A 288,358-nucleotide genomic window follows, 5' to 3' on the forward strand; every position below is an offset into this window, starting at 1 on the left:
GCCCACGCATCGTTTTTTGCCTGTAATGTAAAAACAGAATCACCCGCAGGGATTTTCTGAATAAAAACTTAAAAACGTTCATGAAGCCCTCAGATATACCAAGAAAAATCACCACAGAAAACTAAGCAACCAAATGTTCAGTTTCACCCAGGACTTCGACTAGCATGCAGCAAAGGAGGCATAGAACATCCATTCAGCCACCTGACTAAATGAGAATATTGAGCCATTGCTCATTGATTCGTTTGCCAGCACTGAATGAGGCAAGGTTGCCAAGGGAAAGGAAAAATTATGTCTTGTATCATGATGTATATAATACCTAAGAGGACTGAATTGCTATTACATATTTAATCTGACATTTCCTAGCTTTTGAAGGTAGAATTTTACAGCCTGAATTACAATCCTTTCCTGTATCTCATTTAGTAAGCAAGAAACATGCAGGAGAAGATTTGAATTGAAGATCTTGAGATTTCAGGTCTGAAAGGAAGGGAGGTGGATGAGATTTCCTCTAAAGCTTTGATATTCTGTATTTATTGACACTTATTTGATATAAAAACAGCAAATGTACATGTAGAGGCAGAGAGGCCCACCCTTGGAGCTTAGGCTTTTTATTAAGCTTGCATAATGTTTCGCACAAAGTAGCCCTTGGCCTTTAAGCAGTGCTACAACACAAATAAAAATAAACATTTGAAGAATAAATACTACCTTGACGTGTTACTTACTGTTAGAGTTTATTTTATGTGTGGTCTCATTCTTCGGTCTGGGTTTCCTATTTCTTCTGGAGCTTGCTGTTGTGTTTGTTTATCCCAGGCAAGAGGGACCCTATATGAAAATATGCAACAGCTGAGCATTTGCAAAAGAATATTGCAAACGGAGCACTAGTCCTGGGCAGAGTCCTTCACATTCGCACATGAATCATTCCGATCACTAGCTGGCTGGCTATTCCCTGTGAATGAGGGTAAGTTGCTCTGCAGAATTTACTCCTGGCCAGCTCTTCTTGGCACGTGCACCTCTACAAAATAAGAATGAGGTTAGCCAAGATATCTACGTAGGGCGCTACTAGAAGGGTAATAAAACAGAATATAGATGAGTTAGTGGGTCATTCATTTATTTAAACATGCCAATTTTTTAATGCATATGGAAGGGAACTTCAGTTTGAATTTCTAATACCATGTTATCCTGGACTGCTTTATGACCACCACATTCATTCTGTTGCTTAAGGGCTTTTGGCCGAGAAATCATTTCGGTTTTAGTGATGCTATTTATACATACAAACCTGCAAAGCATAATTCATGCTGAAACCAATGAGACTGCGCTTATGGATTCAAGTCTCATGTATTTCATATCATGTTGCTAAATTAAAAGATAAGAAAAGATTTTGGGGTGGAAAGGAATGAGGAGGGAGAATGAGTTCCTCTCTTTTTCATGTTATGAAACAGATAAGAATCTCACAATTTAAGAAGTAAAGCAAATCATAGAGGCAAAACATGAAGCTGTCTTGCAACATGCTGGAGCTTGTTTGAAAGAGTTGCTAAAATACAAATACTAAAGGCTTAAGTGAACCCATTGTTGGCTTGTTTTTATTGAAATGACAGAAAATGGAAAAGCTGATGCATAAATACATAATCGTATTATGTAGACTGTACTGATGAAAACCTCATCCTAGTAGGAAAATGGGAGATTTTCCTCCATAAGGAACATAGAAAGGTATTGTTCCTTTTTTCTCCCCACAGCTGAAGTGGATCAGTTTATTTTAAGGTGGGGGACAGATGAATGCACTTTTACTTTTCTTGCTCCAGTATTGTTTTGTGATAAACCCCATAAATTTGGGGATTTATGCTCCTTTCACCATGCCTGGGTAAGCTGGCAGTGAAGTTCTAATCACCTGTTGCGAAAGGGGATGATGACTAGGAGCATCGCCATCCCCACATGCAACGCCCCAGCATGATATTGGACAGCAAGAAAGGAGCAACACTCTTGGCCAGTGAACTCCAGTTTGGGTGGTGAACGGAAGCCAAGGCTGTAAACACATTATTTTTTCACGGTGCTGTATCATGCTTCAGACACATCTCCCCGGGACAACTCCGGCAGCCAGCACACGGCTGGGAATCGCAACTGGGTTGGCGTAGCTCTGCCTGCAACCACGCCAAGCCCACGGCCACGGGGGCTCCAGGCTGGCTGCGAGCACAGAGGATGCGAAGGAAGTACAACGTTACCTGGGTACTTCACTTTAAATGCTATTGCGTACCGAAAAAATACTTCCCTAAGGCAATATTTCATTCAACATAGGCTGCAAGGGTTCTGTTTATAGGCAGATTTCCATTATCGCTCTCTGCTTTCACATATTATTTAAAAGCCTCCCAAATTCTCCTTTGGGGAATGATCCTTTCCATGTTTGGTCCCAGTCCAGGGATGAACTGTGCGGGGTATGTGGAAATTGTTGGAAAATTCCCTTCGGCTATTTTTGAGGTATAGCAAAAAACATAGAGAAACAGAGACCCTCCGTGCTCCTCCCATCCACATATACACTTTCCTCAGTTTAAGGAATTTTATTTTAATTCCATTCCCCTCCCCTCAATTGCTGAGTGTCTGGCATTAAAAAAAAAACACCAAAATAATATCTCACCAAGTCCCCCAGGGATTTCTCATAGCAAATCCAGGCTAAGATAATGAGAAGTGTGAAGGAACAATCTTTGTTTCAGTTGTCTCTAATAAAAACTGAAGATTTACACATGATGGCAAAAAAAGAGAGTGAACAGAACACAGTTCTCTAATTTTCCACTATAAAGCCTGTGTGAATCTTTTTCTGTTTAAGAAACAGCATTTTTTAATTGTACTCTGCCAGCTTAGATTGAGTTTTGCTGTGATTGATAAAAGGGAAATATCCCAGAAATGCTTTTTCCTTAACTAGAATTTAACTGAGAGAGAAATGAAGATTGTACTTTTTTTCACTGCTTTCTTTTTGTTTCTTTGTTTACCAATAATGTTTATCTTTAATCTTCAACAGCTTTAGAGTGATGGAAAAAGCTAGTTTGATGGCACTTTAAAGAAGACACACCTGTGGAAGCGGATCACTGGCCTCACTCCGCTTCTTGATCTCACAGACATAAGCGTAAAACTGGAATTTCTCTAGATTCACACCAATGTTTCAGAGATCAGCATCTGGCCTAAAAGATTTAAGCTGTTACATTTTTGGAGCTTGATGTTGATGCTGGCTTCAGTTCGGTTTAATTCAACGTAAAAAGATACTGTTTCAACAGCTGGAGAATCAACTCCAGACAATGCTATAATTACCCTCCATTATATAGTGGAAATAAGTTGTAATACAGTTCTGGAGGTGAAAATCCATTTTTCGTAGAGTTTTGGCTCTGAGACCCAGTCTTCCACTTTCTCTATCTCAAAATCAAGCAGAGCCAATAAAAGTGCCAACATCCTTCGATGTCGCCCAGATGGGCAATTAAAGGGAAGGCTGATCCTAAGGCCACCGGAGAGGAATCCAGGATGTAGAAAGCCAGACAAAACTCACGGACGGCTGGAAAAGTCTTGCCCTTTGGGTGTTATTGGGCAATACAGGCCCCCAAGTCTTGACTGTCTAATTCCACCACAGGGATCTGATAGGATGAAGCCATTTTATCAGCTGAAATATTAATTGCTGCCTAATAAGCGAGAGCAGGGTCAATAGCCATTCATCTTCATTTCCTTTCTGTAGCCTTCACGCTCATTAGTTAGCTTCTAAATCTTCCTCCCCTTTCAGATTTGTTTACAACAGCAGAGAGCCAGTAAAAACGCTAGAGCAGGCATACGAAAAGCATGCCTGCCAAAAGCACTCTCGTGTTAATAACACACACATTTTCAGTCATGTATTTGTTTTGCCAGGTCCTTAACTCTTGACTTTTGTCCAAAAAGACAGTGGAAATGTTGAAGATGTGTCAGGTCTCACCATATGGCGGAAGACCTGGATTCTGTAACGTGGTTTATCAAAGCTGAAACCTCACAGAAGGTACTGTTTCTTTTCATGTATCCATTTGTTTTCAATGCCGTTGTTTAAAATAAAAGGGAAAAAACCCTTTACTTTGCACTAGATATGTCAGAACACATTGTGTTTCTGTGCCTGGATACTCCTCCTCTTTTCCACAAATGGGCTTCTGAAAGGTAATTTTGTGGAGTTTTCTAAATGGTCATGGGACAGCTGGAAAAAATAACAATAGCCCTAAGCCACCTCCCTTGATCTTCAGCCACAGATACCATTGCTATCTAGCTATCAAATCCACACATGCCCATAATCTTTCTGTTTGTATCTAACTCGGAACCAAATAGGAATTTATTTTCTGCATGTAGTTCAGGTGCGGTCTGAAACTGATGGTAGGAAAGAGCTACAAGAAGCATTGATGTACATTAAATCCTGCCATTAGGACTGCTCTGTGCCTTCAGATGGACAGGGATGAGATTATTTGTGAGCCTCCGGGCTGCCTGTTTCTGCCAGCAAGGTGTATGCCTGCCTGGTGGGATATCTCCCACCGCAGCTTGAGGAGCATTACTGAGTAGCACCCCAACCAATAAAAGCCAATGGCATTGCCCAAGTCAGTCATGAGGCTACTGGTAGTAGCTGTGAAGGTAAAGCCAGAGCAGAAACGAAGGATGGTATTGGCAAGGAAGTAACGCAAGCAGGACAAGAAACAGCAGCTGGAGCTGGCAGGAGAGAACACACAAGGTGGGAAACAAGAGGAAGGGCAAGAGGAGGCAGCAGCAGGAAAGACGGGCTGCAAAAGCTGTCATCAACTACCTTACTAGTTTGATTTTCTGCATGGTTCAGGCCAACGTCTCTGCCAGTCATTCCTGCACCTGGCCCTACCCACTGCTGCTAATGTGCAACAGTTGGAAAGACATTCATTCTTGACTTCTAGACACCCAGTAATAAGGATTCATCATATGAATGTTGCTATTAAAAACATGCACGATATTTCCAGCGTAATTTTTTCTGGGTTTGGATTCGAGAGCTGAAATCTCCTTCTGCTGTTACAAATCTCAAGTCATCTATTCTCAGAAAAAATAATTTCCTTACGTAAGTATTTTGAGACCAAGATAGAGATCTGTTAAATTTTTCTTCAATCTCTCACTATAAGGCAGACTTTCCAGATTGAATCATTCCTGCAGCTTTCTTCCAAAAAACTTCCAATTTGACAATGTTTTTTTTGAAAAGCATGGACTCCAGAAGAACTCAAACAGAAAACCAATCATGCCCTAAATTATCCTCAGTTTGACCTAAAATCCCAATACCCAGCACACACCCCTAAGCACTGAGCTTGTAGAAGGGTACTGGAATACAGACTTACCTCTGACTGTCACTGTATTTGTACATAAGGAATCAGTTCTTTCTGGGATTAAAACTCTTATTTGAAAGAGATGTTTTGAAACTTTCATCATCTCTATGTTTTGTTTTTCTCTTTCCAATCAAAGATGAGATTCTTATATAAGCAAATAAATGCCCGGATTGCTTTGGTCTCAAATAAGAAACCTAAGACTGCTGAAACTTTCAAACTTTAAGTGGAAAGAAAGATTCAGCTAAATCTACTCGGACGAAAGTCTTGGAAGCTACACTAGTCCAAAGAAAAATCTGATTACTAACAGACTGACTTTTCTGTTTTGAGAAATTAAAGAAGTCTTAATTTTGGTGAATGCCATATGCTCTTTGTACCTGGAATACAGACTTTCTTTTCAGATTACTAATTTGTCTTAGTGCTGCAACAGAATTCTTTTTGTATAACCTGTCTTTGAAAGGATCACAGGATCATTAAGGTTGGAAAAGACCTTTAAGATCATCAAGTCCAACCATCAACCCAACACCACCATGCCCACTAAACCATGTCCCAAAGTACCACGTCCACATGTTTTATAAGCACTTCCAGAGATGGTGACTCCACCACCTCCCTGGGCAGCCTGTTCCAATGCTTGACAGCTCTTTTGGGGAAGAAATTTTTCCTAATATCCAATTTAAACCTCCCCTGGCGCAGCTTGAGGCCATTTCCGCTTGTCCTATCGCTAGTTACTTGGGAGAAGAGACCAACATCCTCGTTGCCACAACCCCCTTTCAGGTAGTTGTAGAGAGCGATAAGGTCTCCCCTCAGCCTCCTCTTCTCCAGACTGAACAACCCCAGTTCCCTCAGCCACTCCTCGTAAGCCTTGTGCTCCAGACCCCTCAACAATTTCATTGCACTTCTCTGGACACCCTTGAGCACCTCAATGACCTTCTTGTAGTGAGGAGGCCAAAACTGAACACAAGATTCGAGGTGCAGCCTCATCAGTGCCGAGTACAGGGGCACGATCCCTTCCCTACTCCTGCTGGCCACACTATTTCTGACACAGGCCAGGATGCTGTTGGCCTTCTTGGCCACCTGGGCACACTGTCAGCTCATGTTCAGCTGGCTGTCAACCAGCACCCCCAGGTCCTTTTCCTCCGGGCAGCTCTCCAGCCACTCCTCCCCAAGCCTGTAGCATTGCATGGGGTTGTTGTGGCCCAAGTGCAGGACCCTGCACTTGGCCTTATTAAACCTCATACAGTTGACCTCTGCCCATCGATCCAGCCTGTCCAGATCCCTCTGCAGAGCCCTCCTACCCTCCAGCAGATCAACACTCCCACCCAACTTGGTGTCATCTGCAAACTTACTGAGGGAGCACTCAATCCCCTCATCTGGGTCATCAATAAAGATATTGAACAAGACCAGCCCCAGCACCCAGCCCTGGGGAACACTGCTTGTGACCGGCCCCCAGCTGGATTTAACGCCATTCACCACGACTCTCTGGGCTCGGCCGTTCAGCCAGTTCTCTAAGCCACGAGACGCCAGTTTCTCCAGGAGAATGCTGTGGGAGACACTGTCAAAGGCTTTACTAAAGTCCAGGTAGACAACATCCACAGCCTTCCCCTCATCCACTAAGCGGATCACCTGGTCCTAGAAGGAAATCAGGTCAGTCAAGCAGGGCCTGCCTTTCATGAACCCATGCTGGCTGGTCCTGACCACCTGGTTGTCCTGGACATGCCACATGATGATGCTCAAGATGATCTGCTCCATAAGCTTCCCTGGCACCAAGGTCAGACTAACAGGCCTGTAGCTCCCCAGATCCTCCTTCTGGCCCTTCTTGTGGATGGGCATCACATTTGCTAACCTCCAGTCAACTGGGACCTCCCCAGTTAGGCAGGACTGCCGATAAATGACTGAAAGTAGCTTGGTGAGCACTTCCACCAGCAGCCTCCGTATCCTTGCATGCATCCCATCCGGCCCCAGAAGTTTGTGTGTGTCTAAGTGGTGTAGCAGGTTGCTAACCATTTCCCCTTAGGTTATGGGGGCTTCATTGTGCTCCCCTTGCCTGTCTTCCAGCTCCAGTGGCTGGGTACCCAGAAAACAACTGGTCTTACTATTAAAGACTGAGGCAAAGAAAGCACTAAGTACACCCACCTTTTCCTCATCCTTTGTCACTATGTTCCCCCCCACATCTAATCAAGGATGGAGATTCTCCTTAGCCCTCTTTTTGTTGCTAATGTATTCATAGAAACATTTTTTATTGTCTTTTATGGCAGTAGCCAGATTAATTTGGGCTTCTAATTTCCTCCCTGCATAACCTCATGACATCCTTGTAGTCCTCCTGAGTTGCCTGCCCCTTCTTCCAAAGGTGATAAACTCTCTTTTTTTCCTGAGTTCCAGCCAAAACTCTCTGTTCAGCCAGTCCTGTCTTCTTCCCCACTGGCTCATCTTTCAGCACATGGGGACTGCCTGCTCCTGCACCCCTAAGATTTCCTTCTTGAAGAATGTCCAGCCTCCTGGACTCCTTTGCCCTGCAGGACTGCCTCCCAAGGGACTCTGGGCTAAAGTCTGCCCTCTGGAAGTCCAAGGTAGCAGTTCTGCTGACTCCCCTCTTTACTTCTCCAAGAACTGAAAACTCTATCATTTTGTGATCGCTATGCCCAAGACAATCTCCAGCTGTCACATCACCCACCAGTCCTTCTCTGTTCACAAACAACAGGTCCAGCTGGGTGCCTTCCCTAGTTGGCTCCCTCACCAACTGTGTCAGAAAGTCCTTCCCACTGTATTGTATTTCCAGCAGAAGTCTGGTAGAGTGAAGTCCCCTGCAAAAAACCAGGGCTAGCAATTGTGAGACTTCTCCCAGCTGCTTATAGAATATTTTGTCTGCCTTTTCATCCTGGTGGGGTGGTCTATAACAGACTCCCACCATGATATCTGCCTTTTTGGCCTTCCCTCTGATTCTTACCCATAAACATTCAACCCTATCATCACCATTGCCAAGCTCTAGACAGTCAAAACACTGCCTAACATACAGGGCTACCCCACAGCCTCTCCTTCCATGCCTATCCCTTCTGGAGAGTTTATAGCTATCCACGGCAGGACTCCAGTTGTTTGAGTCATCCCACCATGTTTCTGTGATTGCAACTATATCATAATTTTTTCACTGCACAATGGCTTCCAGCTCCTCCTGCTTGCTGCCCATGCTGTGTGCATTGGTGTAGATGCACTTCAGTCAGGTTATTGATCCCGCTGCTTTTTTGGAGGGGGAGAAGCCCTAATTCCTCATTCTCACATGCTTCCATGGTTTCTAACATGTCAATAACCTTTGCATCTTCACTGTTGCATGGCTCTCCATCCCCTACCTCCACTGAGGTGACAGACCAAAGGACCTCAGTAGCACACCATCCCTCAAACATTGCTGTGCTGCCCCCAGGCTTATCTCTAGCGAGCCTGGTTTTATCCCTTTCCCCCTTCAAAATGAGTTTAAAGCTCTTTCAATGAGCACTGCTAACTCCTGTGCTAAGATCCTTTTCCCCCTTTGAGACAGGTGTAGCCCGTTTGTCACCAGCAGGCCTGGTGTTGTGTAAACCAACCCATGATCAAAAAACACAAAATTCTTCCCGTGACACCAGGCTCAGAGACAGGTGTTGATCTGCTCGCTCATCCTGTTTCTTCCCTCTTCATTCTCTGCAACTGGAGGGGTAAAGGAGACCTCTGCTTGTGATCCTGATCCCTTAACCAGTTGTTCCAAGGCCCCAAGGTCTCTCTTGATTGCCCTCAGACTTCTTGTTGCAACTTCATTGCTGCTGACCTGAAAAATCAATAATGGATACTAATCCCTGCCGTACCACAGTAGGAAGCTTTCTCTTCACATCTTTAGGAGGGATCTTTCACATCACCAGGGAGGGAGCAGAATTCCGTAAAAAGTGGGTCCAGTCTGCATATTAGGTCTTCTGTTCCCCTCAGGAGAGAGTCTTTTATGAAAATGACTCATCTTTTTTATTTTATGGAAGTGGTTTTGATGCAGTGCATAGGCCAACTTAACCTCAGTGACACCTCTAAGCTAGTTGAACCATCATCCTCACCATTGTTCAGTTCCACTTGCAGAACCTCATACCTATTACACAAGGGCACCTGGTAAGGTGGAGTAGTCACTGAGGAGACATACCTGCTGCGGTCAGGCAGGAACTTAGGGGAAGCTTCACCAGGAGGAGGGCAGTGCAGCACTAGAAATGGCTGCTGAGGGAGTCTGAGGATTCTTCACCCTCGACAGTTTTCAGGGCTTGGTAGACAAATCCATGGCTGACCTACTTTAACTTCACCAATAGTCCTGCTGTGAGTAGGAGGTTGGACTGGAGACCTCCAGAAGTAGTTCTAGCCAGTACTTCCATGATTCCATGATTCACTGGATAAACTTCAGGAGCCACATATGAGAAGCACTGCTGATGAGAAGCAATATATTAGACCTAGGTATTATTTTCTCAGACAACTTGTACTTAGGCAATTAAATACAACTTTGCAATGAATGAAGAAATATGGTAATGCTTAAATGCATGAAGTACATTTCTTCAAACTTTTAAGTCACAACAGCTTTGAGGAAGAGCATCAAATTTATAACTAGATGAAGCACAGAGACTCTAACTAAAAGAAGATGAAAGGACCTTTGTTCTCTGGTACAGCCTCAAGTGCTATGCTTTCAATGTTTCTCAATGCTGCTGAGAAAAATGTCCGATTTCTCATCAACAGTTTTGTTAGCACTTGGGGTAAAATCTCTCTAAATCAGGGTGAACATTGCCCTTATAACCCTCAGTTATAAGAAACAGTTAAGTTCATTGTGGGACCAGGTAGCTGAAACTACCATACCTTTCCTTCCAACCACCAGCAGACGTCACTGTCCAAAACAAGGGCACCTGCAAGACACATGGGTGGAAGGGTTTTACTGGCTATTGTTTTGTGATCAGTTGGGTGTCTGTGAGAGAGAGACAAAAAGATCAAAGGAAGAGACAGATGGTGACAGGGAAAAAGCCAACAACACAGACATAACAAGGGCCAGGAATGTGCCTCCGAGAAAAACTAAGAGAAAAGGGAAAAAGAGCTTTTACATGAAGTGTTTAATGGAAAATAGACTTGAGCTGTAAACAGAGGCCATGCCTCTTCTGCAATTCTTTCTATGTGAAGAAAAAGAGGACTTTGTACTTTCTTTGCAATTAAATGGGATTGCATCAGAGAAACCTCATTTCAGAAAACATCAATTTCTCTTCCTAGCTGGAAGAATCCTTGTGACCCAGAGTTTTTATTTAGATGTTTACCCAGCTCACGTAAGTTTATACCCGGTCACCTAGGAAAGTGAGAGTATTGCTCTATTTATCCCTCAAACAGCACACCCAGCTCAGCAGTCAGTCAGTTATGTTTCTAACGTGCCTATTGCTGTAACACTGGAAGAGCCGCAGTTCGGGAGGGTTTCGGACAAGCTAGCGAAACTCTCAGGTAACAGGACAGGAATCAGCAACGCAAGGCAGAACACTAGTGGGTGCTCATTTGAGTGGCTTCTTTCTCATCCTGTGCTTATCTTCTTTTTGTCAGAGTGAGTCCTGAGGAAATGCTGGCACTGCCAGACCTGGAAAAGGGCTGAGCCCACTTGCCATAATACTGACAGTCTGACTTTTTGCAATGAAGGTGGAAAAGCCCTCTTCCTATTTGGGAAGTTGACTAAACTGGGGAAATTGTCTATTTCCTCATTTATACACCTTTTACTTTACTAAACATCCACACGATAGAGCTAGCAAGATGAGAATTTGGAGGAATTTGTAGATGGCAAGACATATGCATACATGCCTTTAGTGTACCCACATGGCACAGAAAGGATGGCGTGCTAATGAGATGAGCAGGTTATTCCACCTTTTGTTTTCTTCTTGCACTTCAACGTGACTTATGCTTGCCTTATTTCCTGCATGCTGTTCAAAACCTGCTCTGAAGACAGCATCCTTCTTTTCCATATGGGGTTTTCTTTGAGCACACAACTCCCTCACAACGGAGAGCTTCACAGAGAACGTCCTACACAGTATCACATCGAAGTGAGGGGGTTTGGCAGTATCTCTTCACGCTGAAAGCTGGTGGGTCCCAAGAAGATTAAGGCCAAACATAAACATGTTGGACACGATTTTAAATTCCCCAAATCAGATTTTTGGAATAATATTTTGTGTTCGGAACACAGCTCCCACTGACTTCAGCTGCAGCTGTGAAAGTTCAGCACGCCTACAAGTCCTGCACCAAGAATAAAAGCAATGTAAAATTATTGACAGCTTCTGAAAAGATTGGCTTGAGTGACTCAGCTATCATCACATGGGAGCTGTGTGACAGAAAAAGCCACATTATCCAATTCTCCAGGCTAGTACATCACTCCCTTGCCATACGCTCCCTTCCCAAATTCTGTCTCGTTCTCTATACTGCTTCCCATTTCCACCAATGAAGTGGGAAGGAGTCTTATAGTGTCTTTAACTGTATAACTATGATCAGCTCCTGTAACGTTCCATACTACTTATAGAATGAATCTTGTCATGAAAGACAACCTGCATAAATACAGGAAGTACCGAAGTTTTCAGTCTTAATAACATTTTCTTCAGTTGGCATGTATTTTGCTTGTTTTTCAAAAAGAGGAACAGATTCTCTTGTGTGACACTGTGCTGCCATTCACAGGGGCTATCAGGAGGTAAATGGGGCCTTTAAATGCACTGCAGAGGTCTCTGCTGTCTGGCTAATGGCATGACAGAAAAAGGTGATAGGTGTCAGAGACCACCACCGGGGAGCTGGGACACGCAGCGTGACTGCCTGGCTCATTTCTCCACCATCCTCGTCTTAGTTCTCTCAGCCTTCTTGGGTCCTTATCCTCTTTTCCCTCAGCCAGTCCCATTTCTCCTCGTGTAGATATAGTACCCTTGGCAGATCTACAGCTACTCAGCCAGTCATAGTTTCTCCCCTTCAAGTTCCAGTTGTGGGTTTTGATTTGAAACTCCTCATTTTTCTTTTAGAAAGTCCTTAGTCAACAAAAGAATCTTTTTTCCTGTTGCTTCATTCTTAGCAACAACTAACAACTTTACACAAAATTTCCAGGAGAAATCAGTCCAAAGCAGACCCTTAACACTGGAGCGGTAAATGTTTCACAAAATTATAAGTGACTGAAAAACTGGAAATGTTTCAGGAGACAAGAATAAGTCTGTCTCCAATATCAGTAAACGTTGGTTGTATAAAACCTTCCCTTGCATCTCCAAGTGTTTACACATCCTGTACTGATGATAGTTATGCTAATATGAGGCATTAAAAACAAACAAAAAGCAAATCAGCCACAAGATAAAGCATTAAAGACTGTATTAAAATTCTCACCCAAGGGTATTCATGATTTGGCCTTAACACTGGATTATTAGTTGCCTGTAAACATCACGTGCTGCTTTACCTCCTGCCACACAGTCTCAAAACATGAGCTGGACTTGCAAAACAAAAGGCACCTCTACAGAGTATCCTACTCAAAGCATCTCTACTTCAGACAGTTGCTTCCAGACACTTTATGAAACACACCCAATTATCTCACCTCCCTGAGCTGCAAAGAAGGAGAGGAAGGAACAGTCGTGACAGCTGCCCCATCAACCCACCCCTAATCGATCCCCAGCATTTGCTGGGGTTTCTGGCCCTGCTCCTGTACAAAAGGAGAAGAGGAAGGAAAGCAACCAGTTTCTACATGTTGCAGTCCATGTGGGTTAACACCCTTCTGGGAAGGGAGATACCTGGGAGAACTTGTCCTGCAAGTCAGGTACAAAGTATGTGATGAATGACACTCAAAAGACCAGCCCGGCAGTCCTTAAATTCTAAGTGCTACAGTCAATCTTTATCTGGGAACGTTCTGTAAAATTTTGTTGACTTCAGGCAAAGTGGAAGGCACCCTTGCTGTTTGCTTGCTGGTAGGCTTTCAGCTGCCACCTGTGATAGACACTCGAGGTCTGACATTGCACAGCCACGTTTCTTGCTGTAGACACCATTTGCCTCCAGCCTGCTGTTTTCATTTTGCTTGTGTTTCTTTTCTTTCAGGCTGAGGAGAAGCTGGGTAAGAGATGTTTGTTTTGGGAAAAGAAGAAAGACGACTACTCTTGGAATCGTTAAAAAAATGCAATGCAGGTTTCAACAAAGAGACACTTTAAAGAAAGCTAAAGAGCTCTATAGAGGGTCTCTTCTTCTTTTTCTTTTTTTTTTTTTTTTTTTAGAAAACAAAGTTGATGGAAACAGCTGGAGACTGTAACTTGGAAAATCGAGAAAGTTAGACGAATAAAACTTCCTGTTTTCCTCTCCTATCCCAACCTGCAGGGGACAGGGGTGGGGGGTAACCTCTTCAGCCCCTTTTCAAAACAGATGTTGGATTCCCAAAGGGTTCAGGTTTGGACTTTTTTTTTTTTTAAACAAAAATATCAGTTATTCTTTTGTACACTGCTCTAGGCTCTTCAGCTCTGCTTGTCACACGTAAGTAAATGTGGCAGATTCCACTACTTAACTCTGATTAGCACAAAAAATTGCTGTTAGCAAACCTTAATCTTTAAGGCTGCTATATACCATTGTTTTCAACTCCCTGCTTCAGCAGAGCTTTCTTAGCTCAGTATCTTGCCATTAGCTCCTGTTATCCTATTCACTAGTGCTACAATTCACTGACTGTGAAAACACAGTTGTAAAATTCAGCTTGTGAAAGCTCTTACCGCAGGTAAAAGGACTTCATTCTGCATCATTTCCCAACCTCTTTTCAGTTATCCCTTTGGGTGCACAAGCTGAGACATTTCAAGGCTCATAAAGATAAAAACGTACTGCAGTGTCTCAGACAAAGCACCCAAAATTTAGGTTTTATTATTTTTGGTTTTATACTGATTTAAATGCAGGTGCACCACAGCTAAGAGGTGCCATGGAAAAAAGTTGTCTTGGCTGCTTTCTCAGCACGTTCCACTGCTACAAGAGCAGTGAAAGCATCGCTAAACCCCTCACTAAAACGGCAACATACAAATCCATAAAAATGAGTGGAACCAGAAGATCTTGTTGCTATTCCTAGCAATGCTATTGACCTCTGAGATCCTGGCCAAGTGACTCAACTCCTCCACATCCCCACTTTCCGCAGCTGTGAAGGGGACATACTGACCCTTCGGTAGGACATGTTGAGATTCCTGCCCTAAAGCTTTAGTTTTGTCATGTACATAAAGCAGGGGCCTAAAGTCAGCAGGAAAACGACGAGAGCCCCTTGTCTCAGTTCAAAGATTTTGAATACTCAGCTCCTACTGCAGGAAGCTGCAACCATTTTATAACACAGACCCATTGTATCATTATGGTTTATATGGCTTAATCACGGAATTTAGTAATTTAATTTTTGATGGCTTATTTTTATTAATTTCCAAAGATACTGTGAACGCTACAAATGAAGATGGTTATAGACTTCTAACATATCCTGTGATGAGAAGATTTCTCTTGGGTTTTTTTATTCATAACACCTACATCAGCTCTATCTCTATTTCTGTATCCCTGTTACCGAATCCTCACTTTGGCAATTAACATGTTTATTATTCATCACCCCAAGACTACATTTAATTTGTAAGGCCAGGCATGTGTTCAGAGTGAGAAGCAACTATGAAGGATTGATTTTAAAACAGAATTAAAACACACTTGCCATCATGTAGAGATTGTGTCCGGATACAGTACTGCAGAGTAGTTGTATGCAGCCTCACATTGCTACATTCTTCTCTTCACTACATCCCCCAGGAAACACCTGGAGCCCAAACAATATGCTGTTTTAGTGTACAAGACATTTGTTTGAATTACATCTAAAATTTTAAATAAAGATCTCTTAAATCCCACATGTATGTATAAGCTCCTCAAACTGCAAAACATACAAAAGAAATGTAGAAATTCCTGGCAATACAGTGGTCAGGGTAGCAACGACAAGAACCAAGCACATTTTAACATTGAACATATACGACAGAGCAAAGGCATCACCTGTAGCCACAATCTGCAATGGGAAAAAGGTAAAATCAATACAAGCTGAGGAACCATTCCTTACGTTTTGCCAGTATCCAGTGAATAAGCAGTGATTTTCTTTTTTGTTGTCAGGGACGTCTTCTAGTTTAACTCTGAAGATCTAAATCCTCATGCATACCTGTATCTGAAAGTTTATGTTTGTTATTTGGGCCCTTGAGTCGTAAAATGTTTTACTTGAGGCCCACAGTCAGGCAAACTTTTTCCTTATTTCATTCAGCCATATATTCTGGCTCACTATTTTTTCCCTCTGCATCCAGATATTTGCTGGCCTCAGCTCTGGAACTGGATGGGCTTTTTGTTTCTCAGCTGCCAGACACTGTTGATTATGTACCAATTCCATTTTCACATGAAAGTGTATTTTAAGAATAAACCTCTCAGTCATGTTGTTTATTGTGATATGTACTAAGAGGAGTGAAGGAAACGGCAAAACAGTGTCTCTCACCTTCATGCATTTAAATTCTCTTTGGTACCTAGAGCAGATGACAGGAGCTGCTCTTTGCCATCTCCTTTCTGTAGGATAGAGTGGGTGTGAGATATTTCTGACTCAAAGTTATATGGGACCAAAGCCAATTATTTTGGGGCCCATGGCACTCACCAAAGCTGCTCCCTGTAGCTGGAGATACCAGCAGAGTTGGGCGCATACTGTTTGGGCCAGGAAGCCTTGTTGGCATCAATGATCACTCCACTTTTCTGCAAGCACATGGATCTCACTGTCCTCCAGCTGAGGATATGGCTCTGAGTCACTCTTCTCTCTAAGGAAAAAGCAAGTGGTTTGATTTACAGTTTTGGCTTTCAGGGATGTAAAGGACCCCTGCTCCTCCTGCTGTGGTGAGGGAGCTCCCACTAGACGAGTGGCCATCAAAAATGGACAGCCATGCTGAACTTGCCCTATGTGCACTTGCAAACAAGCAGCAGAGGATACAAATGCCCTAAAGTATTTCTGTACCTTCAGGCTTACTTATTTCACACAAGCATGAACCAACATGGATTAACCAGAGCATGAGGTGCAGCAGAGATGTAGGTTCACCTCTCTAACCCAAAACACTAGCCAGAGCAAAATGCACATTTACATTTCACGATGCGGCTGGAGCCATGCAGCTCTTCCCCGGCCACATCAGGGCTGCCAGGGCGCTCCCAGCCTTTCTGTGCATCACTGAATTGTTCCTGCTGCTCTCAGCACCTTCAGGATACTTGAGGTTGTGCAATGGTAGAGCAGCAGCTTGAATTGTTCTCTCTGCACTAGATTTTTACGTGAAATTTTGGGCTGAGGCAATAGTGTAATTGGAGCCACCTGAAGATTTCACATAAAAATTAGGGTATTATTACAGTACTACACACACGAGGCACATTTGCCCAATGGTTGCTTTTCCACTTTTGTTGAAACAAAAGAAGAAAATATCACACTCACATCAGATAGAGAAGGTAGCCACTGCTTTTAGTACTGCAGCAAAGTGTTGCTTCCAACAGCACAGGGTATTTTATCTCCTTGTGTAGCTCAGAAATGTCCTTCCCCTGACTGCCTAATCACTTATACAGAGCACAGCACCATTTGCAACGTTCCCCAGAAAATGCATCAGTGTTGCCCTCCACCTTGTCCATAAGAAATCTTCCCTGAGACAGCGTTAGTATGGGACTGACGCGCTCTCCTCTAATTGCAGCCGGAGCTAATGAGGTAGCAGCCTGGGGCTACACTAAAAGGCCAGTGTGTGACATGTCTGCTGACTGGACTACGTTCACTTACAAATAGGCTGGATTTTGCTCTAATTTAGTCCATTCATCTGGCTTTGAGCAAGAAAGTTAAACGGTTTATCATCCAGTGCCGGACTAGGAATACCACAAATGTCTAAGGAAATAAATTGTCAGGAAGGATTCTGACTCATTAGGAACTTGCATTCCTGGGTAAATAAAATTCCCAAAAATCTCATTGTGTTGCCATATGTTTATGTAAGTCAATGCTGGGGGGATTTGTTTTGGGGGAAGTTCCCTTTCAGATGACACACAACAGGGTCAGTCCATGAGGGAGAGCTATAAACAAGTCAAAGGTTTTCATTTCTTTTCAGAAGACAGAAAAGACACCAGAGGCGACCTTATTTCCCTAAGAAAGGGTATAGGCTTATAAGCCTAAAGAGAAAATGCAAATACTTGGGGAAATGGACTGAAAGATTCCTGTCTGTCTGTTGCAGCCAGAGCAAAAACGCAATGGAAATGGAAAGACACTCACCAAATTCAATAGGCTTTGATGTAGGTCTGTATATTTTTTTCTGGATTTGGATGCAAATTTATATAATTGAACAAAGTTATACCATCATTTCAGGACAGAACTTACTGCAGAAAAGTATATTGGAAAAAAAGTAATGCTGTTTCAGCTTGACTAAGTTTATTTAGCCAGTGATTAAAGGTCATTACAAGTGATTTGCCAAGGACACTTGAGGGAGGGAAGTACTTGGGTAAACTTCGGTGGGATTTGGGCACAGAAAATTAGACTGATATGAATGCCAGCTCAAAATGCAATATGAACAGAAACAGTTAAAAATAATCTGCTGAATTATCCTTCGAATAACATCCGAATCATAAACTAACATTCAGAGAATAAAATACCTAATGATGACAGAGACTTTGAGATGACAGACATCCTGATAAATGGTGTGAAGATGAAGAACAGAGGGATATTTAAAAATCGATCACCAAGCTGTGCAGGGAGGATTTATTTCCTCATAAAGACGTGTTAAAAATACAAATATACCCGTGGGTTTATGTTCCCTAACCTCCTAATCAAGAAAGTACTGAGTGCACAATATTTAAGAATATCAAAGCATAGATATAGCTTCAACTCCACCCATAGGTGCTGCAAATACAGGGACAGTCACATGGAGCAGCTGTTACTGAGTTACCTGTTAGCAACGCACAAAAATGGGTTCAGGACACACAAGAGTTGAGCCACAAAGCAAAACTCACTGCAACTTAAATGCTTTCAGCACATTCATCAAACTGATTAGGGTTGTCTTAAACCACATAAAAGGAGAGCTCAAAAATGAGGAAACTAATGAAAGAGGAGGTCAGAACTGAGGAGAGGAATGGTTTTGAACTGTCTGTGGAGCCTCAGTAAAAGACATTGTGCTCACATTCAAGAAGTCAGGGCAGAAATAAAGTACATGTGCACCATTGAACTCGGTCCCAATGACATTAACTGCAGTTCTGATAATCACCACAGTAAGCAAGTCCACAATACATGGTCATATCTCAGGCTTGAAACACTTCATTTTTCCATTTCCAAAAATCCTTGACCGTTTCTGGGTTATTACACCAGCCAAGGCACAGAGCAGGGTGGCTTCTCACAACCAGAAAACAATGAGCCACAACCCTGTCACGGGGCTGGAGTTTGGGTGCTCTCATTCCCACTGTCCCAGTGCTGCAGATTCACCCAGGCAGGGGTGGTGTGGCCCCTCTGGCCCCGAGGGGTGTCCTGCACCCCCTGGGACTGATTTCAGTGAGGTGGTCTTTGAAGAGCGACAAGTCAACAGCACCTTTGAAGAACAGCACATGTTCTTCCAGAGGACCCGGGCAGCATCTCAGGAGAATGCGGTTCTCCTATAGAACCTCCAAAAGGCTGTTTCTTCAGGGGAGAAAATAGGACACCCCTGAGGAAAGTGCTCAGCTTCTGCTGACAGAAAGGATAAAGTTTCTGGATAAAAGACTAAAAGCTTCCAGAGCCTCAAAAATAATAATAAAACAGATCCAGCTCAAGCCTTGGAATCAGATACAGAATAAGAAGGCTGCTGGGGTCTTCAAAATGGCTTCAGAGAGCACAATTCATGGAGCTCAGCTCATTTTAGTGGGTTCAAATTCTGGGTGGAGATGTCTGATCACCATGGGAAACCTCATTTTGTTCCATTTTGATCGACACATTCACAAATTTGGAGACACCAGTCTTACGCAAGGGGTTTAATTAAGGAGGATCAGTACAGTCAATAAAACCTGGTGGTCTTTGTACTTTGTATTCTGGATCTTTCAGCCAAACTGAGTCAGAGCTATTTCATCAGAACAGTCTCCCTTTTGTTCTCAAACAGAGTAACTGCATGCAGCTATAACTGGAGGTGGATACATGCCACTGAATTTGTATTAAGCAGACACTTCGGTTAAAGGGAGACGTCTAGATCCCAGTCTAAAAAAAAAAAGAAAAAAAAGAAAAATCACCAAAAAAAGAAAGACTAAAACAAAAGAAAGAAAAAAAAGCGAAGTACTAAATGTGAAAGAACACTCCTTTTTAAAAATGGATTTGATGCTTGTTTCCTTTCCTGCTAGGCATCATTTAGCTAAACATTTGGAGGTCGCCCATGCAAAAACGTTCTGCTTACATCATTAGTCACCTCTATCTGCCAGCAAATAAATCCCACTCAGCTGTTTGTTGAGCCAGCAGAAATATGGCAGGGGTAAAGGTTTTATTCTTAAAAGAGCCCTGATTGCGTCTCCTCATTCAGGCTCTGTTTTGTTTGAATACAAAGGGATTTACTGGGAGAGGAAGTATCCATTTCATGCCTGCAGATCAGAATTCAAAGACAAGATTTGACAGGCAGAGATACAGTGGGCAGGCAAAGGTAGCGATAAAAGTACTAATCACCCAATTTAGTGACAATTTCATTCACGTGCCTCTCTGACTTGCCATATACCTTTTCCCTGGGATTGTTATGAACAGGACACTTGCACATCTCTGTAGTGATAGTTTATAGTGGTATAGTTTATATGTGGTACAGCTTTTTATCGGTAGTTTGATGCATTGTGATAATACCAAATAGACTCAGTTGTAGAAGGTTCACAGTTTTCTAATTCAAGATTCTTACCTTTACATCGGTAGTTTTGGTAAGATAAAGCATGCAAAAAAGGGGACCATTTGCATGTCTAAATGCTACAGATTCGATTTTCATTACATCATTTTCATTCACAATTGTATAATCAACAGCAATTTTTTTATCAACGGATTTACTCAAAGTTAAAATGATCGTAAGAAAGTTGAAGTAACCTAAGGCTTAAAACCCAGGTGAATAGATGTAGTAAATTAAAATCAGCCTGACAGTACTTTAAGCCTGAAAGAAGTATGGCATATGAGGATGTATTACAAAATCAGTACAAAAAGATGGCTGTATGTCTAATAATGACCAAACAGAAGAGCAATATAATGCTGTTCTCGGTGCAAACCTGAAATAAGTGCAGCCGCTCCCTGTTTATATCAGAATCAGGAGGCAGAAACATACTGCAATTCTGTATAATTTATCTTTCTGATTCACCGGAAGTAGAGAACTCCTCTTAAGTGAAAGGAGACAATTTTGTCCTTTTTCCTCAGAGGCAAAATCCTCCAAATATAATTTTAAGACATGAATTATGGTAGATGGCCCTTTCTCCTCATTCTGCTATTAGATTCTATCCCAGTCATATAAAATGTTTGCAAAGCAAACAGGATTTGACTGGTTTTCTGTCCATCATATGAAATAACCTCTAGAATGTTTGTATACATTATTACTATCATGACATTAAATTTTTAAGGTTTTTCTTTTTAGTAGATTCCTAAAAAGACCATTAGTTTCGATGACTGATTTGCAATTTCATTCCAGCAGGAGCCATGCTGTTCACAGGTTTTATTTGGCTTAAAACAGTCATTAGGAAACTGTTTCACATCTTTCCCAATGTTCCTCAGTAAGAAATATTTTACAGAGGGAAACCCTGCCACCAGCTGTATCATGCATTTGAAACCCACAAAGAACCAAGTTCAAACAAGGAGAATCAACCTTTTCAATGAGAAATCCAATTGGCCTGCAGGATGCAATCCTGCCACGCAGTCAAGTATGTCCCGGTCCCACAACTGCTTCTTAATTCTGCACCATGAGGGGAAAGTACCTAAACAAGGAAGAAAAAAAAAATCTTCCAGAAAAGCTGAGCTTTTCCCATGATTTATTCCACTATTGTTCACAACCTTCTCCAGCTGGGACATAACTGGCTGTAAAGTTTTGAACTCAGTGATATACTTTCTAAGAGAAGCACCATCAATCATTTCAATCAAGCAGATATTTTTAGATTATTAAAGACTTTCTGAGTTTCAGTATTGCACCATATTGGGTAAATAGCTATGCATTTTTGCTACTATACCAAACATTTTAAATATTTTTATTTGAATATATCAAGCCCAGCATTTATCAGCTGTAAAGAACTGACAAATCTGACGGAAGATGAAAGTGAAAAAAGTATGTTTCAAACTAACATTGGTGATTAATCAAAGTGAGTTGCTCAAAAGTCCAAGATCTGGAGCACAGAAAACTTCCACCAAATTGGAAACCAACTCAAATGTAATTCTAAAGTATCAATAATGATTTTAAGGAGCCAGTTTTAAGTATCATAGAAAAAAGGATTTCATATTGGCTTTGACCTTAAAATATTGGGTGTCCCTCTACATTTAAGCTAGAAATCCTCATACTCAAAAATGACCAGTAATTAACTTTGCTATATTTCTGTTTGTTTAATGAATACAAAGACTCTGCTATGTTCTGTGGAATTATAAGTGGATATTTCTCTTCTAAGAAGTTTACAGTAAAAAGGCAGCACAGAAAATATTGTACACAAGCCAAAGTGCTGGAGCTAGGTCACTTCATCACCATTCTAGGTCATTCTTATTTTTTCAGCCTGGTTTGCTAAGGAATCCTGTCCTGTTTGCTTGTGTGTCCGTTTATAATAAATGACCCTTTCACCTCATCTCATCCCAATAGATTTGATCCCATTAGCCAATACAAGAATAAAGCTGTTGGTAACTGGTGAGAGGTGGAACCCACCCAAAGGACAGAGTCCCTCTCTGACCTCTCACAGACAGAAAAATGCTGTAAGGATGACCCTCAGCATAACGCAGAGCATCCCAGCAAAAAGAAGATGGTTGTAGCCAACTTGACTTCAGTAACATCTTCAGTCAGGGTTTACATTTTATAAATTGCTAGAGAATCACTCTTACAAATTACCAGAGAAACCAGTCCTTCAAGTTTCTCACCCTTATCGATTTTCTGGTGTTGAAAAAGCCAGACTGAAGCTTTTCCAATGTGTTGCACGATTCATCGAGTCTTGATCCATTGGAGTGTGCTGATGCGTATTTTCCTGCTACAGTCTTAGCATAGTCCCACCAAAAACATGATCAATAAGGAAGTTCAAATCCATTAGAAATCAGACTCACTTAGATTCAGCATATGCCCAAACTACTCATTTATGGTAATTAATGATACCACACCTGCCAGGAAGGAGTATGTGTTGGGAATAACATGCAGCAAAAGAAATGCACAGAAATCACTTTGTGAGGACGTGGGACTATTCGGATAAAGGGATGATTCTGAGTTTGGGCAGAGCAAATAATCACATGTGGTGAGCAAAGGCAGTGCTGGGTGAAGAGGAAGAGAGAAGGTCCAAAATAGAGGTAGGAGAAGAGGTGTCCCAGAATCCACTGGAGAACAAGACTGAACCTGATGGACAATATGAGCAGCAGCCAGAGCTGGACCTAAGAGGAGCAGTGATACAAGGGAGCAAGGAGTGGCAAAGGGAGTACCGCACCAGCAAAAGGGTTGCCACCACATGATATTCAAAACCAAAGCTAGTTCAGAGGCATGTGAAATGGGATTCTCACACGGCTATCTGCAAAGCCTGGTTTTTCATTCCTCTACTAGGATGGGAAGAGTGAAGTTTTGGAAGGATGACTGCTGATTAGAGGGAGGGGACAGAATACCTAACTTTTAAAGAGTTAGGTGAGACAGATGCCATCATGAAGATAAGCTTGGAAGGAAACACACCACACACACACTCACCCACACACACATCCCAGATGAAGAATAAGCAAGCTTCAACAATAACCTTCATGTGTAGGAGCGGAGAAAAGATTGGATGTGACATGGGAAACTGAACAAGGCAAATAGGGTGGACAGAGGAATTTTTCCAGAAATGGTACCAGCAGACAAAACTCAGGGTTAGTTTTCATCCTGTCAGTATTCAGCACAAGTGTTCATGGGGAAACATGCCAAAGAGACCACGGGAATTGCAAGACATAAGAACAGCACAGGGAGCAAAAAAAAAAGTTGCACTTGTCTAACAGATTCCTTCCTCCTTTTTATCTAAGACAGGACACCATGGTAAATTATTTCTCAGGAGAAAACAGGAAGCTTTAAAGTGTCAGATTCTCTAAATGTCAGAAGACACCATCCTCATATTTTCACTATGCAGTCATTCTTGCAATGCCACACCACAATGGTGGGCAAAATTAACAGGATGAAAAGATGGTGTCATCTAAAAAAATACCACATGTGACTCAGCAGTTCTTACATACTTTGTAAAACAAATGCAAGTAATTCAGTGGCTCTAGAGCAAATACCCTCTGCTCAGAGTGAGCATTCAGCAAGGTCAGAAAGATTACTTGGTGAATAGGACTTAAGACGTGCTGCGGTGAATGAAGGCTGGCTAGCTGATTGTGAAAATCCAGTATTTTCTTTTAAATTCAGATTCTCAATAACTATATATTAGGGAACGTCTAGATTTTTGTCTGAGTTTCCAGATTAAAACATAATATGATGTTTCTGGATAAGATTCTTGATAAGGGATCAGGCCCAGCCAGCATGGGTTCATGAAAGGCAGGTCCTGCTTGACCAACCTGATCTCCTTCTGTGACCAGGTGACCCATCTAGTGGATGAGGGAAAGGCTGCGGATGTTGTCTACCTGTACTTTAGTAAAGCCTTTGACAGCGTCTCCCACAGCATTCTCCTGGAGAAACTGGTGCCTCGTGGCTTGGACAAGTTTACTCTTCGCTGGGTGAGGAACTGGCTGGATGGCCGAGCCCAGAGAGTTGTAGTGAATGGTGTTAAATCCAGCTGGGGGCCGGTCACAAGCGGTGTTCACCAGGGCTCGGTTCTGGGGCTGGTCTTGTTGATGACCCAGATGAGGGGATCGAGTGCTCCCTCAGTAAGTTGGGTGGGAGTGTTGATCTGCTGGAGGGTAGGAGGGCTCTGCAGAGGGATCTGGACAGGCTGGATCGATGGGCAGAGGCCAACTGTATGAGATTCAATAAGGCCAAGTGCCGGGTCCTGCACTTGGGCCACAACAACCCCATGCAACGCTACAGGCTTGGGGAGGAGTGGCTGGAGAGCTGCCCAGAGGAAAAGGACCTGGGGGTGCTGGTTGACAGCCAGCTGAACATGAGCTGGCAGTGTGCCCAGGTAGCCAAGAAGGCCAACAGCATCCTGGCCTGTGTCAGAAATAGTGTGGCCAGCAGGAGTAGGGAAGTGATCGTGCCCCTGTACTCAGCACTGGTGAGGCTGCACCTCGAATCTTGTGTTCAGTTTTGGACCTCTCGCTACAAGAAGGATGCTGAGGTGCTCAAGGGTGTCCAGAGAAGTGCAATGAAACTGTTGAGGGGTCTGGAGCACACAGCTTGTGGGGAGCAGCTGAGGGAACTGGGGTTGTTTAGTCTGGAGAAGAGGAGGCTGAGAGGAGACCTTATCACTCTCTACAACTACCTGAAAGGGGGTTGTGGCGACGAGGGTGTTGGTCTCTTCTCCCAAGTAACTAGTGATCGGATGAGACGAAATGGCCTCAAGTTGCTCCAGGGGAGGTTCAGACTGGATAGTAGGAAAAATTTCTTTACGGAGAGAGTGGTCAGGCATTGGAACAGGCTGCCCAGGGAGGTGGTGGAGTTGCCATCACTGGAAGTGTTCAAAAAACGTGTGGACGTGGCACTTTGGGACATGGTTTAGTGGGCATGGTGTTGGGTTGATGGTTGGACTTGATGATCTTAAAGGTCTTTTCCACCCTTAATGATTCTGTGATTCCATGTGATTCTGTGATTCTATATTTTCCTCTTCTTTCAAAGAGGAATAGAGCAGTGGTTGGTGCAATCCAGGTTTCCCAAATTGACTCACACAATCTGCAGTTCAGTTTAAAACAAACAAACAAACTAACAAACTTTCCCAGCCAAAAAAGAATAGAGAGAATAAAATAAAGCTTATATATAAAATTAGACTTTTGCACCCTCACTGGTGGTATTTAGCTGAAGACACTTTTCTCAAGCTCTAACATTACAGACCAGGAGCTTTAAACACTTTTGCAGTACCCACTGAAGTGGTTTGTAGTTGAGGGAAGCCTGCTCCCCTATGCCAAGGAGTTAACCTTCACTTTGTGAGCTATATGTGTAAGAAATTTGCAACAAAAGTAACATAGAAAGCAGCAGATGTTTGTGGGAAGAAATTAAACAGGTGTCAAAACTAGCATCCCAGGAATGATAGGGAAACAAATGAAGAAAATATGGAATATGAGAGATGAACATCATATATCTGTTTTCTGATAATGTATCACCTCCCCTTTTCCAATTTCAGAAAGCCCTGAGTATTATCTTCTATTACCTCCACCGATTTGTACTGCATCAGCTTTCCTGATGCACAGATTTTGAATTGTTCAGCCGACATACACGTTCTTTCGCAACGTACTGAATAAAACAGAAAAAAAGCTTCCTCTTTTTTTTTTTAATTTAAAGCATGCCCTGCCCTTTTCATCAGTTTTGCCCTTCAAATGAGCATGTCAAATGAGCTTCTAAGTCAGCAGAGGCCAAGTGTAAAAAGTGTGACTAGAGCTGTTCCCAGAAAAAGGAGCTGCAGACCAGATGTGTATCACACCCTCTTGCCAAAACCCACCCCACGGCGGAGGCATTGACTGTTGTTTCACACTGCTGCACTTCCCAACTCGTTGCTCCAAAAGGGAGAACCTCTGCAATGCCGCTCTAACTCTTGTAAAATAAAGTATTGGTTACATTAACATCTTAAAGGAAAAGGCAAACAAATTTGTTGCAGCCTTCAGAGCAGAGTCCAATGCAATGAGTGATGTTATGGTTCAATGCCAACAAAGGCCCATGCAGACAGTTTCGGATGTATTTAAGGAATAATAGAAATTTGAGACGATTTTCCTAAGCTCAAGCTCTTTTCGTAATAAGGTGTCACATCCCTTCCCTTACTTCTCACACAGATTTTCTCGTGAAAAATCCTTTCTTTTTGCTCATAGGAAAAAACCCCACAGATCTGCTCCCGTACAGAGGGTAACACTGCTGGATTGCAGTAGCAGAAGAGTAGGGGAAGGCAAAAAAGCAGTAGTGACTGCCATTGTGCATGACGCACGTTGATAAGGCTGTGGCACCCACCATGAAAATAAAGCAGGGACTGAAGGAAGTTTTACAGCCAGTGGTTTGGCAATTGTAACAGAGAAACAATGAGCAAATCCATGGAGGGGGGGGGAGAAGTCTGTGGTGGTCCTCAATCTGTTTATAATATAGAATACTCGTTGGGTCTTATTTACAGTGTGCACCAGAGAGGTCTTGTTGCCTTGCATAATTACGCTGGCAAAAGTTTCCCGTGTAGACTGTTTTATCGCAGTACTAGTGCTCAGATGAGCATGGCATCCCACCAAAACCTGTGAGAAGGCAAAAAAGCTTTTATAGCTGCATCTGTATGAGCTGCTTCATGCACATGCCAAGCATGTGAAGTGGTCCGAAAGCCTTGTTTCGTTTGGGGTCAAGGGAAACTGAGGGTGCAGGTACAGGGAGACAAAGGGGCGGGGGGGGGAAAGGAGTTTGTGTGGGACACATAGTGAAGTACTTATGTGCACACTTTTTGCACTGCCTCCATCTTGAAATTATACAGGTCATCATGAGTAGGTGATTCAGATAAAGAAAGGAAAAACATTTAAAATTTAAACCCAATATTTTTGACAGGCCTTTTTTCAGTAGCTTCTGACAGTGATTCAAAGGCTGAAGTCTCCTTCAGTTAAAAAAGGGTCTTGAAAACAAACTCATCCCTCATGTTCTGAGCTTACTTTCCTTGCAAATGTTTTGTATCAAGTCAAATTTTCTTTTTTCTCTGTAATCCCTTCAGACCTCATAGCTAAGGAGTTAAAGCCCACTGACGTGGCAGCTCTTCCACAGACCTCAGTGATCAATGGATTGGCCGCTATGTGGATATAATGTTGTGTGTGGGAAACAGCCTATTAGCACCCCTTTCATCATTAACCGCTTTACACACCCCTAACCCCTATTTTCAGGTGAACACGCACACTATATTTTGTAAATACTTTCAAAACCAACAGATGTCAATTTAAAACTGGAAAAATATCCAAGTCATAATTGTGATCGTTTCAGCTATGATAAAAAATGTCTCTTGTGCAAAGCCTAGTTCTCATGGGCAGGACCTGAAACTGTGGACACCCCTCAAGGAAGGGGACCCAGCTACTTAATTCCTACTGCATTTGATTCTAATAACTTCACTAAAATGTTTCTGGGTTTTTTTTAGTTCTGGAAATGGGTATACAGTGTAAAGACTTGTATACATGATTTTAGAAGCAGTTTCCTTTTCTCTGTTTCCATTTACTACAATATTGGATCTAATTTAAGTATGTTCCGTTAACTTCCCGTCATTATAAAGGGAGTTTGTAATGCCTTGGCCATGATCACTAGAAAACACAATGTTCACAAAGGGGTTGTTGCTTCACCCAAGACCAAGGGGCTATAAAAGGCTGATTATTATTTGATATCTGGTTATACTTAAGGTGAGGGTATCTCCTCCTCGTATACCCCAGAAGACAAGCCTACAGATGCAAAGTAAGTTATATAGAGAAATGAATTAGACTCATAGCTTCCACTCTATGCCTGGGGGATCTAGGTGATCCCACAGCCTAAAACATAACTGAGGTTTCCTAAAAGTAAATACACAGTAAATATATATAAATCTACAACCAAAAGCTTTCCAGCTGCTCTCACCCCATATGTAGAGCTGCACATTGCACCAAAAATTGATCTGATCCTAGGTTACTGTTCACTTAAACGATAACCTTGCACCACCTGTTAAATCTGAGAAACAGAGCAGTCTAGATCGGAGATCACCAGAGAACATCTGGCGAGACCAGCATTATTTCTAAAACCAGAGACATTTCCATAGATTTTCACAGTTAGCCCAAGAAATTAGGGTTTGGGCAGAGAACTTGTTCTTTCAGTGAGTGATGCCATGAAGATAAAGTGTCAAGGACAGTTTGAAGATTGCAGTCATAATTTTAAGAGTGCTTCTGTGATAATTAATCAGCCTGGATAGGAAGAAACTGCAGCAATGTTCTCCAGTTTTCCTTTGGATGTTACTCAGTGTCTGTATCTAATATATCCGCTTCAGCTACATACTAAATCAAATTCAGAGAGAGCGCCAAGCAGGGATTCAGATCTTCACCCCTCCAAGCCCAGCTCTCAGCAGCTGGGTTGTCACTAACCCAGATGCTCACTGAGCATGGCCAAGCATTGGAACAGGCTGCCTAGGGAGGTGGTGGAGTCACCATCACTGGAAGTGTTCAAAAAACTTGTAGACGTGGCCCTTTGGGACATGATTTAGTGGACATGGGGTTGATGGTTGGACTTGATGATCTTAAAGGTCTTTTCCAACCTTAATGATTCTGTGATTCTGAGTGGACCTCCTCTCCACTCTCACACCACTCATGCTCTGTCCCAAAAACAGAGACCACAAGACGTGCTGAGCTTTGTTCTCAGTTGCAGCTGATGCCGAGAAGGCAGACCAGCTCAAAGGGGAGCAGGACAGAAGGACAGAGCTCGCAGAGACAAGGAAATCAAAGCCTGTTTGCTTCCATTGCTTCATACGGTGGGCAAGATGCATACAGTCCTCACCCCACTAGCATCTCTGGGAGCTAATCATAGTCACAGAAATTTTGGGAATGAAAGGGTGATAAAACCACATTCCAAGTGAATCACCTGTTAGGAAAAAAGAGCTAAAAAAACCCAAAGCAATAGAGACCTCTCAATAGAGCAAGTGATTTGAACCAGACCACGCTTTCCATTCTCTTTCCCAAAGAAATTCCCTCTCTTTATCTAATGCGTGTTAGCTTTGGATATCTGAACTAATTCACATCAAGGGCAGAACGTAGCCAAATGCCGTATCCTGGCTGCGGTTCTTTTTGGACAATAGTGAGACATTTCATTGCATTCTAATATTGTTGTACATATCAGCACCTGTTGCATGTGCATATTTTAAGGTTTATGGTTTTATCATTTTATTGTGAATTTCCTGTTCGGTCTTTATTGAAAACAGAGCTGTGATTTTTCACGCCCGTTTTAAAAATACATGCAATAGTTGTCACACTTTAGCACTTCAGATGCAAGCAGTTTCAGCTTCCTGTCTAAAAATCATCCTGCAGATTTTATCACCTTGCAATACCATTTATAAGTTTAAAACACAAGTATTAAGTCCAGTGTAGCTGGCTGATTTTCCCTACAGAGGTTTGAAAAGCTGTTGAGCCATTCTTTGGAGATTTTCACTTTGAGAAATTGTAGTACATTTTTCATGTAATTTTTCGACACATAACTCAGTGCTTTAGACAAGAAGAGAGTTTAAGGACCCAAGTTTGATACCACTGCACAGAAATACTGCTCTAGAATTAATCAGGATCTGCCATTTTGTAAAAAAGGTCTGTTGTGATTTGTTCCTATTTTAAGACAAACTGACATTGGATTAGCATAACCTAATATTTTAAAATGCTAAACTGCTAGCTATTTCCTACACGATTTTCAACAATAAGGTTTAGGCATTTCAGGAAAATGGAGGCTTCTATGGAACAGAAGGAGCTGAGCAGACCCATATTTTTGTTAAAAATAAAGGCAGAAAATCCATTTTTCTGAAATGTGTCATCGGGCTGTTGGCATGTTCTGTGTGCCTATGGCAAAAATCACTACCCAACATGTAGACATGATAAATACGTGAACCTTTGGCATTAAAAGTAAAATGGCCCCATACAATTTCATACCAAACTGCTAATACCAAAATACCAAGTAAGCTTTTACTAATACTTCTAAATTGCCTTCAGCTAAAACCAAACAACATTCAGTTTATCTCGAAGGAGTGCTTTAAAGAAAATGAAGCTCAGTAATGGAAGTTTAAGAAAAATACTAACCTGCTTTCTCATTGCTTCTTTTTAAATTCCAAATCAGCCTTATCACAATTTAAAAAAATTGTAATAACCCCCTTATAGAGACTCCTAGCCACTTGTTTCTATCAATGGGCACAGCCTCTTGAGCAAAGCCTCTAGCTCCCAGCATAAGGTACTATTCCAAGGGTACCAGCCAGCACCTATGAGCTCTCACTCTTGGGTCTGTTGGCCTCCAGGTTACAATTTACTCACAGATTGAAAGAACCTTCCTGCCGTTCTGATCTGAGTTAGGGCTGCTCTCAGCCTTCTCACCAGCAGCAAACTGATGAAAAAAAGTGCATGGAAAAACCCATGACAAAAAAAAGGCATAGGCATAGCTTTGCTGCTGCTCGGATAGCAACTTGCCAAGCCGAAAAGACCCTGGAGGGAGTGGGACAGAAATCCAAACACATTAACTTATGAATGACTTCTGCTCTCCATCCAGGGTAGCCCAGAAAAGAGGGAAAGAAGTGAGGAAACCGTGCATGGCTGTCCTGAGATTTCCTGATGGCCCAGCGCAGCTGCAGCAGTACCGACCATGACCCACCACGGAAGCCCAGCCACGTACCTCCCACACTCTGCTGCGCCCGAGAGCGCAGGAGAAAGGAAAGGAGCAAATCGTGCTGTCATGAAGCCTTCTCACAGGCACTGTGGCTGTCGTCCCTTGACCTGAGCTGCCTCACCAGTGTGGAAATTCAGGTTATTACAAGGTACACCCAACTCGCAGGCAGGAAGAGTGGGCAACCCTAAAGTGACCTCATGCCTTTTGGGGTGTTCCCTCAGGTAGGACTGCCATGCATGGAGCACTTCTCTTTTGTTCTTTTTTTTTTTAATGCCTCTGGTAAGGGACTCTGCCATATACTGTGAGTGCAAACATTAAAGACCACAAGAAACTGTTCAGGAAAACCAAGAGTCCTACGCTTGAAAAGGAACAGTGCTGCTGGCTGGCCAAAGCAGCCACTTAAAAAAACAATTGGGACAGGAGAGACACAGCATGTGAGCAGACTGTCGTGAATGACTATTTAATGCGGGAGAAGAACCAAAAATAGAGATTTCTAAAATAGCCAGGTCAGACATTCCCTTACAGAAAAGGTCCCACAGCACGCTCCCGAGATGCCCCACACCAAACGGCAGCATGGAGCTGGCGCTGCCTCTCCAGCCTTTACTGCTCAAGCTCAGCTCAGCGTCTGGCAAAGAGCAGCTTGTGCTGCCGGGGTGGGTGGACTCTGCAGCAGGGCAGGGTGCAAGCGGCAGCGACAGAGCTCCTGGAGGAAAGAGCAAGTTTCTGTCTACTGACACAGAAATGGCATCGACTTACCCAAATCCAGTGCCTGTTCTCAGGGAGAAACACATTCTTTTCTTCTGACTTTACAACCTGCCCATTCTTCCGCACACATTCAAAAAAGAGAACACTTGTGGGTGAATGGATGTGGTTTTGTTTCTTAAACTGGTCTTTGTCTCTTTAATTCCCTTGTTTCCTTTTCAGAAAGAACATTTTCCCCACCTTATTTAAGACTGGAAAGCATAGGAGAAATTTCTTTGCAAACAATACTTTTGGCTACAATACATGTATTTTGTAATTACATTTGTTTTAAATGCTGTCCAGCTAAGCTGGTTATATCCTGGGGACATTTTCCCTGGTTTTTGCTCTGAAACAAATGATGATATATTTTCTGGTTGTTACTTAAGTGCATATAGATGTGATCTTCGAAGAAGCCTCATTTGTCATTATTCAGGACATTCGGCAATCAGGCACAAGCAACTAATCAAAGAGAATAAATGATGTCAGCTGACTACAATATTATTTTCCGAAACTTTAAAGCAGTGCTCTGCAGCTGCATGTAAGTAACCTTTCTACTGGGAGTTGATGTCTTCTAGGATTTTGTGTTTTGGAGGAACATGTGTTCAGGGACCTCACCAGCTGCCTATGGAAAACCATTTTGCTCTTAAAGCAAAACCATATGTCAGGCCAAGGTAAGGGAAGCATTTGAAAAAAATAAAAAAAGTCTTAAAAAGTGATGCTGAAAACTGTCAGACAGCTAGCCATGCACCACAGGAGGTGGTAGCAGATTAGTCTCCCCAGAGTTACAGCGAAGCAGGGCGCTCTGCAAAGGGATGGATTTCCATTCTTAACCTGTGAAGGCAGGAGGGAAAAAAATAGAGCTACAATTAGGAGTTTGGCAGAGGCTCTGTTTTGACTGAACAAGACCCCACGGACTTTTAAACAACGTGCTGGCTTGGTTTGCCCACAGACAGCTTCCCTCGGTGCTGTTGATGCCAGCGCTCCCCGCTCGGGTCTGGTCCCGCTCCCCAGCAGCCAGTCAATGCCTTTAGCCCCAGCGGGAGCCTGGCCAAACCAGCAGAGCATTGCCCAGACCTGGGACTGCGGGCTGCTGGTAGCCCAGAGAAGGCTGAGAAACAGACGTTGAAAGCTATAAAACGCTCACGATGCCAAGGGAGAAGAGACGGGGGAGGGTAGATGTCCTTCCGAAGACCAGGGTCTGGCAGGTTGCCCTGCAAAACACAGCGCTGAGTAGAGGGTCTGAGCTTGCAGCACCTATGCAAAATGAACACACCAGTGTGCAGGTGTCCTGAGTAAGTGTGGGGGGCAGGAAGAGAATCCACGTTGCTATAAATTCACAAAAGGATTTGCAAAAGCTTGTGCAATGTTTTGACCATTCTCCCCAGCCTGCAACATGTGCTTGTGAAAACAATATACATACTGATCCTGTACACTCTGCTTATTAACCTTGCTCTTTGGTGATGCTCTTGCAGCAGTGAATATGATAATATCAGTGGTTAATTATTAGCCAAGTAAGCCATGTATGAATGTAATGTCCCACTGTGCAAAAGGGGCCAAAACAAGAAACTTCTCGTCATAGAAGTCATGTGTGTCAATGACAGAAGCAGCAATAAAAATAACTTGACTACCGTACCTTTGTGAATACTTACGGAACACCAGTATTATTAGAATAAAAAGAATAAATAACAGTAACAACAACAAGAAGATATAGATATTGCTTCTCAACCTGACATCAAACAGCAACATGAAGGTGCCTGTGGGAGGACTATGAGTACCATTTGCTTTGCTGAAGAAATGTCTCTACATGATAGTAAAGAGAGACATCTCCCACAGATACACACCTTAGCACTTGATGTCAAGACCCAGTACCTCCTCGGTATCCCCACTTCCCCAGCATTTCATCCCAATGTCCACATCTAGCTTGTCCCTTTCTCACCCTACACCCTGACAGGTCAGCCTCCCCACCTAATTTCACAGTCTGTCTATGCTGTCGTTCGTCTTCCAGCCTGCCTGGGTACAAAGGACAGAGGAGTCACAAGAAAGATAGGTGTGCATCACCTCTGACCACGCTACAGACCAGGCAGTGGGACATGGCCATCACAAAGTCCTTTGGGCACCATCTCTGTAGCCTGAGCCTGGAGCATGCAATGCCAGGTCTTTCCAGCACAGGAAGCTCCAACACACCACAGAGATTTCCATTGCTAAATTCTAACAACTTTCTTCTGAGCATGAATAAATTGCAAATTTTCAACTGTTTATAGCTTGGCAAAGCATGAGTGGCTTTTCCCTAATGGACCAAAAAGCACATCCCTGACATAAAGTCAGCTCTTGTGCCAAACCGAGAACCCCTACTGCAAAGCTCCAAGGCACTTGAACTTCCCAAAGAAAAGGTCACCTAACCTTTTTTAGCCTTGGAAACCAATGCACTGTTTGCCCTTCGCCTTGTTCTCATAAACAGCAGAACCACTTTGATATTTTCAGAAATAAAAACCTGCCCAAGGCATGGAAAATTAGCCTAAAAGGAAGCTTCGGAAAAGCTGTGGAAAACAAAAACTAGAGTTTTACTGTGGGAAATAACGAGCAGCCTGGGTAACAGGGCTGCCAGCCTACCTAAAATCGCAATGAAATAGCCAGAGTGGTGGGGTAACTGTACCTCTCCCTGCCGTGGGCTCCTGCTATGCTTGCACCCAAAACCACGGGCTCCCCTGCACGCACGAGCCGGGACTCGTGCAGGCAGGTTCCCTCTCCCAGGCCACCACAGCCATAGCCAGTGGGACGCGTGCACTCAGTGGACGCCGGCTTGGGAGGCCTCTGCCGTTGGGGACAGTCCAGCAGATGCCAACGGCACCAGGACTTGGCTGAAAGGTTTCATTGCTGTGACCCTAATATTTCAAGTCAGCAGCGGGAGGCCAGGAAGGACCTTGTATGTTACTGAGGTCCCTGTGCAAGACACTCCGCCACAAGCGGTGCGTCCCGACACGACTCATAGACCAAATAGCTAAATATCTCTCTTCCTCCAGATCTCCACAGACTCTCAGGGCCATAACGTGCCCCATAATGTATTCCTGCAAAGCTTGCAATAATTCACTTGTCAAAATACACCAAGGATACAGGCCAACAAAAGCAGATTTGTGTTTCATCTTACATTCTGATCTCTGAAGTTATGCTAAAAGAAAACAAATTGAAAGGCAGAGGCACTTTTTTTTGGAACCCATTTGTGGTTTATTATTACAATGAGCTAAACAGGCCTGGCAGAAACATGTGATCTACACGGAACAAGTTTTCATGTGAGCCAAAAGACCACTTCCACTGTCTAAGAATGAATAAAAGATCAGGACGATTCCAACGGGTGGTAGAGGGAAGGTGTGGACCTCAAAGAGTTAGCAAAATCCTTTGATAATACAAGAACCCAACACTGTCCTCTGTTTCCACAAAGGACACAGATGGGTAGATTCATTTTCCTTTACCTAGAAATATTCAGATCTTAGTTTGAAGTCACATACAGTAATATAAAAATCAGATCACATCACGGAAAAGTATCTCTTCCATACCAAACAAAAATGCACTTGTGAAAACATATGGAGGGAACAAGTTGGCCTATCTGTTCATGTTTACTTATCCTGGCAAGGAGAGGAAGAAACATTGTATTTATAATCATTTGTTCTTTATTATGGTGTTTCACTTTGCATCCCAGATGATTACTGTGCTTTTTACAAGTTAGCAATCTGCTGAATTCGTACTTGCATCTACCTTCCTTTGAACCTTCCTTTTCATCTGTGTTTCTTTCTGGGATTCAGGTACATACTTTATGAATCTCTCTCTTAAGTAGATCTCCCCCACTGGTTTTTGTTGAGTTTTTTTAGCATGAAGCTAGTGTCAGCCTGGATTAACTTTAGCATGGAGTTAATTTCATGCTGGGAGTAGCAAATGAATGCTTTTGGACACTTAGCTCTAGCGAGTGCTGAAGAGGTGTTCTAGCCTGTTAGCAAGAGGCGTCTTCCGAACCAGCTGGAGGAGTTGCATTTACCTTACTAGTTAGACAGGCAGTTTCATTCCTAACCTCAATGTGTTGCAACAGCCACATAAATGAAACCTGAATGCATCTGGCAATCAACAGAAGTAGCTGCCAAGGAGAGACATACATCAAGGTTGACAAATAGACATACGTGGCATCTATAAATGTATGGCAGGAAGGCAGTAAGCCTTGTCTACTTATGGTGACAGGAAACATTTCACTCATTCTTCTGGCAGGCTGAAAGAGTTGCCCAAGAGAGCTATATCTACCCATGGTGTCTGAGAGCACCCATGAAGTTACAGTCACATAAGGGTATCCAAGAAAACATGTAGTATGGCCTCTTCAGGGAACATGCTCTTCGATGCATTCCTATTCCCCAGCCTACATCTTTGTTTTCTGTTTTGTCTTCAACCACAATTACATAAATAGATATTAAAAAATTCTCTCTCCCCTTTGTAAAGTAATGGCTGATTTACTGTCTAGCTAGGGATTCAGGTCACAACTGGGATATTTATACAAGGTCCTTTTAGCACATGCGGAATGCCATGAGTGTATTTAATGCCTTCACTTCTCTTAGGTTTCCCTCATTCACAACAGGTTTGCCTTGCTCCTCCCTGTAGCTGTAGCATTGTAAGGTCTGAGGAAAGACTATTTTGAACATTATCAGGAATTATTAACCCCATTAGATCCCAGCATAATGCAAAGACATTTGCAGGGGCAAAATTTGCAGCTTTGTCATCACTAGTCTACCTGATGACATGCAGAAAATCTTTATGCATTCCTTTCCCATCCCACAATTTAATAATAGCTGACACAAATCCTAGAGGTACATTGTTTAGTGCATATTGTAAATTCCATTATGCAGAACAAGTACAAACATTACAAGACAATTAAATTTCAGATGTTGAACAATAACATGTGGATAAATTTTATCTATCTGCCAAGACAGATTAGTGAGAGGTGCTTTTCTATACACAGAGACATAAAGGTGAAATTTAGAATTTTGACTCGGGCACAAAATAAGCTGGAGAAAGAAAGTAACATTCACATTCAAGGCAGGCTTTTGGGTTTATTCAGTTACTGGTCTTTCTGCAATCACAGCAGAATTATTTTTTTTTGTCTACTGTCTCCAGGGACTATCTAGAATTTCAACACAGGAACAGCTACTGGCAGCGTTATTTTCCTGGACTGATTTTGCATGCTTTTTTAAAATTTGACATGCCTTTAATTAGTAACTTCCAAGGAAGTTGGGGCATGGATCTCAGGGCTTTGCACTATTTCTCCATTTTTCATATTTACACTTAGCAAGACTAACAGTAATAAGGATTCTGTATTTAATCACTGGCTACTCTACATCTACAACATCTGAGGATACATAGGAGAGTAAGTTTAGTTGCAAACAAGACATGTACATGGTCTCAGGGCGGCACACCATGTAGCATGACATATGAGTATAGTTAAGAATTTATTTGTTCCCATAGAAGCACCTCTACCATGAGCACATAATAGGGTGCAGAAAGTTTTAGGGGACAGTCCCCAAGAACCTGGCTCTCATAAAAGTAGCTTGATGAGATTCAGGGGTAGTCTTGCAACTACTGAGTCTTAGACTCCTACTAAACATGGCAGAGGAGACCGACAACCGTTTCTTGTTTTAGATTTAGGCATGCTTGTTATTCCAGCAACACTTTCCTGAAAATTACAAATTGCTGTAGTTATCTTCCATCTATGAGAAAACTCATAGATGCTCAGGCTCCGAGTTTGTTTGAAGAAAGATGCACAATATGTAAAGTCTGTCTCATCTTGAAAGAGATCACCCTCTGACATCTTTTAACTAGTAGTGCTTACGCAATACATTCAAATTCCATTCTGGTGACTTAGGGATTCAAAATACATTTTTACTCTTCTTCATCCATGCTGTCCTTAAGACCACAAATGATGGCAAGAATCCAATTTGCAACTCAAGAGTTGAAGTATGTTCTTCCTAGATATATCCTCAATAGACCTTCTGAACAAGTAAAAATACCACCCAAAAGCTTCCTCTAGCTTCCAAAACATTCTTATGGATAGTAATACATGAAAAAATTAATTTCTGTTTTAGTCCAGTCAGTTTTGCACAATTAAGAGCTAACCAAGAGAAACAAGAGATTTTATGTGCAACTAAAAAAACATGCAAATATATGCACGTGTCTATATACAAGTACAGATACGCTCGCACCCTAGAAACGTGCCATTTAACTTCTACAAGATGGTTTTCACAACAAGACCTCACATAATCATCTGCCAATTGGATCTAGAGCCTAATAAAAGGTTCAGAGCACTGTCCTCACAGATTAAAAACTCCCAAGAAGAAACATCTGTTTTACTGCAAAGGAAGTCCAAATGCAACAATTTATACCCTACCCAGAACACTGCTGTTGGTTAGGATTTAATGGGTATTGTGGCACAAAAGAAAATCTTTGTTTCCCACACCAGCATGAAATAGTAAAAAACTTCAGAGGCAAATCAGGACTTGTAGGAATAGAAGCAATTCCACCCTGTTACGGGAGCTACAGTTACACAGGTTAAGTTTTAACTGGGGGCGGGGGGGGGGGTTTATGTATAAAGGAAGATATCTCCAGATTTTGATGTTTTCTCATTTAAAACATGTAGAGCATCTCCCTGTATATTTGCCTTATACTACATTTGTGGTTCTGAAAAGGAGGCATTCACATTGCAGACTTTAGGTATCTAAACTGAGCATAAAACTCAATGCGTAAGGTGTGAATGTGCAAATGGAAAGTGAGAGGCATCTCCAGGGGGCATTTCTGAGCACCCCGATTAGATGCTTAAAATTTGATTGCAGATTCCCCCCCCAAACTCCCCTGCGTTTCTAATATGCTGTCGCAAAGCTAGTGCAGGTTTCTCATTAAAAAAATCCATACAACTGTGGGAAGAAATCTTCCAGCAAAATGTTATAACAGAGGGGGCCACAATGACATTTTCATTAAAATTAAGGAAGTAATAATGTAGGCAAGAAAAAAAGCAGCAATGAATGAATCAAGCAGTCGCTGTAAATCATCAGTGAGGTTCCTTTTCCTACAGCAGCTTCAGGCAGAAAAGACTGGGCCTATGTGGAGATGACAGGAGGCAGAAGAGTGGAGGTTCTGTACTGTATTATTATCACATATGGTTGCTAATCAGACAGCAAACATTCCGCACCGAAAATCTCACTCTACCCAAAACTTACATACAACTTGAGAGCTTTCTCTAACAGTCCCTAGGCTTAGCAATGTAACCATCTACAACTGAATAAATTCCTTGTCTTCAACCGATCAGAACCAGGTTTTATTTTTAAGAATATGTAACTTTGAGTGACACTGACACCAGGTGACTCCAGTTTCACTTGGGTGGGATGCACAGGTTAATAATGTCTTTCACCTCCATGCCGTAGAAAAGGTAACTATTTGGCTGCCGCTTCTAGCTACTCAGAAGCTGGGCTGGACACTGCAAATACATATGGAATAAGAATAGGTTGTTTCTCCCTCTTTTTGTGCATTAGATGCAGGGTAGCAGAGTACATGAGAAAAAAAAATCTCAAAATGAGGGACAGAAGCTTAAAGACAACTCTTCTACCCTAAAACACAAGCACAAATGTCACTGTATGAGTCAATATTTTAGTGTAAATACCACACAGTGCCTCACACATGGAGCTTTCGGGGGGGGGGATTGAACATAAGACTACCCTGAGGTTCACTGTGCCCTGACCACAGCTCTTCACTAATGAAAAGAAAGCCTAAGGAGGAGCTCCTGGAGAATTAACTTCAGTGGGTTTTCACGGTTTCAATGCATTTAATATTTAGTCTGTGATTACCTAAAATTCAGACCTAGTGAGAATCACCAGTCCCAGGCCATGCTTTTGAGGTGCTATTTATTCTCCTGTGCTAAATTACAGCCAGTCAACAGCTGTCCCCAGGCTCCTGGGGGAAAGGAAGGTCCCCACAGAGGTGTCGGGCACATCTTCTGCCGGTTGGCAGCCGCAGCAGGGAAGGTGCCTTCACACTTCTCTCCAGCACTGGCTATTCTATTTCTGAATGGAAAGGCAATTTATCATGCTAAATCAGCTGTTTTATAGGGCTACGTCAAAACTGCACCCTCCAACTGAAGGATAAGGGCCCCTACTATGCATTGTCACCGACTCACAATTGTGACACATGTCTACCAGATGTAAAGATTTTCCTAACTCTGGAGTCACGCAGCATCTAAGAATCTCAGATTTTGTTACCAGATGCAAAACTCTCAACTTCATGCAGAGAGTACTCTTTTCAAAAGTTCAGAAATAGAAAGCAAATTATGAAACCCTTTCAAAAATAATTTGAAAATCGATTGATGCAAAATATCTGATGCCCACGATACATCTGAAACACCTTAAGATCTTAAAATTGTTTTAAGATTATGTACATTGGTTAGACTTGATGATCTTAAAGGTCTTTTCCAACCTTAATGATTTTGTGATTTGACTTTCATGTGTTAATGTTATTTTTATTAGCAATTATCAGTACAGAGTGGAAATATATACTTGCTTTTTAAAAACAGCCTGTACTCAAATCATCTTCCACTTCTAAATATTGCTACAGGGACATATATGCAGCAATTGATAGATAACAAGAATGTACAATCATTTAGATAGAAATTCAAGACATTGAGTAAATTGGCTGTATCTATACCCTTATTCCTCAGACTCTTTCTGGCCCAATATCCCTCTAGTTTTCCTGGCAATGTTCCTGTCAAAGGTCAGAATCTGATCCTTAAATACTGAATAATGCACATGTCCCTAGTAAGAATCAAGAGTTTAGAAATATGGAACTGCTTCAGAAATCTTCATGTTTGACAAGCAATATACTTTTTTCCTTTGGAATGTGCTTTTCTCCCAGAGGGAGGTGCACACATTAGCATATAAAATTAGTATGTTGAGTGTGAACCTTTGTGCTGTTTCCAAAGGGGATTTTAGCCTGTGAAGTATTCAGATACATATGCATTTATGCCCGAAACTGTGACCTGCCTGTTCATATTGTATACAACATGTAAACATCATTTTGACAACTCATTTATGTATTAAATTGCAGCCAGCTATACAAACCAAACTCTGCAGCTGCATCAGTGAAGCAGCAGAACAGTAGCCATAAAGGACAAATTCTCCTCTTAAGGTTGAACTGTGTTGTGGAGATTGGGACACTATTTTAGGTGAATCTGCATATACTTCATCGTAATGCTGTAGGAGGTTTTAGGGATTATTCTTCTTAATAAAGACCTCCAATTTGCACCAATTTTATCGCAGTGAACTAAGAATTGAGGATGTCCCTCATACAGACAAGAAATCATATCTCATGCTTACTGCACATGCACAAGCATCCCAACCACAACAGTGCTCATTTCTGCTGAAGAACCAACCCACTCACCTTCCCCAAAATTTCCGCTAGAGTTGCCTAAAACCCAGAGACCAGCTTTATCCAAAGAATACAAAACCACAGCACTCTAGATGCGAAAGATTTGCTGATGAGACTAAAAGCAATTGCTGCTTTCCAGGGTGGCATAAATCTTGACAAAAAGTTTATTTCCATTTTCCTCTAGGGGGAAATGAGAGAAGAGTCTGACCCAGCAGCATATTTACTATTTCATACAAACAAAAATAAACTCGAATGTCTGATTGTTTTCCTTGAGCCCCGTCCAAAGTGTTATGCAAGTACATAAACAGTGAACAAAAGCCCTCAGCTACAGCTTCCTCTCCAGCTGAGCCATGTAGTTTTTCTGACACCTAGTGGCACCTAACTGTGGGGGTTTTTCCTCATAAACTAACAGCACGTTTAGAATCAAGTTGCTCCCTCCTAGGAATTTTTGGCAGGATGAGACCTTCAAAAATTGTGTAGGACAAGCCTTGCCGGCCCCCAGGTTCCCCCCTGAAGAATGCATCTGCTGCAACACGTACTGAAGACCCACGGGGCACAACACCAAATCCAGAAGATGCAAGAGGTCATTCCACAGGGTTTATGAATGCTTTCTTTCCAAATGCAAGCTCAAAAATGGCTTGCAGACTTCCCCCACACACACCCACCTTTAGGAGCAGCTGCAGCAACTCACCGCAAGCACATTACTTAAAAAGCTGTACTATTGCTCTGCAGAACTTTTCCTCAGCTGCTGCTGGATGGTTAAGAGAAAGACACAAATCCTTCCCAGAACTGGCTCTGTGTGAGTTCTAGGCCTCCCAAATAAAGTGCGAGTGTTGCAAAGAAGTCAGTTGAATTTTCCTTTCTCCTGGAAACACATCTTAAAGCAGCATCTGGTCACTTTAAAATAATACAGTTAATTGTTCCTTTGGTCCTTAAGCTCAGTAAATGCCTGGACATTTTAAAAAATGAACTATTGAAACGCAGCCCACTTGAAATTCTTGGATTAATTCACTGTATCAACAAAAGTTGCATGGGGAATGTGGAAATAACCACAAAAATTCTTCATCTTTAAGATTTAGCATCTTGTATTCCACTCATTTCTTACGGTTTGGACCCAGTGACTTCACTGGGACTATACATACATGAGTAAGTAATGCTGCATTACAGGAGCAGGTCTGCAGAGCAAAATAGCTGGTGCTAAGGATACAACATCCACACAACCCCCCGTTCAGGATGGGGACCACCTGAGAAAAGCTCTAGCAGTCCAGCTGCATGGACAGGACAGCCTCCAGTGGCTGCAGCACGAGAAGCGCTCCCCCGGTGCACCCCTTCCCATCCCTTCTCCCCAGAGGGATGCAGTTTGCATACTCTGAGGCTAAAATGGTAATGCAGATGTATTTTAGTCTAGCTTCCTCATGCATGAGCACTTTTCTTCCCTGAACATCACTCATCTTCTTGTAACATGCCAGGAGGCTGAGCCAGCTGTGTTCCTGTGCACTGCCTGCCTCCGGTCGCAGAAGGTACTAGCAGCTGCACAGCCAACTCATCCACATGCTTGTGCTTCAGTACCGGCCTGCTCTGTAAAATGCTTTAAATTCTAGGGATTAAAAAGAAATGTCAGACTGAAGCTGTAGTTCTCCAACAGAAACAGATATAGCCAAAACTTATGCCTTCCGTTGGGAAAAAAGCACTGTGGATAAAGAAAGATTGAAAGACAAAAGTGACTGTGAGACTGAACACTCCCAGAAAGATGTCCCTCATTACGTGCACGACTGCCAACTAGTAAGATAAATGGTGACTTTGAATTCCCTGATCTAACCGTAGGAAAACTATAGCCCAGCTTCACACACGCTCGTGTCTCCATGTGCCTCTGTCCTATACTCCTCAATGACCTTGGCAGGGATGGACCTTTGCCTTGAGCTCCCGTTCCTCTCTCCCTGCCCTTTTCTACCAGCTTCACACCGTTGAGCTTCCGTTACAAGACAAAACAGAGAAGCAGTTTGCTCCTCTATTACTCAGCAACTACTACTCACAACTAAGTATTTCAAGGCAGAATTAGAGATTGATTCTGGTTTTCTAATTCATAAGCAGTCCCCCTGTAGTCAGAATTGTTAATGCAAAATATTTACATGATATAGAGGCTTGTCTTTTAAGCAATCTCCTCAATTTCTCCCATTTCTGATGTTGGCTCATACTTTTACACATAACTAACATTGTCTTTTTTCTTTGTCTTAACACACAAACATGACAAATGCATATGAGGTTTTTCCCCTAAGATGCCATTCTCTTTACATTATAATTCTTTTATAATCTGAGAAAGCGTTCCACCCATATGCAACCATGGAGTGCCTGACAGACTCCCAATGGCATTTAGAAAGGTTCTGCAGAGGAGCAATGCCGATGTGAGGCTTGCAACAGGACAGAGCACCGAGGATCACCTTCTTTCTAAAGAGGTGATGATTTAAAGGCACCATTTTGGCATATGCAAAGTGCAGAATAGTTCTCATCAGCATCCCATCCTCCAACAAGATGTACAGATAGGTGCAAAGGGAGTTACAAAGCTTAAGAATTCAGACAGTACTTCACAGTGTGCAGGAGAAGAAATCTTCCTTCCAAAAGAGACCTGTCACCTTGACAAAGATGTATTGTCTGTATCGCATGAATGTCTGCAACACCACTTAAATACAGAACATATAATGAGTCCTACAGTTATACTGGAGGGAACATCCTGGTGTATTTTTTCATACAAGGCCTGATTCTGCTCTGCATTGTACCAGTACAAGGCATGAGTCACTCCCCTGAAGTTCTTGGCATTAAAGATACATTTTCAAAATTAGAGCTGCAATGCTTTTCTTCAAAAAGAAAAAAGCTTTAACTGCCAAACCTGCATCCCCCTCCGGTTACACTTCCTTTCAGTGAGAATCACAGTTGTCACTTGGGCTTGAACATCTTTATGGACAACTATAAAACTCTTCACCAGTCAGTGTGGCTATCCCAATTCTTGACTGCAAGCAATTATTTTATGCACCACGCTGTGACATACCTTCCATATAAATAGGAAAATGAGAACTTCCTCCTCCCCTTTTTCAGAACAGTATTGACTATTTCCATGGTGCTCTATGACTGTACTAGTATTGCAACCAACCAAGCCACTTGTAAACAGATTAACAAATGAACACCACAGCCTGGAAGTGGTAATAGGAGAGAAATGTTAAGCATTTTCATCCATACAAAGAGAGTGTGGATGAAAAAGGACACTGTTCTGTTCTAAACTATGTATCCAAGAGTACAGGAAAAGGTTCTTCCATGTGTTGGGTACCCTTAGCTCCTGCTTGTCTGAATGGGATCTGAATGCGTTCAGGCTGTTATGTATGGCCCTTCCCTAAAGCATCAGCTCAGTCTTTGCAAGAAAATGAAAGTTAAAAGCCCACCTGACTGCTAAAACCACGGTGCCAAGAAATATGCCTTCTTAACTTTGGGACTGTGAAATGACACCTATTTGAAATGGACAGGAAATTTAAACACTTTTTCCAAGCACTTTTTTTCTTTAGTATCCTACTGAGAACAATTTAACCTCGGATGCTGGAAAATCCATGCTTTATTACAAACTGGGAATTTTCTTTGCATGATGAGTTGCTTTTGCACACATTAACTGAGATTTCATGATTCCCAGCATAGCAATTGGGTTAAGCAAGCACCTGCACTGCAAGATCTCCAAACCTGACCAGAGCAAGTTATGCTTATTTGTTGGGTATTGACAGTTAGTTGAAGCACAAACTGTAGAACAGTCAATTCCACTTAGTTCTGATCCCCCTTTTTAAATACCTAGGTATTATTTTAACGTTTATATTTACACCACCTGGGCATTAGGGAACTGCCATATGGCAGTTAGGAGTCAAAAGTTTTATATGGTCAGATATAAAGTCAACTAGTTATGCCTTTTAGAAAATTCCTGTGAAAACTGACCAAACAACAAAAAATTAACCCCAGGCCCAGTGTAAGGTAATTGAAATTATATTACTCAGTTATAATTTTCAACCTCATCTTGCAACATGATACCATTTGGAGTGGGTCTGCCCCGGTGTAGTATAATTCAGTTGTGGTGTAAATAAGATAAACACCTTTAACTTTGCCTGGGTTGTATCTGCTTACATTGGAGCTAAATTTCCCCCGTGGGTTCCTATTTATTTATAGGCAACATGGTAGACCAGGATCACAACGACACATCTCAGTGTTGCAGTTGCATTAGAACTAACATACTCATCAGAATACAGAAAATTATATGTTACTAAATACCACGATGTGTGTGAGGGGAAGATACCTGCCTTGCAGGATATGGAAGGAAGCATCACGGTGGGTATTAGTGAGTTCCTGCCAGTGAAACCAAGTCACAATTCTCACTGGGTGGAAACGGAAGTCTCTTGGCATTTCAAACATTTGTTTCTGCTCCTTCTGTGTAACCCTGTCAATGCAAAGAAAAGCAGAGAGTGACCCAATACATGCCAAGTCCATTCAAAACACGTGGCTTGTTGGAGTTCCGTACCTCTAACAGAATGGCTTGTTGCCCTTCCCCCCCATTAGAGCACAGAAGCAGATTCACACTCAGGGACATAAAATTTGCACTTGCTCCTCTTTCCTCATCTGTAGCAAGAACAAGACTTGCTACCAGCAAAATTTAATAACTTTGCTAAAAGGATGCCCATGGCCCATTCCCAGTGCGACAGTGACCGTATACCCAGTGTGACTGGCTAACTATAACAGGCAAGACCTATTTTTCAGCAAGGCAACTCTACTAATATCTGCCCTGTTCCTTGACACTTTTAACCTTAATGGCATCTCCGACAATAGCACAAAGATTGTTTTCTAATCCTCAGTCTTGTTTTCAGTCAGTCATATCCCCTAGTAAATAATCCCTAGTTTACCTTCCAAAAAACACAGATGAATGTTAGAATGGGCTCTGGATAACATTACCTAATGCTGTTCAAGGCTAGGAGAATTACCTGCTGGAAATTATCTGGAAGGCTCCTAATGAATACCACAAGGTTTCTGCTAAACAGACGTTCTTAGCCAGTCTAGAGAGATTCTACCTTGGATCACGATTAATTGCTTGGATTTCATAAGGTGCACCAGATGTCAGGGTCAGCAAGTCCTCTTGCTGCTCCAGGAAAACTGCCAAAAAATTTGGCTGGCTATATTCCAGGGGACTGACTTCATGCAGCAGCAGGATAGCAGTCACCAGCAATTCTGTAAAGGTTTTAATTTCAATCCTGATTTCTAAATGGTGAGAACTATAGATAAACAGGAAACTGAAGAGTTTTTTGTGCCTAGAGGGACACACACCTACCAAAATTAATTCAAGTGTGGCAAAGGATATTTAAATCCTTCAGCTGCGGCATGGCATAAACATGTTCATGAAGAAAAACAGACTGGAAAGTGAGGAAGATGTTTTAATTATTCCCAATCAGACATGAATTAATGCCTTTGGCTGTCTTTTGTCTGCCTAGAGAGTTCATTTTGGAAATCCCAGTATAAGTTATTGTAGCCCTTTAACTGTAAGCTCTCCTGCTGCCTGAGGTCAGCTCTCATCAAGCTGGTAAGTGACCTCTCTGCAAGAGCCAGAGAAAGCTCTGCCCACCCTTTGCATCCCAGAAAACATCGGTGGCAGCTCAAAGCAGAGCAAGGCAGGAAGGCAGGTAGGAACAACTGATTTCTTGTGACAGAAATTTGTGTCTTACTTGCCTTCTTCACCCAAGAAGAAGAACTTTCCACTTTTAAGGTTCAAAAGTTAATAGTTTAGGACTAAAACTGCTCCCCAAGTTTTGTTCCTGAAGTTACTGGAGATCGGTACAGATATGTCATCAGATCAGCCTTTTCTTGTGCCAAATCAAAAGTGTTTGTAACAGCAAGCACCGACTGGATGTCATGTTTTGAAGGGCAAGAAAGGCTTAGAGGGTAAAATGGACAGCAGGATTAGATTAGATAAAAACATAGGACACAAGCAGCAGCCAGGACAGGTGTAGGGAACTAAAGCAGATTAACAATGAATTTTTACCATCACGCAGTGACTGCTTCTTAACTGAATATGAAAGCCTGCAAGGGAGAAAAAACTGGAAGGGAAGGGTGCAGAGGGCTGCTGATATGGCTGTTAAGGGTTTGAGGGTTTTTTTCTGTGGTTTGAAACAGTTTACCTTGGATTAAAACCAATGCAAAGGATAACAAAAGATCATGTCCACTGCTACCATATGCACAGTCCTGAGAGCTGAACCCTAGCTAGACAGCTCTGGCCAGCCAAGACAAAGTGTTCCTCCCAGACCTCCTGGTACTTTTTAGCCATCTATTCTCAGAGAGTTTGTCTTCAGTGCTTCAGGCTGGTTTACCCCTGGAGAGCTTCAATCACCTGTAGATAAGTTTGTCATTGGAGAATTTGCTGTAGGTAAAATAAAGGGGAAAAGATGCTTGGAGAAAAGCAGAGATGCCCTCACTGGAGAGCTTACTTTTGCTGTGGAAAAGTCATCCATTTCCTCTAATGTTCATGACTCATTTACTGGACTGAATTATTTTTACTTTAGGTGGTTGTTAATGATGGGATTAAGAGGTAAATGTATGCCTGAGTGTTATTCCAACCACTTTTCCTTGACACTGTGAATTGATATTGCAGGCATCATTAGATGGTTTGTACTCTAATGGGTAGAGAGCTCTGTTAATAAAAGTGTACTTTATACACAGCCTTCATGTTAACCTTTTTTGGCTCATTTATGATTTACTTTAAGCCATTTGATTCTCTGAAAAACATTCAAAAATATCCATTGCCTTTTCAGCTGAAACAGGAACCATCTGTAAATTAGGTCTCGAAGACGGAAGGAAGATGCCAAGGGAATTGAGTGTTTCGTTCTCTGGTTACCCAGACACATCAGGCTTGTCTCTGTTAATTTCAGTAGACATCAACTGATAGGTCAGTATTGAAGGGACATAAAAGATTAAAGCCAGTAATCCACCCCCTCAGAAAGAAAAGGTAAGCAGCACTTAGAGTGCTAAAGGATTGTACTACAATTTATGACTCAATTTTTAGCCATTTCATGATGGTCTTACCACAGGTTTTCAGTATATTATTTAAGATTGTTGGTCAGAAAAATAAGAGCATGTGTGCTCTATAGAGAGCACAAATCATAACAATGACATTTCATCATCAGGTTTGTAGAAATCCTCATATGTGTATGGTTAACTTAAATTCCTAGTATCTTTGCTTTCCACTAGTTTTTGCTGTTAACTTTTTACTTCACACTTGTTTGCTGCTCAATTCATTGTCATAATGACAAATAAAAATAAACACAGAAGAAAATTCTAGAGGTCGTCTAAGATATTGTTCAATTTTTTTTTTTTTTAAGGGAATTGACTGACCTTTCAGGCTGGGGAGAACATAAATCAAATTGATTGGTTTAATCACCATCAGGAAAGATAACTGTGTAATTAACACTAGTGAGCTATTTTAGAAAGTCACGTTTGTATTCCTATAAATAAGATTACAAATGCAGTTAATAAAATACTTTAACACAGCTCTCAAACCTGCATCTCTAATGACTGACTATGAGTGAAGAATTCAATTCATGGCAGTGCTTTAATGGACTGCCTTTGATACTTCGTTGACCACAAGCCCATGAGCGCCAGAAAATAGTTCTGGTCTAATTCATGCTCCTGCCCCAAGACAAAATCAACAGCATCTGAACTGTTTCCCAACTTGGTACAAATACCCTGTTTGTCGATTGATGATTTCAAGTAACACTAGCATTGTGTATAAATATATGTGCTAATACCATTCGGAAGACCAAGATGTCTCCTTCTATAGGGCAGGACCAGCACTTGCATCTGCAAGTCATTTGGGTATCTCCTGCTGGATTTCTCAACAACTTCAGGAAGCATCTAGAGGCACCATTCTTTCTTCCTATGACAGTCAACTTCAAGACAGTCTGCTGTCAAGATTGATACCTTATCTATAGCACTGTAAGTATTTGGACAGTTATGTTGAATCTCTAGATGAAACAGCAATATGAAATCATACATATTTAATGAACTAATCTAGATTATAGATACCAGTTTTAGAAATACAGCATTAAGACTCTAGACATGAGAAAATTTTATACATGACACATTCAAATTATCATGGAGTCCTAGCCTTTAAAAACTGAATTAGTCTGTGGATGGGCAGAATGATTATTCTTTTTTCACATCTGTAGAGTTTCAAGGCAATCAGTTTTCAAACTTGCTTTGAAAAATATTCTTAGATTGATAATTTTTTTTAAAGGAGAATGAAGTGTGATGGAAGGGGGTTGCACTGGAAATTTGAATAGAATCTTAACTAAGATGTCTGCTACCAAATGATTGACAGCATAACAAGGAATGAAATGCAGCCACAGTTTCTCAGTGGCAACAAACTGAAGTTATAGTTTTAAAATCTGAGGGAACACTGTCATCTGGTGGCAATTTGAAGAGAGTACAAAATGTGTTTTGTTCCACAGGCTTCTTCCATTTGAAGAAGTTTATTTTAGTAATGAATTAATTTGCTTTAAAATATCTAGAACTCAACCTAAGGTCTGGATTGTTCACATCATTGAAAAGGAAGCTTAGCACCATGGATCCTGCTAGTTAAGCCAGAAATAAGTTACCACAAATTACAACTTACATTGGAAACAATGCCTTAATATTGCAGTTCTGCAGACTGTCACAGGCTCCTGCAGCAACCCAGCCAAGGGTTCCTACCGGGCACAGCGCAAGTTTGTACAGAAAGTTCAGAGAAAGATGTGGAAGCGCGATTAGAAATCTAACAAAATGAAAAATTCACATGCTACATGCAGGTTGTCTTTTACTTAAACTGCTGAGCAGGCACCTGTCTTAACAATTCAATCAGTAAGTGTGGCTGGGAGAACTTGTATACCTGCTTTTAAACATGAAAAAACAGTTCAGCCATTTAGGTCTTCTAATAGTAGGGAGCCACTATTATTGGAAATATTTCTGATTTCTAATTTCAGATAATTATTTGTAAGAGGGAAATCAGTAGGTCTCAGTTAAGATCTCAGCAGAGAAGTTTATGATCAGACATGTACCTGAATATCTATTGTTGAGACAAACCCAAGGGCTGTATAATGACACCACAGCCCAAAAAAACCCGATCTGTGAGCCTGACAAAGTCAGGTTTAGGTCCATAAATTGGACAGAAATGTATATGGAGTCTTACATATATAGTCTCATCAGTGAGAGTTTGCTACTAGGAGCTCCTGGTCCTGAGTTCAGACCCAGAAAGGGGCTCAGCCTGTCCTAAACCTCTCTCTCAGGCTGTCACTGTCCCTGGTGCACCCTACTCGGGGACCTGCCAGCAGGCCATTTTGGCAACAAGTAGTTTACTGCTCTCTGGCCCACTGCTAAAGCTCCAGTGTGTAGGACCCCAGCAAGCTGCAGGACTGACTGATGCCTTTCATTATGTTTACCGAAGGAACTCAACAAGTGATAACAAGTGGTAAGACAGGGCAAGAGGTAGTGGCTGTCACTGAAGGATCCAGGGTGGTGTGAATGCACCAAACACATCACAGGAGCAAAGCGTGCAGCTCTGACACAATCCGAATGCAGATAAACTCAACTGTAAATGGAAAAAAACCCCAACATATTGAAGAGCTGCTCTGCATACTCAGAACAGCATGGAAACAAGGAGCAGCAGAATAAACAGGGTCAGACACTCAGCTGTGCTGACCACGGAGATGGAAAAGGACCAGGTAGGTCCAAGCCAGACAATTCTGTAACGTAAAACCACATGAGGACTTACAGGAATGATACACTATTACCTGAAGGTTTACTAAAACAGGCTTCATTTCTAAGCATTTGCAGCTCTTCTCTTGCCACAGTGGAAGGGATAGGAAAACCAATTGTGGTAGACTAGAAGAAGTGTCAGAGTGAGTCTCTAGATTTTTTATTGCGGTAGGACAAATGCCAAGGTTCTTGTTTGGTTTCTATTCACACAAATTTGCTGCCTGGAATTAGAGATTTGTGAGACAGAACTAGATAAATTAGCCCTACATTTGTATTTTAAATTTCTGGCCTTGACCATATACACAGGATTGGTTGCTGACAACTAAATCCCCTTTGGTAGAATTAGGTAGTTACCATTAATGGTCTGGTCACAGCAGGGACAGGGGAGGAGGGAGATTTATGCAGTTTATCATTTGAAACTGCTCTCTGGTAGGATAACCACATTTTTCACTGTTAAGAATAGCTTTAATAGGAAAAGTTAATACAAATTCTTAATGATAAAGCTAGTAAAGTTTCAAATTAAGGTTAATTATAAAGGATACAGCTCAGTTCTTATGCATGACATTTGACCAGGACTTTAAGACTGAACACAGCCTGTTACTAGTTACTATTTGCTCTTTGTTTGAGCACAGGATTCATTCCTGTCTTTGCCCTGTCAGAGCTGCCTGTAAATTAAATTCACCAATCCAGAGGAAGCAGTAGCAACCAGTAACAACTACAAACTCAAAACACAGCTGACAAAATTAAATGTTAGATGAATTGCTGCCAAGAAAACAGTAGTAGCCACTGTTCTAAGCTTATGGGGAAGGATTCAGGACACCTGAATAACGGTTATGACAGGGTGGATTTTAGTTACCTGTGTTGTCATCATAAATTATAGTCTGGTCCATCTAAAAATCACTGCACAGTTGTGGAGGTGATAAATCCATTAGCTGTCTGACTTGGTGGGAGAGACATTTGTCTTCTGCCTGAAACTCCTTGCAAAACAGTCTAAGGCAGACAGACACCTGAGCAGCATTTCACCATGCCCTGGTGATCAGGACAGCCAGCTAGGGTAGGAGACAGATTTAATTCACTTTGGGGTCAGACAAAGCTAGAAACCAGCTCTGTGACCAATGGACAAGTACACCAGAGACAAGCAGTAGCCTCACCATCACATGGAGTGGCTCCCATCAGGACAGACAGGTGCAATGTTTTACAGGTCCCCACATTGTAAACCAAGAGCTAAATCTCTTCCTCAGAAGAGCCAGGGCATCCTCAGGAGGCATCTCAAGTCTGCCAGGGGAGCAGCAGGCAGGTACCTCCCTAGATCTGCACCAGGAGGCATGATGTGTCTGAGCAAGGGCTTCCCCACCAGCTAAGAAGGGGCCATCTGGTTCCTGTCCCCCACCTTCAGCCCAAACAGCTAAAGCTGATGAATTAGTGCAAATGTTAAGGACCAAAGCCAGGCAGATCCCTCCGTTTTCTCATTTATTGCTCTAAGCAAGGTTTGAAATAAACAGTGTTCTTTTCATTGTTATTTCAGCCTCACTGGCACTGAGTAGTCTGCAGGCAGAAGGAGGGAAGAGCAGAGAGAAGGGTGAAAAACAAAGTCTGTAGCTGTAACACACTGGTCCTTTCCTTTCAAAGTTACCATAGTACTCAGTCCTGTTTATTGGCTTGTAGTTTGCCCCTGGCCCCCAGAGTTCTCCAGCACTGTTTTGAATAACTGCTTTACAGTAGGAACTGCAAATTCACTACAGCCAGGGGTCATTTGTTATTTCTTGGGGGAAGGAATATATTCAAACTACAAAGCTATTGTCTCCTGTCCTTCATCTGAAGGATCCACTCTTCTACCCACATAAGAGTGGGGACTGACCCTCTCCAACCCCTGCACAAGCCACTCCACAGGGAAGCGGCTCCCTGTGTACCTAAGGGCTTTCAGGAGAGGAACAGCAAGACAAGCTAGGTATTTCCTTCTGTCAAGCATCGCATTGCCTTCACTCAGCCCCTTAGACAACTTCAAGTGCCTGCTAGCAGCACTGCTAAGCAGAGACAAGGCAATACCTGAAGTTTGCATGAGCAATCCCAGGGCAGAATTTTCTGCGCCTGCCAAAGCCTTGGACTCCCCTACCACTTTTCTAAGCACCTGACCAGCTGGGGTTCTGGGACTTCATATGAGCATTTGAAGGATGACCTTGACAAAGTACCTGGAGAGGAAGGAATACAATGTGAATGTCTCATGTTTCCTCTTTCCTTTTAACCCTTGAATCTTGACCAGGATGGCAGAAAACAGCTTCCTGCAGGCAAGTGAAGCTAGAAAGTCAGAGTAGCAGAGAAGAAATAAATCAAAGATTAAGCAAGAGGAGTAGAAAAAAAATCAGATTCCTGTCAGCAGACAAATGGAGAGAGAAAGAGATATATTCAATAGCTAGCTATCTTTCTGATGGTGATGTGAAAATTACTAAGTTGCAACAACCACAGACAAAAAGAACACGGTATCAGCTGCCATGGACAATGACAACCACGACAACCAGTCTAAGCACAGGGCTGGCAACACTCAGGAATGCTCCAGAAGTGATCTCGGCCCAATGACAGCATCAGGAACTGTAAACAAGGTCACATTGACAGATCCTGTTACTTGTCCAAACTATGCAAGGTCACTACACATGCAATTGCTATTCCTGAAGAAAAACTACTTACAGGTAGAGCAGCATTTGATAGAAAATATGCAGGAGACTACATGAAATTTAGGGCAACCTACCTTGCCTGGAACAAGAGCAATAGGCTGGTAAAAGTCAGGAATTTGTTCACAGCTATATCCCAAACAGAGATGAGATGTCAGGTAACTTAAGGAAAGCATGTGAAATACGTACATGAATTGGCTGGAGCTTGGGGGTGTTTTGACTTTAAACAAAGCCTTCAAGTGAAGGAAAAACTAGTTGCAAAGACAAACATAGGATACAGAAAACCAGATGAAGGACATTTCATACATGAGTCACAGGCAATTGTTCTGCAAATGACATATGTAGTGAATGAGATTTTATATGTCCATAGCATTGATGTGAGTACAAGCAAGCAAAAAAGCTTTTATAGAAGTTGGGGAAACATCCACTGTATATTTGACGACAGCCAAGAAGCCCATATGAACGTCAAGCAAGCAGCAGAGCCCTGGCAGATGTGCTAGGTTGCAAAAAGTCCTTTGGCTTAAGTTACAAGCAAGAACAAGAAAAAATATAAAGACTAAAATTAAAGTCAGCATAGACAAAACAGAAATTAATGCTTTCAGGTGAAGCACATCCATTCAACTTAATGACATTGAGCTGAAGTCAAAATATATGAGAAAAATACACACACTCTGGAAAGCTGATAAAGGTTTTCTATATTATGTTACTTTCCAAGTTAACAAAGCCAGGTAAATTAAGAAGCTAAGTAGTGAGTTGCCACCAAGACATCAGTTGCTTCTACAGATCTTGTTTCCCAACATTTTGCTACATGACCATTTGGACAGAGAGATTGTGTGAAATCTCCAAGTATCTTCATCAAATTGATAACGCACCCAGAGCCAGAATTGTCAGTGCTTTACAATGGTTTATAATTTATATTTTTTGAAGTAGGGGTAGCTATGTGTATGATGCATCTATGGAGTCCACAGTATCAAATACTAGTTGGATACATCCATGAAGGCATCAGCATCTTTTCTTATGGGGACTGTAAACATTACAGCCTAAACATCCAACCTTTACTCTTGTCCCTCCCTCTTCTTCCAGAAAACCTTGCCATGAGGTAGTTGAATAAGTCACATACAAAAGCCACATTAAGCCATATTACTAACAAACTTGACACTACACTGATGTTACCTTCCTTCTTGACTGTATTATAACTCATGAAAAACATGATTGCTGTCATTGCAGCTAATTCAATAGCCGCTTTGGGCCTTTCAGACTGCTGAAGTTTTTGCTTCACTAAGTTGAGGATTTGATTTTTCTTGCACATTTAAACTGTTGAAGCAGTATGACTGACTTTGATCACATAGAGCTTTTCACATCAAAGGAAGAAAGTGTGGTCCTTTCTGCCAAAACTACACACTAGCTGCACCCCATTCACACTAGTTTACTCACCTCCAATTGAGGGTGATTTTTTTTCAACATATATATAGTCTGCAAAAAGATTCTTACAGCTGTTTAAGTGCAAGAGTATTGATTTCTTCTTAGGGGCTGGCTAGCTGGGCTTCATATCTGCCACCTGAGACAGCACTGCCATCCACCCAAGCATGGGTGTATACCACAGCTGAAGCACTGAAGTCCATCATTCAGAGTTCTGGCAAAATAATCAGATGCAACAGCCTCAGAGGTGTTACTGATGCTGTATGCTGAACATACAGCACTGTTCATAGGATCAAGGGGCTCTAGTTGGAAAGGACCAAAGGAAGTCTCTAGTCCAGCCTCCTTCTTCAAGCAGGGCCATCTGTGAGGTCAGACCAGGCTGCTCAGGGCTTGATCCTGTTGGGTCTTCAAAATCTGCAAGAATGGAGCCTGCTCAGCCTCTCTGGGCTGTCTGCTCCAACCTTTAACTGTTCTCATGGAGTTCCTTATACCCAGTCAGAGAGCATTCCCACAGGTACTGTGGGGCTGCTGTTTGCTACCCCCAAAACCAACTCTCCAAGCTGAACAAGCCATAGTCTGTCAGCCTCTTCTAACAGAGCAAGTGTTTCTCTATGACCAGCTTGGTGGTTCTCCTCTGGACTAGTTCCAGTTTATTACCATCTTTCTTGTATTGGCATGGAGGGGGAAGCAAAACTAGACACAGTATCCAAATTTGATCAAACTAGTGCTGAGCAAGGGTCATAATCACTTCCCTGGATCACATTGTGCCCTGTTAATGCAGCCCAGGATGCTGTTGCCCTTCTCTGCTGTCACGGCACACTGCTGCCCATGCCCAGCTTGCTCCCCAGCCAGTCAGTACCCAGCCTGTATTGCTGCAATAGTTTATTCCTTCCCAAGGTTATTCCTTGTTTTTGTCCTTCTTGAATTTCATATAGCTCAGCCTTTGCCTTACTAAAAGATCTCAGAGAAAAAGATAATTATCCAGTTAGAGTACTCATTCTTATGCAAACAACATTACTAAGTTTTACATGTAGACTTTCTTCTGAAAAAAATACCATTTATGCAAGACTTCTAGTGACTACAGACTCAGAACAGGGGTTGTAATTTATTGGAAGTTCCCCTACTTTAGGCAAACATCAAGGTGCATCCAGAGCTGCTTTAGTAGGAAGTGCTTCCACCCCTTCAGCCAAAGTGGAAACCAAAGTAGTTCAAATATTTATTGCCTTCAGAAATGGTAAGCACGAGTGTAGTATCTCTTTAGTTTTATACCCCAAGAGACTATGCAGAGTGGCAAGGGATTTTTTTTTTCCCCCCTTCATTCAATTTAACCATAACATATTGTACCTCTCAACATCTCGCCTTAGAGCTACCAGCTGGCTTGTAGCACTTCAGCTGTGCTGGCAGTTTGTCCATAACCCTCTAAGCCATGGGGGATCCTAGATGGTCCATCCCTTACACACTGAGATACCATGTAAAACCACTTGCTTTTGGCTTAGCCACAAATAGGTTCCTCCAGATACAATCTTAATACAAATTATAGAGAAGGAATTTTATTTAAATAGGGGTATCAGGGTCACCTATTTGTCACCTTTCTAGTGGTAAGAAGCTTATGATCCGATTTGGGAATTTCCCCTCAGTGCTGATATTGCAAGGCCATTGAACTCAGAGCTGAATGGCCTCTGCCCACCCTGCCCTTATTTAGGGGCAACTGTTACATCTCAGAAGACCCTAGACAGCTAAAACCAGTTTTGTAATCTGACTTAACCTGCTGCTCCTGGAGTGCCTCATATTAGACATGCTAGAGACTGGCATGAAAGTACACCTGAACCAGTGGTGTTCCCAGCAGGAGCTGTGCCTCTCCACCTGAATGGCAGCGGGAAGTCTGTTGGAAAACAGCTCGCTCCGGGGAACTTTTCTTTATACAGAGCAAAAGCACAGTCCTTGACCAACAGTGCGATTCCACAGACAGGAATTTTAGTGACTCCTCACACAGAGCAACCGCATGTTAAAACTTAACAAGCTGCATCTGAAACCCAGATAAGTTTGAGTTGGCTAGATATGCAGGCAGCTGTAATCATCAATATAAACAGGCTTTCAAACTACCAAGTAATTAATGATTAAATGACATTAAATAAGTAATCCATAACACATTGGATAGAAGGAGCAGGCAGAAAAGTGTCCTAATACACATAAAGTTCTTTGTCATTTTTGATCTCTGGATACTGATCCAGCAGCAGAGATTCTGGCTCACTATATTTAGATCTCAGAAGTATGATGCTTAATCTACCATATGCCATGACTAGGGTTGGGAACTTCCAGAAATAATTTCTAAGTACAAACGATATGTGCATTCAATCAGTTCAACATCTGTTTCATAACATTGCATAACTTATCTGTGTGGTTCATCAATTTAGTTTCTCCTCTTTGCAGCAATTGATCAACCAAGACACTGACAAATTAATAACTTTGTTTTCTTCTTACCATACCCTGTTTGGAGTGCTTTGTTTTGACTCTTATGACTAAGCAAATGAATACTATGATTCTGCTTTGCCCCAGGAAAGTGAACTGAGATCCATAATTCCAGCTTTTGATGAGATTGTACAAGTTGTTCACGGAGTCTCCAAGAGATCTGTCCATCAGAAGTAACTTGTTATTAAGTCAGTCACATTACAATTTATCCTTCCAAATACTCAAAGTGACAGTGCCCCCTTCATCTGCTTACAAAGGCTGCATCCTATGAGGAGATCCAGCAGCTCTTCACAGAGCAGAGCCATGCCCTAGCCAGAAGCCACAGGGAAGGCAGGAAAGGGACTAAGGCAGACATCTCCCTTTTTCGAAGGGAGGGAAACCCAGGCAGATGGCTTGAAGAGAAGCAGTCCCCAGGGAACCAGACCTCACTTACAGATGCATGCAGCTTAAGAAATATCACCTTGTCTTTTGCAAAGCCAAGAATAATCCCAGAATCTAACACAGGAAGGTGTAACAAAAGCCATACTGTCAGAAGATCAACTATTTCATAGAATATAATCACTTCAGCACTATTAAGCAGTAACGAGTAGTTGTGAAGGCTGTTTCAGATTAAATTTGCATGGCATGCTTATTAACACCACTAGTCAAAATCTCCATGGGAGCATGTCATTTGACATCCCATCTGAATGTCATTGGCTGTACAGACAGAGAGACAGCCTTGTCAAGACTGACAGATTATGACCACCCCTTTAGTTTCAGCAGATGCTGGCAGAAAGAGACTGCAGTGGGTTGACCCTGGCTGGACTCCAGGTGCCCAAAGCCACTCTATCACTCCTCTCCTCAGCTGGGCAGGGGAGAGACAATACAACAACAGGCCCTTGGATTGAGATAAGGACAGGGAGAGATCACTCACCAGTTACCATCGGAGGCAGAACAGACTCAACTTGGGGAAATTAGTTTAATATTACCAATCACATCAGCAAAGGATAATGAGAACTAGATCCAATTCTTGAAATACCTTCCCCCTACCCCTCCCTTCTTCCTGGACTCAACTTCACTCCTGATTTTCTCGACATCCTCCCCTCCCAGCAGCACAGGGGGACAGGGAAAGCAGGTTGTGGTCAGTTCATCACAAGATGTTTCTGCCGCTCCTTCCTCCTCAGGGAGAGGACTCTTACTCTGCTTCAGCCTGGGGTTCCTCCCATAGGAGACAGTTCTCCACAAAATTCTCCAATGTGAGTCCTTCCCACAGGCTGCAGTTCATGAACTGCTCCAGCCTGAGTCCCTTCGATGGAGTGCAGTCCTTCAGGAACAGGCTGCTCCAGCATGAGCTCCTCTCTCCACAGGTCCTGCCAGGAGTCTGCTCCAGCATGCGCCTCCCATAGGGTCACAGCCTCCTTTGGGCATCCCCTGCTCTGGCATGGGATCCTCCACTGGCTGCAGGTGGGTATCTGTTCTACCGTGGAGCTCCATGGGCTGCAGGGGCACAGCCAGCCTCACCATGGTCTTCACCATGGGCTGCAGGGGAATCTCTGTTCTGGCACCTGGAGCACCTCCTACCTCTTCTTCTTCACTGACCTTGGTGACTGCAGTGTTGATTCGCTTACATATTCTCACTCCTCTCTTCTGACTGCAGTTGCCCAGGGTTTCTCTGTCCCTTCTTAACTCTGTTATCCCAGAGGTGCTACCACCATCACTGATGGGCTCAGCCTTGGCCAGCGGCAGGTCTGTCTTGGAGCTGGCTGGTATTGGCTCTATCAGACATAGGGGAAGCTTCTAGCAGCTTCTCACAGAAGCCACCCCTGCAGCCCCCCTGCTACCAAAACCTTCCTGCACAAACCCAATACAGAGACAAAACACAAGATTAAGCTTTCCTTGCCAAAGCCCTATGAGATATTTCCTGTCATCTCAAAGTATGACTGACCTTCAGGAAGCAGAAGCAGCAGAGTAGTTACAAACCAGTGTTAAAGCAGGTCCAGTATACAGCTCAATTGTATACCTCCAAGACAAGCTTTGGCACTATGTAGGTCTCAAACCCTCCTCTCTTCTTTCCTGCATTTCCACCATATTCTCTTTCCCACCTATCCCCAGAAAAGAACAACCCCAAGCACAGTATCTTTGCAGGTTTGCAACATTGAGTCTAGCATATTGCTTTGGATATAACATCAAAGGTGTTCTTGTATGTTTTTAGGTCACTTAACTGAGGGTTGCAAAAGAACCTATGTGAATAAAAGCACAAGGTGGCATTTCATCCAAGTTAAAGGACAGAAGTTAAAAAAGCCTGTTCACACATTGCATAGTTCAGCTGCAGAACTTGTAGCCAAGCAATCTGCAAGATCCAAAAGGCTGGATGTTTATATGAATATCCAGAACTTCCTTTAGTTACAGCCGTGTTTACACTGTTAAGTTCTCCATTTCAAAATTTAAGCTTAATCTAAAGACCAAAATGGGATTTAATAACACACCAGCTTTTCATACATCTTCACATGGATCATTTGTACTGACTACATCAGGGATGAGACATTGAGTAATACAGACTTCTTGTATTGTTAGCGCAGACCTCAGGAATACTCTGATTTTCCTTACATCAGAACAGGGTGACGATGTAGAATGCAGAGGTATTCATAATCACAATTTTACAGGTGGGAAAATGCACAGAAGTGAAAGAAATTGTTAGCTTCGTGCAAATAATGAGCAGAACAGAGGACTGAGGAGTTAATCTTCAAACCTCAGCTCTAAACATTTCTTAAAAGCAATTCAAAAACACAGTGCTATGATGCACTTCCATGCAGAAACTTATTGAGATTACTGAGAGCCTATTTCCAGCCTGGTTTATGTGCAGCCTGTGCTGAAGTCAAACTTCCACAGATGTCCCTAAACAGGACCACATTTCAGTGTGTTTTGCTACACAGAGTAAACTATCCTTACGCCTTAAGCCCTCCGTTTACTTTTTATTCCTGTTACCCTTTAATACCAAATTAAAATACAGCTTGATAACTGTTGCACGCTATGACAACTTAACAATTCTGCCTATCTTGTCCTTTCAAAAAGGACACTATCCAGGATACACACTGTGCCTGTGTTCCAAACATCACTCCTCATAAGGCTTTCCAAAGTTACCTGCAAGTGCAGAGAACATCATGTGAATCTTTCCCACCTACACATTGGAAGAGCAACAGCAAAACTTTCTGGCATCCTGACAGAGAAGTGCTTAGCTTTTTAAGCTTGACAACACACCACAGTTTGCTTGGACAACCCTGCACTAAGCACTTCACCTAAAGTATTTGATTCTTGTTATCTTGATGAGATGAACCTGGATCTCAATTCAGCTGGTCACTCTGCACCAGTGCTGGGTTACAGCTGTGGCACAATGCAACAAGCACATCTGCTGTTCAGGATCAAATGGTGTCCAGGTGTGGTTAGAGGTGACTGGGGAACAGTTGCTAATCGAACTTCGCTTACAGAGGCTTTATTTTTCCAAAGAGTTATGCAGACTTTATCCACTAGAGTTCAAAACTCAAAGCCTCAGGCTTGCAAGAAGGATGCTAAGCACTACTAGATAAAGCATAACATCTTGCCTAGCAACATCCAGAAATACTTCTGCTGCCAGTTGTATGCAACTCTAAGAAGAATAAGAGCTTAAAGGAACAATACATCCTAAAGACCATGATGATCAGAACATAGTATTGGTATCGACAATAGTAAGGGGAATAAACTCATAATATACAACCCTTAAAAAGAAGCTAGGAGAAGGGTGAACATACCATTCAGTGCTTTGAAGCTAGCTTCAAAAATGGATGACAGCTGGCAAACTGCAATTCAGTTTATACCTTGTTCAGCAGGTGTAAATCATATTTTTCCTCACCTTTTATAGCTTTCAAGGAGCTACAGATGGTTTCTGAAACATTCAAATTGATCCACTCCCTGAGAACTGAAGCCATTCAAAGCTAAGGTGTATGGACTCAAAGCTTTGATTTCATCTGGCTCAGATAAGCTGTGGTAGTACAGGCTTAATTAGCATGTGAGTTCCTAAGGGAAATAGGGCCCTTTATAGTTCTTATTTCACTGAAAACTGCATGCCAGATGCTATGAAAATCCATATGATGTGTGCCAAAAATAGGAAAGTGAAATAGAAGAATATTTATTATTACAGCAGAAGCTTCAATGGAGTCCTGGAATGTTCTGCTTTTTTGTGATTTCAAAAAAAAAAATTAGGTATGTACACTCACTTTCTTAAAAATAACCAGTTACTTTTCACCAATTTGAAATTTTCTTTAAGAGCTAAGGTTTTGCCAAGAGCCTGTTTGTCCCTTTTCATACAACTAAGTGCAGAGCCAGACAGCTGTGCACAGTGTGTATGAGCTTTCAGGACACCCACCTGAGGATCAAAGGTCCTGTGTCAGATTTTGTCAGCTGGCTCCGTATTTCCATTTTGACTTGTAACAGACACTGCATGTAGTGCAGAAGTAGCTCAAGGTCCCATGAGCAAGTTGGACCATCCTGTTCATGACCTCAGAGCTTGAAGACCCTAAGTGAATAGGGCACTGTCATGCCTGTTTGTCATGTTTGAGAGCATGACTAGTCAGAGAACTCTCATCCCACCGTAGCAAGAAACCTACACAATACTCCAGTACTGATTCTGCCATAGCAAGAGGACAAATCTGTCACAGGATGTCTACGTACAACATTTCTTACGTTACTTATAGACCTCTAAGGCCTTGATGAGGTTGGTCCTAAATCAACTCCTTTCCTGCCCTTAATACAGTTTATCGCCAAACAAAACAGTAAAGGACAAGCTAAATAACTTGCAATTCTATTATACAGTAAACAACTGTATGGAGTGGAAAAGTAATTTGGAAAAATTCATGACTGAGATATACAATAAAAGTGGAAGATACAGACTCTAAGAAACCTCTTGCTTAATTGAATGTGAGCATATTCATTTGGTTCAGAATAATATTAAAGTATGTTGCCCAAAACGTGTACTTCATGAAAGCAAAATGTTATAGCATACACTGAAGTTGCCCTTGTGTCATGGTTTAACCCCAGCCAGCAACTAAGCCCCACACAGTGTCTCATTCACTCCCCTGCTGGGATGGGGAGAGAATCAGAAAAGGAAAAGGGAGAAAACTTGCAGGTTGAGATAAAGGCAGTTTAACAGGTAAAGCAAAAGCCGCACACGCAAGCAAAGCAAAACAGGGAATTCATTCACTGCTCCCCATGGGCAGGCAGGTGCTCAGCCATCTCCAGGAAAGCAGGGCTCCATCACACATAATGGTTACTTGGGAAGACAAGTGCCATAACTCCAAACATGTTCCTCCCCTTCATTCTTCTCCCAGTTTTTATTGCTAAGCAAAATGTAATATGGTATGGGAGATCCCTTTGGTCAGCTGGAGTCAGCTGTCCCAGCTGTGTCCCCTCCCAACTTCTTTTGCACCACCAGCCTCCTCACTGGTGGGGTGGGGATGAGAAACAAAAAAAAACCCTTGACTCTGTGTAAGCACTGCTCAGCAGTAGCTAAAACATTCCTGTATTATCAACACTGTTTCCAGCACAAATCCAAAGCACAGCCCAATACTAGCTACTAGGAAGAAAATTAACTATCCCAGCCAAAACCAGCACACCTTGGTATGATTTTTGACTGTTTCTAGCCAAAAGCTACACACAGAGAGAAGTTCCTACACAGGTTAACAGAGGAAATAGTACAGTCTGTACACACAAAACACCTGGTTAAGCTACCTGCTGTCAGGGCCAAGAGAAATTGCTGATCATTAAATGATTATGTATTTCCCCTTGCTTGGGGAAATTCACAGTACAAACAGCCATAGCAATATAATGCACTGCCACCCTGAATAGTCCTTCTCATTGATGAAGCATCGAGGCTTAATAGCATTTAGACTGAAGTGTGTTAAGAAAGGCATCTCAACAAGACAAGTGCTTTGTCAACTGTCCTTAAGCAAGTCCAAGTGGCTTTTAGTATACAAGCACATTTAATTCATATCAAATATAATTTGGGTGCCACCTAAATCTGATCAAAACTTCCATGCTCCAGCTCACTTTTGGTTAATTGGAAAGGAGACCCTCGGGTTGCCTCAGAAGAACTCACTTGCTTAGGATCCTGTACCCCAGTGCTGTGTGTTCATCTTCTCCCTCATTTCCTCAGCCTCCAACCACAGAAGCTACCGCTAGCAAAGGGGAAGTGTTGCTCTCTAGCAGCAGAGGATCTCTGGTGCCAGAGGGTTCCTCCCACCCAGGATCTGTGTAGACAGTGACAACACTTTCTGCAGTTTCAGCCTGTTTTTACCCAAAATTTTAGGGAGTTTGGTAGAGCAGGGATCATACCTTCTTCCCTCCCTCTCTTCCATTAGGTGTAAAATTGGTACCAGCTTCACAGAAACCCCAAAATAGGAAAGTATCAAACAAGGAAAGCCAAACAAGAACACCCAGGGCAGCAGTTCTCAAAGTATGGGTAGCCTGTACCAGGCAGCTAAAGGCTATTGCAAAAGCTCATTGCAGCCCTGCATCTGCAACCACTAGCACCATATAAGAAGAACCTAAACACAGTTCAAAAGCTACTTCTGACCAGTTGCTGCACAGGTGTTATTAAAAGCTCATATGCCTGGTGTGTTCCTACAACTCAGCGGATGTTCTCATTTTGTATTGCTGTTCTTGACCTTGTGATCAATCATAGTTCCTGCAGGCAGCCCTCTGTATTACATAATGCTTCCAAGTTTCTCTTCATAGTCACCCCCCAGTGTGGCTGTTCACCTTTTGGTCTCACATTTCAACAGCAAGCTCAGCTGCCAGTGTAAGGACCTACAGGATGCCAAGGCAAGCACAACACTTGGGTTATTGTGATGCTTTGTTTCAGGCCTATGCTGAGTCAGAGGCAAAACCAGCTCACCGTCCGCTTTTCCCCACCTTAATTAACAATTGCAGAGATTTCTAATGACTAATAGATTGTTCACTTTTTTCCTCTAAAGTGTTATTTCAGTTGCAAAACAATGGAGAAAGCCAGTAACAATTCTTTATTATCACTGGTCTGAACAGGACAGGGCAACTACCTCTTTGCCTCCTGATTGCTACCACTGTAAGACCTAGAGAGATGAACCAGCCAGAGCTTCACAGCATGATGTCGCTAACACTTCATCATACTCTGCTCACCAGCAACACCCTTAGTAATTCCTCTATTTAGCTTTGCTCCAAGCACCTCTCACAGCACAGGACAATAATACCTGAAGCTCTCAGAACTCCTCAGATACTTATATCCATGACCAGATCTGGGACTGGCCTCCTGTCCCATAGCAGGGCACCAATCAAGTCCTCACCTCCCATAGCACTCAGCTACTCTCCACCTTAAACTAATCACTCCCTTTTCTCTCTTAGAAATGGGCTCAAGCACTATACTTATTCCTAACAAGGCAATCCTCTTCCCATGTTATCCATGCTCCCTTACATACCTTATCTCGCAACTTCTCAATCCAGAACATTCTTTTCCTCCTGAAGATGTAAGCACTAGAGCAACACCCATCACCTCCCCCAAACTACCCTCTTCTTTTGTACCCCAGCTGGCAGCTGCCTTTTATAGCCTCATCGTTATGTTAATTAGATCCTTCTGGTGCATGGCTGTGGGCTGAGTGAGTCCCCAAGGTGCTCAGCTGCTTGCTGGATCAAAATCCCCATCCTTGCAATGCTGCTCACTGTTAGAAAAAAACAAGTGAAAGGGGCTAGTTGATAACAGGCAGCACCTCAAGGTGGGATGTCTCCTTCAGTCATCAGTTGTCTCAGGTGTTGAAAACTGGATGTAGGGACTTCATCCCAGAACTACCTCAGGTGTCACTCATTGTTATATTCCATTTCCATAATTTCAGGAAAAAATGTTTTTAAAAATCATCAATAATAAAACAATTCCGTAAGATGCAAGTGTAAATACACTTGGGGAGGAATGGCAGTTCACAAGATTACCTCAGCGGTGACAGGTGAATAATGGACAACTGTGATGCTCATTGCTGTAGGTAAAGGACTGCCATGGTGACTATGGTACATTAGTAAAAATCGTCCATGTCTGGAGCACCAAATAGGAAAAATCCCAGTTCTGTTGCAGCCATTAATTTTAAAGGTCAAAACCAGAGTTCAGGTCATACTTTAAGAGCAGTCTTGTGGCATGAGGAAAGAGGTTTCCAGTTTGTCAGAAATTCAAAAAATCTTTTAAGTTTTCCTTCCTAACTGGAATACTCAGAATTTGGTAATTTCCTGCAGAAAGGAGATGTTGTTTCAGAAAGTACAAAAAAGTTTGTGCTGACTTTTCTGAAATCAAACTGAACAAGGAGTCACCTTGACTCTCTGATACTTTGCTCTGCCTTCAACCCTGGGACATCCCCCCAGGCAGCCTCTCCTAGAGTGGTGAGCTCAAAAGCCTGTTTCAGTTCTGGAAATTTCTGCCTCTCTTTGGAGAGTTGAGGTCACCCCTGCAGAGCCATGATTTCCTGTAGGCTCCTTCTACAAGTCACATTCATTGCTCAAAAACTCTCCATTTTCCTATACGATCATCTGAGCTCTAGCACTGAAGTTAAATAAACCTGTTGAGGAGTTATGAGCTGTAACCATCTGAATTCTTGACTCTGCGGCACGGAAGGTTATAAATAGAGTAGGAAACTTATAAAAGTTTCATGTCTTACCCAAGTCCTTTAACTGGCTGAATTCCATGTCCACACAGAGGATTTCTACTTTGGTCTTTGACTCTTTAGGTGTGGAGCTGACATTTTAGCTCTTTCAGTCTTTGCTCACACCGGCTGACAAGCTCCAAGTTGGCCAGGGGCAACTTGATCATATTTTGCAAAAAAGCTTCCTGTGCGTGGCAGTCACGCTGCTGATCACCTCATCAGTTCATCTTGCTATTCTAGGCTGGAGGTGTCACAACTGCACTTCCCATCTATCCAACTGTTCCTTCACAAAAAACTGGTTTTATTGTGCCTGGAAGTATTTTATCTGTTCTTTCTGGGGAACCTCCAAAACCCAAAGCTCCTTCAATCCTGGGAAGGCCTCAGCTTCAGTACTAGCCTTAACTACTTTTGCAAAGCTTTAAATGTTTCATGTGCCATTTTCTTCCTTTGGATCTTCATTGATTCCTGCAAGCGCTCCCACTTTTTTTACCACCTCACCTCAACAAGAATATCCCAGGAATATCCCAGTTTCTTTCCTTGCAGATGGGACCTCATTTGGCTGTACCACAAACTCCTACCACAGTTCCCAGTGCAGACCCACACTGGTGAGAATAGCCATATTAGAATAACATTTCCCTGTACTCTGTATCTTCATCTGACACTGCAGATGATTAACACACAGCATTTCACACACAGAAACCATAGGCATGGGTGACAGGTGGCTTGGACAAGCAGGGATCTCCTTCTCTCTGTTCATTGACAGAGATGTCCATGGGTGAAGGGACTGCAACCATGCAGCTGGAGACAGTGCTCGCTTTCTGATGGTGGTTTCTCAGTCATTCCTTTCCAACAGTCACAGCCTTTGAGAAGGCTGCAGCCTAAACTTCTGATGAGTGTCCATCAAGTGCACCTTCAGTCCCTTAATGCCAGCTGGCAGTGCCACAGAGGTATCAAGAGTTACATGGAGGATTACAAAAGAATCACTGCACACTCACTGTGCAAGGCAAGCAGGGAGCTCTGCCCACTCAAACAGCTACAAAAAGATCAGTTTGGCTGCCCTCCACCACACCTGATACTGCCCATGGGCACAGTCCCAAGAGATGCTGTTCCTCTGAGGAATGGACCATGCACAGGATGATCTGCATACAGATTAGCAGAGTTGTCTGGCCTCCAGGGCTTTTTGCACCAGCCCATCTGCCTCTGGCCTTAAGACTCTTGAATCCTCTGTTCCTCTCTAGCCTTGCCTTCTCTTTTTCCATCATTTTCCCTTTGCTGCCTCTTTCTCTCTACCCCCTTGGTCATTGTCCCATTGGGCAGGTGTTCTGGGCTACTGCTTACCAAAAACACCTTCAGACACAGCAGTCACTGCCTCCTGTGCTTCCCACCTCTTGATGACCAGGAGGGAAGAAGTCCCATCCCACTGGGGCCTGTTCACCCTTTCACCACCCTGCTCAGTAAGTGTGTGCTCGGGCACCTTCCAGGGAGACAAAGATAGCTCTTGGAGTCAGGCTTCCCAGCAAGAGGGCTGTGCTGGGAAGGACCTACAGACGCCTGCACGTTCTGCCCAACATCCTTGCAGGTGCGACCAAGTGAGGAAAGAGGGAAAGGGCTCTGCAGCCTAAGGGTCAGGGGCCAGCTCCCAGATGTTCTGAATTCTGTACCAGATCCAATTGTCTCCTCCCAGATCATTCTCCAGCCTCTCAGAAGCTGCCTGCTTCCTACATGAGCTACACGGTGGCCCTCAGATGCATGGATCTGCTGCCCACGCAGCGGCTGAGCGCAGATGAGTCAAACACCTGCGGTCTGTAGGCGGTAAGGGTATAACACATCTAAGCACAGGGCACTCGCCCTAGAGAACAGATATGTGTTTTAAAATACAGAAATACCTAACTGCTGACTGCTGCAAACCCCTTTTTATGTTGCCAAATTAAAGCAGCCATGGGGGCCTCGCATAGAGGCTGAGGGTAAGACACGAGCCCAGACAGTCAGCCTACTCTTCCCACCGCTGCTGGGACCGCCTGCATCGGAGACGGGGAAGCAAAGGAGCATAGGACATGGGCCAGCCCTTGCTGGGGCCAGAGCTCGCGGCGAGTGGTTGGGTTGGCCCTGCGCGCTGGAGCCAGGACGCATGGCATGGAGACCTTAGCTAGGGCAATGCTTATTTGCCCGAGACAGCCAAGATTAGACACAAATTTAAACACTGAGGTGATGTCTATAAAGCTGGGCAGATAAGCTCACAGCAAGCTGCATTTTCTCTGCTGGCCAAGAGAAACAGGGTACAGCCCTATCCCAGGGGTACACTCATTCAGACAGACCTCCTCCCACTGGTGGGGCCACCTGGACACCCTCTGAGTCTGTTAGGCTTCAAGGACATCCATATGAGATGAGTCTGCGGCAGATAACCCAAAGAAGGACAGGCTATGTGGTGATCTGGCCTCTAAAGGCAATGAGGACCAAAAAGTGACTTCACCGTGCCTCAGCCCTGAGATGCTCTGCAGAATTTACAGCTCACAGAAATGAGCACCAGTCCCCCGGGGCTCGCCGCATGCCTCCTCGAAAGTCTCTGTCACCACAACATGTACAATAGTGGCTGCAACAGCCTACCCCACAACGGAAAAATAAATCACTGTCAACATCCCCTCTCAGCCTCCACATCCAGCAGCTTCCTCATTACCCGGATCTACCATTGCCAAGGGGTTGCTCTGAGGTGGAGATAGTCCTCCACAGAGGCTGAGGAGATGATAGGTGTTCCCTCACCCATGTGCTAAAGGTAAATCCATCTGTCAGAACCCTCTAGGAGACAGTAAAATCAGGCAGCGAGATGCCCAGCATGCCCAGATGGCTGCTTGGCAGAGCTGTGGGGACAAAGAGGGAGGGGCAGGAGGTGCAGAGTGCTCTGTAGCTGGCAACCCCACTGCACCCACAAGCTGCCAGGTACGCCGACCCCATGCCAGGCATGCCGCTCCGCAGACACCCCTGAGGGTCCCCATTCCTGTCCTCCTTCCAGGCAGCAGCCATCCCAGCTCCATTCTGCTGCAGGAGGGAGGTCCTGGGCATTGCAGATACGCCATCTGCTCTTCTGCCCCGTTTCCCAGGCACGTCCAGGAGGAAATGGGCAGCTTGCTGCCCTCCTCCCCTGGGAAAGCAGAGAAAAGAGGTGGCTTTGTTGTCCAACAGAGACCATCCGCCATGACTTGATAGCACTGAGGTGGGCTTACAGGTGGGCAGATAGTTTCAGATGCAGCCTGAGCCCCACGCACAGATTACAAACGTTGTGTCTTTCAGCAAAGGGGTTCATGCTGGGAAAAGAGGTTAGTATGAGCTTGGGAGAAAGACCTGGTCCTAGCAGCGTGCCCTTTTTTTGCCTCCATCCTGCTTAGAAGGCCAAAGGACAGGACTGTACTCCAGTGAGACCTTCTAAAAATGTTGCGCCTCTTTTCTTCAGGTTTAGGAGATCTCAGCACAGACTCAGACAAACCACTCATTGCACCAGGTCTCCCTCTGCCAGCATCAGTCTCTTGTAGCACATCACCCATGGAATCCTCGCCATGTGCCATGCCAGCCAGGGGGGCACAACGGGGCTGATGAGCTGGCCATGGCACTGTCCTCTGACACAGCAGTGGCAGCATGGGACATGCTCATGAAGGTTGCTTAAAGAGCAAACATCAGACATGGACTCTAAGATACCTGCTCTAGTGCCCTCGGGATGAAGCGCTAAGACTGATGAAGCTGCAGCTCACGGGCAAACAGGCACAACTGAGGGCTGAGTTAAAATAACACTTGATTTAAGCCCAAGTTTGTAGAAATGAAGTCTCCACAAGTCTCCACATGCATTTCAACAATACAATATACATTTTTCTATGGCCTCAATGCAAGATTTAAGTTTTAAAAAAAAACAACAATGAAAGTCTTGAAATAAACTTTGCTATCTTCATTTTGGCCAGAAGATGAGTTGGCATAAGTTATTCAGAAGGAACATGTTTTAGGAAAGGAAGCATACGTTCCTAGAAAAGAAAAAAAAAAGCATAGATCAAAAACTTCATGATCTCATTTGGACCACATTATGTGAGTTAGTGCCCTGGAAAGCAGAAAGTCTTTGCTACTGAATATAGGAGGAAAACATAATTTGCCAAAAAATCCCAGTGAAAGATGAAATAAAATTCCTTAAGCTAAAAGTACTCACATGCTGGAGAATTTTATCCATTGTCTGTTTTGGCAATAGCCAACTACATCTTAACCGAACACTACAGAAAACAGAATATTCCTTTCAATACTCCCTTTCATTAAAAAAATGGGGATTTGTTCCTGTTTGGTTGCCCAAAGAAGCATTTGTCATTGTTTAGCAAACATCTTTTCAACTGCTTTTGAACAGCTAGTCATACCCAAGACATTTATGTCTGAGTTTGTCTCTGAAATACCTTCCCTCTCCATATGTCTAGTTATGAGAACTAGAACTTTGCTTACATGTCCTCCACGTTTTTTTCATGGGACTAGATTCCCTGCAGAGGTTAGTTTGGTTGATTGCTCCCAGAATCTATTCCCTGTGCTGAGACACTAGAGATCACTCCAGTGCATGGATGGAAAAACATTGCGAACTCTAGTCCTGGGGAACAGGAGATTGAGAAGAAATCCATTGCCAGACCAGTCAAACCAGAGAAACAGCACAGGTCACAGTAGGCAGGCCCTTGATGGATATCAGAGTAAGTAAGGCCTGTCTAGATGGTCAAGGACACTCATGAAATATTTTTTTTCAACGTTGATTTAACGAAAATCAAATATAAACAGGAGTACCTCCTTCTCTCAATCTCAGCCATCCTACAGAAGAAAAATAGTTGTCATATTTTAGTTGTTGTATTTTAGTTATATGCCTCAGATATGACTCTTGATTGATCTCACAGCCTGAATCTTTTCTGATAAGTATAAGGGACCTTATGACAGAGAAAGAAAATAAAAAGGAGGACAGAATTCCAGTTAGCAAAATACTATAGTCGCATTTAATTCCAGGTTGTAAGACTGGTGAGGGAAGGATTTTCTTATTTGCACACTGTGATGATCATTTAAAAGAATCAATTAAGAACAGTCCAAGAAAGAGGAGTCATCAAAATACCATCTGGAGTGGAATCTCCCTTGCTTTGGGAGCTGCTATTATGTCCCAGTGATTTCATTGACTTACCCCATTCTCTATACCACACACAGCATGGGCATATCAGCCTCATCAAAATTTTAAACATTAAGTACCCCGTCTGGGCAGCATTGCCCATATCATATTATACCAGTCAAAATGAAACCTGAGCTACAGCTTGCTGAAGTTTTCACTTTTCTGGGTAAAGATTTCCTCATTTCATCTCGTCTCTCATCACAGAGGTCATTTATGTCTTCCTTCCGTTCTGGCGTTGTGGTAGTGATGAACACTGCATTTCACTTCTTGCTGTCTGTATTGGGTTTTGTGCTACCCAAAGAATCAGTAACCTGATTATTCAGAGGCAGTGACCTCTCACGATACTTGTGTTGCTCAGCACCATAGAACATGTAGTCACTGAAGTCTGTGGCGAGTTTTACTTACAAAGGTTTTTTCAATCTAAAAGTATAAATAATAACTACTTCTGAAACCCTCTGGCATCCATGTGGCCACGAGCAGCTTCTTGCACCTGGAACACGTGAAAACCTGATTTCAAAAGAAGTTACTACTTAGGCACACACTAGGTTGCTGGTAACAGACTGGCCAAAGGATTGCTTCCAGTTCACACTTCAGCTAAAAAGAAAAAAACTCTGGAATATTTTTTCTTCCACTTGCTGTAGATTACTAAACAGATCAGCTGAGGCATTATGCCTTTCTCTACAGCACCCACCTGTACCCAGATGGAACATCTTTTAAGCCTAGAAAATGACACTAGAGTATTAAATAGCATATTATTCTTAAATTTGAATGTTGTAAGACCTCTGAAGGCCCAGTGCCACCTAACTCCATTGCTCCCTGCTATTCTGGGACACCTCTTCCCAGGTGGGACAGACTCAAAGCCCTTGGATGTTAAGCAAAGAGATAATCCATATAGAATTAGAAGAAAAGACAGTGTGTGAAGTTTACTTATCCTTATCAAAAATGTCTTACATAAACCAGATCTATGCCCAGAGCTGTGTCTCAATTCATAGTAAGCCCTTAAGAAAGGATATGTGCAGCTAATGGAAAACAAATGTCTGTTTTGGCAGGGCCTGCAGCTAATGTCAGTTATTTTCCCCCCTTTGCTAAAGAAATAAAGAAATTGTCAAAATGAAACAGGCTGCCTGAAATGTTCTGTTTTTCTCTTAACTGTTTGAGTGCTTCTCTGATACACAACATATGCAACAGACCTTATCTTTGTGGTTCATGAAGAGAAAAAAAAAATGCTGAAGAAATCATGTTCTTTTTCATTAAAATATATAATGTCCTCAGGAAGGAAGTTCAGAGTTGAAAACACAGATATGCTTCATAGCTTGATAACTCTCAGTAAGGACTGTTTTAATTAGAGTGTGACTTCTAGACTTTGTTTTGCTGGAGTCTGGCCAAAAACAGAACAAGGGTACCAAGTAATATTTAAAATGTTTTCTAAAGAAAACAAAAGCCTAGGGAGGGCAGAATTATTAGCTGTGGCCTAATACCTCAAAGCAAATTAATATAAAGTATAGTTGTTGTTCATTTTTCAGGAAAGAGCCGTACTGTCAACACACGCCTAGAAACCACCAGAAAAGAATTCATCATCAGGATTATGGTCACTAACTCGCATAAACCATAGCAAACCACAAAAACTGTCATTACCCAGAACACAATCAAGAGTCTGACTCAATAATGAAATTAATTCATGGTTGCTGAACAGCCTGTAGGATGTTGTCTCACACCCTGGTTGAGAAATTGGTAATATGGAAATTCCAGGGCTGGCAGGAGATACCCTGAATTTTGCCTTCCTTGGACCTGAAGGGTCTGATTCCCCAAAGCCTTGTCTCACCTGGGACAGCTTGGTTTGCAGGTCCCAGAAGCTGCGAGGGTGTACAGGAGAAAAATCACTCCTTTTCCATGCTCTCTTTCCTTAGGCAACTGCTTGGAGCACAGTAAGGGGGAGACCAGACTAGCCTTGGTTTCATCATGTGTGGTTGTTGTGTTTTTCAGCTCTTTCCCAAACACATAATTGAGGATGTTCACATAATCATAAAAACCTTCAATGATGCAGATGGATAGATGCTGCTGAGTAACTCCATGTTCGTGTACCTTCATATGTCTTTCCAGACGTATGAAGACAGATAAAGACTCTTGCCATTAAGACAAAAGCACTGTTTAATTTTCTGGAAACAAGTAGTCAGTAGAGGTCACCTGAAGCCTTAGCAAATGTCTTCCTGCTCAGGTAAGGACACAGTAGAGGCTATACCAAAATTTGAAACATGTGGATGTAGGGACTTGGCATTACCAGGGTGTTACGTCAGCAAAAGAAGCACAAAGAGAGAAAGAGAGCAGCCATAATGCAGGCGCAGTCACAGAGTCACCAGTGTGTGACCCTGGGAGGAAGCCACCAGACAGTTTTCTGGGATATGTGATAGGTAATGTGGTTTGGGACTGTAAGAAAAGAAATAGTCATCTGTTGTTAGAGTGTTCTTGTGTTCAATCAAGCCAATGAGTTTTGTAGGCTCTTTAAAAGTAAGAGGGTTTCACCAGACAAAGCAGTAAGGCAGGTAGCCGTTATAGCTTTCCCCATAATCAAGGAGCAAGACAAATCACTGGCATGACCAGAAACCTAACTATTGAGGAACAGACTTTCCAAGAAACAGAAGAGGCCAGAAGCTCTTATGTCAATATAGAAGTTGCTAACATGAGTCTTGCTGGAGTGACTGATTCCTCAGGCAGACACTCCTCTACTTGCAATACAATCATAGAATCATGGAATCCTTGGGTGGGAAGGGACCTTCAAAGATCATCTAGTCCAACCCCCCTGCAATGAGCAGGGACATCTTCAACCAGATCAGGTTGCTCAGAGCCCCGTCCAACCCGACCTTGAATGTTTCCAGGGATGGGGCATCTACCACCTCTCGGGGCAACCTGTGCCAGTGTTTCACCACCCTCATTGGGAAAAATTTCTTCTTTATGTCTAGTCTAAATTTACCCTCTTCTAGTTTAAAACCATTATCCTTTGTCCTATTTCTACAGGCCCTGCTAAAAAGTCTGTCCCCATCTTTCTTATAAGCTCCCTTTAAGTACTGGAAGGCTGCAGTAAGGTCTCCCCAGACCCTTCTCTTCTCCAGGTTGAACAACACCAACTCTCTGAGCCTGTTCTCATAGGAGAGGTGTTCCATCCCTCTGGTCATTTTTGTGGCTCTCCTCTGGACCTGCTCCAACAGGTCCATGTCTTTCCTGTGCTGAGGGCTCCAGAGCTGGATGCAGGACTCAGGTGGGGTCTCACCAGAGAGGAGTAGAGGGGCACAATCACCTCCCTCGACATGCTGGTTGTGCTGCTTTTGATGCAGCCCAGGATGTGGTTGGCCTTCCGGGCTACAAGTGTACATTGACAGCTCGTGTCCAGCTTTTCATCCACTAGTATCCCCAAGTCCTTCTTGGCAGGGCTGCTCTCGACCCCTTCATCCCCCAGCCTGCACTGATGCTGGGGGTTGCCCTGACCCAGGTGCAGGACCCTTGTCCTCTGTAAAACAACTGTTCATAGCCAGCGATGGCCAAATGAATCTTCCCAAGAGCTTTCTGTCTGCCCAGACCCTGTCTCTTTGTTCTGACCTTCCCTCTTTGTGCTTCAGCCCAAACAACTTTTGTCCGTCAGACTTTCCTGACCCCACTGAATGAGGCTTTGTTTAGCCTTTACTGCAACATCTAACACCCTGGCCTTCAGGCTCAATGCTCACCACCTCCTTGCTCTGATCCTGAGCTCATGTCTCTCCTGGTCTCCCTGCTTCTCTCTTTATTACAAATTCAACCCCAGCCTGCCTGTCTGCTGGGCTTCTCCACACATATGCCAGAGATGAGCTGATGATGAGATGATGGAGCTAACAGGCATTAGATCCACAAAGAAACTAAACACCCCAGTCCAAAGTCACCACCTGGATAATGAATTGGACCCACCAGAGAACTTTGCTATGACAGGAATTTCACAACCTTTTTGTAACCTACAGAGATCCAGGAAGTAGAGATCAGATTGTCTCAGCTCAAACAAGGAAAACATCTGCTAGTTTAAGGAGACCATTTTCTAAGAAGCTTATTTCTCTCAGTTTATTATCCAGCCCACATAAATTGCTGGGAAGATGAACAGAAAAGCATTTCCATCTTGAAGATGTCAGCTCTAAAAAACACTAAAGAAAAAAGAAGGAAGAAGAAGAAGATATTGTCAGATACTATCAGCCACACAGCATCAGTCCAGCAAAGACTGGTAACTGCAAAGGACAAAGTCATCTTACAAGCCATTAAAATTGTGCCAAAAACCTTTGGCCATCACTTGGCAAAGAACGAAGACATCAGAGACAATCAAGGGCTGGCCACAGAGAAGTAAGCACAGTCACTGCAAAGGAATCGTAATCTGTACCACACATGGATGCTGCTACCCTGGGTGCTGTAGTGGACCCACTTGTTTTTCTATGCTGAATTTTAAAAGCAAGTAATGACAAATGGACCCAGAAGATAAGGGAAAGCTTATAGCACAGGGTCTGAGTCAGTAAAGAAAGACTGTGGCTGCAACAGTTTGTAGGACACGGAGATCACTTTGGAATAGCTGACAGACCTCTCTAGCCATCTTTTTTTTTTTTTTTTTTTGCATCTGAACTCTAACTTGTTGCTTGCTTGGAAAAAAACAACGTTCAGAGAAGCATAATCAGCAAGGAGGGAATTTCCACCAACAAAAGCAGAATATGGCTGTGCAGAACTGGTCAAATTTCCAGCTTTACAGATGTGCAGAACTTTGTAGCGCTCTGCCATGACAGAAAGTTCATCTGGGGCTTTTACAGGATCTTGGAAAAACTTCACACACTTGGTGAAAATGGGAGAGCATTGCTCTGGTCAGCTGAATGCAAGGAAACTTGTCTGGAATTTTAAAAATCCCTCATGACCCCTCGTCTCTTGGTTCTTGTATCTCAAAATTTCTGATACTGGCCACAGATGCTGCTGCATATGGTTTGGGGGCAGCACTATGACACAAGAACACAAAAAACCTCCATGAAGGAAGGGTGGACTGGTACAATAAAACCTAAGAACCCACAGATAAACAATTATGCCACCTATGAGAAGCATCTGAGTATAAATTACCCTTGGCAAAGCTTTTCTGGGGCAGTCTTATGTTCAGGAGAGAGCTCTTTCACCTGCTAGGGTTCTTTGTCTTCAGGAGCACTAAGGGAGAATTTCCAGCCTGTTTGGAAAAGCCAGAGCACGCTGATTTTTAAGTCACATAAAGGCTTTGGCATGAGCAGAAGCAGCCAGTGTTGGTAAGAGCTGGAGGTGCTTTTGTAGGAGGAAAGGAACCAACAGGTTTTTCAAAGGAGCAGGTGGGTTTGGGAGAAATGGTCCCCCCTTCCCTTGGCACTATTTGTAGAACTACAAACTGCTCCTGGCAATTGCTCCTCTGATGTTTTCTAGCAGGCAAGGGCTACTTCAGAAAAAAGCCTGAAAAACAGAAATTGGGAAATAGAGACTCTGACAGCAGCTGAAGTTCTCATGAATTAATGCTGTACGTGTCCCAGCATCTTTCATGCATTCTCCCCTCGTCTGTGTGTATGCTTTGCATTTTAGTAGGCTTGTACAACTTAGTAATTCGGAAAACTCACAGTTTCTTTTTGCTCTAATAATTTTGCCTCAGAAGCCTAACAATATGCCCATAATCCAAAGGAAAGTCATTGGTATTCAAATCTGAGTTGTAACTTCCTGCACTAGTGTTTCTCTGATGTAGCTCTCCAACTCCCTCCTCTGTGAAGCTGGCTTGCAGTGGGTTTGCAAAGTGGTAACACCAGGACCTCTTCTGGCTCAGCAAGGACCAAGATCTGATCACCTGAATGATTTGATTTCCTGGGAGCTTCTTAGAAAACAACAGGAGTTTGCGCTCTCCAGCCACCATCTTCCTGGGCTTCTATGAGTCTTCCTGATGTACCTGGCAAGTTAGTCCTTCCAGAAGATGTTCTGCAGACTTCAAGGTTGTGAGCAGTGTGACCCCACCGTGAAGTAGGTACCAGTGTGAGCACAAGGCAAAACTGCACCCAGCCATGACTGCTGAGACACCCCCTCAATAGCACTTCTGGCTATATCAGACTGTCCTCTTGACAATAGCTGAGTTTTTCAGTGTCAACACAGCTTTCCTGATAACACTGCCCTTGGGCTGGTACCTCCCCTTCAATGTCCAAGTGCAAGCAAGTAGAGGGGGGACAGACTTTTCCTCAGAGAAGAAAAATGCCATGAAGACATATGTTTTTAAATGTCCTGACTAAGCAAGTTTTAGCAGCTCTGCTCTTGTCAAAGATAAGACATGGGAACTTTTTTTAGGGGGAAAAGCAGATAACTAAAAAATGGCATACCTCTTCATTTTCGTAATCTGGAAGGTTTTATGGGAAAAAAAAATCATTATTCAAAATCATTTTTTTCATGTTGCTGAAACTAAAAAGTCTTTGTTCTTTCACTCCCCTAACCAAAGATAGGACAAAACATGTCAAAAGAACCTTCCATGTTGTCTTCTGTCTCCCGCATCTTCCCCTGCCTCTCTGTCTGTGGCTATGTGGAATCCTGCTAATCGACCCTTTTGCATGGAGGTGAAGAGATCATTCATAACTGTGCACTTAGAGCAGCTCTCTAAGAATTTTTCCAGCAAACCATTCACTATAGTCCTCGGAAAAAAAGGTATGAAATAATCTCTCCATGTTAGTATTACATTATTTATGCTTCATTCCAGCTATCTCCTTGTTTCCTGTGGACAACATGTTGATTTATTCATGCTGTCAGGCAACCTCCTCTGACTGTGTTTCCAGTAAAAAACTGAAAGGGAGATTTAGCCGCCTACTCCCCAGATGTGCAGTGGCTCCAGCTCTATGGCATCTGTGTAAACATCAGCAATAAACTTCTGCCTTTGAGATTAAATATGCGGAGATTTTCCTCTTACCCCATGTTCAGGCGCCTTGCATCGAAATATTTTAAAGGCATCTTTGGCATTTTTTGTTGTGAAAGCATTTTGCACGCTATTCGTCAAGGAATTATGTCCCCAGGGCTCCAGTCACCACTGGGAGACATCAAACTGTAGGACACTCCCATTAGAGGTCAAGGCTGTGACGGTCCCACCAGCGAATATGCCAAGGAAGAGCACAGCTCTGAGCTGCTCAGGTATTAAACAGGGCTGCAGAGGCCTGGCTGAGCTGTGGCGGTGTCACTGGTATCGCATAAATGAGGATGTTGTAAGAGGGGTTATCCTAGGGTATTTAAATACTGGCAAATTAAGCATGCGGTTTAACTAATGGTAGTTACTTACTTGTAAGAAGAAAAAAAAACAAACAAAAAACCAAAATAAAGTATCAACAACTTGGTGCTTATCAACCTAGTGATTAAGTCCCTGAAATCAGTGATCTGTTTTAGTATTTTATAGGAGTCAAAGCAATGCTTCTGTTTAGCAATATACTCCAGAAATGGCCTAGAGGAAAGGCACAAGTGGAGCATAGATGCCTTCAGTAGGAAGTGCATCGTCTGGAAAGCTCCTTTTCACATGAGACAGGTTCAGTTCATTACCCTAATGACATTTTTTTTCCCTACTCAGCTTGTACTAAACACTCCCTTGTACTTGGGCCCGCAGCTTGCTGAGGGGTGGAAGAAGGGCTGTCAGAACAACAGCAATCAGAGCCTGTATGGGGCAGCCAGTGGGGCTGGATGGGGGCAGGTCAGCCTTGTTCACGCCAACCCCATAATTTTCTTAATTGTAGCTTACTGCAGTAGCAGAATTTGACCTGGAGGGACCCTGCCAGGGAAGGGCCCTCCATTACCTCCCATATCACTCACTTTTGGCTCGGTTTACAACTGCCAGAAAAGGGGGCTACACTGATTTTCCTGATGCTTGCGTGCTTGGCTTCTCAAACACGGCAATATTTTAATATATTTTAATATAAGAGCTGGAGCAGTTTCTCGTTAAAACCCACTGAAATTGCCCCTCTTCAAGCATGAGTTTAATCCTTGAATTATTAATACCCACCAATGAAAGGCAGGAGATTGATGTTACTGCCCTGAATTGGTAATGATGCTGGAAGAAGAAAGCGCTACATTAACAGACAACAGACAGAGCAACGGCGGTAGACTTAGCTTGTGTGGTTGGTTTTTCAGTTCAGTAACAGCTGATTTCAATCACTTCTAAACAAACTTCTGAAGTATTTTATACAACCAGCTAATGTCTCTATAAATATCCTCTGTTTAACTATGGACAAATTATCTCCCAGCTTGAAAAGCTAACCAGGGTTTGTTGGGGGGGGGGGTGTTTCCTTCATCTATCTATGACAAATAATTATCAATAAGAGACAAAATGTTGCTTTGGAGCTCACCCAGCTGAATCCCACTATGTGTACTGTGTAGCTATACAGTACAAAACCGCACGGTCCTATATAGCTTTGTAACTCTGGAAAACTCTAGCAGCTTTACAATTAAACTGCCTGCCTTACTTTCTGAGTCAAACCTCAAAATCCAAGAGTGCCCCAAGCCTCAAGTTAAAAGGAGGGGAGTCTTTTGACCCTACTTCACTTTAGAGTGGAGTCCAAGATCTCGTGCAATGCGTGGTCTTCTTGGACCAGAGCACATCCTTGGCTGGCAGACTGTCCCACAGAAGGAACTGCTCCCCATCTGCATCCCGTCAAAGCCTAATGGGAATTACACAGGATAATGCACTTCTGAGTTAATCTCAGCTCTGTAGAGCAGTCCAGAGAGCCCCTGGGCTGAAGCAGGGTCTGCTGGGACCACTGGGCACACTTGTCCCTTAGCTGTCCTCTGCCTGTCCATGTGCCTGTCCCGCATGGCACCCCAGCACCAGGCAAGCTGTGTGCCGGGGTTTTCCCCTCAAAGTGCATGGCAGGCGAGCCAAGGAAAACGGGGATCTAGGACTTACCTGGCTGATGTTGGGCAAGGCTTAGAGCCTAGCTTGGTGGCAAATGGCCATGGCCAGGGGCCTGTCCCCTTTCACAGCCTGAAACCTGCTGCTTGTACCATCCCTCAGGAAGATTCCCACTGGGAAAGGGAAGATGATGTAACACAGGCAACATCCTCCTGCGACCACTTTACGTTTAGCCTTGTCCCCCTCTCTCACCTCCTGTGGTGTCAGACAAAACAACATGGGTTGGACATTCTGACTCAAACATGCATTTCCTGCCACATTTTGCTGGAAGCAGGACCTTTAAAAGGATTTTCATAAAAGCTGATTTGGCTTTGGGTGTTGTTACATGTTTTATTTGAGTGAAAGCCATGTCTTCTTCCTAAGAACTTCTGGTAAACAAAAACCTCCTTATAAATCCCGATGGGAACTACTGTAAGGATGCTGGTGCATCACACGTACCAGCCAAGGCAAAGAGAACCTGCACAACCACAGCTCTGAACAAGTGACCCAAATCACAGCTTTCATTTCCACCGGGAACTGTGGCTCTACCATAGAACATGGCTCCTAACAAAGGAATTAATCATTTAAAAAACCCACTACTGGGGCTAAAGCATGAGATAAAATGAAAACATTTACATTTCTGCCTTTCCTAAGCTCAAAATATGTGGTGTTTTGATATCCAAATATAAAGGAATTGTCAAAATCTCAATATATGCTATAATTAAACCCAAATTTGGAACTTCTGCCTGTGAATGGCCATATCATGATAAGCAGATGCTGCCTTTGAAGAATTAGACAACGGAGAGGGAGGAGATATTTCTCTTTCTCTCTCTCCTGTGTGTATGTGTATGTGCCACATACACAGCAACCAAAGCAATTACATTTGAAGAAAAATATGAAGCTATGCCACAGCACCTTGGCATAATAAACATGTGTGAGTCTACAGACATCCATTACACAAGGGCACTATGGCATAGATTTGTAACTTTATGACCATGCAGTTCCCCTTTGATTATACTGACATCCCTAATAAGTTCCAAGGAGTTTGGCCTTTGCTATATCCTGCAGCTGAAAAAGCTTGGCAAGAAATAACTCAGCAGAAAACTTCAATTTTCCCCTACGTATACCTTATTCTAAAAGAAAGAAAGAAAAAGAAAACTTTGGCATAGTATCCAGGTTTAAAGAAAGAAAAACAGCATAGCAGTAGTGAAATGTACATTTTGCTGTCATCTGCTGGCAATCAGAGAGAGGTAGCACAAATACAGTCTGTGTATGCATCACCTTCTGTTTTCCCCCTTTTAAAGAGGTGTAAGTAAGACAACCCTCCTAGTAAGACAGTAACGAAAAAACATTCCTGAATCCCCTTCTTTTCAAGCAGGAAATTGTTGTATATTTGAAAGCTGCTGTGCACCATCCGTAACCAGAATTTTGCTAATATTCTCATTATCGAAGAGTTATCTGAGGAATGCAGTGACTGCCAAGCAGCAAGGAGCACATCTGGGGTATGTTGAAATAGAAAGTCCAAAAAACACATACCTTGATGCTCTGTGTCCAGAAGAAAACCTCCTTACTATTACTGTTCGCTTACCAACCCTTTAATGAAAGGCGCAGTTAGGCAGTTCACGTATTAGGTCATTACCAGGCTGCGATCCGCAGGGACACATAGCGCCCAAGCAGTATCTACATCATCAGAAATACTCAGAGGTACTGGTAATGACTGCCAGCACCATCTGCAAGAAAACGGAGTTTGGATTTTGATATTCAATCTCAGACTTGGTACGATGGGATGGGAGAAGACTATTTACACCAGAAGCAGAAAACCTACCCAGACAGGATCTCAAAATCACTTTCAAATGAGACAAAGAAATGATTGCTGTTGCTGGCAAGAGGCAAACTCGCTCACACTTCATTCGTGTGGCTGCACTCTCTTCTGCAGGATCAGGGTTTCCTGTGAGAAGTGGGTAAGGGAATGGCTAAAGCCAGTCCAGAGGAGGTTGCTGGTTTTATCAAGTTAATCTTGTGAATTATTAAGCCTCCCTCCTTTAATAATGAACCTGCTGTCTCCAAATGATGCAGATCTGCTTTTTTCAATGTAATCTGTTTTAATCTTATTACCGTATGTTCTGCTATGCCACCATTAGACAAGGCATTCGATTTCCAGAAGAGCCACTTCCTCAAGTGTACACAGGACTTGAATATGTATCAATAATACAAGTGCACGGGCAAAATTATTTATTTTTCATTGAAAGGCTATTGAAAGATTAACTCGATGATTTTCTGTATAAAAAGACCTAGTATGAGCATTTTTCTTTCCTCTCACAGAAAGGAAGGGCACAAATCATTGGGTCCTCTGTGTAGCCAGGTGCACATGCAAGTGGAATATTCTCCTGTGCACACATTTTTTATGGATATCCTACCCAGCCAACATTTTGCAAATGAAACCCTTGATGTATTGAGTGCCACTCTTTCAACATTCCTGGAAAAAGGTTTTTCTTTTGTTAAACGTAGCTTTTGGCACTCCATGAGCCTGCATAATACAAAATTCAGTTTACAGCTGTAAAAACGTCTTCTGCTCTTTGTTCTGCCCTGGCGTCTCGAGTGGTGGGATGGCACCAGAAGCCAGGCTGCAGATCAGTCCTTCAAAAGTTAACCAAATTCACACACAACTGGGCACTACAATTTTAGTAAGTTTGCATTTTATTCCAATCCAGTGCAACAACCACCAATAAAACTCCTAAAAGTTTATGCAATAAAAGACTAATATGATTGCCTCTGTCTGAGTCTTTTTTCCTGTCCAGAGTGAAAAGTCTTGCTAAAAAGCCATCCAGAGGGTTCCAATTATTTCGTCTTCTACACAGAGAGGTAAAAAAAAACCTACCAAAGTCTGATGTTTTTCAGTTAGCTATTACTATCACCTTGTCGGTTTATAACAACAACAAAAAGAAACAGAAATTCCTGTTTCCAAGAGTCACCATGACACTATAAAACTGGACAGACTGAAAGATTAAAATAAAAGCCTAAAAAATGATGCGGTACAAATGGTCCATCCAAAAAGTCTTTAAAGGTGGTTTCAGAAAATGTCAACACATATACATTTTTTAAAAAATGATGAAAAGTCTAAGTATTTAAAAGCATTTGATTTATACTGCGTGGGTGTTCGTATGCCAAAACTGGATATTACTCATAAAAACAAGAATAAAAGACACTTCCACACTTTTAAAGCAAGATAATGTTTTATCTATAGTCATACACCCTTCTAAAAGCAAGTTATACTGTAATACATTGTGCTGAGAGACACCAAACCTGGAAAACACATCAAATGGTTACAACACATTAAAAAATATCAGTGATAATGCTCTTCAGAGAGCAGTGAAAAATAATTACTTCAGACAAAATCCTTGGCCCATGCAGATAATGACATCTGTCTGTGTGCTGTCTTTAGTAAGAAGCACAAACAAAAAAATAACAGCCCCTAAAATTTCTCAGTGCACCAGACCCTGAGTCATAACTGCAGATCTGAACACTCTAAGTGTCCAAGAAAAAAAAAACAGTCTAATCTACACAGATGAAGTTCTTCACCTTCAACTCAGTGCAAGTCACTAGAAAAACAAACAAATCAAAATGAATCTGTTATCAGTTGTACACCCACCCAGAACACCCTGTGGTGATCCAACGTGACCACATAGGTGATGCTGCAACTCCATGTCTTGGTCCTGTTACTGGTCTCCGTGGGAGACATTCTCATGCATCCTATGCCAGACAGACTTCAAATACCACCAAATCCCTATGGCCCCATTGGATGTGTTCAGCACAAGGGTAATGAACACGGGCTCTGGTTTTGAAAGAGTCAAACAAGGCAACTTTTCTCTAGGACCCGACATTTCCTTCCAAATCACTCGGAGACAGCAGAGAGGGCATCTCAAAGCCCTGTGTCAATAGTCACCCTTTGGACAAGCACGATGTTTGAAGGAATCTCAGTCCAAGACCTGAAATCTCTCCTCTAGACAAATTGCAAAAGGTAGTTGCAAATAATGTGGGTGTTTTAGGCAACAGCAATCATCATCAACCCTAAAAACACTAAGGCAACACAGCAAGTGCTAAACTGTGGCTTCAGCACAGAATAGCTGATCTTTATTGAAAGGCAAAAGGTTTAGGAAAACCAGGTGGACCATACTATACCAGCCATGATCAGTGTTGGCTGTCTTCTAAGAGGTAAGAGTTTCAGTCGCACAGCAGTTTAACAGGGAAATTGGAAACACTGAAAGCTAGCTTAGACAGCAAAACTCACAACCTAAAGCTGCTTGACGTCTCTCCGGCTTCAGACAAACTTAATGTCTTTGTTAGAAGGTGAGGAAGGCTAAACAGCCCCATGCCCCTGGATGGGCACAGGATTTTACCATTCCTCCAGCTTGGCCCAGTCCTGCAGATTTTCTTTCCCTTCCTCCTTGCTTTGGGCAGAATGCCTTCTCCTTTGCAGCACCTCACCATCTGGTCCAGCCCAAAGATACATCCCTGCTTTATCAGTTCAGCACCTCTTTTCACATTTCACTTGAAAATCCACATGCCAGATAGGAAGAAATTCCTTCCAGATGTCAGAAGCTGAACATGAACACATCCTTGTACAGAGAGAGGTGATATTAGGGGATGGGAAGACTGTGGGAGAATTAGAAATAGAAAAAAGTCTTCTTTTAGAGGTCAGTGTTTAACTCTGTCACGACATCCTAAGTATGTAATGTCTCTGCAGTATTCCCCACCCTAACTGTGCCATCCAGAATTGGTCTAAATAAAGGAAATCTTGGGAATATTTCAGGAGTATGGTCTATGTATTGAAGAATGACAAACTGCAACGATGATAAAGACAGATCTCCCTTAAATCCAGTTTGGTCCTAGAGTTTGTCCTGTCCAGCTCAAAGGGAGTGCTTTCCCCCCAGAAGCTTCCCCTAAGGGACCTGAGTGCACCTCACCTCGAGAGACATCAACTCAGCGCTCCCGCCCGTGGGTAGAGAAGTGAAGAGGCATCCTCCATGTTGTAGCTACAAACTCCAAGTTACACATGCGGGGCATTTTCTAGACGCCAGGCATGTTTACTCGGCTCCTCGCCATTACGGCTTTCCTCCTACAATGGGAACAAAACAGATGCATCCCCTTGTTCCAAAATCCAACTGCGGTAAATGCACATGACTGAATGATTGCTGCCATGGTAGTGGTTTATGACTTACTACATTTAGCCTGGTTCTTTGTAGCTGCGTGAATATATATTAGTCTGCTTCGTATGAGAGTAAGTCTGGTTTTGATTAGGCTTGGAGAGAGCTGTCAGAAAGTCAGACCCGAGCAAATAAGCCCCTGTAGGTTCACTTGGAAAAGCCCATAAAATGTCTGCTGTTCATTTAAATTAGGCTCAGAAAGAAACACAAACCTGAAAGCTGCCAGTGTTTATATATTTGATTAAGAATTTTTTTTCTTGGGGGGCAGAGGAGGCCGGGAGAGGAGTTATTCTGGGAATGAGCCTAGTCAGAGAGCAGCCTTGGGCCCAGACCCTCATTCCTGCACACAAAGCAAAGGAAAAACAGGCATATCCAGGCACCCTGAGCTATAGTGTAGCCAGAATAAATCCCTCCCTTGAACCAGAGCCCAGCAGTGGAGGAGCAGCACAGCTACTCTGCAGTGACTTCTGAAACTATTAGGTTTGTGGCAGCGGCTAAAGCAAGTTCTAGGAATACTTTCGTATACATGGCTTGCTTAATTGCAGCTTTTCTACACATCTCTCGTCCTTGGCAGAGGAGATCTGCCTGAGCCGCAACCCAGACGGCAAGGCAAGCCGGCTCGTGGCACCTGAGCTCCTCCAGGGCTAGCTCAGGTCTTCCCCTGCGGCTGTCATCCCCGGAGCCTGGGCCCTGTCCTACACACAGACGCCTCTACGTGCAGCGGCATTTCTGCCTGCTTGGAACGGATATGCCAACCGGCCCCTTTAGTTTGTGCCATGCCCTTTTTTTTCCCTTAAGTACCCGCTGGTTTCTGTATCCATGCTTTAGCTGTCAGGGCCTCTCCCATGAGCTGGGGGTGAGGTCTGCACCCCCAGCCGGGATGATGACATCTGTCATCTTCAACTCTCCTCGCTATCTGAAACGCTACTTACGGTTGGTTTTACTTGGGAGGCATCGCCCCAACCCTCTGCCTCTGCCGTTTCCAAGACGAGCAGGCTGGCTGCTCCCTGCCCCTCTCCCTCTCCTGCACGCACGTGTGCACCCTCAGCTCTCCCACACCCCCGCTCACCCATTCTCCATATGAAGATAATAGGCTCAAAACTTCCCTTCTTTGCCTCTGCCTCATCTGGGTCCCACAGGCTCCGGCGCATCCCCTCCCCACGTGCAGATCTACGGCTGTCCTCCAGAGCCTTCCTCGAGGCGCCTGCCCGCACGCTGCCCCGCCACAGCCCCGGCTCCCGGCTGTTGGGGGCACATCGCCCACCGCCAGGCTGCCAAAACTCCAGCAGCGCTTCCCGAAGTCCCCGGCTGCGTGGTTTTTTCAGGGGGATACACTTGCCCCCTGCACGCAATGGGTCTTGTCTGCTGCTCCTTCTCGGTGCTTTCTCAACGTGCTTTTGGCCTGACGAGCTGGGACGGAGGATGGACAGAGCCTCTGAGGTCCCCGAGCCAAACCTCAGGGTGCAGAGCCTCATCCAGGACCCCCGCCAGCTGCCTCCTCCACCTCCCCGGGGGTCAAACACGCCCTGTCCCCGCACGGAGGGCACAGACGCATCCTGGGCTTGAGGCTGCCACTTCAGGGGGCAGAAAGGGCTGAATTCCTCAGGATTTTGGCCTCACAACTGCTAATTATTTAACAGGTTGAGAAATGAGTAGCTCTAAACAAAACCTGGAGGTCCTATGCCTGTGTCTTTGACCACTCCGGATCAACATGTAACTCCCCAGTGGGGAAATCGGTATCTTGGACCCTGGAGGGGGAGAATCTCTCTTTCTTTTTCTCTTTATTTCTGTCTGGCCATCCACCCAAATGCTTATGGAGATGTTGTAGCTGCTGCATCTAAGCAACCAGAACAAAGTCCCTTGATGCCTACTGCAGGGTCCTGGGGCCAGTTTGTGAGACTTTGAGTATTGAAACTTGCGTTTAATGATTGTTCTCGTTGCTAGCAGGAAGGTGGGAAAGCACTGGCCTGCTCAGCAGGGCGAGCAACAGGGGCTGCCCTCATTTTAATCAGGACCTCTTCCTTCCTACCATGCCAGGGTCAGGCTGCATTTGGCTAAACACACATGTGCTAATTGTAGGAAGCAGTTAATAAGCACAAAGAATTATCTGTATCTTATCTAGTGCTGGCATTTTATTAATTGTTCCCAAAGACTGAGGCTTCTCAGACTTTCATTTTAATTAGGAGGAACAGTTGCCAAAAGCGATTTCTCTCAGGCAATGTTCACCATTCGTTGAAGTCTTCATTCATCTGAAATTATTACAAGACTGGGTTAAAAAAGATAAAACAAAAAACAGATTATAAGAACAGCCCATTTATTCAGGTTCTGAGGAGTCTCCTAGACAGCAGGCGGGGGGAAAAGCCCTTGTGAAAACCCCCTGTCCGAGTCTCCCGAGTGGCTTTGCTCCCTGTGTGCACTCCATGCTCCAGGGAGAATAAGAAGAGGCTACCTGTAAGCATGCTCAAAAATAGGGGAAAAGCGTACGATTACCTGCAGGAACGCTTAAAGACCCACTTGCATTTCATGGGCGATTTAGGGAGAATTTCTGTGTAGAAAGTGCAGTAATGTGCTTTTTGATCATATTCCCTCTAATCCTCTAATCCTCCTTCCCTGCTGTATTGCTCATAGGAATTCGTGCACGTCAACACGCACCCAGCTGCCAGGGTTGTTTTTATTTGTCCTAGATGACGGAGCTGTTCGAACTGCACAACACCCGGGCACAGACAGCGATCGAGGCCGTGCAGCGGGAAGGCAGATGGGTCCAGGGCTGTCTCGCGGGACCTGGGGAGCATGTTGCACCGGCCAGCAATAACGGTAAGGCTGTGTCTGCTGTGCGGATGCATTGCCTGCCAAATCCAGCCCTGCTGCACTGGCAGAGGAAAGAAACTGTCCCTGCCCTGAAGATTTTAGTCTGCAAGAGGCAAGGAGCTGTACAGTGGAGGAAGAACCATGGGGACAACAACGCGTCCTGTGGGTGCAGAGAGACTTACATACATTAACAGGATATCTCGGTGACAAAGGCAGCCCCGTACGTGTTGCCTGCTTGCCTGTTACGGGTTGCATAATTCAGAAACAAAACAATGGCATCAAATCATCCTTAGCCTGGGGAAAGTCCTATCCAACTAATGGAACGGTCTTCAAAGTGCTGGGTGGGCTGGGGCTGAGAGGGAAACAGCACAAATCTATGAGCATCACAGAAAATACTTTCACAGAAGTATTTTGTCTGTGACAAGTGACATACATGTATTGTGGAGAGAGCTCTGGTGTCCTCCAGCAAGTTTAAGAGATGGACAAATACGACGTAGAAAAAAAGCATTTCTCAAGAAATGAGAGCCACCTCATTGATCAGTCAAAAGGTCAGGAGTTAGAGGACTTATAAAATATTTCCATTTTATTTTAAGCTCTTGCTGCAAACCATCAGGTACACCAATTATATTCTTTTCATGAGGAATTTCTAGTATTTCATTAATTTAATGCTGACAGAGACCTTCTGGTACCTATATGATATCCTGTATTTCAACAAGCGACACTCAACATTTATTTCTTCTCTTGGCAAAGTGGATATAAATAGAGCTAAATAAGATATTTTCCTTTGTAACATCAAGCTCCAGGCAGTTTCTTTTATTGCTACTAAAACTCTGTAAGGTTGATTGGTAAACTCTGATCAGCCAACTTAATGCAAGGCATCACCCTGCGGTGGTTTTTAGTAACAGAAGAACACACCATGATGCATGACAGCACCCACGGACACCACTGTCACGGTATGAGTGCAAATAGATGTCCACATTTCAGAATTTCTAAAATAACCATGCCACCCATATGAAAGGCATTTAGAGATGGAAAATCAAGCACCCACAAAGAAGTGTTTGGATGAATTGACATTCTAGGAGAGAAAGACTCACCAATTTGAACCGAGGATAATAAAGCTTATTAATTGGTCACAGATATTGAGCCACTTCCCACAGAGATGCTACAATGGTACAGTGAAATTGATAAATGTATGATACGAAGCTCTTGTCAGGCATTATCCTGTGCACCATTTCTAGTCATCTGTGCTCAAAAAAGATGTATTGAAACATAAATATACCCAGGGCCACCCAAACAGGGTAATCAAGGGAATAAAGAGCCTCTCTCTTCAGAGGAGATGGAAAGATTTGGCTTTTTTAGCCTAGAGAAACAAAAACTAAGAGAAGAGATGACTGCTGTCATCAGTAGGGCAAACACCAAAGGAGGGAACACGGACTTCTGCAGATAAAGGACGATACTGGCAGAAGAACAAAGAGATATAGCCTGGAAGTGAACAAATTTGGGCTGGGAATCAGAAGAAAATTTCCAAGCATCAGAGAAGTGAAATTCTGAAACAGCGCTGCAATAAGAGATGGAGCATGGCGCAAAACAAACTTGTTTTTAAAACAGGAGTTAATAAGATTAAGAACATGATTATGCAAAGCAGTTGCTGTGATAGCAGGGCTCGTTCCAGCTCTACCCTGATGGCTCAGGAGGTGTGACTGACCCTGTCTTTGATTAGAAAAATCAACAGAAGGTGCAGCTAAAGGCAGAGAGTATGTTTCTGATTCAGAGACTTGGCAGAATTTATTAGGAAAAGCTCCTTCAGTCATAGACAAAGGGAAAAGTGGTGCACCCTGCCAGCCAGCCATCGCAACTGATCAATCTTTCAAGGTTTAAGAATTCTGCAAGCTGATATTTTCTTGAACTCAATAAAAACTAGAAATAATTAAAAAACAGGCAAATGTTAAAAGTAGGTAATTTTCAATGGGATTCTCTGTTTGTTTGTTTGCTTTAAAAGTAAAAGTTCTTTGAGAAGATTAGTCAGAATATGGCCAGGTAAATGCATTCACTTTAGAGAGACACATTAATTTTGAAAAATTGACCCCAAAAAACCCTAAACCCAAATTAGTTTCTCCAAGAATGGGTTGATAGTGATCTCATCAGCCATATGTCAGGATTTTTCACATCCTTATCGGGCAGCAACCTTTAACAGATCAATCAGCCAGTTAACTCTCCGTTTGACACCTGTTGATACTGCTCGGATCTGTAAAATTTATACATTTATTTACAAACCTCTCCCTGGCAATCAGCTTTTAAAACTGCAGGTGAAGCAAACCTGCTTTTTCTGTGCATGAGGCAATAGTGCCACCTCGTGGGAAACACTCTGCTTCGTGCCTTACAGTGGGCAAAGCTGTCTGCAGCCTTTCTTCACACAAACATCTCAAGAAAAACAGACGTAAATTTCTTCGGGTTTTTTTAAGTTGGCTCCCTCGGGTTAGCACGTAAACTTCCATCTAAAATGCCCGCTAGCCTTTTCTGGGTGCAGTGGTAAGGTTTTGTAAGGTTTTTGCTCTGCTCCAAGCGGCTCTCCTACAAGCCACGGCCCCAGCACCTTGTTCGGGTACAGCCCAGGAGAGCCCAGGTCCTGTGTCCTGCTAGGAGGGACCCGTGGGCAGCCCGGAGAGCACCCTGCCCAGCTCCGACTCTGCCAGGACGATGCTACTTGGCATCATCCAGCAAGCAGAGTTCAAGGCCAGGTTGGACAGGGCCTTGAGCAAGCTGCTCTAGTGGAAGGTGTCCCTGCCCATGGCCGGGGGTTGGAACTAGATGACCTCTAAGGTCCCTTCCAACCCAAACCATTCTATGATTCTATGACCAGCCTTGCTGGGCAAGAACATGCCATGAGTCTTCAGGTCTTCTGCGTATGTGCTATACACATCCACGGCTGCCAGACACATCTCATCCCCGCTTCTCCTATCGACATTTTCAGTCCTTTTTATCTGATTTTGTGCCTCTTTACCTTTTTAATGGCTTTTTCCTTCAGTCCGTGCAGAGCCAAAACACACAGCAGCAGTTCACACCCCAGAGAGCACCGGAAAGCTTTTTACATTTAAAACGTCGTCCGTCTTTTACAGAGGGAAAACAACAAGGATTCATCTCTTTCTCCCATGAGCAGTGGAAGACATGTGCCAGGAGCAAGGCCCTTTCTTCCAGGGAGCTCCATCTGCACAGCTCCTTGGTGAAGAAGGGAACTGATTAACCCAAATCGGCTTCTTTTTACACAAAGGTCATGTTAAACAGAAACTGGCTGTGCCCACTTCAGACTCCAGCCTTTTCTGAAAGACTTCTCCTCCTACTGCCACGCTGGCCTGCCACGACTCCTCAAAGGCTTTACGGGCTCTCCTGCCAAAATTACAGCAGGCTGTAACCCCATCGGCTCTGGTCAACCTACTTCTTCGTAAGCAAATAAGGGTAAATCCCAGCACAGTTTCTTTTTCCTAGATCCCTGACAAAGATGGTGAGTTTTGGAGCCAGCTGAGAGGTATTAACCAGAAACAGGAATTAAGTAGGATCCTGTATTCATAGCAAGTTTCCTTTTGCAGCCTGCACTCAGGGGTTCAAGACACGCTCAGGAATGAGTCTCAGGCTGGTACTTCCATGATGCTGTTGGTTCAGCATTACCAATGAAGGCAAACGTCAGGAAAAAGGGTAAAAGATTACCTTCACTTACCATTTGTACACTCTTGCCAGTATTACAAAATTGGTATTTGTATTTTATAATACCAGTATTATAAAATGAGAAGAAAGTGTCACACCAATGCTTTGCCTTCCTGCACGAGGCTCTAGGATTTCCCTGGACCGTTATACATGTAGTGCAAGACAAACACGCACTCCCAAGCTTAACATTTCTGTGAGGGACAATCTATCACAACTCTCGATAAACTGTGCCAGTCCAGTAGCAGCAGTATCAACGAGAATGACCACAAGCTTACAGAGAACAGATGTCACCTTGAGGTTTAGCATCAAATGTCCATTTGCAATAACAGCAATTGAGATCTGGTTTAATTTGGTTTAAGCTAAATTCAGAGCAGGTCATGTGCTGGTAGTGTAAGATACAAAGAGCTCCGGCTTGGTATTTTATTAATTCTTTAACAAAATAGTCAATTTACAATTGAAGTACTAGTTTAAAACATGCTGTTTATTCAGACTAATTAAAACAGACCTTGAAATTCCAGTCTGGGTGAGAAAGACATACAGTACTAACTGGTATTAATCAACTGAAAATGGTTAATTTCAAAATTTCATATGCACTTCATTGATTTAATAACTGACGAAGTTGAAGATGGTACTTCATTTAAACCACAAGCTCTTCAGGTCAAGCAATACATCATACACTGATTGGAAATGAAAATACTAAATATTTATATACCAAAGGACTGGCGCAGCTCTGTCTGCATCTGGTTTTAGATGCGTAGATTCCTGCCCAAATTACAGCAGCATGTAGAAATAATTGAGTTTCCTTTTCTGAGCAAAGGTATGATGTTCAGGGTAAAGCTGAAGGCAGTGGCAATGTGCCTTGGGGAGGACTTTGCACTGAACCAGATAATACTTCCCATGCCCTCACCTAAGCAACTCACCTCAGCCTGAAGAGTAATCATTCACTTACTTGCAGTGTATGAAGTGCTTTCAAAGAATAAAACATTCCATTTCTGATTGACACATAAAACTGCTAGTTAACCTGAAAACTGCATATTGTAATATTTTTTAAAATTTAGTATAGTAATTTTATACAATAAACTGTGTGATTTTCATAACTGCGACATTTTGCCTTACTGTTTTCACTAAGTACCTGAGAACCACACTTTACCAGAAGATAGACAAAACATGGAAAAATACTTGTCACTTTTTTTAAACTCCATTTATTTTTTATTAACTAAAACAATTCAGACAATAAAAGTGCAAACTGTATTAAAGGTCATAGGGCAAAAAGGTTTCTGTGAGTAGAAGATGATGCTTCCAATTAATAAGTGTTTGTCTCGTCCATGCTGTTTCAGGGGTGCATGTATCATCAACACAGGGACAGATTTTCACTGAAGGTCGTGAATGCAGTTTATAAAGGTTAAGTAAGTGTTACAGCTGCTTTATGTGATCGATGTAAAAGGCTGAATGCCAGCTACTGTGAAAAGAAGGAATTAGCCTAAAGTGATCTCTCTTTATAAAATTTTTCTTTTAAAACACAGAACTTTGAACGCAGCCCAAAGCCCTTTAGGAAAAAAACAATTTCACAGGAAGCAATACCAGCAGTGGTAAACAGCATCTTTATACTGACATTTTACTTCCAAACAAGTAACGTTACTTTGAGAACTGCATTTTTGCAAGGCAGAAGTGTTGCCTTCTCAAAGCCATAAGAAATTATAGACACACTACCCACTTCATTTGTGTTCATGCTTTTGTCTGTTAACAGTCAAATGACACCAAACACTCTATGTGCTACGTCTGCCAAGTGAAAGGTACAGCTTCCACATAAACAACACACCTGTGTACCAGCAACAGCCTGACAGATACAGGTGTTGTTTTAAACTATCAAAAAACTGTTTCCAATTTTTCAACCATAAAATGAAATATACATTTCTTTAGTATACTTCATTAATATGCTGCATAAGAAATACAGTACTGAAACTTAAAACATTCAGTTTGAACACATGCTAATATAGCTGCAAGCCATAATGAATGCATTTTCATTTCTTTATCATAAAGCTTGACTATTTAATGCTACAGTAAGAAAATCATTGTGTAGTTAACACCAATCAAAAAATGGCTGACAACGGTTACATAAAGCTGAAAGACAATATTTAATTCTGATGGCACTTTTACAGGATGACAAAATTCTGCAGTACGTACATGCAATATAAAAGTAAAGTTAAAAGGCTCAAAACCTGGCAGATGTACAGGCGTATGTTTTCCAGGGAGCATTCTGGTAATTTTTGGCCTTCACATTTACTTTTTTCAGGCTGTAGAGTATTTTTGCTTTAACTTATCGCTCATCTCCACAGCCTCCTACAAGACTGAATCAGCACCACAACTCACTGTCAGCTAGATTAGATGGGAGGACTCCACCAACCTCCTGCTCCCATTTATCAGGATGCTGGGAGAATCTAAGATAATTTCTGAATTTAAATCTTCATTGTGCCGTAGAAAATTTAGCTGAGCCATTTACCTTCAGTATCTGCTAGCTCTGCATGAGTCTCTACTTTACGTTATTGAGCTGCAGACATTGAAGATATTTTGATGACTTTGTATTTTCCCCAAAATAGGTGATATAACATTCACACATTTAGACTGACTCCAGGACAGTCTTTAAATTGACACAAATATAATCATCCTTCAAAGAGCTGACATGCAGTAGAAATTCTCCAGCAGTCTCAAAATCCCTCGCAAACGTGTGCTCTTCTACATGAACACCTTGCCCCAAAGGTGGTGCTTTTTTATATCCCATGCTGTCTCACTTCCATCAGTCCATCTGCAAAGAGTTTAAATTAGCTCAAAATCTAGCCTTCTTTTTCCCACTATTAACACTTGATCATGATCATACTGTTGTAAAACTATCTTGTAATAGAAGCCTTACCGGCTTTTTTTTTATTTGTCACCTATTAGAATCCACCCTTACTGTTTGTACTTCGCTGTATTTACAAGTGTGGCATTATCCAGGCTTATGATTTAGAGAAAGAAAAAGAAAATAAAGAAAATATTACTTAAGATTTTAAAATATCAAGTAATCAATTTCACATTCATGATCCGTTCTTTCATAGGGTCTTACAAGCAATTACAGAAGTCCCTTTTTATAAGTTATTTTGCATTTGCTGGTTAATTCCATATAATCTTTATTGGTATGCATTCTCTGCATTGTTGTCATGTGGATAAAAAGAAACACAGGAGCTATTAGTGTCTAACTTGACACCAGAAGCAATCTTCTATCTGATCTATAGATTGACTTGGCTATAAAAAAACTGCACAGGCAACCAGTACAAAACAGTATATTCCTATAGAAAGACTATAGGCTGCAGAGTATGACTGAGTAGAGTAAGGTTTGTTTAAGTAATTAAGTGTTACCATGCTGTGGACTGACCTCCTATTTTGCCGAAAATGGTTTGCTCTGCTCTGAAACATTATGCAAAAAAACCCCCCAAACACTAGAGCTGCTTTCTCATGACCAAAACAAGTCATTGGCTGTAATTTCATTAGTTTTCTCTTTTACTTTGAGTTTAACTAGTTCTCTAGGTACCTGCTGGGGGAGCAAGATGAGATGGTCTACCAAGCACTGAGCATTTGTCTTTTATGGCATTTTTAGATCTTTGGGAATACTAGTTCATATTGACCTCACAGGTGTGTGCAAGTCTGGAACTACTCTGCCTCTCATGCTTGTCAAGAAACATACTTTTTTCATGTAGTCTTAGTTTTCTCACAGTTGGTATGGAAACTTACTTCAACTCAAAATAATAATACAGAAATGTCTTGGTAATTACATGTAGAAGGAAAACATACAACACCTAATTTTTAAAAACCTACCACTCTTAGCCCTTGGTAATTACAAGATTTCTTAAAATTCTTCATTTTTCTGCTCAAAACCGTACTTGGGATATCTAATAATCTTCTGTTGCCACACAAGTTGCAGGTGCTCAGTTTTTCCAGAACTGTGGTGTTTTTAGTCATGAGATCAGTGCAGAAATATGCAGTTTTACTTCAAGCCCAGATCCATGGCTGTGACCAACAACCAGGTGTTTAGAAGGGGAAACATATTGCTTCACATTTTCTCTTGTGACTTTCTTGGATAACAAGAAAGTACACCACATAACATGCATGTGCCTTTGCATCCCCTTAGTTCATTCAGAGTGGTTCTGTGAATGACACTCTATGTATGGGACCTAATTTTGCTCTCATTGGTTACTAATGGGCCTAATTCCAATGAAAATACATCTGTATAACTAGAGTCACAGCTGATCTGTGGCTCATGGGGACCAATGCTAAAGTCTGCCTGAAACGTGATCCTGTGCCAAAGAGTCTTAAGCCTCACAAGAAGAAAGAGCATGGATGTGTAAATCTGCATTAGATCCCTGGAAAGGAGTCACAAAATTTGCTCCTGTAACTTAATTTTAAGGACTAAATAGTTTCAGAACTAATAAAAATATTTTTGCTCATGTTATTACAGTAGTACTAATGAAATGTCATGTTCCAGGGCATAGGTTGATTAAAAGAGGCAGCAGAAAGAAATTTTTCCTCCTTCTGATTGTTTATATTCCAAAATTGTAGAGATGCATTTGGGAAAACAACCACATACCTTTGAAGCATCAGGTATTGACTGGAATGAGACAGTGGAATTATACATCAGCTCCATTATGACAAATCTTACATTTCTATGTAAAAGCACAAGGCCCCAAGCAGTCACTTCTGTGGCTTGTATTTAAAGCTGGCCCTACAAATGAGGCTCTGAGAGAAAGGCAGTATCATCTCTCTCGAAACCAAAAATGCTGATATTAAAATAAACATTTACAAGGGGAACAAACTATTTAAAGTGTCAGAATAAAATCTCTTCAGCTCTCTAACTTTTACACTTGAAATATAATAAACACTAAGAGATAACTGGACAGGGTTTTTTTTCCCACCGTGTTCACAAGAATTCCTAATCTATCAGTCAGGTATGAAAGCCCATTAAAAGTGATAGCAAATAAGCCACCTCAAGCAAATAATTCAAGCCTGCAAATAGTCCGTGACACACTTTCAAAATACTTTAAGTTCCAAACTACAACTTTTTATGATATTCATTTCTAAGTAACAATGAATTTAACAGGGACTATTACTGTCTCGCTAAAGCACACACTTGTGCTTTCCTAAGTAAATGTCAATAAAGTCATGGGGATTGCTGGAGTATTAGTAGTTTAGAACTGTTCTGTGCAACTTCTGCATTGTAGTTCGAAAATTCCATTTACCGCAAGGACATATTTAAAATGATGCTGTGTGAGACTGGCACATGCTAAGATTATTGCTGTTTTCTAAAACTGTAAATAAGCACCAATTAATGAAATTGTTTTCAAGTAACAGCTAACGTCAACATTCTGCAAAATTCACCATATAGTTTATATTAAAAATCCCATCAAGATATACTGCATTGTTTGGTATCTGTGAAAAACATTCTAGATTAAGTAATTCTATCTCCATCTGCAGGTTTACAGCATGGGTTCCTTGGTGCTCTGCAAATTTCGCCAAGTAAATATTATCCTGTATTACATGCCCTTTTTTTTTTTAAATCAGAACTGAGTTTCTAAAATTATAAACAAGCCTTCTAGAATGCTAAAAACCACACTGAACACAAACTCCATTTGGAGTGACAATTGCCATTCACATTATTGCGAGATTTGAGGTATTCTTGAAAAGGCACCAGTGAAGTTGCTGAATCTGGATGTTCTGAATCACAGGAACATGTTCAGTTAACGCCCTATTGAAGAAAAAGACACATTTCAGCACAACTATTTTTTTCTAAATCTCTAAACTGGCTTGGCTTCAAGACGGGCACACATTCATACTGTTTGAAATTCTGTATTTCACCATCGCCACTTAGGTATCCCCTTGAATTTTGAAAGGCATGGAGTCAGCAGGCATGCAGCTGTCTCTCATGTGGGGAAGAGAACAAGTTTTACTTACTATAGCACTGGCCACAATAAAGGCAACCAGCAGAGAGAATTCTTGACAGTGGTCTGAGTAGAGTGAAAAACAAGCTCTTCTCTAGGTCAGAAATGTTAGCCTTTTTCCACACACAGAAAAGAAAGGAGCTACCCACTTTTAAAATAAGACTTGGACAAGTATTTTAGAGTCAAAGACCTTCAGCATGTTATTTTGTCTCTTTGCTCAGTTATCGAGGTGTTTCATGTGAAAACCATGAGTAATCATGAACTAATATGCCCACTTACTTGGGCTTCCACTCCTCAGTGGTGAAGGACTGCGGCTTCGAGATAACTGCAAGACAAAGAGAAAAGGAAACTCAGGTGTGCTAAAGCACTGTACCCAAGAAATGCACCTGAGGACCCACCAACATTCAGAAAATTTGCACATGTTACTATATCAGTACAGTTCCACTGCTACAAAGTCAAATAGAAAACTTTCCAGTTTCTCTTCCACGCCCTGGACACGTACGAAAAAGTGAGTCTTACCCAAAGCCTCACACATTTTCATTATTCACATTTTAAGTTGAGAGCACCTAAGTCAATTTAATAACGGGCTAACAATTAGAAAAATACACATGATTTTTACAGAAATAATTAAAAATATTCTGTAACTATACCATATGCAGAACTCAGCTAAGGTTTCACATATCCTATTAGTTCCACCTTAGTTCTTCCCTTCCTGCCCACTCTACACTGATTTTCTGCTTCTTTGAGGCATTGGAGGGTAAATTTAGATTACTGATTCCAGGAGGCAGGGACCATGTGTGGTATATATACTGCAAGATGACTAAAACGCTTCCAGATGACACAATTAGTTATTCAGAAGGGTACTAAAGCAATGAGGAGTAGGGGAAAAGCATTCTGAGATCCACAGTTGATACTTCTGAGAATTTAACTGTGATCTACTTCTCATACAGTACCTCCACTGATAATTATACCAGGCCATAATTATCTGTTAGTTCAGCTTCACCTCATTCCAGACCCAGCAAAGGCATTTATTCCCAATGTTAAAATGTACATGTGTCACATCAGCATTTTTAAAAGGTTGTCTACATCCTGAGTTTAAAATACATGATGCTGTTTATACTACAAGCATTCAGCTGGAGCTTACATGGTGAGATAGAAGAGGACTGGTGCTACGGCTGCGGCTTCTGCTTCTGCGAGACCACTACAAGAGAAAAGTTTGACAAAGCTCTTTTGAGAGACGGCATTTAATAAAGACAGACTCAGCAAGCAGACTTGTCATGCTGGAGACAAGGCTTGAGGACACAGAGTAAACACAGTAAACCTTCTCCTTAGAACAGTCTCTGCCATCAATCATACATAGAATAGTTTGGGTTTGAAGGGGCCTTTAAAGGTCATCTAGTCCAACCTCCCTGCAATGACCAGGGACATCTTCAACTAGATCAGGTTGCTCAGAGCCCCGTCAAACTGGACCTTGAATGTTTCCAGGGATGGGGCATCCACCACCTCTTGGGGCAACCTGAGCCAGTGTTTCACCACCCTCATTGGGAAAAATTTCTTCCTCATGTCTAGTCTAAACTTACCCTCTTCTAGTTTAAAACCATTACCCCTTGTCCTATTGCTACAAGCCCTGCTAAAAAGTCTGTCCCCATCTTTCTTATAAAGCCCCCTTTAAGTACTGGAAGGCTGCAATAAGGCCTCCCCGGAGCCTTCTCTTCTCCAGGCTGAACAATCCCAACTCTCTGAGCCTGTCCTCAAAGGAGAGACGTTCCATCCCTCTGATCATTTTTGTGGTCCTCATCTGCATAATGAATACATTAAGGCAAATGTAACTATTAATCCTAAATACAGGATGAGGCATTGAAACCTAACTGATATTTGATATACACAACTCCAGCCATATAGGGAGCAACAAAGAATTTATCTTTTTACATTTTACAATAGTGTTTAAATTCAATGACTTCCCTTAACATGTTCCTTAACAAGAGTACGTACCAGAGCTCCTCTTTTTGTGACTGCCTCTCCCTTCACAATTACAACATCATTTTCCATCAGAGCAGGCCATACATGATAGGCCACCAAAGCAGCTGTGAAATCAGAGTCAAAACTACGATGGTACCTGTTGAAACACAGAGTACAAGAAATGTCTGCATACAAGTGCCAAAAGGATAAGTCTGATGCTTCAAGTCATCAATGCTGATAAAAAGAAGAGTACTAGCTACAGCTCATGAACATCTTTCTGGACAATACTTCCATATCACAAAAATAAGTATTAAGTGAACCTGTAAAAGAAATGCATTTGCAAGACAGACTTAGCAGAACATGCTGTCTACTTATACTAACAGACACTCCAGTAAAGCCATCTCACACTTCAGAAGGCCACTAGACCATATTCTTGCATAAGGCCCACATAAGCCAGGCTCCTTGGGTCCACTGACAGATTAAATCTCCTAAGCAGCATTTTGGCAGGCATAGTCATCCCATCTTCCTGAAATATCTTGCTAAAACAAGACCCCTATAAAGGATATTGCAGAAATACTCTATCTCAACCATAAAGTTACATCCTAGTATCTGATGAGATATAAGGAAATTTTATTAGCAAGACCCTCAGATACTGATAAAGAAACAGTGACTCTTTAGCTAAGAAAAATTATTTTGAAGGCCTGTATTAAGATACCAGATATATATTACCGCCCTAAGTCTGCAATATTGGCTGAATAATATATGTCTGGTTTTGTAGATTCAAACTCAAAACAAATACCAAATAACTGAAATAAAAAATAGCAATGCATCTATACATTAGTAATGTATATGCAATAGCAATTTATATAGAGTTCTTACTTGGTCTCACTGAAAAGTTCTCCATCAGTACCAAAGGCAATATCAAGAGGAGGAACGAGTGTCTGCATTGAAAAAGCCACACGGCACAGCTCTCGAATCAAAGTGCTGATGACAATGAAATCAATTTCTGGTGGAAATGAAATCTTTGGGCTGATGTTCATGGAGCGAATTACTTCCTGAAAATAAACACAATTGAGTAACTTGGGCTCACTAACACTTTTGTTCACAGGCAAGTATGGAAATCCCTCCTAAATATGCCTCTCAGCTTTCCACATTTAAAAATCAGTATAAGAAGCTCCCAGCAATGTTATCTTAGGCTATTCCAGAAAATACTAGTTTCAGAAAGAACATGCTGTTATTTTAAAAACATAGTATGAGCTACATCATAGGACATCAATCCTAGGAGGGAGATGCATTTTTTCTGTAGAGCACAGAATTTAAGAAAAATATGAAATTTAGCTCACATTTATTTGATTAAGACTGTTATACTGTATCTTGCAAAAAATATTATTCTGGCAGACAGCGACAGTTCTGTCACACGTAAATAAAACAAGTGATTACTGGGCCATACCACAATATTATTTGGGAAAATAAACTCCTACAACACATAAAATGCATGCAATAAACACTTTTCCTTCTTCAGGTTACAGTGCATTTCTAGTTTATAAACTCCAAATTTATTAGCTACTGAAATAGATCACCACGTCACTTCCCCACTGTCCTTGACTTACATTGACACTGGCTTGAACGTCATACAGATCCTCATGGCGAACTATATAATCCAGGACAGCGTCTTCAAGTGACTCAGGCCCTGAGTGACCTAGAGACAGGGTCTCTCTTACACGTATTTTGAACTGCCTGTAGGCCATCTTTGCTGCATGAAAAGACTCCTACAAACATAAAGAACATCTAGTTAAATTCAGGAGACTGAGATTAATTTTTTTGAAATTATCTGAAAGGATGAACTTAATTCAGTAACATCATTGCAAGGAGGAATATAAAATGCTGCTGTAAAACTGAAAGTTAAGAAGAGTACTTATCTTAGAGGGCTTCTCTGATTAAATTAAGTGTAATTTATTTGCAGAAGACAGCTTTGAAAAGCTTCCCACCTAACCTTCTATTTTTATGTAGGACTCCATCACACACCCATGATCAATGGAATCACATTCAAAAATATCAAGAGCAGAATTCAGTAATAGCATTTGATGTGCCCCAGCCTAACATGTCAGACAGGAGAACCTTTTGTCTTGTTGGGAAGAGGTTTAATCGGAGAGTGTAAACTGAATGACAGTTGTGGGAAAAAAACTTCAGTAAGTTCAATGTGCTTGGGATCGCACACATTAAGAGACACAGTGCCTCTCTGACACAAATATGTACTACATCAATTTTATGGAAAAGAAGATTAAATACAGACAAACTAAAAGAAATTTCTTCAGACTGAGCTCATAGTAAATGTGAGGTATCTAGGTAATTTCAAGGGACCAAATAAAACTAGAAAAGCACATAGCTACAGGCAAGAGGGAAAAATGATATGGAAAGATATTTAGCTTTCTAAAATGTAGTATTCCTAAAAGAATTGATCTAAATGAGGCGGTGGTGTTTAGCACAGGAATCCTCTACCTTTCAGAGCCATTCAGTCTTATGTGCCTCTTTTAGCACCTGTACTGTAGGTCACTGACCCTGTTCTAATGTTGTGAAAGGACAGTCAGAAAAGGACTCTAACTTGAGAGTTCAATGTAAAAGTGTAAGGGAAAGAAAGGAAAATCAAAATGGAAAAGAGAAATTTTCTTCTCTCTACTTCACAGAAATGCTAATTTACACACAATTTAATCCAATCCAGCCATAACATTTTATAAAACACTTCTGGCCCATAAAACAAGAAATATTTTTTTCTTACCACAGCTGCAATGTATATTATCCTTTGCACCATCTCCATGTCACTGATGTATGTCCTCAAAAGGGTCTCTGCATCCAAGCGTTCTTGAGCATAAATGTCACCAAAGCGAGTTACCAGGCAAGCGCGACGCGAAGCATTTGTACGCCTGGCTCGGCCAGGTGAGCAGCTCCTCAGGGAAAGTGAACTAGGTGACTTGCTCTCACTGTGCCTTGGGGAAGGGGAACGGCTCCGTGCAAGCCTATGACAAATGTGTAAAGAAACATGAGGTCACTTCACCATCCTCAGATGTTTTTGCCTAGTGCATAGAGTTTCATGTCAACTTAATTATTACCAGCGTAAGCTGAGATTTTGAGCCAACATAATGACAGAAGTAAAGCTGCGACTGGTTAGTCTAATATGAAAGCATTTGTGTCAACACATTTTATGGGCTAGACCCTGAACAATAAAATTAAAGTAATTCCTGAAGTGTGTACAACCAAGCACTTTGTTCTGGGGAAACACACTTTTAACTAGTAATACTTCGGAGATTTGTTCCTCTTTTAGTACCACTGAAGAGTTTTAAAGTCAAACAAGTGAGAATATAACAACAAGTTCTGCCCTGTAATGGTACAGTATTCAAAGAGGACTTAAAAACAAAAACACTAACCATCTCTTTTTATCTCGTTGAGTTGCTCTCAGTGTATTTTGTAAAGCTGCTCTCTTTGTTGTTTTGCAAGAAACTTAACATAGCTGCCTGAAATTAAAACTTTTGGGCACTAGGAGAAATCAGTTAAAGAGTTTAAGTTCCTTCATAAGAAAGTACAAAAGCTTAGCTTTTGTTTATACTTCCATTTCAAATGAGGAGGGAATTCATGCTACCCAACATGAACAATTTCTCTGATTCAGTGACTTCTCTGAATAATGCCTCTACCTGCTCTGGAGAACAGACTTTTGGGCATCCAGGATAGAAATCTCATCCCGCAGTATTTGAATCTGCTGCTCATAGTCATTCAGACGGTCTAACTTTTTCAAGGCGTCCTTCTCTTGTGCACGGGAAGTCTTCAGACTTAACCACACAGAATGAAGTCAGTCACAAGATGTCCTTCTACCAATGCAAACTATCTATCAATTAATCCTCATCATCAAACAAAAAGAGCAGAAAAAGGGGAGAAATATTGAGAAAGCTCCTTATGCTGAAATACAGGGAAATCAAGAGTTTTAAAAAAGCATACTCCAAAGCATACTCTTAATTACACTTTAAAATGTAAAAGTGTACCGTGGCAGGAGTCTAGATACACTACACTTTATGCTACAGGAGAGATCACTGGTTAACTTTGGTGTCTTTGTACTAGCTGAGATGATGAGGTCTAAGAAAGAAGCTGGTTTCTTTCTATGCAGAAAATCTATGCAGATTTTAAGAAAGAAACCAGTTCCTTTCTTATATTTAAGATGTTAACTAAACCAGATCAGTTTTCTTTCCTACAGTTTAAGGCCCTAGGTATTTTCTTATATCAGGTCCTCGGGTTCTTTTCTTTGACGGAATATATTAGTCAGTCAAAGGATATCACCAGTGATGTTATTCAAGTAATATCAAAAGATAATGATTCCTCTCCTGCTCTCCCCAAGAGAAGCAGTTTCTTAAACATTGGCAGACAACCAGTTAAGCAAATTTACCTTCTGTCCTTTACTCTTATTTAATGTTAGAAAGTATCCCAACATCTCTGCTTTCCCTCCTAACACAGATATTACTGTTGTTTTCCTCTTTCCAAAAGAAAAAAAAATATGGATGCTTTTTATTCCTTTTGGAGGCATTCAGTCTGTCCTTCCTTTTCTTTACTGAAGGACCGGTGAGATTATTGAGGATCAGAACCAACGAAAGCTGTAATACCTATCAATTGACAAGCTTCCTCTTCCAACTTTTTAAGGAGCAGGCTGACTGAGAGGACCACAAGTAATAAGGCCAGCACATCTGCTAAGAGGAAAGACTGTCCTAATCTGGGTAGGAACAGCTGCAGATACTATTACAATCCCATGGACATCCTCAGTCAGCTCCTCCAGTAAGGACTTTTGGAGGAGTAGTAGTAAAAGAGGGCTATTTTTTTTTTAAATAGCAGTAGTAAAAAATTATTTTTAAAATTAGTAGTAGTAAAAGAGGGCTTTATTTTTTGTCTTCTCCTGAAGATCTTCTTATTACTTTTAAATGTCGATTGTTACTCATTTAAAATTTTTGTATTTTCCTCCATAATTCTGCAGCAAATAGCTAAATCCTGTTATAATTAACACCTTGATATAACAACGCTTATAACAGCTATAGAATTTAATTATATTGAATCTAAACCACATTAGCTGTAACAGCCCAGGAGACTAAGATGTCTTGCAAAATATCCTTTGATTTAAGTATGTGAGACAGACAGACTATAGACAAGAAGAATGAGATCATCAGCTATTCCAAAAGTCTCAAAAAACAAGTCTGCAGACAAAGATGCAAAGGACACTCCTGGCAAACTGTTCCTTGTGTAAAATAAAATCCTGCCCTAAGTGTCACAGATCAGCCCTGACCTCATTTTCTCCACTTTTAGAAGGATTCTAGTCTTGACAGGCAGGTGAAGACTAGGCAAATCTGATTTCACCCAACTAAAAGGGTTCAAATTTTGAAAAGATGCTTCATAGAACATGAAACATAGCACTTTTGCTTCAAACAAAAGTTGAACACACAGGCAGAAGATGCAAATGTACAGTGCCAACTGAGAGTGAATACACACCATAAGTATGTGGAGATTACAGAATTCCTGAATGCACAGGAAGACAGGAATGTTTTATTCTTCTGTCATTAGTAAAAATGGCAACATGAATTTCTGTCCAGTCTGCATTAAGACCTACACATGGGAATTGTTAGATGCTTTATTCCCTACTAATAGTTTTAATTGGGAAGACAGCAGTTAGGTTATATATAAGAATAGTTATATGAGCTACTTTTCACCCAACAAATCAAAAGAGCCCATTTTATGGGAATATGAGTTTATATCCCAGGTAGCCATCCAAAAAATTAAACTCCAAACTGATCATCTGTTGCTAGGAAAGTCCATGGATGAAATCTGACAATTAACATTATTCTAGAAGCAATGATAAACATCCAGAGATGAACAAGTGATATCCAACTTGATATTGGAAGTAGAAATTCTAATGGCCTGAGGTTTTTTTGTTTGCTTATCTTTTACAGGAGTAGCTCATCCTCTCAGTTGCCCTAAAAAGAAAGATAAAGTCATGGACAGTTATATCCTTTCCTACGGTGTAAGCAGCAAAGTCAAGTTTCCTCCATTTTTAAGAGCAGCAATGTTATCTAAATGAAAGGCTGCAAGCGTTTATTTAATAAGTATGACTACATTTCTGTTGTTGAAATGTCATTTATCACAACAATTCACATGCTGTTGGAATTCATTTCAACTACCTCTGTATTCTTTCCTAATAACACAACTCACAGCGGGGGGGCGGAGAGGAAAGATGTAGGCTACATTTCATAACAGTGAAGAATTATTACTGCTTCTAGAACTGCTTGTAGGTCAAACCACAAACGGAAATCAGTTCTAAGGACCCCTGTATTGAAATTGAAAGGTAGGTCCCCCAGCTGCACCCTTACTGATCTATGTTAACTTCCCAGATGTGACCAACACACTTAGAAACTCAAAAAACATTTTTAAATCAAAGACATCAACATTAGCAATAGCCATCATTTCTGTGCAGACAGGCAAAAAGGATTTGGCAAAAACGCTCTAAAAGAAAAAGCCATACAAAGAACTTATCTTAAGATAGACAGACTGAAGTGTCTTTTAACACACTTGCTACTTCCAAGAGCATCATAGCAAATTGCAAACAATGGTTTCCAGCTATATTCAGAATACGGTTCTCTCCTATTTAACTTAATCTACAAGATTCAAACGCTATCAAGCTGCTAGTTTCAAAGTAATCCTTCCTCTAGCCTAAAAAAAAAAAAGGGATGAAAGTTCAGCCATACGGGTTCTCTTCGTATGGATCTACTTATGATAGTTCTTCCTCTATAACACGAAGAAACAAAGCTACAGGATGTTAAGGAGCTAGACCTATTTTTTGCTATAGCATGGGACAGTGTAGTACAAACAGAACCCACTCAGGTAAATGACAGACTGTGTCTCTGCATGCTGACTTTCTGCCACAAATACCCCAAGATTCAATTCTTCTTACGCTGCTTTTAGCTGAACAATTTCGTCTTCTGCTGCCAAAAGAGTAGTGGCTGATTTGGTCTTTGTGTCTTCAAGGGCCAACTGGGTTTTTGCCAGACTGCAAGAAAAATTAATAACCTTCATGGTAAAGGCAGAGATTCTACCAGCGTATTCAATATGACAAACTGACTGTTTAAGCAGACCAAGTCCACACCAATTTAACATCTGAAAACAGTCCAGTGGGCTTTGTGCAGACAATCAGCACACAAATAGCTTATAAAAAGTCTGACTATGCAATAACAGAATTATTTTGCTACGACCCATTATTTTTCATTAAGACTCAGTTCCAGCTCCTCCACCGATTTCAACAATTTACAGCATTCAGAATGACTTCACTGTCCATAGATAGGGTATCTTGGGACATGAATTCTCTTTCTCCAGCACCTGTCCCCTGCTTGACAATAACTACATAATCATGACTCCGTACTGCATCACCTTGAAAGGATCATTTCTGAAACTTTCGCGCATGCCTTCATCTCTGCTTGAATTACCTCTTCCCAGCTCTCCACCTTCCAGACTTCTTTCTACCTTTGCAAACCACAGTCAACACCTCTATGACCTGACTGCACAGAGAAATGCAACCCACAAAACTGTACTAAAGCCTTACTACTGATTTCCCACTTCTCACAGGAGCCCAAAATGACTTTTTCTTGTACTGCAAACTGCCACACACTCCAATCTGTATTAGTCAATAACTTTCCTTATACTTCTCACCTTGACCATCCAACACTTTTCTCCAGCTCATCAAATAACCTCCTTCTATCCACACAGAAGTATAGGATAAAATTCTTCACACCTAAACCAACCTTTATATATACCTGAGCCACAGAATGGTTGAGGTTGGAAGGCATCTCTGGAGGTCACCTGGTCCAAGCCCCCTGCTCAAGCAGAGCCACTTAGAGCCGGTTGCCCAGGACCATGTCTAGAGAGTTTCTGAGGATCTCCAACGATGGAGACTCCACAACGTCCCTGGGCAACTTGTGCTCAGTCACCCTCACAGTAAAAAAGGGTTTCCTGATGTTCACAGGGAACCTCCTGTGTTTCACTTTGTGCCCACTGCCTCTGGTCCTGCCACTGGGCACCTCTGGAAATAGCCTGGCTCTGTCTTCTTTACACTCTCCCTTCAGGTATATTCGTTAACAAGATCCACCAATCTCCCATTACTTTTCTCTATAGTTAGAAATACCAACAGAAAAGAACTCCTTTGCTTATTAAACCTCCCAGGCTGAAATTATTTTGCAAGATCACCTAATTCTGGCAAACCAGTTGAAATGCCAAAACAAAAAAACCTCTCTCTTCTTCCAAACGTTGTGGGGTCCTTCTCTGTCCCACCTCATCACTTTTGATATTTAATGTATACTGCAAGATCACAAGATTTTTTTGTCCTCTTGTCTTCTTTTCAGGGGGATGCACTGACCTTTAACTCACTCAGAGTTGACTGAGAGACTTGTTTGACAGTGAAAAATTAGAATGCCTGCATTCATCCAAGATGAGACATAACAGACACTAATATGCCTTGGTGAATAAGGGAAGAGCAACTGATGTGATCTCCCTTGCCTTCTGTAAGGCCTTTCACACGGTCCCACACAGCAACCTTCTCTCTAAATTGGAGAGAGATGGATTTGATGGATGGACTAATTGACGGATAAGGAATTGGATGGATGGCTGTGCCCAAAGAATTGCAGTCAACAGCTCAATGTCCAAATGGAGATCAGTGATAAGTGGTGTCTCTCAGGGGTCTGTACTGGCACTGATACTCTTCAATTTATTAATGACATTGACAGCAGGATTGAGTGCACCCTCAGCAAGTTTGTGGATGACACCAAGCTGCGTGGTGCAGTTGATACTCCTGAGGGAATGAAGGCCATCCAGAGGGACCTTGACAGGCTTGAGGAGCGGGTCCCTATGAATCTCATGAAGTTCACAGGGTCAAGTGCAAGGTCCTCCACATGGGTTAGGGCAATCACCAGTATCAGTACAAACCATAGGGAAAAATGGATTAAGAGCAGCCCTGTGGAGAAGGACTTGGAGATAGTTGTAGATGAAAAACTAGAAATGAGCTGGCAATGTGCGCTGGCAGCCCAAAAACCCAACCGTATCCTCAACTGCATAAAAAGAAGGGTGTCCAGCAGGTTGAGGGAGGTGATTCTCCCTCTGTACTCGGCTCTCATGAGACCCCACCTTGAGTACTGCGTCCAGCTCTAGGGCCTCCAGTACAAGAAAGACATGGACCTGTTAGAGTGGGTCCAAAGGAGGGCCACAAAGATGATCAGAGGGCTGGAGCACCTCCCCTATGAAGACAGGCTGAGAGAGTTGGGGTTGTTCAGCCTGGAGAAGAGAAGGCTCCAGTGAGACTTTATTGCAGCCTTCCAGTACTTACAGAGGGCTTATAAGAAAGCTGAAGAGGGATTTTTTACAAGGGCATGTAGTGATAGGACAAGGGGTAATGGCTTTAAACTGAAAGAGACTAATTTTAGATTAGATATAAGGAAGAAATTATTCATAATGAGGGTGGTGAGGCAGTGGAACAGGTTGCCATGAGAATTTGCGGGTCCCCCGTCCCTGGAAGCATTCAAGGTCAAGTGAGATGGGTCTTTGAACAACCTAATCTAGTGGAAGGTGTCCCTGCCAAGAGCAGAGGGTTTGGACTAGATGATCTTTAAGGTGCCTTCCAACCCAAATCATTCTGTGATTCTACAATTCTCTGAAAGCAGGAAATATCTGCGAAGTTAGGATACAGAATGAAATATTCCATTGAACCTCTTTCCTCTAATCTAGCTAATACAGTTTGCAGTTCTGAGAACTTGATATTCTTGGAATCACTTAGTAAGAGAGCATTAAAGTATATCACTTATTGTACCGACCCAAGGCTGTGAACATTCACTGTTCTCATGCTAATAGGATGCATGAGAAAGTGTCTTTCACTTGGAGCTACCTCTGAAATGGCTCTGGAATGGGCACTAACTGCACAAATTTGTTTCTGAAGCAATTAAGTCATTTTGAGACTACAGTGCTCCATAAAATGTGTTTTATGCAACTGAATAGAAACTGTTCAGTCCTAGTCACTTATTTGAAAATCTGCCTCTCTCTCTTCCTCCTTCTTACCACAGTGGGTTTTGATGTCCTTATATGTTCACATTCCAATCACATACCAGAACTAATTATATGTTAGTAGGTCCTTCAATAAGTGTTGCACTATAGCTACACAATTGATTTGCTCATTGACTATAATTCCACTGGGATGGTCGTGCACTATACAAAACCCTTTTGCCTAGAATATTGGCATGTTTTCCAACTCCTCTGCCAGAAGCAAAACCTACCAAGTCACTTTAAGAATGCAGGTATGACTGTATCATTTGTACCCCACATTGGACACGTACACACAATCCAGAGCCTAGATGTACTTTGAAGTTCTCATTTTAAGCCAGGAACGAAACATTTCACAAATCTCCATTTGTATTTAGATGTCACAAGAAAAATATGGCTTGTTGAAAAACAAAAAAACAAACAAAAAGAATCACAGTTAATTCCCCTACTCTTGTTGCACATGGTTGAGCTGTTGACGAGTTGAAGTCAGTTCTTCCTGCAGCTCTTGCAGTTGAAAAGTTTGATCAGTGGCTAGCTCTCTCAGCTGCCTCTCTTTCTCTACTGAATCCTACAACAAAACACAAGATCACGCTGTTTGAATGTTCTACCTTACAGAATCCTTCAGCAATGTAGTATAGCTTTAATAGCAGATGTATTTCTAAACATTTCAGTAAAGACGATTCCTACAGTAACTGAAAGCAACGAAAGCAATTGCATACCTTCAAGAGACGTAAGCAATACCTTCCAGGCATACAAAACAAAGACTCAGTTATATTGGGAAAAAAATTCACTTCATTTACACCTCATGGTAGAGAATATTGAAGGTCTGCGTATGCAGATCTACTACCTATACACACACCATCTGAACAAAGTGTTCTTGCAGATGTGTTGCATGTTGGGTTTTTTTCCAGTCAATCACCTTCTGACTGGCTATATCACCAGCGGAAGCAAAGCTTTTGGGGATTCATGTACACAAAATAACAGAAAAAGTTATTAGAACAGAGGAGGCAACTACTGTCATTCCAGAAAGCACACTACTACCCACGCAGGTCTGTCTTTAACAACCTATAAGTTTTCCTGATACTACAGGAATTAATTAAGTAACTGTGCAGCCAGCTTTTCTTTAAATTTTGAATGTCACATATAATGACAAATCCATAACTGGTGTACCAGGCATACTGTCATTTAATAGCATCATTATTTTACATTTCGGGGTTTTTTTGGCAGAACCCTACTCCGGCAATACTGTTAAGGGATATCACTTTTCACTTGTCCTTATTTTAATTGTGACAGAATTTGACAGAAGAGGTGTAAAAATAAGAATTCAGAAAACATGGAGACATCACTGTCAAATGTCAAGATCTTCAATATTTTTCACTAGTCTACATCAACCAACGTTTTTATTTTCTTTCAAACCACAAAGCCACAGCAGATCTGTCTTTTCTGCCAAACTGTTAGTACTACAACCCCTTCAGTAAATATCAACCCCAAACATCAAGTCAGGCACTTGGTGGTATCATGATGGACATGAGCACTTTTTTTTCCCCCCTCTTCTGGAAATATTATAATGCTCAAATACTAAACAAAGATTTTTTTTTCTTCAAAAAAATAAAAGGAGCTCACAGATAAATGTGTGGAGTTTATGCACACCTTCAGCTTACACATGTATTTTCACATAGTGCTAGGGTTTTACTAACAGAGATATGGCATAAATACTTCTGTGATATCTTTGCAAATGTAAATGTAGCATAATTCTTTACCTAGAAAAGGAAAGCAGTACACGAACATAGCTTCTCTTACAAAGCAAATTCCTCCATATTGTCATTCATTGTTGTGAAACAGCATAAGCCCTAGAAGGCCAAAAGTAACTTTAATGACCTCTTTGATTTCCCTTTCAAGGAAACATAAGATGAGACAGAGAAATAGCATAGTTGTCACCATAGTTGTCCCCATGAGCAACTAAGGACATATTTCATTAAGCAAAATCAGGGAGGGAGGCTATTATTAACAGTAAGTCATTAAAGCTCTCCTGCAGGTACAAATTCACATCGTTAGATTCCCTTAAAATAAATTTCCTTCATACCTGAGTGAGAGAGAAGTTGGTTTCAAAGAGCCTTCCTGAAGTAGCACAGGAAAAACAAGTCCCTAGCCATGGCAGGAGACGAGTTTTTATTGTTTCCACACCTGCATAATGCCCGCCTAAGAAATACATACATTAAGAAATTGTGAGAACACTTACAGAAGGAGCAAGAGCTTGAAAAGATGAGACATGTGAAATGCGTTAGTAATAAGACAAGGCACTGATATACCTTCTCGAGATGTTTCATTGAGGATTGTGAAGAGCTGCCCTTGAATCTCAGAGTTCAGTTCTATTATTTCACAGCATCGGTTCAGATTCTGATCACAGGAATTAATCTGTAAATTAATGTTTATTAATATATTTGCCTGGGATTTCTTGCTTAAAATTTTTCCTGTTATGATCATGACTTTTTTTTTTCCCCATAATTACATCTTCAGAACCTTTTCTTACTGCATCCACTAGAATACTCATCTTTAAAAGGTTCACTTTGTTAACAGTCCAATGAGAAGACATCAGGACTTCTATCACCCCGTTAATTCACTACTTGAGAAAACTTACTCCTTTCCCCATTCATAAAGAAGATGCAACCACAAATATCCCTAGAAGAAGAATCATAATAATTGTGGATCTGTGTTAAAACCTGTCAACACAGGAGTTTTTAAAATAATAAGATAGGAGATTGTTGGATGAAAAAACGTATTAGTCCAAAATCTGATTTTACATATTTGCTGGAATAATATATATACAGCTATTATCTTGCTGTGTCAACAGCCACAAGGCCTCCATGCAATTTCATCTGATTTTTAAGAGTTACCAATAGAAACAAATACTACTGAAGAATGTGCAGCATTATACCTAGGAAATAAAAGAACAGCAAAACAACAACAGTTTCAGCAAATGCAATTCTGAAAAGCAGTTGATAGTGTTAATCTGTCCAGGATGCTACTGCACCCGCCAGGAGAACACATATTTTTTTACCTGCTTCCTTAATCTTTATCCATAATCTGTATATTATCTTCAACGTAGATGAAGACGACCTCTAGATCTTCAGACTTTAATGGCTCCACATGGTTTTTACAAACTTCCAAAACAGCTTAAACTCCCACCCATGCTCCTGACAGCTTACATTTTGACTGCTGCAACATGCTTTCCTCTGTCTGCAAGGAGCAGAGTCTCACCCAGCTAACCTCCACCAGAACACCACTGCAAAGTGGGGTTTTCCACCTCATTACACTGAAATAACACCTGTGGTGCTTCCATCTGCCAGCTTCTCCTTTTCTGCAACGGCAGCCTCAAACTGCTCATCTTCATTTCCCAAGACCACAGAGACTACCTCCACCACACTTATTACAGAAAATTCAGCTCCCACTATTGATCAACTCCCCCGAGGTCTACCTCCACCATCCATTTGTAAGACTTAAAAATGCATGTCTCTGTTCTTCCTCCTCTGGTGACCTGCACTCTGTGGTAGCTTTACTACACTCAAACCCCTCCTTAAAGCTGTCCTTTGCCATGAATCCTGCAGTTACACTGGCTATTAATATGCTGTAACTCCTATATACCACAAAGTAAAAAAAGAACTGACTTCCCTTGAAATGCTGCATCTCTGCTCAGCACCTTTTCTCACCAACCATAGCACATGGCAGATGGTTACAGGCTCATGACCAAGTCAACTATCAGCATCATGAAGCTAATGAAACCAGGGGATACAGGAGTGAGAACTCTGACAAGATTTTCCCCTGAGAAAATTCACAATTGCCAAATGTCATAGAATCATAAAATGGTTTGGGTTGGAAGGGACCTTAAAGATCATCTAGTTCTAACCCCTCTGCTCTTGACAGGGAAATCTTCCACTAGATTAGGTTGCTCAAAGAGCCCATCTCACCTGACCTTGAATGCTTCCAGGGATGGGACATCCACAACTTCTCACGGCAACTTGTTCCAGTGCCTCACTACCCTCATTATGAAGAATTTCTTCCTTAAATCTAATCTAAAATTAGCCTCTGTCAGTTTAAAGCCATTACCCTTTGTCCTATCACTACATGCCCTTGTAAAAAGTCCCTCTCCAGCTTTCCTGTAGGCTCCCTTTAGGTACTGGAAAGCTGCAATAAGGTCTCCCCAGACCCTTGTCTTCTCCAGGCTGAACAACCCCCGACTCTCTCAGCCTGTCCTCATAGGAGAGCTATTCCATCTCTCTGATCATCTTCATGGTCCTCTTCTGGACCTGCTCCAACAGGTCCATGTGCTTTTTATGTTGGAGGCCCCAGGCACTACTCCAGGTAGGGTGTCAAGAGAGCAGAGCAGAGAGGGAGAATCACCTCCCTCAACCTGCTGGCTGCATTCGTTTGATGCAGCCCCGGGTACAGTTGGCTTTAATGGGCTGCAAGCACACATTGCCAGCTCACACTGAGCTTCTCATCAACCAACACCCCCAAGTCCTTCTCCACAAGGCTGCTTTTAATCTGTTCCCCACCCAGCCTGTATTTGTGCTTGGGATTGCCTTAACCCACATGCAGGACCTTGCACTTGGCCTTGTTGAACTTCATGAGGTTCACATGGGCCCACCTCTCAAGCCTGTCAAGGTCCCTCTGGATGGCCTCCATTCCCTCCAGCATGTTGACCGCACCACACAGCTTGGTGTCGTCAGCAAACTTGCTGGGGATGCACTCAATTTCACTGTCCATGTTGCCAACAAAGATGTTAAACAGCGCTGGTCCCAATACCAAACCTTGATGAACAACACTTGTCACTAGTCGCCACTTGGACATCAAGCTGTTGACCACAACTCTTTGAGTGCAACCATCCAGCTAATTCCTTATCCACTGAGTGGTCCATCCATCAAATCCACGTCTCTCCAGTTTAGAGAGACAAGGATGTCATGCAGGACAGTGTTGAATGCTTTGCACAAGTCCAGGTAGATGGAAAAATCTGGTGCAATCAGGAAATCTCAGGTCCCCTCATTTCATCTTTCCCTAATTTTACACCTTCTCTACTGCTTCCACCGTTTTGCCTCCTCAGTTTCCTGTTACCTCATCCTCCTGCATGGATCCCATTACATCCTCCTCCAGCCTTCTCCTCACCCATACCTAAAACTCTTTGCTCAGACCTGCTTCCCCCCTTCTGAAGCCCTTCTGCAGCTGTACTGTCTTGCAGCAGCCTCCCAGCTCTAACAGGCTTCCCACCCGGAAGAGCCAGGAAGATGGAAGACCCCATTCTCATTTTGAACATCCTTTTTCCTCACATTTTCCTGCCTGTTCCCAGACCACAGGTGATTGCTTCTGCGCACACCCTCACCCATGGTGCTTCCATCTGCTGTTTTTTTACCACAAAACTCTTTTCTGATGCAGACTCAGTCATTACAGCTCAAACATCACTTTTAAACCCCAGCCCTTGTTTTCAGTGAACCTTGTCACAGGCAAAAAAGAAAACAGCCGAAGCCGTGAGTGCCACGGGCACTGAGTGTTAAAACTGCAACAGCTGGGAGTCAACGTCACAAACTGACCTTTTGAACCCCAAAAGCGGCGGCCCCTACCCGCTCCCCGCGGCCGGCTGCAAGTTTCGGTTGCACCGGGCTACGGGCGCTCCCGGGAGGCGGTGGGGGCCGCCGCCGCTCCGCGTCCCGCTGTCACCGCGGAAACCGCCGCACGGCCCGGGCACCACGGCAACGGCGCGGCCGCCGGCGGCCTCCCGCCCCCTGAGGGCCCGCGGCGTGAGGCGGGCCGCCCTCCGAACAGCCCCCCAGCAGATGTGGATCTCCCGCGCCAGCAGCCGCGGCCCACCTCGTAGTCCCGGTACCAGCTCTCCAGCTTCTCCTGCAGCACCCGGCCGCTCTCCGCGCCGACCAGCCTCCTCAAGCCGTCAGCCATGGCCGGCTGTCAGCTCGCTCCCGGGGTTGGGATGGGCTGCGCTGGTTCCCCTGGCCCGTCCCCCCCGGGAGCCCCCCGCGGGCGGGCGGGCGGGCGGGCGGCGCGGGGTCGGGGGGAGCTGGTACCGCCGGCCCGGGCCCGCTGCTCTGGGCGGCGCCGCGTTCGCGCCGCCTTTATAGTCGCGATTGTAACGTGGGCCGGGCCCGGCGCGGCGGCGGGTGCCACGGCGACGCAGGCAGGGCGCGCCTCGGTTGTGGTAACGCGGCGGCCGCCCCACGGCCCGGCCCGTCGGGGGTGCGCGGGGGGTGACACCCCTCGGCCGCCAGGTGGCGCCGCCAGGCTAGCGCGTTTCCGAACCGGCGGTGACGGCCCGCGCTACACAGCGGAGCGGAGCGGCACCGAGCTCGCGCCCGGCCGCCTCCCTCCCCGCGCCGCAAGGGGGCGTCCGCGGGCCCCTCCACAGCGGCGGCAGCAGCAGCAGTGGAGGAAGATGGCGGCGGCCGCCACCGAGCAGGTCTGTCCCGGCTGAGTCGCAGGCACGGGGAGACGACGGGCCCTCCCGTCCGGGGCGAGGGGGAGGCGAGGCCCGCCCCACTGCCCGCGGGGCCGCGGCGAGCCGCCCGAGCAGCCGCTCCGGCTGAGGGACGCTGCTTGTGGAGGGGGTGCTCGGGCGGGGGCGCCATTTTCGCGGCGGCTGCCGAGGCTGGTTTGGTGCCAGAGCCTCCCGGCGCGGCAGGCGTGCGGGGCCGCGGCGGGTAGCCCCGCCCCCCCCGCTTGCAGCAACCCGGGAGGGGACAAACGGCGCTTGGACGGCGTTTCCGACCCGTGCCCAGCGCTGTCCGGGAGGGACGGCCTTTGCCGTACGGGGGCAGCCGCCTCAGCGGCGGCCTGAGCCCGCTGCCGGGGCGGGATGCCTTATAGCGCGGAGTTGCGCCGTCCAGCTCGCGGACGTAAAATCTCTGACAAAGAAGAATACTCTCTGTTTTCGAAATAAAGTGTTCTGGCATTTCTGCACGCGAATGTAACTGTCTTGCGTAAATAGGCACTCGCCACTAATCAGTGATGCGGAAAGCAGCTAGTCAGTGCGGTTGGTATTTATAGGACTGCGCCGTCAGTCGTCTTGTTACACTGGCATAAGTATGGTAGCTCAGCGGCAGTGTATAAATAAGGCTGAAGCTCGGGGTCGGGCTTAGCATCCGAGGTCTCACGCTGGAGTGAAAGCTAAATTTGTCAGAAGGGGCGTCACTGTCACCCGGCTGGAGGGGTGGGACGGGGACTCTTGTCAACGCCGCGCAAGCCTCAGAGGGAGGAGAACGGAGCGGTCCGAGGGCTCATCTTTCAGGGGCTCCTGCATCTCCACGGGACTTTAAATCTGAGTGAGTCTGTGTATGTGCCTGTGCGCCGGTGGCAGCAGTGGGTAGGAAGCCCCAGATTGCCGAGGGGTCCTGTACCGGCCTCAGGAAGCACCGCTTAGTTCTCCATGGATGCTGCAGCACTTGTTCTAGCAATCGACATTCCGCCCATATTCTCCCAGTCCTGGTGCTGTCTTCTGTTGTGCTGCCCTTTCCAGGTGAAAAAAACTACATTGGAGTTTTATTTTGCTATCAAATCCTCTCGAGAACACACTATCCTCAGGACAAGATACTTAATATCCTGTTGTACAAGATTCCTGTTTACTTTTCTCCCGACTCTCAGTTTTCCCTTCAGTTCTGAGTTTGCGCAGGGTTACAGTGGCTTCAAGAACATCATCGAGGAAGCCCTCCATAAACCTGTTCAGGTCAAGCACTTTTCTTAAAACCATTTCCTTGTTCAGCAACAGAAGAAAACAAGACATTTTTAACCATTACATCAGTGTGGACACATACAAGTACAGTAAGGTTAAGGTGCAGCTTCAGCATTCATTTCAGATGAGCAAACCTAATCCCATCAAAAAGATAGAGCCGCCTCTTTGAAGAATTGAATCCTTAAGTAACAACCTGCTCCAATCAAGAGAAGTGGAAAAATATTTTGGACAAAGTTATGAAAATACATCAAAGGGGTTTTCTTCCTATGAACATCTACCAGATATTAATGTTAATTTGTCACATTGAAGGGATATCCCTTACAGTCTAGTCACTTCAAATGATTAAATTAAAGCTATGCTGGCCAAGTTCCCTGTGACAGGTTTGAAACCTTACAGTGTTTTTCTTAATGCTGCATGCAAGTAAGAAGTTGAATGCAAACCCTGTGCTATCAAAGTAACTTTAAAACTGTATCCACCACACTCCTTTTGAATAGATTGATTGAGAGTCTATCCTGCATTAGCATGGAGGGAACTAAAACCCTGTAAATGAGCTGCAGGATTATGTCCTGTATCGTCCCCAAGAGGTAAAAACTTGATGAAGTTACTGACAGCTGGGGTTTTTTTTACTGCAACTATGTCATTAATAATTCCTACCTGCCATGATAAAAATTACATATAAAAACATAAATTATCTGAAAATACTGGATTTTTATTTTAGTCATAATGTTAGGAGAGATTTCAGTGGTTGTAAATGTGTATTCTAAGTACAGAGTGGCAGACAGAAATACAATATTCAGTATAATACGTAATATATTCCACTAGTCAATTCCAATTTATAATTTTTTGCATACATACATGTGTATCATTCTGGTAGCTTTACATGCCTTATAACAGCTAATCCATGCTTTGTATTGTAGCAAAGTTCTAATGGCCCAGTGAAGAAGTCTATGCGAGAGAAGGCTGTGGAACGCAGGAACGTTAATAAGGAGCACAACAGTAACTTTAAAGCGGGATACATTCCAATTGATGAAGACCGTCTCCATAAGACAGGCTTACGTGGCAGGAAAGGCAACTTGGCCATTTGTGTGATTGTTGTTCTTTTTATTTTGGCTGTCATCAATCTTATTGTGAGTATTATACTTAGGCTGTAAGCAACATTAGGATGTATTTCACTTTGATGGTTTCATAGAGAAATAAAATTTATTCCAGTACGGGTGATGGCTTAAAATGTACTGAGGGAGATTACTCATTTTTCTCCTTTCTTTTTTGTTCTTTTGTAGTCTGAGCAAGATTAGTTGGAAAAATCTTATAAAAGTTCAGTCATGATTATTTCAGTTATCATGGTCCCAGCCAGGAACCTACCATTTATGCAATACAGAATTAGGAACCTTGAAGATGTTTCCTTTCCCAAAACTTGGTAACAGCAAATGTGCGAATTATTAGTGCAGTACAAATACATTCAGGATAAACATGTTACACCAGGAACATTTTGCATCTAATAACAGAGCTGCACATGAGCATTCAGAAGCAACCAGCCACTGTACTTTAAACCTTCATTGTTGTAACTACCACCTTTTAATTGCTTGATCAATGAGAAGTAATGAATTCTTTTTCATAATTGGACACCCATCTGTGAAGGTGCTTTCTTGTAGTTCAAGGGTAAGTATAACCTGAGCTGAGCTACTTTGTTCAGTATACCATGGTTACCCTTAAACAGGAAGAAGATTCAATTATGAATGCAATTTAATTTCAAATATATTTTATATATATACAAATTATCTTAGTTACCGTTTCAGATGAGTCTAAAAATCATGTAAAACGTTTTTCATAATTCAATGTATTCCAATGTTTCCAGTAGGAATTAAACAGACTAAAGTAAATTTACGCCTAAAGCTCACTTAAGCACTAGCATTAGTAATTCTTTCAAATAGAACATCTAGTTAATACAGTACTTGTTGTGGGAAGATCCAGATGATCAAAGTAATCTTTGAAAATGTGTGTTTCTCTTCCAGATTACACTAGTTATCTGGGCAGTGATTCGAATTGGTCCCAATGGTTGTGACAGTATGGAGTTCCATGAGAGTGGCTTGTTGCGGTTCAAGCAAGTTTCTGACATGGGCGTTATACATCCCTTATATAAAAGCACTGTAGGAGGCAGACGTAATGAAGATTTGGTGATCACTGGAAATAATCAGCCTGTAAGTTACATCACGAGTTGAAAGTCTGTGAGCAATGCTATGGAATTACACCCACATTATTAATAAATGTTGTATTTGAAACATCATTAACTTCATGACTTTGTTTCTGAAGATTGTATTTCAGCAAGGAACAACCAAGCTTAGTGTGGAAAAAGACAAAACTTCTATTACGAGTGATATTGGCATGGAATTTGTTGACCCACGGACACAAAATACCTTGTTCAGCACAGACTATGAAACTCATGAGTTTCATCTGCCAAATGGAGTTAAAATCTTGAATGTACAAAAGGCCTCTACGGAGAGGGTATGTCTGTTTTAACTACCTCTTACTTTTTGTCAAAGCTTATTACAGAATTGCCATAGTTGTAGAATAAGAAAAAAGTTTACTAATACAATCTTTCAAGCATATTTGGAAATTTGACTAAATGTACCTAAAAGTGCAGCTCTGAAAATGTAAGTCACCCTACAAATTAGAACAGAAATGAAAACTGACATCATTAAATGTGTGTAATACCTGGAATACCATGCCAGCAAGGCCTGTGTGTCTTTTTATTAAGCATTTATCCATTTGTTTGTGCCTAGATAGCTGTTTCAGGAATAAAATTTCTATGAAAAGCTTCTCTATTTCTAGTAAGAACTTACAAAAATAATTACCAGGACTTCACGTATCATTTTCCTTCTATTGGAGATGAATGTTAATACAATCAGAATTTCAGAAGTCTCAGTAAAAATGTAGAGAATAATCACAGCATTATAGGAGTTCTGTCAGTTCATGACTTCTGAGTTAAACAAGTGCTTTGTTGGTTTCTACATTAAATATGCTTTATCAGAACACTAAAAAACCTAAGTATCATTGTGTGTACATTTAAAATAATACAGTGATCTAGTGATCTTAAGGTCAGACTGAAATTTCTTTCTTGCATATCATCACTTATAATAAAGGCTTTACAGATAGAGTTATAGAGCCTATAGTTCTTTTGTATAACATTAGTAGAGTAGTATCAGTGGTTTTATAGGGGGTTGAGTGTGCTTAGGAAGCATTGAGCAATCCTGTTAAGGACAAACAAAAAAGAGAATTTAGTTTGCTGTTCTTTGTGTTTCCTCTGCAAGCTAACAATTAAGTAGTATGCTCCAGGAAAAAAAAAATGTAACTTTAAATACATAGGAGGAACAGACTAAATGAAAACAGAGGAGTAAGTTTACATAGTCACTCCTAACAGGATGCTACCAGTATCAATTCTGTATCCCATAAAATTGTCACATGAATTGTTATTTTTATCACAAACAAACAATATGCAAACATAAACTGTTCTACATACCTTCCAAAACTAAGTAATCCTTGCTTTCAAATGTGAATGTTGAAATGGGCAGAAGTTTCATAGGCGTACTGGGAGAGGGGCAAAAAGCGCATTGAAGGTTTTTATTAAACTGTGTAGCAATATTTTTAAGGTAATTAAAGTTACTTAGACAAACACAAGCAGCACATTTTCGTTAATCTGCAATACTTTTTTTTGTTTGTTTATGTTCTTAGATTACCAGCAATGCAACCAGTGATCTAAACATAAAAGTTGATGGCCGTGCTATTGTCCGTGGAAATGAAGGTGTTTTCATCACAGGCAAGACCATTGAGTTTCGAATGGGGGGTAACATGGAACTTAAAGCAGTAAGTATTTCAAATAAACATTTTTTGAACAGCTTAGTTTCAAATTCAGGCTGATTATTAATAAACAGATGTAGCTTTACGTAGATTCAAATTTTATATAAAATGTAACAGTTTACTTGGCGGTCGGTGTATTTAGTAAGGTTTTTAAAAGGTGGATTATTTCTTTGCTGTTAATTAGTGGTTCAGTAGTTTTCAGGTAACAGTGATGTACTACTATTTTAGTGATGGTATGCTAAAAAACCACAATGCAATTAAACCTAAGCTATTGGCCTCTGCACTGAAACGAACACCAAAGGGAATTCATCTTTTTTCCTGGAGGTTTTACTGGGGACAGCAACCTCTGACAGAGGAGCAGAGCGTTCAGTTCGGAGTGCTACCTTCTGTGCTGCTGCAGCAAGACTCACCAGCATTCATTTCAGGCTTTTGGACATTGTTAAGATTGCAGAGCATAAAGAATGATGCAAAAGGCTAAAGGAGGATGAAAAATAGAGATACATGCACTTTTATTTCATGTATGAATTCAAACACTGATTGCCATTTCACGTACATATTTTTAGATTTGCTGCATTTACTAATAGGTGTGTCAAGTGAAAAGCCACACTACTGCTGTCTTGCTCAATATTGCTTTACCACTGGAATAGCAAAGTACGTTGCTGGCTATAATTGAGAAATTCATGGGCATTACTCACAAATTTAATTAAAAAATGAAACCTTATCATACGTACTTTTTTTATTCTGTTGGTTTCTACAGCCATGGGAAAGATGTCATTGATTCCTTAAACCAGCTTGTCCTTTTCAAAAACAGCCTGCTTTCTTTAAATTAGAAATTGTACTTTTCTTTTCTCCCTCTTAATAGGAAAACAGTATTATCCTGAATGGAACTGTGATGGTCAGCCCATCACGACTGCCAAGTTCTTCTTATGGGGAACAGTTTAATAACGGCAACTGGCTGCGTTTCAAGCTGTGTATGTGTGCGGATGGGACACTGTTCAAGGTTCAGGTGACAGGTTATAACATGGGTTGTCAGACTTCTGTCAATCCTTGTGGAGCCACGCACTAAAACACAAACCACTACCTGGAGAGTAGTATTAAGTAATTGCATGCCTTCAAGGATTTCTGTTTTTACAGCAGTTTATACTAACATTTATTACATAGTATTTTTAAGCAAAAGCTGTTACATTCAGCAGTATTATGTCATCATCCTGTTAGCTGTAATAGTGGCACTGATTTAGTAAGCTTTCACTCTACACACATACTGAAGTACCTTCCTGAATTGGGATCAGTGGAATAGATTTAAAGAACGTGATCTTAGCAATAGCCTTGACTGCCTTCAGTTGCCTTTAAAGGAGATTTTTGTCCTACATCCCAAGACCTTGAGGACTGCTGAAAACACAACTGCGATCCAAAGTACTTCAACCAGAATGTCGATTTGTTGTTGGAAGTGGATTTGCCTAGAACGGCAGAAGCGGCAGATTTTTCTCTTCTCTTCATTTCCTGCCAAAGGTTGATATAGTGATTTCCCCAAAAATTACGTGGTTTACCATATGTGTGCTAAGAGAGTGGTAATGGTAGATGCACTTTAAAATACTGCATTATTTCTGCCATATATTATCATGCAGTTAAAGAAAAAATTACGCTAGCACAAATAATTTTTTGAAATTAATATCAAGTGTGAAAATGCAACTTCAATTTTTAAATAGTCTGGTGATTATGGAAGTGTTGCTGGACCTCCCATTCTATCTGTGCAGTTTAGGGATTCTACAGTTGCTTAATTTATATGAAGGATTTATAAAAAGTGTTTATATTAGAGGTACATTTTTGAAGATGTACTTGTAACTGCGCACTACCCAAAAAAAAGTATTTTCCTGGGTGCTTTAGTGTGAACAGTGTATGAATTCATTATTCAACAGGTAATAATCTGAAGCATGATTGTAAGCAGCAGTGTCTGAGATCAGATCTCTTTTTCCCCATGAGTATCAGTAGTGATGCATTACTGAGAACCTAATAATTACATTCTGAAGTTAAACTGCAGGTCTGTAATTCAAAACGTGGTGGAACTGAATCCTCTGACAGCAGAGTAAATACATGTGTATATGAATTTGTCAACAGTGAAACCATGTCCACAGTGAACTGAGACCTTACAGAAAGTATTGTAGCCTTATAAGTGCTTTTGCAGAGGTAAGGTGTGCTGTACAAAAAATAGACCAGCTCCTTAGAAGTCTCCCACTCCTCCCTCCCTGTGTATTTTCTTCAGTTTAAAATAGTTTTGTTTTGCAGTAGTGTGACGTAAGCTTAATAATGGAGGCCACAGAGGTGACTTTCCAGGTAGGTTTTTTGACAAGTTTTTCTAGATAAGCACACACTTCGCTTATTAAAAGTTGTGCAAATGTTACACATTAACTTCAGAATTGGTCATTTGTTACAGGAAGATAAACAATCTACCCTTGTTTTATAGCTCTCCCAGTACATAAAATTCCACAAAATACAAATCAGCTCCTGCTGCAACAAGAGGTTCATATCTAAGGTCCCAACTGCTGTATGTGCTAGAATTCAGTCAGTCCTCGTGCAGGATGTGTATGGGTGGAAGTGATTTCTAGAGGAGGACCCTTAGGTCAGGCGTTACACCACGCGGGTGGGTCAGAGGGGTCACGTTTCCCTAATTGCTCTAAAGCAAAGCCAGGTTTTGATGCTCAGTAGTTGTTGGGGTTCAGAGAAGAGGGTGGACAGCAGTGGAGCTGTTGTAATAAAAATGGAGTAAATAGGAAAAAATGTAGCAAAAGCCATTGAATTGGTTACATTAAAGATGATGGGAAAATGAATCACAGAATCACAGAATCACTAGGTTGGAAAGAACCTTTAAGATCATCAAGTCCAACCATTAATGCAGCGCCACCATGTCCCCTAAACCATGTCCTGAAGCGCCACATCCACACGTTTTTTGAACACTTCCAGAGATGGCGACTCCACCACCTCCCTGGGCAGCCTGTTCCAATGCCTGACCACCCTCTCAGTGAAGAAATTTTTCCTAATATCCAATCTAAACCTCCCCTGGCGCAACTTGAGGCCATTTCCTCTTGTCCTATCACTAGTTACTTGGGAGAAGAGACCAACACCCTCGTCGCCACAACCTCCTTTCAGGTAGTTGTAGAGAGCGATAAGGTCTCCTCTCAGCCTCCTCTTCTCCAGACTAAACAACCCCAGTTCCCTCAGCCACTCCTCATAAGACTTGTGCTCCAGACCCCTCACCAGCTTCGTTGCCCTTCTCTGGACACGCTCCAGCTAACGTTTTGCACACTGCCTTCATGAACTTCATACTTTTACTACAGTTAGTTTTGCTTAACCACTTCAACACATGTTTTGCTGAAAACATGCACACATTTTTGCTGCTAAGTAGTGCCCCAGTTAGTATCTGTTACAGTTAAGAGGAGGAAATAAACTATAACATTTTTACAGTTTTCACTCATGCTAATGGAAGTTTGTCACTTTATTCTTATAAATACACACAGAGGTATAAAAACATAAGCAGCAGCGTCCTTGAAGCCAAAACAGATGACAGGTACTGCCTCAGTCAAGTAGATGACACATGAAGAGCATATTAAAGCTCTTTCGTTAATACTGACATGCCTATATGCTAGTATTGCATTCTCATAATCATCAAGGGTTATGTTTAAAATACTGTATGCAACATAAATGAAAGATTTGTCACAAAGGTGCTCTTCAGTCATGGTCCAGAGAATCTGTTCTGAAGTGTGGATTTTTTGTCAAAGCATAGCAAAACTGATCATTCAAATACCAAGTTAAATAAATTATCAATTTGTTAGACACTATTTATGTATTGTTAATGTATTTTATTGTCCTCACTACACAGTTTAAGAAATGTTGGCATGGCGCATGCCCTCTGTTGCGTATTTATTTGTTGTTTATCTTCTAATTGCCTAAGGTACATTTTTCTATACGTATTTAAAACATTGTGTGGCACATTATTTATTTCAATTCCACAGAGGCACTTAAGATTCTGTGTGTTTAAAGTACATTCTACATGCCTCTGTGTAAAATACCATACTGGGTCACTGAAACAACTTGCATGTGAAGAATTCTCAGCCTCTGCAAAGGTGGTGGTTGTTTCAATAGGTGAAAGACAATTGAATTTCTCATCTTTGTTTTGAAATGAAATAATAAATTCTAAGATGCAGCTGTGGTTTGTAAGCGTTATTTGTAAGGATATAGTTTTTCATTAAAAATATATCATTGTGTTATTGACAAGGAAAGTAGTATTTTATTAGGAGTGTGTATGAGTGAGTATGAAAATCATCTGACATCTATTCGTCATGGATTGTATCTGGCGGACTTCGCTCAGTGGCGACTGTGTATGATACCTGAAGTAGAGTTCAAAGGTCTCCGCTGCTGTTCACGAGTTCCTGAGAAGCTGCGTTTCTTGGCCGAAGGGCTGGAAAAGAAAGAAAAGGTTCGGATTGTTTTTTGGGAGAGGTGGAGGGAGGGGGAAGGGTACCAGTTTATGAATGTTCTTTTTGAAAAATACCTAGGACTCCAAAACCGGATGCAGAACATTGGTAATGCTTTGGGTATTTGTTTAGTGTTGATTTCTTTTTAATGTCAAAGTATTTCCGCTTTCCATTTAACTCGTTATGCTGAACTTATCATAATACATTTTACATATAGATACTATGGATAACCTTCACTTGAGTGTCATAGCTGTGGTCCTTTCCTTTCATCTTCCTGGATCAGTGGGAACCAGGTCACAGCAGATTCTTCTTGATACACATCACCATTCAGGCTGCTGGTGGGATGGGGAGTTCTCGGTGAACTGCTCTTTTACCGGAATATCTACTCTTCCAGAAGATATATCACAAACCGCAATAATGGCTGATTTTAGTTACAATAGTATTAAAACTTTTCCGTGCACTGATGGAAGAGCTGAAGAGTGGATGCTAAAACACATGAATCTCAGTAACAACCTGATTTCTGAACTTTCCTTAACTACTTGGAGAAATTTACCTGATTTAGAAACTCTCAACCTCGCCGGTAATGCCATCCACACACTCACACCGGACATCCCTACGCCTACACATGGGTCTAAAAAGCACGGAAAAGTTGGTCGTCTCCTGCCTGCTTTGAAAGTACTGTCTATTGAAAGAAATAATCTTAACGCAGTTCCAAGAGGTAAGCATTTCAACATCTTTAAGGATAAGAGTAAGTTGGGTTTGTGTACGATTTGGTGCATCTTGCTGAGTTCAGAATGCAACTGTCTCATTTAGTTACACCTAAGGTGAGGGAAAGTTCCACCTGTGGGCAAATGCAGAGACTGAAGCAAATGGGTTGTTTCGGATTAGGTTGGGGTTTTTTATAGTGTCTTTGCGATCATAATGCCTTAATGTCAGTCAAATTTTTCCTCCAAGAGCCCAAGCAGTATTTTATCCCATATAGCAAGGCAAATAAGGATCTCCGGAAAAACAGCAGCCTCCGCAACCCAGTCATGAACCTTAACATCAAGAAAATTACAGATACGGAATTTCTTACTACTCTCCAGAAGAAAGTCAATACTCTCTTACATAAAACTTGCTCCAATTTCAGTATTTCCCAAAGACAGGAAAGTACATTTTGTTCAGTCAATTTTGCTCTGTGCCATCTGACACCCAACCAAAGTGACACCTTCTAGTAACAAGAGCGGACCGTAAGGTTTCGATAGACTTTTGGAAAGTGTTTGCTAGTCGCTGAACTAAGCTCGGCACCATAGCCTTGATGACAGCCTCCATCCTCATAAACAGATGGTTCACGCTGTCCAAAGAGTGTTTAATCGAAGCAAAAGCTACAGCACGAGCAAGACTATCCTATATATTGTTTGCTGAATTTAATTGATCTCTGATAACATCATCAGACTCATTAGCTCTAGGTGTTGAAAATACTGGAGGCAGGGAACGAAAAAACCCACTTATCTCACAAAGTCAGACAAAGGGAGTAATTTTGCACCTACACAGGGTCCTCAAAGCTCTATTTTCCTCCTTTTTTGATACTAAATTCTCTGGCATGCAGGAAACCATTTCGCTTAAATACTCTCTGGTATCTGTAAGGTTCCCATATAGACAGTATAGAAAAGCTTACATTATGAAATACATTGATGCAGATGTTATTTGTTTTGATAAATAAATATAACTACACATTCTAGGATGCCTCAGTGGGTCAGACAGATCAACCCTTTTCTGTAAGAGCCTAAATTTTTGCATGTAAAATTGCTCTGCATCGTACCACCACACTTCAAGTTATACTTAAATCCCATATTAATTTAAATACATGTTCCAAACTTTATTTTCCCTCCTCCAAAATATTTCACTAACATTCTGGTTTTTATGCTCTGGTAAGAAAACACAAACTGAAGTTCTAAAGCAGAGGGGTTCGGCCACAGAGAAACCCTCCTCGCAACTGCCACCCCAGGAGTCAGGCTGCTGCCCACTGCTCCCACACCTGTCTATATTTTCGGGACAAATTTAGCTTCAGGGAAGCACCCAAACCACAATTCCTCATGCAGGTGCAAGGAAGAATTTGTGACCGGCCAGCACTTCTGAATGCCTTTCCTGTCAGCTACCTCTAGTTTTACAGCAGGAATGAATCGTTCCCTCTGCTTTTCGCGATAAACCCGAAGAGCAATTACTCAGCAAACAGAACAGCAAAGTGAAATACGAGATTTCCAGTAAACAAGATGACACCAAGGGCAAGATTTTTAAGAACTAGTAGCTTCTCAGCAACCCTGTGTAATCAAAAAATCACTCCAGAGTGACGTTCAGGTGTCACAAACTGCGGTGATGCTGAGCGTTCAGGTGCCTGCCTTCCCACTGGAGCCTGCAGGCTGGAGCTCTGGGGGCTGCCTGCGCAGCACCTGAGAAAAACGAGGTATCTATCTCCAGCATTCAAAAGGGCTACTTACGCGAGACGGATGCTGTCATAACCAGGGTGTGCTGAAGAATATACTGTCATGCTTGATAATTCACAGGCAGACAGGCATAAGCAACACATGTTCTTGTTTTCAGTCACGTTTGTGTCCTACGAATGTGGTTCAAATAATCCCACATATTAAAAACTCCCGTGAACTTGCAGAAGGCAACAAATAGGAGATACTGTATCACCTTTTGCATCTCCATCTTTTATTTACAATTAACATATCTCGATCATACAAACCGAGCATATTCCAGCCTTTTCACACTCCTCTTTTCCTACCTCCAGTTCTCCGGAGAAGCGTGCTCAAAGTACAGAGATCACAGTTGGAGTAATTTTGATAGCACAAAGGAATGTTACTGCTTTTATGGAGATGTGGATTTTTAAAACATGCATTGATTGCGAATGTGTTAAGGTGCCCGCTGTTGATGCTACACAGCTTTTAGAATGGGACAACCCCTGAACAGGAAAGGGATGGTAACTCAAAGCCTGCAGCCACGCGTTGCAATAGACAGGATTGGAAGGAATTTCATTGCAAAGAATTTGAAAAAGCCACTTGACGCAACTGGGAAAACAAGAACATGAAGTGTAAAATAGTTTTGTTCTTCCTAGGACTAGGCCTGCTGCAATCTTTACAAACCATCCATTTGTTATCCAATGGCATACAACAGATTGATCTGAATGATTTTCAAAACTGTTCGCAGCTGAAAGACATCCATAACTATAACTATAATTCAAGATGCCTATACTATAGATAACTATAATTCATCCAGATGCCTTCAGAGATCTCAACAAATTACAGGTTGTAAAGCAATATTACAACTGTATCAATGTTTTGTGTTAATCACCATTAAAGATATTAATTATCAACTATTCTGCATGTTTATATTAGTCTTTATTATATTAGTATACAATTATAAAAACTAAAGCAAATGGTGAAAATAATTATTTTCATATTATACATTTGCATTTCATATATAGGAAAACAAACATGCTTGTAAATATACAAAATATAACCATAAATTCACCATTTATCTATGCCACAAACCAATCCACAACTGGCTTAAACACACACACTTCCTTTTCTACCTCCATCCCTTCCAGTGACAGCCCTGTGGCTTCCCATTCACACAGAGGTAGTCTACAATGGGAAAATTCTAAATATACCAAAATTTAAACTTTTCATCTAAATTAAAAAGCTTAGAACAATGTTCTTGAAATCCTAATCAGATGTATTATTCCCATAACTGCAAAAGTGCCTGTATACTAAAATAAATGTTACTGTTGATGTTGCAATTAGGATTCCATTGTAAGGTTTATAAAATTAATTCTGAATTATTTCCAAATAGGTTGTGGATGTCCGTGAAAATGCTCTGACCACCCCTCTACCACAGATATTAATCAGTTTGAACTTCTTTCAACTTGAAGTGGATTCGTCAAATGATGCCTGGATATTTAACTGCAGCCAAAACACATTCAAACATTTATTTCATTTTCTGTTTGACTCCACAAGGAAAAAATGGAGTATTTCATACAAGAAAACTGCCAGCAACTCACAGAAACCTCTGCTGTATCTTTCAAGTTTCCATTTAAACTGCAGCAACAGTGTTTTGCTCAAACGGGCTGTAATCCCAACAGGGAAGACATCGGTGCTAAACTGTGACTTGGACAACACAAGGGGTATGTAAAACAGGGACTCTATCCACACACTGCTAAAATCCAAATGCATGCAGAATGATCAAAGAAGTCTGGTTTAAAAAATGGATTTCTAAAGACACTGCTTAAAAGTAACTGAATAATAATTTAACATGCAAATTATTTCATTAGAAAGTAGTATACTGGTTAGAGTACTTGAAAGTCATGTTTCCCAAAATAAGTCTTCATCTCCTTCCTTACATTAAACTAGTGATGCCAAATTACACACAAATACATTTCAATAATCATAATCATAAGTAGTACGTTGCAAATTTATCAGTTAACTTTGGAATGTAAACAAAGGACTGAATAGTGGGTTGGCACTTCTGGGGCGTGTAGAAAACTGAGAAGGATACAATAGTGTTTCTAGTATTCAGTTACAGCAAAATGAAATGGAAGTTTATCTGCAAGGAAAAAGATTTATATTTTTTCTAAAAAAGTACAACTACTGTAGCAGACAGTTCACTTAGGAAATTAATTCAGCATTTACAATTAATACAGAGCACTTGAAACACTAAGTGACAAAATCTGCAGAGCTAAGACTTCTCATGCAGAAGGAAAACTAAGACCAAGCTTAGAGCAGAAGGTGTATTTGCCATGTGCCGTACGGCAAATTGGTTTCACTCTAATGGACTGATAGCGCTTTGAGGTGGTAAGGCTTTCCCCTTGAAACACTTTATCCTCAAATGAAAATACACAGGGTCTATCAGAAATGCCACGTGCTTTTTCTATTAATAAGGAAAGTCATGGAAACTCTGATCAGGGGATTAAAATCAACACACTGGATTGCACCAAAACTCAAGAGGGAACACAAGCAGATCCAGAGGCTGAGGTGCATATACAACCTTGAAACGTCTTCCAAAAGCCAACAACCAGCCCTGGCCTACACTAGCTGAAGTCTGAAACAATTGCTGAGTACATACAAATATCCTTGGTTTTCAAACCTTTTTGCTGCAGTCAAAGCAGTAACTACAGGAAAATTGCAGTGGTTGAAACATTGACAGTTAACTAGCGAAGTTACAGCTTGTAGCTGCATGCAGTGACCACGGCCACGCTGGAGAATGGCTGGTTATCAATATGGACTTTCCACAAGGGAGATCAGCAGGTGTTTCTAGTATGACCCAGAACATACTTTGATAATTTCAGTGATCTCCTGCCTCACGCACACCATTTTCCTTGTAAAGTCTGCTATAAATACCCCATAAGTACTGTGTTTTAAATGTGGGGGGGAATATATGATGGTTTAACAGGTACTTGGTGCCATGTAAAATGACTACTGATGGATAAAAGGAAAATTGATTTTATAATAAATAGTTAAAATTCTGATAAGTCAGAGTATGTTCTTATAGAAATAACTTGACCCTGCAAACCAAGTATCTTACACTTTCAAGAAAGATTTAGTTTGTATTTTCTTTTATTTCAGGTAATGGAGTCTCTTGGTGGACACCTAAAGGTAGAATTTCAAAAGATAACAGTCTTCCTCATATGACATTGGATAAAATGAATAATTTAGTGTTATACAATGCCGAGAAAACTGCTGAGGGGGTATATTTGTGTATTTTTAATACAACAAAGAAGAAATATCTCATCTACAATATACAGGTGAAAGAAAGGGTTTCAACATTTTTGGTTAGAAAAGCCCGGGACACTAAAACTGTTTTTAGACAAGGAAGAACAGAGCAAGACCTTGCGTTGGCTGTCTGCCTCTCTGTGCTCATTACATTTGTTTGTGCTTTTTGTCTGGGTGATTTTGCTAGACCCTACCTTGTGAGCCTGTGGAGACTCATGCACAGGAACAAAAATTCAGGTTCAGAACATACTTATTCTAATCAAGCTTTTTCAGATGAAACCTTGAGCAGAGAGTGCTCTGCAAGCAAACCAACAAATACGCAGCATAATTTGTTCATTTGTGATGAAAATTCTTCAAGAAACACAGGCATTTTTCCTGCAGAAACTTCTACTTTGCGTGAAAATGTCATTGGTAGCAGTGTACATGCACCAAACACGGAACAAGAGTACCAGAAACAAAGCAATGATGGGATCAATGTGAAGAAAAAGACAGTGTTTTCCGACATCAAAACTAGTATCAGCAATGATGAAAATATAAATGTTGATAATAATGGACTATTTTCTGTAAGGATAGATTACAAGAACAGCAATGAAGTAATGCCACGAAAATTAATGTGTAACGACTTTTCGTTATGGAAAGATTAAAAATATGCAAATAATGAAGATTCAGAAAAGAGCAGATTCCCTCCCACACCCAGGAGATTGAGTGCTGACTCTTATTCCAATCACACTGACTTTTCAGATTTTGATTTATCCTTCACAGGAGAAACTGGCTTCCCATTTTCCACAACACAAACACATAGAGTTGCACAAGATTCTAGGAACAGCAAGGTAAGCAACAACTCTGGTCTGCTGCAGTCCAAAATCACAAAGGCTACATCAGAGTCTTTTGAAAGAAAAAGTATCATTTCACATAATGAACCCATAAGCACAGCAAAATTTATGCCTGGAGGGCAAAGCTGTGATGAACAACTTGGTCTAAAATACAACATAAATATAACTAGTGATGTGGGAGATTTTATTTTACCCAGTAGCTGCAAGAGAGCTACAAATACTGAGAATGGAAGTGTCTACCAAACAATAGAAAACTCCCCTCTTACAGAGCACAACTGTAACATGGAACCTACTAATGAAAAAGATGCTTCAGCAGATATATTTGGCGATAGTTCTTCAGATGAAGGGACTCCATTCACAGTGAGTGACTGTAGCTCTTTAGCAGACTTTGAACTGGAACAACCTCATGTTTGTGACAATGTGCCAATCTGTCAGTCAGAGGAGGCCGATATGAACAGTAGAACTGAGAAGTTCTCAAGACTGCCAGGGTCTCCAACCATTGCTCCAGAACTTCAGCATATTGGGGAAAATGAAGATGAGAACAATGCATATTTTGACACCACTATTAATTATGAATCAGATACCATCATGCCTGAAACAGCATCACCTTTCGCTGATAAATGTAGTGACCACATAAGCATGTCAGATTCAAACACAATTAGTTCAAGTCAAAATGTTCCTGATAGGTTTGGTTCTTTTACTGATGCAGAGTTAACAGTACAAAACTGTATTTCCAATTCTCTCCACAATCAACATAGAGATTTTGGTAATACATTACTTTCATTAAAACATTCTCCCACGTATGACACGGAGAACAGTCCTGAAGAGGCTGAATTGCAGCTGCATCAGTTTCCCATTAAGCCACAGCATTCCCTCAGCTTCAGTCCCGCTGAACAAAAAGAAAACGCACCAGAGGGAAGTACAGACGAGCACACAGATAGGAACTCCTCTGAAAAGAATCATGGTGAAGGCGACATTACATTAAGAAGAAACACAAGTACATCAGAGAACAATGACTTTATTTTTGCTCCCGTTGATACTGTTTTGAATGAAATTGTAAAAACAACATTGCTACTGCATTCCAGCAATGAATCATCTCTTCAGTCTCTGCCTCAACACACAGTTATTACAGAGAAAGACGACTTGCTACCACAGGGGAAGCAGGTTAACACAACTAAGGCTTGTGCAGATAAAATGCAAAGAGGCTTTAATGAGGAAAACAGTGATGGATTTATTACACAATACCAGCAACAGCAGTCTGCCCGAAGAAACGCAGTGTTGCAACCTTACAGCAGATTTGCTGCATCTTCACTCTTCTGGGAAAACACAATCAGTTTTCAACACAGAAGATCATTTCCAACTGGATCAGAGTGATAACGATTCATTCTCAGTCCCACAAGGCTTCTTCAGTGAAAACACACGATACAGTTCATGTTCATTCCCACAAAAGACTACAGGAAATGCAGCCTCCAAAAGCACTGATTCCAGCACGACGGAGGATGACGCTACTTTGACAGGACTGGAGAACAATTCTGCAACAGCTGCCAACCTCAAAAATTCAAATGAACAACTCAGTCAAAAAAGTCAGACCAATTTAGGACAGGGCCAGTTTTTTGTTAAGAAAAGAGCATTTGATGGATTTGCTAGTATTTTGCAAAGCAGGAGAAGAGACACAAAAGTGTAATACTAAGCTCCTACAGTGTTTATGTCATAGTAGGTGAAAAAATGATTGTGTCTTAAAATGAAGTGTGTAGCTTTTAATAACTGTTAAATATCACGGGTTGGTTTTGGTCGTCATCCTCCCCACCCCCCAGCACAACTACCTATCTGTCTAACTTCATAAATCCAAGTTATGGAACTAGACTTAACAATGAGATGTATAAAGCCTGGATCCATCCAATTTAAAAACACCGTAACTCCAAAGGGTAATCTAGGCTAGAAAGCATGATTTTTTTGTTTAGAATGCTACTTGTAGAAAAACAAGAATAGATTTTATGAAAAACAACTCTAGGATACTCAGATGAGTAAACTACTCAGTAGTTATAACTGATAATAAAGCTTTTGCTGAGTTACAATAATAATATATACTCACTTTCTCATTATTGTTGGTACTAAGATAGTAGTTTCCCTTAGAATTTGCCTCTGATATACAGTTTTGTTTCTCTTTGTGTAAAATAAATATAACACTGAAATTATCATTACATTATTACTGTGTATTCCCGTGGGACTCAGCCTGTACAGGGAAATAGTACATATTACTGTCTTCTGCTTTTTAAAACAAATTCGTGTATTAAGTGTCTCTGAATTCCCACAGTTTTTTTACAAAGACAGGTGAAGTCCAAGCAGTATTCAATTACATTTTAAAAATTGCTTTTTAACTTGGCAAGACATAGACAGTAATGAAACCTTTCTTTCTCAAAGAAATGGAATAGAATTCAAACCTTGCAGAAAAGTCAGTTATGGCGATTTAGCTACTGGTGGGACATCACCTGTAGTTTGCAGATGTGATGACATGGGCAGGGTAATTTAAAAAAAAAAGACAACTTACTATTACTGTAATTCACTATAAAACAGGATCCTATACCCACTTCAGAATTTTACTGAGAGGGGCAAATCAAGAGCAGTTCAAAACTGCTGTATTACAATATCAATAGCTTGACATATAGTAAGTTTTTCTAAGCCAAAAGATAACAAATATAAGATAAAATTTTCTCTGAATACGGTCCAAGGCCCTTTTAACATACACAGTATCACTGATTTAGTCCTTGAAGGGAACGTCATCACAAAGGGGAACAGACCCAGATTCCCAGAAAATGCAGGAGGCTGGCCAGCAACTCTGGGAAAACTCTGTTATGAAGACACAATTAATTCACTAAAAACTCCAGAACAGAAGGAATACATTTCAATTCCATCAGATGAGGAGCAAGTCCAATGGCACAGTACATCTTTGAAATTATCTTTAAAGAGAAAGCTAGGAAAGAACAAAGAGATGCTGACAGAAGCTAATAATTTTTGTTTGCTTCAAGTACTTGGAAGGGGGGGGGGGGGGAGAAGAGTATTGCATAAAACTTAAGAGGCTAAAAGCAACTGGAGGAGACCAGTACTGGTATTATTTCATCTTTTGAAAATATTTTCTTTAGCACCTCGAGTTCCTTTGAAATAATTGTTTTACACATCTAGCATCACAATCATCAGTTATGTATTTACTCAGCCAAGTCACCTATGCTTTGATCTCCTATTGGTTTGCTTTGGGCTTTGTTTTTTTTTTTTTCTGGCTGATTTTCTCAAAATCCCTAGCATAACTCAGAAGAGATTACATGGCAGTTTCAGGTAGGTGTTGCATGGATTTGATTTAGGTCACCACAGTATATGCAAATAACTGCACTCAGTAACAACTGTAATTCAATTACAAGCAATGAAACTGGTGTCGTTCACACAGATCATCTTGCTTTCCAATTAGTTCTTGGAAGATTTCTTTTTGCTCCAGTACTCAACAATATCTAAAGTGATAACTAAGAAGTTTTTTTTAAGAGCAGGTACTGGCTTCATTCCTTCAATAGGAGTCCACTCAGGAACCAAGGATAAAATAATCTTCTGAAGAAATTGATAATTTGTCATCAAATTATTCATGAGTTTAAGGGTCTGATTTTGGTTTCTGTTTTTCAAACACAGGAAAAGTTTTACATGCTTAACTTTCCAGAATTGTTCGTGCAGTCCGAGTAGACAAGAACTAAATGACAACACACTCAAATCTGCAAAAATCACAGCATTCCCAAAAATGCTTACAGTAACTCAAAAATAAAGTATGTTTCCCAATGCAACTCATTCCTTGATTATACAAATGTCTAAGTGTTATACCCTGTTCTACTGCAATTCTTCTCTCCTAATCCCCACATAGTCTCAATACTCATAATGCCTTGGCTTCTATTGAATTTAAGGCTGCTGTTCTCAGAACAGTGTGTGGCAAAAACCAACCGTGTTTTTAGAGGCTGTCTAGAAGTAAAGAACTGGGTAATTTGCACACAATTCCTCGTAGGAAGAGCTACATAGCCACTAGGCGCGGAAAACAGAACAGTATTTCCTTACCACCAGCCCTCTTCTTAGCACCTATAACCAACTTTCAAGCAAAGTTCATTACACACAGGAGTTACTTGTGGCCAAGGCAACTTTAAACATGGAATACATAAAAAAGTGCAGGCTTGCCCTTTATGGTATGTATGAGTCTTCAAACACTGTGTTGACAGACCTCTCCAAGCTCTGACAGCTTTTGGCTGTAGCAGCTGCTAACAAGTTAAGAAATCTAACTACATAAGCAAGCCAATTCCGTGGATCATGGCGGCGGGGGGCGGGGGGGGGGGGGGGAAGTGAGTGGCTCCATTGATGTCTCATACACAGCAGTATTTTGTCATTCGCTTCTGCTACAGTTCAGCAGGCTTTTGAAATATATATATTGGAAAATTATTTTCTTATCATGGGAATGCCGCCATGGTGATGTGGACAGAAAACTCTCAGCTTCTCACAAGTAGTGTACTATGCCTCCCTTTATGCCATAAAGTTACAGAAAAAGGTTATCTGCTGTTCTCATCGGAGAAAATAAATTTGCTCCTTCATCAAGGGAGTTTTAACATGTGGCAGAGTATTTCATTCTACTGTCAGATTATTTTTGATGTTCTGTCTCAAACTTACCTTCAGATTTCTGCCTAACGTTGCACCTTTCCTTTGCTACTGATCACTCCAGACACTCTTATCACTTTTTCATTCAAACCCAAGCACCCAGCTGCTTCTCCTTCATATTAATTCCCCACTTCATTAGCAATTGCTCTTACAGTTAATACAAAACCTTTTATATTTTCTGTAGTTTCCAAGCAGTAGTCTTCATACTTTGCTCCTCTCCACCCACCCTATTTCTCCATGCCCTTCTGTATACCATAACTACACAGTCCCCAACTCACTGACTCCCTCTGAGAATTTATCCACTCTTTAAATTTCAGCTGATATCAATCCACTTTATCTTATTCATACTAAAAAACTTCACAAGTTTAGCTAGTTTGGTCACTGAGAATTTTCTAGAATGCCTATACTAGTACCAAACCAGATGCATTTATAGGGGTGTAAGTGTACCTTATACAGACACCGCCTTTTTTCCCCACCCCTGCTTAGAAGCTGCAGTTGCAGAGAGGCATAACTGCGACTGCTCTAGGGATGTTGAAACTTCTTCGGCTTCATCAGTAAGTTCAGGTAGCAAAACTCATGTTCAGGTAAGACTTATGTTACTATCACAGTTGACAGTGGGTAAACAGACCAAGTCATAGAATAGGTTCGATAAAAAAGGTGGCTGAGCATATGCTGTAGGAAGTCATGGATGAAGCACGAGGAGGCAGCCAAGAGAACGTTGGTAACAGCCTGGGCACACCCTTCTCACAGGGCAATGGCATGCTGAGCTCAGGGACTGACAGAACATAGTACCCCTCATACACTGAATCAGTATAAGAAAAAATACTAAAGTCTTAAGATTGAGAACTTCAGATACAGTAATCAGAATGAAACAAAGCTCTCATTTTCAAACACACATTTATGATAATAAACACTTTGATAATTATCAAGTTGCTTGCTGTAGGTACAAAGCATTTGAATCATTCCAGAGTACACTGATAACTGGGCTGGAAAATAACACTTGACTATAAAGAAAAGACATTCACATTTACCCTACATATAATTAACATCAGAAACTATTTGGATAGTACTATTAAAGTTTTCATGGTGCAGCAGACACTGACTCACCCCCTCTAATAAATACAAGCAGCAGGCTAAATTCTGAGAACTGGTGAAGGCAATCCCAGCCTTCATCATCAACATGAACATAATAAAGAACTGCTTCTCTAGAATGGGCTCTACCTTACAATATTCTAATTGTAATGTAAATTACAGTCAACTTCAAATAACATTTTAAGTCAAGAGCCTTAGGACTGGTAGTTCAAATACTGCAAAATATTTTTTAAAAATTCTTGTGAAATCTCTTACATGTGTTCTTTATTCTCTCTGCCAGCTTCTAAGTCTGTTTCCTATTCAAACACAGATTTGTAACTCTGCAAGCAATACAAAATAGTAAGATTAACTAATGGCTCCTATAAAAAATAAAATTGTGAATGTACTATGGATATTTAGGCTGTAATTTTCATGTCTTATTGCTAGCAGCTTTTCTACTGCTCTGCTTAGATAATATCACCTTTGCTTTAAAAAGATCAGTGTGACAGCTCCTTACAAGTCAAATAATTGAACTCTTCTAAAAAGTAAGAATAACACAAGTTTTTAAAGTCATGGACAGATCCTCAGATCAAAATATCACATTTAAATACTATTAGACTGGTCTTGTCTTCCAGCATTACATCTGAGTAACTTTGAGAATTTTCTTTAGCATATGCTTTTAGAAATGACAGAATCACTGAAGGGTTGAGGTTGGAAGGCAGCTCTGGAGGTCACCTGGTCCAACTCTCCTGCTCAAGCAGGGCCACCTACAACCAGTTGCCTATGCCATGTCCAGATGGCTTTTGAGTATCTCCAAGGATGGCGACTTCATCACCTTCCTGGGCAACCTGTGCCAGTGCTCAGTAACCCTCACAGTAAAAAGTGTTTCCTAATGTTCAGATGGTGCCTCCTTTAGTGTTTCACTTTGTGCCCAACTGCCTCTGGTCCTGTCACTGGGCACTGCTGAAAAGAGCCTAGCTCTATCTTCTTTACACCCTCCCTTCAGATATTTACATACATTAGGAAGATCCACCCACCAACACCTTCTCTTCTCCAGGCTAAACAGTCCCAGGTCTCTCAGCCTTTTCTCACAGGAGAGAAGCTCCAGTGCCTTCATCATCTTCGTGGCCCTTTGCTGGACTCTCTCCATGATGTCTGAGTGTCTCTGGTACTAGGGAGCCCAGAAGAGGACACAGGACTCCAGGCGTGGCCTCACCAAGTGCTGAGCAGAAGGGAAGGATCATCTCCCTTGACCTGCTGACAATATTTTATCTAAAACACAGACCAGGATACCATTAGCCTTCTTTGCAGCAAGAGCACATTGCTGGCTTATCTTTAACTTTGTGTCTACCAGGAACTCCAGTCCCTTTTCTGCCAAGCTGCTTTCCAACTGGGTGGCCCCCAGCATATACTGGTGTCTGGTGTTGTTCCTACACAGGTGCAGGACTTTGTCCTTCTCCTTGTTTATGAAGTTCCTGTCATCCCATTTCTCCATCCTGTTGAGGTACCTCTGGATGGCAGCAGAACCCTCTGGTGTATCAGCCACTCCTCCCAGTTTGGTGTCATCAGCAAACTTGCTGAGGGTACACTCTGCCCCACCATCCAGGTCATTAAGGAAGATGTTGAACAGGACTGGATCCAGCACTGACCCCGGGACTGCTAGACACTGGCCTCCAAGTAGACTTTGACCTGCTGACCACCACCCACTAGGCCCTGCCATTCAGACATTTTTTAGTCTACCTCACTATCTACTCATCCAGCCCATACATCAACAGCTTTTCTATATGGACCTCATGGGCCAAAAGCCTATTTTGAGATGAGCAGGTAATGATCATGCTTCTTAATTTTGTCTTAAGAGACATTCCTGCTCAAATTGACTCTTTTTGTTAGAAACTTTTGGTATTACAGTACCATTTTACACCCACACAGTTTGAAACATACCTTTTTCCAACAAAGTTTTAAATACCGATTTGCCTTACTATTAGAAATAAGGATGACAAGATTGTACATACAAGTTCTCTGCTACTAAATGACAAAGCTTGCTAGCTGACGTGATGCTTGTTCAGATATGAGAATTTCTAACGTATGAATCACAGAAAAATCTGAAGTCAGTTGCTGAAACCAACACAAGTACTGTTTATTTGTGGGATGCTGTTTTACATCAACACCAGCAAAAGACCTAAAAATCAACCAGATGAACTCATGTTAGGTGGCATAACAGTATTTTTGTCAGGTTGTGTGTCACAGGAGTTTAGCACACCTTATTTATGTAATATCCAAATAACTAAGACATAAAGCATTCACAGTTACAGGTTAACTGCTGTTCCTGCAACAGCAGTGTCAGTAGGTACTATTTTGTGACAACACATGTACACACACTCACACACACAGAGGGGGGGAAAATATCTAAAAAATGAAAACAAAAAAATATCAAGCCAAGTTTTGGTCTCAGTTACAGACAATAAACTAGTTGGTGGATGGATTCTATACACTTTTACAGCAATATGAAAGGACAAAATATAAGGCCTAGAAAGAGGTATTTTAGCAGTTATAATTAAAACTAGGGCACAAGCCAACCTTTAAAGCTGTCTATATGAATTTCAAGAGTATTAAACAATTTGTTAGACTTGTGACCAAGGGTCAACAGAAATCTGGGAAAACCTTAAAATAGCTGAAGTTCATTTCTTGCCCTCCAAAAAAGTAACTTGGGAACATTAACCAAGTAGCAATGAGCTGTAACTAATTTTGATTGTGTGAGCATATTGGTGATGAAATAAAATGCATATATTTGTGGTAAAATGGGAGAAGCCTCCAGTCCTCTACAAATGTTAGAAAAGGCTACACAAAGGTAACCCAAGTATTTATTGTAGCTTAAAGACAACCTTAAACAGGTTTTAACTGAAAACTCAAGTACATAAGGATTCCAATAAATTCCATCCTTTTCGGCTTGCTTTCCTTGGAAAAGATAAAAAGTGAAAAAACAAGAACACAGAATTATACTAATATTTTAAATATTTAATATTATTTTGCTGTAGAATTAAATCTGTGGAATGTTTCACTACTAATATTAATAGAATCACACAATCATTTAGGTTGGAAAAGACCTTTAAGATCATCAAGTCCAAAGAGCTCCAAATGTTTGTCATCTATCAACTTAGTGTCCACTGCTATAGTGTCTGGATGCTGTTTTCACTAACTGGCTTTCCACTTTACATCTCCCGAATACCAAGCATGAATTGCACACAGATCATCAAGTTTCTGCTATAAGGACAGTAACAGTATACCAGAAAGATCAGCATAAGACCCATGACACTTCTGCCAGAATGACCTCTCAGTGTCCTGTCCAAGTCATCAGCATAATCTGTATACTACTTTTCAAAAGAAAAAAAAAAAAAAACACACAAAACAAAACCCCTACATCAACTATATGATGGCATAACAAAAAAGCAATCAAAGTTGCACTAAATGCAAGGTAAACTGAGTAGCTTAGTCAAGTTTCCACAATTATTTAAAAATGAGGCAGAATTTCTCCAAAATACAAGAGCTGGCATTGTTAGGATCCTCTGCTTATCAGCATATATAGCAAAACCAGAAGGATGGATAGCACAGTGAAGCTTATCAAGCCACACAGGTCCATTTTAGTCCATTTGTTCTCTTTGTCAGTAAAGCTGTCTATTAGCTGTAATTGAATTTGTGGTTTATTTTACAAAGATGCATGTTTATAAACCAGTTGAACACTACAGAATCATCCTGTTTGCAAGTGGAAGAAAAAAAAATTTGCATCATCTAACAGATTCATTTCTAAACACATTCTTTCTTTCCATCACTCCTGACTACTTTTACTCAAAGAAAAAGTGGAGTTTGTTTACTTTATACAGCACGAGTACTTTCTGAGGTTTCTTTTACTCTATTTTCCTTGCTTTTAATTAAATTTTGTATTCTGCTAAACATTAGCAAGACTTAGAAAAAAGACCACCTGGTTGAGCTGAACAGATTTCTGTTGACCCTGTTATATGAAAGTTATAGGTATAACAGTAATAGATTAAAAGTGTCTTTGGCTCTTGCTTCCATTACTGGAAGTCAAATCATTTGTGACATACAAAACCTTTTATGCTAACCTTGTATTTGTTGCAGAATTCATGCCAATTTGTGCTAAACAGTTTTCTAGAGTCAGTAACTAGCTTAACATTTGAGAACAATTACAGTATTTCACTTAAAATCTTAGCAACCACCATTTAGCCTACTGTTAAAGAGTTATATTGCTTCTAAGTTCATACTTTTAAGAACTAAACCAGCAGCTCCACTGATATTTCGTTACGGTTATACTATGGCAATATACACATTTACATCAGAAATCTTAATAAAACATGTTTGTTTTAGTAAGAGGCTTATTGTAAACATTAAATACCACACTCCACTGAATTAATTTCTTGTGCAAACTGGCATCAAACATGGAATTAAGGTTATGCGTATTAGTACATGAGAAAGCAATGACTATGTATGTTTTACCACTATTATTAACTTTAAAGAGCACTATTTAGTGTCATGGAAACCCGAACATGATATTTCACAGGGAAAGGTAGTATTTTCTTCTTAGCATCATGAAATTCTAGGTTTTGTATATGCATACATATTGTATATTTATGTATATACAAATATACACAAACACACACAAACAATTTTTGTCTTTGGTGGCTGAGTTTGACAAACAAAACAGATTTGAACACAATTGACCACCTGTAGCACCACAATTACAACCTCCTGGTCCAGGGCAGCAAACTAATGTGCTTTTGCTAAACTAGGCTTAATCCTGAAAGTAGTCAAGTTAGTGACAGTTGTTCCTGACTTCGGTGATGGCAGAATTGGACCTTCAATACAGCTGAAAGTTTCACATTCAACCTAAAACGCCTCCCTCCCCCCTTCCCCTGGATTGCATTCTAGAGAAATAGCAAAACTGCCAATACCTTGTAAAATATTTCTATAGAAAAGTAATGTTACTCTTCATTCCAAAACATCCACTGTCCCTTTTTTATTAAATGCTCCGTGAATCAATATGGAACATTTTAATAAATCCTTAGGGATCAAAGTTTAATAGCACCGGACACTTCAAGGACCTATTTATAAAAAATCAACAGTAACATCAGTTAATAAAGGAGGGTAAGGCAAAGACAACGTGACAAAATTACTGAACTTAAACATCATTCCATTCGCTCATTTTCCCCAAAATAATCACTAGAACTGCCCTATACAGATAAAGAAGTGAGTGAAACAGGCAGTGGTCCGTACTAAAAAGTACTGTCACTTAATGCTGGTGTTTAAGATGCCCATTGCCTGCAATGGACATCCTGCTAGGAAATTCCAATTCTCAGCATGAAAGAAAAAGTAATGTTTTCACTACTCGATATCATATTTTTAATTGCTTAGAAACACAAAGTTAGAGACCTTGGGAAAGACTAATGTTACAAACAAAACAAAAAACCCAAACCTATATTATGTGCTAGGGGTGAGCAGACTTTATTCCCCAAACCACTCATTTTAGCTAGAGCTTTCAATTTCACTAGATTGCAACAGAGACCAAACACTCCTCGTACACCAAAAATTAAAAGGCGTATGCCAAAGGCAATTTACAAAAGTCTAAAACCCATTTTTAAAAGGTACTTTAATTTGTTCATTTGTACCTGTAATGACTACTGCAGTTTTAACATTAAAAAGTCAGTACTTTTTTCTTCAAATGGAAATCATCTGTGGCATGTACAGCTCTTACAGTGTTTTAATATTTATATGTGCATATATATATTTTTTTTAAGACACCAATGTTTCATTCCTATTAAGCAATAGGTCAGGTTTGGCGAATTCCGGTGAAGAAAGTCACAGCATGTCTCCTCCCCCCCCCCGAAATTGGCATCTCAAATAGTAACATTAAAATTGACAATAGTTCACATGACTATGTCCAAGCAGTCTGTTCCTTTCATTTTCTGAAATGCTACATTTGAGACCAAAAGAAAAACAAAATAACTAAGGTTTCAACAAACATGTAAGTGATGACTAGGAATATGCCACAGAATTATTTTTACAATACATTTCTGCAGAAATAATCCCTAGGTGAAGCTTTTTTTTTATACACATATACAAAATTTAGACAGCAATATACACATAATCACAGTGAAGACGCTGGCAAGTTCACCAATTCGTAGTGTAAATACAAAATGCAAAGCAGCCTTCAAAGAGAACAATGCTACACAGCAAGCATAGCTAGCTTGTTAAATAGCAAACATCAAAAGTTCCCTGCAAAAGGGATGCAGTGCAAGAAAAGCAGCATGCACTTTGATACAAATAGCAGTTTATGGCTAATGGTTGACATAACTGTGGTAACAGTGACTCTTGAGTGGCTGTGCATAGTTAAACTCCTATGTCATCTGTTTTCCTTTATACCATTCCACAAACTCATCCAACAACACTGGCCCTGTAGAGAGATCAAATAACTGTATTTTACAAAATTTTGTAAAAGGACACTGAATGACTAAGCTCAAAGAAATAAATTATTTTAGGACACCAACATATGGTAGTACTTACAGGCTCCATCTTCATCATAGTTACTGAGGTCAAGGTTAATTGTTCTGCTGAATTCAAGAACGTTACACCATTGGTCCTTATTGATAACTTTGTATTTTGATTGCTGCTTAAGGCAAGAAACAGAAGTTACTAAAATATATTTTCCAGTCCCTCAAATTCAGATTTTCTTACAGAAAATTTAAACCTTGTGATGAATTGTTACTTTAATGTGTATGCCGTCTAAAACTAAACAGGATTAAAGAAACCACTCAGTAGTCAAACTAGCGTTGAATAATTCATGTTTCTGATTAAGACATCTTTTAGTGGACAAACATACAGCAATTAAATGAAAGTCCAAAAGCAGATCAAAGACATTCTATACTTCGTCCTGCATTAAATAAACTGTAACAGCATAGGGATTTGGGGAAAAGGAAAAATAGAAAGATAACCAGTTACGGGTGCTGCTTTGGGGGTTAATATATTCTAAATCCGAACAAAAAATTCTTAGCTGTTCATTCTACCTCTAGTTAAAGTATTAGAGAAGACATGCAAAAAAATGTAATTCTGTTTCAAACTTCATACCTCTAAAAACTGGTGAAATACTGGAAAAAGGGACCATGTTTTTCCTAAAAGCAGGCCCAACATACACTTGGCGGTATTGATATCTAGGCTGCGCTGGTCCTTTTCCTGCATAAAAAGCAAAAGGTCAAAAAGGAAAAAAGAGCATCGTTTCAGGATTTTTCACCTCCCCCACTGCTTGTACTACAGCTCACCCATACATAAAATAAATTAACAAATAAATAATAAATAGCAGTATCTAACAGTAGCTTTTAAAAAAAACACAACTACCTAGGAAAATTTCCTTCCTCATAGCTACTGGCTCGCTATACAGAGATGCTGCTTTCCATAGACTTTCCCAAAAAGCTGTCACCACTCAACATACACTCCTGTTTGTGACTTCAGACCTTTCTAGAAAGCAATGGCCATTAGACCCATACCCATGTTTGCACGTATGCCTCCGCATAGCCATATGTCTCAAAATAGTATCGCTACACGTATTTCCTGTGGTATTATTACAACTACATGAACTGCCAGTAGGCAGTTAAGGAGCTATCAAGTAACACTGACTATGCAGGAGTGAGCTAAGGAGGTTCTTTGTTCTGTTATTCTACTGATTACATGATTAAATTCAGATTAAATTAATTATGAAATGAGCAGAAGGAACATGATACACTAGCACATGGAGACTCCTCTCAGAACTGTCCCAGTTTTACTTCAATGTAGCAATAAGGCTTAGGGGGCGATTTTTTTGTTTCTAAGAAAAAGCAGCATCATCTCTACCCAGCAGATTCATTACATCTAATCCCTGGTGAAGTTAATCTATTTGATAATGCAATTTCTGCACATCTTAAAAGTAACGTGTGAGATTCCATTTTGTTATTTAAGTAGTTTATCCATCTACATTTGTTGTCCTGAAATTAAACAAATTTTGGTGAGAGATGGGATGTCAAACCATTTTTATGCCTTGCTTAATAGCATTAAGCTACAAATTCAGAAATTAATGCAATCACAAAAAATAAAGTTCTGTATTAGCTACTGTAGACCTTGATCTCTCTATAAGTACTCATGACTGCAGACTGCAAAGTCTAAACGAGAGACAGAGGGATATCCAGGGTACAGAGACTTCCTAACGGAATTGTGCAAGACAGCTATCCAGGACAACAGGAATTGAGCCCTATGCCTCACCTCTACAAGTCCAGTTGTATGTATTACAGAACACACATCTTCATTAAAAAAACAAGCTCAAAACATAACTGAATTGTCAAGTAGGAAGGATGTGGTAGAGCAAGATCCCAGTTCTCAGACAACAACCGAATGCCTTAGCCACAAGGTTATCCCCTCTTCTTGAAACCCTTCTCATGCAAAATACACCTCAATTCTAAAATTGTGTACACAGAATTTAATGCAGATTTGTTTTGGAATGAAAGTGGGGAGGCCAGCAACTCTGAAAACATCAGGAGCTGTTTAACATTCTGGTCACTAAATCCAAGAGGGACTTCACTCAATCTGATCTAGAGAAAAAAAGCGAATTCCAGGATGAACAAAGCTTTTCAGTTAGTAATAAAGCTGAAAAACAAACCTGCAAAGGCATTTTTTGTATTATTATCATACAATTCTTTCACTTATTTCTAACACCAAGCAGTTCTAAAAACTAATCCTCTTTCCAAAGCCCATTTACACCTCTATCAGAAAAACCTTTAAGCAGAAATCATACTGCTGTGAGAATACGTTTATTTTCCATACTGTTTGTACTCTGAATTCTTCCCACACACTTAAGTGTTAATGAAATCAGGCTCTGTTATCTTTACTTTGGCCATGCTGTTTTAACATGCCTTACATTGCTAAGTTTCTACATTCATCCCTCTCCGACTACTGTCCAGAACAAATTCTTCAGATCAGCACTTCGTACCCACCGCCAACTGCCTAATGGCGCATCTGCCATGACAGGTGCTCCAAATTCATTCTTAACATACATTCCAGACACTTACATTCTCTTTCTTGGATATAGTGGGAAAAAATATATTGACAAACTCTGATAAATTTCAGTATTTTTTTTACATCGATGATAAACACGGCTTTCTGAGATAATTTTTCCCCAATATTTCAGATGAAGACCTATTTAAGCCATGAAATACATGCATCTGTATGTTCTCAAACTTGGCAATTGACAATGGCAAACGAAGCAAGGAATGTGTTTGTGCTTAATACCAATATATGGTGTTCTAAATAATTTCTTCAAATCCATGCTGACTTAAATTGTGCATGCAGAGTAGAACCTCAACAGTACTAGTCTTTATTGACAAACTAACTCTAAATACCAAATCACTACAGACACTTTCAAAAATTCTCTCTTAAAACTTCAGAAGCTTAGACAAGTGTTTTTTGTCATGGAGCATGTCCCTGAAATGACTACCCTTAGGATGGAAATTACACAATCTTCTGAATCAAATCCCAAAACTGCTCCCATCAGGTTTTTTTCTATCAATCACCTCAATTATTTTGATAAAAATTATGTCATCTGCCACATCTTGATAAATATATCAGCCTTTCTCAGCATTTGCTTCTGTTCTTACTGGATGCCATTCTGCTACAGACTTCCCCTGGCTCCATAGTATTAGAAGCTCAGTAATTGTATTAATCTAATATTATTTTGACAATTCCCCTGCTGATATGCCTTTAACTTGCAGTTCTACAATCTGAGGTCAGATGATGTCACAGGATCTGCGTCTCAACGTTTAAATTCTTTTTCAAGACTGCTGTTTGTCACATCAGTTTGGTACCTCTTGAAAAAACTCCACTCACTACCCTCTTCTTAAGTTTCTGCACTTACTTTTGACAGGCCATCGGCTGGCACACATTTGCTACTAGCAAAACATTTTTTAGTCTGTTCCAAATATTTCATCAGTATCTTGAACTTCTTTAGCAATGTTAGTTATTTCTAGCCTTTGCATTTTACATTGAGCAAAACTGGCAGAATAATTCTGCACAGAGCAAAGGAGGAATTAAGATGTTGATACGGCTTTTTTTCCTCTCATACTAACTAATAACATGCATTCTGTCACATTCAGCTGTAGGTTTCCTTGGTTAAAAGTGAACTACTGTGAATTTCTGCAGGCTGACATGCAGAAAGCACTTATGTACCACAAATCTGAGTTACTTATGACAAACTTAACTATCAGAATTGCTATCAGTTCAATTTCTTCTTATTTTTCTCACGGTAACTTTTTTTCCTGCAAATTTCCTTGGTGCTTTTGGTTCTCCTGCACTGAAATCTGAGCTGCAGTTTTGCCTGTGATCATTTTATGTTACATTAGCAAGACGGATGGCCAAATTTTATGTCAAAATGTTAATTCAGAATATTAAAGTTCTTTTATTGCTCCCTTTAAGTAGGAATAGTCTTATGCATATTATGGGTTCCAATACCTGGCACAATTTTAATCAATACATATTCTATAGGACGAAGACTGATTTCAGGATATTGTGTAATAAATACTAGGAACGTCATTAATGACCTTCCAATAGTCTTCTGAAACAGTGTTTATATTATATCATATCCAGCTTTTATCACATTAGTTATTTTTGCCACCTGCAGACATGCCTGAAGTGCCTTCCTGTGTTAAATATTCAAAAATATTTAACAATACACAAAAATGCAAACAGTAAGAAGAAAAAAAAAACAGGGTAATTATAAAGCCAGTGGAAGTGGCAAAGCTCCAATACGCAACACAATAGGGCCTAAATTATTTCCTTGAAGTCACAAAATAGTTTGAAGCAGAGAGGTAACAAAACATGTCAAAACACTAACCCACTGAACATCAAGCATCCTATTTACTTTTCTTTTCCAGTTCTGGCATTTTGCATACACTTTTTTAGAACACAAACAGTTCCATTTGTTAGAAGCAATCTTCAGTGGTATCTTAAGAGAAACATACTTAGAAGTATACAGTCTTTCAACTATTACTTACGAAAGTAAAGTTTTAATTTCAGATGCTAGTCTTCCACAGTACTTACCCGTGCAAAGTCAAATGCATATCTATAAATAAGTTTAAAATTGGTAGGCTCATTTAATAAAGATCTCAAGTAATCCAGAGAATTTCTCAATTTTTCTGTAGTATCACATCTACAAGGAAAGCACAAAGTGAATTCAGAGTCTGCATTCTTATACAGATGTCTGCTGTTTTAGAAAAAAATCTCTAACGTGTATCCCCATCAGTCTGTTCAAAATACATCACTCTGTACAAAGACATGTTTATGAGTTTGCATAAAATGCCTTGATCAAACCCACAGTGTGAAACAGATTTAGATAAAATAGCAAAGTCTTACACTGGTATTCTGATAAAAATTTTTTTGGCTTTGTAGAAAATGCACTCTCCAACAGATTAAATTATGCAAGAGCTTGCCAACACATGGGAAACAACCAGCAAACCACAGCAGTGAAACAATACTTCTATAGTTTTGCTGCAACTATAGAACTTCCTACACAGTTTTAGTGATTCTGTTCTGGAAGGTAGGTCAAAACACAGTTCTTTCTCCAACTCTCTATGAAACATATGATTATTCAACTACAGTTATGTTAATTATGCCATGAAGATAAGCTCTCAAATGGAGAAAGCAGATCTTGGAAAGAACAGGACACTGCAGAGTCACAGAAAGGGTTTGTGTTATTTAGCATTTTAAACTACACATGCTTTAACAACATACCAATATCTAATAGACAGGTCCATACAGTGACAAAGATGCCCTTGGGAACAGAAACAATGTCAAACCTCATGTCACTTCTGTTTTCTTCAGACTGCAGACATTTTAATCCTACTGGATTTAAATGTGCAGCTGTCAGGTTTCAAGTTGTCTAAGTGGCCATATCACCAACAATAGGATCAAAAATGTATGGCTTCCACTCCACAGTAGAGCTCTCTGCTCTAGGTGATATGAGTCAAAACAAAGTGTATTTTTTTTTTCTAAAAAAAAAAAAAAAAAAAAGGGTTTACTATAACATACTTAGGAGGTTTTTCAAAGTACTTACTGTAGTGATGTCATTCCTTTTAACCATTCCTGTAATGTAAAGTAGCCCATGTTTTGTGCATCCAACTTCCATGCTAGTACAAGCATAACCACCTGTTTTAAAGTGAAAAAAAAATGGAAGACTGAAAAGAATTAACAAAAAGATCCACACCTTTTTCAAATTACTGTTTAGTAGGCTACAAATGCTTTACTCACCTAAATGTGATGTTCAGATCTTTGCTACACTATTTCAGAAGTTAAAAAACCTCAATGACAAACCTGCACATACCCCAAACAGAGAAGGTAACAGTGCAAAGATACAGAGTGAGTATCCACACAAGTTACCAGTAGCCACCTTAATTCAAGGGAGCACGCACAGTCATCTTAGTGAGCAGTGCAGTGACAAAGATGAGCTGGTGCTACAGCTATAGAAAAGGTTTCCCAAAACAACTACAAAATTTAAGTACCAATTTGATGACAAGTTACATTTGACATTTGTTAAATTCTCACCTAGATGAACATCAGTTGCAATCCGTGAGCTCTGTGAAATCCAATTATTCTAAAGCTAATAATGATCCCACCTGAATCCAGCTACCCCAGGTTACCTCAGCCTATCTAATTTTGCAGGTCTGAACATGCAGTACAATTCAAGTAGATGTTAAGTAAAGCTCGGTGAACTAACATTAACATGCATCAGAACAGAGGCTGATACATAAATACTTCAGTTTTGTCCAAAAAGAAACAGAGTCCTTTTCACATCTCACACAGAAGACTAAAGCAACAAAGAATTTAGATGAAGTGATACCATGAGATTACCATCTTATTCAGGAACTTAAGAAACCACTTTTGATATATACATGGAAAAATGTGCAGGACATCTGACCCTGCAGACTAGAAGGAAAAAAAAAAAAATCAAGTCTTTTAAATTTGCAACTTAGCCATTACCTAGCTAATGTTAGTGCAGCTCTATATGGTTTTTAATGCAAAATGAGAATACCTACTTATATACCCAAATGTCTGCATAAATCTCAAGCGTTTATTATACTAATAAACTCCAAAATTAGCAAATTATATCTTTTATTTCCAGTAAATCTTTCAAAACCATAATTCTCATGTTGCTTAGTCAGAGATGATGCTTTATGAATCCTGCAAGAGGCGGGACTTGCATATACATTTAATAAGGAAAAATTAGGCACTAGAAAAAAGCCTGCAAAAGGCACAATTATTCCTTTTTAAAATTTTATTTACTTCTATATATACATATATATAAAATATATGTCATTATATATTCCTTATTTGTGTTTTGAAATGGCATAATAGGAGTGCTAATATTGCTCATGATATCTGAAATTTTCTCTCCTAGAAAAGCCAAAGAAAAACATTACTATGTTTTTTTTTTACTACTAATGTAGTTGCTACATTAAATCTCCAGTGTTATTTCATTGTTTCAGAAAAGACAATCATCAGCTTCTATTTTATTTAGGGGGGCGGGAGGGGAAGTGAAAGAGAATAGGTGGCTGCAAAGACAAATTGAGTTTTTACAGGTTGACAGTTTGCGGTTTAAAATAAAAGCACGTTGTTTCCAAATGTGTATATAAACCTCCCTGGCTTATATTTCCCTAATCTTTTTTAAAAACTCCCAAGAATTTTTTAATTCTTGATGAAAAACAAGAGATACAAGACTGGCACATGTACATTATAACACATTAGGCATCTTTGGAATGGACTTTGAACTTACATTTTCTGGTTCAACTCCAATGTCTTCACAAAATTTCTCCATACCTTCTGGCCCTACAATGTCATCAGTGCCTGCAAACAAAATGCATTTTACTTATCTCTGACAATTAAAACAGTCTGACCTTTACAGCACAAAACAAATGCAATCACACAGTACCACCTGAACTTCCACACAGTTTGTTTTTGTTTGTTCTGACATGCAATCAGTATTTCCACACTTACTATTAGACCTGGATACACTTAAATCTTTATCTCACCTTTGGAAACAGAGACAGAAAAACTGTAAAACAACTTATCATTCCTGACAATATCCTTTATTCTACCCATTTCCTGATATAATCTTGGAAGCATAAATTAGTAAGATCTTTAAGAATGTACTTAAGACTAGCAGAACATCCAAGCAATATTACCATGGTTAAATGAGTGGATGATGGTTAGTGAAACTAATTTCTTGGCTTGAATCTCTACTGTTATCATAAAATAAAATCACATAAAAATGTGATGCATAGCTATACAGGGAACAGGATGTTATCATTCCCAGAATCTCCTTATTGTCTCACATACTATCTGTATCTAATGTTATCTACAAAAGAGAGCCTAAAACAAAAATCCTATGCTCCTGTTTATTCATATCGCTATACCATGGCCACACATGGCCACAATGTGAATTTTAGTAACTGCAGGGGGAAGGAAGAGATTAATTACAGCTATTTCTTTGCTGACTTAAAGGAAAGAAAGATTCAAAACATAGATGCTATTAAAACGCACTATTATTAAAACATGCTGTTAAATCAAGATGTTTGTAACTTCTACAATACTCTATAGGCATTAAGAATTGTACTGTGCAATTCTATCTTTTTAAGTACATTTTAAGTATTTGGACTATTTTGTTAGAATTATTTTACTCATGTTTAAAAGGGCTCATTTGGGGGAAAAAAAAAAACATTAGAGGCTAAAATGCCTACTTTCATCCAATATAAAGACCACATGTGCAAGAAAAAGAGGTTTTGTAATGGGAAGATCAGTCTATGTTTTATTATTAGGTGACCTATTATTATAGAAATAACAAGGTTTAATTATATCTTTTCCCATCTTCCCATGACATCCTCTCACAGTTCTGAGTGTACACAACAGTCTTTAAAAAGACTCATTCTGTAATGTAAAGGCATACTAGGAAAAAAAACAAATGCAGTGTCAACTGTCTGCATATATAAAGGAGAAGACTTATGAAGCAAGAACACAAAAGAGACTATTCTTTGAATTCATTTTTTAGAATGTTACTCAATACTGTAAGCAGAACCATACTCTCCACTTTTCTCTGTCTTATCTTGGTGTATGCATCCAATGGAAAGCCAAAAGTTCTTTCATATACAGCCTTCCTTTCATCCCTTCTTTCCACATAAGTCTTGGCAAAAATGAGTTATCCCTGTTGCTAGAGTAAAAAAATAAATCAAGCGGGTCAGAAAGGCCGAGAATCTAACAGGTTAGATTTGGTTTGAATTTCTCTGAATCTCCTCTCACAGACTGCCACAGACAAGTGAGATCTCAAAGTATTTAATTTCATTTATATGATTTTATTAGAAGAAAAAAAATATTTTATGACACCAAATTAAGTCACTCTATTATGCGTAAGAAGCAAACAAAATAGAACCACCTGTGAGCAGCGTTATCCAAGACAGCATCATAAATCTGCAAGATGACCTTATTTTCTTTGTCAATCACCTACTTAATTTCCTTTTGGTCTTTACAGTCATGAATAATTTTTCCCCATCCTTCAAGTTCTGCCCTTCAGAAAACCACGTGTAAAAAAAAATGAATACAACAACCAACTTCAATATTAAGGATTATCTTTTATGACCACAGATCCTGATTAACAATCCTAGAAGTAATGCCTGAAGAAAGTTCCCATACACAAGGGCAAGAATAAATAATACTAGCTACCCTCCCTATACCTTCTGATGGAAAACTACATAAAGACTAGTATAGGATATTTGAATTTTTTCACTTCTTTGCTTGAAACCATAAGAACCAGGTTCATCATGAACAAAACTAATGTTACTACCTCCCCCAAGTTTTCTGCTGTGGTTTTTTTGTTGTTGTTTTTGTTGTTTGTTTTTTTTTTAAAGACACACTTCTCCTGAAGCATAATTCTGTACTATTCAGCACTAACATGGCAAATGACAGAACTTTTAAAGACAGAGAGGTAACAATATTTTGGACAGAAGTATAGCTTTAACTATAGGCTTGAATCTTAAAGTATACATGTTCCAAAATATTTTAAATTACACACCTTCTGTATTCTTTTTATGGAATAGACACAAAGACAAAATTGTCCCTTGTCAACTTCACTCTACACAGAACATAAGAAAAGCTCCTTTAAAACTTCTACAAAAAAGCCTCTATATTTAGTCTTGGAAAAGCTCAGTTAATGCAATTTTTATATTCCAATGCAGATTAAATTGTTATTAGGAGGAAATTTGCATTTCACCCTTACCTGCATATTCATAGAACCACTCTAAGCATCTCTTACTTGAAAAGACTTCTTCCTCTGCTTTTATTCTAGTCGAATCATATTTTCTATACATACTTTAAAAAAGAGAAACAAGTAATTAATTCATCAATTTTTAAAAGCAATCTTTTAGTCAACAGACACTATAAGCAGCAACATTTTTCTTTTTGTGAAACAGTTTACCCAACATTCTGTCCTCATACCCAGTCATTTGGGACACTGTTTAACAGAGTAAGAATCACTGAACCTAAATACTATTTTTGCTCAGTCTGTCATGCTTCAACTGATTCATAATCCATACCCATGTACATGAACCTTCCTTACAACAAATACAGACCAGTTCAAACTCAACCCCAAACTGCTTTGTGTAAGTTCAAGACAGAGTTATGCACACCATTGGCTACCACAATCAACTGACGGGCTGCAACTTGGCTGTGGGTCTAAACCCAGAGTAATTCCATGTCACACTCAACACAGGTCCTACCTGTAGGTGCGCACATACTTCATGCACTTTGAATTACTAACTAAGGAGACTGGCACATATGCTTTTTGCCTCCTCAAAAAATCCTATAAAAGGTATAAAGGCCAAAATAGACATGACTCACACTTATATTATTCTAAAGCCAGTAAGTTGGTAACACAAAAGAACCACGGACAACAGGTTACAGGTCCTCGCTGACAATAACTCAAGGAACATCATTCATCATGGGGTGAATAGTTATCTGAAAAGCTTGATCCATAGCACCCCTTTCCCCCAGAGATGACCGGCAAGGTAACGCTCTCCTTCGACAAGAAGCATAAGGAATTTTAACTACATTCAGGAAACAACACTGAAGTATCAGTCTCCTGAATTTCATAGCTGAAACACCTAAAGCACAGAAGTTGATGAGTTACTCCACCCTGTTTAAATTTTTCTGAAACAGAGACAGTATCATTTGTGCCTGTTAGAGGGAAGAGACTCAGCAGTCCAGGTAGTTCTTCACTGCTGCATACACATTCTCTGATACATTTCCACTACTCTGCAGTAGCTTGGGCTCATAAAGGCTGAAAAGAGCCGAGCAACAAATGGCTTAGACTAGACAAGGTAGCCAAGAATGGCTCTGTAAGTGTTCCAAGCACGCAGCCCTTCCTCTACAGTGTCAAACCCTGCTGGGGGAGGACAACAGAGTGGCTAATTGGTTCAAGGAGAATTTTGAAACAATTTGATGAAATTAATTTGGAGTTGATTTCTTCACCATTTTGTCGTTCTAGAAAGACATGTAAAAAATGTCTATACTTATGATCTTAGAGTACACTGATCCCACTGTCTTCTACCTAGCTTGGCTATCAGCGATGAGGAACCGTAGCTGGAAGTTAATGGCACACAGATCATTCTGATAGTAATGCAAAGAACTATTTTATGTTTATTGTCATAGCTGCTTTAAAGCAACTAACCATTAGAAAAGTAGTACTAGTCAGAGCAAAATGATAAATTGCTAATTGAATGACAAATACAAATGAGGCTCTTAAATTTCAACATAGAGAGAAAAATTAACACTGTACTGAAACACAGTGACCTGCAACAAACTGAAATACCGCAGAAAAATGCCAGCCTTTTGGCTCAAACACATATATTCATCTACACACAATTTGTGAGTGTTTTTTTTATTTTGAAAACACTTTTTCCTATTTGAATTATCTACTTTCTACAAGCTTCACTGCAATTGCAAAGGAACAGGCTGACAGCACTGCCCAGTAAGTAAACAATTAAGCCAGAAAGTGTTAAGTCAGATTTGGAACAATATTTTTTTTTAAAAAAACAGGTCTGATAACATTCTCATACTTGCAGAATGAACTGTGATTATGAAAGACCTATCCAATATTTTTTAGGCTGTTCTGAATACAGCAGAATCAAAAAAAAATGTCTTGAGAAAAGAAAGGAGGCATTCTGCCACTTTGGCAAATATCTAATTATTCAGTATCCCCTTTTTTGCAGCAAACAAACGTGACAAACACCAACTGGAATACCAAGCTGAAAACTGACTGTAGCAGGAGCTAGTCAACATCTTTGTTCTATTCTACCCTATTTATTCAAGAAGTCTGTAAGAGCACTGCTGGGACCTAGGACATGCAAAGCTCATGTTGTTCCCAAAGACATTCATCACAAGACTCAGTAACTCATAAACACATTGGCTGTCAGTACGTGAACAGTGGATTTGGGAAGGAACCCTCAAGAAACTAATTTATTGACAGAGCTCTAGATCATCCAGGTATTTCAGAAAAAGGATTCCTGCATCTACAAGTGGCAGAGCTAAATACTGTAGCCTGAACCGAGACACCAGTGACAGCAGTACGTGTAAAAGGAATGGTGACCAAGAACAGAAAAAAGCAGCCCTTTTTACACATTCACTGCATGTAAGCATAGCAAGTTTTCATATGACTGATATGGGATGAAAGCAATTTGTTGTGTTTAAGGCTAAGGTTTAGGAACTGCAGGAAACAACAACATTCATTAGTAAGTACATGTGCCCAACATACGGTCAAGTAACTCCCAAGAAAAATGCTCTGGCCTCAAACTTAATCATTGTTCAAAAAACTCAGTATCTGACCACTGGATTTTGATTTTTGAGAAACCAGAACTGACTACAGATCTTCCAACCTGTGTCAGTAAGAGAAATTACTCAAATTCAGAAAATAAAATCAGAAAGGCTGTAATCTTGAGCTATCCCAGTCTCTGCTACAAGCTAATTAGCCAGATATCCGTTAAAAGTGCAGGTGACACCGGATCACATTTGTAATGAAAACAGCCTATGCACGGCCAGAAGTATAAAACCATGCAACAAAAATGGCTGAATGAATTTCAGATGCCTTCTCTCAACCTAAAGGAACTAATAGCAGGTCACATATTCTGCAAGACAAGGATCACTTGAAAAGGAGTATGACAGAAACAAGTTACACCAATGCAGACCCATTATTAGTGATCTCTCATGTATAAAGGTGAAGCCTGTTCTCTCCCTGCTTACTCCAAATACCAAATGAGTTTCTCCTCCAAGTCCAGCCAAAGCAGCTAGTTTTATTATCAAGAGACTCCTAATCCCTGAAGTGCTTGGTGAAGCGAGATGAGCAGGGAGATAAAAGCAAGTAAGTAGACAAGTATCTGAGATTACAGTCTAGGACAACTCAGTTCAATTATCACAGCAAGCCTAACCTGGCAGCACAGGGAAAAGGTGATTCCAAAGCCTGTGTCCTCTGAACTACCATTAATCCAGGTCTGATTGTCTCAAGAACCATATGTGCGGAGGAGGAAAAACACAAACTGCCAGAGACATCTGGCATCCATTTTGTATCTTAGAATATTTCTCGTATCCTCGGAATTTTTCTGTACATACTTAAAGATGACGTGCCTCGTCTTTGTGCTAATGCTATGTGCTGCTTTGTGCTTCTATGTTCGTCTTTGTGCTTCTTGCTATGTAGACAAATAAAAACTGCCAGAGTGCACAGGGCAGATACTTGAATACTTTGGGAGCACCAAACATCTAATGAACAGCTCAGAGCTTCCTCAAGATGACCAGCACCAGTACCTTCAAATACATGCACAACCATTACGCTGACCGTGTTACAGTTTGGGAATTTCCTTATGCATTGATGGTCTGTAAAAGAAACCTGCAGTTTCAGTCACACACCAGAAGTGAAGGTACATACTGCTCAGAGTCTGGAGGAGAAAAAAAAAAAAGGGGGGGGGGGAAGAGTAAAAACCCCACAGACACCTTCCATGAAGGATGGGCCCGTAAGTATACCTGGTACTTTTGTTACCAGAATTTGTACCACTGTCAGAGAATGCTGCCACTGGAACAACATTGCTAAAGGGTGTTTTCTCCATCATCAGATCTAGAAAAGTGCGTGCAGAACTTTTTCCCAGAGTGCCTGCTATACCTACCACTACTGGACAACGGCAAACTCTGAGACTTTGCGTTTAGAATTACCCTTCCATTTTTGAACCCTGACATGCTACCTATCAGGAACAGCAAGGAAAAAAAAAGTTACCTATGGGCAAAGAGTTTTCTTTTTTATTGTCTCTTTCTAACAGCCATTTTGCCAACTTGAGAGAGGAAAGAATGTGGGACAGGGCAGGGGAAAAAGCAACATGAGATTAACCTGTTTAAATTTTATGAAAGTGTATCAACTACTTAACTACATTTAAATGAAGTTATTTTCTTAGAAATGCTTGCATCTCCATCGTGACCTAACAGCTGACTCATAGCATCCATTTTTAAACTTATCTTTGAAATATTCTGATGAGCTAGGGAATTGTAATATCCCTGCAATAAAGACGAGACAATGTAGTTTGTAATTGGAAGTGCTATAGGTAGATGTAAACAAACTAATTAAAAAAGCCTGAGTGTCTAGGCCTTTCATGTTTCGTTGCATACACGATCATCCATATCTTTCCAGTTTATTTTCCTCTGTTTATAACTGATTTGGTGGGAAAGCAAAAGCATGAAAATTCCATCCAGTTATTATGGTGTGACTAGGCAAGTCATCATAAAAGTACACGGTCACTGCCAGCAAAAAGAACAAGGTCATGGTACTTCTCGTCAATCTGCTGCAGTCTACAAAGTTGGGTATCTACCCCTGCTCTGAGCCAACTTCAACTGTTGTGGAATTTGTTAGAGCTCCACCTACCACTGCAGCAATTCTGGGCTGTGTGGCTCCAGAATATTCACACTGAGATCAGTGAAAGCATGGAGTTTAGGTCACACAAAATGTTCTCTTGATTGTAGAAGCTGGTAATAGCTCATGTAAGGGGGGGAAAAAAAAAAGGAAAAAATTAAAAAGGGTACGGTTTATTATGGTAAGTCCAAAGTTAACCCCTCATGAAGATTTACTGCCTGCTCATTTCACATGGTCAGTGTTTGCTGAATGAAAACATTAAGAAATTTACCAACTTAGCTTTGTTTCTATACAACCACAACTTACCCAAAATGTTTACCTAATTTTGTTTGAGCTTTGAACTGAGTAATTAATTGCTTTCAGATTATTTATATTTTGAAAGATGCAAACATTCGATTGAAGAACATGCTCCCTACTGCTACAATTAATTCTAATTAATTAATTTAAAATTTTGGCTGAGAATTTTCATCAGTGCAGTACAATGAAAGTATTTTTTATAAAACCTTACCTATTCATTCACAACTATGATTTTAGCAATAGTTTCATAAATACTGTAGTAGAAACAAGTTGGGGGGGAGCAGGGCAGAGAGATATTTTATGATTTGCAAGGCATGACAAAGACTGCCTAAAGCAACCCTCAGGACAAATTTACTTGACTTCTAAGTTTTATGAATGAATATGTCTTATCTCTCCCTATTTAGAGACTTACAATTATCTCTAAACTTTTAAATTCATGTTTTGAACTTCATCAGGCTTACTTAAGGAGCAGTATGTATAACAGCACACATACTGATCATCACGTGTCCAGTTAAAGTTTCTTCAGAACTATTACATGAAGTTCACTGAAAAGGTGTAGAAGCAGGGAAAATTATACTTGTGCGTACTTGAAAATCTCTGCTTCAAGGAATAAGGTCTAGACATATATGACAGTTGGTAACACAGACTGTCTGCATGGGGCAGGACCAAACCAGTTAGTAAACAAGAAGAGAGCACAAAAACTATCAATACTAAAGGTTTTGAAAACTTCCAATGTTAGTACACTCCCATTTATTTTCCCCTGTTAATAACAGTGTGTTGACTGTGTTTTCAAAACTTACATTTTTCCATGATAGAGTATGTAGCTTTTGACTCCATAAAGAAAAATCTATTTTTCATGTTAACAGGCCCTTATGTGGTCCACACATATATCCAGGATAAATTAGACTCTAGATCTAATTGCTTGAAAACATAATGTTCAGGGAAGCAGATAAATATTCCTAGTTTTTATCCTTGTAAGGTCCAAATATTCCTTACGGTAAGATTTTTTTTTGCCCTCAGCATGACTCTGGAATTAGGAGGAGAATTATTTTTTTAAATGAGACTATCACAAAGAAGATAAGATATTACATTATACAGCTTATTCTTCCCTAAGGAAATAGCCAATATTTGGCTAGAGATTGTGTAAAAGATACACAGCATTAGATAATTGATATATATAACAAATAACACAGTGAGAACTATATTCTTACCTAGCAAGTATCTTTACGTAAATCTTGCTTTACCTTTCCTAAGGCCCTTAACACAGTGATAGAACAGCAATACAGAAAATGTTATTTTTAACTCAGATTTGAGAATACCCTGTACTGTGACAGTTCTAAGTACAATAAAGTCAAGACTGTGATACTGAGAGGAAAATACAAACTAAGTCTTCAAGTCATTATGTTCTCATGTGTGCTAAACTGATTACTTCCAATAGCTATTCTTTAAGATAGGATAAATCTTGCTGTGATCCAGAAATTAATACACCAAGTTCTTTTCATTATATATCAGCTGGTATAAAAATTCCCTCCCACTGAAACACTGCATTCATGGTTCAAGGTGACATCATGAACATTAATTAACAGAATTCAAGCTCTTCTTATATAAGGGCGGAATGCTAAAGAACATGTTTGGAATCTTTTTTTCCATAAGCAGTCTATGCATGAGATCAGCACTTCCAAATAACTTTACTGACAACTAGTTTTGTTCCTGAGAATGTTTTTCCTCAGAGGCCAGTGTCATTATTCCACTAATCCATCCGAGATGAGGCCTGTATCCCTAACAGCCTGTAACTGAGGGTGAAGGCTATTACAGGCTCCCTGGTATCAGACATGTTTGAGTTTAAGAGTCTTTAGAAATCTTCTCTTTCAGCACAGAGCCCTGACGAAATAAACTTTCTGGAAAGAATATATATATCAAAAATACTACTATCATAGGTAAAGATATTATAGGAACACACCACAAATAGTGAAGACTGAAAATATCACCCAACAAAACTATCCACATTAAGTATTAAAAAAATCCTAATATTTCCTTTGTATGGACAAACCAAGAGGCATCATCAACATTTGGTTTCATTTGGTTTTTCATTTGGTATTTGGTGATAACACCATTAATGACTACACTCCTGTGATCATCTTCAGACTACTACCTAACATTTTTGCAGTGAAAGCAAACAGGATACTCGCAATTACTGAATTTATTTGTTAATGTCACCCCTGTAAGTTTGCCACTGTAACTGAGAAACATACAAAACTTACATCATTCCATAAGCATTTAAAGTGGCAAATCATCTCTGTTAGGAAATACAGCCTCTTCTGGAAAGCACACATTGTATTTTTTCATTGAAAGTAGACACTCGAGAGCAGACACTACCTTTTTTGCTTAAAACAGAATCCACACAGGCTCACGTCCCTTGAAGGCTTATACTGAGTTACTAGTATGCAGCTTCTAGGAAGTCTGCCTCTAATAAAACAGAAGCAAGGGTAAAGAACAGGGCCTAGAAGCCCCTTATTCCATAAACTGGCACTGCAGTACCCGTATTGTTTTTATTGTATATAGTATTCTCTGCATACAATGTAAGAGCAAATGGCTTTGCAAATAACTAGGTCTGCTACAGCACACTGCTGTAGAGGTTCCTGATTTCAGATTGATTTCTGCTTGACAAACAGATGTCTGACATCCAAAGACCAAACGTGACAGGCATGAGCTCCACCTGACAAACAAGCATGGAAGTAGGAGACAGCTTGCTCTTTGACTAACTTGTTCACAGAAGGTACAGGGGCATAAGTCAAATTTGAAGAAATCCTTCCTTGAAAGAAAATAGAGCTCCAAGACCGAGCTGAATGTTTGGCAAATTATTTCATACTGGCAGTCATGCTGAAATAAAAACTGTTTTCTTGAAGACCAAAACAAAAGAAACTTGTACAATGGGAAGCAGAGAAATCCCAAAAACCTTTAGAAGTTAAGGAGGAAGACAGATAAAAATTGGAACCACACCAGAGAAAGATATTCCCCTGTGGCCCATGACTGGCAGATCTGGTTTCACCTCCACTTCTAAAAGCAGGCTGAGGTCTTCCTTTTAATAAAGCCTTACATCACAGTAGAATGAAGACTAGATCCATTAGCTATAAACTGAAAGGCAGATATAAAATAAAATCCTTCAAATTAGGCTTTCAAAAAGCTCTTAATTCTTATATATACACTGCTGATAGAGTTAAGAAATCAGTTTCTCATAATTTCCTTACTTGAATTACACAAATCAGTATCTCTTACAGACAACGTTACTTTCTAGGGGTTTGGGTTGTTTTGTTTTACCATCACTGTCTTGGCAAAGGGAGGTAGAGTTAAATCTCATAAACCCCTCTACTTAGATTCTAAAAACATTCTGTCCTCATTTCACTTCCGTATTGTATGCATATCTTTGAATAAGCTGTAATGTTCTCTATCAACTATTTAGCTTTTATATTTTATTATTTCTGAAAAGCAACAAAAAAATTAAGAACGTGTACTGCTTTTTTGTTCTTGCTAGTATTACATATGCAACGCAATGAAAGGGAGAGTTGAAATCTCTTTCTTCTGCATCAACAGATCATTTAATAAATTCCATTGCAGCTACAGTTGTGCAACCCTATTAAACACAATGGAGTTATAGAGGCATAACCAGAGGCTTAATTTGGCTACCAGCATTTTTCTTACTCTTGCTAAAGAATAAAAAGGAAAGCACCCTGCCTGCTTTCAGGCTGACAGTTAAGAAAGAAATGTGTCTTTTTACCTTCCTGAAGATACTTGTTATGGAAACATGTTTTTTCTGAGTCACCAGTAATAAATAAATGTAATAGAGCTCAAATGCTACTGACTGACACAGTGGCAACCGAACTTTCCGGCTGTACATGTCACTTTTCAACATCAGGACAGTCCTGCACCTATCATGCAGGAGCGTACAGTCCTGTATTCCCACAAGTTCTGAATTTAGTGCACATAAATAGCAACTAATTTGCACACAAGGAACACATTCAATGATTTTTGAATGACTGAGGCTGGCTGTACATACACATACTGCAAATCCAACACTTGCAAAAGTCTCAGCTATGCAACACATGCTGAAAGAATACACTGCTCATGCACACAGTTATAACCCACTTGCACTTCTGTGGCCCAGAGGGAAGCTGAGCAGCACCGACTCAATCACCACTGCACCACTGGCTATCACCTTGCCTGGGCAACCTTCACCTTTTCCTTACATGACCAGCATGAAATCACAACATGACAGGGAGAGACTAGCAGGACTCTTCAAGTAAGAGCTGAGTAGGCTGCAACTACATTCACTTTTCTGACAGGCTGTAGATTGAGAATGCCCAGTCCAGATCTTATGCATGTATACAGGATAATATTCCTGTATCTCTCAGAAGTTGTTTTTGAACAAACAAGTATGTCTCTTGACAGCTGGCAAACTAGAGCAAGAGAAGTTCCCTAACAAGCTTCTTGTATGACTAAAAAAGGTGAGATGCAAACTGAACCTAGATGTGCTTATCAATATCCCATAGCTCAACCACAGGCTATGGTTCCAGATTGAGAAACCATGCAAATTTGAATACCATTTCAATAAGTATTTAAACACATGATCATATCAGCTATTCAACTTTAGATATTCCAGTAGTCTTAGCTCATGGTAAGATGACATACCCATCATGTCTACTTTTCTTAGCAGATAAATCATCTCCTGCTGCAGGTCTCCTCTTTTTCCTTGGAGGCATCACTTTACTAAAGCAGTCTGATGAACTGCAAGACCGGAGACTTCCTACAGAGGGAATTAAAAACACCAGTACAAGAAATGAAACTGTTGCAGACCAGTTCAACTGTGTCCACTAATAGGCATATTACAAAGGGAAGGGAAGGGGGGAAGTTAGTGGATTTAAAAATTACAAAAGACATGGTCTCCTTTCAATAGCAAAATCCATCTCACTTTTACGTGGTGTTCTATGACCAGGTTTCAGCTAAGGCCAAAAGTACTATACTAAAAAGTACAGTAGCACTAGTGCTACTTCAGTCTAATGAAAGGCAAGAACTGAGACTATCCTGAAGAAGTATTTAAGTCCTCAAAAATTATTAGTCATTTACTCAAATCAGAACTTCTAAGAGCTGTTCATTACTTTTTAAAATACAGATGTGATTCAAAAGCTAGAGCACCTACCTCTAGAAAACAGAACCTTTTTATTTTTAAGCCCCAAGTTTTTCATGATACAGAGAACAAGGGGTAGGAAAGGTTTTGTTTGCTTGGTTTTTTGTTTGTTTTCTTTCCTTTTTTGGGGAGTGGGGGGAGAGCAGGGGAAGAGACATTCAGCAACCACTAGGGGAAAAATAAGTGGCTGGCTCCATCATTTGGACTGGATAGGTCGCAAAGAATGAAGGTCCCCAAGTAGGAAGCAGCCAATTCAAGACACTGATGCCAATCAAGTGGCAGTCTTTCCCTCCCCTTCTCTCAGCTACATACTCCTGTCTCGGTGACTCTTCAGTGTGCCAATCCAGCTGACCAAACCTGTAGATAATTAACCCAAGCAAAAAAGAATAACAACTTTCTGTACATTAGCACAAGAAAGAGCACAGGACCAGCCCTTTTGACCACAGCAAGTCATTAAATTGCCTTTGCTGTCTCATGAACACAGTAGGCTAACACTCCAGGCAAAATTTTGTCCTATTTTCATATACTGAAGACCACATGGACACCTGAGAAAGGTGTGTGTACGAGAAGCTCAAAGAGCTATCAAAGCTCTAAGTGTTATGCAGACAATTTTAAAAGGAAAGGAAGAGAGAAATGAGGCATAAAAATCCACACAAAGCAATGCCAAAGACACTTGCAAGAAAATATGAAGGACTCCAGCATGCCTAAGCTACCTTCTCTTAACTTCAACAGCATCCAGGTTTAGCTATGCTTTATCAAGATGTCCACAAAATCTTTTATTTTAAATCACAGTACAGACTACTTTTTGACACCAAGGGAGCAGACTGAAATCAGAGGCCCAATTCCCAACAAATACTAACAGCAATCTTTTGCTTACCTATTCTTCGTATCTTTGAAAGTCTCTCTCCTGTTATAGGAGAAACACATGTAAGGAACCTTACAGCCTAGGAGGCTTTGCTACATGTACTTTATTTTAAACATGCACTGTTATGTTTATGAACTGTTATGCATATGAACGTATGGATTTGTCTAGTTTTAGGCAAGATGTTCAAACCAGTTTTTACATCAAGATGAACTAATTTGGTTTCAAGTAATAAAGCTTTTGCACTTAGTATGCCTTCTTTGGTCTTACCTTTATATTTGTTTCTATTAAGAAGAAAATGAATCTCTCTAGTTCAAGAAATACTCTTTCCAATTCAAAAATTCTTCATATGTATATAATTTCCCTCCCCTCCCCCCCAAAGCTCCCCCACCCCAGTATCCTCTCAGGAAAGTATGGTCATACCTACACTATCTTTTAGAAACAAAGTTTTAAGAGTATTGTAAATTCAAATTACAATTTAACTAGTTATCAAAAAACTTTCAAACATTATACTCCAAAAACTACTGTCACATGAAAAAAATCATAATGGCTGCATCAGAAGAATATATTTCTAGATGCACTGTCCAGAATTCCTTACAAAAGGAAATTAACAATAATAATATTTATCATCTTCTCACCCATATCAAATATATTTGAAACAGGTAGGCCAGAGACCATCAAAAACTCACAGTACACCTGATGCATTTTACTACCCAGATTAAAGAAACTAAGGAACCCGACCTGCTGAATGTCATTTGTTCCATCTGATTATGCCTGCAAATTAATGATACCGCAAAATTGTATTCCCGTAAGTCATTGAAAATGTGATACTTTACGGCTTTTCAGATCAAGTTTCTAAAGACTCTGCTAGTAAGCATTTTTTGAAAACCTACACAAAATAAAAATACTTCAGATGACAGCAGAACTTAACAGATGGCTACAGACAGCCAACAGACTCAGACACACACTAAACTTAATAAATGAAAACGTGTGCTAATGAACACCTTATTTTGGAAAATATGTACGTACATGAGTACAACCTGTAGCTATCTCATTCCCTTCAGAGCAATCTAATTGTTTTTAAATTGCTTTCCTTTGTTAAGAAAAAAAAAAAAAATCTATTTATGATGGCCACAGGCATTGGATGCTGGTAAAATGCAATAAAAACCACCCTCCCCCCCACCCCCCCCCAGTTCGCCCAGTTTACTAGTTATTTGATTGGGAAAAGAAATATGCAAGGCCTCTGTGAAAAGAGAAGCATAGCAAAAGATGAAAATAAAAGAAATTAAAATTAAAATTTAAAAAAGTAAGAAAGTAAAAATAATACAGTTATAGAACAGGAAAATCATTTTGTCAGATCTGCAACCCCATACAAACCGAAGAATTTAACCCAAGAATTCCTGCTTGAAGTCTTTTCCTAATTAAATGATAGGGCATTTTAAGGAAGATCGCTGAACTGGTTTTAAAGGCTTAAACTGATAATAGAATTCACCATAACCCAATTTCTCTAATGACTCATATGAAAAACTTGTACCCTTTCTTGGTTTGAATGTATCTAGTTGCAGCTCTCAAACTGACAGAAAAGGGAAGAAAAGAGATAGCTCAGAAATTGGTAAGTGTCTATTAAATGCACATGTACACCCCCCTCACACACAAACACACACAGACACCAGGTAGACAAACCTATTGTACATGCTTTCAGAGATTTAGCATCTTAGTAACTGAGGTTTGGACCACTATGCCTTAACTGTTGAATGATCTCTAAACTACTAGAAAAACACAGTACAAGAATGTTGCTTTAAAAGTATTTCCTTTTGTTACTAGAATCAGTATATTGAATTTGAAAGGCAGTTACTATTTCCCTCTAACAAACCCTGGAAGTTAAACCAGCAGAATATTTCTACCTTTAATTTCCATCTAAAGGTAAAAATTATCAGAGTTCGGGGGGGTTGTTTAAATTCTTGCCATTTCTTATTTTACAGTATAGCTCACTAAGTAGCATCAATATTAACCTCTCCTAGACAGTTTTCTAATTCTAAATGTAATTTCTATGCCTGCCTTTCACAATTGATTTCACTTCTCTCAAAGGTCTGATCATCTGCCAACGAACATGCTCCCTCTGACTTCATGCAAAGTTTGACAGGAACTTTACTTACCGAGTGCAGCTTCTCTGATGTGATTATCTTCAAAGTTTCTTACTCTTGGGTCTTAACTCAAGATTGGCAGAACCCTCCTAGTTCTCACTGTTTTTTTGACACTTGAAGCTAGCATTTGCAAGGTAGAGCCTCCAAATGACTGCTGAATAGGCCACCATCAGCCAAAAGCCTGCCGAGTATAAATGTTGTTTGCCAAACGCTCTATTCAGTACTTCCAAATTTGCAGGAGACAAAGCTACCAACAGGAAATAGCAACTCGAACTAAAATTCACCCTAAGAAATTTAAAACAATATGCAAGATAGTCACCACAAGGGAGGGACACTCCTAGAAGAGCAACAAAACCAGAACAAAAAAGAAAAAAATAGAGGTCAATAAATAAAAATTCTACAAGCTGTGTCCCTACAGAAGTGATTTACAGACATGCAATTTTCACCCTCTCTCTAGAAAATGCCTGTGAATAATCCTGTTCTTCTGATGCTTACAAAGAGAGATGTTTCAATGGAAAAATAATTAGAAGCTGTGAATGCTGAAGCAATTGGAAAGATATAGCTGCTTGCTTAATGATGCAACAAGACCACCACAAGCACCATTAACAATCATAATTTTTCAGATACAAGATGAGAAAACTAAGATACTCATCAAAACATCAAACAACTTGCAATCTTGCTGTAAAAGGAAAAATCATCTTCTCTATCTTGAATTCCACACTACAGAATTGCTTTGGACTCAAGAGGGTTTTCTTCTCTAAAATAACAAAAAAACATTAGAGGCCAAAGTATTTTTCCGCCCCCTACAAGCTTCAAGTACAGCAATGAAGCCTTGGTTTTGTTGAAGACATTACCTCGTTCTTTTAAACAAGCCAGGTGACAACAGGACGTGTACTTTTACTTGTAAAGACATTTTAGTCTGGATAGGCAATTAAGTCACAATTTAATAACCAAATCATGACTTTAAGCTATTAAAAAGTTGCTAGATTTGTAGTTATGACATAAAACCAATTACTATTTCAAATTCTAGAGAGTTTTCCAAGTTAATGCACATACATACTAGAAGAAAAAGAAATCGTTTACAGAATCTGAATGCCTGCTTTTCTTACCCCTACAAACAGCTGGAAAGGCACAGGCCCACGACACATTTACAGTCTACCTTATTTTTCAGCTATATATGCAAACAGAATGCTAACACATTTTATAACACTGTAATCATTACAAGTGACTGGAATTTTGAAGCAAGATCCATCTTAGCTCCCAAATCACTGAAGGAATTCTGAAACTGCCACCCTCTAGCTCTTAGAAATTTAAGATCTCGTTCCAGAAAAGAAATCTGTCTAATACTTAGAAAAGATATAGTTTGCTTTAAGTAATTTAGATGTCCAGTGCATTTATTGTTAGCTCAGAAACAACTGCTTTGAAATACGTGTAATATGCATTAAAAGCTCATTATAAGTATTAACCTAAAATTGAAATACTCAGTTTTTTTAAATAGCTTTTAGAAATCTCAAATTTAGATATTCATTTATTAATGCAAATAGCAGGGACAACAATGTAATAACATTAACCAGGATAGTTATGTCAGAAAACAAATAGAGCCTTTAAGGATAAGGCTTACTCCAGAAAATTCAGAGTGTAAAAAAAAAAAAATCTCAAAACTAAAAAAATCATCTTTAGATGGGTTTGGCAACACTCAAAGAATCTTTTATGATGGAGTTATTAACATGACTTTCAAATGAGTTCTGGACATAGAATCTCAAATTCACACCGTCTATGCAGTTCTATAAATTGCATAACAAAATCAATAGGTCTTGACATGTCTTACTATGCAGTCAGGTAATACTGGAAGATAGAATTTCCAAAAATTTAGGCACAACCAAATCAAACAATTTGCAAACGTAATTATTTTTAGATTTACATAAGACTGTCCAGTAACGTTATTTCAGAAGCGTCAAGTCCCGTGCAGTAAAACCTCTGATTGTCTTTAACTACCTGACTCAACCTCTTTTGCAGGAGTTTCTCATTTACATGATCAGCTTATTTCAAGTATCACATCACTAACTACACTGAAGGAAAACATTCGACAGAAGCCTTTTGTGGCTAGGGTAAGACAGTTCAACAATGAAACCAAGTCACCTGCCACAGCATGGTGGAGGGTACTTAAGCCCTAAGTGAGCCCTGTATGATCTCAAACAATGCAGTCCTATGCATCTCTTCTCATTGCTCTAGGCTAAGAGTATGCTAGATTTATAAGCGTGTCCCAGAAATCTCCAGGAGGAGCTGACAGCTCTCTCCACTTCTTTAAGTGTTCAAGGTAACATCAGCAAACATAGCCAACACCTCAGGAAAGAGAAAAACTTTGAGACAGATGGTAGGACAGATACGGTCAGTTTTAAAGAACAGTTCTGCTGAGTGATCAGGGCTTGAAGCCAGTAAGTTATTTTCCTTCCTCCTTTAGGTATCATGCCTGTAACACAGAAAGGAAGGAAGAAAAAGAAATCAAGGAAGATGCCAGCTCATAAGTAACAAGCACGAAAGGAGGTAACAAATGTTGCAAGATACCAAGTCACAAAGCACAAATGGTGATGAATCAAGAACGGCAGCAAGCTAGTACCAGGCACCTGAGATGAAAGCCTTGACAAATGATGACATTTTATTGAACAGAAAGCATATTTGGACTAATAAATAGCCCTTAGACACTGACTGAAAATCTGCACAAGAAACAGGAACAACCTGCATCAAAACCACTCAAGAAAAAAGCAGGGTGGTTTGGAGCACAGCATTTAAACTCGGTCACAGGCATCGCAATAGCCACAAGAGGTCTTGCTTCTGCTCTGTTCTCACTAACGCACTTTCAAGAGTCAAAACACTGTAAGAACATGGATATTCTGCTAGTCTAATGGGTTGAGTCCAAGGAGTGAGAGAAATTTTTCATGAAGTCTTCTAAAGTACTTACACTATGAAACAGTAAAATGACAGGTACTGCTGAAACCTGCACGAGTCCTTCACAACTGGATCAATTAAAAGTACGAACAACTATTTTGAAGAAAACTTTGGAAAACCCTGGCACTTGATTTCTAGAACTCCTTTAGCTTTCTAGACTATAATTTTCAATGATGTCAGAGAGACTTCTTTGATGAAGCGTGTTTAAACTGTTTCAATCTATTTCTACTACATCCCTATTAAATACCTGTCTGGTGATCGTCTTGACCAGCGTCCTCTGTCAGATTCTGCAAAAGAGTAGGAATGATATAGTTAAACAAGATGGTAATCTTCATCGTTCAGTAATGTTTTTAACCTCTATTTTATATTAATATTCATCTTAATTACTTAAGGAGCATCTAGCTAAGACTGCAGAGCCTTTGTGTTTTCAGATCACATTTATCTAAAAAGTTCGCCTTGCAAATTTATCTAAAAAGTTCAAGCATAATCTTAAAAATCCAAAAATATTTTTCAAATTATTTATCAAAAACATATCAAACTGTGTTTCAAGAGTGGAAATAACTATCCATTGGATGGGGAATTTGGCATTGTTGTATTGAACAATTCCATTAATAAATGCAGCATTAGAAAGATTGAATTTACCATTTACCACAGAAATGGCTTTGCTTAAGGATAAACACACACATTTGTTCTAAAGAAAACTGAATAAAAACCAACTGAAATCTTGGAAACAGGTTACTCCTTTCTTTAGGCAGTGTCTTTTCCGCTAAATTTGCAATGTACAAGCAGAAGCCATACTGGCATTTCCAGCTATGGCTGCAGTAAAACAAATGTAAGTGCACAGCGAACAAGCAGGGAGTCTTCAAAAAAATCCTGCTTCACTCTTCGCGTGGTTGTAAGAGGACAACTTGGTCATTCAATATGTTTTGCACAAGAACTGTAAGAAATTGGATAATGGTGGTGATTACCATTATTTGATATATCTAAGAAAGCTTCTTCTATGGAGATAACATCTAAATCCAATGTTGCAGTGAACAGTGCTCAAACTCCACTCTGACGCCCAGAGTATCTTTCACCTTTTACTAATATTGCTTATCTCTTAATGGATTCAAAACCAACAGCTTCTCATACAAAAAGACAGTCATAGTTTTTAAAAGTGTAATCACTTAATGATTTCAATCACAAAACATTCTGGACTAGAGCCCTAGCTATTCTGCTGAGAGAAAATGGCAAGTCATTACCAGCCTATTGAGGGTGTGGTAAATCTTGTGAATATTTGCCAGTGTTGATAGGTGAGAATTCAGTTGAAAATCTGGAAGTGGGGGGAAAAAAAAGAAAAAAATTTTAATTTTCTCATTTCCAGCTGCAACAACCGAGATCTTCACATGCCCAGGTCATTTAATAAAATCATCACACTACTATAAAATAAAAGCTATCTCAACACTTTTTCAGTATCAACATTTTGAACACAGAGTGGAATCAGTAAGTGAAATCTGCAAGGGATATCCTACATATGCATTTTTCTTAAGGCATGGATGACCCTCAGCAAAATAGAACTATAGCCAAATACAAAATTATATTAAGAAAACTAAAAAAATAAATATTTACAACTTTTTTCCTTTAAATTGGGAATCATTATAATTTCCACGCTACCCAGTCCTTCTGTTCCATCTGTTCCAAAATCAATTTAAGTACCACGTAAGATTCTAAAACCATTACTAAAAACGCTAGGTTTCAAAAGAGATAATTTTATTAACACGCACATACTTCCCTTTGCACTAATTTCCTTGCAAAAACTAAGAGACTGGAATACACTTACACAGTTGAAACATGACTTTTGTATAATGAACCAAAGTTCACAATACAGCAGCTGTTAAGACCAGAGCCAATAACATCAAAAATAAAATATTCTGATACTTCATGAAAGAAGCCATATCATAGCATAGATGTTAACTTTGCTTCCATGCTCCAAAAATAAAACACTTGAGTTTGCTTCAGTTGTGAAAAAGTGACAAACTAAATTTTTCTCTATTCTTTTAAATCTGCTATTTTTGCTACAAATGTGTCAAGGACAAAACTGGAAAATAAGTTATTTACCAAAAAAAAAAAAAAAAAAAATTAACTGTGGTCCAGCCACAGAACATGCAAACCAACAAGAATCTCAGAAGCTGGACACACACCAGCTGACAGAGATCAAAGACAGCCATACAGTATTTCCATTTAAACTAAAAGTATATTAGCTAACCCACTAGAACTTGTGAGCAAAACCACTCTAATTCAATAGAGACATGTACTACATGACAAGCAAAGTATTTCAAGCAAAATTCTTCCGTACGTGAAAAGCTGTATATGCCTAGTGTCACAGCCCAGTTAATGCATTAAAGCATTTCTACTGTGAGACATTTGGCTTTGCCCAGTAGCTGATACAAGATGCAAGTAAGGTCAAAAACATAACTCCTCCATTTCCATCCCTAGCATTTCAAACAAGTGCTCTCAAAATACACTTAAGATGCCCCAGAATCTAAGGCTAAACAAAAGTCATCATTAAATGTCAGATCCCCAAATCAGTGAACCACACTGCTATGAAGTTGAAAGTGGATCTGAAGGAACTGCCTGCTGTAATTGTACTTGTTACACACATGATAATGGAATTCTTTTGTCATGGTGAATAAAAAAAAAATTCAAAAGATACCTTTAGGATTCATACATTTCATTTATTAGAGAGTATCATTTCACTAATTGCTACCTATTTCTTAATATATTGTTCCCAATCCACCACCACAGCAATACGATTTCTGTAAGTCAGAAATGCCAAAGATGGCATTTCCAACTTCAGATATACTTATCTATATGAAGTCAAAGACAATCCAGATCTTCTTACCAAGATACAATAGCAAGATCTTGCATCTTGAACAGGGTGCTAGATTTGTTCCTGCATTAAGTGCTCAATAAAGTTCCGTGTTTGCTAGTCAAACAATACTAAACATATCCATTCTGCAAATCAACAACCCCAAGTTTCTTAGCCAACCTTCAATTCAACATAAAAGAATTTAAAAAAAACAAGTGGGGGGAAGGGGGTGGGGAAAGCACATAAAAGCCATTCTGAGAAGGGCAAGATTTATTTTGTTAACTGCCAAACCACACTAAGCTTTCTGGAATATTAATTTTAAAATTTCCCTTGTTGTTCAGCCTAAAATTTACAAAGAACATGAGTCTTTAGAGAAACCAGTTATACCTGGAGGTAACAAGCTGAGAACATTGAGCAAATAGTTTATCCTAAACTACTATTAAACAATAATTTTAGATGGTACTCTTAAAAACAACAGAAAAAAAATCTTAAAATTAGGATTATATAGATTAGGTATTGCCTTTGAAATAAAACATTCCCAGGCACTTCAAAACACATTATGTTTCACACATCCACTGTAAATACACTTACAATTTTAAACTGTTACTTTCAAAAACAGGTTACATCATTACGATGGACTTAGAGTTACAGAAATCTATTTTACAGCTCTTGTACAACAAGCACCACATCTTAGCTCCTCAAAGACTGGTTTATCCATATAAATACAGAGGACCAGAGTCCAAAGTTTTCTCTATTCCACAGGGGAAGCTTGCAAAGTGGGGATATTATCCAACGTCAAAAACGGGCTTCTTTTACAGTAACTGTTATAAAAGCCAATACCAAGCAACAGCCAATGAATATGGGAAGTTAAGCTACAGCTGAGGTCACCTTCTGAACTGGACACAGTGTTTTCGGTATCTCTAGTGCAAGGAAGATACACAAAGTATCCTATACCATTGAAAAGGAATATTTTGAAAAAAATGTTTTTGAAGAAACAGAGTCCAAAAAATGATACCTCCCATGCTTAAATAACACCGTCTTGAAAATTAGCAAAGGGACAATGGCATAGTCAACATGACAAACAGGTGATTCAACAGTTGGCTGCAACTGCATGCTTCTGCAACATGCTCTCTCCCCTCCACAGTACTTCCACACTGGCTTACGCAGCCTTCGAGTTGTGCCTGCTGCCTTGGTCAGCCCACTACCCCAGGGATATTATCCACAAAAAAACACAAACCAGCCAAGCAACCCTGCCAGCTCAGTGGCCTGAATCAGCTCACCAAGGAGATGTACCACCAGCTAAGCAGAGTTAGAGCAAGAAACAGGAAAGGCCCTCCCAAGTGGGAGGAAAATAATCTCCTGTGTCAGCAGCAATGTGTTAAATCAAATGAACTGTCCATCCAAGCCCCACTATGAGAAGAGTGATATACTTCACATGAAGCTACACACCCAACAGCTGGTTGTATGAGCTTTACATGAAGAAAGCCATCATGTGTGAAGTTATTTTTCACCTGAATACAGGAGTTTCAAAGCACATTAATTGGTCTGAAAATAACTTGTTTTTTTCCTGCAGAAGAAATATTTTACAGCAAAGTACCACACAGTTTATTGACCTGGGATCAGAAGAAGGAAACTTGCTTGCTTCGTGAATACTGGAGAGAGATGTGCTAGAATGCTAAGACTTTAAGAGGTGTATGTCAAACAAGCATATGTATTTTGTCGATTAAATTATTGCTGATGCAGATGTTAGGTTATCTTTAGCAAGGATTGAAGCAACAGAAATTCCAAATGGTATTAAATACTTGGCAATAATTCAGAATGTAACTGCTAAATTAAAAAAAAAATGAGTAAAGGAATTGCAAATCCAGAATCCAGAAAGGAAAGAAATGCCAAAGCCAAACTAGTACCATGGAATTTAAGCCTTGTCTACAGTTTATCGTTAACGTTAAGTGTTAAAGTCTGGCTTAGTCAATTAGTCACAATCATATACAATATAAATGTAAAAAGCAAACAGTTTAAAAATAACTTTTAAAATATTATAGATTAAGGTGTACACTATGGACCTCACAATTATAGAAAAGCAAAAGAAACACCAGCTAGCTGGGCTTGCTTCCATAATAAACTAGACAAAAATTGTTCTACAACCCTTCATTAAGGCAAACATATGAAACTCAATGAACAACCAAAAAACTCAATATATCTTAAATATAAGCAAATGTTACAGATGAACACAATTTGAATACTCTACCTTCCTATCGTAAATGAAAAAAAAACCTTTAAGGGTCAAGTCAAATTTTTTGTCAGAGAACAATGTATTGCCAAACTATTCAAATGAAACCAAATGAATACCTAAAAAAAAAATAATAATATTATTTCTACCTATGTGCCTACTCACACAGACATGTACATGCCTGAACCAAAACTGTAACTTAGTTCCTGCCATCAAAATTATCACTTTAAGGCTTCGACAAAACACAGCTACAGGGTGCACTACAATCTACTAAAAATCTAGTAAAAAATTAGCAATAGCACTAAACCAGATCAGAGCTGACTCCAAGTTTCCTTTAAAAGCTTCTACATTGTTTTTCTGAGCAAAGAGAAAATCTATGCAAAATCTCACAGTAACAGTAGGCCTAAATATATTTATCCTAGACAGACATACCATATAAATGCTACAGATACAACTCTATTAAAAATTAACTAGAGAAGTAGTCATAGTAGTAATTTTTATTACTGCTAAAATATATCTGACAGTACAAATACTTGTACAAATATTTATACAATTACAAATGGGTAATTTTCTGTAACCTTCTCTGAAAAAAATTAGGTAGAAAACACATACTAGGCACTCACTCCTGAAAATTAAAATGGTATGTTTATGCTTTCACTCTTATTTAATTGGTTTCCTTGTCTTGAAATAATAGAACTGGAGAAAAGTTGTAGCAGTTCAAAGTACTGTCGTCTTAATTAGTTTTAAATAAACTTTACTCATCCAAAAGAGAATAATTTAATCTTCTGTGAACTACACCATTTCATGCTCTATAGTGTATTTACAGAATTATCCTAACAGTAAGACAATTTGTATTGATTAATGAACTTAGAGAAGTTCAGATCCGAAAGCTGCAATTCATGAAAGCCTCAATAGTTACGTTCAGGAAGCAGAACTTCCATACTCTTTACGAAGTGCAGAAAACAAGAGAAAAATGTGTGTTGGTTTTATTTTCATTTACACAAAAACATCACAACACACCCAAAAAAATGAGGTTCCCAAACTGCAGTAGAGAGCAGCTAGGAGCTGACTCTGCATTCCTGTCAAAAATGGGATTAAGAATTCTTTTCCAATGTGCTTGTAGCTGAACCCGCACAGGCAGTGACACCCTCTAGCTGGGGCAGCCTGCAGAGGAGACCTCTCTCCCAGTCCGTGACGTGAGAGCAAGCACACAGGCAAGGGGAGGCAGAGAACAGGCTTCTAAAGTAGGGTCTCCCTTGATTTGGTGGGGCTAAACACAGGGCACTATCCAGAAAGTAAGGAAGACAGAAGTGAATTCCAGCCTAGACAGTGAGGATATGCAATGAAATGGAAAGAGAAGTGGGATGATCCATCCCAGTTTGAGGAGCAACAGGACCTAGCCATTAGAGCTAAAGACATGGTGCTGCAGGACGTTTCTCCTGCATGCACACATACAGAGCCGCACCAAGCTCACAGCTACTGCTGACACCAGCGGTATCCAAAACTACAGTTGCAAATTTGTGTATATTTTCCAAACACAACAGCCTAAAATGTTCTGAGCAAAAGAGTGATTTAAGTTATAAAAACAAAAACAAACAAAAAAACCAAAAAACTGATCCAACTACAAAAAAACCCAAACAACAGAATGTGGTTGAAGTGACAACACACTAAAAACCACTGATTTTAAGGTCAACATTCACATTCAACTCCAACATTTAGTATTACCACATGTAATCAGTCACTCACTTTATCTGCAACAAAATATTTTAAAATTCCTGCATGTTACATACATAGATAAAAGCATTCATTCCCCCCCCACCATAGGAACAAATCCTTATTCTACCTAGGTATTTAAAAAAGTACCCTGATCTGAAAGCTTGTTTACAGAAAGAGCTACTGCAGTTTAAAGTTCATTGGGTATTTTAAAGCAATTTAAGCAGTCCAAAAGTTGTGTAACTGTGATTTTAGTTTGAATGCGTCTCCATTTACTTTAAACTGACTCTGAACAAAGAAGAGCTATGCTAACATATGCTATACGAACATATAGGTTTAAAAACCCTGCATACTGGCTCATAGGGGTCTTTAGGGGTTGGGGGGGTGGGGAGGTGTTGGTTGAGCGGTTTGGTTTGGTTTTTATAGAAAAAGACCTGACACTAAGTATTTCTGGTGCAAACCAATTGTTTCTGGTGCTGCAAATACCACTGTGTACCTACTAAATGTATTTGATAAGCATTCCTAATGTAGAGTCTTACCAGAATATAATAAAGCTGGAGTGACCAGCCACAGTTGGAAAAGAATGAGTAAAATGAGTGGATAATTAGAGCTAATTTAAATCTACTTCTAAAACATCTATTACCAAATCAAACAGCATTTCAGTGATTTTGTGTTACTCAGGCTGTGAACAGACATTCTTTCAGTCTACGATTCCAGCACATAGGAAACTGAGCTCAAAGCAGGTAAGACAGAACCAATTTTACACCCATTTGATACAAAGTGTTCATCTAGTCTAACTCTTTTTGAATTAATATTATGGTAGGATAAAAGGTGTCAGTGAGTTAATTTTGCATCATCAACTGCTATGGCCTGAAAGTACTTTGCCAGCACTACTCAACTTCATGCCAGATTAGGTGTCAACTGTCATGCTACAAAGGGCATAAAGCTAATAAAAACTTTGTATCTCGTACTCTAGCTAATTCAGCAGAAACGCAACCCTGTCAAGTACGCACTACTACGGTATCCAGCACCATGCAGAGCTGGTATACATCACGATGGGTCTGCAACAGCCTAGGAACAGCTACAGCAGTCAAAAGCATTACTGTCCCAGCTGTTAGTTTCTTCCTTTCTGTCAAGAATTACAGACCCCACAGTCCTGACAGCAGCACAAGCCATGGGCACATATCCTAATCTGTTTCAGGCAAAAATCAGCTGTGTCAGTTTAGGCAATTTAAGTAAGTGGCAAGAGCTAACCCAGATACATTTGTGGATTAGAGAGTGCTCCTACAAACCACTTGACCAGGAGAGCAAGGGAAGCAGTAATCTACAGCTAATGGGCAGTAATGAGCAGCTGCAGTAGACAAAGTCCCACAGTCTGTGCAGCCACACATCTGCATCAAGTGACACAGAAGCATGTGTCACACTAGCTGGCTCCCGAGGGCAAGGTAAAGCCTTGCAGCTCTAGCAATAATATATATATACACACACACACCCCCCCACACACTATACATAGATACACACACACAAATATATATATACACACATAAAAAAATAAAAACACTCAGCAAACTGGTAGTTATTTCTATCTCTTCATGAGCCAAAAGCAGAAATGCTGTTTAACCTCAGACCTATGATTTTAAATAAAACAACTTAATTGGACAGGGTAAGAAAAGTGCTGTCACATTTAAAATAAGGGTTCTGCTTGAAGCCCTTGTTAGTAGCCTTACTTATTGTAGAAGAAATAGCCACACTATTAAATCCTCTATATTTAAATTGGATACAAGAGTTGTGCATTTTCATGGGATGTACTGTACTTCATAGTGAAATCCTTCTTGGCAAGCACAGGACAGTCAAATTAAGCATGTTTTCCTCTTCTGCTTGAAGACACAAACAAAACTAGGAAATAATGCTTTGGAAAAACCCGAAGTCTTTGTTTTCAGTATCTCCAAAGCAAGGGGGAAAAAAGTAAAGAAAATATAGGATTAATAATTCACTTAAAAGTTAGTACAAAAACTACTCAGACAAAAATAAATTTGAATCAAGTGCTGGAATTACACAAATGAAATCTCATCCTGATACAACTGAACTAAGAGAAGCAGTGAGAGGAAGACTGTTTACTTGCCTAACTCAACTTACCGCACGGCCTTGCACAGAGAAGACATTTCTGATTATAGCTACTGGAGTTGCAAGAAGCTTTTAAGCAAATGTTTGCAACAGAAAAAAGGAAAATTGATGTTTCTCACATAATATGAAAGGTATATATTCAGTCTTAGAAAGTAAAATTGAGACTGAGCAAAAAAAAAAATGTATTAATGGAATTTACATCATAAGAACAGATAAGAATCCAAGAAGGCTCAAAAAGAAGGCTCAAAAGAAATGTTCAGTCAAGAAACAATCATAAGCCAACTTCCATATGTGTAAAGATATGCTATGAACACTACACTTCTTGTTTCAAGCATTTAAATCAATGGGGAAAAAAACCAACTATGAAGCTACAGATAATGAAGTTATTTAATTTAGAAAACATTCCTATTTAAAATAACATATACAAGGCCATGAACTGCCAAAAAAATAAAAATTTATTGAGGTGGAAAATTCAATCATTCCAAGGGACACTTTAAAGAGAAGCTAGTAACAGCTGAAGGCTGAGAAACAGTACTACTCTTGTTTTCTGCAGAGAAATTACCAAAAAAAAAAAAAAAAAATCACTGTATAGCATTCAACATCCTACAGAAGCGAGCACTGGAATATTTGCAACTGTAGCTTACATGTGTATAATAAAGACCTGCGCCTTTTTTGGGACAGGGCACATGACAAAAAGACTGAATAGAAGGCATTTTCTAGAATAATTATCCTTCATTCCAACATGAACAGTTATTTGTGCTTTAATGGCAGCCTTAACCACCAACATATAACGATACATAAATATAAAGGTAAAATAAACCAGAACCACTGAAGAAATTATATAACCTTATGAGATAGAGACTTTACCAGGCTGCCCCTGTCCAATTTCTCATTTTGAGAAACACAGGAGGATTCAAGAAAATCCAGGCCTTATGCAGCATTTCTTTCCATAATTGCTTTCAGGACTTTGTCCAAAAGTCAGACCATCATTCATTAACGTATGATCAAAGCTTCAATTTTCATTATCTTTCCCATAAGCAAGTTCTGCAGTAATGAAGTGTCTCAGGGCTGCAACTCCTTGCACAGTGAGAACACGTCCCTGGGAGATTTCACAGGAATCGGAAACATTGTTCTGCCGAGACAGCTTTGTGCTCGGGATGACAGCCTCATCGCTCCAGCACAGGGGGATGGAGCCTATTCCCGAGCCCCACACCTACCCCACACCCACGCAGGTGTGTAATCTCCCCACGACAGGCAACCTGCCTACAGCATACGGTCCCTCCTGCTCTAAAACCAGCGCCAGAAACTATATTGCAGAGACAAAGCCCCTCCCTACGCTACCCCAAAACAGGCTTCCCCCCGCTCCGAAGCCCAGCGGCTCCCGGGGCTCCGCGCCGGCCGCGGGGCACCGGGCTGCAACGCCCACCCCGCGCGGGTGCCAGCGGGCGCCGCCGCAGTGCCTGCTGGGAGTTGTAGTCCTCATCCCCCCCTCCCGCCAACAGCCCCGCCGCGCAGGGCAGCCGCAGGAGAGACTCCACCTCCCACAATGCGCCGCGGTGCCCAGTCCCCTTCACAGCCCGTTTCTCCTGCACCGGCCCGGCGGAATCCGCTAAATTAACCGCCACCCCCACCCACCCCCCCGCACACACACACCGCTCCCACGTAGCGGGGCCGCTGGGCAGCGCCGCAGCCATCGCCCGCCCTTCCCTCAGCAGCCCGGCTCCCTCGCAGCCAGCCACGAGGGCCGGCCGCGGCCTCACCCGCTAGCAAGCCGGGTCGGGGAAACTGCGTCACACCCTCCAAGCGCCCCCAGCCCCCTCCGCTGCTGCTCCCTTCACCCGCCCCCGCCCGGGCCGCCCCCGCCCAACCGCGGCCCCTCCCGCCCCTCCACGGGAGCCCGCCGAGAGAGCCGCGGGGCACCCGCCGTACCCACAGGGCCCCCGCCCCAGGTATGCGCACCGCCTCTCTCCGCGCCCGCAGGCCCGAAGCCCTCCCCCGTCACCCGGGAGCCCTAGCGGCACGTTCAGCCGAGCCTCCTCGGTGAGGGGCAGGAAAAGCCGCCCCCACTCGGGCGGCAGCGCCCGCCAGCGGAAAGACCAGGCCGGTGCCGCCAGTGGGCGGGCGGGAGCGCGCGGCCCGGCCCGGCCCCGCCGCTACTCACTGACAGCGGCGGCATCCGAGTGCATTTTCGTGCAGCGCACACACTGCCCTGCCCGGCCCGGCTCCTTTTGCCCCTCTCCCAATCACAGAGCCCAAGCACGGACACCTCCCGCCCCGCCCATCGGCGGCACCCATTGGCTCTGGCTGCCCTGGGAGGCCACACGTCCTGCTCTCCTACTGCATGAGGCTCCTGCCATTCTCCCTCTGCCTGCCCCGCACCATCTTCCCCGCCCCCTCCCGACCTCCTATTGGGCTCAAGTCTGAGCCGACCCCGCCTCCCTTCACTCTGACTGGGCTTTGCCGGTGCCATTTTTTCCTGGCCTTGAAAGCGCGTGCAAAGACCACCACTTTGTGAGACCCGTGGCTATGATTGGATACGCAGGTCAAGGGCCGCGCCTACGCCCTGATATGATTGGGTAAGCGGGGCAGAGGGCGGGGCCGCCGAGGCTAACCCGCCCCCCAGGCGGCCGCCGGCAACGACTGCCTGGGGTGAGGGGCAGGTCCCTCGGTCGCCACCGCCCTGGCTCCCCGCCCTGCACACAGCACGCCGCGGGCATCGGCGGCAGCGCGAGCGTGCTGTACCCCTCGCAGCCCCGAGGCCGCTCCGGCGGCAGCCCGGGGGCCTGAGGGGACGGTAGGCACCCTCGGCCTCAGGGCCACCTCCTTAGTCTCCCGCTGTCGGGACAGGCCCAGGCCTCTGCATGCCCGAAGGCTCTCAAGCCCTGTACCTGCCCCGCTCGGATAAACGAGTGCTTGCACACGTAGGTCGCGCGTGTCCCGGGGCGGCTGGTGCCGTGTGTCGTCACGGCTGCAGCAGGTAGCTGGCGCCGGACTACGCCACCCTCTCTTTGCTCTGTGAACCCAACTTCAGCGTAGCCAAATCGCCAGCTATTTTAGAAAGGTTTCTTTGTTCCTCCCGAAGGAGGAAGATGGCAGCCTGCCCGCCCCGGCAGAACGCACTGAAGCACCGGGTCAATGTTGCAGCAGGCTGGGTAGTGGCGGGACACGGGGGTCAACAGCCGCTCCTTGGAGGTAGATGAGGCTGCCTCGCTCCCCCTAATTACTGTTCCAGCTCCTTGATTGAGCGCCTGGGCCCGCCCTCCTTTCCCCCCCGCAGTGCTGAGGGAAAGAGCTCCCCATTCCCCAGCCGGCTGGGGGTCAGACCTCGCCGGTCAGTGCTGCCTAGCGTGTGAGCTCAGCATCTTCCCTCCTTTTCCTTGCCCTACCCGCTGTTGAAACACCGATGAGAAAAGACTGCTGCAGCACCGCCTGCGCACAAAGGAGGATTATTATTACAGAAATTACCCATTTAAACAACAACAGCAACAAAGAAACTGCCTCTAAGAGGTCAAGTTAAAAGAAAGTCAAGGACTCGCAACTGAACAAGTGCCAGATGTAAGGTAATTGTCTCTGGAGCGATGCATTAGCATACAGTCCTGAATGAGCTGATCACACACCTGTTTTGGGGTTTTTTTAATGACCCTTGTCTTATTCAGCGAACCAGTCAGAATGTGCAAGTGCAGCTGATTTATTTTGCACAGTAACATCTTATGGTTTCAACTGCTCGTTTCACGGGGAAGAAGATGGAGTTCATAAAAAAATGATTTCTCTCTTCAAAAGTAATGCACTAAGACCATGTCAGAGCAATGAAAGACCCCATTATTTTAAATTCTTACTTGTTCACTAACTCCTTGAAATTAATTCTGTAGAACTTCTCTCACTGGTGTTTTCCTATTTGCACCATCTTTTCTTTACCTTAGCAGCTGTCGTATATTTTACACTTTTACCTTTAAAAAAAAATAATCTATATCAGACTAAAGCAGTACAAGCTAGGTTTCACTTCTTGGGTAGTTCAAAAGTCCCACATGCCAGACATTCACATCTGTGCATGTCATCCCAAGCTCTTATACCCAATAGGGGCACCGTTGAGTTGCAATTCATTTGATCTGTTCTAATTCTGGATTGAGAGGAACAATTCCTTTAGGGGTGCCTGTTTGTTCACATTGACCATAAAAAGCACATAGACTGTTCAGTTCAGAATAAAAACGTATTCAAAAAGAAATCTCCTCCCATGCCTTATGTAGCTGTAAACTGATATAGATCTAAAGAAAACTGGCATAAAGAAACCTGTCTGGTTGTGTCTGAAGCTGTTTGGACCTAAGGAAAGGTTTGTATTTTTTTCCCCCCCATTTATATTACTTGGCTTTACAAATCTTTCCTTAGACTATAGCTTCCGTAACTACTCCCATCCATAAGTGTAAAGCAAAGAATACTGTAAGTTTGACAAACAAAAGGTCAAAATATTTTTGAATAGTTGAATGCACAAGTATAGTCTTTGACCCTTAAAAACTAGACCTGCAAAGAAATCCATAGGGAAATACAAAAGAGACTTTGTTTTCTGCTTCTGCCTGCTAAAGAAGGGAATGCATGCTTCAGCCAGAAAAGGCCTGCCCCACGAGAACAAGGCCCATTACAACACACACCTTCATTCCAACCTTGAGAAGGTATAAATATCCCCTTTGTTACCACTAGTTGTAAACTACTATACAAGTCTCCAGGCTGATTACGTAATCACGCCTGAATATTCCTTCTGAAGCCTGAGTTTACAAAATGCAGAAATACTTCATTTTACATAGACCAAATCAATCAGGTCATGGTTAATCAAGAACTGTCTCAAGGACAGAGACTGTTTAAGCAGTTCCAGCACCACCCCTGCTGGCATCCTTTCTTTTGTGCCAATGCAACCATTTGGACAGCTAGATAGCAAGGTAGATTAAAGAGCAAAACTGTCCCCAACACACCCAAAAAAAACCCCAAAAAACCAAAAAACACCTCAACACTTTTTTTGGTTTTGTTCCGTTGTTTGTTTTCTCAGCCAGCTGAATAACCTGATCTGGCTCACTACACATATGTGCAAATGCTCCCATCAACACACAGGAGAGGAATAATAAACCAAGAACTGGAGAGGGGCTGGAAATGCATCAGCCAATTTACTCACTGCTAGAGCAAACTTAAGACTGCAGACTTTTTTTTTTAAGGAGGCTGTCTTTGTTTGCATTGCTTTTTTTAATTGATAGCTAAAATGACAACCACATTAAAAAAAAAAACATAGTCTATGAAAAATACTGGCTAACATGAGAAAGAGGAGCCATTTACGTGGTTTTATCTTCTTCATTATCAGAAACATAGTGTAGAGGGGGTCTTTGAGAAAGAGGATCCCCTCTGTTTCCAAAGGGTATCAGACTCAGAATTGCTAAAGCCAACACATCTCTCAAATAACTTTGTTCATCTTGCTTTGCTTAGAAAAAAGCTTGAAGGTTAATTTTAGGCACCAGAACCACGAATTATTATGTGCTTTACAAGTCAGAGAGGGAAGAGAATTGTAATGAAAATGAAAACATTAGCAAAGCAGAATTTGCTGAACATTAACAAAACAGATAAAGCAGCAACAAAGCACAGTACAGGGCATTGTAGGAAAAGAAACACACTGTCTACCAGAAACCCAGCAATAACAGTTCTAAATCATTTGCAGATATGAAAAAGTAATTGATACCCAAGTCAGCTTTATGTAATGCTTCTGTAAACTTTTTTCTCCCTCAGTTACAACGAAACACCTCAACTATGCGAGGTATCAGCAGAACAGTGCTGGTCAGAGAAAAAAAGAGGACCTCAGGTGGCAGAAAGTAGCAGCTGCAGGTTATGTAACTGCTTTCAAACCACTCCTCATTAAGTAATTCAGCTCATTTTAATTGCCCTGTCCCATGGACTTATCCTATGCTCCTTGTTCAAGAAAAAACGTTTGTTTTGTTACACTTGCTACACAGATGTATGACAAAAGGACTCCGAGTCCTTTTGTAACACACTGCAAACAAATTAATTTTATGTACATGAGAAGAAACATGTTTCAGGGCTGCTAGTAGCTCATAATTAAATCCTTAAATCAGATTTATCGAGTTTTTTTCCAGCTTCAGTTTGAAATTTGAAAAAAAATATGCTTAATTCATAATTAGGAAACTCTAAGCAGCCAAGCTTAAGGGAGCAGTTCAGAATTTCTGCCTGAACCCTGAAGGTGCATCAAAATAACCAGCACCTTTGTCTGGGGCCACAAAGCTCTCTCGCTGTCAGTGGAGGACCCTGAACATTTTCAGTGTTCTGTTTCAGTGAGACGTGTGGGAGCTGGTCACCTGCACACTTAAGCTGCACCCAACTTGTTTCAGTAACATAACTCCAGTTCAAAAACCAAAGGGTGCGCCCAATTTTTGTTTAATAAGCTTGTAGCTGCGACACCCTTTTTGAAAACGGGAAATACAAATTTCAGGTCCTTCTTAGCTCAAGAGGTTTGAACTGCAGCTCCCAGGTTTCAGAGTGCTCTGTGACAACACCAGAGCCACTGCTCCTGAAGCTGAGCTTACAATACACCTAGAAATACCAGAGTCAAGGCCCCAAAGCAGGAATATATGCAGGAGGAGACTCGAGTCTCCACCCTGCTGAGGAATCCAGCACAATTACGCTCAGAATTTGCTCTCTTGCATGTTACCTAGAGACCTTCATTCTTATTCCAAAATACACACTGGTAGGCTCCTGTTGTACTGCTGTCTCTTCCTGTACATTCCTAAAAACTTTAACTGACCTGCACAGAATGTCAGAGAGGATGGAATTAGGAGTACAACAGAATACATACTATTTACAAGTCAGGTGCATATAATCTAGACCTCTTACCGCCAGGAAAAGCTCAAACCTTTAGAAAATACTATTTTACACATTTTATCTTTTCATGCTGTCTCTGAATGCATAGAGATATCCACAAACTCTTGCTTTCATAACATACTACCTTATGAAAGCTGAGATGGAGAGAGTATGATTAGAAAACAGCAAGATTAGTCACACACCCCTGCAGCAGGACCTGTTCTAGCACATTTCTTTCATAGTTTGAAACATAGTGATTGCAACTGAGAGATGTACTGCACATTTTTCTAAACCAGTCAGATACAGGGAATTAGATCAATGTGCAGATTCAAGGACAAATAAAATGTACTTTTAGCTTCCCAATTCTAACCACAGTAGCAGAAGCAGTATACAAACAATTAATGGTCATAGTTTTTCTTACTCATTTTGATAAACTAATGCAAATGTCAACAAATATGTGCTACTCATTACATTTGCAATGTCAACAAATATGTGCTACTCATTACATTTGCATACAGTGTTTTCTGATATTAGGTATTATGATGTATGGATCTGCCAATATTCAATTACACAAGCTACTCAGAAGAGGAGAATATTCAAACTTTAGATTTTGTCAATGTCTACATGAACATTTCTAATGGGGCAAACATTTCTAAATCCTGTGAATATCAATCCAAGTATGCTCCCAGACTTTGAAGATTACACACAGAGATGACAAATAGCCTGATCTGTGATGCAAGTCACACTTTGGTGTCTGGCTTCTTGAAAAATACCCTGATTCTGTTTTTAATCATTAAAAAAAAAAAGTTTTCCAAGCTTTTTATGTTTATGAGTATCATTTCCTGCATCTCACATGAATAAACTGCTCACGTTACAAGGGATTTGCAGACTCAGCTTGTGGAGAATGTTAAGTAATGTGGCAAGATAATGTTATGTCTTGTACAGGCTATGGAAAGGCCAACCTGTGGCTGGATGTGCGTCAGAGCTAGCATGAGAGCATGCTGCAAAGAGGTGAGGGTACTCAGAGCTGCTGTGCAGTGTTGGTCCCAGTGCCAGCTGCTGTTGCAGGCTGGGAGAAGGGAGAGACAGGGGCTACTGCTGTTTGCAGAAGAAAACTGCAGAAAGTGCAAGAAAGTTACGCCCATCACTCCAAAACCTAATTTATCCTGTCCTGCTGGAGAGTCACACAGAGAACAAGTTCAGAGGATTTCAAATCCTTACTAAAGGGAATCTAAATTGATATGTTTAACTAGATTTCCCTGAGCTTGTAAAGACAAATGCAGCACCTCTAGGTGAGAAGTAAATTAGCTCAACAACAGAGGTTAATTGTAACGAACAAAGTCAGGCTTTCTAATACCATCTAAGATGAAGTTGTGGTGGCTATGTATTCCTCAAGTGCCTTTCAAATATCCTCTGTCCACAAAGATTAGTGAAGTGTTTCACTCTCAGAAACACAGTCCTAAAAACAAGGGAGGACAAAGATAAAGTGACAAGCTTGGCAATGGCAGCAGTTACCCAACTCCACAGAACAAGGAACCCTGAGTAAAGATACATCTTGGATTTGCTTACACAGAGATACAGTATGCTCAAGCTGTTCTCAAAAGCACATGGTGGAGAATGAGAGAGAGGAAAAAAAAGCCTAACTCTTTCTGCAACATGTCCTATTCCTTTCAGTTACAGTTTATTTAGGTATTACTGGAAAGACACACAGTACTAAATACTAACATTACAAATGTGGTTTGCAAGTTGAGAGGGTCATTTAAATAAACCATCTAAAATGTTTCTCACAAGCACAAAACTTCCTTTGGCTAACACTGAAGATGTCCTCATTGTTTAAGGAAAGCTCTGCACATATACTGAAGGATCAGGAGTTAAATATAAAAGACATTGCCAAGAGACCCCAAGAAAATACATTTTACATTGTGTTATGTGTGTGTTACATAATAGGTAATTCATTGCCTAGGCCAAAAAAAAGCCACATTTCTATTTAGTCCCACTAAAAAGCGTAGTGCTAGCAAAGGAACAATGCTTTTTTTGTTTTTTTATTAAAGTTAATTTTAAATAAAAATTACAATCAACTTTTCTCCCTTCACAGAACCTTTCTCATGTTGAGAATGATTTTTTTATTCACTTAAGTGTCTCATAACAGTAACTATTCAGAGGTACTTTTCTCTTTGCAAAAGCATTGCATTGTCTAATGTCTTGTTGAAAAACAGTCTGTAAAAGTCACAGCCTTTTCTCCAATATTATGAGCATCAATCACCTGCAAATTGTTTCAGTAAAACTCATGTATGAGTTAAATGTGGAATAGCAACTGATGTAAACACTGTTTCAGTAAGGAAAAAATGCACACACTTCAAACACATAGTTACTGCATATCTCCCAATGAAAAAACACACTAGTCCCATTCCTATTTTGAAAAACCTAAGGATAACCTTTTTATTGCAATAGCAGCAGGACTACAAAGTGCAGCATATATCAACAGGTTACCTACATGACTACATTATTTTGCTTTGCCTCAGTCATCAAAATCGGGAAGCCAGTTGCTCGTGATTGTTCCAATGAGCTCTTAGGAGAGGAAAGGGGTCATATCTGGACCCTAAAGAAAAGGTGGATAGATATATTCAACTCTGAAACAGCGCAATGTAGGATACTTTCAAAACAGTTGAAGTTCTTGCCAAAGCAAGTTCCTACCCTTGCTTTACTGCATGCAAAGCAGGTATCTAGCCCAGGTAGACACTGGTTTATCAAAATGCATGCATCTTCCCTCTCTCACAGTGATAACAACTCATTAAAGAAAAGAGTCACCATCTATTACACAGACATTTACACTGTTATGCAGCATGGCAGTTGCTCATCCTTAAACAATGCAGTCTTTTTGGCTGCTAATTCAGTTTCAAGCAACAAACCTTTCTTGTTGGTCCCAATGATACGTTGCTTTCCCATTCTAGTTTGTCTGTTTAAAATATTTAGGAGTACTCATATGAAAGTGGTGAATATGCTCATAATTATGTCCATCTTTATAAGATCCAAATCTAAGAAAAATATTCAGCAAAGCAAAGCCATTACAACATGATTTAACCCACGCAATTAAATCATACACTTACTACAGTATAATTAACACTTCTTCTGAATGTTCTAGATAGTTTATTTCAGAAACGGACCACAACCCTACTTATGTATAAATCGTAATCTATGTACGCTATCTAACTAAAGGTCTTTGAGTACAATGGAGACATTTAATTACAGTGATTGGATTAATGCCATAGGCACTCTATAAATGGAACTCCAGCTGACAAAGGTAAGCAGTGCTTTTATCTAGTTAAATCCTATGATCTTTACGTTTTTTCTACTGGCTTTAGTGGAAATATAATTTAACCCCTAGATAGATTTGCAGAAGTAAAATGTAGGTAGTACTTATTCAAAATATCAGTGCTAAATAGCATTTAAAAGCAGTGCCATCGTACTTCAAAAGAACTGTAATTAATTGGAAAAAGTTAAACTTATTCCTGAAGGGTATATTTTTTTCTGCTTATAGGCAGACATAAAAGAAATTAGGACAAGAAAAATATTCTGTACTGAAATCAACTGAGAAAAATCTGAATGTGAATTCTAACTTTAGGCAAGTTTCATCATGTGGAAGAGACTGGGCAAACTCCTGCTTAGACAGGAAGCCAGTGACTGAGTGGTAAATAAAAAGTGAGTAAACTCAACCGTTATACGTATATAAGAAGTTAATATATTCCATATTATGCATGTTAGAAGTAGTAAATACAGCATTGCTACAAATTAGCATCTATCTCAACCTTGACAACTCTTCCACTGATACTCAATATAGAATACCTTTCTCCATATTTCTCTTGCTTATGCAATGCCAGTGGAAAAATGACAGCATTCTGGAAATAAATAATTTTATACATAAAAACGTAGCCCCTACTGCTTCTTGCAGTAACATACTGCCTCAGGCATTCTCCTTAATTTTTGCTCCAGTTATATAGCAAGTTTTAAAAGTTTACACAAGGAGTATTTTTTTATATATATATATATATATGGTATTTTGTGTTTTAAGCAACAGTATATTAAGACCCCAATCCTCAAAAGTGCTGAGAAACATGGGAAATCTCTCATCACCTATAAAATGAGTCACCACACCACTTGGCAAATATCCCTATCAAGCAATCTCAGAAATTAATCACCTGGGTGAAATAAGCATTACCTTCAATTTATGCTACAACACAGCAAACTGATTTTCCCAAGGTACATGCCAAGTCAGTAGAAAAAATGGAATTACAAATCAGAAGTTCCTGCCTCCTAACTTTGTTAATTTGATACTGACCAGTGCCTCCCACTTTAAGAACAATTTTGCTCCTAGACTTCTTTTTTACAAAAGGTCACTTAAATCATCCCCTTAATTTCTCTATCCCAGAATACACTGACCTGGGATTGAAATGGATGTCTTCAGGAACTTGGCTGGGATCAGTAACAATTCTGTCATTGTCAACATAGCTCTCCAAGTGATCTGGGATCCTAAATTTGGCCATCTGGACTTCTGAATCACTTAAACCAGCATGAGATATGCGGGCATAGCCCAACCTATGACATACAAGAAGAGTTTGAAGAAATAACTTAAGGCAATTTCACCACATTATTAATTCATGTCTGTTTTCCCTTAGAGTTATTACTTAACCTGTCAACGTAACTTTCCATTTCTGTGAATCTCACCTTCAAAAAACTTAAAGTGCTCTATAAACACAAGCATTGTAACACAATGCCACAAATAGAAAAAAATGAGAAAGCTTAAATATTTGACAACAAAAATAAGTTCTAGATCTAGAAACTTAGTTTTAAAATTACAGTTTTAGAATATGCATACTGGTACAAGCTTACCAAGTTTTTCACTGAAGAGATTTTGAAATTCAAGAAAGGAGCTCAAGCATCAATGGAATGAGTAATGAGAAAAATGAGATGGCGCATGGGGGTTTTGTTGGGTATTTTGTTGCTTTTTTTTTTTTTTCTCCTCAATATTGTTACTTAAGACAGCTATCTAGTTTACTGGTTTTACTCTGGTGAACACTGAAGAATTTGCAGTTTATTCAGAATAAGCGGAATTCCATTCTGGTACATACATCACCAAGACAATGATTTACAAGCAACTTGGTATTAAAAAGATGTGGAGTGCATAGGTCCCAGCAGAGGAAAGTGCCTCAGTATGGTCTTACACAGTTCAAGTTTCCACTAAATCTAGCATAAAGCTTGGCTGGATAAGATCAGCATTTTGTTTCAGCAAACCCTACAATCATAGTTAAAAATTTGTATCTTCTGTGTCACATACAAATTAGGGCTTAGCCTTCACATTTTAGAATGAAGCTGCAAAGCCAGAGCTTTGGAAAAAATGTAGTTTTATGTTACCAAAGCAGATTAGATCTGAAGGCTTTTGACACAGAAGGATGAAACCTGTAATAATGTCTTTGTAAATTATATTCAGAAATACACCGATTCATCCCGAGATTGATGTTTCACATTACTTCATGATATATCTAACTGTCTATACAGAATTGTTTAGGGACAGAAGACTCTTCCACAATTACCTACAGAAAGGTGTAAAACTGATTTTCATAAAGATACTTAAAAATCAAAGAATAAATGATCCACTTTAACATACCTTATTACTCCGCGATACATAATATAGCTACACCATCTGTCATGATCTGTACTGTCAATATCCTTTAAGTGAAAGGAAAAAAAAAAAAAGTCAGATAAATAAGACAAGCTTTCTTTATGGGTAAGCTTTAAATCAGTTACAGAACCAATGTGTAAACCTGCTGCAGAAAAATGTTTTGCATAAAACATTGTAATTAGCCAGAAAGGAAAAAAAACAGTGTTAGACAGATCAGACAACTTTTTGACATCTCCTGACAGAAAACTAAACTGCAGAACTGAGTGTTAAAACAAAAGAATCATGGAATTAGAGGTTGGAAGGGACTTCTGGAGGTCACCCACTCCCAACCCCATGCTCAAAATAACTTCATGCAGGTTGCTCAGGGCCTTACACAGCCAACTTTTTACTATCTCCAAAGATGGAGATTTCACAAGTTCTCTGGGCCCTTGTTCTACTGCTTGACAACCCTAACTGTGATTTTTTTTTTCTTCTACTATCTAACTGACATTTCCCTTGTGGCAACTGCTGTCCATTGCGTCTTGTCCTTTCAGTGTGTAACTCCACCTTCTCTATAACATGTCAGGTAGCGGAAGACTGTGTTTGAAAATGTGCACGTATTTTCTTGTATGTCTAAGTCACCAATTTGAAATATTAAGCTGAATATTGCAAATATGTATTACCTCCAACTGCTAAAAGAAGCAGTATTTTTATATTACCTGGACATTTCCATTTTCTATTAATTCAGTATAATCTCTGGATCCAGGAGCTGAAGTGATGTATCCTAGAAATACAACTTGCTTAGAGCTAGTCTTCAATAGGTTTGAAACAGCTATAGCCTGTAGCTTTCTGTCCAAGTCCTCTCTGAAAGAAATGGAAAGGACTTTAATGTGTATACACTTTTGCTCAGAATCTTTGCGCTATAACATAGTAAACCACAAACGAATCTGACACCTTTTTTATTGCTCAGTATTAGAAAGTATGAAAGTTTACAGAAAGCTCACCGTTTCAAAACGGTCATGGTAGATGTAATTAGGGTTCTCTTTCTAACCATTATAGGAACAACTTTTTCTATTACTGTTTTGTTTTTAATACCTATCTCATCACTAGGAAATGTGAATGTAAGTGCTTTGGTTATCTGAGGCTTTGTCTCTGCCTGCACTTGAAATTTAATTGTGCTAGCACAGCGCAGTGCATAACAAAGAGCTCACATGCTAACAAAACTTTTAGGAAGGACAGACCATGGTAAATATAGTCTTAATGTCTGGGTCATGTAATTTGTGAAATATAACTTAAGAGCTACGTCATTCCATTAACACTACCTAACGACATTTGGCAGGTATTCTGCGTCTCTTTAACAAGATTTACACAACAGTTCCAACATGACCAGAAGTGGTAGCATAAGTGAAGCCTGGTAAAATACCGCACTGGATCCCATTCCCTGTCCTTGGATTTGTCATAACATAATGGAAAGACAGTTCTCTTTCTATGATTCTTCATGTTAATAACTTCAAAGAGTTGTGTAAAGCATGTTCTCTTCTACATTTTGGTAGACTGGGCTAAATACCATTAAGACAGGGAGTTGATTTTGGAATCTGTAATCCGAAGACAAGAATTTAAATGCTGCTATGCTTTCTAAATAGCAGTGCTTCTGACTGAAACAAACACATTAGGGAGAAAGAGCACACAGACAGGAGACAAAAACCCCCAACCATTTAAACAGAAGCCTGACCTAGGTAATATGTGAAGTTGCCTGCTCAGCTAGCTGCCCTTTCCAAAATTACACCTCTCCAGAAGAGGGGTTCTTTTAAATGACACAGGCATTGTTATATTCCCACATTTTAAAAACAGTCTTTTAAAAAATCCCTAGTTATCTAGTATTCTATATTTTAGGTCATCCTAAGCAGCAGATGAAAAAAAGATAAAAAACAAGCAGCTGTGTGTGCCATTTAACTACAAATTTATTCACCTCAAAACACAATCTAATTTGCACTCATTTCCCATGTGTCTCCTCCTATCTTCTCCTTCATCTTTATCTCACCTCTCTGTGAGGGGGGAATACAGTGCTATTTTCTTCTACTTTCACAGTTTCTCAGAGAGACAAGTCTAATCATCTCTGTGAGGCACAGAATGAAATTCCTTTCTAGAGTTCAGATTGGGAGTGGTTTCTGACAACTGTATATGTTTAGTAAAAGGGAAATCTATAAACAATTTGCGTGCTTGGAACACACCTTCTGCACAGGGAAAGGAAACGGGGAAGGTCAGTATGGGATAATGAGAATTCCTGCTGCTTTCCGAGTGGCTTCTTTGTGTATTATATTCTGCACTCAATCCATAAATTTGCCACTCCATGAATTATAACAAATATAAGAGAAAGTCCAAGTTATACTACATAACTACAATCAAACACAGCAAATAAAACAGAAAATACGGCTACATGGAGCATCACAAAACTATCCCTTATTAATATTCATAACACACAAGTAATCAAGACATTGTTTTAAAGTAAAGAACTGAAATCTATACCTTAATCTTTTCCATCACATAATTGAGTTATTGGTATAAATCTTCCTTTCAGAATCCAGAGATCAGGTTTCATATTTCCAGTTTCATATAGTCAGAAGGACACTGAATGCATATTTTTGTTGGTGTTTCAGCACTGTCCTTTCTTGGAGGTTTCAGAATTGTTACTTTTTATTTTAATAAACATCAGTTGTCCATGAATGCTATCTATCTGTAACTATCTGCACTCATTGTGGAATAGATCTATTCCACATGCAGAAAGTCAGAAGGATGTTATCCTGCACAGAGATGTATCTGTAGCACTATTACTTGTCTTGGCTTTGCAGAACTATATTTTTATATCTCTAGTAACTCCGATATTAGGCTCAGCTGAGTTTTGTGTGACACATTTGGCCCTTTTAAAAATGCTTCAAAATTTTAAACCCGTATCCATGTCATAGTATTTACTCCAATGCGCCTTGTTAGAACCAGAATTACAGCAGCAGATTTTAAATGGTACAAAAGAAATCCCAGAAGTTCACAAATTACAACTATGTTACATGACTTCATACGGCATACATAACAATAAACAAAATACACACTCTTCATTTCCAAAGTGGGCGACAACAAAATCAACCAGTTTCCCTGTGAAGTTGACAGTCATGGAGATGGCAGGTGCAATCTCTCCCTCTGGAGACGGAAGGAGGTGATGGGTAGATTTTACAATTGGATACCTTGATAGCACCATAATCCTACATGAGAATAGGGAAAGGGTTACATTTTGTAGTTCACATGGATCGTAAGTGTGAACTAGAGCAGATAAATGTGTGCAGAAGACTAATGGTCACTAAACTCAAACCATCAGACCAGAACACATAACAATTCTAATGGATTCTTCTGAATTTAGAAGGTTTTCCTCTAAAATATTACTTATGTACATGTCTAAAAATGTATTATCAAAGTACTTCCTACACTAAGAACTACCATTCCATATATATGAATTCTTACAATGAGCCTTTCAAAATCTGTATCCTCAGACAAAACAGAATTTTATACTACCAGTAATTAAAATGTATTTTACTAGAAGTAGAAGCAGGTAGAAATACATCGTCAAAGTGGGAGATTTCTCATTCTTTCAGCTTCTGTTCAGAATCAACCTTAAAACCATTTTGCATCAGGTTTTTCAAAATATTTCATGAAGAAAAATTCAGAGAATTACTTTTCTGCTCCATTCTGCATCACTTAAAGACACAGGCTCTGGAAGAAGAAAGTTACTAAATTCCCCTCACATATGGCAAAAATTAAATAGCCATTGCAACATCACTAGGAAGTTCCATCTGCTACAGACATCTGCCTATGCCCCTGAAAAAAAAGCCACATCATAAACTACTATTTTCCAGAGGGCAAAGATATTCAAAGATATGCAACTGGTAGTTGGTCAAGCATTAAAGTCAAATCAGACACAAAAAATCTGGTCAAATATACACATGCCTTCCTATGCCCATTTCCCACTCTACAGCCCAAGCTGGATTTAAAGAATTAATTTCTAATAACTCCAGGTGCAGCTACATTTTCCAACTGCTATCGCATTTTTAAGTCTGAAATCTAAAGTTCTCATAGCCCAAAACAAAATAATGAGAAAGGGGAATCAGATACCATATTTAAAATGCCAAACTTCCAAATCTGTACATTAAGGGATGCCATTCTCTGCATCACCAAAACCAAAGCAGCTTACAGGAGCAGGCACCAAAACCAGATCATTTTTAATAACAAGAAAACTTCATCTGCATTACATTGTAATGCTAAGGAATCAAAGTGTGTTCTTAAAGACAAGCTCCAACAAGTGATTATGGTGATTATTATTCCAATTATTATTCACCCATGTTCTAGTGGAGTTAGTACTGGGTAGTGCTTTTACAGTTATTTACTGTCACTGTGCATGTACAGATGACTCACCCCCAAGTGTGATCTCTTGTGCTTGGACCAAAATCTGTGTAAAATCCTAGTCTTTCTCCTAGCCACATTGTCGGATCGTTGTTTCCAATGAACGGTTTAGAGGCATCACTCTCTATAATAGTGATAAAGTCTGCATCTAAAATGGGGAAGAAAAAAGAAAATCTTTCCAAACTTCTAACTGTGACCTATAATTGTGATTTATAAATGACTACATCATGTCGTCATTTCCCTTTTCCTTACACAGGGATAGACACAAGCCCTTCAGGAGTCAATCAGGGCAAATCTTAACACTGGCAACAAAGCAATGCCCAAACTTTTGGTCACTGTAGGCTACACAGCCTCTGATGGAGAGATACGTCGTGTCTGGTTCCCGTAGCTTCTCCCTGGTGTATAACCAGACACATGTGACAGTACAGCTGGCAGGCACATACCTAGTGCAGACCATTTCAAAAGCGCTAGACATAATGTGCATACACAGATTAACAGCACAGTAGCGAGTCTACTGCTTTCAGCTTGACGAACAAGTTCTACACATCACATCTGCACTTACCTTCAATGACCAAATCCTATTCTGCTACGAAGGGTCATGTGCAAAAGGGAGCAGGCTGCTGCTGCCAAAACAATTAATCAGCCATAGCAACCTAGCATCAGCCCATGGGCATGGGAACAGAAGGGTTCCCAGCTCTAGTGAATTGTCGGCCATCCGCAGCCACCTCACGTTCTCAGGGCACTGTGGTCCCTCACTGTCTACATGCTGTGGCTTTGTCAGGGGAACATGACAGGTTCCCCTATATTTTAGCTGCAGGATATAGGAAGAGCTATGTGGTCCCTCAAGGAACCGGCAGCTAAGACAGACCTGCCCATGCCTGAAGGAAGGTGGGAATCTTCAAGCTGGCCACAGGCTGGCTGAACTATCCAGGCTCAGCTTGAGCAGCAGGTTGGTACAGCTGCAGCAGCAAGAACCTTCTTGCTGTGATTATGCCCCCCTTGAAGTGCTCTCCTACTCTAGAAGGCAGATCAAGTCACCACTTCATCCGCAGCATGAAGGAACTAAGACTGCTCCTTCCAGCACCACTCTTGCACATAAGACTTTTTGCTTTTGAAATGTCTGTCCTAGCACCATGAAAGCAATGTTAGCAGGGAAAATGGTAGCTCAGAATACTTTTAAGTGGATTCCCAGATTTTTGCTTCTACATCATTAGGATATGCTGGCCACAGAAACAATGACTGAAACCATTGAGAGGGGTTCCTGTTGGTTCCCTTCGGGGCAGACAGGAGTTCCAGTCTCAAAAGCCATTACACGTGGCATCTTCACTACTCCAAGAGAGAGATGAGCCCAAGGAATGCACACCACCACACCTTTAAAGATAACCCCGATGCTGAAAAGTTAGCCACTCTTTTCTCTGTGGCTCTCAAAATCAGCTACTCTTCTTTAGTCATCAAATAGTTAGAGAATCTGTGCTTAAGTCTGAATGTATTGCTGCATTTCCTGGAAATGTTAATGCGCAATTTTATATAACAATATACATGTAACTTAAAGCTCCAGAACTGTTTCTAGCAATCAGGAATTAAGATTTATTTATTTATATTTTGGAAGTTGCTCCCTTTTTGACTTACTAATTTCTTCTTTTAGAAGTGATACTTCATTACCACAAAGATATGCTCAGTGGACATAACCAGGTAAATCACTTTTGCTAATATTCATGAACTTAAACTATAGGTAACAGAAATAAATGCATTCATTACAGTTCATAAATAAATATGCAAAGATTAAATAAATACTCCAACATAAGCCATGAGCTATGGAATCACATATGTACGAGAATACCTCAAATTTCAATTCATCAAATGTCCCAGTTGTTTTCTCACATCACTAGACAGCCTACAGAGCTCAGCCCTCTGAATCTTTGGTCATGGGACAAGAGAGTAAATGAAGCACGAATCAGCCTGTTCCCTCTTCACTAACTCCTGAGCATCTCTGCCACAAAATCAAGGCTTGCACAGCAGCACCTGTGGCAGTGCCTTCCCACTGCTTGGGCCTGTCAAGCCCGAGCTGCTCAGGAAAGCCCCTTGGTGCATTCACACCCTTGGAGGGGAGGAGAACAACAAAGGCTGGAATGACAGCAGGGATGTTTCCTAATCTCCTGACCTGCTTTAAATCTTAAAGTGGTAGCTCCCAGTCTTCCTTACCTCATGGTATCACAGAAAACAAGTAACACCTACAAGCACCACTGGTCAATTCCTTTCAATGCACCCTGCACCAGCACTAATCTTAGGTCCAAATTCTTCATTTCCTATGCTAATTTTCCAACCAAAACCCTGTCCATGAGCAACAGGTTAGAGACTCTTTACAGTAAAATGATGACAACTCAACCAAGCTACAATCACTATTTTCTTTTATACATTGCTGTGGCTCGTTGATGGAGACAATCTCCTCTGTACACCTTGTTTAGGGCATTTTAATTTCAGACCCCTTAGGAATTACATAATGATTCACATCTGAAAAAAACACAGAGAAGCTATAAAACATTAAATTTGATCTAAAAGGATGTTTATCATTACTTCATTTATGCAAAGAATTTCTCTGTAGAAAAGTAGCTCATCAGCAATATGAGAAAAAAATCCAAATAAGAAAAAAAGTGCTTCCTCCAACCAGAAACCTCTTTAAAATGTATTTTTTAAAAATTATCATCTCTGCAAATGGATTTTTAACAAGAAGTAATTGTATTGGAACAGCTCACAAATTCAGGAGAAAGCCACTAGACACAGATCCTTGTGTTAATGCAAGAACAGACTCAGTAACCCAGCAGGTGTTCTTGCTTTTGTCTCTTCAGATGAACCTTCTCAAGTATAAATGAAGTGGGAAAAAAAGTTACCTGTCTGATTAAGCAAATTAGCCGATCCTTCCAAATTAGACCATCCTTCATTGTCATATGCAAATCTAAAAGGCCAGATCATAGCAGAGAAGTCTCTTTTTGGAACCTCAAAAAAAATAAATGGAAAAAAGTCAAGTACAATTTGACTTTTATGTATTATGCCTTTGCAGTCAACAACATCATATACATGGTGCCATAAAAGACACGCAAGAAGAGATGTTTTAACCAACATATTTTCCTAAGAAAGCTGCCAGGATTACAAAAGATTTTTTTTGTGTGTGCAAAAAATCTGCTGTTAACAAGAGGAGAAAAGTCATCATAGTTAAAATGAATTTGTACAAGTAACAGTAAATAAAGGAACATGAAAGAGACTATGAATTTTTTTCATCTTTCTAAAAAGAACTACCCACTTTTTTTCCATTCTAAGGTACTACAAACCTGGATGAGTTCTAAAAAGAAAGCCACGTGTTTGTCTGTGTGCACGTGTGATTATGCATGTGCGTGCACACACACAATTTCTACTTAGCTCTCATCACCTTTTCTACAACTTTTCCTGCATTTGTCATCAGTGTTTTCTCTAAAAAAAATTACCAGCAGGAATACATGTCAAGATCAAGTTTCAAATGACTATTTCTGAATTGCCACCAAAAGAAAAAAACGCTAATTCATAATTGCAACCACCTGCATCAAAAATTCCATTTTATATTAGTAATCAATTAAAGGGTAGGATGGAAACATGTTGATTTATATCAGATCAAAACAGCTCTAATTTTGAATTAAAATTACTAAACATGCAAGCAACATTCTTGGACAACTTGTAATCTAAATGCTAAACTTTGTGAGCATTAAGTGTCTTAATTGTTATCATCATTGCAATACCTAATTTTTTGCCAGATAGAAAACTGGAATCTTCCTATTTTTAATCCAACTTCTCTAACTAGTCTAAGTCTAATCTAAGTCAACCAACTTTTCAGAGAGGTTCAATTCAGAGTTATACATATAAATACAGAAGCACAGAATTCCTTCAGCTGGAAGGAACCTCGGGAAGTTATCTATTCAAACTTCCCTGATATAACATCAGACTACTATAACAGCATTACGCAGTCAAGTTTTGAATACAATTAAAAAAACCTCATTTACAAAAGTAACATTCAAATTGAATGTATGAGGTAAGCATCTCTCAGTTTTTCAGAATACTTTTTTCCTTCATAGCAGCACTATAAATCTCCAAAGACCCAGACATTTCCTGCATTCATCACGAATTTAAAAATTAAACTTTTTGCATCTCCATTTCTGCATTATTGTTGCTGAATACTTGCATACTGCTACAAAGACTTTTTCAGCACCAACCAACATACCTAAGGTATCACACATGCATTTTACCATATATTTGAAAGTTACTCTTTTCACAAACATACTACTCACCCCTTGGCCCAACTTCTTCTGGTAAGTTTTATAACGTAGACCCAATCCTAGCAAACCAACACCAACAAACAGCCACAATACTTGAAACAGAGAAACATAGAAAAGTTGTTTTTAAAGCAAGAGAAAATAATGCTATTATTGCAGTTAAACAGAACTGGGTATACTGTCATTCTAAGATGCACCATTCATAGAATGGGGATTGTATACATTTAAATTTCCACATATGCCAGTGATAACACCATTCCAAAGTAGTGTACTTAAGAGTATCTAAAAGTGTGCAGAATATCTATACGTGTGCAGAAACACGTTCTCCAAAACACAACAGGCTGAGCAGATGCAACATACCAAAACTCCTTCGAATATTTATGTAAAAAAGATACCTACTGAAGAATTCATTACAGGAAATGAGTAAGAGTACCATGTAAACCTTCCAGTGTTTTCGTCTCTGTGTTCCAGCTATGCATTTGTAGTATGCAATTTTTATTTTATATTAATACAATGTGTGGAAGAAAATTTAGTTTACTTCTCGGGTCTTTAGATGTCAGAAAGATGTGATCCCTGCCAGACCTCCAGAGCAGTCTTTTGTCTGACATATTCTTGGAAAGGCATGGTGGCTTCACAGAATGCAAATTCAGAGCTTTCCCATTGCTCCTGTAGCCTTCCAAATAACCGCAGTAGACACCTAAGAGCTCTCAGGGTTTGGCACACTGTAATTTGATGACCAAAACCCTCTGCAGTTATTTCATTTACACAGTGGCATACGCTATCTACAATGATTTCAATAACTCACTTTATTCTTTCATCAAAGTTTTAAACAGGTATATAGTTATTTTTATGCAAGTTTTCTAGAACAATTTTATGTAAAATTTAAATAAATTTTACCATGGATGATGTCAGAAGAAAGGACATGCTGTTTACATTAGTAAATGTCAAGCAATTTCATACTCTTGCCAGATGAAAAGGGGAAGCTGAGAAACAATACAGGTCTGGGCATGACGAGGCAGTACAAGAGTTACGGTTGTAATGCCACAAAATTCACTGAGCAAGGGCTGTGCTTTGTGACAGACAGTACTTTAAAACATTTACTCACTTTTCTGAAATGTTTTTGAGTAGTAGTATTTAAATATCTTGCATTGGTGCTCATGTTGCTTCTAACACACAAACTCTCAGGGGCTACATACTTCTGGCCCCTGCGTGTATAGGGTAAAGACTTTCATAAAGATTTCAGAAACAGCCCTGAAAAGTGGTGAAGCACTATTGTCTCTGCTTTCCAAATGAGGCAAAATGAGGTATGCAAATGATAAGTGATATGATCCAAAGTCACAGAGGGGAAAAAAAGATGCAGGAATTTGAACTTTCAGCATCCTGATCTCTTAGCATGCCTCAATGCCTAGCAATTTTTTCCTTTACCCAACTTCACAATATCGACAGACTTTTTCCTTAGAAGATGTAAGCTAACAATGAAAACAAATCTGAAGCTCAAACGATTGTAGAGAAATACTTGAAAACATAATTTGGATGGATTCCAGAGGTCTGTAAGCCAAAAGGCAGTAAAACCTCAATTAAAACCTCAGGACAAAAGCAGACCTCATATGTATCATCTGGAAAGCTGGGATCCCTCGGCATAGTTGACAGGCAGGAGATGAGAAAGGTGTCCTCAGGACAGGCCTGGTCTGAACGTGCAGCAGGGCGTCAGGATTGGGTAGTGATGCCAGCCACAACAGGCTTTGCAGGGCTGCTTCCTGACACGGGAGGGGTGTCACATCACACAGCAGCTCGTGGGCCAGCCAAGCCCCATCCCACTGCCAGTCAGCTCACACAGCCCTGTAAAGGGTGTCACACTGAACTGTTTCAAAATCAACATACCGAAGGGGCTGAAAAATTCATATCTTTTGTAGGCACATGTAATAAATCCCAAGATCCAGAGAGGCCTCCTCCTCCACTGCCAAAATGAAATCACAAATGATGCCAAATCCATTTTTATCCATTTTTACATTTTTTTTTCCCCCCAGTTCATTTTTATCAGTCTCCATTTAACACACTCCATGAGGAATAGCCTCTCTCTCAACCATAATCATAGCGAATCATCTCCTCAGTTAGTATATGTCATCATTAAAACTGGAACTAGGGCAATACCAACTACAAGTCTGGCTCTAAAACTAGCACCAAAAAAACATTTCTAAAATATCTGAGCAAAACATTCCACTGTGTTACTCTTTTTCCTCACACAGTATTCCTAGAATCACGGAAGAAAGGAAGTAAAATTATACTTACATAGTTTAATATAGTTTTTACTCTTTTTGAATAGTGGTTTTTGGTTGCTTTTCACTTCAAAGACAGAGCTAAGGTCTTTCTTGGGTCCTGTTAGAAAGGCTACCCCAATACACAACATTAGAAACCCTGTAAAAATATAAGTCATTAGTTTTTTCATAGAGTCTTAACACATTAAGCACTGCTCACAAATGCACCATTTATAAACTCCCAGCTTTTTTGTTACATTCAACCTTGTGGCTCCAACAAAAACAATTCAAAGCACACACACAGATAAATGCCATACCCAGTGTATCAATGTGGGCAATATGAGATTTTATTGATAGAGAAGATACTACTTATCATTGCCACAGTATTCACCTCAGCTATGCCTCTAAAAATTTTTAAATTATACTGCTGTACTTGTTGACATAAACATTGCTTCCAACAACATGAGCTAGTGACATTAAACATGCCACTCATAATAAATATTTCAAAAAATATTTCATAATAGTAGTATTGCAATAAGAAGTCAAATCTAAAAGATTATTTAAGATGCCACTGAACACACGTTTCACACAAAAATAATGTCCAAAATTATATTGTTTGGGGTTTGGTGTTTTTGGGGTTTGTTTTTTGGGTTTTTTTTTTCAAATCAGCTGCTGCTAAGATTTAATACACCTGAAACAGCTTTATTAAGCCTGCTTTGTGCTGATGACTGAAGAGCAGACCTAACAGTAAAAGTATCTAGCCAAAGACCCCTTCACATTACGAACTCTACTCTGGACTACAGCGAGCTCCAAAATACAGTCCACCTTTGGGTCTTTCAGGCTGAGAACAAGGGGGGCTACTGACACTAATGCAACTTACAGCTGCTCTTGCTCTTCCCTTGCAAGCCAGCAGCCTAGGAATCATGATATTACCAAATAACTCTGTGGTCCCCAACATCAGGCTGCACTGGGTTCTAACTGAGCAATCCTCAGAACCTGTCTCATTATTCACTATGGAAACACAGAGATATTTTAATTCTGCTGGTACTGCTGGGTCCCACTACTGCACATTTTACCAGGTTTCTTCTGTCATTGAAATACTTTTAGTTTAAAGCCATGTTGCCCTTCCTCCACTCATGTACCAATTGGGAGAACAATAACAACAAAAATATTTTAATCCTTTGATCTGGGATAAAGCAGCAAATCTTTCAGCAGACCTCCCTGCCTTTGTGTATCTTAACACCAACTTCGACTGAACCTCAAGCACACTTAGCCAGCACTCTCAAGCAAAGATTGATTTGCAGTAGAGTTCAGGGTATCACTTCAACAAGACTAGCACATGGTAGACAAATTATGCTAAAATGCTTCCAGGCCCCTGTGGATGGCTACAACTCTCAGCTCAGCCCAGTGCTTTCAAAGTTTACTGGAATTAACCTGGAAAAGAGCAATTAAGTTACACCTACATATTACAGAACTTTAAATAACCAACTTGATGAAAAAAAAAACATTGTTGATTGTAGATGTCTATTATCCTTGCAAATGAACTGCTCTGTCACCAAGATTCAAGTAACACATTTTTATATAGGAACTACAAAAGCAATTGTTGAACAGTTTGTTCTAAAACAGTGTAAGCAGACTGCAGCCGGTTGGGAGGCCAGTTTAACATGGCAGCGTCTTGTATTCTTGTGCTCTGGAGCCAACAGAAGCAGCTGTGCTTTTTAAGAATAGACAACTAAGCACACCCATAGATATATTTTAAAAGCTGGTAAGCAATTTCAGTGCACTAACAGTTGCAATGTACTGTGACAGTATCTTTTCTTTTCCATAGGTAGTTCAGACTAATAGTACAAGCTCCTTTCCCACCCCTTATGAGCTAAAGGATCCAACTGTCTGCAAAGAAAACGTGGGAGGACAATGAATTGGATAAGAGCTCTGCTGGAGAAGGTCTATGTCCTTAATATCTTTGTGGCTTAGTTAATTAACTATAGAAGTCATCTTGTTTCAGGGTTATAGCTGAAGATGAAATAATCATTACTCAGTATTTTCTAACTTCCCTTACTTCTTACATGAGTTGTACTGAAAGTCTGCAAGCCAGGAAGCTGGGCCTAGTGCAATGAAGAAGGGGGGACACAGAAAACTTTTCGCCAAGGGAGACTGATTCAAAGCCATTAAAGTTGATGAAAAACCAGGGATCCAACCCCTCATCGTTATGTTACATCACAGTGAAGCAGCATAGAAGTTTTGAATATAATGATCTTACTTTCATTGTCATTTTTCCTGGTGCAGTTCCCTACCCAAACTGCGGCAAGAGAAAGGCAGGAGGAGAAAGCAAGAAATAGCACTTGCACCTGAAAGAAACCAGAAGAAAACAAGCAGCTTCCCAGAAAGCCAAGCTGTAAGGGAAGAAGTGCAGCAACAAATACACAGTCTCATGGTATAATTTGCAAATCTTTGATAAGCAATGGGATGTCATCAAAAAGACAGGAACTGGATTCTCAGATGGAATATAAACTCACGTAGTGCCATCAGCTGAGATGGGTCCAGTTCACAGTTTTCTTTTTACCAAAGACAAAGTTAGGGACATCTTTATGTTACTATCTAGTGATCATGCCAGGTGAATTAATCACAAGTATGTATTTCAAAGTGACAGAGAGGGATTTTATATAACAGCTTTTCTTTTGTCAAAGCATTACTCAAGAAAGCATTTGACATGCCTCTACCACATGCTTTCTTCACATAACTTCAAAAAACAAAATTAAATTAACTGAGATAACTGTTTCTACAGGCCTCCAGAGTGCTTTCAGAACAAAGAAAGCTGCAATAAATGTAATGGAACTCTTCTCAAAACATAAACTGAAACCCTGCATGCAATTGCTGTAATACATGAAACACATACGGAGACAAAGAAACTGGAGTGAAAGTGGTTACGAAGACATTTACAAAATCAAAAGCCATTGGAGCAACAAGTCAAGCACAGCATTCATTAAGCCTTTTCAAACAAAATATAGGATAATGTGTCACATTTTAAGATGTGCCACAGACATGGCCCAAGACAATGCTTGGCATTGTTTAAATATAATTACTGAAATATGCTACTGAAACACATGAGTACCTATTAAGAAAATAATTCTGGAGAGAGAACCAGAAAGGGTTGGTTTCATTTTCACCTCCCCACCTTCATCAAGGGATCATTTTGCTAAAACCTTTATATTTGCTCACCTCAGTTCTTCCTCATTAGCAAATACCTGTCATTTTATTTTCTTCCTCTCCTGTTTGCATGTTTCTAACATTGCTTATCAACATTGCTCCAAACATGCTGCTGTGTCCACAAAGCATAAGGTAGAGCCACATGGAAATGAAGTTCAGGTCTCAAATGCAGACTAGCTAGATTAGCACGATGCTGCACTTTGCTCCTCAGAGCGGGGCTAAATAATGCACTGAATTATGTTACAGTCCCAGTAACACAGCCTTCATGAACCCCTGAGTTTCCAGAAGCTACATTGTTACCTGAGGTACCATAGTGCTATCTTAGGTAGCTACCATACAGGTGTGTTCACACGGAGGATTGCAGCCATATTTTTAGGGTGACTGATTAACAGGTCTCCTCATCAGTTGTGTACTGAGTTATCAGACTTTTTTTAACTTTATCATTTTCCCCTCAACTGAATTCTATTTTCTACCGACATTTTAAACTATTTCTAACAGTAAAGAAACAAGTAGATTATTTTTTGCATGTCTCTCTAATTCTCTCATAGAAACTCTTACCGTGGTAAATCACATAGAAGCTGAGCATTTGGGAAGACTGTTTATACACTAGATATGTTTTAAAGATCTGGTTAAGTATAAAGCAAGCATATTTGTATTTGTTCATAGTCATAAATGTACCTAAAAGAAGATGGGAGCTTTCTCTAGCGTAATTTCCTCCAGGTACAAATTTATAAGCTGTACACCATACACAGAAGAATAATTCAAGAACATAGGCACACATGGCTGTAGTCATGGCTTTCCCAGGATGCAGACAGCTAACAAAGTGTCCAGCCAGTTGAGGCCACACACACATAGTAAAGACAGCAAGAATGTTGCCTGCAACAGCAGCACTCCAGGTGTGTAAATAAAGGAGACCGGCCGAAGATGCTAAACCTGTGAAGGGATAGAAAAGAACAGAGTAAGCCACAGTCACATATGTTGTCTACCACCTATTTTTTCCTTGACAGAATGTGAAAAAGAAGAGTCTGGGAAATATAACTGTGCTTTGCAGCCATGAGAACAACATCACTAGAAGGACAGTTATTCCCAATAGCCAAAGACAGCCTCTTACAGCCAGTAAGACAGACAGTATCTCATACTCTTAAAGACTGCCTATTCAAATGAAAACACTGCAGCAAAAAGACAGCAGAAAAACATCATCAAGAGCCAAAACTGAACAGTTTTTCTTGCACAGAGCTCTTCAAGCACAACAGAGGGATGATGCATCTTTTAAGGGATTAACAGGTCTGTCTGTTATGAACCTCCTTTAACACAATATTGAAATAATCAAATAGGTTAAAGTGAAGAGAAAGCTTATCTTTCCCTGATCTTCTCTCCTTTTAGATAACCATATGATAGGCAAGAAAACAACTATTAATCTTTTACTAACTGCAAGATCCTTGATTTACCACACTGTCTTTGACTGTGATGGGAATTAACCCCAAACAGAACATTAACAACCACAGAAACTGTCTATAACAGGTCAAATTCATTTTAAAACTTTATTGTAGGTAAGAAAATGTTTACTAACTTCCACATCATGATAGCAAATATAGAGAAATATTTTTAATGTTTTACGAATGCATCAAGATTCTAAGCATTTAAGAATACAATGCTTGAATCAGCTAAAAAACATTCTGTACTTGTTTTAAACTAACAATGTGTGTACATCAAAAATCAAATGCTCATACTCACATTACAATCTGCACACACATTTCTTAAAACGAACACCTGCACCAAAAGGTAAATTATTTGGGCAACAGTTTAAACATTGCCAACTCTTGTGCCTTTATTGTGACTTTTCTGATATTTGGTATTATATTTTGCTTCCTGACTAGGAGAAACTCAGTTTGCATTAAATTTCTTGTCTTCAAAGTTGTGGAAAATGACTTGAAAGTGTTGGCTCTTAAGTGCTCCAAAAGAGAAGGTGAATAAGAAAAAAGAAAAACATAACTCATTGTTTCCTTTGGTCTCTGTATTTTGATATGTCTCAATTTATTATTAAACATTTGTAGGAAGTACTGCTCTGTCTCCTTGATATAAACATCTACAAACAATTAGCTGAGGCCAAAAAAGCAGCATTTATGTTTTTATTAAACAGCATTTATACCACTAAATTTCACTCAGATGGGCCTGCAAACTGCATCCATCCGCCCATCTAGGCTGAGGAGGTATGGAAAACACACATCTCCACAATTTAAAAGCAGAATTATTTCCATCTCCTCCTACTTGCTCCATGCATAGCTTACTCCATAGCATAGCTATACCATTCTCCTGAAAATGGATGTCCAAATCCAGCACCTGAATCCGTCTTCCCACCACCCAAGACCCACTGCATGCAGACTAATTCACAGATATATTGCTCCAGCAGAACAGCTTTGATATTCATACTATTTTACTGCCTGAAGATCTTGGCAACTAAGGAAGACAGGAAGCAAGCTTGCCGCCAGGTGAACTGCTAATTTATTTACAGGTTATTGTGGCCCCTGTGGAATTGAGGGGCTTAGTGTCACCTCAACCCCATAACCCTAAATGTAGCCTTACACAATGCAGACGGTGAGAACTGAGACACTATTCATGGGAAGCAAACATCAACAGGGGCTTCTGGAGAGAGCAACACTGCTCTGCAATGGCCTGGAGGTTTGGCCTGTAACCCTTAGTCAACTGGTTAGATGTGTATACTACAGTCAGCGACAGAGAAAAAGACGCTTTGATTAGCAATTGACTTTTCTGATGTGTGGTGTAGGGTCAGAGGGCTGGAGTAAAGGAAATAAGGTAATAGAAACAAAAATTCTGCTCAGGATTTTACACCTACCTACAAGAAACCAGGCAAAACTGGTGACAGAAGACCAGCTCCAAAATGAAAGCATCAGTCCATGAGCCAGGCCCAACAGAACTATACCTCTAATACAGCAATAAGGAAGAAGAAATCACACATTAATATAATTTTATAAACATCTGGTGTTGAAAAAGAAACTTCTTGACATACAGACAAGGATGTTTGGTAATATTTTATAATTCTTTTACTTTAAGCAGAGCTCAATTTGAGCACAAAATATCCTTATCTCACACCTTGCTACATTTTCTCCCTTTTACTGGACATAAAAGACATCCAGCTGAAAATAATGGCAGTTTATCATCATGCATAAGCAAGCTGTGTTCAGCAGCACTCCACTGAAGTACTGAGTACAAAAGGCAAAAAGAACTTCAAGAAAATGAGAGGGAGGAATCCACTCCAAACAAAAGTATTTTCTTCACATCAAATAGGGGATCCTACAGCATCTAACATTGCTATCAGTCTTGGAGAACTCTTGTGTATACTAATTCCAAATTATTAACTACCTATCTCACCTGCCACTATGCATAGTTGACTCAGAATAAACTAATCTGGTCTCTTTCTAGATTTTGGAACCCAGGTGAGCAACACACAGCATTAAGACTAACTTCCTACTAACCAAAACTTCTAGAGAAGTATATCTTTCAATATTGCACACAGTTTACTTTTTTATCTGATGCATCACTCACATACACTATTTCCTACCATCTCCTCTCTGAAGTCAACTGCTAGATTTATTTACTGCATATAGACACACTGCATTCATAGGTCCTTGAACCTCAGTCCGAATTTAAAAATTGTTTTGCAAAGTGGAAAATCGAGTTTTCTATTACTGAAATCAAAATCATTCTGTATGAGAAAATTTTAAGATTTATTGGTATAGACACAATGCTCAGAGATATCTGAAAGCAAGAATTAATCCACAAGTCCTCTGTGTGAAGTACCTTGTACCCACTTTATTCTATGTAAGTTCTTATACTGTCGTCTGGTTGAGTTTTAATTTGTCACCCACTAGAGCACTGGCTTTTGATTACTGTTTTGTTTGAATAACAACAACAACAATAATACTTACCCATATGGATTAGGATCTGGACCTGTATGTGGATGCCCACTTACTGCCCATCTAGAAATTAATGAGACCTCCCCAAATATCCACAGGGTGAGGAACATGAGGCTGCCAAAAGCAATCCCTGAAAAAAGCCAATGAGAGTGGGAAACAGTCTCTCTAACCGCATTACCAGTTTTGTTTGTTTCCTGTTTCGTCTTGTCTCCACCTAGAATAAGAATAAAAATATAGCTGAGCAAACAGTCACATCCTATTAGAAAGGGTTAATGAGAAAAAGAAATAGCCAAGATCACAAAATTACCAGAATAAATTACTGGCTCAGACACAAAAGCTAGCTTATCTGATCATTTGTGGAAACTGATAAGACAAAAAAATCTCTAATAACATTCCTAGGTCTGTCAAGAAAAGCTGCTCATCTTAAGTGCACAAAAATGGCAACCTGCCCATATGATTATTCTTCATACTACTGGAATTTAAATAATTAAATTGGCTTTGAAAATTAGCAAAAAAGTTATTAGAATTTTTTCAGAGGATTCTGTTCTCTGAAATTCAAAACTCTGATAAGAACAAAACCTGACACTTTGAAAGAAGCCAGAAATAAACTCCCTTCCTTCTGTTCTCCTTTTTCCATGCACTTTAGATCCTCTCTCATCTAAGGAGAAAGCAGTGCCTTTAATTTCATAGACATATTGCTTTGTCACCTAGGAAGAAGACAGATTCTCTTCCTAATCTCCTGCAGTAGATTCCCTTTCTAAATGATGATGAAAGCTCAGGCTTAATTTATGTCATGTAACCAAGTCTACCAACAACACACACGATGCCAATTTATACCCACTTACACATAGATAAGGTCTTATCTTTCAATTAATTCATTCAAGTTATACTGAGAAGGAACTTCTGAGGATTTAACATGAGCTGCTTTAACCCAAACTTGCTGTCTTCCTTGGCAATACTATGTTCACTAGTTGTCAAGTGTGCTTAGCCTATGCCAGCCCCCACTGCTATGTACTCTGTCCAGATGCTCCAAGAACTCAGGCAAATTTTGACCAGAACAGACTGGTCCACTCTGCCAAGTCCACCAGACTTCTCCACTCTGCCAATTCTTTCTGTTTATTTTGCTACATCAGCTGTTACCCAGCTTTGTCCTGTGTCCCTTTCTCTGTCAAAGGATATTCATTATCAGAGAAACTCAAAGAGCAGACAGAATTAAGAAAATAACAGAAACGGCACAGATGTTTCATGTTAGGATCAGGATAACCCGTTCTGGTTTTATTGGTCTAGGTTATGCTAGGTTTGCGTTACTGTCACATTATTGATACTGCAATTAGTTGACGATTCCAACACCAACTTACTACAGCTTGTATGAATTGTGATATCGATTCTGCCATGTTATGCGCAGATGGAAGTACCCCATGGTTTCTAAAGTCTGCAATGCTAAAACTAAAACCAGACTGTACTGGAGAAAAAAGCCAAAGAATCAAAACCCAGTGACACATAGACAGGTATACCTTAGGATGTTTTCATAACTGCCATCTTTGCTGCAATATGCTTACCTGAATAAATTCGCTCCACTGCTGTTATAAAACCAATTGTCAGTATGACAGTATTGGCAGCTTGTGAGCTCCAGACCGGGTTTAGTGATGTATACCAGATGCGAAGAACAAGGAGCGTTATCTTTCCTAGCATAAAGCCCCATATCCTGATGAACCTGTAAGAATCAGTTTTTGAAATAGTGATGCATTTGGAAAAAAAAAAAAAAAATCTTAACTTCTCAGGAAAAAAAAAGCAAACACTTTTTAATATAAAAAAAATGTCAGTTATAATCCCATCAGTATAAGAAAATACCTTTGTAAACTGTTTCCTGACCACCATGTTACTGTTTGAACCAGCAATGAGGAGGAAACACCTGCAGCCAAGATGAATAGTCTAATTGAAGCATTTGGTGCCTGGTATGATGCTAAGCTTCCTACAAACAAACACACACATACAGAGGTTGCTTTAATTTGCAATAGAGATCAGGTAATAAGGATTTCCTGGGCATTAGTTCAATCTTGTCTGTAATTTGGATGGCTACACCATTCATCTGAAAACACATGACACTACACCTTTCTAAACAAACCAAAGAAATGTAGGTATGGATAGAAACTGGGTCTATATGACATTATAGCAGTTACCATTTTCAGGAAAAAAAAATAACATGAAGCAATTATCGAAGACTGCAGTGATTGCCTTAATGTAAGTACTTATTGATTCCATAAATAGGATATATGGATAAAATATCTAAGCATACAGACATTCCTGAACAGTGCACTTAAATCACTCAAAAGCCATAAAACTTTATGTATGGTGACTCCTCCTTTCTAAAAAAGATATGGCTTTTGCCACAGTGCACTTATATAACTCAAAAGCTGTAAAAGTAAGTGCACTGTGGCAAAAGCTATACCATTTTTAGGAAGGAGCAGTCACCATACATTGCACAAGGATTAGCAGGCAATTGCCTTAGTGGGTGTGAACGAGGCTTTCTCTGGCCCAGTATCTGGTCTCAGCATTGTCATTAGCAGCCTGTGTCATCTTGTTACTGGAAACTGTCACTCCTCCAGTCACTGAAAGAGACGGTGCACATGCATGTCCGCCATTTCCCAGGGCACAGCGACCTCATCTTTATCAGCAGTTTTAAATTCTGCTAGGAGGTTTCCAATTCGAGTGACTATGGGTCACACGCATTCTCATAACTTCAGTCAGTGTGGCAAATTCTGGCTGTGGACCAGTGACAAAGAGCAGGAGAAGCAACATCGTTTTGCTACCAGCCATTTGCCAAGTAAGTATGAGTCAAACTTGAAGAGACATTAAGCAAGGAAGGCCAGAAATGGAGCTGCTGATTCTGGCAATGGATGCTAGGAATCCTCCAACTGTGTATTTGCTCATTCTGCTTAGAGTAAAAGATGGAAAGCTTAGAGCAAAGATGGTAAAATGAAATCAATGTGTGGTGAAGATGTCCTTGTATGGACTTCAGCAAAGATTGAATGTACAATGCACACAGATTTCTGTCAATAAATTGTGCTGAAATCCACAACTCTGCCTCTTCAAATCTTTCATCACTTGTGTTAGTGAGATTAAAGCTAGCGTGAGTTTGCCTACTTACAGTAGACACACCTTTTGTTGCTGAGCAAGTACACCCAAAATGTAAATATACCTATCCAAACACACAAATTTACTGTGTGTTGTCTGAAGACATAGATTCAAATAGACACTATTAAAGAGGAAGTTCATTGTTGGTTTGTTGGGTTTTTTTAATAGAACACAAAATTTAGTAGTAGGAAAGGATACAGAAATTAAAACAATAGTTTTGGAGAAAAGAAAGCTTCCTGAAAAGGCAAAAAGAAAAATAATGATGAATAAGGGAAGAGACTTTTCCACAAAAACTCCAACTCCCTAAATATTCTGGTTTTAGCTAAGCATGAAGAATTTCCAGATTTTTAGATTGTGAAACTGAAGACTGAATATTTCCAGTGGAATGGGGTGGAGTATGCATGGGGTAGATTGCTCTGCCCGATTTTGTTCAACAAGCTCCAGAGGAAGGCCATGGCCTTTCTGAGAAGGCAAAAAATCAAAAAGAGAAAGAAGGAAGAAGTGTCTAGATATGAAGAAGGAAAGAAAGCAGGAAGAACTGAAAAATAGGAGAAACAGCAGCACAGTATGATAGGACAAAAATCATTTAAAAGACATAATGAAGTGATGAGAACCAAGTAAATGGAAAGTCCTAAAGCCCAGTGCTGCCTGTGCAAGGGCATCTGGATAACTTGAGAAGCTGCAGTAGAGAGGCAAATAAAAAGTGAGAGTTACCATTGGCTGCTAAACTCCTTGCTGGAGACAAAGAGGGTGAGGAACAGGCTCTTACACCTTCCCCAAATGCTAATGCTCACTATAGGGCAACACATAAGGAGAATACCAAGTAAGTACAGCAGAGCTGGGAGAGAATGTGGTGTGGACTTGCCAAGGGTGGACAATATTAGGAGTGTTTGGGAAATGGAAACAGCAGCAGATATGGACTGTGGGAACAGTTCCTGTTCAGGCAGGAATGAAGGGGAGGTCATACCTGTGTAGAGCAATGCTCAGGTTACCGCAAAAGTCAGGATGCATAGAGCTTCAGTCTCCCCATGCTCTGGAGTCCTTCTATGATCACCTCCATTAACACATCCTTTCCCCAGATTACTACTAAGGTGCTAGCTTTTTGTTTGTAGTTAATATCTTCAGGAGCTTGTGATTCAGGTGAAAGAAACTGGCATAAACCAACAGCCTTGACACACAGTTATAGGCCTGTCACTGCTCATTACTTAGCAGAACAAAAATTACACGCATTTAAGTGATTTCCATCTCTTGGCAAAGTGAACTAGCAAACACAGCAAGATGATCTGAAGGACTAATCTCAAATAAATTTTGTGTTACTGTAATATCTGAAGGAATGCAGGGTGCAATTTGAAATGCTTACACTCATTATTAGTTTCTAAATTAGCAGATCTTGTAGAAAGCAATGCACTGAGCACTGCTGCAGAAAGATGAAGTGAAAGACTCTGCTCATTGAAAAGCTTTTTAAAAAAACAAAAAAGTGTTAGGATGGATATTACAGGAAGAGTTGAAAAAGAGAAGAACATGGTAAAACTATACTTCATCTAAACTGATGAAATCAATGAGCTGTGTTCACTTATAATATCTTTTTAGAGATAAAGAGCAAGAATTCTTTTAAAAAATGAAGTAATGCAGCGAAAGTAAATAAGATGATCCTGCTCTGTCTTCTACCAGTAAAAGCAGAAAATTATATGGAACATAATTCTCTGATTATCATCTTACATTGATAAATGAGGAGCCAGGACTGCTGCTTCTGGAATAGAAGCCAGGAAATGCTGCTTCTGAAAGACAGTTAGCCGCAGTATTTTCCCTGTACACAGGACGGAGATCTTTGTCTCCTCTGAGTTCATCCAGGTGTTGGAAACTCATTAGCAATAACTTGCTTCTGAATGTGGCTGTACCTGCCAAACCCTCTCCCAACAAACTTTGAGAAAAATCAACAAGAGCTCAGACCTGCACCAGTTAGCTGAAGACCAAGGAGGGAATCCCAGCAAGTCTTGGTTTAGGCAGGAGCATGTGGGATGGGTAGTGTGGCAATTTTATCCTGAATATAGGATCAGACTTTCTTCCTGTGCAACTGACAATATGAGAGCTGTCTCACACCCAGGATGAGCCTATAACCCCATCAATATGCTACAGGCATATAGACACACTTAACAAAGGAAAAAACCCCATATCCTTTAACCAAAAAAAAAACCCAAACCTGCTTCAGAAAGTAAGTCTGCTAGAAAGAACATTTCACTCACAGCAGATTTCTTTCATAATAGCCCCAAGCTGTTCTGTAACATCTTGTCTCTACCCATTGTCACAGACACAGAACTGCTATAGAAAAGACACCTGCTCTGCAGATCTCTGTGCAATATTGAATTTTTTTTTTTCCTGTTAGGTATGATTTATACCAATGTAAAAGCTTCTAGAAATAAAAGTTAAATGAGATTTGTCTTTAATTATGCAGTACTGGTCTAAAAACCAACACAATGGCTTCAAACGATACTCCTCTGACCATACCTAAACGCTCAAGGGAAAAAGAAGAGCATGAGTTTGGGAGAGCAAGAACTTCTTATTCCTGTCTCTTTTCATAACCATCTGAATTTTGAGGCAATTTAGAATGTTTATTCTTATGCATTGTTACCAAGATGGAATCTATAACTCACTATGGTGCATACTTACCAACCATAGTCAGTCTCAGAAGGGCTAGGATGTACTTATTTTTAGCCAGCCTCCAAAAAGGGCCAATTATCAAGAATATTGGAGAAAAGAAGGCAACAGCAAAAACTTCTAGACCCGTGAGTGCCAGTGTCTGAAGGGGGAAGTAATAGATCATCGGTGGCAGTGCATGATAAAGAGACCAAGAAATGTAGCCTAAAAAAAAACAAAAGAAAAAATCCATCATATATTTTCAACAGCATGGTTTCTTGGAGATTACTTAAAAATATACCATTTTATACTTCCAAATGTAGAATATCAAATGTATTTGAAGATAGTTCAAGTAACAATAGCCACTTTCTGTGAAGAAATATATGCTCTTTCAAGTTAAACAAACACATTTTCCCAGGAAATAGAACTATGAGCAAGAAAACAGCTCTTCCCCTACTCAGACAGTAGTTCCTACTTTGATCTTCCGTGAAGGAGTGCTCAATCTAGGAAAGGGCTAGTGTTCAGGGGGAAAAATGCTGACGAAGTAAGTAGTCCACCCACAGCCTCGGGGCTCCTCAAAGACAGATTGGTGGCTAAATGAATTATTCTAGTAAATCGGTGCACCGCTCTCCCCTGACAACACCTTATCTAGGTGCGCCAGCACTGCGTGCAGATTTTTCCATCTGTTTTGCAGGAGATGCACCTGAGCCCGCACTCCCGTGGGTGTGGGGGTCTGGTGACCACCACCCTCCACGCTGCGAGCTGCCCAGGGCAGCACAGCACCGTTCAGTACCGGCTCTGCCAGCACCGGCACGAACGCTTAGCTGAGAACGTGCAACCAAGCCTAGGCTGATACAGGAGCCAACAGGCGTTCCAGCACTAGAAAGAAAAAGAAAAAATAAAACAAAAAAAAGAAAGAAAAAAAAAAAGAACCCAAAGAAGAACACTCAGCATTATTTACTCATTTCCAGCGGAGGAGTTTTCCACCGACACCACTTCCCTGCGCAGGGTAAAGCCCCACGACACCCTGGCCGGCGCTGCCCCGCTACGGGCGCCGGCCGTTCCCAGGAGAGACCTCAGCGCTACCCTGTCGCAGGGCTCCCTAGCGGGGCTGAAGGAGGCCGACCGATGCCGTTAGCCGCCGCCTCCCGGCCTGGCCCGGCCCGCCTCGGGCATCGCGGCCCCTTACAGCCCCCCGCCCCCAGCCCCGTCGGTCGGCACCGCTGCCACCTACCCAGGAGGCTCTCCGAGAGAACGGCCTTCCACAGAGGGACCATCGCCCCGCGACGCTGCCCGGCTACGGCTCAGCTCAGCGGGGGCTTCGCCCCTCTCACCCGGGGCCGAGTCGCCAGTGCCCGGGAGGGCGCGGCGGCGCCGCCCGTACTGCCTCACGGAGCCCGCCCGGCACGCGGCCGCTGGCGAGCGTGCCCCACAGCGCCGCCTGGCGGAGCGCGGGCTTCTCCGCGCGGTGCGCCCCGGCCGTGACGGGGCGGCAGGACGGAGCCGCTTCCCCGAGCAGGGTCGGTGCAGCCCGGGGCCCTGAGGCTGCGCAGCCGCGAGCAGGCGTGGGGAGGTAAACCTGCCAGATAGGGCTGATGGCGCGGTGCCGGGCTGGGCACAAGGAATGTCTCCATGTCTCCACAAGCCAGCCCACTGCGCTTGGCCCACACGCCATCGCTGACAGAAATGGCGGCTCCCTTAGGCCTCCGGCTCCTGAGGGATGAGTTTCCCTTTCATTCTATGTGCCATAACGGGTGAGGGAGAGGAGTGACACCCTGGCCGAGCCTGCAGGGTGGCTGCGGAGCAGGCTGAGCTCCAGCGGAGCCCCACAGACTGTGGCTGTGTGGTCATGGAGGCGCTCATAGTGGCAAAGCCCACGTTGAGATCACACTACAGCTAGAGAAGAGGGTGCGGTGTGAGGTGACTCTGAAGAGACGTTCAGTTAAACCAGGCATTTTTTCATGGATGTCAGCCTGGATGGCCTGAGTTTATTCCTCACAGACCTGTGAGGAGAAACGGTGAGTAGATCTCCCCCTTCACTGCTGTGTTACCAAAGGAGTGTTTGTCCACTGGATAGTTACAGCAGCAAATAACAAAACAGCAGCAAAGGATTGTCACCCCCCAGTCTGATGAGGAATAGAAGAGCTGACTCACTTGCTAGTTGCAGAAATATATGGTTAACTGTTATTACCTGTCTTTTCGAGGAGGGGGGGAGGTGTTCAGATTGAGGCTGTGCTCATCTTAATGAAATGTGCTTTGCTTTATAGCAGACTAAGGACTTCTGATAAGCAACCCTGCCTATATAAAGCACCAAAAGAAGCTTTTGGTTTGCTGAGATTCCTGTGTTGAGGCTTGAGCTGCTCTGTTTGTTAATTTTAGAAGAAACCCTGAGCTATATGAATGCAGCCGTGATCACAGCTGCCAAGTTCTGAAAAAAGAGATTACATAAACAAAATCTGAATTTTAGAATTTCAGTTTTGGTGGGAAAAGTAAATTTGTAACTATGAACTAAGAACTAAAAAGCCCTTTTACTGTTGGAATGTGTTGTCTTCTTAAGTTTTATTAATCTTCATACTGTACCCTATGAAACTGCCAGCTACATTTTCTTATTTGCGTTAAAACTCCTATCCCTTTCTAAAAAAAAAAACTTACGATATGTGTTTTCTTTCCCTTGCGCCTGTGAAACTCCAAATCCATAGGAGTAAACTATAAACCCCTGACACCTGTTAAATATGACCTATGATGAGCAATAAATTCCTGTCAAAACGTTTGGGGGAGCAGAGTACTACAGAAAAGTTTGTTCCAATAGTCTCACAATGAAGTAATTAATTTACCTTGCAGTATAATGGGCTTTAGCTAGCTATAGAAACTCTGTTGAATTTTGGTTGGTATGTGTAAACATACATATGTTTCAAATGTCTACAAAAAGAATTCAAGTATTTTGATGAAAAAGTTGACCTCTCTAGGGGAGGAAGAATGAGACTCGTAGGTTTAATGACCTCCTTTCTCTTTTTTCCAAGTTCCATGTAGCTAAAGGCATCTTTTATTTTCTTCATTTAAGAAAAGCCATCCAGAATGGTCACCAAGTTCACTTATCACTGATTTAGGATTATGCAAATGATGACACCATTTCATCTTGCTGTGATGCAAATGGAACTTGTAAGATGAGATCCTTGGCCAGAGTAAACTTAGAACATGGCCGCTTTTGTAGCGGAGCAGCAAGAGTGCGAGGCTCGCCAGATGTATTCAGCCAATAAATATTTGAAACAATTTTGCAACACTTTTTGTAATTACAGTATCTTGCTTCATGGTTCCAGTGAAACTCGACATGACTGGAATCATGAACTGACGTGCTTGTGTGGCTATGTGTTGAACTCATAATGCAATGAAAATAATGTTGCTCCTGACAAATTTAGCCATTGTATTCTGGGTACTCTCTCTGAGATTCTTAGTAACAACTAAGTTTGGCTTCAAACACAACAAAGTTATATTCCAGTTCACTCCACAGAGCTCACACACAGATAAGCATCTAAGCACAAGAGGAGGGAGTTTTCAGGTGTAATGTGTTTTGAAAGGAAAACAGACGTGTTCAATACAACAGTCAATGCTTACAAGATGGTTAGTTACACATATATGTGTAGGAATGCCTATCCCTATATTTTTTAGTTCTTGGAGTGCCAGATGTAGCTGATAAAAAATAAAGCAATAGCATTTGATCTATACAGGAATACAGCGATGGCAAGCCAGCAAAACCAAGATAGCATACTACAGAAGGAGTTTCCACTCACAGAAAAAGGAGTGTCTTCATTTTAGGATAGTATTTAATATACCCTTAACCTAAGGGAGACCTAAAAAATCATCTGAATTTAACAGAAAATAAATTACATCCCCACAATTATATTGGTGTTGACAGGTGTAAGTCTCTCTAAAGCTAGTGATTGTAAAAAAACAATGCTTTATTTGGGTTCAAACTATAATACAACCATGTTTTGAAACCCAAAATAAATGCATGGATTTTAACAGAACTGTCAGACACCTGAGAGAAGTTGTCCTTGCATATTGCCCAGTAGAGATGTGCATGAATGGGCATGACTAAGAAGCAGAAGAAAGTGTCAGAGAAATAGTGGGAAAAAGCATTAAAGTACGGACACAAATTAGGATGAAGAAAGCAACTCTAGAAAAAAGCCGCAGTGGTTGAGTTTACAGTTAGGCACCTGCCACAGTTGCAGTGAAAAAACAAAGACTTGCAGGTCATTAAATGCTTATTCTGTTTGCACAACACTAGAGCTTCTTAATCATTACCTTTATACCTGTTATGCAAAACTCTGTATGCATATTCATACTCAACATTAATTTGGTTGTCATTTTCTCAAGGTTACAGTATGTTGGTGAAAAAATACTGTTCATTGGTTACACCTGGGCTGAAGTGTAACCTCATCTCTTGTAAACTAGCCCTAAAACACAGGACTAACAAATACTGAGACTTGCTAAAGACCTTTTTCAGTAAAATGTTCTGTCGGACATGATATGTGAACATTGCCCCAGAATAATTCCAGTAATATACTTCATACTGAGTCTTGATTCATTTCAATATGTGTTAGAGATGGGAGGTACAATTAAGCCTGATTACAGCATCTGAGCACCTATAACCTGGTTGAAATCAGCTAATGTTGCGTGTCTTTACTGCGGGAAAGGAATTACACATATAGCTGGGCAGCCTAAGAGAAGAGAAAACTCTGTGGCCATTTTACAGCCACCTTCATGCTGAGAAGTGAAAATCCGAAAGCCTGAACATCTGATAATTGTCAGCCATTTGTTTCTACTAAAAGATAGGCTAGACCAAGTGTAAAATAGAAATAAGTACATGCAAGAATCAGCTAGGACATAGAAAACCATTAGATGTTTTCTTGTGCATAGTGAGGACAGTTTAATGTTTTACTCAGAGGTATGTTGACTGTTTCCTGCTGTGACTTTTGATGTCTTTTCATTCACCCGTAACTCCTACTCCATTAGCATGAGAACAATGCCCTACAGTGTAATTCTTACACAGTTTTCCATGCTCCAAATGTTTTTATTACCCATACATTTTTGTAACTGCACTGTGCTTCCATTATTCCAGGTGTTTGTTTCTCAGGGAATTTTTAAGCAATTAACAGTCTTTGTGATTTTATAATGTATAAGCAAACCATAATTATCACACTAGCAATAGTTCCTCCTTCTCTTGTGTGCTGTGTCTATACCTGGCATGTTTCTGTTAAATACGCACACTGGGAAGGCTTTGCCTTTGGTGAATGTGGTGAACCTCAGGATCCTCGAAATCCTGCAGTGTTCTCAAAAGGTTCTTCAGACAAGCAGACAGAGCCTGTAAACCTTCCCCGGGTTTGTGAAGTCTAAGCTCCTTGACCTCCTTCTGCTCTGACAATAGAAAATTCCTCAGCTAAGCATTCAGCTCCATATTGGTTGTTTTATTTTTGGTATCTCTTGTTTTTTTCTTTGATGCATAAGGTTGGTTTTGTTCTGGGAGGGGTAAGGGTCTTTCTTTTGGTTTGTGTTTATTATTCTGAAGCACTAATATTTATTGGTTTCTGGCTATCAACTTCTCTCCATTTTCATAGCTCTGAAGTACTTCCAGGTAAATCTTAAGAACAAAGAGTGTTTGAGGAACATATCCAGTTGTGATAACCAGCTTTAAAGATAAAGTTAAAATGAAAAAGAAGTCTGACCTTTTTTTAATAGGCACTTTTGCACAGGAAGGTGCAAAATCCCAGCAACCACTATGCTCAGGCACGCGTATGCCCCATGAGGAAATCGTCATTCCAGTGCTCTTTCATTTTATGACCAGTTTAAGCTGACCCAGCTAAGAAATAATGGGTTATTAGGGACTCACCCCGCATGGGATTTTCTTGTATATTGTAGCTTTCAAAATAGCATATAGCCAGTAGCTATCAAATATTTCTTTACGTATGATTTCAAGGATACCACTTAGATCACTGGAGATGCAGGTGCACTTTTAAGAGCTGGTTAACTCGTCAAACCTCCATGTGAAGAGCACATTTTGCAGCAGCAAAGCCTGATTTGGCTGGCAAGAGTGAGCGAATACTCTGGGGAAAGGGGCTTCAAGCAGCTGAGACTTCTGGAAGCTGAAAGCCTTTTTGGACTTAAGAAAATGAACTGTGACTTATGTCATGTTTATTATGCAATGCTTTTCATTCCAAAATGGTCAAAACTGAATTTGTCACTTCTTTTTTTAAAGAACAATATTTCATTAACTTTCTGCAAAATATTTTCCTTTCGGTTTGCAGGACACCTCGCCAGCACCGAATGTCGTACACTGTTTGGTGACTGCTAACTCGAAAAAGAGTGTTCTGAATTTCTTTGGAGAAATACTAGAACTCGGAAGGACTCTTACTAGCGCGCCCACTATTCGTGTTTCGCTCCTTCAGCACCGCCTGCCCCGGCGGCTCCCTGCCTCTCAGCCGGGCCGGCCGGGCTGCCCGGGGCTCGGCGGGGGCCGTGGGCCGCCTGCCCCGCCTGCCGCTGCCGCCGGCGGCCAGGAGATGGCGGCAGAGCCCAGCGGCAACGGTGGCGCGGGCAGCAGGCCAGCGCCCTACCCGGGCGGCGGCGCCCCCCCCGCCACCGAGGGCTGAGGCAGGGGGCGTGGGACGGAGTCGGTGCCCTCCCGGCCGTGGCTGGTGCACTGCCGCGCCCTCGGCTCCTCACGGGCTTCCGGGGCTGGCCGGTGCGGGTCCCGCCGCGGATGGGCCGGGCCGCCCCTTTTCCCTTCCTCCGCTGGCCCGGCGCCCCGCGAAGGGTGAGCGCCGCCCGGGAACGCGGCCCGCCGCCAGCCACCTTCCGCGCCGCGGCCCGGGGGAGCGCCAGTCTCCTCCTTTCCGTCCCGGAGGGGCTGAGCTCCGCGGTGCCGGATTTCTCCGGCGTCATGGCGGGAGGAAGGCCGGGAGTGGCCCGGCCCTCGGCGGGGGTCAGGCGGCGGCTACTAAGGGGGATCTGCCCCCAGCGCCCGACACCTTGCCCTCTACCCTTCCCTACAGGCTTTGGCCCAGCGCCGGGGCCCTGGCACGGCCGCGGGCTGGGCCGGGTGTACCAGGACCGGAGGCCGGTTCAGAGGGTAAGGCTGCTGCCGCCTGCCCTGGGCCTGGTTGCAGCCACTCTTCCCTCCCACAAAACCCAGGCCTCCCGGCGTTTTGCACCTCTTCAGCCGCATCCTTAGTCCTCAGAGCAAGCAGAAAGTAACACCCTGTTCTCGCTGGGCGTGCTGTGCCCTGGGTGAGTGGCTGTCGGGGAACGTCTGGGCAGGTGCAGCGGAGGCACAGCTGGGTGAGCGCGAGGCATTCACCCGCTCCGTGGTGTCCACCCAGCTGTTGGCAGGGAGCTTTTCATTGAAGACCCAGTGCAGCTGCTCTGTTGACTCTCCTTCGAAATAAGAGACTGGGTTTAAAATAAAGTGCCTGTTCAGAAGGTACGTTTGAAACACCAGAGTGAGTCTTTCCCTCTTCCTCACAATGGACACTCGGTCCATGAAGGGCCTCTCTGAAATGTGCATGAGTTGCCCTGGGCAATTGAGCAGTATCTCCACTGTAGATCACAGTCAACTGTATATACCAGTTAACACAAAATATTATATATATTTTATAACATATATATATTACATTATGTATTTATATATATATATATACACACACTGCAATTTTGCCTCCCACCTTCTGCCCCAAGTAATCTCAGAAATTATGTGGTCACCATTCCTATGTGAAATGAGGCTTCTTACTGGAAACAGAGTATATGAAGTTGGCAATTCTCACATCTGAAAAACTTAGCAATCTTCTCACAAACTGCTGCTTTATCAACCACGTAGAAGGATCCAAACTATGAGATCTTTCAGGAGTCTTATATTAGCCTTTTCTTCTGTAAATGAGTAAATGATCCAAATTAGTTCTGGTAGAATAGGAAGATGTTTTTTGAATATGTGATCCTTGCAAACCACATTGATTTAATTGCGTTATGTGGGCATTTCAGTTAAACAGAAGAATAACATCATTGGGGAATTCTTCCCAAGGCAGCTAAGAGAATATACAGTTCATTGTTACACTAACAATTGCATAGTTAGGTTGAGAAAACAGCAGTAAGTCTTACACTAAAAATATGCAAGAAAGTTATGTTTCTTCAATAGATCAATGCGAATAAAGTTATTCCTGGGGATGATGGTTGTCTTTTCAAAACACAATGCCCAAAAATACTGGAACACTTTTATGCTCCTCAGATAGGAGGTGGCATGTGTCATGTGTGTGAAGTACTAATATTAATAATTCAATCAAATAATATTTGAAGATGACTTCAACTCTGTCCCTTTGCTTCGTTCTTGCCAGTATAGCTTTCAGCTTTCATCCCAAGTGGGAGAGGTACTGGGAAGCTGCTTAAAAGGGCTACATATTTTGGGGATTTTTTGTTATGTTGAAGCAGAAATGTAGCTGCATAACTTACAATTTTGGAGAAATGTATACTGAAGACAATACAGGAAATTAATGGCAGGCTGCAAATTTTTATAACCTAATTTGTACTCGTTAATTTTTTTTTTTCATTTTGTTTATTTTCTCCAGTGACTCAGCTTTTTTATCCTCATGAAAAAACATGAGCACTTAAAATCTGTTGCAGCAGTTAGAAACCATGTCGATCAGTAGTACTTCCCAGTACTTCCCAGATGCTTTTTATGCAACCGTCTGCACAGGTAGGCTTAGTAAGCACATAAGAATAAGAAAAATTTGTGGCTTTGATTGACGTAAACCTCTTTAAACTTTTATGCATTTTTCTCATCTTTTATCTCCTTTTCTGCATTAAGTGACAACAGACTGATGGAAAACTAAATTGCTCTTAGTTAGTCAGGGTGAGGCAGATGGTGAAGAGCTCTGGGCTATCCCAACATGAGGATTTTCAAACTTAAATTTTTTCAGAGACACAGTGGTCATTGTTATTTTTGAGAGTGGCTGAGAATAAAGTGCAGATTGGTGTGAATGCAATGCTTAACTGAGTCTTTTTACCAAGGGGAGAGGAGGTTGTGTTGCTTCTGTTCCATTGCTTAAAAAAGCATTGCTGTCTGAATATCCAGTGTGCGTGAAGCAGACGTTGCTTGAACTTTATAGTTGTGTAACTGACCCCAAAAATAAGTGCAGGAAGTGGTTTATTCAGTAATATTATGAATGCCAAAACCCATTCAGGTTATTAAATTGTTGCATATGTTTCCTGTTTAACTCTGTCCTTCACAGTCACTTTAGCCTTGCTCAGTGCCACCATTCTCAGAGGGTATTTTCTGAAAAGCAGCAGTGCCCTTCACATTGATAAAGTGCCACACCATGCAGCAAAGTGCTAGGTAAAAATCACAGTTTAGATGTTTGAATTACTCCATAAATAAATGGGATTCCTTCTTGCTTTTCCCTAGCAGCACAATTCTCAGGCATGGAAGACTGCAACTCTAAAGCTCTTTGGAATCTATTTATTTATAACAGTTTGGGTTTTTCAAAAGCATGTTTGTAACTGGATTGTGTTTGTTGTAGATGCAGATGTGGTTTGTGATAGGTTTGCACTGTGGGTCCTCTGTGATCAAAACTTCAGATGATGGCAATGAGGATAGAAGTAGTTCAGTGATTCTGGGCAGCACACTAAAGCTAAATTTTTGACCTGCAATACAATAAAAATTAGAAAGGTTTTTGGATGACTTGATCATATTTGCTCTCATTTTTTATGATTGAGAGTGCTGTACTAGGTCATGATCCAGCATCTGATTGTACTTACAGACTTCCCTGTTTGAATTAGGCTACACACAACTCTGTATTGGTAATAAGGGATACACTGTGCTGTAAACTCTATATAATCAGGTGACTGGTTGCTATCTGCTGTGAAAAAATATACTACTTTCAACTTGGTCATTACTATTTGTAGGTGAACACTGAATTTACAGTATCAATATGATACTTGGGCTTTTTATCTTTGCACCTAGCAGAAAGAGAGGTAGCCAAGTATAAAACATACAATTTCTGCTGACCAAGATCAGCAGTGCAGTAGAAGGAAAAAGACAATGTCTTCCAAAAAAAACCCAGCAGGAAAGTCAGACACATCCACTAAAGCAAACTGGATGGGTAAGCTGGGTTTCCTCCCTTTTATTTTGATGCTATTGCTAGTGAATAACTGTGGTTTTGCATTGGTTGCTCTTACTGAAGAGAGACACAGATGTCTGTTTAGCTTAACCGTATAAATGAGAAGAAGAAAGGGCTGCGTTATTCTTCCTAATTCTCTACACTCAGAAGGCTAGGAGTTTTTGAGTCTTAAGATAGTGGACTCTGATTTATGCTATGCTAGTTAAACTCGTTATGAACTGGCAGAGCCCTGGTGTCTGAGTACTAGTCCAGTATAGCCTGTCCCCATCAAGTTGTGCATGTGTATATATTCAGAAGGGGAGAAGGGAACAGTACTACACAAGAACCTGCCCTCCAGCTGTATGGAAGATGAGCATTCCCCTCTGCTGGAGAAATTGGCTACCCACGGGGGTTCAAACTTTACCATTATATGTTATAAGCATGTAATTAACCACAAGGAATTTAAATGTGGTATGACCTAGTAGCTTACCAGTCACCAGCGTACCAGAGAGCAGCAAGTGGGCGGAACTGCAAGGAAAGGTGACCCAGGAGCCACGAGTGACAGCAAGGTGGGCAGGGGTTGTGACCTCAGGGACAAGGAGCACAGTCCCACAGTATGCCAAAAAGAGGAGCAAAGGAGATCCAGTGATGTTAATCCAGTTGGTCCAGTGATTGCCAGGCAAGTCCGTAGGAATAAGGCAAGTCGTAAGCCAGGAGGTCAAGTTAGCAATGCAAGATAGAGGTCATCATGGTAAAAGGCCAGGTACAGGCATACCTACAACACAGTTAAGGCAAGGGCCCGAGCTTAAATGCAGCTCTTGAGCTGAGGGGCAGAGGCCCTGGGCAAAGCTTCTTGCAGCTCTTTCTCCCAGCTTTGCTGTTTTCACAGCAGTCTAAATTCAGTGTTACACAACTGTGCCACATTAGAGCTGACTTTGAGCCCAAGCAACTAAATCCCTGGCAGGGTGTGTATGGACAGAAAGGTTGCAAAGCCTGTTGGTGTACTTAAGGCCCTAGCACTTATTTCCTTATCTTTCACTCAGCTTGTTTGGATTTTATTGTATTTTCTGTGACCTTGCTGTGAAACCAGTTTGGAGTGGTTCTGTAGGGTCGGGAGTCGAGTCAATCCTCTACTGTTTACCCAAGCAGCACCACCATTAACTTTAGTGGGAGCAATGCTTGAAGAAGGACTGAGCTATTAATTAGCTGAAATATGAAATTTGTGGCTGCAGCCAATAAATGAGTTTCATTATTATGGTTACAAAATCATGAATCTGTCAGGCACAAAATGAGGTAGAATCCTGTAATAGGCTAATGTGCTCTTTTTCTCAAGGCACTGCTTGTTCTACGAACTCTGGTTTTGGCTTTCAAGAATAGGTATGTTTGTAGAGCTTGTGGTTTTATAGAAAAATGTTAAAATTTCAACTAATTTTAACTTAATGACGACTCCTTCTTTCCCCTAGCTTTTATTGCTGAGTATGACTTCATATGGTATGAGATATCCTTTGGGTCAATTGGGGTCAGCTGTCCCAGCTGTGTCCCCTCCCAGTTTCTCATGCAACACCAGCCTTCTCACTGCCCGGCAGCCTGAGAAATAGAAAAAGCCTTGACTCTGTGTAAGCACTGCTCAGCAATAACTAAAACATCCCTGTGTTAACAACACTGGTTTGGTCACAAATCCAAAACACAGCACAATGCCAGTACTGTGCAGAAAATAAACTCTTTCCCAGCCAAAATCAGTACACCCATATATTTTAGATGTCCAGTAATGATACTACAAGTGCTAACACTGATAACCAAGTCATCTGTTAAAGAAAGAAAAAGAATATACTTCCATCCACATGTCAAAACCTTGGATAGTAGAATGCAAGAGAGAATACTGTCACTTTTTTCTCACAAACAAAATGGAAAATAAAGAGCTACGATTAGCCTAAAAGAAGCCTGTTGGCAAGCTAATTATTGTCAATGTGAGGCCAGTATGGTTGAGTTCAGCTAATGCCCTGAATATTTTTAAACTCTTCAGAGAGGAAGTTAGCCTAGTTAGGGGAATCTGACAGAATTTATATTGACCCTCTTCTGAATACCTGCAAAATATACTCTTACTGAACTTAAATTGACTTCTGTATGGGGCAGAACTTCATTTTTAGAAACTACCACTCTGCCTTTATTTCCTGAAATTTCTTCCCCAGAAAGCTGATGTAGCTCATAAGAATGAAATGGCTAACAGAAATAAAGCAATATACTTCTGAGGTAAGCAGCAGCTGAGCTATTTTAGGAAAGTATAGACCAACAGGATGAGTGGTTTTAACTTCAAAACCTATGTAGTTCTTTCTGTTTCTTTACTGGGGTATCTAGTATTTAATTACACTGCTAACAACAGCACGAGGAGTTTTGCTTGGTTGGTTGGGTTTTGCACTGTATTTTATTTGTTTTTCTAAAATAATTTGTCGTCTTTAACTGATTTTTTTTTTCTTCCTGTGAGATTAAATTCAATAAGCTAACCCAGTTTTACCCTTTCAGCCAATGTTCTATTGTCCCATTTCACAAATTCACAATGCTGGAGAAGTTGCAAGGATTGGTGAAGAATGCAAAAAGGAAAGTTTCTGGTATGGAGGTGAGCAATCAAAACTTGTTCTTATCACACTGAGAATGACTTCTTGATGTAGTTATGCAAAAGTGGCTGCAAAATTCCATGCTATTTATTGTAATACATTGGGTTTCATTGGAATATTATTGTGGGTTAACTCTGTCACCGTATTTTAAGTTGAGCAGTATGTTATTACAGGGTAAATAGAATTATTTGCATAATCATTGTAGGTAAAGGTGGTTGAATTAAACTGTTGTTTAATATGAACTTAGTTTAAGAATCATAGAGTTGGTTCTATTCTTGAAGTCCATTATCCTTAGGAATATTTTACTTTATTACATACTTATTCTTGCCTTTGAATGAAAGGCAGGCATGGCTATGTGTCTTGGGTTTGTGAAACTCTGTAGGTGTTAGGACATCTGAAAGATTAGTTACTCAGTGTTTTAGTGCCTTTTAAGTCTACCACATCAGTTTGTATCTAAATTATACATTTTCTGAAAGGAGAAGATTGAAGAGGGTTTCAGCATTTAATCGGAGCTGCTGTCATTACTAGCATTGCAGTACTGAGAGGAGATACTCAAATTATGGAAGCTATTATTTAATAAATATATGTAATGCACTAGCTACAGCATGCCTGATGTCTGGCACTGTGTGAACACATCCTCGCTTTGAAGAGAGAGTAATCTGAATGAGCAGATGTAATAGGTGATTAAGACAGTATGCAAAGTTAATGTTTAGAAGACAAGTAATGTGTTTAACATCATTAACTTATGAAACATTTACCATATAAGAGAATTATGTATTTAACAAATAGGTAACAAATTTTGGCTGATAACAAATACAGTTCTCCTTTTTATTTTTACAGCTCTTCCTCAGTCTCTTGGGAGCATGCTTGTCACTCAGGGGCTAGTCTCAAAAGGTAAATATAAAAGATACATGATGGTCCTAAGTTAGAAGTTCAGATTCTGGAATTACTACTGAAATGCAAGTTTCCCTAAAGCCTGCTATTTTTCAAGATCAATATTCCTCTCACTCGTCACCATCATTGTTATAGTGGTGTGATCATTATGTATGCATTGCCACAGTCATTCTTTTGAAAGAACATGAACTAAAAAGAGAATTCACAAACTCAAAGACTGGTGGCTAGATTCTGTCACCATGATCACATGTGTTTCAGCAGAGTCTTCACTGAGGCTGCTTGTAGGGCAGAGCATCATACAACCTGACAGGGGCATCAGATTCGGGTACTGTAGCTCTAACTGTTGGTTTATTTGAAAAATACTGGCAATGTTTTTACAGTGACCATGTATCAATATGAATACAGCTTTGGTGCAAAGGGACAAGGAATACTGCCAAAGTGAGGAGACAGAGAGCTTTTTATAGACACAGCTTGCAATCTGCAGGCTAACACAAAAGAGAATTGCATTCCATTTATGTGGTGGATGAGCCTGGTTCTACACATTGCACCTTAAATTTCCCTTCTGGGGGTCTTGATGTTAGCATTTTGGAAAAAGAGTGAAGGGCATCCACCCTGAAGACTGCTAAGATGGGTGTATCCCACAGGAGCAAATAAGACAGTCCAGCCTGCATCAGCAGCCATTTACAGCAAGAGTAGGTAGGAGAAAAGTCACACGGCCTGAAACAAGCAGCAGAAAAGAATCCAGGGGCTATAAGGGATGAGTGGTGGGAGACAGCAAATGGCAGAGGTGGAAATGGCTCAGCCTTTTCTCACTGTGTGTGGTTGCAAGCCCTTTGTTTTGTTCCAGCCACTATTACCATGTTTCCTCCTCATCACATTCTTTTTATTTACTAAGATAATCAGAAGGACTAGAGTAGAAAACCTAAAAGCTGTGCTATACCACAAGAGTCTGATGTGGGTTCCCTGTTGCATTCTTGACCTATGAGCTTGTAGGCAGATGGGGAAGGAAGGAGCAAGGGAGAGTGTGTGAGGGAAGGCAAGGTTTACACATTTGAAAAGGGGTGAGCAGTGATAGGAAGGGCACTGGGGTTATCTCAGTAGCTAACATGCCACACTCAGGCACTGGGTACTCTCCTCAGTTTTCCTCCATTGTACTTGGACGTTTCTTATTAGCTGTGAAATAACAAAGGCCCATATTAAATAATAATTACTGTGTGTCAACAGTTGGAAGAGGGGGGGCTCTTTAGAAACAAACAACAGTTTTGTTCCTCCCTCCCTTGAAAGACCCAATTTAAAATTGCATAAATGCCAGTGGGAGAAGGCCCTTGCACTTAGCATAGACTGAATGCTCCTCTGTCTAAACACCCCTCTCTGATGACTGCATGCAGGACACTGGCTCTAGAAAAAGCTGGAGCTTCTAAGCCTCATTAATACTGTCTGAATGCATGTAACAGTGCAAACAGTGTTTGCTTTCCTCTCCTTTGTCATGGCAATCTTGCTGTGTGGAGCCCTCCTCCACAGTATGGCACTCCTGCCAGACCCACACGCTTGCAGAGGCATAATGGTTCCGCCTCCTGGTGTTAAATGGGAGGAGGTGGATTTTGGTAGGAAAAGCTAATCTTTCGGTTTTCATGTTCGGCACACTGTATTTTCCTCATAAAGGCTAAAATGTATGATCTCTCCTCTCCAGAGGAGGAGGCTAGGTATCTGTGGTACCTAACACAAGTTTAATCAACAGCCACAGAAGTCTACTGAAGAACAAGTTTGGGCCTGCTTCTCATAGCACAAGGAGCTTCACCCTAAGATATTTCTGCAAGGTTGGTTTGTGCTGAAACATAAGCTGCCATCTCCTCCTCCTGCAGTGTCACCAGTGGCAGCCGTGCTGCTTTCATGTTAATTTACACTCCAAACCCCTGCTTGAAGTGAATCCTGCAAAGTCCAGATATTTTTTCCTCCTATGACTCTAGGACTGCACCAAAATTGATGCACTAAAAACTAGCGAAATGGAAAGTGCTCTGATGTTCCTAAATCTAAGTTAGTGGACTTCAGATTTTTGTATTTTTGTACAGTCTTCACCTTCAGAATTGCAAAAGCTTATAGGAAAAATACTGGCTTTGGTTTTGAGTGCTGTTGGGTTCCTCAAATGAGTAAGTTTTCTGACTTATTGCAGGCATTTTCTCAGCAAGCCCAAAATTTGGTGCATTACCTAAGATGGCAAGTAAGTTGTACCCAATCCTAAAAGGAAAGTAAGGTTATTTACAGGCAATCTGCAGACCTTAGATGCGTTCTCTCTGAATCTGTCTTCAAACTCCTACTTTTTTGGAATTTATGAGATGATACCGCAGTGCTTTAGGAAATCAGAGTTCTGCAGTGTTTAAAAATAAATTTTTGAAATAAGGTTCTTTTAATATGAACGTTTTCAGTAGCAGCTTACATTTGCTTAATGTATCCTCTCAAACTGGTAAAAACTCCAGTCTCACCTTTGTTTCAAAAATAGTGTCAGCCTCATTGATCAGCCATGCTTAGCAGATCACACAGCTTACGGTATCAAGGGGCCATCATAATATATATAAAATAGTATGTTCCTTTTCATATGTTTATTTGATTTATCTTAACAGTCTAGTTCATGACCTCGTTGATAAAGAAAACAAATAAAAACGCAGAAACCGTACAGTAAGGTGGCTCTTAAATGGCAAGAAATTAAGTTGATTCCCTCTTCAGCAGAAAATTGAGGATATTGAAGTAATACTTTTATTCTGACTCCATAATGAGTGAAAGGCCCAGTGCGACAGTACGGCAGGCTGATGTTCTAGCTTTTTAGAAGCCCTGAGAGGATAAGTGTTAAAATTGCTATCATCAGAAATACCATGGTGTGCATACAAGGGAAAGAGAAATTATTGCTGACACAGAGATTTAATTTCATTGTGGGCTTTCTCTATAATCTGTTCCTCTGAATCTGAAACCTTGTAATTCCAGGTGCATATGATATGCTTTTCCTGTCTGCATTGTTTTGGACTAGTTACTATGTCTCACGATAGGTAGCCAGTTTTCAATAGTTATTGAAATCATCCCTGTAATCCTTTTATATATATATATAAATTCTGAGCATTATTCAAGGAAATATTTTCTATCTATGGTTTGTAATTAAATTTGTTTCTTCATTTTTACCTTACATACCTCTCATGCTAATTTTAAGTCCCCCATTTCTGAGGAATTTCTGCTTTAGCTGTAGCAGAGTATTGTTTATCCACCTAATTGGAATTAGTTTGGATTGACTACTTGCATCAAAACAAATATAACTCCTTTCAATTTCCAACTTTTTACTTAAGAAACAAATAATTACAGATAACGTTGGTATTTTAAGTTACATTGAAATTTTGAGAATCTAAAAGCAGACACAGTTGGGAGCGGGTTGTTTTGTTTTTTTTTTTTTAATCCGGTACTATGGTTTGTACCATTATGCAAACCATTGTACATTGTACCAGGGGAGATGGTCCATGTGATGCTTTCACCCCAGAAAGGTGAAAGTGCCCTTTGCAAAGAAGGAGAGTTTACAGGGTGGAAGGCAGGGGAGTATTTAAAAGCACTTTCACTCATTGTCTGTGGAAAAACAAGCCAGCAGCTGGGCTTTTTAAAAGCATTTTCACACATTCTCCTTGTGGTAAGCTGTGGCCTACATTTCTCACAGTCAGGAGAATGCGTGAAAGTGTTTGCAAATAGCTTGGCTGCTTGCAAGAGAGGAGAGCGGAGGGCCTGTTTGAAATCCTGCCATGTGAGTTTGTTATGGCTCTAACTGTAGCTTGGGACAAAAGCCTGATGCAGAAATTGTTAGACTGAGTCTCTTTGGCATCTGTTATGTAGGAATTTTGACAGGGATATTGATAATGGTCCCTTTTTTACTCTGAAGTGCATGGCTGCAGACAATCTACAAGGAGGAGGATCCTAGCAGAACATTTTCATTTACCCAGAAGGAGATTTTGATGGATTTTTATGATGCAACAATACGTTATGGCAGTAAGGATTGTCCTGAAAGAAGCCATTAGAATACATTCCTGGTTTTAATCAACTTTGCCACTGCTTGAGCATTTTATATCAAGAGCTTCAAATGCTCAGCCACTATCAGAAAATGCACTTTGGCTAAGGCTCACCTAGTAGGGTTGCTGTCAAAACGGGCAGTGCTTCTCTTGTGCCAGCTGTAGAGATCATGGAGCACTGTGGGCTTCCACAACAGCTTGCTGCTCTAGGTGGGTATCAGACCCATAAGGAAAGGAGGGGGGGAAACAAACCTTTCTGAGGGGTAACTTGGTAGTGCCCGTGTGAAGGAGGGAACAGGCCAGACACGGATAACTGTGAATGAATGACACCCTAAATCCATTAGCAGTTTTGAGCTTATTTAAGCCCTTGCATTAGTGTGCTTTTGAAGATTTTTCTCTTAAATAAACGTTTGCTTATGTAGGCCAGTCACCTCACCTATTTCAAATAAGGACCCCAAAGATAATTTAACTGAGGACGGTCACTTTGTAGCAATTACCTGTGTAGTGTAATCAAATGTTGATGGTGGGATTTGCCTCCACTGTTTGTCAGAGCTGGAGCTTGCTGAACCTTAAATCCAAGCACATTTTCTTTTTTAGCTTTTTCCCTTTTTCAGCCGTCCTCTGTGAGCTGACAATATTTTTTTCTGGTGTATAAGTACCAATTAGTTTTTAAATAAATTCCAAATTGTCTCAAATACAAAAGAGTCTTGCAGCTGCATGAAAGGAAGAATGCAGGATGCCACATACCCATTTCTTTGTTTTACTCCTGCAGTGGTTCTGGAATTTCTGCTGTGGAACCTATTCCCTCTCTAGCTCACATGTTCATCAAAGACCTTGATTGCTGCACTTCTTACCAGCCACTTAGGTCTTCTTGTTTGTTTTTTAAACAGGGCTAGGAAGCTTAGTCAGAAACATAGTCTGAAAACAAATATAAGACGAGTGTATTTCAAATCTGAATTGCTGGAAGGAAAAACCCATTATATTTGGGCCAGTGTGGTATTTTGAATTTGCCAGAAATCAGTTTTGATGGACAGGTTTTAGAAACTTAGGAAAATAAATACTGTAAGCATTGTGTTGTTTTCCGTATCATTAAACAGTGAAAATAATAACCTCATAACCTCTTTTATGCTTTAATAATAATTCTTAATTTAGCACGCTACGAGCTAAAAACGTACAGAAACTCTACTGAGCACATCTCACCACTATTCATGCTAAGTGTGCATCGCAATCTCTGGCATTGCCTAGGAGGATCACCCAAATAAAATTATACTCATGTTGGTGAGTCCAAAGGCAGTATCTTTTACCCTCAGGGACTTCACAGAGTTCTCAGGGAAATCACCAAGAAGCTGCACATTTCACATTGAAAACAAGGTGCCACACAGCTAAATAACACATCCTTTCATTCCATTTACAGAGGGGGTGAAAATTACAGAAATCTTATGGGTCAGCTTTTTATTTCAAGGCTTTATTCAGTAGAGTAGAAATAAGATCTTTGGTTTGGTGTAAATCAGTTTATTTGAAGTAGTTGCTTAATGTTACATAGTTCTGTTCATAGTAAATACCAGTTTCTTGTAACATATTTTTTGGTTTTTCCCTCTTTTCTCTCTTCTCAGCATGTTTTGGTTTATTTTCCTCCCTCCAGTGCAATTTAGCTCTTACTGGTGAAAAATTAAGTTTGTCTGTTGTGCTTAGATGCTGGCAATACTTCGTGTAGCAAGCAAAATGGCATATGCTGGAATGTTTTTCTTCTGTGTCAAAAGGAAAGAGTGCAAGGATGTTTAAATGATTTTGCACAGTTAAGCAGCTGTTCAGTCTCTGAGCTGACTCCTTGTTTATGGGCTGGTTTAAGAGTACTACGTTAGAAATTCATTAGAATATTGTTACACTGCAGTTACTGTACTGAACCAACTTTTAATAGGCCAGTTTTACATAAAAGTCCACTTTGCCAGGGATATCAAAAGCATGTACCACATTCATAATAAACAAGAAGATAAAATATTTTGGAACAGTTTATGGTCTGCACACAATCCAAGGCTAGTAGATGTTGAGAAAAAAACTAGATGGCACATGCTCTCTACATGACACACAAACTTCCATGAAAAATCTCAGGAAATCAAAAGCAAGCACTTCCCCTAAACACAGTGATGGTGTTCACATGGAAATCAAATGTACAGCTGCTAAAGTTTGGGCTTCACTGTCAGCTGATGAAGCCTGTCTTCTGCGGGGTTTCTTTTTTATTTGCTTTTATATTATACTTCTAGCTCTTTTGAACCAGCTTCTTTGGGTATCTTTACCTGGGCACAAAGAAATTCTGCAAGCAGGATATATAGAATGTAAAAGTGTAAAATAACTATTAATTCATTACTAGGCACAAAAGACATTCTGGATTTAGCAAGCTGTTTGTTAGGCTAAATACTGACCACCATGATAAGGCACTTGGAGAGTCTTTCCTAGCTAGGCAGCCACCAGGCAGGAGGAGAAGGGTTATACTAACTAGCCTCCCTCTCTTGTTTTTTCCCTTTAAGATTTTATACCTTTCCAAATTGGTGTTGCTCTCTTGAATTCTTAAGCTACTAAGAACCCCTGTCTTACCAGGGGCTTTAATATTATGCTTTTTACCTTTCTACAGATGACTTCTACAATTCTTTCTCAGCAGTCTGAGTCACAGGTGCACAGCTGTGCTGTATCTGAGCTGATGGCTGGTGTACAGGCAGGTAAGAGAGAGCCTTCAACAGGGGCTACAGGGAGAGAGGGTTACACAACCACAGAGAAGTCAACCTCCTGTGTGAAAATAATGCAATTATCACAGGTGTACTGTTATAGCCAGCAAAACTTGTACGGTGACATGTCGTAGCTACTTTTCCTTCATCTGACATGTGCTGTCAAGATAACAGCAACAAACTGCACCACAGTTAGTCATGCCTGGGTTATCTGAGGCAAACCATTACATCCATGTGATGCTGAGGAGATTGATGCATGTGACAGAGGACCTTTCATGTCAGACTCTCAGAGGTTGTTCTTGTGGTCAGTATTACCTCCTGGGGTTACAACTTAGCTACTTAACTTTGCTTTAAATGTAATTTTATTCAGGCTTCCTATTACTTTGCTGTAATAAAGGTGCTGTTACATAAAGATTATTGCCTCCTTTTTTTCTAAGTTTATTTCTATACTTTGCAAGAGGCAATACTCTGATTAGCTAATTGTGTGGATCTAAGTTCATGAGTTACTATGATACTGTTATGAAAAAGAGGCTGTGAACCTAAGCTGTATTAGCACTAAATTTGTGCATATCAAGGGAAAAATGAGCACAGCTTATGGGCCAGCTGTTCTTTAGAAGGTCTTTAAAAGCATTTTTCTGTACTTCAGAGGATTTATGGCCAAATAATTCTTTAAGCCTGTCAGGTGTCAGGCTCCACATAATACTCCTTGATTTGAGAAATAACAACAGGGGTTATGTTTTGTCAAGATTGTTATTTAATTTTGTTAAAATACAATTTCTCCTGCTTTGCTTGAGCAACAATCTGGTCAAGTGTGCAGCTGGGCTACAAGCCTTTATAATGAGGTAGTAATGATGGTGCAGTATTTCTTAAATGTAACTTAAAAATTTTAAAATTATGTAAAATTTAAGTTAACTGACTCTCCCAAAACCACCAGCTACGAAAGGATAGAGAAGACTCACAATACATTCTGTACCATGGTACTTGATTTGCCAAAATTGGAGCCAACCAGCTTTTGGGCTGTGACTTACAGGTGTGCTGGAATTTTCCCGGTGGCTGGATGCGTGTTCTAGGGGCTGGGTTTTTTTAGCACTGGATGGTTTACAGGACCTAGTTAAACTTCTAAGCCTCTTAAGATTTGACAAAGAGATATGAAAAAGTGCCTTGTAGTTCACAGAAGAAGTTCTATGGGAAAGCAGGTGCTGGAGTGTTAGTAGTTGTGCTGCATGATGCAGAAAGGAACATTTAAATGCATACTGATTATTTTACGTTGTTACCTTTAAGGGAGACAGGAAGAGTTGGACAAAACCCCATGTGCTCTCATGGCCAGACCCTCATGATTCTTCTGCTTGGGAAGATAAGCTCCTGATGATTAACAAAGAGTGCTCTAATAACTGTAAGTTAGTACAACGATTTTGTAGTAATTATGCACAATTTAATGAGCTAGCCTATGTTGACTGTTACTATCATGCATTCCATACAAGTTGGTTAAAGAATTTGGTTTTATTTGAAGCAAAAATTGAATACATTGAATTTAAGGATGACCTATTAAAAAAAAATAGGGAAAGATTTGAGGTAATCAGTTGCTTCCGTAGTCTTTATTTCAGTCTGGAATAACAGGAGAAGAGACCTCCAGGAGCAAAAAAGTTGACCTCACAAAGGATCAGGCATTGTTTATATAGTGCTAAAACTTTTTTAGTATTTTCTTGCCCTAATAATAGGATATATATTCCCTTTTGGCAGGAAGATATTACAAAAAGGCTAAAAAAATCCAATGAACATATATAGCTTCCTATTAATCATTTGTATCCGGCAAGTAGAGCTTACTTTCCTCACCCAAGGATGAGGGAGATTAACTGTGTGCTTAGGCATATCACAGCTTAGTTGAAGTCCACTTACTTGCTAAAATCAAGAAACAAAATACATCCTTTGGCTGTAATGCATGCAAAGTGAGTAGCTTTATGTAAACCTCATTCCACTTTATGAAATTATGAATAGAAAAAGGCTCAGAGTAGAAGAGGAAAGCTGTAATGACATTAACTTCAAAAAACTGCAATGGATTGCTTGTCTTTGGGAACTTTCCTGTTAGCTATTTGAAATCATTTTACAACTACTGTATTCAATCCAAATTAAAAAAAAAAAAAAAAGTTGTGTTTTAGAAGAGAAAGTAATTCTAGGTTGAAAAGAAAGCATGTTCCTGTTTAAATCCTGACTTAGTAGTTGGACTTTAGGCAAGCCAGCTGGTCTGTAACTCTCTTAAAACTGTGAATGAAGGGGAGATGAAAGCTCACTATCCAAGTTTTTATAAACCCCTATCAAAAATAAGATTTGGGGTTTATTTTATTACATTTTGAGAGGAGGATGAGAGAATAGGGCATGCTGTGCAACCACAGCTAATAGGGTGGGCTGGTAAGAAGAGAACAATCTCTGGGGCAGGAGTTACAACAGGAGCATGCTGGACCAAGCCAAGTGGGAGGTATGAAGGGGCAGCTAGCTCAGGCACCACTCTGGTACCTCTGACAGCAATGCTAATTTGGGAGCAGCAGCTTCTTCCTTATGACTATTTCTACCAGTGAAAGAGCTGCTGGTAATCTGTCCCACTCACCCAACTTGGTTTTGGCCTTACACACAGGAGCTCCATTTGAGAGAGCCAAAAAAGGGATCCAACTTCTGACATCAGCATTGCAGTAGTTCCACGTCTTGGAAATGCCGAGCCACTGTTACTTACAGACTTAGCTTTTATAAAGTGTACTGTTTTCCCAAGTGTGTGCTTCATTTGAGGAATCACCATTTGTAAAGTCCTAAAGTGCCGTAAGTATACCTATGACATATTATGAAGAATCATTACAGCTTTCTCAGCAGGATGTTGTGCCTTACAAATATATTAGTGTTTTTTTGAGAGAGTGGACATGGGAACAAAGGGATCTACTCCATGCTGTGCACATGCTTTGATATGGGATGGGTTTTTTCCCCCCCTTTTTTTTTTTTAAAGTCTCTCCAGAAAATGAGATTCTCAAGAAATAAATGAGATGGTTCTCAAGGCCAGTTTAAAAACTAGAAGGCTTGAGAGGGCTTCTGGGGACATGACAGAGGGCATCTGGTCAACATTTTATCAGATAATCTCATAAAGGAAAACATGACTAAGTTTCTTGACGAGAAAAGGATAGAAGAGCTAGGAAAAAAAATCTCAGTGCTGAGAGACTGAGTGATAAACTTCATTGTCATGGGGAAAAATACTAACTGCATCACACAGTTGGTTTTAAATTACTCTGACATTCTCAGTACAGAGTTCTGGGAGTCATTTTGCATAGTCTCGCATAGTTGTAAGACATAAGATCACTGGTCTACGACAGCCAAAAGGCAAGTAGAACATTAACAATTCCTAGGAAGAAATTGGGGAAAAAAAAAGACTATACTGCAGCACAATTTTATGGCATGTCCTCATCTTGAATATTGTGGTGCTGCCAATCTATCTCTCATTCTTACCACTGTTGAAAAACCGAGTTAAGAGCCTTGCCACATGGAATAAAACGCGGGTAGCTAATACGTGGGAGTGGAGACTGAAGCATCTTCATGTGCAGAGAGCACAAGATTTAAGATTCCTGAGGAAACATGCCTTGAAATCATTTTAGTTACAATGAAAAGCACAAGAATGCTTTCCTCTGCTGATGAAGGGTAAAAGATACTAGGGTAGGAATGGAGGTTTCTCCTGTTGTCTTTGACATACAGATTGTTCGAGAGCAATGGCACTTCCAAAGCAGATGCTAGAACCTTGCATCAAAAAACCCATTTACCTGAACTTTTAAGTGTTACTTCTCACATATACACATGTTAAGCATTCAGCAGCAGTGGCTGAATGGTTAGGCACATCGGCAAGCTCAGGTATTTCAGAGCAAGGAACAGCTTTAAAGCTTCCTCCCAGAGGCATATTTTAAATCTGCTCTTCACTCACCCCAGCTGTGGACTGAGGTCTGCGATGACTGAACCAGACATGCCCAAGGTTACTTCCTGCTATATCATTGCATGCATAATACTTCAAAATAGAAATCTGAAACTTTACCCGGTGGCAAATGCTTGCCATTTAATCTTTCCTGTTCTCCTGATTAGCTTCCACGGATCCAGTAGATTGCAATAATCTTGGGAGCTGCCTCTGGCCGTTGTGACACAGAGCCTACCCTTGTCTAGGTCGGGGTTTCACACCACGCTGCTGAGCAGTTGGCAGCTCCGGCGGGCGGCCGCTGGTCAGACAGCTGCTCTGCTGGCCCGGCCTTCTCCCCCTGTGCACGCTCCTCTGCTTCTCCCTGCACAGCGACAACTCGCACGGGCAGAAGGGGCTCCTGCTCGTGCACTCGTGCTCCCGCAGCATGGTGCGTGGCTCGTGTCTGCAGTGCAGCCCTCTGAGTCGGTTGGCAGCTGCACGTTGTCTACCTAGTAGAGGGTAAAGAGGAAAACGGAATGCAGCCCTTCATAAAATCTGTAAGGGGACCCTAACAACCACACTTAGCTCTTCAGTGCCGGCACCTAGCCATATACACTGACTGCGTGACACTGTACCAGCAGAACTATTTTCTGCTTAGCATGGCTTATTAGAAGATGATTTAGATATTATTACTAATCCATCATTGATGATGAGGCATCAGCTGCTGCAAACAAATTCACCCTTTCCTGTATCAGCTAAACTGTTTTAAAATGCTAGTTATGCTAAAGTAGTTAAGATTAGCAATTATATTTAAACTACAGAATTGAGCCAAACAAAATTACTTATTTTGGCATGACATTTATATAGAACCTAATTTTAATTTTAGCTTAATTAAAAAAAAAAATTGAATGCTCTAGTATGGATTAGAGAGAGTAGAAAAGAATGCATAGCATTCCATCTAAGGAATGAATTGAAAAACTGTGGTTTTGGAAGCAGTTCTTACCAATATTGTATACCCTGAAAACAGAGTTCTACATCATCACTGAGCAATGACTCAAAGGTTATACACTATGGATTTTTAATCCTGAATAATTTACTTTGAGTTTTGGCAAAGGAAATCTATCAAACGCTTCATTTCTCTTTCATCTTAAGATTTTTCTCTCATGTCAAGGATAAGTGGCATATGATTGAATATCCTTTTTATCAGACAGTTGTGCAATGTCTTGATCATATATCCTTTTTTGTTTACTGCAGTATCACATTACACAAGGAGCTCAGAGCAGACTCTTGCTTTTTCATTTTGCAAAGCCAGGCTTCTGCTAAAGGGAGGACATCATGACTGCATGTTGCAACTATGTATTACTGTGTATCTTGAAGTCTCAGGAAATTTTGAATTGCTCAATCAAAAAAACCAAACAGTAAACAAGTATGATACCACTTTTTACTAGCATTAAAGAGAACAAACAGAAGCAAATGCTTTAAGTCATGGCTGTTAATGTTTTGATTCTTTAACAATTATAATGTTTTCATTTCTCTGAAGTAAACACATATAAATTATCCCCAAGGGATTATCATCTACTCTCCAGTGCTCTCAGTAACCATGAGATCCAAGAATCCATTTACTTTTCATCACATGTTGTAACCTGAACAGTTATGCATTTCTGGTTTTGCTATTTTACTTCAGTTAAAAACGCCAGTTGTTTTATTTTCCTCATTGTTTGGAAAGAATAATTCACTTGATGGTCTTATGAACTGGAAATCTGTGCCTTGGACAAGGTTGTTCATGCATAAGACTCCCTGGTATTCTTTGGTTCGGGTTCTAATGCACCTACTCAAAGATGCCTCAAAACTTTTGTCTGGTGCTGGCGGTTTATGTCCAGTTCTTACATTAGCACAGAGAATACTTGAAGTACAAACTTGAGACATATCTGTGTCCAAACGTGCATTGGCTTACCTGAACTAGGGCAAACCCCTACGAACAGGCCCAAGGCAAAAGCCTGAAATAGTAACAAGATGCAAATTGTCCCATTTATTGCCTTGAGATTAAAATCCAAACACTATTCCTTGAGCTCTAGAAACAGCTTAATAGGTGACCAAACTGCAAAAAGTAAAGGGAGATTACAGAGATAACTGACTCTGGTTGCAAGTTGGAAAGTTTGGGTCGCAAGTAAAGCCCTACTACGAAAGGTCTGAGGTGCGTGTGACAGCCGAGGGAGGGAAGCTGGACGTGCATCCTGCAGCGTGCACAGGCAGAACGAGTTCCTCACCAAGGGCTACTAAAGAAAAGTCCAGCTCAGGGAAAACAAACAAGTATTTTCGCTTCCAGCAAATAGCAGGCAAGTCAGGATTTATTCTTGACTCTCAAGGAGGCAAGACATTTGTGGGCTTAGTTTGGAATAGCACCTGTGATTTCCCCAGGCTTCCGCAAACCTGCTTTGACTAAGCTCATCAAATTACTTTTCATTGACGCTTTTCTCCTTAATGTAGATGTGTTCCAAACAACTTTAGTAGGAACAAATCCCTGGAAAGGTCAGATTGCGTATTTACTTGGGGTTCTAAACATGCCTGCTAATTTGGGGAAAAGACAAAAAAATTCAAGACCAGGATTTTTGGTAGAGATTTACCAGCTGTTCAAGAGCTGAGGCAAATTTTCACAACGCATTCTGTGTGTTCACACATTAGTAACAACTGACTTGAGGATAATGCTACTAGCGCCTTTAAACTGACCACGCAACTGCTTATTTTTAAGAGTTTTAGGAAATTGTGAAAGCAGTTACTTCAAAGGTTTTTTTAGAAACATTCATGGTGAAGCATTCAGACTCATTTCCTGGAGTTTGATTTAAGGTATAAGAATTAATTTTTTGTATATAGTTACAATTTATTTTGAGGAATAAAAGAAAAAAGTACTTAGCTTTACAATAAACATTGAGTTAGTTCAAATTTATTCATGAACATACAGGTATGATGGCCCATAGGATGACTTCAAGTCTTTTTTAGTACCACTGTCTTTGTGGTTAGGTCTGATTGTAAACGTACCCAACTGGAAATACAAATGATAATGCAAAGTGAAATTCTTACTGTGATTTTTGACGAGTAATGAGTGTCCTATATTCCAGGAAAACAGTTGGCCTAGTTAACGAATTAAGGAAAATATGGTGTGTATTAGCTGCAAATACATGTAAACATAAAACAAGCGGGTCTGCCATGCTTTCTTCACACATTCACCATTCTTACTAGTTCTATCTAGACACATGGCTTTCAGCGACAATATCGCTGCCATCAGCTCCAAGACAGAGATTCGGTTTAACCCCTCCCCCCCAAAGTAATGCAAATGCAGTATGAGGAAGCGACTCATGGTTAACTGGGTAGCTGCTATGAAATCACAAGACTGGAAAAAAACCCACTCTGAAACAAGGTGGCACTAATGGAAGATGTGGAGGAAAAGGGAAGACAACTGAATTCCTACAGCTATTTAGTGAATCGGGGGTTTAAAACACACATTGCCACAGCAAACTGAACATGACCCAATGTAGACAAAATACCAGTTTTCAATAACCTGTCAATTTAACAGCTATGATTGTGAACACTCCTGTACGTAATAGTTATGAAGGATGTGACAGAAAGCCAAATAATTTTAAATTGTTTGATGGTAAACCCAACTTGTTCCCAAGTACAAAAAAGGCTATGTCCTCTGAGAGGTATTAACTAGAATGCAACAAATTAAAAACATTATATTCATTTTAGAAATCTTACGTATACACATTACCTTTAGCAGACACATTAAACCTTTGAAACAACATTAATTATATATACCTTTTATTTTCTCCTCTAAGAAAGGAAAAAAAATTCTAATACAGTTTATATAAAACACTGTTTGCCCACCTAAAAGATTAATTTGAGGTATGACGCTTTGAAGGAAGCCTAATTTTCAGATCATGGGCTTCTGATAATCATATGAACTATGATAATCACATTAACTCCTAATTATCAGCTACCAGCATACAAAACGAGCATTCTCCAGACATTACAGTCATAGGAGGCATTACCTCCTCAGCACTTACATGGCACAGGGTTAAATACTCGGCTTTCTGTGGCTGTTCTGCACCAGCAGGTCCGCAGTTAGTCTTCTGTCAGGAAGACGAACTAACAGACGACGAGGCGTACACAAGATGACAAAATACCCACAGCAGTGCATATGCAACAGTCAGTGCTGACAGGACGGATTCAAGTGTGCAGCATAACAATGCCCGGAGAAGGGCCAGAAACAGGAGTGTAGGGCCTTCAACCCGGCCCAGGGTTCCAGTGTGTTATTAAGTACTTTCTTACACAGAAGTAAGTTTTCTGGCACAACTGTAACTTTCACAGTGAGAGAGAAATATTTGAGAAATAGAGGGAGTCTCACATTTCAGTGGAGTATCCACACTGCAGAGGTATGTACATGAACTCATAGACTTGGAGTCTGAGATGACCTTCTAGTATAAGCATGCATTAAGATTCCTGGGAAAAACAAAAGTTACTGTACCCTTATGTTCTTTTGCTTGAGAAAATCCAGTATTAGCCCAAATCCATCAAAATAATTTAAAAAAAAGTATTTTTATTGGCAAGCTTATTGTTCAATAGTTTGTCTCCTATAGGTGTTGCTATTTCCTCAACGCCGTAAGCCTGCTCCTACCTCTTCTCACCTGGAAACTTCTCATTCATCTAAAATTTTAATTCATCCAAAAAACCCCACCATTTCTTCTTTTTACAGATGGAAAACCACCACCTCCATAGGAATTTGCTCCAGTTTTATCATCTAAATCTTCTCCTTCCTGTTACTTGCATAACTCGTGACTAAAGAAGTGTGAATATTTTCATGATAAAACTAATCAGCTTTGGAATAGTGCACTAAAACACACAGCAATATCACTCTGTCAGAGTATGTGTATTTTCAGAGTTCTCATCACGGCCACGAGAAGCGTCCTCTAGAGTTAAATATTTGATACAACTTCAAGATTATCTGATTAGCACATTCCTTTTTTTAGAAGATCAGCTTTTCTGATTTTTCGTGTTTTGACTATCATTAGTAGTATTTGGCTCTTTAAGCATTCTCATCTCCCCCCCCCACCTTTTTTCCTCCTCATTTCAGCTGATCGCTCCGTACCCCCTCAAAATAACCTTCTCATTCATGCTGCTCTGCTGCTAGTCCGCTAAATCAATCAGATCTTTGAGAATTTTCATCTTGGTAGGTAAGTTATTTTTCGTCTCCCACAAGGATGTCAGGGATGCTTTTATGCTATCAACTTCACCATGGTTTTGGCTCACCTATATCCAAAAAGCAAAAATAAACACAATGCTGTCAGATGAAACAGCACAGGCAAAAATATGAGAATACCTAATGGAAGACAACACTTTGATTGAGACAGAGCAGGCAATGCAAACATCAGGAAATACTCTTCAGTAGTTTTGCCAATGTAGCTCTTTTCTTACACATAGTAATAACGCAAAATTCCATTGATCAGGATCTTTTCTCCATAAACATGGGTGTTTTGTCATGACAGGCGCAAACTGAGAAATGAGGCTAAATACAGAAAACCTAGTATTAACAGTCATCATTCAAACTTTGGTAAAAGTTTGTCATGTTTAACCTTCTGCACTTAAATATAGCTATTTTAAATATCTGCAGTTTCATTCAATCATTTTCTTCCGAAATGACTGTCTCGAAAGACCCAGTGTGGGCAAGTCAGAATATCGGTCTAAAAATATAGCTGGCACCATGAAACAGTTTTGAAAAGCAGTTAAGTATGCTTAGTTATGTGTTTGGTTAGCTTCCTCAGCCCTTTTTCCCTGAACAGTTCACAGTATTATTTCAAATATTACTAACCAAGCTTGACAACAATGTCAGGTTTCCAGCATATCACTTTCAGACAAAACAAAGTGAGAGGTGAGTTCTACAGGTAAATTTTAATGCAAGTCTTGAAAATTTGAGAAGATTCTGATGTTTTTCCCTTCCCAATACATGTGATTGCATTTATTTACATACATTTTTACCTTTTGCTATACGTTTGTATTATTTATTGCCAGTTACCCTTTTCATTCTTAAACAATAGCACAAATGGTTTATAGTCATGACACCTCAGAATAGCCTTGCTTGCCATTTACACAAAATCAAAAAAAATTAAGCCTAAATACTTTCTTTTTTAAAATCTTCTGGCAAGTTGGCATTTTCTCCTCATTTATTAATAGCTGTGCTTGGCAGAACACACCAAAGGTGCTGATACTCGTGACAAATCTAGATGAATTTCAAGTTAACTGACGGGAGAGAATTTTCTTCAGTTCTTCATTTGGCTCTTACTCATCCCAGGTATCTCCATATTTATTTACTTTAACTAAAGAAAAGAAAAAAAGTTAAAAAAATTTAACTGCAAAAGTTTATCTTGTACAGTGACAAAAAGTATGACAAAATGCATTATCGTTTAAAGTGGTGAGTGGGGAAAGCATTAGTCATAGCACAACAGACATCTAATTAAAGCTACTTTTGAATAAATGGGGAGAAGAGTTTGTTAATCATTATTCTTTAATGAATTAATATTCAGTCAAGAGGCCTACTGTGCTTATCCCTGCTCCACAGAATTTGTAATTACTTTGAAACAAATGTAACGTGGATGAAACAAAGACAATTGGAGGAAACAGGCAGGGAATGTTACAATAAATAATGTGGCTACATAATCTAGTTACGTGCACAATTGGATGGATTCAGGATAGTTAAAAACACGTTCAAAGACAAATAAACAAAATTCAGTAATCCCTACTAGGAAACTACTCAGCCATTATTATTTGGCCACTTCCTTTAGCATAGGAGTGAGTCAGAGAATAAAAAACCCAGGGTACTGGTCTTAACGGGTTTATTCAGGAGCATATCGTGTGTAACTGAACAATGACCAGAACGTGGAAAGATGCTCTCCCGAGAGCAAGCTGCAAAGCAGTCTGTAACTGACTGCCATCACTGACGGGGGAAGGCTGGATCTACACAATCCAGTAGGAACGCTGACACTAGTCAGCACCCCTTTATAAATCTACCTGCAGGTTAATTACTAAGCCCACTGTTTATTAATACCTATCTGCAGTAGAACCAGCAGAACAGAGCAGAATGTACAGTCCCTGTTTCAGTGAGATGTTAGCAAACTTAGCATAATGCTCTGACAAATCTCTTTTAAGCTGACTGATATTGCAGCGAGGCACAATGAGAAGCGCTCTCAAAGTACAATTTGACTTCCATTTCTATTAACAGTGGCAGCTGAGCAGGCTGCGCTCATTCCCTGGAAAATGGTCCTGTCCAGATCACTGTGCAGATGCATATATTTGTACGGCTACAAAGAAAGGAGAAGGCACCAGCAGATGGAAGTTAGGGCCTGCTTAAAACTGGTTTAAACATGGTTTGTTTTCCCTTATGTCTTTGCAACCGGGGGCAAAAACCACTGTCTCCTGTTTGCTAGTCCGGTTCCTACAACACAGAGATAGGAGGAGGAACAGAGGGACAATGACTCAGGACGTATGAATAGGCATACAGCAAGTAACATCTCCAGTGTGACACAAAAAGCTAAATCAGCTCTTAGACCGCAACATCACTAGAATCCTGGAACTGTAGATTTAAATGTACTTCCACTTGTAAAACGTTTCTGAACTTTTGTATCCCTCCTTACTCTTTTACCCTAAAAATACAAGAGATACTCCTACGTTTATTTACAAATCTCATGCACTGCTCAGTGTAGTTCTACTCTCAAAGCCTGAGTACCACCCTCCAACAGAACACAGAAATATAATAGGGTGCAATATTTGATCAACATTGTATAGAGGTCTTTTATAGACCTCAAATAACTAAAACCAAAATAATTCATGCATGTTCTTATTTCACAGCCACAAGGTTTGCCATGGAATATGGCAAGGTTTGCAAAATGTTGCTTAAGATTTCTGTGTACAGTTTTCAAGTGACATTTTAGCAGGCATAGTGGTGTTGGGTTGATCGTTGGACTTGATGATCTTAAAGGTCTTTTCCAACCTTAATGATTCTGTGATTTCTAGCCTTTCTATTTGTGGAGAAATATCTTGAAAAAGAAACGTGTAAATCAATGAAGTGTTAGCTGATGGAATTTAGAAGCAATCTTAAACTACAGTTTTCAGTAATTTTTTAACGTCTCACATGGCATAGTCACATGATAAGAGAAAACGGCTTTCATCCTTGAAATAACAGATTTAAATCATTACCTAATAATTGTTTATAATTTTTATTTCAAGACTGTGCAGATCTGTCTAAAGACAGATGATCTGGAGAAAGTAATTCACAAGCATGAAATAGATGGGACACTCTTAAGCAACGCTGTTGCCAAGCTTACTATTACAGCTTCAGAACTTTTTGCATTAATATACTATTCTACTTATTACCACCTGTTATGCCTAATAGGAGACATTAGCTATTCCTACAAATCTTGTAGCAACGTGATTGACAAGACTGGACACTGCATACAAACCCAAATGATTCAGGCTGATTAGTCCAACAGTGTGTTAAATGGTAAAACATTCCTCCTGGTAACATCATTTTCACCGATGTCACACTACATAAAAAGTTCTAGAGCAGCCAACTACGAACCGCTTCACTATCTACTTTTCAGAAAATTGATTAAGTAAAAAAGTTGACTGAATGGCATCTTATTCTTCAGGACATTGCATTCTTATTTTACTGTGTAAAGTTTTGTTTTTTACTGTGAAAACAAATCTCAATATTGCTGCCAAATACTGTTTCCTTCCTTTGAGTTTTAATGCAGAAAATAAGCCTCTACAAACAATGCCTCTATAGAAATCCTCTAATTCCACATGAAACAATTAATAAAAATAAATACCCCCCCTTCAAAACCATCAACCATGTGCTCTATTTTGAGAGAACAATGCTATCTAAAACATACACCCCCTTCCACTGCTAAAATGCCTCAGTACAGCTCTGTGCTCAGAGAATTCTTTGTTGAAAGAGGTTGCTCGATATATTCAATAAACCAAAAGTTATGAGATTTTCAGTCTGGCACCAAGCAATATGGCTGGAGAAGAGGAACTGGAGTGTGCTATTGGAAGATCGATATTTTTTGGAAAAAGAGTTAATTTGAAATATGAAACTACAGGCCACACCACATATGAAATACCTGCAGATACTGTAAAAATAAATTGCTAAAAGGGTAAGCAAAATTAAGCCTTGGGTTTGTAACCGTATTTAACATTATTGCCAATATTTGAATTTACTACATATTTCTGTAAATCAGTGTATTACCTTCCTTAACTGGTTTTTCCTGTGAAAACTTGCTTGGAGTTTCTGGCTTTGGTGGTAGCATTACCTCATACGTCTCTCTGTGTTTATTCCTTAATTCCTCATATGTGATGCCTTTTTTTTTACGACTTTCTTCTGGAATTGGAGCAGGATCTGAAAGCAAAACAAATGCCAAAAATACTAGAAATGGCATCCCACACCAAAACTTGGCTACAACCTATTCTAGAATGCCAGTTAATTACAGCTCAATCCCAAATGAAAAGGAGTATGACAGCTGCAATTCTAAATGCAACTGACAATGTATCTGGTCTTTAATTAATCCATTCCTTTTATCCTTTTCATTTTGTCAAGCTGCTTTGGAAGATTGGCAGTTAACTCCTTTTCTTCATTTTACCCAACGGAAATCCTAACAACCACGTGGTAGCTGATGCATAAAATAGTTCTGGTCACTCTATGTAAAATTTACGATAATCATACATTTGATACATCTATGATTCGGAAGAGAAATTTAGGTGAAGCTCAAGGGTTTGCCTTCAGGCTTTAAATTTTGCTTCAAAGAATTAGGACTACATCCACCATAAGTCACCTGGTAAACATTTTATCCTTTTATCTACATTTATAATGCAGAATCTTGGTTCTGTAATTAAGATTCTACCAACTATTGGTATTTGTGATGAAGAGTAATTACAATTTCCTCAACACTTTTACATCTGATACTTTTATGTAAGTAAAACTGAGTTGCATGAAAGGGCTTTTTTGTGAAATAAAACCTTTTCCACAAAGGAGTTAAAAAATCCAAACTAATACAAAGTACAAAACTGCATTTGACAGTGACTTCTTCCTTTGTGTACCAGAAAGACCTGAATTCAGGATCGTATGTTTCCCCTGCAGTAGCTGAGGACAGAGTTCATACTGGAAGGAGGGGAACAGCTGCACAGAACAGTACTTGAAAACCATTTTAGCTCTCTGTGAGAAAATCAGCTGTTCCTGGACAGAACACAATATGCATTCAGTTCTCAGAAGATTTAAATGTTTGTCCCATTATAAAAAACAGTTTAATGTCACTGAATTATGGCAGCATACAGTTACAGCACCCCTGTTGGTAAAAACAAAATAACCTCAGACAGGCTAGCAGACAAATGGTAGAAACTACAGTTTGTTTAGCACAGTGAAAGGATGGCATATTCACCTTAATTTCAGTTAAAAAGAACTTCAAGTCAGGCTGAATTTTTTTGCAGGTTTAGTTTCACAACAGAATAAACCTTGTAAGTTAATTTACGATCTTTACTTGCAATTAGAGCCACAAAACATGAAAAAGCCCTGAATTTAGTTTACAGCTAGAACACCAAATAATACATATTTTACCTTCAAGCTGTTTCCTTCAAAAGCACTATATTGTACCATGTATGTTTGCATGGGATGAAAATATATAGTTTAGTAAGAGAAGTATCTAAGAGAAAGGCAAGAGACACTGTACTCCAAACTTATAAATATTAAGACAAAACACACCTTCAACAGTGTAATCAGTAACTCCTGTAGGTGAGGATTCATTCAGGGAAGCACTGAATGGAACAGGTTCATAACTGGAGAGGGCTCTATCTGTTGAACTATAATCATCTGAATAGCTGGAAGAAAGTGGGAATCCAGCTCTTGGAGAAGAAGATTCAGTAAATGACTGAGAAGGCATGTCTGAAAATTCAGATTTCCGACTGGAACGGCTGAAAAATAATATAATTACACATTAAATACAGAAATACTAAAGTTAAAAATAGAACTATAAAAGTAACAATATATGCAGTCTCTTATTTTAAATGGTTTAGTTTCCAACACGAGAAACTTGCTGGAAACTTTAAAAAATATAAAAAAAAAAAGAAGAGGGGAAAAAAAAAAAAAAGGTGTTTTTCCCAACACTCTTCCCTTACTCCCAGAAACTTCTCTCATACCTGAAAATCTCTAGAACAGAACACAAGACAAAAGAGACAAAGTATTTTGCACTTTACAAGACAAAGATGACAATCCCTTCCCCCAGGGAGTCCTCAGACAGAAAAAACGCATCAGTCACAAATAGTACAGGGTGTGCCCATGTAACTAGTGGTAGCATGAACTAGTTACTTTAAAGGCCTTTTGGAAAGAATTTGCATTTTAAAACCCTTCATCATTAGAAGCTGCTGTAACTGAACAATACCAAACAACAGAAGAAAAGGAGAATGAATCTTGGGGAAATGAAATTATGAAGGTTTATTGAGTTGGTGAATTACTTATTCAGCAGAAACATTAATGAATTTTCTCTTAAGAGAGAAAGGTAAGATCATACAAAGAATACTCTGGAAGCTGATGCCTGATATTCTAAAGCATTCGCTACGTACTCGGAATGGTCCTGCAAACCACTCCGCAGCAACGAGTCTCTCTATCAAGAATGCCACCACTTGGTGCCACTAGAATGTCTCTGGAGTATTTACTCAATTTTTACTTTAAAATTCTGCTTAGCTTTGCTGTACTTTTAGTTTAATATGAAAACATTTGCAATTAGTCTTTGTTTTATTACATAATAAATAATAAACATACATAATAAACACAATCTCCTAATAAACATAAATAAATCTCATAACAAACATACAGAGCTAAGCCATTTTATTGCCTCGATTATATTTTTAAAGTACATGCAAACACAGCTTTAAAGAACTATCTAATCTTTTAGGTCCCTACCTATTTTTAACTGCAAATCAGAATTACCAAAATACATTAATTACTAGATGTATAATGACCATGAAAATGTAATGCTTTCAGTTGCTGGCTTAAAAGGGTAGTATGTATGGACAATAATGTTTAGATTAATCATTCAATCAGGGAAAAAAGTGGCATTTATGACTTAAGAAATAAAACAGATTTTACAGAGAGAAAAGAATGGGCCACTAAAGGTTGAAGGGCCTTACTGGTGCAGCAGATAATGGCATTTAAATGTAAACACAGTTAATGAATCATGACAATTTCTTACTAAAAACTGCAGGGCGGTGAAGGGACCAGTCCAGCTTCATTTCAGCTGAGTTTATACAGTAAATATATAAAGTGGCAATTCCTAAAATTATATTTGATGCCATAAAAATGTGAACGTTTCAGAACAAAGGTAAATCTTGCAGACATAGCTGTCATAAATCTAAATTTATAAACTAATTAATAATCAAGTCCTTTATAAACATTTAACAAATCTTAGCACATATATAGCAGGGCTACTCCTCACTGTCCAAACACTACTATCCCAGTTTTGAATCCAGGATTTAAGTGAGATATTCTGGAAGTAGTTTCCAATTAAAAATTACTTGAGGTAAAAAACATTCTGGAACAAAACAGGAAATAGTTTTTAAGAACCTGATGAGTTTCTCATATGTACAGCATAATGCTGTTACAGCTGTAAAGGACTTAAACAAACAGCAGTAAATTTGACCACCATGCTTCTTCCTGCACTGATGTTGTTTACTGAGCTCTTTCCTTTGATAAACACTGAAATCATTTCCACCTTCTTCCTACTTCAATCAAACTAAACTATGGGAAAAATTTCCAGAACATAACACTATTTTATTTCAGTCAACTTAGTTTACTTCTAAACTAAGTAGGCAACTTCTGCTGTCACACTACTGTAAGTAATTTCCATGGGAAAAAAACATTTAATTTACGAGGAATAAATTTTGCTTAGTAAAATGTTTCTTTTTCTACTCCTTAAAGCGATCAGTTGTATGCAAAGAGCTCAAAATGCATGTTTTATAGCTGGCCAACTGCCACAGATACAGCTTCCTGAAAGCGGTAGATTTGGGGTAATAGGGGAAAAGAGGGAATGTGCAGCTCTGAAGGTCTTTGAAAGCTGCAAATGTAGCCATGATCTGTTAGTGTTTAAAATGTCCTATTCAAGAATAAGTTTTAAATTTAAAAGAGAATTAAATTCTTACTTATGTGAACTATGCCTCTGAGCTTGTCGTAGAACATCTCCTATTGGGGAATCCTTCAGTTTCTTAAATTTCTCGCTACAGATTGGCAAGTAGGATATCTTTCCAGCCAGGTATCCACACATTCCAGCAACTTTTTTAAAAGAAAAAAAAGACAGTTTTATATGCTGTAGCATAACATTCAACACAGTTTTAAAATCATAATGTCAAATAAATTATACAGTATCTTGAATAAAAGAAAAAAACCCACCAGTTTAGATCTAAACCAAAACCATGCAGTAATCACCCCTCTGCTTCTTCCGCAAACAAAGGGTACTACAAACAAATGCAACAGCTGAACAGAGACATAGAGCAATGACCTGGACATTGCATGAGCAACAGATGATTTCAGCTACTACTTGAAAGGTGGCAAAACAAGGAAAATAATTACATCCAGTTTTCCCAAGGTCCAGAAATAACAATTAATTACCAAAGATGATAAACTAGTCAGTAATGAACAAAGGAGTGAATTCTGCTAATTTATTCCATCAGAACAGTCAGATCTTGAAAAGGCTTTCACTAGTATGAATAGAAGGCTAAATAAACTCAGTATTAGGCTCAGTATCTTCTGAAGAGGATTCGATGATATGCTTGCTGGAGGGCAAACAACTGAATTAGCTGAACCCTCTCAATCTCATGATAGTTAATTCTGGTCTTAAAACTGATGACTTCCATCACATAGCTCCAAGTTTTATGAGTGGGTCAGAGCATGAAGGTTTCAATGGCAATTCACAGTTTTGCTGTTGACTTTGCAGGAAAAAAGGCCTAGATCCTTCTTTCATATGCAGAGAGTATTTTCTAAATACAAAGACTAAAGACACTCAACTGTCTTTAAGTCAGGAAAAAGTTAATTACCAGTAACATTAATTCTCTGAGGTCCTCACACTACAGATTACATCGCCTGGGAATCAATATAGAAGGGGATTTTACGCTACCCTGCTGTACTGGTACTAAAATTATTATTCCTGTTCTAATGTCTGTATTTTCAAAAGAAGGTTAAAAATCCTTTTCCAAGGGAAAAGAGAAAAACAGCCACAACTATGAGTGAAGTTTACAAATGAAAAATGTAAGAGTTTACCTATTTAGCAGGTCAAAAACATTGGAAGACACCTCAAATGCTACAAATACATGCAAAGGGAAAAAATTACAAGCCCCTAAAAGGAAAAATGGCCCAACAAGAATTCGAACTAAGTATTTTGCAAATAAAGATAAGCAGCAAAGCTGATTAATCTTTGGCATAAATTACAAAGAGAAAGTCTCTTTTTCTTGAAGCCTTCCGGTCAAGAAAAATGGAGGCATCTCTCCGGAAGATGTTTTACCCAAAGTAATTACTGGCTAAAATATTTGGTTCCTCTTATTACAGAACTAACAGCCAGATGATCCACATTTTCAAAGTTAGCACATTAAATTAGATATTGTTGCTTTCTGCTTCTTCTGTATGTACTGTGACAAGACCTTAAAAAAGCTGATCAGAGATAGATAAGAGAGGCCAGGTCCCACTGCAGGCTAACATGAAGTAGGACATATGGATCTTGCCCTTCTTTGCCAAAGAGGACCAATAGCTCTGTGCTACGTCAAAGGGGATGCTGGCAATGTAGAGTATCAGTCATGACTAACTACAAGTTCCTTTAAATTGTCAGAGTGCCTAGAAGACTACTGAGAAAAGTTATGAGTAATTCCCACAGGCAGAAGAACATCCTGGAATCTGAAAAACCCTATCTAGAAGATGAAACACCTCTCAACTTCCAGATAAAACCAAGAGGGGCAAAGCAGAGAATGATGCAAGATAGAGAGTAAAAAAAACCTGACTCAACTATGTTAACTATAAAAGACCAATTACTGTAACCAGGCACAGATACTCTTCAGAATCAGAATCTAAAAACCACAAGCAACTCACACCATTATCAGAGACAGACTATTGGAATCCCTAGATGCAGCAGCAGTATGCTCAGATCAGTGACTCCAGGAAAGCAAGAACTGTCTTGAACTGTCTTACTGTTGTTTAACATCAGCTAGGTACGAGCTAGCAGCAGTGCCTGGAATTGCATACAGTTTTCTTTCAGAACTCATGGAGGAAAAAAACCCAACCCAAACCAAAACACAACTGCTTCCTTTAATGTGATTTCACTGTAGGAGGAATGTGCAGTTAAATTATGAGACATATTTGGACTTGTAAACTATGACCCTGGCAATAGTTTTCAGGAAGATCCTGTAGACAGTAGATGCGTCTGACCTAAACAATATGAGGATGAAACGAAAACTGCTTAACTCAGGCCTTTTATACTCCAACTAGGTCCCGGAAAAATCCCCATATTTAAAATGCACATAAATCACACAAAACAACTGAAAAACAACCAACACACACACTTTACAGAAAATTCTTTTAGAATAAAAGAGAAGTCCATATGCCTACCAGCATACATTTGAAAAGGAGAAGCCAGAAGTATTCTGTCTTATAACCTTAACATCAAGAATAGTTGGTGTGGTCCAGCTGCTCCTTATTTTTCCCGTGATGATGAACTTAGTTCTATTAAATAGGAGGAACGTGGCCCTTAACTAGAAATGTGTAGGAGCTATCAGGGAAATAGTAATTCTATTATTTATTAGAAATGTTTGTGTTATAACATTGTTTTGTTATATTTGTTATAACATCGTACATTCAAAGAAAGCCAGTAGAATTTAGCATAAACAAATGGCAGCCCTAGCCTCTCACATTCATTTATCTGCTTAAACAACACTTCCTTCACCACAAATCATGGGTTTTTATGCTCTTCCCACTGAAGTAAACTGTAAGAGTAAATGGCTGTATCTGGGCAGATTGGCAAGATGGCAACTTCCTGTTTTACTGTCATGTATTACATTGAAAAGGTTAATTTACTAATTTCTTTTTGATTATACTTAATCCAAAATCATTCACATGAAATTGCTGTTTTCCTACAATTGTACATACATAATGTCCAGGAAAAAAAGGCACTAAAATAGCCTGAATGGGACAACTGAGATGCCTGACTAAAGACCTTCAAATTAGGAAGGGAGGGGTGGGTGTACTCTGGCAAAGTAATTTAAAGTAAGCTTGTATAGTATCTATTTACATTGGGTTGGTTTTTTTTAATTATTACATTACACTTATCAAGCATATTTAAAATCTTGCAATTTTATGGAGAGCCTGTGAACAAAACTTGACCAAAATGTGCTGCACAAAGATGGTGAGTAAACAAAATGCTCTACCTCTTGATATTGAATAGGTTCTTGCAGGATGAGATGCTGTAGTCAAGAAACATAGCTAAAAAGTTGCTGACTGATCATTTACTACTATCTTCAGGCACCACTGTACCAACGTAAGCATTGATTCTGTGATTCTCTAAGTGCTGGATCCTCCACCTGAGACAGGGTAATCCTGGTTATACAATTTGGGGGATGAGAGGCTTAAGAGCAGCCCTGCGAAAGGAGAACTGGGGGTCTGGGTTGATGGCAAGTTGAATATGAGTCAACAGTGTGCTCTGGCAGCCAAGAGGGCCAGCCGTGTCCTGGGGCGCATCAAGCACAGCATAGCGAACCGGTCGAGGGAGGTGATTGTCCCACTCTACACTGCACTGGTATGGCCCCACGTCTGAGTACTGTGTGCAGGTTTGGGCACCTCAATGTAAGAAGGACATCAAACTATTAAAGTGTGTCCAGACAAGGGCGACCAAGATGGTGAAAGGTCTCAAGAGCAAGACTCTCAAAGGCAAGAGGAGTGGCTGAGGTCACTTGGTTTGTTCAGCTTGGAGAAGAGAAGGCTGAGGGGTTACCTCATCACAGTCTATACCTTCCACAAGGCGGGCAGCGGAAGGGGAGGTGCTGATCTCTTCTCTCTGGTGACCAGCAACAGAACACAAGGAAATGGAATAAAGCTGCATCAGGGGAAGTTCACACTGGACATTAGGAAAAGGTTCTTCACTGAGAGGGTGGTCAGTCACTGGAACAGGCTGCTCAGGGAAGTGGTCATGGCACCAAGCCTGTCAGAGTTCAAGGAGCGTCTGCACGATGCTCTTAGTCATATGGTTTAGTTTTAGGTAGTCCTGGAAGGAGCAGGGAGTTGGACTCAACAATCCTTATGGGTCCCTTCCAACCTGAGATATTCTATGATCCTAGAGTGGAGTCACAGTGAATCACCCAGCTAGTCTCATGGGAATTACATCTGCATAACAGACTCCAGAACCCAAGGCATGAATACAAGCTGAATTTATATGTGGCTTTTACTTACATGCAACTTTCGTAAAAGAGCCAAATCTTGAGCTGTCTCTTAGAACACCTGAAAATGAGGATCAAAGTAATTACTAGTAAGTTATTAAGAATTAAGCTGAAAACCAATCAACTGTAGTTATGTTTGTAGGTTAGTTTGTAGTTATGTTTGGAGGTAGCAGGTTACTCTTTTACATTTAACGTTGAAGAGAATTCAAGAAAACCTAACAGCTGAATTCCCCAGAAAATTACAAAGATCTAAGAATTACCTCTTTAATCGTATCACACACACCATTACTACACACTACAGAATATATTATCTCAGTGATCATGAAACATTGCATTTGTCAGACAATGTGAATTTGTTAAAATGAATTTGATTTAAAGTTTTGCTCCTTCTTTAGTTTTAGGAACTGCAAGTCATGTAGCTGAAGAGTCTGAACTTCTTTTAAATGCAAGTAGATTAGACATTATTATAGTAACTTTATTAACAGCAGAAATGTATTTCATCTGAGCAAATCCAAATCAACACAAAGTATGTTTACACTTTACCTTTCCTAATTAAGAAACTAGTAGCAAGCATGCTCACTGCAGCCAAAGGAAAAGCTGTGAAGAAGAAGAAAAGTTGCTTAAAATATTATTTTCAGTATTTTCAACCACATTTAACAAAATATGCAATAATATGAGAGTTGCTAGGCCTTACTAAGCTCATTTGTATAAGAATATAAGTATATATAATTAACAAGCTGTATATAAATTACAAAACATTCTCAATTCCAGTTAAGACCTACTACCAATTATGCAGTACTGGTTAATGAGTCATCCTGTCTTCATTAGACTTCACGCTTCCTAAAATACAAAAGCCAATGCCAGATCGGATAAAGCTCTAAGGACAAGAGTCCAGGTCTAGCTACAACTGCAACAGCATCAAGATGCAGAACTTTAGATGACAGAAGCATACACAGTTCTTTAGTATGGAAGGCAAATTACATAGAGGCCAGTGCCCTTCCAAATTTTTGATAACCAAAGGTCTTGATTTTGTTTTAACATAAGATCTTCGGAAAAAATCTAACTCTTATAGAGATATAAACTACATTGATTAAAATTAGGTAACCTGGTTTATTCACCTGCAAATTAAAGAACAAGGGCAACTTTTTCTGTAGCTTACGGATCAAACTATACAACTCGGGGTAGGGTGAGGAACACAGAGAAGACAACAAACATTGCCTATTGCAATCAGCTTAACAGTTCATGTTGATTTTTATCATATTGAAAGAGTTCAGGTGGCAGGAAGCATTTGAAGATGGCAAGAAACAAAAGGAATGCTTATTTCAAGCAATGATAATTATGATATTGGGAGGATAAACATTGAAACTATTCGTAAAGACCATCACACCTACACAAGATACGGTGACACTGAAATATGACAGAAGACTAAAGTTAATTACATTAAAGATTTAGATGGGTCACAATGAAATTACATTTTAAGCAAGTCTGAAATGTAGATGTTACAAAAAGGCTCAATGACTTTAACTTTGCCTAGGGGAGAAATTTTTGCAAGAGCACTAGATGTTTATAGTGTTTAGATGCACACAATCTGCTAATTAATTCCGTATTGGAAGATAAATGCTATTTTTTACCATTTGGACAGCACAGTATTAAAATATACCTTGCAAACTAAGGGCTTATTCTTTCACAAATTCTGACAGGTCTAAACCAGGTTAGGAGTCCAACCAGCATTTTAGGGTAAATATGACTGGATATCACTTGTAAGAAAAAGTATTGGCTCCTTGGTTCACAAGCAAGATTACAATAACACTTCAAACTAGAGAATAAAATCTTCCAATCTATAAAAGATTAAAATCCTGATGTTTTTAGAGATTCTAGAGCTAGATTTTTTAAAATTTAGAGTTCTAGATTTTCTGAGATCTAGAAAAGGAGTACAGATTTGAAGGTAAATTATAAGACCAAAAAAAAAAAAAAAGCAAGGGTGGGATGTGGTTTTTAAAAAAAAAAAAAAAATCCAAAACATCTTATTACAGGGGACTTCAGTCTAACCCTTAGAGGTCTGAAATGATTTATAGGCCCAATGCAAATATTCTGGGCAGCAAAGACAAGTTATGCACTTAAGTGGAAACAGCTTGCTAGTATGTGATCATACATATGACATAAAATGGTGACTAGAAATTAAAAGAATAACAGGTAAATGAAAATTTGGTTCATACAAATCATACAAATCAGAAAATATCAATGCTTTTCACTGCTATGGGCAAAAAGTACTTTTCCTGCTTCAGGAACAGAATAAATCCTAGGAAAAATGGAAAGCTGATATATCAACAGCACATAATTAAGGATGGGAATGTAACGTACCATAGTCAAAATAGCTTTATGGGGAAAAAATCATATTGACCTGGTTTGATGTTATTAGCGGGACTAAAAGTGCAAAGGGTAAAACTGTAGATTGTAATGTGAATTTTTACAGTATTAGAATTTATATTATATGATAATGTGATTTAAAATTAGTAATACCAGTAAAGCATGTATGAAACTGAATTATGAAGTAACTAGCAAGCATTTCTGAAATAGAAGCTGTCAATAGAAACTACCGCAAAACAGAGAGGGTTTGTAAAACTGGTAAAAAGTTCTTTCATTGGCTACAGCATGAAATTTGAACAAACAAACTGAAAATACACAAATTTATAGTAATATCTGTGAATAACAAGAACAGATAAAATAAGAAATGAGGATGTCAGGGCATCAGGCTGTCACAGGCAGCCCATACATCTTGCAAAGGGGTATTCAAATAATATGTATGTAATACAGCGAATGCAACAATCTAGACATGTGTAATGCAGAACAATGAAACAAAGAACTAGAAAATAGTGACGGGCTTTAGGCTCCTCCAGTGAGATAAGAGCAAAGCACACAATTCCTGAAAAAAATCTCTCAGTTACTGTTGTAGCTCCCTAAAGTGAAATTACTAAAGAAACTAATTTGGGGCTTCTCAACAATACCTTCATGTTGTTTCTTCAGTCTCTGTATAAAGATGAACAGGGCAGTAAATTACATTGCCAATGAAGAACTCGCAGCAGAACCCCTCAAAAAGAACAAACAACTCTCTCCCCTCTTGTCTTCCAGGAAAGGGATTATCAATAAGCCATAACCAATCGTCATCTTACTACTAATGAACCTGACTCTTTTAACTTACAAAAATATAAGGAAAATAGCTAGATTTTAGCAAACAAACTGAAGGTTTCCAGGTATCTGAGTAAAAGTGGAAGAGGAGAATGCCAAAGCAATGGAGAAAGATAAAGCAGAACTTTGAACTGTTAATTCAAAATCACAACACCTTAGAAGTTGCCCCTGAAAGTACTGGCTGCCAGGAGAAATCAGAGCTCCAGTGTGCTAAATTTAGCAAATCAGCTGCTAAATTCTTCATCCGCCCTGGTTTCTGCTAAGCCGTCTATCAGCATCATGGAGTAATCTACTAGTGTGTGATAAAATAGTGGGTAACAATAGCATCAGAAGGCTTGGTCAAACCTCTTGACCAGCTGTATAAAAACCAGGTATGTCTTGAACCTTTGGATTACAGAAACAATGTTAAGAAATAATACCACCAATTTTCAATATTTTGTGAAAAATACCCCAACATAACCTTGACATTTCAAACAAATTAAGATGAGACACAAAGTATTCTGTGAAAACAATGCAAATTTGTTATTCCTGTATACTAGCTGTAGTACAGAACTCATTACTGACTGCAGAATCATGCTTGAGAATCCTAATTTTCTGTTTACAAAGAAATAATCCCAAATGTCTGGCCATGCACAGATACAGACATTTTCTCAAAAAATTGAGCTGAGCCACTACTGAGCCATACATTGTTCTCTTCACAAGTCTTCAAATATGAAAGCATCTTGTTGTAAAGCATAAACCTTAGAAAATATTTTGCACCTTTTACAAAATTCCTGTCCTGCAAACTCTTAAGAAATGTAAATCCTATATGGATCAACATTTCCTGGGATGCAATTTTAGACCATGTGAGGCTTTTTAAGGAACCACTGCGATATATTGACCCGGGCCTTTCTTCCTTAGTGCCTCAGAAAACAACAAAAACTAAAGATGGAAGAAGAGCAAGCCAAGTTTTCCAGCACACTGAACTCACCTCTATACCGGGCACTCTCTTCAGCACATTCCTTGAGAAGCCTTCTTTCCTCCTCTGTCGGCACATAAGGCTTAGGTAATTCCCTCTTTCATTAGGGAAATAAATTAGAAAAGAATGAGCAAAAGAAAGGTTTGGGGAGATTTTTCAATAAAAAATTTTGTCTAACTTTCACACTTTGTAGTGCCTGTACTTTCATACAGCTATACTCAGGGAACTGGTGCCTTTTGCCTATAGACATCACATGAAATATATCATTAAAAAGTTCCAATACTTCTGCAAAACACATGAGAAAGCAGAAAATATTTTGAGCACACTCAAATCCCAACTCAGCCCACTCCTTTTTCTTCAGAAAAGCCTGCTTTGTTTCTTGCAACCAGCCTTCTGAACTGTTGAATACTGACAGCTCATTAAATCCTTTTTTTAAATATCTGTCAGGGTTTTAGCTACACAGTGCGTGCTGTCCATTTACGCGCACATATTTAGTAAAAGCTGTCCACCTGTTTTGCCAGCAGGTAAGAAGTTTCTACCAGAGGTGCGTGACCCTCTCCGGTCGTGAAAGGCGTGCGACCGGGCACCCTGCCAGATCGCCGAATGGGAGAAGGGCAGATGTGAGAAGGCCGCCGGTACCGGGAAGAACACCTCCTGCCGGGACCCTCCCCGCCCCACGAAAGGCCGCCGGAAAGGCCTCAAGGGCACCGTCCCTGCGCCTCCGCAGGCCGCCCGGGAGCTGACGGCAGGGGCGGGTGAGGGGCTGACAGGAAACCTCCACTCCTCGGCCCGCGGAGGGTGTGTACAGGCCCTGAGCCCGCCGCCTCCCCCTCAGCAGGAACAACCCCAAGTGCCTCCGAGCTCCCGCATAGCTCTCGCATTTTCCCACAGGCAGCGCCGCCGAGCGAACGACAGTACCTCGGCCGGATCACCGACCTCCCCGCTGCCAGGACCCTGCCCGGCCTCCATGGCGGGGAGGGCAGTGCGAACGACTGCTGACCCGGAAGCCGATGCGATGCTGTTCGCCGCTCTTGACTCCGTGCGCATGCGTGGAGGCGGCAGCGGGGCAGCCGCCGGGGCGGGGCCGGATACCGGTGTCGTTAGGCCTCAGGGCTCTCGCTCAGGGCTCGCTTGGGCGGGTCTTATCATAAGCTCCCAACCCGCGCTCCACGGCGCTTCCAGTGTGTAGAAAGCCGGCGGAGAGGCTCTGCGGGCGGCCCTCAGGGTAGGCTGTGAGGGACGCGGTGCTGCCAGAACGCCGTTGTTGGTGACCTCAGGGCTGTGGCCAAGGGCTGTGTGTTTATTCGGGTTCAGCAGTGATGTTTCCTCGCTGGGAAAGTCGAGTGAGTGCAGTGGAGGGGCCTAGAGTTAACAGCTGAGGCTCAGAGCATTCATTTCAATCGAGAACGTTTCCTTCCTGTGCTTTATCTTGTTTCCTGCCTGCTTAGAGAATGCCACCCTCTAATGCATTTGGGCGTAGGCACTGCTTCAGAAGTGGTGCATCCCTTTAAAGGTAATCCTTACGTGGTTGGTTTTGTTTTGCACAGCGTTAATACATGCGTTAGTGCTTCTTGGCTTTGTAACTGGCTTGCTGGTTTTGATATAGTAACAAAAAGCTTTTGTCCATGCCTAGCTTGAACGTTAGGTATGTTGCCAATAGGGACATTAACAAGTTGCTAAGGATAAATGGCCAGAATTGACTAAAAAGAAAGGATGGTTGTTACCTGAAAAAGAGTCCTTTGAATTAGGACCAAGCAAGGACCTGGTGGGCAACTGTCTGAAAGTGGTAGAGATTGTGTTGAAGTATTAAAAGGAGTCTGTGTGCTTGCCTCTAGCTAATACTGTTGAAATGGCAGCATTAGTGGATGCTTGCAGTTTATCACAAATCAGAAAAAACTGAGGAAAAAATATAAAGATGTTTCTGATAGTGCAATGTATTCTGTGGCGTTTCCTTATAAACACTCAGTACTGTGGCTTGAATTTGCTGTATCCTGATCTGCCTCTACTTGCCTGGAATGCACCACTCCCTTTTTTCAGCCTTTCCTGGAGCGAGCCATTGTCTCTTCACCCTGGAATGCAAGTGAAGAGGCCTAAATTGCTACTGTCTGATGGCTGTATGAAAAAGAAAAAAGGCCATGCCTGAAGATAGGAGAGGGAAGGTTTCAGAGACTGCGAGTGTCTGAAATTAGTAGAGAATGCAACTCTAAAATGAACACTGCAAGCATGTGAAAGACTTAGGATAAATGGACCAAGGAGTGTGTGTAAAGTAATAGGTTTGGCTGCCTGGAGTGGCCAGCTGCACCAAGCAAGCTGTGGAGGAGATGTGTTCCTGAGTATTGGATGCTTGAAATAAGCTGCGAGGATAGAACCAGAAACTATGTATTACGGTGTTCTTAATTCATAGCTTTCATCATACAATAAAGTAGTTCCTAACTTCCATGAGATGGCTCTGCCTGATAACATAGATTACTTCCAAATTGCATCTGCCAATCACCTGGGCCTGCCCTAACGAAGCACTCTGCAATACATGGACATCAATTATGCTAATTATTAATCGGAAAGCAAAAGATTTTGGCCTCATCAGCTCATGATAGCTGTATTTATGGAACTATAGTATACTTATTAAGGCAATTTCTTTCATGCTTCTTCCCCCTTGTCTTTCAGTGTATTCTAAGCAAAGAATAACATGGTTTGTTAGAGTATGCTTTTTTTGTAGGGTAGGAAGTGTTTATGGACAGCACCTTCATGGAACTTCAGTGAGGAGGAAATGGATATTAGTCTCCTTCATTGAAGAAAATGATGACTCTGAGGTGTTGTTTTGCCTCCCTGCTGTAAAACTAGTAGTTATCCATTCAGTTTCCTCACTTCACCATCGCGAAGTCCTTTAGACTTCCAATGGGAAACAAAGAATTAAAATCATGCAGCAAACCAGAGAGTTTATCTTCCTTCCAAAAATCTTGCCTAATGTAGTCTGCTTCTGAGATACTTAAAAAGTTTCACCTGGTTACATATATCCATTTTTTGGTTCAAAACTGTAGTTGTAGGGCGATACTCAGCATAGATGGTAGAGCATATCCACATCCTTGGCACTTTGTTCTCCGTCCTTAAGCCTTTTTTTTTTTTTTTAAGTTCACCCAAAGAAAGAAATCTTAACAAGGATGCTCTTTTTGACATCTGGTCTACTTCTACCACTTCCTTTATACTCATGTCATCCTTCTTGCACATATTGAAAACTTGAGTTTAAAATCGGTGATGGTATGATCAAGTCCTGATGCATTACGTAAAAGCTTGTCCTCAGGCAAGGTTTAAGTCTAGCTTTTTAACCCCCTTCTGTAAATCCAGAATCCTCTTGAATACTATTTTGCTTGCCTTCTCCTTTAACAGGTGCCATTATCCAATATGATGTTTTTGTTTAAAAAAATCTATGCACTAGAGTAGTCCTTTAGAGATGACAAGTTAATGTTATTTCTTGGGGAGTTTTCAGTTGTTTCTTTTAATGATGTGTACAATGACAGTTTGATGTTTCAGCAACTGTTTTCTAATTGCTGCTTTGTGTGTTCTTTAAACACGTACAATCTAAAAAACTGATAGATTATTTGTAAGGAGGAATAGCATAAAGGTACATATTTTTGCACTGCCTCAGGATTCAGGAAAATTCTTTTTAGGTGTATTACAACTCACTTATCTGTGACTCTCAACTTTTTATCTTTTACGACTTAGTATCATCCAAGAGCGAGGAAAATATCTGAGATTCAAAATACTGTAATACTGCATCTTTATATTTAACCTTCAGAAATTTGAAATTACTTCTTTTGGAGGACATGCCTCAAAGAAGGAAATAGGAAAACTTGAGCAAAAGTAAGATTCTCTTAAAATGACCTGATTACTTATGTAACAAGAAGTTGGTAGGTGTGAAAATCAGATGGTTTCCAATTGTGGTACTTTGCAAAACAAAGTCACTGGCGAATATTCAGAACTCTTGAAGCTGGAGCTCAGGAATTAATCGGGTGAGTTGTGGGTAGACTGTCAAGTGGTTTAAAAGCCTACCTTCTGGATAAATTCTTCTTCATCCCCATGTTCAACAGTTAGTGACAGGCTTTACACTGCAAAACAAAGAGTTGGCTTAACAAGTAAGTTAGTTTTACAATATTCCATAAGACATAACTGAAACAAGTAGATGTGTAAAAGAGTTGCAGTATGTGCTGGTCTGGTAAGGGAAGTCGCCAAAAGAAGTACTGGAAGGTGATGTGCTCGAGTACATAGCTGGAATGATGACTTTGCTGCTGCTGCTGTTTTTTGCTTGGCGCTTTGAACTAAAGAGTAAAACACAACAGCTGAGAGCTGCTGATTCTTCAATGGCTGCTGAGAGTTAACAGGACTGTATTTGGAAAAATCACTGTCTTCCTAATGAAGAAATAACAGCGCTTCATACCAAAAAAAGACCATTGTTGTAAGTACTACAACTGGTGGCAAACAAAGAATCAGTTATTTGCCTGAAGCATTGTGGCACATCAGCAAGAACCAAGAGTGGGTGTCTTTGTGGAGTCAATGCTCGAAGCCTCAATTAGTAAGGACTTTACCCACACTGATAATAATTACTACTACTAATAACTGGTACTGTAATGTACTTTGAAAAGTACTTTTCAAGTTAACTAATCCTTCAGGCTATTTTGTAAAGCAGGCAGGTAACAGAATCTGGGTTCTGAAAGTGGTATGATTGTGCATCCTATAAAATTCATGTGTGCAGTGTTAAATACCAATGGTCTGATTTTTCACTGATGGCGAGGTTCAGCCGCTCCTGTTTCAATTATGCGGCAGTATATGTATTTATTGGGAAGATCAGGCTTAGCTCCTAACTTGGGATAACTTCAAAATCAGAAGAAACTTGTAACCTATTTTGCTTCAACCAATTGTCTAAAACTGTGGACAACACTGGTACCAATGAATCCTGTTTTTCTTGTTAGGTGTTCTCATACCTAACATTTAGACAATAGTTAAAATGGAATAAAAAATATCCATTCACAAATTTCTGAAATCTACAGGAAAGAGTCAATCTGAAATACTCTTCTCATCTACCAGTCTATCATTATTTCTTTTTCCTCTCTTGCTTTCTTGTTCCTATTGGTTTCTCCAAGTTGATGTACATTGTCTGTCTCAAGGGTATGCAGCACATGGACATGAGTAGTTGGGCACGGAGGGACCTTTTACTCCAAAGAAACTAGAATTGTACAAAGCATGTAATAGAACTTGGAGCTTTTCTTTACAAAGGTTGGCAACTGTTGTGCTGGCGCATTCATTGTTTGTAAAAAGCATACTTTTTACTCAGTTCTGTTTTTGTTGGATATGCTTATTATAGTACTGTACTTGCAAGACAGGCTTATATTTGACAGTGGAAAAATGGTGACTTCAGGATTCTTTCTCATAATGTTTTGCAGATCCGGTGTTATTTTATCATGCTTGACATGTGGGTGTTTTTCCTTCCCCCCCCCCTTTTGAAGCCTGGAAGTTTTGAGGCACTTCAACAGAAAGTATAGTTCCTTTCTAACCACTTAACAGCAACATACCAATGTTAATATTTTTTTATTACTCCCAAAGCTTTGCATTGTTTAGAAATACATTGTTACACCTGTTGCATTGCTGAAATCCTGGCGCCTCCCAGTATCAGATGAATTTTCTGCGGATGATGCTGTGAATTATGTCATGACTCTTGCCTTTCCCTCCGTGCCGCTTATTACCATAGACCTCCCAGGTGGGTGCCTATGGGAAGTACGTAAAATGCAAGCGACATCCCCGTGACGCGAGCGGCCGAAGCGTTCTGCGCGCTGTGGGGGGCTGCTGGAGCCTTCCCCGGGCCTCCGGCCTGACCCTGCCCCTGCCCCATAGCCTTCGACGGACCCAGGCTGCTTCTGCGGGGGAAGCCCAGCCGTTCGCCGTGGTAGAACAACGTGAATAATTCCTGGAAAAAAGGCGATGGCTTTTGTGAAGCTGGCCGAGACACAAGTATTTGCCCTTATTCGCTGGGGGAAAAGGGCGTTATTTTTCGACGGGCGCGAGCGCGGCTGTGCGGAGTGCCTTCATGGCAGCGGCGGTGACCTGCAGGGCCTCGCCGCCTCCTTCGCGAGGAAACTTCCCCGCTGCGTGCCCGGAAGGCCATTGTATTCCCGGCTACCTTGGCGATACCGGCCTTGTTAATTGTTTTTAACGACAGCGATCGATCCCGCTCTCGCCGGTGGCGCAGTGCCTTCCTTTGGGCCGCTGGTGGCCGTACCTGTCCCGTCAGCGTCTGAGGCCGCCCTACCTGCTGGGTGAGACCACCGGCCAGCGCGGAGCCCCTGGAGGCCGGGGCGCTCCCCTCTGCGGACGAGCTGCCCGGGCGGGAGTTCCTCCGCTGTCCCTCACCCGCCGGGGGAGGGGGAACGGCGCCTCAGAGTGCTGCCATGGACGGGCTGGCCGGCACGCGGAACTGGCTGCCGCCTCGGCCTATCGCAGCCGCAGGAAGCTGGCGGGCGCCACTAATCGGAGGCTCGGCTCCCTCCTCGCGGCCTTGTGATTGGACGAGGCGTCAGGCGGTGGCAGAGGCGGGGCCGGCAGGGTGGGCTGGACGCTCGGGAGCCAACGGGGAGGTGGCGGGGGGGCGGTCCCGAGTGAATGCTGCGCGCCTGCCCCAGTGAGCGTCGGTTCCTGGTGGAGAGGCGCGTGCCAATGGGGAGGCGGGGGGGGCGGGAGGGACGAGCCGGGCCGTCGAGTTACCGGAGGAGAGAGGCGGTGTCGGGATAAAGCCGGCGGGCGATGTTAGCGGCGCGACTCGCTCACCGGCTCCCACCAGAGTCGTCCTGAAGGGGACCGTAGCCGCGCTGAGGCGGCGGCGCCCAAGGCTGTAGCGGGAGGCAGCGCTTCTACCGGCGGGATAGGTGAGGCGGCGGTGGAGCTGGGACCCAGTCGTTGGCCGGGGGAGGGGGGGACATACACGTCCACTTGCTCCAACGGAAACGAGACCCGCGGGGGGATGTTGCGCCGCGCGCGGCCCCCGCCGCTGTCCCGATCCCGGCCCCGGCCCGCGCCGCTTTGTTTACGGCGAGGAGGCGAGGGCAGCGTGCCGCCGGGCGGCCCTGCCCGCCGCCGCGGGGAGACGTGGGGAGGGGTCGCCTCACGGCCGCCTCCCCGCCTGACTGGGTCTCCGGCCCGCCTACTCTGAGGGGACCGAGCCGCCCCCGGCCCCCTCCGCGGCCCGCGCCCCGTCTTCCTCCCGCTCTCCCTCTTCCGCCCCTTGCTCCCCGGCCCCGCCCGCGCAACGCGGCCGGCTGCGGGCTGGGTGCCCGGCCTCCCCCTCCCGGCGCGGCCGGCGGCCCCCCGAAGCCCCCGGGTTGGGCGCGGCGCTTGCACAAGCCCCCGCGGGCCGAGCGGAAAGCAGCAGCCGCCGCCGCTGGGCTCCTCCCGCACCCGTCCGACTGGCTCCGGTCGTCCCCCGCGGCAGCGGGGCCGCGCAGCCGCCAGCCCATGGCGCTCCGTGGCTGCCGCGGCAGCCACCCCCGCGGGGGACGGCGGGGCCGGGCGTGCGCCAGGCCGGCGGGGAATGGCGGGACGGAGCGGGGAGGGTGGCACGGAGCCGGGCTTTGTTCCCGGCCCCGCCCCGCCGCCGCCGCCGGGGGGTGCCCGGGGGCTGCGCGGGCGCGGCGGGGCTTCGGCGGAGAAACACGCGTCCCGGCTCCGGGGGAATGGGCGGCGCCGCCTCTGCCGCCCGCCCCGCCGCTGGCCGCGCTCCCCCGGCGCTGCGTGGGACTCGCTTCGACATCCTCAGCGTCACAGTGGGACGCGAGTGTGTAAAGCCGCGCCGAAGGAGTCACGTAGAGATTAATTTTTACAGTCTCACATAGAAGTTGCCACTGTGGCTGTGACTATTGTAGGGGCTTAACTAGTTTTTCTTCCCCTTCGCTTTCATATAGATCTACTTCCAGTATTTTGGGGATGTGATAATTTTTGTTGACTGTAACGGTGCTCAGCTGCTCAGTGAACAATTCAGTTAGTGTCTTAACCAGAAATCACTGGTCCAGCAATCAGCATAGCTCCAGGTAAAGCATCCTAAGGAATCACAGGGAAAAGATAACCTGCCCCCCAACAACCAAAACAAAGCCACCAAAAACCAAACACCCCAAGAAACTCAAAGTACCTTAGTGGTCACTCGTACCAAATGAGTTGCAAAAGCAGTTTGCTAACACGGTTTTAAGGAATGGTAAGACAATCTTGAGACAAGGTAGCAAGAGTGTAACCTGGACTTCCTTCAGAATTACAAATCTGAAATGTGCCTTAGGAAGGAGATATACTAAAGCAGAAAGCAAGTTCTTCTTTACTCTGATGTGCACTGCACATCTCCCAGGCTTCGACTTTGTATAGTGAGAAAGACTTAAGATGGTAAGCCACCTTCATTCATGTAAATGCAGACCAGAAAGAGGTTTATGAGCTATTGAGGGAGTAGGTGAAGAGACCTGCACATGGGCAGGAACAAGCAATATGGAGCATATAGAGTACTGTGATAAAGAAAGTGATTTGCTGATTGTGGGTTGAGTGAAGAGTGAAATTAATTGTAGTTACTTAAGAAGTATTTCTTAATAGTAGGCTGTTTTGGTCACTTTGCTTCTGTGTTGTTACTGTCATGTTGAGGATATGCCCCTAATACTTCAGAATCTCTGTGGAAGATTGTTGAGCAATTGCTGGGAAACCACACACCGATTCTTATCTTGTGACACTATCGCAGGAAGGAAACAAACCCCTCTGTAAAAATTGTGTTGCAGGTTTAGTAAGTGAAGTACTGAAAAATGAGAGCAACATACTCTCTGTCAAAGCTTCCTTTATCTGTGGTTTTTAGAGGCCCTTAGTGGTACTCGATAGTGGTTGTTGTCAGTAGACAACGGACTTCCCTGGGCAAATTGCTGTTGTGAATGGCTCCTTATTTATATTCCAAAATGGATTTGGTTAAAGCCTGTGCTGACTTCTCTCTGGAAGTGGTTTCCCTGGAGTGGAGAGGTGGTATGTTGTTTTGGGATGTTGTAGAAAACTGTTGCTGAACTTCATTTCAAAAGAAAAGTTGTTTAAATTCTGCTGTGGGGTTAGTTAAGGTAAAGTTGAAATATTCCACTAGTTCTGTTTCTGTTTGGCTGGCCTAGGCAAACCGAAGCACGGTGATAGCTGGTTCTTATGTAATAGCATAGTACCTTCGAGGAGGGAAGTTGGAGGGTTGTAAGGCTGTAAGGCAAAAAGTAGAACTGTTCTGTTTTTCATGTTACTGTATTAACGCTTTCCAGTGTTGTCCTGCTGGGCCTCAACAGCTCAGGAGTGGTCCTCGCATGTTTTTTTTCACTGTGTTTGTGTCTCTAATTTTGGGGGGTAAAATTAATTGGTATTGCTTAAAGTTTTTGCTAATACAGTTGAGAACACACTGTCTGTATTTACTTTTTCTAAGAACTTAAGAAGATTATAATTACACACCCCCCGCCACAGTGGGTATGCATCAAGAAAAACAACATGGAAAACAGCATGTTCTGCAGTAGGAGTTGCCTATTTTATATCTAGTTTTGTATTTCAGGGAGTTTTATCTTGTCCGTCTTGTCTAGTGATGGCTACTTCATTATTGCACAAAGGACTAAATGACAGTTTTTTCTTTTTTTGTCCCAGTTCCTTAAGAGGCGTCTAGGCAAACTTTTTGCTTCAGTGTACTCTCATAACACAGAACATGGGCATATAATATGCTCCTTCTGGCTTAGAGAGCTGTGAGCTTGTAGCAATTTTTGTCTATATTTAAGCCATAGCTTAACAGTAACCATAGATATTATGCAAATAATAATGTGAGAGGAAGGTGCTTTATGCACACATGAGTTGTGTGAGTTACTGTGAGAAAAATGAGGATAATAGTTAGGGGTTTGTGAACCCATAACTGTAGTTGTTGGCCTGCATTGCCTTACTCGTAGGAAATGCAAGGTAGCTTATCCACTAGTGGGAGGGTGGCTGGCCTAGTGCACAGCCTAGCTATGGTTTACTGCTTTGTACTGCTTCTGCACGCTGACACCCAAACAACTTTGAACTTTTATGACACTTCTATCTGTGATAATCCTCCCAGAATGACTATGGGCTGGAGAAGAAGTGTTGCAATGTCAGAAGGTTTTAGGATTTAGCGTTGTTCTTGTCCGGTCTCACTCCAAATCCCAGTGAACTCCAGTAATAGATGTTACCCTGACTGACTCAGCTAGGATTGCTTTTGCCTTTATTTAAATAGCAGTTCTTTCTAGTATTTAGCTCACACATCCTCAGTATTTGACAGTTTATTTTCTAAGTATCTCTGTACTGCCATATAGCACTGTTTCTTCTAAGGCTTGTGTTGTCTTTCCTTCCCTCCCCTCCCCCAAGTCTATTATAATCCCTAATTCCCTCTGACACGAACACCTCCCAGGAAGAATGACAGAATACAGTCCCAGATAGCAAGTGTCCAATACCATCACTGGAAGTTATCAGAAAGGAATAAATCCTCTCAAGCTAGTTGAACAATAGTGTCTGGTCTTGATGTGGCTTCAGTTTTGAGGGATTTTTGTGTTTATCCCTAGTTTTTCCTGGTGATTTATGTTTGCATGTGAAAATGGAAGAAGAAAAATTATTTTGTAAAAAATGGACTTCTAAAGTTGAGTTTGAGGTTCTCTGAAATGTCTAAATATTCAGTCTGTATGATAGCCTAGTGCCCAGAAGCTGTTACTATAAACGTTGTGGTTTTAATGATTTGTTCTTTACATGTGTATTCTTGCCCTTGTCAATGTAAATTGTTTTCTGCAGTTAGTGACGATAGACAAAGCTGATCTGCGTGGAGTTTGCACAGATCTCTGCACGGGAGGACCTTTCTTCCGCCATTCCACTTGCTGCTTTGGCAGGTGGTCTGTACGAGTGTGAGTGAACTGTATTTTTTCACATCTGGGGCTGGATTAGTCTAAAATAGCTGGCTTTTCAGCAGAGTCTGTAGCGGGAGACTTGGGACTATTGACACGCACGCTTTAGTGGTGCTGCTGGTCGCTTTGGAGTTACTGTAGTGACCTATTTTCTTCTTTCTCCGTGTTTTCCAGAAAATGGGAGAAGACTCCTGGCTTGGACCTTTTTCTCCCCTCTTTTCTCCTTTGATTTTTAACTGAAGTTACATGAGGTTATGATAATAAAACCAAAACAAACTTTGTGTGTTTTGTTATCTAACTATGGGAAGACTGCTTCAGAATTAAACAACTGATACTTGGGAGTACTTGTAATTTTCAGGTTGTACCTTAATTGCAGTTTGTCAGTGGCCGTTGCTAATATTTTTCAGCTTAAATAGCAATCATTTCTTTGTAATGTTTATTTCACTTATCTTCAGTGTATTTCTAGAGAGTAATAGTATAATTTTGCTAAACAAGATAAAGCAGACTCTCCTTTGTTTGGGTGAGGTGATTCCTGTTCACCTTATCCTAAAATCCCATCGTTGCATTCTTTCATATATGAATTAGTCTTTTTAGCATGCATTGACCAGACTTGTATGAAGTATTCCAGAGAAGGCTCTGGTGGGACTTATAGAAGCTTTTTAGTGCTCTGGTGGAAATATCTTGCTGGTAAACCTTAGGATCCTGTTTTCTTTCCTCGGTCCTCTCAAGGTTTCTCTGCTTTGTCTTCATAAGCTGCAAGTTATAACAAAAAGTATTACTACTGAAGTATGGTATGTTAAATGGGAAGAGAAGCTATAGGTTAAATACAGCATTGATAAGTATCACTGTTGCCAACAGTCCTTGGGCCTGCCATAGTTCAGGTCATGGTGCGGGTGATGTTAGTCATAGTCGTGCAGAAAGTATTCAAGAAACTCCAAGATACTCTTATCAATGTGAACAAAAGCAAGGGAGAAGAGCGGAAAGAAAAAACAGGTAGTGTTTTTAGAGACAAGAGTGTGCTGAAAAGATCCTTGTGAGAATATGGGTAAGATCTGCTGTTATTCAACCCCACTTGTTTAGCCTGTCACAGAAGACTTAGTGATGTTGATCTTTCACTACTTGTTTTTTTGTAGTAGTCTCAAAGACAACAATTGTATAGGTTTTGCCAGCCCTGTGCAGTTAAGTTTATTTTTTTGGAGTAACTGAATATAATGTTGTATGTGTTTTATAAAATAAGAGCTGGGAAGAGTGGTGAAAACTACAAGTACAGATAGTTTGTTGTGCTTGGTTCAAAAGAATAAGGCTGTAGTAATTCAATGTGGGAGACTGTTAAAAAAGAATAAAAGAAGTGTAATTAATTTAAAATAAATAAATAAATGAGGGAATATCTATACCATAAGGTTTGAGAATGTTATGATAAAACCAGGTCGTGGGAGTTCACATTTGGAGTTGATATTGCAAGGATTGATTTTATTTCTCCAGTGACGTTGCCCAGTTTGGCAAAACGAAGCGTAATCTTTTGTAAATGCCATGCCCTAAAGAGGACATGGAGTTAACAGTAGACCTGGACAAAGACTGATTCTCTCTGTAGAGAAGCTGCCATGAAAGATACGTTGAATTGTTCCCAGGCATTTTTATCTGTCTTGCATGAGAATAGTCTTTATCAACACCACTTCTGTTGTGTTAAATCAGAAAGAGCTGTTAGGATTGTGTCTGTAACAGCTGAACATTTTGACATTGACAGTTTGAGTTTTCATGATCTTAAATTGGACTAATCTAATCTGACAGTAATGCTGATCACGTTAAAAAAAGATTGCTGTAAGCAAAAATGGCAAGATCTCTACCTCTGTAGACATCATCCAAAAAAGATGCTGTCCAAAAAGCTGAAGAATTAGTGTCTTGTGCACTGTGACTACTGACTGGCCTGCTTATTCCCTGCAGTAGGGTGATGAGCTGATCCCATGATGACTGGTTGCTCTTGTGGTGACTTGGGGAGCTCCTGGTTACCCCACCTCAGCTCAGAAAAAGAAAGGAGTTGGGAATGAGTGCGCTTGATCTCAGGAGGAGTAGCAGTAAGGGTAGGTCTCCCTGACACCTTCACTTGGATATGGCAAACCTGTTTCTCTGTCTCCTATCGACACGGAGATCATGGAGATCCTGCCTCATTCCCTCTGTTCCTTCATCTTAGACCTCGCCTCTGCCTCCACATATGAACCTACTTGGTGGTAGATAAAACTGGGGGTCAGGGAGGGTTCTTCAGATGGCGTTGATACGTGTGTGTGTATATTTATGTGTACCTACCTGCAGAATTAATACGTGCATAACTATAGAATAGCTGGTACAAGGGAGAAGTGATAGATAGCAAGTGTGGGAACAGAAAGCTAGGTAGATAGGAGCACAAAATTAATAGAACAAGCTTTTGGGGGAGGAATCTGAGAGTCTTTACCTACCATTATACATATTTCTTTAACTAACGCTTCTGTATACTTTCAGACCTTTGCTGTACTAGGGGAAAAAATGAACCTGATTTAAAAACATTTAAGAACACCTCTCTTACTGATCTTTTTATAATGATCAATGTTTGATATTAGATATAGTCTGTTATTCAACAGCTGTAAACAAGCCATCAGGTAGGCACAGATTATGCTTATATTTTTGTGGTGGTGGGGTAAATTGTGTGCAACTGATTTGATCCAATTTGAAGCCCAGCCTTTAGTCTCCTGGGAGGATATCTAAAGAAGGTACTGGATAGCATGTTCCATGTTATGCTGTAGTGCAAGTTGTTGTTCTCTTGACTTGCATTTTTAATTTAAAAATAAATAGTTCTGTTTTCAAGTATTTCCTAGCCCCTGTAGTTTTATAGTAGCTTTTATGGCATGCTCCCTTAAAAGCATGTCTAGTATATAAAACTCCTGCATATAACTATATAGTTGAAAGGCGTAAAATCTTTATGTGCGTGATGCAGGTTTTCTAAGTTTTAAGAACTGGCATATGTTAGTGATGCAAGTCACTATCTCAAAAGATATTTTGAATTTAGGTGGCTATTTGAAAACTAGTATGCATTTTTTATGAGAAGATTGGGATGCATAGGAGAGAGAGAATATCAGTAGGGCTTTTTGATAATGTTTTGTGCTTAGAAACAAGAAGAATATTTCAACTGCTTTTGTGTTTATTTTATTGTCATGCTGGAGAATGCAGACTGGCCTCATTCGGGCTTCAGTTAAAGTGAAACAGCAAGTGCATGTCTTGGCCCGTGTGAATACAGACTCTATGAACTCTTCAGGCTGAATGCTGTTTTAAGAAAAAAGAGTGGATAGAGGTGGTCTGCAAGTACAACAAAGTCTTCATTCCAATCGTTGTATTTCAAAAGCAATTAGTACTACTGCCTTCTATATAGTATCTGTATCAGATTTCCAGAGGCCATAGAATATTGCACTAGATTGGGATGTATCAATTTAAGCATGCTTTTCTGCAGCTGCTGGAGTAGATAAGAAATCTGCTAATTGTTATACTTCAACATTGTCTGGTCAGCATATTTGAAGAACTACTAGCATTTTATATATAGGACTTGAGTTTAACCTTTGTTGAAGTTGCTTTGGGGGGAGGGAGCGGGGAAGGTGGCTTCCTACTTTGTTCAAGGGAGTAAAGTAGGTTTTTTTGTGTGGCCTTTTTTTTTTTAATTTAAGTCCATATAGACTTTGTTACTGAATGTGCATAAAGTTCATATTGGTTCCTCCAAATGGTATATAATGGCTAAAGAAAATTTTATTGCCATGTATTTTTATATCTCCTTGCACAGACACAGTGATAAAATTGGTCACTGATTTAATAGTTTTTGGCACTTTTTAAGAGAGAGAATGTATTTTTAGCTTTAACAGTCTGTTAAGGGAGGGATAGTAGTACATAAGTTGTTGATTTTTTCATTCAGTAGTTCCAAGTGCTTGAACCCGGCTAGATGTTAAAGCTTATTGAATTGAAAAGGCTTGTTGATTTTGGTTTGAGATACTTTTGAAAGTATCTGCCAAAAGCAGTTTGAAGGTGTGATATAAGCTCCTGTTCTTTGGATTTAATTATTTGATTTCATGCTTATAGGCTGTTTTTTAGTTTAGCTTGCAATTTATTTTGTAAAAAGGAAAAAAAAACCCGATTATTTTCTAGAGCCATTTGGTGGTTTTGCATTTTCCCTACTGTTGCTGTAGTAGTGGTGCTGCAGAGGTCAGAATTTGAGGCTTCGTGCCTACACTACATGCTCGTGGAAGTTCTTGCTTTTCCTGTTGCTGAAACTGTTAATGTAGATACGGTAAACGATGGTGTTTAGATCAGTGGCTGCGAGAGCTTTAGTAGGAGCCACTGCAAATGGTCTTGGTGCACTGTTTGTTTTATTGTTGCAGGCAGCAGTGCATCTGAGGAAGAAGATCGCTGTTGCTTGTTGGTTATGGTCTGCCATTTCCCTTCCCTAGTGCATATGAAAGAAGAAGCAACAAGTGATGATAAGTGTCTAGGTGACTTAAGGTTAGGCAAGCTGGAGTCTTATTCATTGTTTTCCTTTGAAATACTGGTGTGTAGTATTTTAAAAATTGTGCTGGCACACGCTTAGTTTTAGCTGTTTTCTTGGTGTAAGCACCATCCGTTTGAGGTAGTCTTAATATATGGATTGCTTACAATCTCTGATGCTAACAGAAGAGACCTATAATTTTTTGGTCTTCTGCAGATCACTTGCAGATTGGACACTCTTATTTTGCAGTTTCTGGAAGAGCAGCACAGAAATACTTTCTGTCAGATAGCTCAACTTAGAGCTGGTGTAATAGAAAATAACTAAGGTCACTTTTTTGGGGCCCAAAATAAAATTGTGGCTCAGTACTACAGCTGAGGAAACACTCCTCTAAATCAACAATCAAAAAATAGCAGGGGTAAAGGTGGGAGACAGAGGGCATTAGCACTAAGGGAAGGTGTAACTGAGAAAGTTGCATCACTCTGGTTTCTGAAGGCAGTGGGTTCCTTGGGTTAGTAAAGGCACTTTTTATGAAGAGGCTAATCTGAGAGACTGGAAAGGCCTTATGCCTAGATGGGAATATCCACTGTGCTTCTGGTAAAAACATGGTTTGAGTTTTGGCATATTTCTAAAACTCTGAAATGGGATTGCAAGAGATAACAAGTTACAATGAAAACTTAAAGAACAGGTAGGTTTTGTGGCACTGGCCCAATAGACATGATTTGTGATTCATGTACTAAAAAAGTTGCTTTTTTGCTAAGGAAAGGAGAATAAAAATACACAATTTAACTTGACCATGATAACTCAAATTTTATTACACATTTGGCACCAAGCCTTCCTATGAACTTTATTTTGCAAATCCTTCTTGACTACAAATGGGGATTGTATGGGAGACTTTTTGATTGAAGTTTGTCGGTTTGTAAATGGAGAGCTATTTATAATTATGAAGAGAAAGTGTTGAACAAGTATAACAAATGTAGTTCTCAGGTGCAGATGTTTGTCTATATTCCAAAGTTTTGGTATGACTGAGATACGCATCCTTTTTTTCTCTTCCCACGATTCCTCTTAGGTGATCTTGATCTGACTCATGGGCATTATTTCATTTCCGCATCAGTTACGTAGAAGCTGAACCTACCTCCATTTCTTGCCTGTGATCTATGTATCTTTCAGTTGCATTATCTGTGTTTAATGAAGTTCTCACCCCCACCTGCAAGCCCCCAAAAGACATGCTTTTTGCATTGGGGACCCCTGCTTCCCTCCTGTTTACCACTTTTGTGCTTCCCCATAATTAATTGCTCAGCAGCTGCCCAGCCTGACTGGTTGTGTGGATCGTGGTGTGGAAAAAAGACCGTGTTTCAGTAGGAGATGGTTGGTGAAATCAGGAAAGTACTGCATGACCATGTTCTTGACAGCATTTAATAACACTCAATTCATCATGTAACCATTTTTAGTTTGTGGTGTTGAATATTGTTGTTATATATTTGTTAAATTCTACCTAGAACTTTTACAATGAGCAAAAGAACCAAATTGTTACTAAAAATCTTCTGTTAAGACAAAGTATGCTAAGCTTCAGTAAAGAAAGGGGGCAGATTTAGGTATCGGCAACCTAGAAAGCTTCATTCCCCCTTTTTATTCTTATACAATCCAGTCTCATGGGGTAGTTCACTTAGAAACTGCTTCTGTGATATTCAGGTGCTCTCAAACTCTTTCTTTGTCATTTCTGGTACAGCCACTAATATCGCTTATTTGGGAGGAAAGCAAGCGGTAAGCTAGGTGCAGTCTAGCTGTGCAGACTATTGCTGGAGATAAGGTTGGGAGAATGGAGCAACTGGGCAGCCCCTGAAAATCTCTCAGCCTGTCGGTAGCACTCCCAGTGCTCTAGTGGAAAAATTGCTTAATTGGTCTGTGACAGGAAAGTCTTATATATGGTCAATATGTTATATAAAAAGTCTGAGTTATAGTTATCATGTTTGCTTTTTTTTTCCCCCCTCTACCCCTTGCATGAAGGGTGGTTGAAGTTGGGAGCCTTGGCCTGAAGCCTGGCTTTACCTTGCCCTGTGGCTTGATGTGTTTCTTCATCATATGGGATCTTACTGCATCTGCCATCACTTTGGGGAGGGGACAAGAGGGACAGTGCCAGAAGAACAGAGCTCACAAGGGATAGTGTGCTATGTTAGGAGTGCTTGTGGCAGCAAGTTACTTAGCCAAGCTCTATGAAATGCCAAGAGTACAGGTCAGCCCTGTGTTTTGAGTGACTGGTGCCATTCTGTAAATGTTTGCCCCTAAACTGGTTTATTGGCAACTTTTTGTTGTAGTTTTTAAAATGATGTCTTAAAAACTAGTATCATTCATCTTTGCCTTTATTCTACCTTTGCAAAAGCAAACAGATAGTGTATTGAAGCCTGCATAGGATTTATAGCATGGAAAACACTACTTCTAGCAGTTAGTTAAAACTATCTGTATTTCTTTATTCTGAAGCATCACCTCATTAAGTCTTTTGGGCCAGTACTTATAAAAAGGCCCTAATTTATTGCGTTGTAGATAGCTTCTTAAATGCAGGTGCTGACACTTTGATTTCCTGCAATATTAGTTTTAATCCCCTTCCCTGAAGTTTTTGGAAGTGGTCTTCTGTACCATCTCTCTGTAGCAATGGCAAAGTGTGCTGTATTAGGTTGAGTTCAGTCTTGCATAATAGCCAACGTTATAGCAGCTACTCTGTGAATATAACAATATCAACATAAAAATAATCGAGATAAAACTTCTCTTTTAAACACCCTCAAAAAAAAGTTCACCTGATAAAAGTTATATATGCTGTTACTTGGACAAGTTTAAGGTTGCCTGGATTTTTAGCTGTGTTTTCCAGTTCAGGATGTTAGAGAAGTTCTGAATTTTTTTAAGTATGAAAACTTAGGGGTAGCACCAGTGTCTTTTGAATTATTTTTTTTAACCTTACGATCACTAACCTCTTGTACTTTGAACTTTATTATGTAGTTTTGTCATGTTCTGCTTCTTAGCTTTTTGTAAATCTTTCATAGTGGTGAGCCCCAAACACTGAACCTCTTTGTGTGTGATACCTTTGACTTCAAATCTGATAAAGTATAGTTACATTTTAACTTCAAGTTGTAAGCTACAGTTAGGAAATGAAGCCCAGTGAACTTCCCTCCAGCAATATGCTGTAGTTACTGTAAGCTTTGTTCACATCTGTTGGAGACTTTCGACCTTACTGATACCTTTTTTCCCCTCTAGTCAGGCTTAATCTAATCAGATTGATTCTGTAGGATACCTCAGGTTGTATCCAAATACAGCTGTAGTTGTACTTGAAATTCTGGGCAACAGCTGCAATTTGAAGTTTATTATTGCTCAGTATGTACCACTAAAAAACTTGGATACCTCAAATGAGTTTTCCTGTGCCTTTCACCCTCCGGGGTCTTTCCAAACACTGCCAGCTGAAGTGAAATGCCAGTATCTCGTCCTAAAGCTTGGACAGTCAAGTTAGTTTTCAGCTTAACATTATTTCCTCCATTAAGCAGCTGGGCTATTGGGTAGTGTGTTGGGGTGGGGGGGAGATTGAGTATGGCATGGTGAAGAACGAAGATGAGCGAGAAACATGGACTGGGGTTGTATGTGCTCCAGACACAATGAGGAGGGAAGCCTCTAAAACAAAATGGTTTACTTATCTCTGCACCTGTGTTTCGCTTGAGAAGGTAAGCTGAAGTGTCAGCATATTGCCAAGATAGATTTCTGTCTGGGTATTCTTTCAATTTTGTAGAGTAATAGGGCGTGGTTTTGATTTCCTTAAAGTGCTGTTCACAGTGGGTATAATTGGGGAGGAGTTATTTGCTTCCAAACTGGAATGCATGTAAGATTTTGCATGAGGTGATTTAAACAACTTCTTCCCTTTTCTAAAACAGGGGAAAAAAGTGAACAGTGCAGTTTAGTTATGTAGGCAGAATGAAAGGCCATACATTTCTGCTGTGTAGAAAACCGTGTTTGCTTGCCCTAATTGTATAAAGAGGAAAAAGTGATGCTGATTTGATGCACTGTACTGCCAAATCCACAAACTACAGAAAGCAGTTGGTGTTTTTATTGAAGAGTCGCAATTTGGCAGGTAAAATTCAGAGTTAGAATTTTATCTGTCTTGAAATGCTTCCCTTTATAACTGGTCAAGTCTTTTAAAAAACTTGACTTGCTTTTTTAAGGAATTACATAGTATGTTCCCATTTTGTATATAAACACCAGCTTGCTTCCTGTTTGCAGAAGTGTTACTGTGTTTGCATGTCATGGCTTTGTTAGTGGAGGGGCTGCAAGGGGTGGCTTCTATGAGAAGCTGCTGGAAGCTTCCCCTCTATCCAATACAGTCAATGCCAGCCGGCTCCAAGACGGACCTGCTGCTGGCCAAGGCTGAGCCCGTCAAGCAATTTAAGAAGGGGAAAAAAAACGGCACAGAAACTACAGCAAGAGAGAGAAGTGAGAATGTGAGAGGAACAGCTCTGCAGACACCAAGGTCAGCGAAGAAGGAGGAGGAAGAGGTGCTCCAGGTGCTGGAGCAGACATTCCCCTGCAGCTCATGATGAAGACCATGGTGAGGCAGGCTGTGCCCCTGCAGCCCATGGAGCTCCACGCTGGAGCAGATCTCTACCTGCAGTCCAACGAGGACCCCATGCCAGAGCAGGTGGATGTCTGAAGGAGGCTGTGACTCCATGGGAGGCCCATGCTGGAGTAAGCTCCTTGAAGGACCTCTGGCCCCATGGAGAGAGGAGCCCAGGCTGGAGCAGGTTTGCTGACAGGACTAGTGACCCCGTGGGGGACCCACGCTGGAGCAGTCTGTTCCTGAAGGACTGCAGCCCGTGGAAGGGACCCAGGCTGGAGCAATTCCTGGGGAACTGCAGCCCTTGGGAAGGACTTACATTAGAGAAGTTAGTGGAGAACTGTCTGCCATGGGAGGGACCCCACACTCAAGCAGGGGAAGAGTGTGAGGAGTCCTCCCCCTGAGGAGGAAGGAGCAGCAGAGTCATCGTATGATGAACTGACCACAACCCGCATTCTCCATCCCCCTGCGCCTCTGGGAGGGGAGGAGATGGAGAACTTGGGAGTAAAGTTGAGCCCGGGAAGAAGGGAGGGGTAGGGGGAAGGTGCTTTAAGATTTAGTTTTTATTTTCTCATTCTCCTACTCTGATTTAATTGGTAATAAATTAAACTAATTTCCCCAAGTCGAGTCTGTTTTGTCCATGGCAACAATTGGTGAATGATCTCTCTGTGCCCTTACTTCGACCCATGAGCTTTTCGTTATGTTTTCTCTCTTCTGTCCAGTTGAGGAGGGGAGTGATAGAGCCTCTTTGGTGGATACCTGGCATCCAGCCAGGCTCTACCCACCATAAAAAACTTGCCTGATTTTCCTGATTTTATCTCAAATTCCCACTTTTTAACTTCCTTTTACATCTTAAAATCTTCAGAATGTGGCTTTTTACCTTTAGATTGCACTTATTATGTGGATGTCTCTCTTGTATTTTTGGAAACACTAAGAAGTAGGACAAACTGTACATAAAAGATTGAGGATGATTGAATGGTTCACACATCCCTAAAGGAAACGAGTACATTTATGTTGCATCAGGGTGCTGATAAAGTCATGCTGGATGTACAGGTCTGTACATACCTGCAATTTTTCAGGCTATGACTTAAAAAAAAAAAAAAAGATTATTCCCTGTCTCTGCAAACTAGATGATCAAGAGTAGTGGATTGCTGCTGCTACACGTTGAGACTTGAGTTGTTAAAAGGAGTTAGAAGTGCTTGATCTGCCTCCAGGGTAAAATTAAAAACAGTATAGTGATTTTACTGTAGTTTGGTGCTATAGAAGAACAAAAACAAACTCTGCTGCTTAGGCAAGTTGTGGCAAGTATGCAAGTTGCATACAAACTTCTGTTGTGAAGGAATCTCCACAAGTTCTCAAGGCTTTGTTAGGGAGACACAACTGAAGTATTGTTTGTTTCTTTTTCTGACCACATCCTTGTGCTAACGAAGCAGGGGGGAAAAAAAACCTCACCGAAAAATCAGAAAAGACATAAAAGGACTACCATGAAAAATTTGATTCAGAATGACTTGCATTTGAGAGTGACTGTGTATATGATTAATAAAGTATGTTCGTAATTAAAGAACAACTAAAATTCTACATAAAGAATGGATGTACATAAAATATGCTGAGTATGGGAAGCTAGATTTTTATTTTGGTGTCAATTTTAATTTTTCTCTCTTTCATAGGGAAAAAAAACATTAATCGTTAGCTTCTGAGCAGAACAGCAATTCTGAAGGCACATGTACAGATTTTTATTGTTACGACTTTTCAATTAAAAAAAACAGAATTCTAAAGCATTTAGGAAATATTGACATCTCCATTGAGTAAGTGTCAAAGGTTTGACTATGGTTTTTCTCATTTTCTTTTCAGCATTCTATACGGCATTTGTCTGTACTGTGTTTGGAGACCTTTCTCCAATATCTGGCTGCATACCAGCCAACTGGTAGCGGTTTACGTCTTTGTCTACTCGCACATCTCTAAGCACGTGTTGGACTCAGGGGAAAATGTCTTGATGGATCCATCCTAACTGTGATATGCTAACGGCTCTCGTCGGTGGTTAACAATGGCTTCTAAGTGGTAAGACCTTTTTCACAATTCTGTCATAAATAAATTTTTGTGCATGTAAATTTTTTTTTTTTCCTTTTTGCTTAGGTCTTTGTTATCTATATTGTACTGTTAACATGCTTTGAACTACTGCTTCAGATATCAATTATCTGAATAGAAGGGTGACTGCACTGTGTTAAAGCAAGTAAGAACATTCGATTTAACATGGTATAGTAACTGGTCGTGGCCAAAAGAGAATGTCTAAGGAAGAGGTTAAGAACAGGGCAAGCAACCTCCCATCTTCCAATCATCTGCAGCTTGGGGACTTCCTAAGCCAGATGTTGTTCCTGTACATTTAGTAATCCTCAAATTGTACATTTATTAATTCTTTCATGTAATTTCCTTCGGTCCAATAATACTCTCAAGTTTTCTTTCACAAACTTTTGTGCTCCTTGCAAATTGGACTTCTTGGTGCTAATTGAGTCCTCCTTTACAATGTGTGGGCAGGTGTCTGAGCTCTGTCCTCTTGTGGATGAAGCCAGGTAATGCAGCTAAGTAGCAAAGGCAGTCACAACTGCTTATATAGATGCTCTTCATGTAAGGATTTTATCAGTAAGTAGATCCATACTGCTGTCAAGCACAGGGCAATTATTGTGGGTAAAGCACTTTGAGCTGAAATGGATATGGATAGATCTAACTAATCCAACATCTAAACTGTCCTTCAAAAATAATGCGATGTACTGCTCCCCTATATTCAAGTAGTAAAACTGATAGACTGTACTTCCTTTTGGCCTTTGGGAACAGAGAGCGTGTTGGCATGACAGGAGGAAAATACTGAAGTGTATTTGTTTTTATGGTATTTGCTATGTGGACTTTTGTATTCAAGATGTTCTATATTAATTGTATAATGTTATTTTATAGAATCTAATAGGATATTCTATGTTCTAATATTAACTAATTATCATTAATAATTAGAATGTTATATATTCAATAACATTTTTAGCCATAGCTCTCACTTTCCTTTATTGTATATTCCTATCCTTTACAGAAGTATATGATAAAATAGAATTTGAATGTATCGTAAGTTCTGCCATGGCATCTTCTCCAGTGTATCATATTCCTATTGTTTGCCTCTGTTACTGACTTTCATTTCTAGTTATAGAACGTGCTGTCTTTTGTTAGAATTGTATAGCATAATTATTTTTGTTCAGATGTATGTATTCTTTCAAAAGATGATAAATTTGTTGCTGCAGAAGTTTACCTTGACCATTCATATCTTTCTGTTGCTCAAGGAAGGCAAATACACTTTCTAGTGTTAGAGTAGGAACTCCAAATCAATCTTTTTAAATGAAACAGAAAAATGGAGGCAGAGGGTTTGAGGACATTACTATCATTTTTTACTGTAAGTTTTTCTGTTGTGGGTGCTTATCATGCTTTGAACAAATCTAGTTTTACCTCACTTTAAAAGACTTTAATGATTATGTAGGTTTCTACATTTCTATGTGTTTATATAGGAAAAAAAAATGCTCCAGTGACAAACATCGAGTATTCATGGTTGAATTGTGTAGTTTTTCCTTATTGGGAAAAAAAAGGCTGTTCAGTGCTGATCTAGGTTTTTGGAATAGTTCTCAGTAATTGTACTTTGTATACTTACTGCTAGGTGTTTAAAAAGCAGTCAAGTAGTAGGTTTCAAAAAGATAGCATTGGGTCCTTAGCTTTTGTATCTACTGTCTGTCTTCAGTATTAAAAACCTATTGTGTTGTGTATAGACAATAAACTTTTTTTTCACATCAGCAAAAGGTAAAGATGGTGTCTGTCAGGGTGTATTTTCCTGTCAGAGGATGCAGAGAGAGTCTTATCTCAAGTGCTTTCGTTTAAAAATACATGTGAGAAGGAAAAATAATATGTAGCTGGAAAAATGTGCCAGCTGCCATACTTCAGTGTTACTAATTTTCTCCTTGGAATCAGTTTCCTATCAGGAGACCTGGTTGCTCAGGGCTTTTTCCAGTCAGGTCTTGAAAAGCTCTTGTGGTGAAGAGTACATGACCTCTCAAAAAAATTGTCTGGAGCGTCAGTTGTGCTGAAAAGCCTATTTCTGTCTGTAAATGCAATTGCTAAACAGTGTTTAGAATGATTAATGTACCTGTTCATACATTACAAGTGTTTTTGCAGGTATAGCACTTAAGGTTGGTTAAGGCTTTTTTCCCAGCATGATTAAAAAATGAAGGATCACCAAGAGCAGAAAAGGTTGTGAGTTTGGGGTTTTTTTTGGTAGTACTCACTATCTTGCTCAGCAGTTTAGACCTGTGTCTATATAAATTTTAAGATGGGTATTGGGGAAAGAAATGGAACCATTTAAGTTCTCTTTTTATTACAAAGTTTCTATTAAGATGTGTTTTATATTTTATATATCTCGGTGGGCTTAACTGAATTTTAATAGGGTTTTTTGTGGGCTACCCCCCGCTTCATTTTAGCATTAGTTCTCTCTCTACTGCCCGACTAGAGATCTGTTTCTACTGAAGAGCTTTGTAGACCATGCTTACTTGCAGAATGCCTCACATTTGAGGCATCATGTTGTTCAAACAATATGGAACATCTGAGACACATCTGCAAGAAAACTGAAGATGAAAATTCTGATAGGGACACAGAAAAGCTGCTTAATCTGTGAAGTGGGAAAGCTGTGTGTGTCAGACTAGGGGGAAAAGATTGCTGAACCTGTCTTATAGGATTTCCCTTCCCCAGGATCCTGGATTTTTTTTGTGCTGCTTGTGCCTAGAAGGTCAGGGTTTATTGGTTGGGTCGTCCCCCCCCCACCCCGTGTGGTGTGTTTGGTTTGGGTTGGTGGGTTTTTTTGTTTTTGTTTTTGTTTGTAGCAGCATTCATAAAATTCTTGTTTTCAACCTTTGTAAATGTTTTTCTTTTGGCACTTATTTTCTGTCATGGAGAAAAGCTATGTATCTTTATCATGAATTATAATTTTCAGTTTGGTTAAGATTTCTTTAGGTCCATGTATTTGTTTTAATGTAATCTACCTGTATAGTGAACAAGGTACTTTTAGGTGTTAAAGAACACCAATGAAATGAAATACATATGGCCTTCAGAGGGGCTTGAACTGTTGTGGATTTCTTTCAGAAGTCTGCTTATGCATCAGCAAGAAGATGGTGGAGAAAGAAACTCTTGTCTGCTAACTAACTTTGATCTTGCTTAACCTTGCACTATTACAGCTCTGAAGTTTATTTATATACAACTCTCTGTATGCATGTGTATCTTAAAGTCTTTTTTTTTAAACACTCTTTTTGGTCAGACAACTATCTTACTATTGGTTGTAGAGATGCTGCTGTTCTCCATGTGCAGCCAGCAACTATTTGCTTGAAAAGAATTCACTGGCAGAGGTGCTTAATTTAAAAGAAACAGCAGCTTCTTTATCCAGGTGTAGAGTAACTGCTCAAGTTACAATAAAGACTCTGTATTACAGTTCAAATCTATGATACAGAATGGAAACCAGAAGTCTTTAGGGAGCTGGAAAATGCCTATCCCTTGGCTAGTAGCTAATGAAAACACTGTATGTCTTTATACAAAACAAGTGCTTTACTTCAAAGATGGGGAGACAATGACAGGTGGTTTTTCAGAGGTTTGTGTAAAGCACAAGTGATGCAGCTGCTTCTCGCACCTTCTACATAGTTGCAGAGCTTTCCTGTGGAAACTCTCTGAATTCCCCTCCCTGGTGCTTCTGCCCAGCATGGCTTAACACATCGTGCCTTGCTTGGCCCAGGGCACTTGGCACCTACCATACGCCACTGACCATGAAGTTCTCACCTCTGCTATCTTCCTTAGCTCCTCCTCAGTAAGTGTCTCTGGCTCAGAAATGGCTTATGAAGTGCAGCAAGGCTCACTTCTGCTGCAGACAATGCAGTGACAACAACAAAGTCCCCGGTCCTCTGATTTAAGGCATACCTTAAGGGATATAAGGATCCAGGCTAAAATGTGGAATGGAGTCAAGGAAGGAATAACTGTTGTGTGAGGAAAAGGGCCCTTTCTCTTTATGGTCTACCTAGCTACTATATTCTTAATTTTAATCGTATTTCACTGGCTCTTCTGTGTGAATGATGAAAAGTAATCCTAGTGTGGACAAAATGAGAGTCTTGACACCTCTGTGTGTTTCCATTTGTAGATGGCTTGAAACAATTGTGCTATAAGCTGACTGGTGTGTGTTAAAAATGTGCATGTTGCAGTCTCTTTAGCCAATTTTTTTTCTTCCTCTAAAGCACATTAACTTGAAAACAATGGATGTTTTTGAAAATTAGTTACTAAGAA

At 40.6% G+C, this 288,358-nt stretch overlaps 6 protein-coding genes across 7 annotated transcripts; 2 read left to right on the plus strand and 4 right to left on the minus strand.

Moving 5' to 3' along the window:
• Positions 1 to 97,996: 97,996 nt before the first annotated feature.
• Positions 97,997 to 115,847, minus strand: SPATA18 (spermatogenesis associated 18; the record flags this gene model as incomplete). Its single annotated transcript, XM_081999570.1, has 11 exons — positions 97,997 to 98,169; positions 98,989 to 99,045; positions 99,837 to 99,960; positions 100,683 to 100,858; positions 101,414 to 101,572; positions 102,580 to 102,817; positions 103,490 to 103,624; positions 110,351 to 110,469; positions 111,985 to 112,100; positions 112,211 to 112,316; positions 115,761 to 115,847. The coding sequence occupies 11 exons, from the start codon at positions 115,845 to 115,847 to the stop codon at positions 98,107 to 98,109; spliced, it is 1,380 nt and encodes a 459-aa protein (XP_081855696.1). The 3' UTR covers positions 97,997 to 98,106.
• Positions 115,848 to 116,337: 490 nt separating this feature from the next.
• SGCB (sarcoglycan beta) lies at positions 116,338 to 122,551 on the plus strand (the record flags this gene model as incomplete). The annotated part of the gene is made up of 6 exons (XM_081999377.1): positions 116,338 to 116,361; positions 118,548 to 118,757; positions 119,643 to 119,828; positions 119,941 to 120,132; positions 121,360 to 121,491; positions 122,348 to 122,551. The coding sequence occupies 6 exons, from the start codon at positions 116,338 to 116,340 to the stop codon at positions 122,549 to 122,551; spliced, it is 948 nt and encodes a 315-aa protein (XP_081855503.1).
• A 3,458-nt stretch (positions 122,552 to 126,009) lies between these two features.
• LRRC66 (leucine rich repeat containing 66) lies at positions 126,010 to 134,221 on the plus strand (the record flags this gene model as incomplete). The annotated part of the gene is given in 8 exon segments (XM_081998907.1): positions 126,010 to 126,672; positions 129,052 to 129,173; positions 129,176 to 129,190; positions 129,194 to 129,241; positions 129,789 to 130,119; positions 131,558 to 132,345; positions 132,349 to 133,769; positions 133,771 to 134,221. Coding segments are annotated over 8 exon segments (3,672 nt in total). The 5' UTR covers positions 126,010 to 126,176.
• Positions 134,222 to 144,689: 10,468 nt separating this feature from the next.
• On the minus strand, positions 144,690 to 181,824 carry DCUN1D4 (defective in cullin neddylation 1 domain containing 4; the record flags this gene model as incomplete). 2 transcript variants are annotated; one of them, XM_081999030.1, is made up of 12 exons in its annotated part: positions 144,690 to 144,745; positions 144,856 to 144,958; positions 145,417 to 145,521; positions 149,407 to 149,515; positions 150,419 to 150,510; positions 152,135 to 152,205; positions 154,628 to 154,719; positions 164,276 to 164,390; positions 165,649 to 165,678; positions 170,971 to 171,010; positions 171,965 to 172,035; positions 181,800 to 181,824. In XM_081999030.1, 12 exons carry the CDS (start codon positions 181,822 to 181,824, stop codon positions 144,690 to 144,692), a joined length of 909 nt encoding a protein of 302 aa, XP_081855156.1. The 2 variants fall into 2 exon arrangements, with proteins under 2 accessions (XP_081855156.1, XP_081855157.1); XM_081999031.1 differs by lacking the exon at positions 165,649 to 165,678.
• Positions 181,825 to 189,431: 7,607 nt separating this feature from the next.
• CWH43 (cell wall biogenesis 43 C-terminal homolog) lies at positions 189,432 to 216,275 on the minus strand (the record flags this gene model as incomplete). The annotated part of the gene is made up of 15 exons (XM_081999234.1): positions 216,084 to 216,275; positions 212,133 to 212,253; positions 211,841 to 211,995; positions 210,294 to 210,495; positions 209,201 to 209,289; positions 207,025 to 207,279; positions 203,174 to 203,299; positions 200,900 to 200,979; positions 199,475 to 199,580; positions 196,599 to 196,734; positions 195,245 to 195,394; positions 192,860 to 193,004; positions 192,147 to 192,208; positions 190,922 to 191,077; positions 189,432 to 189,519 (listed from the first exon to the last, which is right to left on the minus strand). Exons 1-15 carry the CDS (start codon positions 216,235 to 216,237, stop codon positions 189,432 to 189,434), a joined length of 2,025 nt encoding a protein of 674 aa, XP_081855360.1. The 5' UTR covers positions 216,238 to 216,275.
• Positions 216,276 to 246,698: 30,423 nt separating this feature from the next.
• LOC309405014 (OCIA domain-containing protein 1-like) lies at positions 246,699 to 262,983 on the minus strand (the record flags this gene model as incomplete). Its single annotated transcript, XM_081999688.1, has 8 exons — positions 246,699 to 246,736; positions 249,664 to 249,813; positions 251,170 to 251,378; positions 253,602 to 253,731; positions 257,884 to 257,931; positions 258,414 to 258,467; positions 262,027 to 262,111; positions 262,933 to 262,983. 8 exons carry the CDS (start codon positions 262,981 to 262,983, stop codon positions 246,699 to 246,701), a joined length of 765 nt encoding a protein of 254 aa, XP_081855814.1.
• Between the last annotated feature and the right edge of the window lie 25,375 nt (positions 262,984 to 288,358).

This window comes from Phaethon aethereus, assembly GCF_964289735.1.
Source record: "Phaethon aethereus genome assembly, chromosome: 4".
Taxonomy (NCBI): Eukaryota; Metazoa; Chordata; class Aves; order Phaethontiformes; family Phaethontidae; genus Phaethon; species Phaethon aethereus.